Genomic DNA, 275,626 nt, shown 5'->3' on the forward strand with positions numbered 1-275,626 from the left:
TATTGCATATGTGCACTATATACTAACACACAAACACACACACACACACAAATACACACACACACACGTATGTGTCTATATACTATTCTTTTTCACTAGAGAACTCTGGCTAATGCATACTTCATTCATTTGGCAAATATTTATTGAACACTTTGTATGTACTAGGTTCTCTTACAGGCACTGGAAAAACCAGAAATAAGCAAATAGACAAAAATCCAAGCCCTCATAGAATTTATATTCTAGAAGGCAACACAGAAATTGAACATGAACAAAAAAGTATGATGTGGGAGATATAAAGCGTTATGGAGATAAATAAATCTTGGAAAAGGGGATAAGGAATGCTGGCGAGAGGTTGCAATGTAAAATTGGTGTTCAGGGAAGGTCTCACTAAGAAGACAGAATTTTGAGCAAAGACTTAAAAGAGGCAGGAAAGCTGGTGGCAATCTGGGTGGAAAGTGAGGCAAGAGTGTAGTTATCATGTTCAATATCAGTATGTCATTGAAGAACAAGTAAACTAGTGTGAAGGAACAGGGAGAAGAGAGGGAAAGAATGATAGGAGAGGGGAGCAAATTAAAAACAGGGGCCATGCCAGGCCCCTGTATAAGTGAACATACAAATATATATATATTTATTTATATATAAATCAAAAAATAAAAACAGGAGCCAGATTATACAGGACTTTGTAAGCCATTGACTCTGAATAAAGAATTTGGGCAGAGAACTGACAAGATCTGACTTATTTTTCTAAAGGTTCACTCTGGTTGCTGGGCTGAGCATAGACTTTGGGGGAACTCTTATTACACTATAGTTATTAGTTGTTGATTTATCTCTAGCATCTCTCCCTCTTCGAGCACAAATCCTGCATTTTGTTTATCTTAAAGTGTTTGTTACTTGCAGGTGTTTGGGAGACTTACTAAGTAATCTGCGTTTGTTGAATTAATTCCATTTCTTCATCAGGCATAAGAGAAATATATGTATTAAATGAAATCAGAAAAGATTACATTAAGTTTAATTCCACAGACAAGCAAAACTAAATTGATAAAGACGGTAGACTGTAGAAGGGGAAAAAGAGAAGAAAGTTAAATAAACTCAAATATAGTTAGGTAAAGAATATAGTTTTAAAATAAAAAATGAAATACAATATTGTTCCTAGGGTTCAAAAATGAATTAAGACCTAATAGAGTACAGAATTCTAGCATAATAACAGTATAAACTAAACAAATAAAATGATGCCAACTATATCGTAATGCAGTATGTCCCTACTAAAATTAAATATGCTGTAACTCTGAAAAATTGGCCATTTTTCATATGGCTGTGTCAAACAGCAGCATAGACAAATCACCAAATAAGTATTCCACAGTTAAATAAATGTGTATCCCGAATCTAACTCAAATTATGTGCTTGGGTCTTGTATGTTACTTCCAAATACAACCTGCGACTTCATTGATTTTTCAGACAATTCACAGGTTTCACTGAACTTATTCTTTTGCACCAATTTTCTGGCATTTGAAAGGCTGTATTCATAAGTTTAGCTAGAAAATATTTATAAGCCCTATGGTGCCAGGCACTGGCAAATGTCCTCCCCTGGACATGTACTGAAGGGAACAAGCCACACAACTCCTTTCCCTCCCACATAATCCCTATGATTCACTGGAATTGGATGACCTTCCTGGGAACTCTTTACTGTGGCCTCTGTGGGTGCCAAAAGCCCAAGAAAGCTTGCTGAGTTGTTCTCATTCAAATACTGCGCTTGCTGGGTTCTTATTCAGGCCTCTTTAGACACACTTCCTTCTTGCTCAGCAAAACTGCTAATTGGCACAGAAAATATCCTAGCTTTGTCCATTTTCTATAGAAGTTGAAAATGCTTCTACCTGACTGTGCTGACAGAATTATATTTTCAATGGTATGAATACTCCAGACATTTCAATGACAACTTTGGGAACAAAATAATACATATAATAGAGTTGGTTGGTCTTAAACAGCCTCATGCCTCAGTATAAGTGACCAGAAGCAAAAATCCTCCAAAATTAGGGGCTAAGACATGAGCGTTTGGGATATAATCATTTACATTTGACAAAGGCTGCACATAGTGCCTTTCTGTTTCTGTGATTTTTACCTTAATTGGTTCATTTTCACTATTATACATTTAATCTGTTTGTCACTAGTAATAAATAAGCAGGGCTGTTGTGATTGGTTGCCAATAATTATTTTTCCATCAGCTCAAGAAAGCATGTTGCAATGCCAGGAGTAAAGAAAATTCTCCTTGTATTTGTCATTGGCCAGGTGCCCAAGTCTCATATATGTCTTGGTGAGGGTGCTGTGGGGAGACCCTTTAATTCATATTTTTCGGTCCTGCCTCCTTCTCACGGACTTGTGTAGAGGGAAAAAAGAGCTATAATTACTTGTAAGAGCACTTGGATCAGGTGACAAAATTATTGAAAACCTTTTAAGCCATGATTAGCCATTTGAATGTTTACTTATGTCCACTTCCAAGAACTACCTTAAATTATTTGCATATGTTTGTATGTATGCAACTTGTTTGAATTTATGGAGATGTATAAAGGTTTTGTTGAGTCTTCAGAAGACAGAGGATAATGATGCTCTTTAGCTGTGATATTTTATGCTCGTCAGATATATTGATACATACTGCATTCAGAAATATCAGGAGATTATTAATATTTTGCCTTGTATTTCTAATTGCATATTGTTAGGTTTTGGGCTATTCACTGACAAGATTGTAATTCATGACATCATTGTCCTTGTGTTTAAAAGATCATGCCAACACAATGACTAACCAGGTAGATGGTTATATACGGAAAAATCCAGTCATTGGTATTCATTTCTGTACTCCATGTAAAAGAAGTTCATTTATGCTGTCCTGTTTTCAGTGCTAGAAGTTATTTGATTCCATGAAATTCTATGTGCTCACAATATGCCCGGAACTGTGGTATAAATACTTGAATGGACAAAAAAGAAGTCTCCCAGAGAACTTTTGTTTAGATCCTGTTTGAATTGTGATTCCTAATTCTTGCCAAGTTGTTTGTTGAAATTAACTTTTAAAGAACAGTTTCAAAGGGTAATAGTTTATTCTCTCCCCAACTTCCCCCAAATTAAAGAACCATTAATTTGTGAAGCAAAATTAAAAACAATTTTCAATAACACAGTGAGTCAAATGGATGGGTGCTTGAGTAGGAAAAAAGTGCCAGATAAAATAGAATTGACAGTTCTAGAAATAAACCCAAAATACACATGGGAATTTAGTGTGTGGCAGATCCATTATTTCAAGTCAGTGGGGAAAGATCAATTAGTTGACAGGCATTGTTGAGACAGCTGGCTAGTCACTTGGATGAAGAGGAAGCTGGATCTGTATTTTAGAACCCAAATAAATTCCTGGTAAAGCAATGATTTAAAATAATAATAACAGTAATAATAATAATGCTAAAAGGAACCATAAAATTAGAAAAAATATTATTATAAAATGAGCAAGGTCTTTTTAAAAAATACATTACCTATAGGATATAGAAAAAAGAAATGGCACAGTTGACTACAAAACTATTTTAAAATTCCATACAGAAAAATTATACAAAATACAGCAGAAAAATGTCCATATAGCAAAAATTACCAGAAAAATGTCAAAAGAAAAATCAGAAAATATTTGGTGAACATATAATAAGCAAAAGCAATAATTTTCTAGACATACAAAAACTTTCATAGACCTGTAAAAACATACCAGCTGAAAGAAAAATTGGCAAAAATGTAAAACAAAGAGTTCACAGAAAAAGAAACATAAATAGTTAATAACCACTGATTTTACAAATATACCCTGAAAACCTACATATCCCAGGATTATTGAAGGTGCTTAGCATATATCAGAGAAAAAAACAGATAGAAATTTCTGTGCTTCAATACATTCTATTATAGGGGTGATGGTGGAGAAGACAATAAATAATGTACCTAATAAGTAACTAATTATACAATATGTTAGAACCGTGGTTCCCAAACTGTGTGCCAAAGCACCCTGGGATGTTACAACAAAATTATAGGTTCACTGCAGTTTATTTACATTTTTAAGGGAAACATAGTGCTATGGTCTAAATGTTGGTGTCATCCCAAAACGTATTTTGGAATTTAATCTGCAATGTGATAGTATTAACAGGTGCAGCCTTTTGGGAAGTGATAAAGTCATAAGTGTCCTGCCCTTAAGAATGGGATTAGTACCCTTATAAAAGCAGGTGAAGGGAGTGTGTTTGTCCTCTTCCCCATTTCTTTCTGCCATGTGAGGACAGAGCAAGAAGACATTGTCTACAGCAATGGGCCTTTAACAGACACCAAATCTGCTGGCATGTTGATCTTGGACTTCCCACCCACTAGAACAATAAGCAATAGATTTATTTTGTTTACAAGCTACTCAGTCTAAGGTATTTTGTTATAGCAGCAGGGACATACTAAGTCACACAGCAGTATCTGTCAGACAATACACAAATTACTAGCTGAGAAATCTTACATTTTCAACATTAGAGTATACTAAATTTCTTTTAGTGACATCATATCTTTTCAAAGCCAGCTTTTTGGTGGTTGTGACAACAAGCAAGTAACTGCATAAAAAGCAATGTGCATTGGGAGAAGAGGGCAGTGTTGTCCATTATGACTCCAAGCATTGACAAGCCATTTAGGGTTCAATAGGCATACACATCCCATTAATGAGTAATTGTTGTTATTTTCAAACAGCATATACATATCATTTTCTTTCAATTTATGTATATTATTTTTTTCAAATGACTATTAATTTGTTAGTACATAAATACTTATTGTTTGAACCTATTTAATAAATGAAATTATTAGATGTTTCTTTTGGCCAAAGGTGCTGTGAAAAATTATTGAAGGCATCATGAATTGATAAAGGGCATCATGAATTGATAAACTGGGGACCTCTGTGTTAGAGGGTGATAAATGCCACCAAAAAAAGAGTGGAACACATTAAATTGGTCTGCAAATGCTGAGGGTAAGAATAGGGTGGGTGGCTATTTTAAATAGGGTGTATAGGTTGTGTTTCACTGAGAAAGAGACATTTAAGCAAAGCCTGGAAGAAAGCGAGAATGTTCCAAGCAGAGGGCACAGCCAGTGTAAGAGCCCAAAGATGACAGTGGGCTTCAAACATCCAAGGAGGCCAGTGTCACTGGAACATAGTTGATATGGTTTGGCTCTGTGTCCCCACCCAATTCTCACCTCAAATTGTAATTCCCATAATCCCCACATGTCAAGGGTGAGACCAGGTGGCAATAATTGGATCACGGGGGCAGTTCCCCCATGTTGTTCTCATGATAGTGAGTGAGTTCTCACTAGATCTGATGGTTTTATGAGCATCTGGCATTTCCCCTGCTTGCACTCACTCCATCCTGCTGCCCTATGCAGAAGGTACCTGCTTCTCCTTTGCCTTTGCCATGATTGCAAGTTTTCCTGAGGCCCTCTAAGCAATAAGGAACTGTGAGTCCATTAAATCTCTTTCCTTTATAAATTACCCAGTCTCAAGTATTTCTTTATAGCACTGTGAGAACGGAATAATACAATAGTGATTCAAAAGGAAAGTGAGAGGAAGTAAAGTCAAGCAGGGGCCAGGGGGGCAAGTCACACATAGGCGAGTAAATAACTTTGGTTTTTGCTCTGGGAGACATACAGAATCATGGCATTTAAAAATAAGCTTTTATGAGGCTAGCATCACCCCAATACCAAAACCTGGCAGAGACACAACAAAAAAAGAAACTTTCAGGCTGATATCCCTGATGAATATTGATGCAAAAACCCTCAATAAAATACTGGCAAACTGAATCCAACAGCACATCAAAAAGCTTATCCACCATGATCAAGTTGGCTTCATCCCTGGGATGGAAGGCTGGTTTAACATACAATAATCAATAAACATAATCCATCACATAAACAGAACCAATGACAAAAATCACATGATTATGTCAATAGATGTAGAAAAGACCTTCAATAAAATTTAACATCCCTTCTTGCTAAAAACGCTCAATAAACTAGGTATTGATGGAACGTATCTCAAAATAGTAAGAGCTATTTATGACAAACCCACAGCCAATATCATACTGAATGGGCAAAAGCTGGAAGCATTCCCTTTGAAAACTGGCACAAGACAAGGATGTCCTCTCTCACCACTACTATTCAACATAGCATTGGAAGTTCTGGCCAGAGCAATCAGGCAAGAGTAAGAAATAAAGGGTATTCAAACAGGAAGAGAGGAAGTCAAATTGTCTCTGTTTGCAGATGACATGATTGTATATTTAGAAAACCCCATCGTCTCAGCCCATAATCTTAAGCTGATAGCCACTTCTGCAAAGTCTCAGGATACAAAATCAATGTGCAAAAATCACAAGCATTCCTACACACCAATAACAGAGAGCCAAATCATGAGTGAACTCCCATTCACAATTGCTACAAAGATAATAAAATACCTAGGAATACAACTTACAAGAAATGTGAAGGATCTCTTCAAGGAGAACCACAAACCACTGCTCAAGGAAATAGGAGAGGACACAAACAAATGGAAAAACATTCCATGCTCATGGATAGGAAGAATCAATATCATAAAAATGGCCATACTGCTGAAAGTAATTTATAGATTCAATGTTATCCCCATTAAGCTACCATTGACTTTCTTCACAGAATTAGAAAAAACTACTTTAAATTTCATATAAAACCAAAAAAGAGCCCATATAGCCAAGACAATTTTAAGCAAAAAGAACAAAGCTGGAAGTATCATGCTACCTGACTTCAAACTATACTACAAGGCTACAGTAACCAAAACAGCATGGTACTGGTACCAAAACAGATATGCAGACCAATGGAACAGAACAGAGGCCCCAGAAATAATGCCACACATCTACAACCATCTGATATTTGAAAAACCTGACAAAAACAAGCAATGGGGAAAGGATTCCCTATTTAATAAATGGTGTTGGGAAAACTGGCTAGCCATAGGCAAAAAACTGAAACAGGACTGCTTCCCTATACGTTATACAAAAATTAACTCAAGATGGATTAAACGCAAGACCTAAAACCATAAAAACCCTAGAAGAAAACCTAGGCAATACCATTCAGGACATAGGCATGGACAAAGACTTCATGACTAAAATGCCAAAGCAATTGCAACAAAAGCCAAAATTGACAAATGGGATTTAATTAAACTAAAGAGCTCCTGCACAGCAAAAGAAACTGTCATCAGAGTGAACAGGCAACCTACAGAATGGGAGAAAATTTTTGCAATCTATCCATCTGACAAAGAGCTAATATTCAGAATCTACAAAGAACTTAAACAAATTTACAAGAAAAAAAAAAACCAAACAACCCCATCAAAAAGTGGGCGAAGGATATGAGCAGACACTTCTCAAAAGAAGACATTTATGCAGCCAACAGACATAAGAAAAAATGCCCATCATCACTGGTCATTAGAGAAATGCAAATCAAAACCACAATGAGATACCATCTCCTGCCAGTTAGAATAGCAATCATTAAAAAGTCAGGAAACAACAGATGATGGAGAGGATGTGGAGAAATAGGAATGCTTTTACACTGTTGATGGGAGTGTGAATTAGTTCAGTCATTGTGGGAGATAGTGTGGTGATTCCTCAAGGATCTAGAACCAGAAATACCATTTGACCCAGTGATCCCATTACTGGGTACATACCCAAAGGATTATAAATCATTCTACTATAAAGACACATGCACATGTATGTTTATTGCAGCACTGTTCACAATAGCAAAGACTTGGAACCAACCCAAATGCCCATCAACAATAGACTGGATAAAGAAAATGTGTCACATATACACCATGGAATACTATGCAGCCATAAAAAGGATCAGTTCATGTTCTTTGCAGGGACATGGATGAAGCTGGAAACCATCCTTCTTAGCAAACTAACACAGGAACGGGAGACCAAACAATGCATGTTCTTAGTCATAAGTGGGAGTTGAACAATGAGAACACATGGATACAGGGAGGGGAACATCACACACTGGGGCCTGTCTGGGGATGGGGGGCCAGGGGAGGGAAGGCATTAGGAGAAATACCTAATGTAGATGATGAGTTGATGGGTGCAGCAAACCCACCATGGCACGTGTATACCTATGTAACAAACCTGTACGTTCTGCACATGTATCCCAGAACTTAAAGTATATTAAAAAAAGATAACTTAAAAAAATAAGCTTTTTAATATACATAAATTCCAAAATAAATATTTTAGTTTAGTCTAAAAACACACTTATATTTGAATTTTCTCATATTTCAATAAACTCTACACCATGTAGAGTTGAAATACATAAAATTCCAACTACTATTATGTATGTTTCCAAATTCATATATATTTTAAAATAAATAAATGTAGCTATTATCTCAGAAAACAGCTTTCTACCTTAGAAGTGGATCATTTAATGACATCATTGCTTAAGATATAAAGTGGTCATACAGAATATAACAGGCTACAAACAAACGATTTGCTTGCCATTCCATTTTCACCTACAGAAAAAACCCTTCAGGTAATTTAGCAAAGTAGTGCTCCATCTTAAATTTAAAAACAATTGTGTGTATAGAATAGAGGGAGATAATATTATTTTACAATAGTTTTTCACCATCAAACATCTAAAGAATTATAAATAGTGAGCAAATTATTTTTAAACAGTAATCTTTAAGGTTACATTTTCTGAAAACTTTTGGAGGAATGTTATGCTAACACATTTTAAAATATTTTAAATGTCAAATATTCTATATTATATAAATATTCTCAATTACATACATGATCTCCTTTTTCCTGAGATTAAAATTTGATAGTCTTTGTGACCCCACATAAATACTATAACTTGAGTTCATTTCAGAATGAGAACTAGGCAAATTAGTATAGAGACAAATTAGTATTAATTATAGACAAATTAGTATTAAAGTTACTGTTTATATCCTGAAAAGAGCAATATACCATCAGATACACTTAAGTCACAGCACAAGTATTATTTGTGTAAATATTATTTTGTTGAATAATTTTTAATGTAGTAAACAATACTGGTAACTGAACATTTTTCAATTAATAGAAGTAGAGGAGCTGAGTGGAGCAAGATGGCCAAATAAAAACCTTCACCAATCACCTGCCCTGTAGGAACACCAAATTTGACAAGTATCTACACAAAAAGCACCTTCATAAGAAACAAAAATCAAGTGAGCAATCACAGTACCTGGTTTTAACTTCATATCTTTGAAAGACATACTAAAGAGGGTAGGAAAGACAGTCTTCAGTTGTTGACACCATCCTTCCCCCATTTGCTGGTAGCACCCACATGGCATAGAGAGAGAATCTAAGCGCTTGGGGAAAGGAAAATTCAGTGCCTATGGGACTGTGCATTGAATTCAGAGTTGCCTTGTCAGAGCAGAAAGCAAAACTAACCTGGCTGAACTCAGCAGATACCTGCCCACAGAAGGACCATTTAGACTAGCTCTAGCTAGAGGGGAATAACCCATCCCCGTGGTCAGAACTTGAGTTCCAGCAAGCCTCGCAACCACGGGCTAAAGTGATCTGGGGTCCGAAATAAAATTGAAAAGCTATCTGAGCCACAGGGACTGCAATTCTTTTTTTTTTTTTTTTTTTTTTTTTTTGACGGAGTCTCGCTCTGTTGCCCAGGCTGCAGTGCAGTGGTGTGGTCTTGGCTCACTGCAAGCTCCACTTCCTGGGTTCACGCCATTCTCCTGCCTCAGCCTCCTGAGTAGCTGGGACTACAGGCACCTGCCACCACACCCGGCTAATTTTTTGTATTTTTAGTAGAGACGGGGTTTCACCATGTTAGCAAGGATGGTCTCGATCTCCTGACCTCGTGATCCGCCCGCCTCGGTCCCCGAAAGTGCTGGGATTACAGGTGTGAGCCACTGCGCCCGGCCAGGGACTGCAATTCTTAGGCAAGTCCTTGTGCTGTGCTGGGCTCCAAGCCAGTGGACATAGGGGACACATGACCTAGTGAGACATCTGCTGGGGTGGCTAAGGGAATGTTTGTGCCACCCCTCCCTCAACCCCAGGCAGTACAACTCACAGCAACAAAAGTAATTCCTTTCTTCTGCTTGAGGAGAGGAGAAAGAAGAGTAAAGAGGATTTTGTCTTGCATCTTGTACCCACAGTAAGACAGGGCTACATCATCAGGCCCCCATTCCAGACTGTAGCTCTTGGACGAGGTTTCCAGACACACCTTAGGCCATATGGGAACCCACTGTCTTGAAGGAAAGAACCTATTCCTGGCAGGTTTCATTACCTGCTGACTAAAGAGGCCTCGAGCCCTGAATAACCAGTGGTGATACCCAGGTAGCATGCTGTGGGCCTTGGGTACGACTCTGAGATATGCTGGCTTCAGGTGAGATCCAGCATGTTTGCTGGGGTGGTGGCTGTGGTGAGAGACTCCTTATGCTTGAGAATAGCAGAGGGAAAAGAAAAAGGGACTTTGTCTTGCACCTTAGGTACGAGCTTGGTCACAGTGGGGTAGAGCACCAAGTAGGCTCTTGGGGATCCACTTTCAAGCCTTGGCTTTTGGATGGCATTTCTAGACCCACTCTGGGCCATAGGGGACCCCATGACCCTGAAAGGTGAGTCTCAGGCCTGGCAGCATTCACCACAAGCTGACTGAGGAGCCCTTGGGACTTAAATGAACACTGACAGTAGCCTGGCAGTACTTCCCTTGGGCCTTTGGTGGTGGTGGTCATGGGAAGAGGCTCCTCTGTCTGTGGAAAAGGGAGGAAAAAGTGGGAAGGACTCTGCCTTGTGATTTAAGCGCCAACTTAGCTTCAGTAGTACAGAGCAGCAAGTAGATTTCTAAGGTTTTTGATTCTAGTCCCTGGCTCCTGAACAACATCTCTGGATCGACCTGGGGCCTCAGAAAACTCACTGCCCTGAAGGAAAAGACACAAGCCTGGCTGGTTTCACTACCTGCAGATTGTAGATTCCTAGCACCTTGAACAAACATAGGCAGTAGCCAGATAGTGGTTATAGTGGACCTTGAACAAGACCTAGTGTTTTGCTGGATTCAGGTATGACCCAGTACAGTCTCAGTGGTGGTGACCACTGAATTGCCTGTGTCATCCCACCCACAGCTCCAGGTGGCTCAGCACAGAGAGAGAGGGAGACAGAGAGAGAGAGAGACTACATTTGTTTTGGAGAAAGTGAAGAGAGTGAGAGTTTCTGCCTGGTAGTTCAGATAATTCTTCCAGATTTTATCCAAGACCACAAAGGCAATACCTTTACAATGCTGTAAGCACAACAGCATTACTGGGCTTGGGGTAATTAGGAGTGCTCCCTAATGCAGATATATCTTCGATCACAACACCCAAGTTCCTTCAAATACCTGGAAAGCCTTCCCAAGAGAGACAGGTACAAAGAAGCCCAGACTGTGAAGACTACAAGAAATACCTGACTCTTCAATCCAGAGACACCAACATATATCCACAAGTATCAAGACTATCCAGGAAAACATGTCCTCACCAAATGAACTAAGCAGGGCACCAGGGATCAATCCTGGAGAAACACAGATACGTGACCTTTTAGACAAGAATGCAAAATAGCTGTTTTGAGGAAACCTAAAGAAATTCAAGATAACACAGAGAAGGAATTTAGTAATCTGTCAGATAAATTTAACAGAGATTTAAATAATCAGAAAGAATCAAGTAGAAATTCTGGAGCTGAAAAATGCAATTGACGTGTTTAAGAATGCATCAAAGTTTCCTAATAGCAGAATTGATCAATCAGAAGGAAGAATTAGTGAGCTGGAAGACAGGCTATTTGAAAATACACAGTCAGAGGAGACAAAATAAAAAACAATGAGAGAGAAAGAGAGAGAGAGGTAGAAAGTTTCTTGAAAGAGACAATAACAAAGAACTTCCCAAACATAGAGAAAGATATTAATATCCAAGTATGAGAAGGGTATTGAATATCAAGAAGATTTAACCCAAAGAAGACTTCCTCAAGGCATTTAACAATCAAACTCTCAAAGGTCAAGGATAAAGAAAGGATCCTAAAAGCAGCAAGAGAAAAGAAACAAATAACAAACAACGGAGCTCCAATCTGTCTGGCAGCAGACATTTTAGTGGAAACCTTACAGGCCAGGAGAGAGTGGCAAGACATATTTAAAGTGCTGAAAGAAAAAAAAAACTTTTACCCTAGAATAGTCGTTCAGGAAAAATATCCTTCAAATATGAAAAAGAAATAAAGACTTTCCCAGACAAACAAAAACTGAGGAATTTCATCAACACCAGATCTGCCTTATAAGAAATGCTGAAGAGAATTCTTCAGTCTGAAAGAAAAGGAAGTTAATAAGCAGAAAGAAATCATCTGAAGGTATAAAACTCACTGGTAATAGTAATTACACAGACAAACACAGAATATTACAACACTGTAATTGTGGTGTATAAAATACTCATATCCTAAGTAGAAAGACACAAAGATGAACCAATCAAAAATAATAACTACAACTTTTCAAGAAATAAACAGCACAATAAGATATAAATAGAGACAACAAAAATTAAAAAGCTCGGAGACCAAGTTAAAGTGTAGATTTTCATTAGTTTTTTTCTTGCTTGTTTGTTTATGAGATCAGTATTAAATTGTCATCAATTTAAAATAATGGGTTGTAAGATATTATTCGCAAGCATCATGATAACATCAAATCTAAAAACATACAATGGATACCCAAAAAATAAAAGGGAAGAAATTAAATTATACCAACAGAGAAAATCACCTTCAACAAAAGGAAGACAGAAAGGAAGTAAAGAAGTAAGAGAAGATCAGAAAACAACAAAATGACAGGAGTAAGTTCTTACTTATCAATAATAACATAGAGTGTAAATGAACTAAATTCTCCAATAATAAAAAATAGAGTGACTGAATAGATTTTAAAAAAATAGAGTGGCTGAATGGATAAAAAAGAAAACAGACCAAATGATCTGTTTCCTACAATAAACACACTCTACCTATAAAGATACATATTGACTGAAATTAAAGGGATGTAAGTAGATATTCCATGCCAATGGAAATGGATAAAGGGCAGAAGTAGCTATACTTATATCAGACAAAATGGATTTCAAGACAACAATGGTAAGAAAAGACAAAGAAGGTCATTATAGAATAATAAGGGGGTCAACTCAGCAAGAGGATATGACAGTTGTAAATACATATGCACCCAACACTGGAGCACCCAGATATATAAAGCAAATATTATAAGAGCTAAAGAGAGAGATAGGCCCCAATGCAATAATAGCTGGAGATTTCAACACCCCTCTTTCAGCATTGGATAGATCTCTGAGACAGAAAATCAAGAACACAATGTTGGACTTAATCTGCACTATAGAACAAGTAAACCTAATAGATACTTACAGAAAATTTTATCCAATGGCTGCAGAATACACATTTTTCTTAGCACACAGATCATTCTCAAAAATACACCATATGTTAGGTCACAAAACAAGTCTTAAAAGATTTAAAAAATTGAAATAATATCAAGCATCTTCTATGACCATGCTGGAATAAAACTACAAATCAATAACAAGAGGAATTTTGGACACTATACAAGCACATGGAAATTAAACAATGTGCTCCTGAATGACCAGTGGGTCAATGAAGAAATTAAGAAGGAAATAAAAAAAATTTCTTGAAACAAATGATAACAGGAACACAACATACCAAAACCTATGGGATACAGCAAAAGCAGTAGTAAGGGGGAAGTTTATAGCTATAAGTGCTTACATCAAAAAGGAAGAAAAACTTCAAATAAATAATCTAAAAATGCATTTTTAAAGAATTGGAAAAGAAGAGCAAACCAAACCCAAAATAAGTAGAAGAAAAGAAATAATAAAAGTCGGAGCAGAAATAAATGAAATTGAAATGACAAAAACAATACAAAAGATCATCGAAATGAAAAGTGGGGTTTTTTTTGAAAAGATAAACAAAATTGACAAACCTTTAGCCAGATTAAAAAAAAGAGAAGACCTAAATAAATAAAATCATAGATGAAAAAGGAGACATTACTGATACCACAGAAATTCAAAGGATCATTAATGACGACTGTGAGCAACTATATGCCCCAAATTGACAAATCTAGAATAAATGGGTAAATTTCTAGACACAACCTACTAAGATTGAACCATAAAGAAATCCAAAACCTGAACAGACCAATAAAATGTAACAAGATTTAAGCTGTAAAAAAAAAACCTCCCAGCAAGAGAAACCTGGGACCTGATGGCTTCACTGCTGAATTCTACCAAACATTTAAAGAAAAGCTAATACCAATCCTACTCAAACTATTTTGAAAAATAGAAGAGGAGGAAATAATTCAAAACTCATTCTACAAGGCTGGTATCACCCTTATACCAAAACCAGACAAAGGCACACACGCAAAAAGAAAACTACAGACCAATATCCCTAATGAATGATAACGCAAAAATCCTCAACAAAATCTTGCAAACTGAATTTATCAACACATTAAAAAGATCATTCATCATGACCAAGTAGGATTTACCCCAGGGATGCAAGGATGGTTCAAGGTTCAACATACACAAATCAATCAGTGTGATACATCATATCAACATACACAAATCAATCAGTGTGATACATCATATCATATCAGAATGAAGGATAAAAACCATATGATCATTTCAACTGATGCTGGAAGATGCATTTGCTAAAAGTCAACTTCTTTTCATAATAAAATCCTCAAAAAACTGGCTTTAAAAGGAACATGCTTCAACATAAGAGAAGCCATACATGACAGACCCACAGTTAGTATTATACTAAATGATGAAAAACTGAAAGCATTTCTTCTAACATATAGAACACGACAAGGATGCCTACTGTCACCACTGTTACTCAACAGTACTGGAAGTCCTAGCTTGAGCAATCAGAGAAGAGATGGATATAAAGGGCATCAAAATTGGAAAGGAATAAGTAAAATTATCCTTGTTTGCTGATGATATGATCTCATATTTGGAAAATCCTAAGGACTCCACAAGATAACCATTAGAACTAATAAACAAAGTCAATAAAGTTTCAGGATACAAAATCAACATCCAAAAATCAGTGGCATTTCTATAGGCCAACAGTGAACAATCTAAAAAAGAAATTAAGAAAGTAATCCTATTTACAATAGATAAAAATAAAATACAAATCTTAGGAATTAACTAAAGAAGTGAAAGATCTCTACAATAAAAACTATAAAAACATTGATGAAAGAAATTGAAGAAGACACACAAAAATAATGGAAAGATATTTCATATTATGTATTGGAAGAATTGTTATTGTTAAAATGTTCATGCTACCTGAAGCAAGCTACAGAGTCAATGCAATCCCTATGAAAATACCAATGACATTCTCCACAGAAGTAGAAAAAAGAATCCTAAAACTTATAGGGATCCACAAAAGACCCAGAATTGCCAAACCTGTCATGAACACAAAGAACAAAACTGGAGTAATCACATTACCTGACTTCAAATTAAACTACAGAGCTATAGTAGCCAAAACAACATGATAATGGCATAGAAACAGACACATAGACCAATGGAACAGAATACAGGACCAAGAAGCAAATCCATACATCTATAGTAAACTCATTTTCAACAAAGCAAGAACATACATTGAGGGAAGGACAGTGTCTCTAAAGCTGCTGGGAAAATGATATCTATATGCAGAACAATGAAACTAGATCCCTATCTCTCATAATATACAAAAATCAAATCAAAATGGATTAAAGACAAATCTAATACCTCAAACTATGAAACTGCTTGAAGAAAATATTGGAGAAACCTTCCAGGATATTGGAGTGCGTAAAGATTTCTTGAGTAATACCCCTTAAGCACAGGAAACCAAAGCAAAAATGAACAAGTGGGATCACGTCAAGTTAAAAAACTTCTGCACAGGAAAAGAAACAGACAATCAACGAAGTGAAGAGACAATCCACAGAATGGGAGAAAATATTTGCAAACTACTTTTCTGACAAGGGATTAAAAAACAGAATATATAAGGTACTCAACAACTCAATAGGAAAATATTTAATAATTTGATTTAAAACTGGGCAAAAGATATGAATGGACATTTCTCGAATGAGGACATAGAAATGGCAAACAGGCATATGAAAAGGTGCTCAATATCATTGATCATCAGAGAAATGCAAATCAAAACTACAGTGAGATATCTATCATCTCCTCCCAGTTAAAATGGCTTGTATCTAAAAGACAGGCAATAACAAATGCTGGTGAGGTTGCAGGGAAAAGGGAACCCTCGTACACTGTTGGTGGGAATGTAAATTAATAAAATATATGATCTAGAAATCACACTGCTAGGTATGTACCCAAAAGAAAGCAAGTCAGTATATTGAAGAGATATCTGTACTCCCATGTTTATTGCAGCACTATTTGCAATAGCCAAGATTTAATAATCCATTTTAGTGGATCCAGTTTTTTGGGGGACTCAAAACTGATACATTTGGTGGATTCTTTAAGAAAAATAATATAGATATTATGAATATAGAAGTAGGTAGGAAAATAAATATTTTAAGAATGAAAGGATATAACAAAAACTGTGTTATAAGAAGTTGACAAATACAAACATTATGATAATTTTAAAAATAGTATCTTGATTAGTTAACTGCCATACATATACCTATAACAATTATTTTCCCTTTTGTGGTTACATACGTTTTTATCACTTCTTCATATGGAAATATGGGAATATGTTTTATAGAAATAATTTAGTATTCCTACCACTATCACACTACCATGATTGATATGATTGATCAATTTTATTTACTTATTTTTTTACTATTGGTAATGTAGAAGTTTTCTTTCATCTTTACAGCTCATTTTGGCAATATCATGTAAATTTTTAGAATTGTCAAATTTGGTAAAAACTCTGTAAAGTTTTTTTCTTATACATGAGCTCTGTAAGATTTGAGGACATTTTACATTTTTCTTTTGGTGTGATTAATTTTTAATGTTTTAGAAATTGATGACATTCATTAACCAGTTTATATCTGATACCCTTGTTGTGAAGATGTATTATGTTTTAAGTTATTTTCATCAATATAGTATTTTGTATTAAATCAGCAAAAAATTAAAATCATTTGCCATTGTGTTCTAGTGACCCACTTTCTTTATTAATTTGATTGTAAAGCAGTCTAAGGGCCTATTTATAACTCCTATTGGAAAGTTATATTTTCCTGTTAACACATTACTGCTTTTGATGTGATACTGTTTTGTTACAGTTTGCATCTCAAAATTAGAATAATTTAAATTTATTTTCTAAATTATTTATATTGATTTTTGTTTCATATCAGTTTATTTTGTATTTAAACATTCTCTCAGTTCTTTAACAAAATAAATACAAAGATGTCAGAAAGAGATCCTTTATATTCATTTTATATGTTTGAATCAGGAGCCCATAATTTCATATTTGTTTTTATAAAACTTTTAAAGCATCTTTTAAAATCGGAGTTAAATGTACATGAATTCCACTAACTTTTTCCTTCTCATGTGTTGGAGCTTTTTAAGTCTTTAAAAATATAGTTCTAGCCTAGGTGACAATGAAACCCGGTCTCTAAAAACATAAGAAATAAAGATAAAAATATATTTTAGAAGTAATTAAAATATTGTTAATTATGTTGCAAGGTCTTATAATAAGAGAGCATTTCACTACACAAAAACTCTTAAAAATCCAAGTTTGCATGTATTTAAAATACTCCGTCAAAAAGAGAAACTTGAAAAGAAAATATGATATGTGCAAAATATCAAAGTAATCAACTTCAGGTACTGTGGAGACTGCTTTTTCTCTGTGATATTAGGGAATAAATCAATCAAGATACATACTCTGTTCTTACATTTTAAAAAAATGCTTGCAGCTGGTCTGTGACAAACAGGAGAATGAAAAGACAAACCATAGACTGGAATAAAATATGTGCAAAACACATACCTAACTTGTATAAAAATATACAAAGAACTCTTAAAACCCAACAATAAGTAAAAGAACAACCCAATTTAAAAATGGACAAAAGATTTGGACAGAAATCTCATCAAACAAGATACACAGATGGCAAATAAGCATATGAAAAGATGCTCAACATCATTTGTCATTAGGGACTTGCAAATTGAAACAATAATGATATAACATTACCCTCCTATTAGAATGGCTAAAATCCAAAAAACTGACAATAGCAATTGCTAGCCAAGATGAAGGACAGCAGGAACTCTCACTTATAGCTGCTGGAAATGCAAAATAGTAAAGTCACTTGGGAAAACAGGTTTGCAATTTCTTATAAATCTAAACATAGTCTTACCATATAATCTGGCAATGGTGCTCCTAGTTAGTTATCAAAATGAATTGAAAACATGTTCACACAAAAGGTTGCACACTAATGTTTACAGTAGCTTTATTAATAATCATCAAAAAGTGAAAGCAACCAAGATGTCTTTTCTTTTAGGTGAATCGATAAACAAACTGTGATACATCCTTACAATGAAACATTATTCATTGACAAAAAGAAATGAGCTATAAAGGCACAAACTACATATATGAATCTTAAATGCATGTTGTTAAATGACAGAAGCCAGCCTGAAAATGTTCATACTGTAGGATTTTAATTATATGACATTCTGTAAAAGGTAAAAGACGTTAAAACACCAGTGGTTCATGGAAGTTCAGGGAGAGGGAAGAATCACTGAATACATGAAGAATGAGGGATTTTTTTAAAGGGTATTTAAATAATTATGTATGATAATATAATGGTGGATACATGACATTATGCATTTGTCAAAATATGTATGTGAGGTCACTTGTTTTATGCTTCCAGTGTACTTTCAGGAGCATAAAACATGTGACCTGATGTACATATTTTTTAGCTTTGTAACTAAAACAGTTTTGTTAAATTCTATTGTGTTTCTTCATTATTAACAACCAAAAAAAGGTTTTTTATGGTTTGTTTATAACTGTATAGTCTACATTACTATTTTCCTGACAGGAGAAAATTTCTGTTTTTGTGAAGCACTAATAAAAGCTGAATTTCTACTTAGAATTTCACCCATCAGGGGACTGTTATGATTGTGAGAATTTTCCACAATGGGCTGCCGGGTCCATTCATTTCAAACCTTGTTTCTCCTCCATTACACACATACTTTTGATGCCAGGTCTATAGGACATGTTCACATCATGATACAGCCTCTGGCCACACACCTTTGGGTCATGATGCCCTGGTGAGCTGTTGCCATGATCAGTAGGAGTGTTGCTGAAAGCCATTCCCACACGAGAACAGCCACTGATAAATAGAAGTCGCTGCAAATTTTACAAAAACGTATTACGATGTGAACACATTCCTAGGTCCCCTCCTGGAACTTATAAATAACCTGGATAAGTAAGAGTTTTTGAAATGTAAGCTTCAGAAAATCATCCTTTAGCTTTTAGGAGTCTTTGAAAGTTATCTTTTTTTTTTTCTTCAATATTCAAGGTGCCATAGTAGTCAAGATAATAAGCTAAGAGTGAGAATGGGAACAAGGTGCGTGTTTTGGAAGAGAAAATAATGTATGAAATAGTCTGTTTTGAGAATAGAACAGCAAATGGACTAGGGAAATATAGTACCTACTTGAAGTTCATGGGAAGGAATTTACAGAGAGACCAGTAGACCTGAAGGTGCATTGTGCTCTAGCCATATTAGCCATACAAGTATAGACAAAGAGTGAGTAGAGAATGGGATTTGAGCCGGGCTATGGTTTACCAGACAAATACTAGAAAGTGAGAGGGACCAAGGGTGAAGAAGGTGTATGCAGGAGGACAATGATAATGCCAGACCACAGATTTTAATAACTGCCTAGGAAGGGAAGAGAGGGCATCAGAGATTGACAGTAGTAAAAAATGGTAGAATCAATAGGTTGACAGGCCCAGTGAGTTAAAGGATTGTTAGGATTGGGGTATATGAGGGAGCAAACTGGAAAGATACAAAGTCGTGCTCAGAGATGGAATGAATGCAATTGACACACGAATGGGTTGCAGTTAATGGCAACAGCAAGGTGTGTAGGAAGACCATGAGACCGATCGGTTAGAATAGTGTTGAAGGCAAGTTTCCTAGGAGGACAGAAATTCAATAACCTGAAAGTGAAGAATGTTTAAAGGCCCATTTATGGTTATAGTAACACCCTCAAGAATTAAAGCAATAGTATTATACAAATGAATCCAGTGACAGTTATCCACCTAGGTGCTAAACCCATCAAGAAACGAGGTGTAAAAACCTGGGAGTTAGTACATGAAAGCAGAAATGAGTGGCAGTGGGTATATAATCTGATAGCAGGAGATTCTAATCTACAAGGGTCTAAGGATGAGAAAAGAATGACCCAGAAGCTGCAATGAGGAGCAGGGAACCCACCTCCAGACCCAGTAACACCTGTAGGGGGAATAGAGCCACCAATTGAGAGTGCTGCTGAGGCTGCTATGTCCTTGGAAGAGAGCTTCATTTAATTTTGAGTTAGGTAATTAACAAAAAGTTCTGATAGTATGTTAGATTTTGCTGAGTACTGAAATTCCAAAGGGCACACATTATATTATAATCGTAATGCCTATCTATAATTTCCTGGTTATTATGGTGCAGTGGGTAAAGATTTATCTAGGCTGATGTAGTGTTCTGCGTTCTCCTAATAAATGAAAGAGATAAAGTTAGAGACTAGTATTGTATATACATGTATATATAGTTTGTACATGCCAAAAAATTCTAGAAGTTAATGAGGAATAATTAGCAGTGTTTACCTCCAGGGAAACTAACTTTAATGTTCAAGGGGGACTTTTAACTGTATTTTATACCCTACTCTAGTGCAATACTGCAGTGTACAGTGTAAAAGAGTTAAAATGTAAATACTTGTTGGCTCCTTGGTATTAAGAAATTGTTAATAACTTTTCTTAGGTATAACAAGGGTATCAGGGTTACGCTTTCTGAAAGTTAACAGAGATATACATAGAAATGTTTCCAGATCAAATACTTTTAAGTACTTTCCTGAAAATGATACAAAATGGGGAGTGGATAGGGAGTTTAGATAAAACAAGATTATTCAGGAGTTGAGTAAGGTTGAAGTAGGGTTATGGTTATATGAATTTATTACACTATCTTATCGACTTTTGCATATATTTCAAATTGTCCATAATAAAAATCTTAAAAAATAACTTCTCAGTACAACAGGTGATAGCTATTTAGATCACATTTTGTTTCAATTCCACTAATAATTTGCACTAAATTTTAGGACTGCAGTTATATTAGTATTTATGGGCCCAACCTTCATGTTGTTTATGGATTAAAGGCAAAAACAATCAGCAATCCAAAACAAAACAAAACAAAAAAGATGAGATGGCTCAAGTAGAGCCTTGTAGGCTGTGTTGAAGAGTTTGGGCTTTAGCTAAAAAATAATGAGAAGCCATCCAAGTGTTTTAGCCAGAAACACACACACACACACACACACACACACACACATACACACACACACACACACCAGATGTCTCCCTATTATTGACTATAATGTGATGAACTGATTGAAAAAGGGTGAAAGTAGAATCATGTGATCAGTTAGGAGGCTATTCTAGTTATCTAGTCATATATTGGTCGAAGTTGGCAATATAAAAGGTAAACAGAGGAGAGAGAATCAGCAAATTCTGAAAAGAAATGGTGGGTGAATAAGTGTGGTGTCATATAGCAAGGGTATGTGCTTGAGAGTCAAATAGCAACCAGTGGTTAAGCAGGATGATTATCTACTGCCTAAATCACAGGATCCGTAGTGCGTTTTGATCTCGTCATTCCTCTTCTCAGAAACAAGCAAAGGAGTCTAGGCTTCTCAGGGACCCTAAGAATAGTGTCTGCACTCACTGTTACATTGAAGGGTCTGGTCTTATCTCTCCGTGTGTCTTTTTATTTGGTGTATGCTAAGGACATACCTGTTTGAGTTGGTAAAATAAGCTTAGAAATTTTATAACTTCTTTCTATGGAAAATGCTGCCCTGACTGGGCATAATTCTCACTATAAAAATTTGTCTCATCCTTCTAAGTATTAGCCCAAACATCAATTCCTCCACAGTCTCCCTTATTCTGTATCCATTTCTCCTTCCTGCATGCCCTAAGCACATTAACTGGACCTCTGTTTTGCATGTAGGTATTTACTTCAGGGACTATACATATTATACTGCTTTTCTATATCTGTATCTATTTTCTGTATCTATATCTATTATAGTGCTTTTCTATATATCTATTGCATTTCTTTTCTCCAGACAAGTTATAAATCTCTTGAAAGCAAACGTCGTGTTAATTCATTTTTTATTTTCCTTGATTACTTATTTTAGTAATCAATAAATATTTATTGAATTTAAATAATTTCTTATCCCCTTGTGTCCATATTTCAACAAAATCTAGATTAATGACAAAAGTTTCCATAGAAAATTTTGACTGTAGCTTAATAAAATCTAGATTAATGACAAAAGTTTCCACAGAAAATTTTGACTGTAGCTTAATAAATGTTCAACCATGTTGTAGACATATGTGATAACCTTAAGATATAAAATGACAGGGTAAATTTATGAGAGTGCATAAAATTCTTTATTTAGAACAATAAAGTATATGTATATATCATGTAATTTTAAATTCAAACCTGTATAAAAAAGGGTTGGGACATACACCTATTTTAAAAAGTACACATACAGTATATACACATACACATCACATTTTACAACCTTTTTTATTTAATTAAATTTCAGTCATAATAGAACTATTTAGAATAGTGTCGACATACATTTACATTATTATATGCAAACTCCAATCTATGACTGAACTGAGGGTATATCTGCGCATCCATCTAAATTAATACTTTTCAAGTCCATTGATTTAAAAAAATGGTGGCAAGTGGACACTATAATCACATATTAACCCTTAGAATATAGAATAGAATATTTTGATTGGAAAATTATATTTAGTGAGTATTGTAGCTCAGAGATCAAGTACTGGAAAACGGTGTGGTTTTTAGTTTAACAGTTGTTTTAATTTTATTGTTAAAAACATCATAAGGATGTAGTTGGAGATGGCAGTTATAAATAAATTTACAATGCTTAGTAAACATTTCAGGATCACAAATATCCATTTTAGCATGGATTATTTCTTGAAAAAAACACCTTGTTATAAAATGAAAGTACCATTATTTTATTTTTACAAACAAAGGCATTTCAAGACTAGTTAATGGAAAGCAGCAACATTATGAATTGTGTGATCAAACTCCACAAATGAGCTAATTAGAATTTCAATCTGAATGGTTTTATTTTAAAGCCAATTTCAAAATAATATTGTTTCAAAGATAAGCTGGTTTACTTTAGATTTCTTATCCCACTTTCCAATTTTAAAGTGTAATTAATGAATTACCCCTTTATAAATTGATTCTAAAATATCTTTTGGCATTCAAAACCTTCATGAGCATTTTACATTTTCTGCTCTTAGTTTTCAATAAAATGAGAAGATTTAAACGCTCACTTTGGTGCATTTCCAAATGTTACACACATCTTATAGTTTCTCATCCTGACTAATATGACTAAAACGTACTACTGGTTTTCATTCTTTGGAGGTGATCCAAAATGTTTATTCAAGCAAAGGAAAAAGCCATCTCTTGTGTAAATGGTGATCCAATTCACCCTACTTAAGACTGAATTTCACTTTTACTAATGGACACTATTTACATTAGAAACAAGAACAGCAATGACTTTTTATGGTCAAGATACTTATTCACAGAATCCAGAGTTGGATATTTTGTATGGGTTAGTTTCAATGCTATTTTGTCTTCTTTGTCGGTCATATTGCAATAGGACTCACCCCTAAGGAGTGATCTCTGAGTTTACCATATAGATAAATAAAAAATTGAGACCCAAAGAAGAGAGGTGATTTACCATATCAGTTAATGACAGACTGGAGGCTCCGGATATCTTTTGCAACATCCATCCCACCATGCCAAAATGCATTTTTGAAGAATATATTTTTTAAATATACATAATGCCTAAAAGCTCCAAACTGAAATTACATTTTGAAATGAAAACTTGGCTGCAGTAAAATATTTTTAAAATCCATGATTTCTGAATGAGTTTTTCTCTTTATTTATAACTTTAGTTGAATTAGAGTAGGAAAACGTGCCCCAAAGTTTCTCCAAAGTACTTTAAAGCTCAATGAAATGTATTTAATTCTTACTAAAACCAATACTTCATTAGGTATGCATATTTTTTCATAATTTTCTTTTCACATACTTTTTAAGAGAATAGGCTACTTGTTCTATTATTGTATTGAAGAAAAATTAATTTTTCTCTGACTCATTAAAATGTGGCAGTGTGGTAAGCACATTAAATTACAATACAATATCCAGGAACACTTCATTATCACTCAGGAGGCAACATTTATCATAAAGCCATTTTCTAAATAGACCTGGTTTCTACCAAAGAGGTGCAAAGCTTTCAGTATCATTGAGAATCTACAGACTTCTGAGATCATTTTAAAAGGTAATTTTGAAACCTTCCAAGATGGAACTGTCAGATACATGGCACCAACTGAAAAGGCGATTTCATGGTTTACTATCTCAGCAGTGAGTTTTCCATGATTTATGAAGAAGGATATTCAGAACACATCTGGGATAAAATAAGCAAAGATAAATATATATTTTCATCTCAAAGCAGAAATAACACAGTTAATGTCCAAGCAGCTAGCATCCAAAATAATGTTCAGCATTTTTCTATTGTTCATGCATTTTATTCAACTTTAGTGTTTTAAAAATTGGCAATCCATGTAACTTTCAATGGACCAACACATTTAATAAGCAGGACACATCTCCCCTCTCCTACCATGTCAGATTTAATAACTTGCTGAATTTGTTTATTTAACTCCATTGATTAAGACCATGTCCATGAGTGTTAAAACCCAGCTACTAGGTTTGAGGACAAAAGTACACATTTATTATACTCTTAAGCACATTAAGCAGGATTTTCATATGCTCAAGCAAACTGAAACCATTGGTTAAATAAATCAAACTACTAGATTGAGAAGTATCTATCTTCTCAATCTATACACAACCTACACGCATAACTCATATTAATCTGTATCTATTTTCCTGAAAACAGTCAATGCCACACACTGAGACAGGACCTATCAGCAATTTAAATTGATCTCTGGTTTTATTACTAATCAAGTGTACCATGTGATATCTGAGGGCCTGAACACCTTAATGCAGCTTCTCAAAGCACCTGGGTTATATCTTAGAGAAATTACTCATATTTAAGGAACCACAGCATGTTAGAGAAGAAAGGGACTGTAGGAATCATCTGGGCTCTTTGGTACAAAAAAGAGCAAAGGCCACTTACTGGAGTTGCATCTGGATTTGCTTTGAACAGAAGCTAAAATCCAAATATACTAGAAATTCTTGGACTTTTGAAATGAAAGGAAAGCTAGCAGTTAGTTTTTCATGCCCTTTTGTGTCACTACATTGAAAACTGTCATCTTACGGTTGTAGAACATGGCAATAATGTTATCACAAAGATTAAGTTAGAATGGAAAGCTTTGGATTCCTTTATGTGTACATTCAAGACATGTTAAAAGAACTTTCATCAAAATAAACCATAAGAAATCATTCTTTGACTTTAGTCAGATGTTTTCTTATTATAAAAAAAATTGGCAAGGGATATTCACATAATGTCTTACAAGTTCTAGTTTAAAAGCACAATGTCCATCTTGGGAATTCCTGCCAAATTCACTCTTAATATGACAAACACTGTCACACATTTTAAATAGCAAACTGACATGCATAACTACATAAAGCTTTCTTTTTAATTCATAAACCTTAATGAATATAGAGTGCCCGATTTTAACTAAATGGATCCTTTAAACAGATAATGGTGATTATACTATAAATAACTAAAGTTTCCTGATTCCTTGCATTATAAGTAACCTAGTTTTCAACACCCATATTAGCATGTGGGCGTGGTTTTCTAACCTTAGATACTAAATGTCATAATTTATTTTTAGGCTCTCCCATGGTGGAAATTGAAATGGGACCATCTTACATTCAGCATTTTCTCCTAAGTCCCTTTACATAGCTCTGTAATAGTTTTAGAATATAAACACATCATAACACATTTTGCAAACACGATTTATACACCCTATAGTGGTCAAGGGAAAAGGCGGACTTTCCCAGGATGCCAATGTCCTTCTTGGCAGACTGTTCTGATGTTCAGTGTTCTTAACTTCTTCCTGCGATGACTCTTTTGGAGTCTCCCCTCTGCCAAGGCATAATTCAGTACTGGCTCCCTTGCATAAATGGAACCAGGCAACCATTTGCATTTGTATAGTGGGATATGGGTGAGCATGGTTTACATCAGGAAGAGATCGAAATCAGACCCATATCACTAATCGGCAACTATAAAGCTGACATGTTGCCAAATCCAATCACAGTTCCCACTGCTTTCTACACTGTACAGTGGCTGACACTACTGAGTTTTAAACATTTTTTCCAGATCCCTTTGAGAAAAATTGTTACCCTCACTATCCAAGCTGAAATCTACTTGCAGAGACCAGGATAACTACAGGCTGCAGTTTGTATCTGAAGAATAAAGCTAGGTGTTTTTTCAGCATTTAGACATTTCTGGAGCCATGCAAATGGTACATGCAGTCTGAGACACGTGCTTTCTCTTCCAACATCAGCTGCAAGTTCTAAATGAGACCCAAGTCCCGCAGTCCTTAAAATAGAGTCCTGCTCCATGCAAGTTCTTCTTTATAGATGATTAATTCAGTGCCAGTTTCACAGTAAAACATTCTGTTCCAATTTCTGAATCATCCATATAAAGTCATGGGTAGCAAGAACAGATAAAGATGTGGTCTGTCACTCCAGACAGAATATGAATTTGTTTAAAGCTGCTTCATTTATGAAGCAAACATGAACTGTTACCAGCCTAGAAAGGAAGGAAGAAAAGAGAGATTATGGTGTATCTGCCTTCTGCCTTTTTAAAAATCTCAATAGCCGAAATCATATATGACCACAGAATGAGTAACAAATTTGCAATGTATGCTTCACTTATATAGCAGAAAAGAACTTCATAAATATTTTCTTAGATGCAGTGATCAGTCATTTTCTATGATCTCCTTGGTAACACATTATCTGAAACAATCTTACTTTTTGTTTATTATCTATGTCCTCCCATTAAAATGTAAGCTCCATGAGGGCAGGGAGCTTCTCTATCTCTTTTACTGCTGTACCTCCACTCTTATAATAATGTCTGGCACTTAATAGACACTCAATAAATATTTCACCCTGTGACTTTCATACCTCCTGACATTCTACCAATGATCTCAGTTTGTGATAATATAATTATCAACTTAGTTAGCTTTGAATTTCTCTAGCAAGATTATAAAAGGTAGTAAACAGGGGTGAAGGGAGAAGGATTGACGAACAAAGTGTCTGGAGAGTGGAGATTAGAGAAATGGAGATAGATGGAGTAGCATGAAAGAGATCCCTAAGACAGGTGGAGAAGCTGGTCAATGGCCACCAACAAGTAATAGCCTCACATGGCCACTGAGCCGCTCTAGTATCTTGACTATCTAGTTAGGTTCTAGCAATCATTTCTTCCAGCTGAGGAAATAGCAGCAGAAAGATTTCGTTCAATACTTCCAACCAAAAAAAGAAAGACTGTAATCTTGGCACCGCATCCCAACAAAGTTCTGGGGAAAGTTCGTTTGGCCTCAGCATAGCTTATTGTACTTGTTGAAGCATGAAAGCCATATTTTGTTTTAGTTATTCAGTACTTGTGTTAATCTACTAGCTTTCAGATGTTTCAACTTTCCAGTAAAGTATTTGTATTTCCTTCTCTACTTAAAAAAAATACATATAGATGGTATCATCCCATCTTCAATCCCAGTCTCTAAATAAATGTGTTTTGCATTTCTCGTCTTCTCTGCTCAATCTCTTTCACTACTTTTGTCCTTGTTTATCAACCCAGCATCACAGATCACTGTTTTTAAAGTATTGAGATCATTACACAGATTAGCCATAAAATTCCATAGTGTAATAAGAATTGCAATATTTTTCCAGTCTCTCTAAATGTAATATATTAAAAACTGTCTTATACAACAATTTACCAAGCAGAGAACTCTAGAAGCTAGACAACCTGTATTTAGGAAATCAGAATTAAATCTAGAACAAAAATTAAGAGATACTAAGATAAAACTTCAGAAATCCAAAATATATAGAAGATATTTTAAAAGCATGGTTAGAAAGCAAAAGGGAATCACAAAAAGCAAAAGGATGTATTTTTTAAATGTATAAATAATTGGAAACACAAAGCTTAATATAGAGAATTAAATATAGGACAGGCATGGTGGCTCACACCTGTAATCCCAGCACTTTGAGAGGCTGAGGTAGGCGGATCATCTGAAGTCAGGAGTTTGAGACCAGCCTGGCCAACATGGTGAAACCCTGTCTCTACTAAAAATACAAAAATTAGCTGGGTGTGTTAGTGCACATCTGTAGTCCCAGCTACTCTGGGGGTGAGGCACAAAACCCCCTTCAACCCAGGAGGCGGAGGTTGCAGTGAGCTGAGATCACGCCACTGCACTCCAGCCTGGGCTACAGAGCAAGACTCTTAAGAAAGAAAGACTCTCAAGAAAGAAAGAGAGAGAGAGAGAATTAAATGTAGAGAAGATTGGAAATCTATTTTTGATTTTTGTCCCCGGGTCACTTAGCAAAGAAAATAAACGTAAAGACTGGCACCTGTTTTCCCATAGAACAAAACTACAATTTTTATAATGATAACCTGGGTTCTTGCAAGAACCCTTGTGAAATAAGAAGAGTACATTTATCACTAACCCTCATTACACATGAAAAACCAGGGTTTAAAAGACATGAACTGATAACTGATATAAATTCATCTAGTATTCTACACCAAAGAGTCAAGGCTTGAATCCAAGCCTAATCCTTTCTAATCATCTGCTTTACAATGTATCTACAGAAACCAAACTCCCAAAGCTTTGAAAGTCTTAGGAAACATCTAGCAAAGAATCACAGGTCTTGCTATTTGGTAACCAACCATTGCCAAGCCTTGAGGCCTAAATTTCCAAGCTTGTCTTCAGCTTGTCCTTTATTCCAATTCTAAGATTTATTTTCTTCCCCCTTAGCTCAGATATACCAAAATTTTGTTTGTATTTCTTTAGTGAACCTCTCCACAATCAAACCCATGCTATTTACTATCAACCACACGGGGCCATTTCTGTGACTAAGCAATTTCTCTTTCAAGGTCTCAAATAAGATTCTTTGCAGATAACTCTCAAATTGCAAATCATTCTTTCCAGGCCTGACTGTTATCTGAAGTTCCAGTCTAACATATTTGGCCACTGGTTAGTTTCAATAATATTTACCAACAGCTTCTTCTCCTGATTTTCCATTTCCTGTTAATGCCACCGCACTCTGGTAAGTCCCATAGTCTCCAAATCATTCTTGAGTTCTGCCTGTGATGCCAAGTCTCACATCCCATTAGTAACTAGGATTTGTTGATTCTTTTACTGCAATGTCTTCAAATGGTCTATGCTTTCTTATTTCCTGGCCCTGATGCTAATTCAGTTGTCATTCTCTCTCACATCTTATTTAAAGACTGGCCTGGTAAGTGGACTCAATTTCTCTAGTTAACCACTCCCGTACATCTTGCCATACCAACACCCGATTAGTTTTCTCACACCTCAGCTTTGATTGTCACCCACATCTTTCCTACACCATTTTCTCCCAATACCTCCTTATGTGACACAAGGCATTTAAGCCCCATTCCTGGAATTCAAACCCTTTCTCAAACCGATGCTCACCCTTTCTTCTCAGCATTTAACTCTTTATATGTGACTTCCACTGGAATCCAACTGTCCAAACTGACCCTTGAACACAGTTTCTACTTTGGGACTATACTGACTTAGTTTACGCCATGTGCTCAGTACAGATGCTACCTCCACCACTTACAAAGTGAAGCTTTTCTCCTATTGTTAGTGATTTCTCTCTCCTTTCAAAAATAGGTAACTGTATTTGGGTGTGCTCAATTCTAATATGTCATTCATTCCAGTATCTAGAACTGTGTTGAATTCACAACTTGTATGAACATATGCAGAGGCCTGGACTTTGATCAAAGTAACTCTGTAAACTTTTAGTTCACTTTTAAAAATTGGTTATTATGTATATGTCTGATTTCCTTTTGTAGGCTATAAACAATTTGAGGACACAACAAAGTTATATTAAGCTTTGCATCCATCAATGCACCTGCTAGAGTTTGTTGGAATCACATTTGTGGGAAGAGTAAAGAGCAAAAGTTTCCTGTAACGTATTAACATAAAGTTTTTAATGTAATCCATCTGTTTTATTTATCTATCTTAATCTTTGCTATCCACAACCCAATATGAAAAAGGTTTTTGTAGGATGCTACTATGGATATTTGGCATAAGCTATGTGACCAAGTAAATTTTTAACTTTTCACATAGCTGTTCTCACGCATGGTGTCAAATAAACACACTTCAGTTAATTTTTTATTTTTATATTTTGAGACCAGGCCTTGCTCTATCACCCAGGTTGGAATGCTGTGATTTGATCATGGCTTATTACAGCCTCAACCTCTCGGGCTCAGGCAATCCTCCTGCCTCAGCCTCCTGAGTAGCTGAGACCATAGGTGCATACCACTATGCCCACCCAATTTTTAAATTATTTGTAGAGATGGGGTCTTCCTATGTTTCCCAGGCTGGTCTCGAACTCCTGGGCTCAAGTGATCCTCCCACCTCAGCCCCCCAAGGTACTGGGATTACAGGAATGAGCTACCACTCCTGGCCTATTTATTCCTAGGTGCAACTTTTTTTGTTGTTGTTTCTAGTTCAATACATTCCTTCCACGTTTGTTCCTTGTAGTTAAGATATTAAACCCTCCTTCTTTTCATTTTCCAATTATAGGTTATTTCCTTAAGAGAACTAGCCCATATGTTCTCTATTCTAGTGTTCCAATATTTGTCTTGATTTAATTTGTTTTAGTTGGTGAAACTTCCATTTCAGGGAGAAATCCTTGCCATAAACCTGAGTCATTCCTTGTATTTTTCCCCTTCCTTGTTAACCAAGAAAATGATTATAATCCAAATTATATCTATTTTTTAAATGTATAATTGCAACTCCACATTTTATTTCTGTCTTGGCATTTTTTACTACGGTTATTCTTATTTTTTAGAAGATTTTCTCTCCAACCACATCACAGTTTGTTCTCCCAGACCTTCCCTCTACTACACACCTATCTAGGAACTAGACTTAAGAGTTCCTTGGAGGGTTTTCCATCTCTGCTGGTAGAAGGCCAAATGTAAGGGTTTACTTCATATAATGGGTAGTCAATAGATGATTACAAATGATATACACACATTTTTACTTTGGGGTTTTCAGATTCTGAGGACGAACTGGCCCTTTTCTACCTCTTTTCCTACTTTTCCCTCAGCATTTGAATTCTTATGTACTCATAGACACATACAAGTTTATTTCTGTTTTTATTTTCATATATTTTATTCTCATCTTATTGTAATTCTGAGATATTCATTCATCTTTCCATTAATTTATTCAACAAATAGTTATTCATCATTTATATGTGCACAGTATAAGTGACATTGTTTAGTGGGGCTCCAAAACTAAATTAAGAAAAAAAAATCCTGCCCCCTAAGAGTTTATGGTTTTGAAAAGGGCACAAAATGTTCATTTAGGTGACTGTGATGTCCTACCAAGTGTCATATGAAATCTATTTAGAGGGCCAGAAATAGAGATTATTTTCATTTGGGAAGTCAGGTTTTTGTAGGTGGCAGTATGTGACCTGAGCCTTGGTGGAGCTTTGCAGAGATGACGAGTAAGGCACTTTGTGAAGGAGAATGAGTCATGTTTTCATTCATTCTGCCATCTATTTCCCATTGACTACTGAATAAGTGAGCTGGGTTTTTTTCTGGATAATTCTGGCTTCTTTAACCTGGCTAATGTGATTCATTTTATACATGAGTAATAATTCATACCTTAAGAAAAATAATTTATTAGTTAATTTCTCATGTGATTATATTCCCCCTTGATATGCATACCTTGCTGTCTCATTAATCCAACCCAATACATTAAATACACACATTCACACAAAAGATAAAAACAAACCCTACTTCAGAAGAACAATCTTCTTTGCCATTTGCTTAAACTTTCATTTAGGGCTGAGTCACTCACTCAGTCTCTCATTCAACAAACATTTATAGAGAGCCAACAATGCACGGGCAGCAAGTTAGGTGTTGAGGGTACAGCAAGAAACAGAAAGACCTAACTCTTTTCTTGGAATGCTAACTGACTATTCAACACATTCATAAGTTGTTTGACTATGGTTGCTTTAAAATACCATCTTTTTTCCTCCTAAACAAATGGCCTGGGTTTCCGTATCCTAATCCACTCCCAAATGTCATGGGACGAATGTCGTAATTAAAACCACATGATTAAAGACCTGTGTGCCAAAACAGGATCCCAGCAATGCAATCCCAAACCAAACAACAGAGGACATTACTTGAGCATTTGAGCATTTAAGACTCAATTAACCATTTAATGTGTGGTTTGTGAATGCCACTTGAGAGAACTGAAATGGCTGTCAAGAAGAAGAAAAGGAAGGAAAAAAAAAAGAAAACAGTGAATCTCATCTTATGGTTCAAAGGCAAAAAAATGAATTTCTAGGAAAAAGCATGGTTTCAGCTTGGGAAATATTGCTTCGGAAAATAAAAAGTGTCAAGCAAACGGTCTATCCATTTACATTATTTGACAGGAAGAATGAGCCTAGAAAGAAGTGGCAATGGGCAGCAGAAAATAGAGGGTGCTATTCATGCTACGGACATGTTAATCAAGAGTATGATTGAAGGTAAAAGTGACAGAGTGTGTAGAATAAAGTATTACAGTGTTAGAGAAATGTGCAACATAATTATATCATGTTATCTTGAGTTGTTAAAAAATGTTGCTGTATAACCATAAAAGTAAGCTCATACAGGAGGCAAGATAATTTATGACTCAGTTCCACTGAAGAAGATTAAGTCTAGAGACAAATCTCTGAACCTGGGACAGGAGTTAAAGCTGGAAGGGCAGTGACTTGCAGGGTAAAGAAGGAATCCACCACAGACTATCTAGGTAATAAAGAGGAGAGTAAATAATCCTTTGACAATGAGGGAATGCACAGAAGAAATGAGGAATTTGAAAGAGGAGAGAATATTCGCATGCAACTGTGGTAAATGCTCTCAGGATTCCATGCCAGTAACAAAAATAACAGCCAATTAGCAGAAGCAAAAGTGAGGGACAGCATGAATCAATACTGATTAAGTTAATGCAGCTGTGGGTCTTCCCGCAACAGTATCTGCAGCAAGGGAGCAGAGAAAGCAGACGGGACAGGAGATAATGATACCAGTACCTTCTAGCCACATCTTACTCTCCTTTCTCCCACAATCCCTCCGCAGACCCACACAGTCACAGCACCTGTCTGCCATGCGTTTATGTTCCGTGCATCCTGGGCTCTGAACTATTATAATGCATAATTATTACTAGTCATGTGGAAGGTGGCAATTGACCTGGAAAATCTTACTCTCCTGACTCTAAGATATTTGGATGTTTTCTCTTTTTCCTGAAAATGGCAGGGAAACATTCTGGTTTTCTCTTGTTTCAGCATCTAACACATGGGATACAGTCATGTTATAGTGGTCACACCTAAATAAAATTGATTCCATATATTTTTATTCTATTAGTAATACTTAATTTTAGTCCTAATTTGCTATATTTCCCTTGTCTAATTAATTTTCTGGTCTCAAAAACAGTCTAAGTAAACATACAACTGTTAATTTTTGTGCATATCCCACACTAGATGAATCCACTAGTCAGGACAAACACTGCTTACCTTTCAAAACTGGAGAATACACAATGAATTAGATATGCACATTTCAATTATGTAACAGCTTCAGCCAACATACTGACATCTGCTTGATAGAAGACTTACTAATGAAGTTTGTTTCTAAACTTTGGCATCTCATATGCTGTATAGTTCTTGCTAAATATTTCAGTTTGAATTAAAATTTTTACAATCTACCCATCTGACAAAGGACTAATATCCAGAATCTGCAAAGAACTTAAACAAATTTACAAGAAAAAATCAAACAACCCCATCAAAAAGTGGGCGAAGGATATGAACAGACACTTCTCAAAAGAAGATATTTATGCAGCCAACAGACACGTGAAAAAATGCTCATCATCACTGGCCATCAGAGAAATGCAAATCAAAACCACAATGAGATAACCATCTCACACCAGTTAGAATGGTGATCATTAAAAAGTCAGGAAACAACAGGTGCTGCAGAGGATGTGGAGAAATAGGAACACTTTTACACTGTTGGTGGGACTGTAAAGTAGTTCAACCATTGTGGAAGTCAGTGTGGTGATTCCTCAGGGATCTAGAACTAGAAACACCATTTGACCCAGGCATCCCATTACTGGGTATATACCCAAAGGATTATAAAATTATAAATCATGCTGCTCTAAAGACACATGCACATGTATGACTGAGGCTGGAAACCATCATTCTGAGCAAACTATCGCAAGGACAGAAAACCAAACACTGCGTGTTCTCACTCATAGGTGGGAATTGAACAATGAGAACACTTGGACACAGGGTAGGGAACACCACACAATGGAGCCTGTCATGGGGTGGGGGGAGGGGGAAGGGATAGCATTAGGAGATATACCTAATGTAAATGACGAGTTAATGGGTGCAGCACACCAACATGGCACATGTAAACATACGTAACAAACCTGCACATTGTGCACATGTACCCTAGAACTTAAAGTATAATAAAAAAAAGAAAAAAAAAGGAAAGAAGAAAAAAACTTACCAATGTACGAAAGTAACAGTGTTGATACAAGCCACAATTACACTTCTTGAAACTCTCTCTCTTTCTCTTGCAACATACTGAAAAACAATAAGAAAAAATGCTTATTTGCTCTTGGTCAGAGATTCTGAGGTACACCATGATCTCGGCATTGTAAAAGGCAGCTTTTCTGTAAATATAGTAGCAGAAGATTGCAAAATTGAATGGGGAGCCTACCTTCTTATTACTATAGGGAAGAGGGAAGACTTCATTTGTCTTAAGGTAGTCTTTCCAAGTAGTTAAAACATTTCTTTCTCTGTATATGCATATACACATACCAAGCATGCCTATATGCATTTCATATGTGTCTGTGTATACATACAGGCATGACATGAGAGAAGGCAACACACCAAATGAAAATTATAATCAAAGGTAAGGGAACATATGAGTGCTGGGCAGTATAGGGTAAGGTGAAAGAATGACAAGAGCCAGCTACAGTGAATGGAAAGTCATCTTACAGCAAATTTTGTATTCAGCTTTAGAGAAAACAACGAGTATGTTGAGAATAGTTAAGGGCTCTGAAAGCCAGAGTAAAATAAAAGATATATAAAATATACAAGAGAAAATCACTGAACGTATTTTGAATAAGAAGTCACACTATGAACCAGGGTTTACAGAAGAGTGTGACTAAAGGTTGAGTTTAGAAGGGCTAAAGAAAAGATCAGTGGCAGCAACTCATGAGATCATAAAGATGTCAGTGATGATAATGCTTCCTACTGAAAGAACTAAGCTTAGGAAGACGCTCCAAGAGCTGAATCAGTATGTTTTGATAAAAGTGTGGAAAAGACAGAACATGAGCAAATGTGCCTCCAGAGTTCCACAACCAGGAGTCTGAGAAGATTCTGCTGCCTTACTTAAATAAGAAAGCAGAGGTAACCCCTTTACAAACCCTAAGAAGAGTCATGAAGACAATTATGTGAAGGTATTCTGTAGGTAAATGGAGATGCAGCACTGAAGAGAGAGTGAGACATCAGAAACATGGATAGAGTTGGGACTCACTGGTTAGGAGCTACTGTCATGAGTGAAGGACTTCTTAAAGACATTATGGGCAGGTACACAGTGTGTGAAATGGCAATGTCATGCTTGATTGGGCACACATTTAGCAAAACAAAATACCTTATCTCATTATCCTCTTCATTAATTTGTATATTTTCAACTGCCCTTGTAAGACTTGGCTGTCTCTTCTGGAAAAAGAAGAAAGACATATACTGTAAAATAATCAATGAATGGTCTAATATTTAAGAGGTAAGTGGACTCCACTTTTATCTTTTATGGCAATAACTCCAATAACAGTTTTTTCAGCATGTAGCATGCAAAATATCTTTGTAATAAAAAATTATGAAAGCTGCATGGTACTATCAACTCAACATTTTTAGGATGTTGGGGGCTAAAGAGTAATAAAGAAGCTGACACTTAATCAAATTCAAAAGACATTTCAAGAAGCTGAGTCACAATGATTTTTGCACATTTTAAAATTTTAGACAGGCTTCAATAAGAAGAGAACAAAAGAGTAGAAATCCAAAATAGCAGATAATACAAATGACATTTCTATTTGTCTTTTAAGTATATCATATGATTTTCGTCAGATCTTCCTTTTCATATTTAGTTCAGGCTATTAACACCAGTTCCTAATTCTTAAGCGTGAATTATCAGCTAGAGGGATTGTCTCCAGACATAATGAGAAACAGGAAACTTTATAAAATTTAAATTTTGTTTAGATTATAAGCTAAGGTAGAATTCACTGTTTTCTTAAAGGATCATTTCTTGAGGAAAAAAAGATGATAATTTATGTAAACATAGCATATTTTTAAAAAAAGGAATGGTACCACTTACCTTCCAGTATAAGGCTCCAAAAGCAAAGCCAATTATAAGAGAAAACAATGCTGGCAATGCCATGGCTGCCCAGTGTAGGCTGGAGTCTCCAGGGGGATTTTTGGCCTTCCCTATAATTTAAAGAACACACTGATGAATACAGCATATCCATTCTAGAAGTTTTGCTCTTATGCTGTGGTTGTTTTTAACTGTTTCTGTAACACATTCTGGACCTATATCTGTTTAAAGTATTCAAAAGATTGATTTTTCTGCTGAATATTGCTTTTGCAAGGCAATATAAATCCATGTAGTCTCCAAAAGATGAATGCATTAAAAAAGAAAGAAATCACAGAGACAGAAAGAGATCTGGCTTGGGTAATTCTGACACATATGGAACACAGACTTAATATATTTCTGGGGGGAAAATGACTTATACTATCAAGCAAATCTATCTCCCATGCCTTTATCTTCTAAAATCTTTTTGCTTTCTCACTCTTGACAGCTTGCTCAGAAATTTTAAACATGACATTTTACAACCTGGATCAAGATCTGTATGCATTCAGCTATGTTTGGACTGTTGAAAATATTAAATAATTGTATGTGCACTGTGGTTATAGTATTTTTAGGTATCTCATGCTTAGAATCATGGCTGTTTCCACGTTCATATCTTCAACACACATTTGTCGGATGCCACTGTGCAACGGACTAAGAGTTTGGACTTTTAATGTTGGAAAGCTTAAGACTAACACTAAGGGGAATGGTTGAAGGCACTAGTGTTGTCCCATACTACGTCTAAATAAGAAACTCAATGAGAGAGAACATATATGGAATTGGTTTGGGACACCTTTCTTGATCCTGCCTGGCTCTTCCATGAGAAGCAAAATGATTCATGAATTTAGGTTGGATGTGGTGGCTCACCCCTGTAATCCCAGCACTTTGGGAGGCCGAGTCAAGCAGATCACCTGAGATCCAGAGTTCAAGACCAGCCCAGCCAACACGGTAAAACCCCGTCTCTACTAAAAATACAAAAATTAGCTGGGTGTGGTGGCGCATGCCTGTAATCCCGGCTACTACGGAGGCTGAGGCAGGAGAATCGCATGAACCCGGGAGGCGGAAGTCGTAATGAGCCGAGATCATGTCACTGCACTCCAGCCTGGGCAACAGAGCAAGACTCTGTCTTTAAAAAAAAAAAAGGAGCAGAATGATTCACGAATTAAATAAACAAAACACATCTCCCACAAGGGTCTCTTCCAACATGAAACTTATTTTGACAGATTTTTCTATATACCTATACCTATTTAACATACAAAGTACCTAGAGTACATAATATAAAATAATAGATCTACTATGTGTGTATCAACATCTTACAGGGAAAAATTAATTCATAGATTTAACTTGATAAGTCAGAAATAGATTTTATCTACTATGGTGAGGACAGGAACAGCCCATTCCTCTACCATATGTGAACTGAGAGCAGGAAATTCCCTCATCCTATAAATGGTATGTTTCCAAGGAGACTCTAATGATGGGATGTATGGATGTGTGCTCACGTGTGTGTGTGTGTGTGTGTGTGTGTGTTGGGGGAGGAGACAGTGAGGGATGAACAATAAGGTGCTGGTGATCCCCACGTAGGGAGTTGTCAGAAATAGGGTCTTCCATTCACATAACCATGAATATCCTCCTTAGGATTCCTCCTCCTGGCCCACCCCACATCCTATAGCCCCATGGGAGATATGTTTTACCATCTCAAGTTGGAGCCCAATGTGAATTTTCTCACCAAAATAAATCTGAGTAATAAAATGGGATTTGGTATAATTAAAGTACTATCATTACAATAACAGAGCTATTTTAAGGATTATGTAAGATTACGTGGACTCGTTTGGGATTTAACTACTATCTATAAAAGTGCTCTCTATATGAAATGGATTCAGGGTTACAAACAATTCGCACCATTTGAGGAATTTTAATAATACTGTTTGTAAATAAATCATTTGGCTGTTTTGGTTCTCCTTGAAGGCCAATCTGCTGTGGCCCCCATTATCTATTGGGATTGCTGGTATGTAATTACAATAGATTTACTAGGTAACCTCCTTAAGAGGCCATAATCAATGTACACAGAGAGAACAAATAAATTAATTAAGATTTTGTCCTTAAAATCCAATGGAAAACTCTAACAAGCTAGGAAGATGCTATGGAGAACTCCATTATCTACGTTGGGTCAGCCAGATGCCCTGTAATCAAGGTAGCCAAACACCATGTTCTTCTTGTTCTATACAAAGACCAAACCTAAGTCTTGAAATTCACCACTCAGACCAAAGGAAAGACCAGACTCAAAAGCAAAAAGCAGCTTACTAAAGAGTGAGATATTCTGGAATTTGCTACCTAAAACCTTTCTCAGGCAGAAGGATAGCATCTAAGGAAGGGGCTTCCAACAAAGCTGTGTGGGAGGCCTTACTAAAGAAAGCTCAGACTTGCTCTCTGAGAGTGCGGTGACTACCATGTTGACAGTTCCATCCCTAAGACTGTGAGCCAATACACAATCCTGGAGTCTGACTAAGACACAGCAGCAATCTTCCTGCAGGAGACAGGGAGGGAGAGAAACAGCAAAGACTGGATGGCGGGGCGGCAGTGGAGAGGAGGGTTGGGGGAAGCGCCCATAGGTTACTGAGCTTCACCTCCCATAGAGGTCAATGTTACCTCACTTTTTTTATTTCACTTGTTCATGCGTGGGGCTTAAGAACCAGGCCTTTGGTCCATCAGGGATACTACTGTCCCTCTTGCAGGCAGACAAAAAGAACTTTATCAGAAGAGATTTGCTTATACCTCCAGGGAATGACTTTCAATACTTTCCACTGCAGCTATCGAGTAGGAATCAATGAGATTTGAATTGCATGCCTCAAGGCCCAAATGAAGGGTATTTGGGGACAAAACTTAAGCTGACAACAAAGTTTTGATTTTATGCAAAGATAGCCTGCAGAGAATTTATGTGGAGAGGAAGCTCATCTGGGCCGGATTTGAGTAATCCCAAATTCCTGGGTTATTACCATATTAATTATATCTCCTTATTACCAAAACTATTCACTGTCCAGAAATCTTGGGAACTGACTTGTTTCATTTGACTAATAATAACCAACATCTGTAGAAATACAGAACACAAAGAATTGTGCTATAATTTTGCTGAACTTCTTTTTAGAGTGAGCATTTTTAGGAGCACCATGCCTGTGACATGGTTATCTTGGTGCTTATGAAACAAGCAAATGAGTATTCTTCCTTGATTCAGATCCAGAGCTCACTAAAGGTTCAACATAATTACTGATCCAAAGTCTTATTGCATCTCATTGTTCTAGTACTTAATGATGAACTCTTATAAGACATCAGTTATGTCTCCAAGCACATGTGTACTAACTCACTTAAAACTCACAGAAACTCTGTGAAGGAGGTATTATGATCTTCCATTTGACCGAAGAGTCAAAAGAGTTTAACTTGACTGGTATATGAGTCCAGGAAGGTTGGGTCAAGACTATTTCTAGAAAATGTATAAGATAATGTCAAAGTTAGGATTTCTTTCTCTATCATTTAGGTACTGTCTGCAAGAATCTCAAACATAAAACATCTTTTAAACATTCTCTTTGCTTATCATAAAGGATATTACTGTTATGCTATAAACATAATTCCCTTTGGATAACTAATAGGTTTGTATGTTATTCCATTCTCCCATGACTTTTCCTTACACACTCACATCTCTGTAATAAGTTTTCATATGCCCTGGTACTCTGACATGGCCAGCTTTTGAGTTATCCCTGAAAACTAGCATGCTTTCTTCAAATTTCCCTAACCCTTCTCCCAAAAAAGTCTTACCCCCTTTGTGCTACACCTAAAAACATTTGCATAATTCTATTATGATACATATTGTATACTGTACTATGAGTATTTTATTTACGTCTGTTTCTCTCTGAATGTTAGCACCACAAAATCTTGTCCTGTGCAGAGGTATCTAAGTGGCATATTCATGAGTGACATCACCTAGCTAAAAGTTGCTGACAATGCAAGACTCAAAATTTTTTAAAAAGGAAGAAAAAAGAAACAGTGAACAAAAAAGAAGGCTGTCCATTCATCTTGCAATTTAAAAAGTAATCTCAGATTCAGAGGCACGGGATTGAATAGGTATTTTATATTTAGTTTGTCTTTTAAAATTAGTAGGAAAGACTTTTGTTTCCAAATACGATGGTAGCAGACTAGCCTTTCCAACCTAAGTAATTATAATTCTAGACAAATTATGAGGCAACTCTTTTCAGAAATTAGTGAACAGCAGTACAAATGTGTAATTCACGAGACAGGGCATCCACACTAAGTGAGGCTCATGTTTGCCCTGGTTTTCTGGCTTTCAGCTCTCCTGTCTGGGGTGCACTTTCAGATTGAGGTGTGGAAGACAGAGTTCAAACAAGGACCAATGGCCTCACTAAGCTAGGGAGTCAGAGATTGAAGTTCAGGGCTGCCGATGCAGCTGGAGTTTCTAGATCTAGGTTATTTGGAAGAAGGGAGCTGTGCAAAGAAGGAGCATCAGAAATCCCTAGATGAATCTCCTTAAGTTACTGGTCCAATAATAAGCTGTATATGCACCAGTAGAGAAGTCACAAAACCTGACCAAAAAATAAAATTATAATAAAAAAAAATAACCAAACACCAAACTCATGGGAAGCTATAATCTTAGTAGAGGCCCTAGCAGACACAGAACAATGGGGACAAAATTATTAAGACAAGCAATATTGGAGAGATTTTCTGAGCACTTTACAGATATCTCAGATATTCCATGCCTTAGGAATAAGGCTACTTTCCCTTGTACCCAAGAAAGTTTAAAAACAAGGCTGGGAGAAAAGATAAACCTCATCTGCTACTATTCGAACCTCCTACCAAAACACAATTCAATAGCCTCTAAAGAAACGCTATAGAATCTGAAAGATATTCAACAGCATAGAATTCATAATATCCAGCATATATTAAACAATCACTAACCATTTAAAAGGAAATGTGACCCCTAATCAGAGAGGAAGAAGTCAATAGACATCAACTCTGAGATGACCTATGTGTTGAAATTTGGAGACAAGAACTTTAGAGCAGCTATTATATTTAAGTGACAAAAAAGAATTTTTTTTCATAATGAGTATGCAGATGGAAAATTCCAGCAGAGAAATATGAAATACATTAAACAATTAACTGGACATTCTAGAACAGAAAATATAAATTCATAAATAGAATAATTCACTGGATGAAAAATTCAGCAGATCAGAGATGGCAGAACAAAAGGTCAATGAACTTGAAAGCAGACAAGTAGAAATTACTCAGAAGAACACAGAGAAAAGAGGATAAATAAATGAACAAAACTTCTGCGACCTATGACACACTAGCAATCTGCTAACATATATGCAAGTAGTATCTCAGAATGAGAGGATAGATAAAATGGATTAAAAAATTTGAAAAATTTATGACTATTTTTTCCCCAAATTTGAGGGAAAACAAATATATAGATCCAAAAGCTTGACAAATCTCAAGAAAGATAAATACAAAGAAAACCACTCATAGGCATATTCTAGCTCAAATGTTAAAAAGGAGAACACTTTGAAAGAACGCAGAGGAAGAAATGACCCTGTACATACAGGGTAAAAATAAGACAAATGGTGGCTACCTTTTTTATTTTTTTCAGAAACAATAACTGCAGGAATACTATAGTGATATTTTTAAAAGACTAAAAGAAAAAAAATCCTGTGTACCCAGACTTCAATATCTAGTAAAAAGTACCTGCTACATGGAAGACAAAACAAAGATATTTTCCAATTAAAAAGAAAAAAGAATTTGTTGCCAGCAGATCTGTATTATAAGAGATGCTATAGAATGTTTTTCAGCCTGAAGGAAATTAATACCAAATGGAAACCTGGACTGACAAGAGGGAATGAAGGGTACAGGAAATAATAAATATGCAGGTTAATATAAAAGACAATATATTTCTTCTTCTCTTACTTTAAAATACGTATGACAGTTCAAAGAAATAATTGAACTGCATTGTGTATTGTAGACTGTATTGTGAAATTTATAACTGATGTAGATATGTTAATATATGTCAATGATGACACAAAAGATGGGTATGGGTAAATAAAACTACCCTGTTTCAAGGTTCTTGCATTTTTTTCTCAAGTGCTACAATAGTAACTCTAAGTAGAATATTACAAGTTAAAGTGTATACTTTAATTTCCAAAATAACCACAAAATAATGCAAAAGGGTGCTGTTGAAAATCCAACACTAATTAAACACTAGAAAAAAAATAATTAACCAAAAAAAAAGGGCTAGAAATAAGGAACAGAAGGTCAATACACAAATGGGACAGATAAAAAACAAGTAAGGAAATGGTGGATTAAAATCCAACTATACCAATGATTTATTACATAGAAATGGATGAAGCACTCTAATTAACAATCAGAGATACACTAAATAAAATAGTGAAGCCCAAGTGTATGTTGTCTACTAGAGATGTACTTTAAAAATACAGACAACAGACTGAAAATAAAGGAAAGCCAAACATATACCATGAAAACAGTAAGCATAAGAAAGATTTGCTCTAATATCAGACAAAATAAACTTCAAGACAAAAAGCACTATCAGAGATAATGAGGGATATTTCAGTAAGATTAAAAGGTCAATTAAACAGGGAAGATCTAACAATAATCAATGTATAAGCCCATAATAATAAAGCTTTAAAATATATGAAGCAAAAAACCCAAAACCAAATGGAAAATCAGACAAATCCACAATCAAAAGTTAATATTTTCAATTCCCTTTTCTCAATAATTAATAAAAATTAGACAAAAAGCTTAATAAGGAAGGGAAGATATAAACAACACTATCAACCATTTTGGCCAAATTTGAATGCTGCATTCAACAGTTAAATAACATACATAAAATAGTTTCAGTACATTTCAAAAAAATTATAGAGTATGTTTTCTGACAACAAAATTCATAGACTAGTAACAATAAGATATATAGGAAAATCTCAAACTTTTTGACATCAAACAACGCACTTTTATATTATCCATGAATCAAAGAAGAAATCACAGTTGACAAATATTTAGAAAAATAATAAAATCACAACACAAAAATGTGTGAGGTGCAGCTAAAGCAGTGTATTTAAGAAAATTTATACCTTTAAGTGCTTGTAATTAGCAAAAATAGTTTAAAATCAATGATCTAATTTTTCCACTTCGAAAAGCTAGAAAAAGTGGAGTAAATGAAACACAAAGCAAATGGAAGGAAATAATAAAGATTAGAAATCAATGAAATATAAGCAGAGAATTTAAGAAGACAAAAGTTGCTCCTTTGAAAATGTTAATAAAATCCATAGTTGGTAAGAAAACCCTTAATTGACTAACACACAAACAGGGCTCTAGTCCCTTTTTGACACATTTTAGAACTGATATGCTACGTAATTTAGAATTTTAGGTTTCAGAAGATTCTGTCCTGCACATAATGTATAACATATACTATCCCCAGTGAATCCTGGGTAGCATTCTGTAATCAAATACATTAATATTTCATTAGTAAAATATATATTCACTTTTAGAAAGATAAATAGACTATAAATAGCCTCAAATCACTTCAGGTCAGGTTTTGGTGGCAAAAAATTCCAAAATAAGTAAATTGTATTTTAGAGTTTTTTTAAATGTTCTGCATTGTAACAAGCTATTATGAATTAGTAATAAATTGATTACTTCTTTTCACAGATAGGTCTTCTAAGTCCCTGAACAAATGACAGTGCCCCATTTATAAGTCCTAAGGGATGACTTTTTTAGCCTAGATCACAAGATGGTTTTTATTCTTCCTGCACCTTCCATGAGGCTAGAGAGTATTTAGTAAATACAATAAACTTTATAATGACCTTTGTCTGGATTTTCAAAGAAAATTGGGTTCTTGGCAAAAGAGGACAGAAATTTCAGAAAAATAAGCCTATTCTCATCAAGCATATAATTCTGTGGTAAAATAACAAAATCATCAAATTTCCAAATGCGCAATAGTAAATACTGATATACACAAATCTGAAAATATCTTTGGAATTCTATACAACCAGCATTTATACAATTAAACTTCCGTTTTTGTCAGACACATTCCACACAGAATATATGTTAACAACCAGCATTTATACACTTAATTTTAAACTTCCGTTTTTGTCAGACACATTCCACACAGAATATATGTTAATGATTCAACAAAAGGCATAAATCATATTTCTAAAATTAATTTTATGTCTTATTTAAAATAACCTCAGCAGAAAATTTATTGGCCTAATTCTCTAAACATTATCTCCAGCTCTAGGGAAATTTAATTCTACAAACTTAAGTCTCAAGAAGACCATAAAAGGAATAACAGTAACAGAACAGTATCAATAATAATAAATGTAGAAGTTTCCTTGAAAGCCCATGCAATACTCCTATAGGTGCTAATTGGAGCCATGCATGCATTAAATCAGATATATGTACTTACTATTACTGCTACTGCTGTCATTCCTAAGGGAGCTGGCTGCAACAGGGGGTAACATAAATGGTTTTGTGACACTGACTCTGGAATCTAAATAGAAAGCAATAATGTGTCAGTGTTATATGGTGATTTGTATGAGTTATAGAGTCCCTGAAAGGTGAAGTGCAATACCAGATTACTTGCCAGGTCTGCTTCCCAAATCTAGAGTATTCAGATCCTATTTATTTCATACTGGGTCCTGCTATTCTATTTTACTAAGAAATCCACCATTATCACCTTGTAGAACAAATACTTATTGAATAAATATGTTAATAAATACAAATAATGACACATTGATGGTAATTTCTCATTAAAAAAAGAAAGCAATGAATCCAGGTTTGTATTATAGGGACCCAGTGAAGGGAAAAAAGAGTCTTAATACAGAGTAACTGGGGAGGATCAGAATTTGTGACTTAGAGTTAGATCCTTAAGAAAAAATTTGAGAAGGACCATTAAGTAGACTGGAGGTACAGAATAATATAATTGTAATTACTGGCAAATATTAGATGAGAAAAGGTATGAGTGGCCATCTCATATATTGTTTACTCACAAACAGCTCACTAATTTGAAACTGATGAATATTGCTTTGGGTTAGAAACCCACAAATCTACAATCATTAGTTTCTTCTGTGCTATTGATATCTGCTTTTTTATTAGACGTACATGCATGTATCTTGCTACAGCTTAACACAGAGGTAGATTCTTACTACATAGGGAAGATTTAAGTTTGTTGTTTACATTTGAACTGGAAATGCTTACATGTCTTACCTTTCTCAGGACTTAATGTTGAAGAAACCACACAATCACTAGTTTCAGATGCCACTACAAAGTCCTTGAAGGCATCAATGGATCTATTAAAAATTCTAAAGAATTCTTCAGGAGTAAAGAGCCTGGGTTCTGGGCTCTTGAATGATTTTTTTAGATCCTAGAAGAAAAAATAGGATTACATTTTTCAAATAGTCTTCAGACTTAACTGAGGTGAAGATAATGGACTATAAATATGTCTCTCAAAGATTCAAGTATTTAGACTCTTACAACTAGCACTTTTAGATGGCTGTTTTAACGTATGTAATTCAGATTGGTAATGCAGGGTAGTGATCCCAGTGGGATCACAAGTTGAATCTGGGGCAGTGAACACAATGTCATGGCAAAAAATAAAATAAAATAAATAACCTTAAAAACAAGCTGGGGATATTTTTCTTTAGAGATGCTCATTAAAAACATGAGGGTTTATTTTTAAAAGACCCCTCCATTACAAGAACTTCCAGTCTTTAGAAAAAAAAAAAAAAAACCACACCATAATGCATGCTCTAATATCCAAAAATTAGAAAGTCAGATGATACTAAATATTGGCAAGGGAACTCTTACATACTGCTGAGATAATGTAAGTTGGTACATTTGATATTATCCAGTAAAGTTAGACATGTGACCATCCTGTGACTCAGAAATTCCATTCTCAGGTAAATAACCTACTGAAACTATTGCACATATATACCATCAGACATATAAAAAAGTTTTTTTGCAGCAATATCTGTATCACTTATGTCAATCCAGACAGAGTGGCTTAATAACTAGTGATATATTGAATTAGTGGAGTTCAATTCAAGAGAAGGTTAACTACAGCTATATGCTTTAAAGTGGATACATCTTCTAAACCTAAAGCTGAGTGAAAGAGGCAAGTCCCAAAATAATAAAAATGGTATGATTAATTGATATAAAATTAATATAAAATTCCCCAAAGCAAATCAAAGCTATGTTGTAGGGATACATAATGGATTATAAAGAAAAGTAGGTAACCAAAATAAACAACTATCTGTTACTTACTATGGACTATTCTAAGTGCTTTATATACAGTAACTCAATCTCCAAAACAACTGAGAAATATAATTGGTAATCTCCTGGGTTCCCACCAAAGTGCCATGATTAGTAAATGCACATTCTTTGTTGTTTGCAGTGTTCTTCCCAACATCACCATTGACCTAACTCATTTACCTAACTCATCTTTAAGGCTCTAATGCACATGTTATTTCCTTTGTGACACCTTGTGTGATGCACTCTACTTTTTGTGATCTCTACTTCTTTTGAATGCCATTGGCACACTATATGCAGTAGTAATATGAAAGAGTGGTTAACACCACATTCTGACTTTGGAAATTAGAAAATAATACAAAGATTAAAGGTAGTGATTGGATTATTAGTATGGTAAGAATTATAAGATAGGATAGTACAAATGGGATTGAAGTTGGGTCTTACAGAATAGCTGGAATTTAGATGGGACACAGGAAAAAGCATTTAGGTATTAAGGTACAGAATCCTGCTTAAAACTTTGAATTTAAACTTACATAAGTCTCCTAAGCTAATCTTTGGCCATTTGAACTGTATACCAAATCAGGTCTCCTAAGCATGATTTTGCTATAGACACAGTGTGATGAAAAAACATCAAATTTTATTAATATTTATTTTGCTAGGTAGGGTGTTAAAGTACTCATGGCAAATAACCTAACGTCGACCCTGTTAGATGAATTCTGGCATTGCCCCCATTTTAAAGATAAAGAAAGTGAGGTACAAAGAAGTTACGCTCACAGAACTCATTAGCGACAGAGCCAGAATTTAAACTCCAATATCTCACTCTTATTTTCTGGAGTACATTGCCTATTCCATATGTCATGCCCATATCCTGAAGTTGGTGATGATCAGTTATCCAATGACTTTGAGGAGCCAAAATGTATTCCTTTGCTGTGACCTATGGGGTGATTACATTATGCATAAAAGGATATGTGTTTATTACAGACAATTTTCCATTTAAATGAACACTTGTAACTTAATAGAAAGGTTTCAAGGACTTCACTTATGAAGAATAAAGATAAAGGCAGGACTGATTTTGCATTGTAATGTAAATAAGTTTTATTTTTGTATTAGATGACAACATTTAAGTTTGAATGTGCACTTCAGTATTGCAGTATAACTGCAAATACTTGTTTTCTTTGCTCATCTGAACAAGATTTTTAAATTTGAAGTTTATACAATCAAAATATCATAAATAAAGGTGCCTCATTTTCCCCAACAGCACCAAGAAGCATGGGTTTTTAGAGAAGCGTAATGAAAAATAATCCCAATGAACACAAAGTTACCTTAGATGAGTTTTCTTTCACGCACTCCACAAGGTCATCCACTATATTCACAAGTTTGTCTATGATGGAATAATTACTCAAGCCTTCAGAAATATTTGAAAACTTGTCCAGAAGATCAGTCAAGCTGTCTGACAATTGTACTACCATCTCGCTTATCCAACAATGACTTGGCTGCAAGATATGAAAAAAGAGACAAAACAGCTATTTTAATAAGTAAGTGCCATAAAACTCGGAGTACTCTTCAAAGCTATCGTTTTAGTTACTCAAGTGATTCTCCTGCCTCAGCCTCTCGAGTAGCTCAGATTACAAGTGCCTGCCACCATGCCTGGCTACTTTTTTATTTTTAGTAGAGAGGAAGTTTCACCATGTTGGCCAGGCTGTCTCAAACTTCCTGACCTCAAATGATCCACCCGTCTCAGCTTCCCAATGTGCTGGGATTACAAGCATGAACCACCGTGCCTGGCCAGATTTTTAAAATTAATATTACATTACTTAAAATGTTGTAATAGGAGGACAGGGGTTATTGTAACAGGAAGAGAAGGGACTAGTGTGACAGGAGGAGGAGGGACTATTGTAATAGGAGGAGGGACTCTTGTAACAGGAGGAGGAGGTTGTAAGTTTGCATGCTTTATATGATTTTAATGTGTTATCTTTTCTCTTATAAAGATCTTTTAAGTGGAAACTCTGATGTATTTTGAACACTGCTGAAATGCTGCAGTGACAAAAATAACATTGTTATTAAGAATAACATTGAATTGGCTCATTAAAAGCACAAATAATTTAATACAACTTGTAACAAAAATATTGTACTCAGAGTAACTGATGTCATGGAAAATAAATCAAACTACTAAGCTTTATTTCTCTATTTACCAGCAGAATATCTCTGTGGGAAAAGTCAAGCCTTTTATTTATTTATTTATTTATTTATGCTTTAATTTTTTACAGAGACAGGCTCTCTCTCTGAGTCCTGGGCTGTAGTGCAGGGGTGCAATCATGGTTCACTGCAATGTTGAATTCCTGGGCCCAAGTGATCTTCCCACTTCAGCCTCCCAAGTAGCTGGCACTACAAGGCGCATGCTACCAAGTGTGGCTAATTTTTAATTTTTTTATATAAATGGGATCTTGCTTTGCTGCTCAGGCTGCTCTTGAACTCCTGGCCTCAAGCAATCCTCCCTCCTCAGCATTCTAAAATGCTGGGATTAGAGGCGTGAGTCACTGCATCTGGCTCAAGTCATTTATTTATTCTAAAGTATAGAAGGGACCACTTTATATTCATTTAACAGAACTGTTTTACTTAATATAATACAGCCAAAAAGGAAGCAGGTTTATCTGCAGATAGGTAAGCCCCAATTCCTGGAACCATTAAATGTCACTCAAAACTTTTAGGATTGTTGGCTCTGGCTTCAGATAAGAAGGATAAACAAATCTCAACATGGGAATTTAGTTCAAGTGGCCATTTCAACTCGTCATAACCAAGTTCTCAAAGAATATGTGTTTCCAAAGTATGTGCAGAACAGAGTCTTTGTTTTGTTAAATCAGTGCTTACTTCAAGCACATGCAAGTTCCTACTTGCATCATTATCAGGTCTCTTTCAAAGCTGTCAGTCTTTCCTTGGATGCTGAATTGCTCTGCAAGTTTCTTTCCTTTTAGGGAGTGATAATTCCTTATAGACCGTCAGCCCTATCAACAATGAACAGATTTCCTAGGATATGGAACACAGCATACACTGTAAATTGCTATTTGAATAGTATTTATGTGATAGAGTAGCTTTCACCAATTCATTCCGTTGAAATTGTGCAAATTTTTCTAACAATGAAATTCCAGGTATTAATCTCTTAGGACTCTATTTCCTCACTTTATGAGTATGCTTGCCTAGGATCTCTGGCAAGTAAGAACCAAAATCAAATTCCTTGTTTTGAATTAAGACATTCCTTTAGTTTCTGTGGTAGTTGTCTTATATGAATGGGTACTTTGTTCATTTTGCTTTTTTTTTGTGGTTAAAGTAGAAAATGTTTTGTTGATTTGTTTCTTATTTTTAAGCTGAGGAATTCTGGGGTACTTACTGCCACTTCTGTTGATCACTATTTTCAACCGAACTCTATGTTTACATTTTATATTCTAGTTCCTATTTAGCTATTACCCTACCTCCTCCCATTTTCACATAACTAAATCAACAGTCTAAACAATCAACTCTTTCCAGTAAAATTTCCAACCCCAATCCTGTGCTTTCTTAGAGTTAAACCATGGAAATTCCACAATCTAATCCTACTCTAATGTTTGCCCTTCTAAAGTCATGAACAATTTGTTGATAGTTGATATAAACTACGTGCCTACACAGCTGAAAAATCGTGTATTTCTAAAACACTTGTAATCATGTTTCACTCATTTTTTATTTTTGCTTGTGCTATTGTTTCTTTGGAAAAGGCTGAATCATAAATTCAAAGTTCTATTTTTCAGTAATTTGTTTAACCATGTATATATTGGCTTTTTAAGATTCTTGAGTTTATTAAAGATAAAATGAAGGTAAACAAATAATATTAAATGTCAGTCAGTTTTGATCTGCCTGCTTGTAAGAGAGGAAACTAGTTTTGACTGGAATGTCTAGCAGTTTTGTAATTTTTAATTAAATATCGTCAATGATTTGCAAGGAGAATAAAACACAATGAACTAAGTATTTCATTTGTGAGGTGATAGCAGGTCTTTCTGTTTTTCAATTCCTCCACGATTATGATTATGAAATAAATGATTAAAGATTGTCAAATTTACAAACGTACTTTTTGTTTGCCTTAATAAATGATATTATCACTGTTTCTTATTTTTCAGAGATATTTTAAACTTAAATAGTTTTATATAAATATTTACTCAATGATATTCATTAGAAGAAAGTAAGATATAATGTTCTCTCTTTCACTAGAAAATATAAAGGATTAAGAAAATTGACAGTCATACAGGATGTCAAAGGTGACACAAATGATTGCTTTTAAATTCCTGATGTGCATGTAATTTGATGCTTTATTCGCCTGTATGTATTGTTTCCAAAAGAAGAAACATATAGATTCTGCTTTGAGTGTAAAAACTTTTTTCTTGACTCCATGCTCTCAATTTCTTACCTTCTTTCTTGATAGCTTCTGTCTTATGTTTTCTTGGTTAATTATAGCAGCTCTAGCTAGGACTACTAAAAACATGTGCTTTCTATCCCTATGTACTTATAACATGTTATTATTCTAGAATCCAAACTGACTCAATGATATTGACTCAATGATATTGGACTGCTAGCATCTCACTACCACTGACAATTCAGTCAAAAACTGTGAACTTCCTTAGGAATTTTAAAGTACCATGAACACCAAATCATGATCTCGCTAAATGATTAAATAAAATATATAATTTAAAATGAATAAAATTAAAAGTATTCTAAACATAACTAGGAATATGACTGTTTCCAAAGACCAACAACAGAAATATATGCACATTCTAAGACTAAGCATAAATTTTTAAAAGGTAATATATTAATTCCACAGAATATGTGACACAGAATCTCTGTAGTTCCAGAACCAGTAAATTTGAGAAACCGGCTGAAATAAACCATGTGTTTTAAAATCATCCTGGAGACTTGCTAATTCTGGCATGCTTTCTCCTCTCTATCTCCTGCCTCATTCAAGAAACTGTGCTGGTTTATTAGGTGAAATAATTTGACACATTATTCCACATTGGTATTAGATGCACAGTCTTTTTTTTTTTTTTTTTTTTGAGACAGTCTTGCTCTTCTCGCCCACGCTGGAGTGCAATGGCGTGGTCTCAGCTCACTGCAACCTCTGCCTCCTGGGTTCAAGCGATTCTCCTGCTTCAGCCTCCTGAGTAGTTGGGATTACGGGCATCTGCCACCACGCCCAGCTAACTTTTGTTTTTTTAGTAGAGATGGGATTTCACCATGTTGGCTAGGCTAATCTTGAAGTCCTGACTCCAGGTGATCCACCCATCTCGGTTTCCCAAAGTGCTGGGATTACAGGAGTGAGCCACCGCGCCCACCCCACAGACAGTCTTTAAGAGCAGTCACGGTAAGATTTACGGATTAAGAAGCTGAAAGTAGACAAAATAATACTGTAACACTTCTTCACTGAAGCACTTTACATTACTTTCAATTTGGTAGCTATTCACAGAGAGATATCTATGTTCTTTCTTATAGGGCCTAAAGCTAGTATCTACCCAGTGAGAACGTTCTTTTCACAGGAGTTGGTGAAATACCAATTAGAGATTCTCAGAGTGAAAAGCCTGGCTCATAAACTATGAGGTTTCTAAGAATATTCATAAGGAGTATTCACCCAGCCTTCTAATCTGATTAATCTAAATACCAGCATTACCACCCAGTTTGTTTTTGTTTTACTTTCTTTAATTCGTGTCAAACTTCAGTCTTGCTGGAATTAGACGTATGCATGCCTAGGGCACGAAGTGTACCTTTCTGTTTGTGCTTTCAGCATCTACCTCTGGGATGTGCAATCAAAATCTAGAGCCATGTCATCAGAATCACCAGAATTCCAGACCTAGAAGGAATACTGAGGACCAGTCTCACCAATTGTATAAGCGGGAAAATCAAGGCTTAGAGTAGTGAAGTGTCTCGTTCCAGGTTACATAACAAATTTACACAGAAACGCGAGAAACCAGGACTCTCGATCACTCATTTTGTTCTAGTAGCCATGAGAATAGTGAAAGCACATAAAACTGAAGTGTTTTTTTCTGCTGAATTCACTATGACCCATGTGGTCTCACGTCTGGACCAGACACGATTCTTCGGCTCAATTAAGAAATCTCTTTGGAATAGAAATGGTTCTTTCTGTTTCATTTCAGTTAATCCAGAGTCATACCAATGAAGGTAAATTTCTCTGAGGAATTGTGACAATTGCCATTTGTGGACTTTATTTACTGTTCTTTTGGTTTTTTTCGTTGTGGCTAGAAAGCTGACATTCTACTCTCAAACATTCCATGGGCAGGCAAATTTAAAAGTTTCCTATAAAAGCACTTTGCAAAATATTGCATGTTCATGTTGCCAGTGTAGTCTCCGAAATCTTAACTTCTCTTTGGATTAGCTGGGTTTTGTAATGATTTATTTTAGTCCTCTCCCTAAACAATTAATTTGGGTCTTCAGTGTTCACTTTAGGCATCTAACTTTACATTTCTTGTTTGAATTAAAGTGCCGTAGAAATCTCAATCTGATTAAGATGGTAATCAACCAAAGCACTCTAAATATGTGTTATTTCCCAGGGCAGACCTATAAATGGCCCCTAGGCCCGCCCTAAAATAGAACAGTGAAGGAACAGCACAGGGGTTTGGGGAGTGAGGGCAGCAACGATGAACTAGAGGCCCAGTTTTTAGTCCCAACTCTGTCAATTCACTTTGTGATTTCAGGCAAGTCATTTAATCTATTCAGGGCTTCAGTTTCTCCATCTATAAAATAAATTCTAATCGATGCTGGCCAATATGGGAATCCCACTATCCATCTGCAGCTCCTCTCACTCAAAATGCATTGAATGTGACTGCAGAGCTAAAATTTTCATTTTACTTAATTATAATTTCTTTAAATTGAAAAGTCAATAATATCACCCTATTTAGAGGCTGGAACTTTTAAGTATGTTTGGAAAACACAGAAATGTGACTATCTTCTCAATGGTAAATTTTATTAAAAAATCTAAATATGGAATAACTATTTCTAATGAAAATTTAGTGTATGAACTGTAATATGTTGCAGATGTAAAACACACTGTGGATTTTGAATAATATGAAACATATAAAACATTCCATTAATAATTTTTATATTGATTTTAAGGTGAAATGACAATATTTTGGATACATGGGGCTAAATAAATTTCATTATACTTAATTTCAGCTGCTCGTTTTTATTTATTTTTTTTTTAGTGTTGCTACCAGACAATTAAGATTATGAACGTGGCTTCCATTGTATTTCTATCAGAGAATAATGGCCTAGATAATCTGAACAGCATCTTAATATAATCACTTATTAGGAAGACGGGCCCCTGTGCTGTAGTACAGTATACAAAAGAACTACTTAAAATAGCATTTAATGTCATATTTTATTCATTCAACTAACATTTTATGCTTATTCCTTTTAAATAAATACTTTCTTATTACATGGGAGATCGAGGCAGATAAATAGTTGACTACAAGTGTCTATTTGGCTGACGTCTATTTTTATAGAGAGAATGCCGCATCATAGGAGTGGAGCCTCAGAATCCATGCTTACAAACGGTGAACTTTCCCTGTAGCCATAGTTGGTTGGATGATGGTAGACACCTGACTTGGATAGGCCAACCAGAACGTTCCTCCCCAAAATTGGTATTGATCATTAGAAACTGATAATTAATCTCTGAATAGGGCTGAAATTGAAATATGTAAACCTGGCAGCTCTTGGGCAGTTACATTCTACCAAGTGACTGGAACAAAGGAGAAAATATCTGCACAAATAGAATGAGGCGGAGAAACAGAGATTCAGAGATGGAGAAGGAAAAACTGATAGTTTCCAATCCTGGTTCCAGTCTTTTCATGGGGCCTGTTGCACCCATGCCCTTAGGTGACATGCTATTCTTTAGTGTCCTTATAATAATGGGACTTTTACTATTAGTGAAAACCACAGGAATCTAAACTAATAAGATGGGCTCCTTCAAGATTTGGAAATCTAGCATTTTTGCCAAGAGTTAAATGTTTATTCATAACTATTTTTTGAGGAGCGACTATATGCATTGGATTGTCTAAAGAATGGTGAGGAGATACACAGGAGTAAAAGATTTCAACCTTGCTCTGTAGATAGTCAAAATATAGTAAAAAGAGAACACAACAACAAAATAATAATGATGGTATCTGATGTTATTATATGCACACCACAACTCATATTTTTTGTATTTTAATTATTTCTCACGATAATACTTTGAGACAAATATATAACACTTAAAATATTAAGCTCTATGTAAGCAATATATGATCATGTACCCAAGATGAATAGCTTCTGGACAAATTCCATAGAAGTCACAAGATAATAAACTAAAAGATAGGGTCCACATAGCAGGTGCAATGATAGTATTGCTGACCACCAAGCTCCAGCATCAAGCAAAACACTCAGCACAGAGTAGCACCTGATCAAATGATACATGGGAGAGAAAATGTGGGCTGAAAGAGCAGAAAATGTCCTTGTGTGAAAGAGAAATCTTAAACTGACCTTGGAGGAGATGACCACTAAGATGGGTTAAGCCCCAAGATATTGCATGATTCTATGGGTAGAATTTGGATAAGTGGATGGGAGAAGAAAGGGCATCCTTTGAGAACAGGCGCATTATTTTAGGAGGCAGTGATGCATGTGGCTGAGGTGGCAAGTTTGTGTTGGGGAATAATGGGTATTCAGATGAGTTGGTTAGGGTAGGGAAGGATTACAGAGAGTCATGAACATTAGGTTCAGGAATCTGGCTCTCAGCCTTTAGTAAATGGGAACAATAAGCAGGTTCTTGAATGCAAAAATAACTCAATTAAAGCAGTAGAACCAAAGGCTTAAAGAAGCTGTGATTCCCCAAAATTGCATAATACAATTCTTACACCTAAAATATTTCAAAAAATTCACACGTATCTAAAAGAAGATAATAACGTTGCAGTGCAGATACTGTGTGACGAGTTATAGGCACTCACCTCATCATTATAACCTTGTGAACTAAGTTCAAATCTGTGCCTCAAGGAAATTACAAATGATTATATGGTAGGGAAATTTTCTTCCTCCTTCCTTTCTTCACTTTCTTTCAGCAAATATTCATTAAATGCATATGAGCATCCATGAGGCACTGAGAATCTAATGCAGAGCAAAAAGAATATAGTTCCTACCTTTGTGAAGTTTACAGGTTGGTGGAAGATTATCTATTAAATCATCCCACAAATACATCCAAAACTGCTACTCTGAGGAGTGCGATGAGAAGAGTTTCCAGTAGAACAATTTGGTTTCATCAAAAATCAAAACCAAAATCTAAAAGAATCAGGTGTTAGCTAGACAAAAGAACCAATCAGGATTCCAGGAATAGAGAAAGCCAGGCAAGAAGCTATGTGGCAGCAAGGAACTGGTAACGATAACGATAAAGGACTGAAAAAGGATGTGGAAAGGTGCCAGATCAGTATAGTCTTTTTTTTTTTTTTTTTTTTTTTGAGACGGAGTCTCGCTCTGTCACCCAGCCTGGAGTGCAGTGGTGCAATCTTGGCTCACTGAAAACTCCACCTCCCAGGTTCACGCCATTCTCCTGTCTCAGCCTCCTGAGTAGCTGGGACTACAGGCGCCCGCCACCACGCCCAGCTAATTTTCTGTATTTTTAGTATAGACGGGGTTTCACTGTGTTAACCAGGATGGTCTCGATCTCCTGACCTCATGATCCACCTGTCTCAGCCTCCCAAAATGCTGAGATTACAGGCGTGAGCCACTGTGCCCAGCTAGATCACTACAGTCTTGGAGGCCTTGTTGAAGCAGCTCCTTTTCCTGTTTCCTAAGAGCAGCAAAAAGCCATTCAATGAATATAAAGAAACAGGAATGAAATGATTGGATGTATTTCTTTTTAAATCACTCTGTCTATTCAGGAAGAATCAAAACATCAAATAATAAATCCTCAGGTATCAAAGAAAATGGAAAGAGCCCAGAGGTAAGTAACAGGGCCAGGCAAAAAAAGATGAGAATAGCCAAGAAGTGAAATTGTGCATACCTGAGGAAGGGTACTGAAGAGGGAAGAAGTTTGGAAGGCTTATTGTTAGAGTGGCATCACATGCTGCCAATCACTTCCATATTTAGCTGTGCCTTTAAAAAGTCTGAACGAAAAACTGACAATGATAGCAAAGATTGGTTCAGGTAAGTATCATCAATAGATGCTAAATCTGTGGGAGAAACTTTGAGAAGGAGAAGGATTGCTTATATGGCCTTAAAGTGTCTCTCCCCAAATTGTGAATGAGTAAATATACATAAACAGTTGAACATCTTAACCAGATGATCAAAACAAACAGCACCATGAGGAGAGGATGGACTCTGTGTGCCTCTGGATGTGGTTACCTGAGCACAAATCATCACTTTCGTAGCATTGTCACTTGAATTGCATAAGCTCCACAGAAGCATTAAGAAACATCAATCAAATGTTGCAAAGAGAAACACTTTTCTTAAAGGGGAGGACTGTCTCATTCAAAAATGTCAGTGCCATAAAGACAAAGAAAGCCTGAGGAAATCTTAAAGGAGACTAGAGAGACAGGATGTAGTAGCTTATTATTGCTGCTATAACAAAGTACTACAAACTTGGTGGCTTAAAGCAGCACAAATTTGTTATTTTACAGTTCTGGAGGTCAGAAGTTTAAAATAGGTCTGAATAGGCTAATACCAAGGTATTCATTAGGGCTGTGTTTCTTTTGGATGCTGTAAAGGAAAAATCATTTTCTTTGCCTTTTCCAGCTTTCAGAGGCCATGTGCGTTCCTTGGCTTGTGAATCCCTCTTCCATCTTTGAAGCCAGCAGTGTAATATTTTCAAATCTCCCTCTCTGGCTCTGACACTCCTGCCTCCCTTTTATAAGAACTCATGTAAATCAGAGTGGGACCACCTGGATAATCCAAAATAACTTTTCCATCTATAAATCCTTAATTTAATTACATCTGCAAAGTCCTTTTTGCCATGTCAGGTAATATATTCCCAAAACAAGGCATCTTTGGGAGTCATTATTTACATGGTATCAAAATGAAAATTCCAATCCTAGATAGGATCTTATACTGAAGGAAAAGAAATGCAAAAAACAAAAAACAAAAACAAAAACAAAAAAGCTAAATTGAAATGCAGACCTAGATTAAAGTACTATAATTATTGTAAAATGTGTTGAAGTTGCAAATGTACTGTGTTTAGGTAAGAAAATATCCTTCACATAGGAAATACACACTGAAGTATTTAAGAGTAAATGGCCATGTATGCATCAGTATACAACTTATTCAAGAAGTTCAGAAACATAATAAAACACACATGCATACATAGAAAGAAAGCAACTGATAAAGCAAATGAGGCAGAATGTTAAAAATACTTGAAATAGGTGAATCTGGATTAAACGGCACATGGGTGTTCTTTAAATATTCTTGCAACGTTTTTGTAAATTTAAAATTATTTGCAAATAAAAAACTAAAAGAAAACTGATGAATATATACTTTAAGTAAAAATTGAAAAACGAATAAGATCCAGTGTTCAGTAGCAAAATAGGTGGCACAGTTAATAAAAATGTCTGTTTCAAAATAACTAAAAGAGTGGAATTGGAATGTTCCTAACACAAAGAAATTGTAAAGTTGAGCTGATGAATATTCCAGTTACTCTGATTTGATCATTACACACTGTATGGTTGCATCAAAATATCACGTGTACCCCATAAATATACACAACTCTTATGTATCCATAATAGCTAAAAATAAAAAAATTTTTTTAAAAATGAAGATTTTTAAACTCAAATATTACAAGCAACCCACAGTTTATGTAAATGCTATGGAAGTTCAAGTGAATGAAGGTGTGTGGCAACAATTCAGCAATGCCATTTTTATTCTTTCTACAATAACATTACCAGTAAATGTAAAAGACCAGAAATATCCAGGTATTCTTTAAGGTTAGGAAGTTAAAGGAAATTTCAACAGTCCGGCAATATAATAGTTTCAAAGAGTTTAAAATAGCATTGGTGATTATCGTTAGATTTAAATACTAAGTGGTTGATCACACCCTGCTATTTGTGAGACAGAATCTGCTAGGTAATTTTCTAAGAAGGACCTTGGAAAAGTGAACTCCCTTTTCTAGGAGAATTTAGCTGTTTTTTAAAATGAAGGCAAAATAAAAATAAAAATAAAAGTGTATTCTATTCTAGAGCTTTCTTCTGCCCAGTGCCCATGGGCAGAATTTTATTGCTTTGGCACCAGAGAATCTTTTTGGCACCCATTCCCACTCCACCCTCTATTGTTTAAAGACAAAAGATAAGGCAGCTGGGACTCTGACCACTCGCAAATAATCAGAGGCCTCCCCACTGGGAAACTCCTCTGGTCTTCGCAGAAACGAACATGTCAAAATGAAGGTAAAACAAAGGGTGAGACCCCTGGTTCTGTCCAATGCTCTAAACGTGGCCTTGTTTTTCTTGCCCATGGTGGTGGCCAAGAAGAACAGTGTTTCTCCAGTTGTGCCAGTATAGCATGCCAGAATCAATAGTAGATTTTTCTCAATTACAGAAACAAGCACAAAATATGTGGCAGTGAATCAGCTTTATTTTCACAAGCTTGGCTCTTGCTATCACAAGCCGACATTGAAATCTATGATTTAGCATATTCTATGATTATACCAGCACAAAAAATTCTATTTAGTTGTTTTCAGTTTAGCATTTGTTTTTCAAAGAGCAGCAGGTTATCTTTGGGTGCTTGGCAATCACAATCCTAAATGCTGCTGCAGTCAGGAAGGATCTGGGGTGGGTCTTTATTACCTAGAGGCTTCCCTTCAAACACTTTCCCTAAGTGTTGTAATTATATAGATCCTCACTTTCCGTAACCCAGGGTTAAGAGTCTGATGACCTACGGGTTTCTTTTTAAGACTCTGTCACGTTCTAATTGTATAGCCTTGGGCAAAATACTTTTGCGCTGTAAAGCTCAATATATCATTTGTAAAATAGGAATCATAATAGCTATTTTACCTTCCTCAGAGTTTTTCTAATCAGCCAAGAAAATTAATATGTGAAATCATTTTGCAAATGGAAAAGTGTTATAAAAAGGCCACATAATCCCCCCTGCCTGCCTTCCCAATTACTAAACTTTTTGAACTAAAGATCATTGCCTAATTGGTGTGTGTTTGTTTCTTCAAGTGTCTGCCAAAGTGCTGGCTCCTGGTTAGTTTTTCCTAACTAAATACTTGCTTAGTAACCAAATAATAAAATTAATTAACTTTCAGGCTGCTAATAATTTTCCATTTCTATTTCCAGAGAACTCCCCCTAACTCAATAGGATAGACATTGACATAGGCTTGAGGATAAATGGTTCAACATGAAGATACATGTTCTAAGGAATTCTAAAAAAAACTTTAGGTAGTTCATGCTAAAATGCTTACTAATAAAAAGAAATGTAGCTTTGACATTCTCTTGAAATGACAGCCTTGTAGTCTTTGAAATGCATTTTAAGCACAAGCACATAATGATGTGTTTAAATTGGTAACAACTTTGATGGACTGATCCACAAAAATTGGTCAAAACCTACACAAAGTAGATGTTTAATAAGTTTTGGTAGATTATGGAAAGATGAGAGTTGTAGAGAAGAGAGTAACTCAAATGGTTTTAAATTTACTCAAGAAACACAGTACAGTAGTTGAAATGAGTCAACATAAAACAACTTGTCAAAGCATGTTGAAAGATATAAGCGAACTTCAAAGTATAGAAGCTTAACATAAAATTATTAAATATTCAAAAAGTTCCATGTCTTATGTATGGGTGCATACACTGCAGTAAACATATAAGAGAATGCTCCTCCTGCTCTACATAACACTAGTGAATGCTGTCCACATTACAAGCCCTGAAAGCACACATTGGAATGAAAAAGTCCAGCTCAGAATAAGTGTTACCACTAAGAGACAAACTGGGGATTAATGAAGACAGAGAAGGAGCATACATAGGGCATTAGTTACATTTGTAATGTTTCATTATTAAAAATATATTTGAAGCAAATATTGCACAATGGTAAGGTTTGATAAGCTCTGTGATAGGTATACAGATATTACATTATTCTCTATGCTTGAAATATTTCTTAATGTATGAATTCTGATACTGTGTAATGAGAAAAATAATTAAAATTTCTTGGTTTCAGCAACAGAGTAGTACTTATAATAGTAAACACATACACTTGTTGTAAGGTTCTAAGAATCTATTGCACTGCTAGTAAATCAAATTGTGCTTTCAAATTAAACAAGTGAGGTAGGTCAGCTATGAAAAAGAATTTACATAAACTTACACTGAAGTCCTTTTTTAGGGGGATGCTTAAGGAAAATGAGAAAATCTGTGGCTAGGTCTAAAGAAGATAATCGTATTTACTTTGGAAGTACAGATGGCCCTCTGTATCCACGGATTCAACCAACCAAAGATGGAAAATATTCAAACAATAAGAAAACATAAAGCAAATTTTAAAAGCAGAGCATAACAATGATTTATGTAATATAGGCATTATATTCAGTATTAGAATTAATTTAGAATTAATTTAGAAATAATTTAATTTAGTTCCAAATTCCTGGAACTAAACTCCTGGAACACACAGGAGTTCCAGTGTGCCTTCCATGGTGAAAAATAAAAATTTAAAAATAAAGTATACAGAAGAATGTGCATAGGTTATATGCAAATACTATGCCATTCATAGAAATGACTTGAGCATCCTAGGATTTGGGTATCCTGATGGTGGAGTGAGTGGGGAGGATGGAGGGTCGGAAGGTGTCCTGGAACCAATTTCCTAAGGATAGTGAAGAACAACTATACAGGTCTAGGATATATGTGCTGAAATGATCACTGATAAAGTTTAACAGTTGCTTAAGAGGGGGAAAAAAAAGCCTGCAAGTCAAATTCCAAAGATAAATTCTTCAAATCCTGACAATAAGCAAGCTCCTAAATAGCAGCTAGTGTACTATCTCAATATGAATGATCCCATTTCTTCTATGAGCTACTAAAATGAAACTCAGAAATGTAGTTTACATACCAAAACATCCATCCCGGGGACATATTTGAGGGTTATCATGTAGTCTTTTGGAAGATTTGCCACCTACAGAGACAAAAAAAAAAATTCCATAAGAAAATTCTTATACATCAATTAATCATATTTGTAGTGCTTTGGAGAAAAGCACACAAAACTGTTGTGCTTTTTAAAGTTACCAATGAATTTCAATATTTACATGTATATTGATTTTTAATCCTTGATTTCCCTCTGTAATCAAAAGGCATCCTTCAAAATAAAAAAGTGATAATACAGATCTTTTAGACTCCAAATTCAGTTATGCCTGGCTAGGTATAACCTACTGAGTTTTGGAAACATGATCTGAATTTCAGCTTCCACCTGTGATCTTGGAATTCCCCTCAAGGACTATTTTCCTACTTGTTCCTCCATAGGATTAATCATAAAATACATGCTTTTTATGTCAGTGGTTCTCAAAATGTGGACCTCAAAGTGATGTGCCAGCAATAGGGAATCTGTCAGAAATGCATATTCTCAGGCCATACCAGAGCTACTGAATCTTACTTAACAAGTCCTCCAGGTGATTCCGATGTGCACCCAAATTTGAGAACTATTTTATGTTGAACCTAAAAAATGATCAGTGAAACTTCAAAAAAACAATGCTACTTATGAGATGCAAATGCTTTATAAGAAATAATTTAGAAAGATTCATTTTGTGATGTAACTTAATTCTCTTACCTTCGGCTGAACATTTGAGAAGTCTCAAATATTTGCCTAGGTTCTTTTGAAGGCTTTAAATAACGTCTGACTTACTTACATCAGTCATTCTGGCATAAGTGAATAAGCAATAGGTTTAGGACAAAGGAATCTGGGACAAATCTAAACTCTGTATGTTGGTTCCTCTCATTTATACAATGAAGATCAAGATACCTATGTCAAATGGTCATTTAGAATTAAGACAGATGAATGTGCCAAACACATTATAAACACTCAATCCATGTTCTTTACTGAGAGCTATACCGGCAACTGACTTTGGAGGCATATAACCCTAGTAAGTTACAGAGTTCTAGGTTCTCTTCCTTCCTACACACTGTACCAACTTTGCTGTCCGCAACCTTCTCTTATGTCACCATTAAAATTCCCAGATGAATAATTTAGCCAACAACTGACTTAGACCATTGGGTATTAAGATAACATATATTAAAAAGTAGTTTTGCACCATTACATCTTCAAGGGTCTATCTTGCTTTGTAGACTTATTTTTTCCTTCACCTTGTCTCTAAAAACTTTATCTTCCTTATAGAAAGCTAAGATCATGTGCATGTTTGCTAGACTAGGTCATCTCGCACAAGTTTACCATAACATTTTCTGTATGATTCTGCTTGGTCTTGTCAATAGCTTCTAGAATCTGAGAACAATTTATTGATAAATGAATTTAGGCATGGGCATAAGTAGTCACATGGGAGCTAAGATAGTAACTGATCTCATGGTGCTTACTACCATCCTACTTCCAGTAATGCCACCTGACACTCATTTCAGCTCTGAACTGAGGCACTTAGTATGGTTCCTCTTCCCTAAGTTCACATAATCATAAAATAGTAACAGTGTCTAACACGTATCAAATATTTACTATGTGCTAGGCACTGTGCTCACTATGGGCTTGGGCTGCATTATTACAATTTATCCTCAGATCCCGCTGACATATTACCTCTATTTAACAGATGAAGAAACTGAGGCTAGAAGGGGTCAAGTGCCTTGACTAAGGTCACACAGCCATCACATGTTAAGTCTAGACTAGAACTCAGGTCCCTGGAGAGAAGAGCCTCCCTTGTCTCTTAGCTCCACTACATATTTTCACACTCTACACCCTCTGGGCACTTGTTCTGGGTATTTTCCACTTGTGAATCTTCACCATCAACCTTCTTCATACCACCCTAAATAAAATATTAGAATCATTGCTGCTTTTTTTTTCTTTTTTTGGTACAGAGTCTCACTCTGTCACCCAGGCTGGAGTGCAGTAGCACAATCCTGGCTCACTCCAACCTCCACCTCCTGGGCTTAAGGAATCCTCGCATGTGTCAGCCTCTGGGATTACAGGCACGCACCACTACACCTGGCTAATTTTTGTATTTTTAGCAGAGACGGGGTTTTGCTATGTTGGCCAGTCTGGTCTCAAACTCCTGGCCTCAAGTGATCTGCCTGCCTTGGCCTCCCAAAATGCTGGGATTACAGTCATGAGCCACCGTGTCCATTCCATTGCTGCTTATTGAAAACACACCTGAGCTGCCAGACATGACGGCATTTTTGTTCATTTATTTTTGGCGTTAACTCCCTTATTCTTTACACTTAACTTTCTTCCTCTCAAACTTTCCACCAAGCTTCCATAATTTCTTTTCTCTTCTTAATCTTCATCCTCATCTTTGAAAGGAAAAAGCGTCTAGTCATTTTATGTAAACCCTAGTGACAAAGACAGAGCAGACCTGTTGCAGATGTGAAAGCGATAAGTAAGCAGCAATATTCTATCTCATTTTGAATAAACCAGGTAAATTAAAGGCATTCCAGATAGAAAAACGCAGCAAGAAGTGGCAGGTATTCTGAACACAAGCTGCTTAACAATCCAGCCCTTTCTTAAGCATAATTTATATTATTTTAAAAATACAAAAATACAATCAACTAGATTAGTATTTAGAAAGTGTGGGATCTGAGTATATGTCTAAAAAGCAAAGAAAATGTAAAGAGTATGGTGACCAATTCCATTTCATGAATAATTTATATACAAATATTGGTTCAAAGAAGGCTTATAGGAAGTTCCCTGATAAAAACACTGAAATCTACATTCTACCACTGGTGGTAGGGCAGTGTATAATAATAAAGTAATTTATTCGTTAAGCTGATTTACTGATATTCAATTTCTGGTGAGACTGAAAAATAATACTGTTTTTGAAACGTGCTTTATAATTTAAAACAAGTTTTCATATACAGTCTCTACCACAACCCCATGAGAGATTATATTAAGCTTATTTTACAAATGAGGTCATGGAAACTCAGAGAGGTTAACCGGTATCCCCAAGGTACACGCATTAGGAGTAACTGGTGCAGGTAGGATGCAAACCCTGGCTTTGTGTGCTGGGGCTCAGCACATCTACCTATAGCGCAGTATCCCATTATTACGTCCTTGGTTTTCATTGGTTTCCTTCTAATTACATTTGGAAGAGAACTTAGAAAGTCAAGTTGTAGATATTTGTGGTCGCTTAATAAATTATTGTGTTAATATTACTTTCTAAGCATTTATACAGATTGAACATCTCTAATCTGAAATCTAAAATAAAGCTACATGCATACAAGCCATGTCATCTTTGACAGAGTCAACAAACATACACAATAGGGAAAGGACTCCCTATTCAATAAATGGTGCTGGGATAACTGGCTAGCTATATGCAGAAGAATGGAACTAGACCCCTACTATTCAACACATACAAAAATTAACTCAAAAGGAATTAAAGATTAAAATGTAAGGCCCCACACTGTAAAAATGCTGGAAGAAAACTTAGTAAACACCATTCTGGACATTGGCCTTGGGGAATAATTTATGACTAAGTCCTCAAAAGCAATTCCAACAGAAACAAAAAATGACAATTGGGAGCTAATTAAACTAAAGAGCTACTACACAGCAAAAGAAACTACTAACAGAGTAAATAGACAACCTACAGAATGGGGGAAAATATTTGTAAACTATGCATCCAACAAAGATCTAATATCCAGAATCTATAAGGAACTTAAACAATTCAACAAGCAAAAAATAACCCCATAAACAACAAGTAAGCAAAAGACACAGACATTTCTCAAAAGAAGATATGCAAGGGGCCAAGAAACATATGAAAAATTGCTTAACCTCACTAATCAACAGAGAAATGCAAATCAAAACCACAATAAGACACCATCTCATAGGGGTTAGAATGGCTGTCATGTTGGTGGGAGTGTAAATTAGTTCAACCATTGTGGAAGATAGTGTAGCGATTCCTCAAGGATCTAGAACCAGAAATACCATTTGACCCAGCGATCCCATTACTGGGTATATACACAAAGGATTATAAATCATTCTACTATAAAGACACATTCACACGTATGTTTATTGCGGCACTATTCACAATAGCAAAGACTTGGAACCAACCCAAATGTCCATCAGTGATAGACTGGATAAAGAAAATGTGGCACATATACAGCATGGAATAATATGCAGCCATAAAAAGGATGAGTTCATGTCCTTTGCAGAGACATGGATGAAGCTGGAAACAATCATTCTCAGTAAACTAACACAACAACAGAAAACCAAACACCACATGTTCTCACTCATAAGTGGGAGTTGAACAATGAGAACACATGGACACAGGGAGGGAAACATCACACACCAGGGCCTGTTGGGTATTGGGGGGCTAGGCGAAGGATAGCACTAGGAGAAATACCTAATGTAGGTGAGGGGTTGATGGCTGCAGCAAACCACCATGGCACGTGTATACCTATGTAACAAACTGCACGTTCTGCACTTGTACCCCAGAACTTAAAGTATAATTTAAAAAAATGTCAAAAAACAACAGATGCTGGTGTGGCTGCAGAGAAAAGGGAATGCATATACACTGTTCAGCCACTGTGGAAAGAAATTTGGGGATTTCTCAAAGAATTCAGAACTACCATTCAACCCAGCAATCCCATTGCTGGGTGTATATCCAAAATAAGTCCTTCTACCAAATAAACCCATGCATTTGTACGTTCATCACAGTACTATTCGCAATAGAAAGACATGGAATCGACCTATGTGCCTATCAACAATGGACTGAATAAAGACAATGTGATACATATACACCATGGAATACTATGCAGCCACAAAAAAAAACAATAAAATCATGTCTTTCGCAGGAATATGGATGCAGCTGGAGGCCATCATTGTCAGTGAATTAACACAGGAACAGAAAACCAAATATTGCATGTTCTCACTTACAAGTGGGGACTAAACACTGCATACTCATGGAAATAAAGATGGCAACAATAGATACCAGGGACAACTAGATAGGAAGCAGGAAGACAGGGTTAAAAAAACTACCTATTGGGTACCATGTTCACTACCTGGGTGATGGGATCAATCATACCCCAAACCTCAGCATCATACAATATACCCAAGTAATAAACCTTCAAATGTAGCTGCTGAATCAAAAATAATAGTTGAAAGTATATTAAAAAGAAAAAACCACAAATATTCTAAAATCTGAAAAAAAAAAATGAAATCTGAAACACTTTTGGTCCCAAGCATTTTGGGTAGGAAATATTCAACCCCGTAGTATATTGACTCACCTTCCAGAAAGCACAGATAACCATGAAATAAATTCTGCTTCTCTGATATATATCACTGTGGAAAGTTTCACAGAGTAGAGGGAGCCTATGGCCTGCAACTTGGAAAATACTCCTTAGAGGCAGTGAATTTAATGTATGGATTAATAGCACAGGTTCTGGAGACAGACCACTCAGGTTGGATCCTGGCCCTGAAACCTACTAACTCAGAAGTCTTGGGCAAGTCACTTCATCTACTTCAGCCTAAATTTTTACATGTGTCACATGGGAATCATATAGAATCTAGCTGATGGATTTATAAGGATAAAATAACTCATATAAAATACTAAGTGCTTAGTTAGGCATGGTATGTGAATGAGTATGAATTTCTATTAATACTAAATGCGAGGGAGTGGGACAGTCTAGATAGAGGAAGGGTCTTATGCAAAGGCAAAGAAATGGGAAAGCTCATAATGTGTTAGGGAGACCAGTTAAGAGATAAGAAATATTCCAGGAAAACTGCCTTTGAGAGAGACCCTCCAAATGTTGAGCTAGGGAGGTCAAATGGTAGGTAGTAAGGTACAGTAGGAACAGTTCTACCATCAGAACTCCACAGCAAGTTGCTTCTGCTTAGACACATAGCATCATCTCTGTGGAAGTTCTACTCCTTGTCTGTAAGATAAAGAGGGCAAACTAGATAATTTCTATAAATTCAGTCTGGTTTGACTTACTTACGTAAGTGGTGATGCAACACTGAATGTGTTTCAGCAGAGAAGGAACCTGGTAGTAAAATACCAAGATTAGTATGGGAAGACAGTTTGGAGCAAAGAGAAAACAGAGACAGACAAAAGATTAGAAGACCACTAGGAATTTGAATATACATTAAATGTTTACATGCAAACTGGAAACTAGAAAAGCAGGAACCAGGTCTAGAGTCCAGGGAGTATTCCCTATTGGTAGGGTTAAGTGGATAAGTAACCAAGGCTACGTATTTTAAAAAACAAATCTGTTCTACTAAAGAAATTCATGGCAAAAAAAAATTAATTGACGGAAAATTTTACCAAAGGCCAACTCATTCTAATGAGCTCTGGTTTGGAGTGCAAGGATGTCAATACTATGCCAGATTGTAAAATAAAAAACTGCAAAAACAAGTTACTGGATGATGAGCTAACTGTGCTAGGTGGGAACCATTTACTGTCTTCTTTGGATGTCTTAATGATTGACCATGTCCAGTGACACTGGAAAAACATCCATGGGAGAACAGCATTTGGAAATGCTGGAGACTTGGCCAACAAGAAGTCTTTGCAAGCCAAACTGGCACTGGCTGCATACCACACCCTGCAGGTATTTGGACTCAGAAGAAAAATAACTCAAAGTCAGAACACTTAACTTCCTCTCTAGATCACTGATCTAAAAACCTTTGGATCTCATGGTTCAAGGGTCACTGAGGTCCCTAAATCTCATGAGATCAGTGGCCACCTTGGACATCTTTGCAAGACCCTTACTTGTTATGCTGTCTCTCCCAAGTCCAAGGCAGGAATCAAAATTCATTAGTTATCTATGACTCCCTTGACACTTTTACAAAATGCTGTGCCTATGTCAACTTTTCTGGGGAAAGAGTCTATGATTTTCAGACCTAGCAAAGTTTAATAATCATGGCTGTAGAGGAAAAAAGCTCTACACTTCTATCATCGTTCACTCAGGTACAGTAGCTTACTATGTTAGTTGTTCAACCTTCAGAAATAACACCCCCCAAAAAAGCTTTTTGCTTCTTTGTTTCTCCTAAAAAATTATCTACCACTAATATTGACTAAAAATCTAACCAACCAGGTGTATTACCTATAGTTTTCAAATGTAACTGGACTTTTTTAAAATGGTAACTCAATTAGTGATTAAAAATAAATTGGCAGGGCACAGTGGTTCATACCTGTAATCCTACTGCTTTAAGAAGCCAAGGTGAGAGGATTGCTTAAAGCCAGGAGTTTGAGACCAGACTTGGCAACAAAGTGAGAGTCCATCTCAAGAAAAAAATTTAAAAAATTAGTCAGGTATGGTGGCAACTACTCTGGAGTCCCAGCTACTAGAGAGGCTGAGGCAGGAGGATCACTTGAGCCCAGGAGTTTGAGGCTCCAGTGAGCCATGATTGCACCACTGTACCCCAGACTGGGTGATAGACACCCTGTCTCAAAAAAAAATTAAGATGACAACTTCAGGAGGCTTTTCAAGGTCATCGTTCCTCAGTAAAGAATATCTAAATAAAGATAGATAACAATTTTTTCTTTCAAATAGAAGAGATTATAAACTACAATATTTAGGGAGTGTATAATACCTCATGATGATGACATACCTTATGATGATGACACACCTTATGATGATGATTCCAATTAAGTAACTAACTGAGCTTCTACAATATGATAGCTTCCTAATCACAGTAAGATAAGGTGACTACTATTCAGGAAATAAAATTCAGTAGGTTACAATGATAATTCATTAATTGTAGTTGAAACTTACATCTTAAACTACTGGGAAGGCATTATAAATTATGAACTGCATTACTGTGCCTCAATGATAGGTAGTTAAGGGGTCAAACCTCTACTCAACTATTTCCCAAGTGATGATAATCAGATTACTAAATACCACTAGATCTCAGCTTTCTAACCAATATACTGGGCTAAAAATAGTTATCTTGTAAGGTTATGAAAAGTAAAGGAGACAATCCATGCAAAGTGTTTCTGCATGGTGTCTGTGTACTCATAACTATTGTTCTAAAAAACCAAGGAGCAGGCTGCACATGGTGGCTTACACCTGTAATCCCAGAATTTTGAGAGGCAGAGGTGGGAGGATCTCTTGGGGCCAGGAGTTTGAGACCAGCCTGGGCAACATAATGGGACCCACATCTCTACAAAAGATAAAAATAAAAATTCAATGAGCAGAAGACATATTATCCAAGTAGTTTATTCTATAAAGGAAGAACAATGTTTTCCTAACAATAAGACTCATATGCTTGATAATATAGCAATCTATCTAGAGTTTTAATAAATATTATTTCTAATAGTCCTTTTTTTAAAATACAAAATGTCCTAAATTTAGCTTTAAATAGAGAAAGAATTTTCTGCTGACCACAGGAGCAGAAATTAAAATGCTAAATATTGCAACCTAATAAAATAAAATTTGAAAACTATCTTTCAAACTATTATTTTTCGAAGGTCAAACAAAATTATGTGAAATCTTCACTATTAATGATATACCTAGGTCATCTGAAGAAAAGCTTAGAATTCATCCAGAAATGGGGACATTCAGAGACTCCAATTCTTCACTTTAATGCAGTGGTAATTCTACTTGAGAACAATAATATTTGAAGAAGAAAAATAATCAGAATTAATCAAAACTGTCTATTCAAAGTGTGAAAATGTGTTATCTGAGGATATTTTTATAATCTCTCATTACGATAATCTCCATGAATCATGTATAAATATAGCCAACTTGAAATAAGTGCCTATCACAAGACCAGGAAGACAATAGATTCCTTTGTTCTAATGCTATCTTACTAATTTGTAGACTGACCTTGAAAAGACAGAGTAATTTCACCTTTACGAGATGGAGATGGGACCTTAAGAAACATTTTGAGGAAGACAAGTCATTACCCAATAGAAAGTTAAAGACAAAACATTTTTTCTTTTTAGCAACAAAATCATATTGAGTTAAATTGCCTCAAATGAAGAAACAAAGTCGTCACAAACAAAGAGAAGAGTAGGGAGAATACACAGAGAAAACTAGTTTGAACTTTTTCAATATCTGGATTTCCTTCCTATATGAACAATTACAACTACTAAAATCTGCAACCTAACTATCCCATAGATACAAGTTATAAAAGCTTGATTCATCCTCTTCCCAGATACTTGACCCTTTCTTTAGGTAAGTCTGAGTTTGCCATTTAAAACAAATGTTGCAACATTTTTTTAGAAACAAAGCAAAATGTTCTGTAAATAGATGAACTATTATGCTTAGTAAACAGGCCAGAAGCATTTCGAATAAAAACCACGGGGACCGTGGGGGCAGTACAAAGTGTTCAAGAAGAAATTAAAAAAAAAATTTGACATTAAAGTCATAAATCATGGGCTTCTGTGACATGAGAATCACTTCAAGCAAAAAAACTTCAAGTGTGTGGGCACAGTGCAGGTTGCCACCTAATGCAAAGATGAAACTGGTAGGGGCTGCAAAGGAATGATTTCCATTGAAGGAATAACTGTGAGCACAGGCAAAAATGGACTGTCAGGCCACTTTCTTTCCCTCACATAAAATGTAGCAAGGTTATGTCTGCAAAGCAAATTCCTCTCATCCTATATAACCTCCTTCAGTCGAGTTATTATTGAATTATTCCAAGAGGTGCAACCTGAAAAAAACATCATTATGGAATAAAATAATTTCAAAGCTGAAAAAGGCCTCCAAGTTTCTCTAATTTAGTAGTTCTTATCTTCTTTGGGGTCTTAGATTTCTCTGAGAAATGATAAAAGCTACACACTCTCCTCAGAAATGAACATAAGGCATATGAAGGCAGCACAATTCTGAGCTTCATGTGTAAGCATTTGAAGTTTGTCAGCCCTAGATTAATAACTATTGATCATGTCCATGTTCCTCATTTGAAAAATTAGGAAATTGAATGCCAGAAAGATTCAGTGATTTGTCCAAGGCCACACAGCCAGGTAATAGTGGAGCTGGTATTAAAAAAACCTAGTATTCCCGACTTCCTTCAAGATGCTCTGCCCCACCATGTATAGAGAAAGGCTGTGATTATCTACATCCATAAATCTCAACAGTCACTCATGTTGCTGTTTGAATAAATGAAATTAGTAAGTTAGGATAGGAACACTCCACTTCTTTTCAAACATTAAAATACACACACACACATGCACACACACACACACACTCTATAAACATTATGGCCTAAGCAGTCCTGATACTTCTACATAAATAACTTTTATGTAGATGCTAGTTGGAAACATTAGGGTTCTCACACCCCATCTCCACAAGTTGAGATTCGGTATAGTGATGCCCTTAGAGCTGTACCTTAAATAAGTCCCTGAGAGACTGTGATCTGCTGGTTCTAAAGTAGTGACCTACTTTAAACATATTTTGGAGATTTGTATTAATCTGGCATCCTTATAAGTCTATACAACACAGATGATAACTAGTCATAATAGGAATTGAGATTAAATAAGAGTCAAGACATTTTGGTTTCTAAACAATGACAGAAGAGACCATCTAGAGCAATTGCTCTTAAGCCTCCTTTCAGAATTTTGTTAAAAATATAGATGTTTGGATCCCTTTTTCAGACTTACCAAAGTAGTTTCTTGGTGTAGTCCCAGGCACCTGTAATTTTTATTATTATTATTATACTTTAAGTTCTAGGGTACATGTGCACAACGTGCAGGTTTGTTACATAGGTATACATGTATCATGTTGCTTTGCTGCACCCATCAGCTCGTCATTTACATTAGGTATTTCTCCAAACGCTATCCCTCTTCCAGGCCCCCACCCCCCAACAGGCCCCAGTGTGTAATGTTCCCCTCCCTGTGTCCTTGTGTTCTCATTGTTCAACTCCCACTTATGAGTGAGAACATGCGGTGTTTGGTTTTCTGTTCTTGTGATATTTTGCTGAGAATAATTGTTTCCAGCTTCATCCATGTCCCTTCAAAGGACATGAACTCATCTTTTTTTATGGCTGCATAGTATTCCATGGTGTATATTTGTGAAATTTTCTTTATCCAGTCTTCTATTATTGATGGACATTTGGGTTGGTTCCAAGTCTTTGCTATTGTGAATAGAGGTACCCATAATTTTCATCAGCATGACAGGTGATTGTGATGCTCACTAAAGTAAAGCACATCATTTCCTCTTCTTCACTCACCCAGCAAACATTTAATGAACATCATCTACTTTGCTTTCCCCGCCCTTCTCATATCACCATTAAAATTCCCAGATGAAAAATTTAGCCAACAACTGACTTAGACCATTGGGTATTAAGATAACATACATTAAAAAGTAGTTTTGCACCATTACATCTTCAAGGGTCTATCTTGCTTTGTAGACTTATTTTTTTCCTTCATCTTGTCTCTAAAAACTTTATCTTCCTTATAGAAAGCTAAGATCATGTGCATGTTTGCTAGACTAGGTCATCTCGCACAAGTTTACTATAACATTTTCTGTATGATCCTGCTTGGTCTTGTCAATAGCTTCTAGAATCTGAGAACAATTTATTGATAAATGAATTTAGGCATGGGCGTAAGTAGTCAGATGGGAGCTAAGATAGTGACTGATCTCATGGTGCTTACTACCATCCTACTTCCAGTAATGCCACCTGACACTCATTTCAGCTCTGAACTGAGGCACTTAGTATGGTTCCTCTTCCCTAAGTTCACATAATCATAAAATAGTAACAGTGTCTAACACTGTTTACTATGTGCTGTGTGTCAAATATTTACTATGTGCTAGGCACTGTGCTCACTATGGGCTTAGGCTGCATTATTACAATTTATCCTCAGATCCCGCTGACATATTATCTCTATTTAACAGATGAAGAAACTGAGGCTAGAAGGGGTCAAGTGCCTTGACTAAGGTCACACAGCCATCACATGTTAAGTCTAGACTAGAATCCAGGTCATTCACAAAAGTTAGATTTTAAACACATACTGTCCTTTTAGTATTGTTTCTTGGGTCACAAACTAACAAGCAACTCAAGGAAAAAAAACATGATCTATTTTTAAACAGTATGTTTTTAAAAAAAAAAAAGTACTCCCCCCTCACCCCCATCCCTATACACAATAGCTAACTGGGTATATAGCAGACAACTCTTGCATGGCTTTGCTCACAGTTCCCTCAAGTAAGACATACTGATACATCTGCTGCTGCTGCATGGAAGAATGCTTTTAAACCTGAACTCTCTGGGTCCTAAGGAATTTGTATAAATTGTGTCTGTGTGTTTCTAATTCTATATTGAGGCTAAGCTAGCAAGACTTCAACAGTGGCCTTAAACTTCTGTTTTGAAGTTCTATTATAAACCCAAAATAAGACATATACACCAGAAAATATATATCAAGAGGAGGGAAGATAAATAGAGCCCCTTCTACTCCTTATCCCAGTACCTCAAAAAATAAACTTTTCATCCTTTTCTCCATATCACAACCCTCATTTCTTACCTATTCTCGCATCACCTCCGTTCTCTAGTCAGTATTTAAATAACTAGGAATTTAAAAATTGCTTCTCAAGCTTTGTTCATCCCGAAATCATACATGGTTCAAAAAAGCATGTAAGATCTCCCCTAGATCGTGACGGTTGGGAAGGATGCATTCCAGATGTGTTATGCCCACTCTGTGGCTTGATCTTGAGAGAAAGCATCTGGAGAAGCATAGCATGGAGCTGGCAGTGACTTGGGGAAGCAATGCAAATGCTTTCGCTGAGGGAAGAGTTCAATGTGACAAACCAGGGAGATGAGTCCCTTCAACATGTGGGCAATGAATCACCTCTCTATGTTCCCTGAAGGAGCAAACACCCACTGACATGTGACAGGGTCTTCCTGCTGATTGAATTGGGAGAATAGCCATTTCAGATTTCCTTTCGTTAGACTTTTTAAAGAAGAGTAGGAAGACATGTGAAGGGGAATAGAACATGCTGGGAAACCCACTGGAGAGATTATGGGGAACAAGCTGGGGCAAGCCCATCAGCACACAGCGAACTCTCCAAGGTCCTTCACTGCCTATGAAGGATGGGGAGAAGACCAGCAAAGAAGCAGTCACAGCAGTGGTGTGCAACTAGCCAGTTTTACCAACAAATTATCCATGACCCTAAATATCTCACTACCTGCTTTCTATAAACCCTTTATTGTAACCCAGTGATTACTTTCCCCACTTTAGGAAAACATTACTTTGGGGCAAGAAAAATCTAAATCTTTTATCAACAAGCACAGGAAAAAGAGCCACAGCTCTTTTTTACACAGCACGGTAAAGCATTCCTTACTTACCAATTTAGTGACGTCTTTTACATTATTAGTCACACGATTCCTGCAGATCCCTTCAGTTTTGACGAGAGGATTAAATAGGAGCAGCTGAAGATAAATGCAAGTGAGAATCCAAGTCTAAATGAAAACAGAAAAATTGCTTGGTGATCATCAGTTAAGATCTGTAATCATTCAAACTTTTAACATCTAATGCCTTGATGCACAAAAAGACCAGTCTAATATATGTTATTGGCTTAAATGCAATTAAATATTACGCATTCAAGCTATGCTCACCAAAGTTTTTAAAAGCTTTTAGTTAAAATCCATTTTGAATTATTCTCTCAATGACAATATTGTTAACTTTTGTTAAAAACTTTCTTCAGCCAATTTCCCAATGGCAATTAGGAATAAACTTGTAGCAGCATGTTAAAGACTTAGCCCTTAGGGTATCTTCTAAAAACTAGAGAATGCATAAAATGTATACCTTATGGCACCAAAAGAAACATCTTATTTCTACTTTAAATGTAGACTGCTTGGCAAGAAGCAGCATAATCCCTGAGCAGTGCTTTAATCCAATAATCTACAATAGCACACCAAGTTAAAGTGAGAGAGATGTATATTTTTAGACCTAAGAGAATTCCACTGAATTTGTGAGACATCAAAAGAATATTTTGAAACACAGCTTTTTAGCCACTTAAGGAAAATATTTCCTTAGCCAACAGGAAGGCATTCTTGAACCCTAGCAGAAAGTAATCTGTCTTCTCTCTCTCTCTCTCGAACACACATAACCTACACATCGGCTTGAAAATAACATTTTCTATTATGTATTATAGTTGCTTTTATGCATGACTTATTTTTCCTTATTACACTGTAGAGTTTCAAGAACTTGTGCAACTGATTTATCTTTGTAGTATCTTCACAACACATAACACAGTGTCTTGCATATAAAAAGTCCTGAATAAATATTTGCTGGGTCAATCAGTGGTCAAGGTAAAAATATATCCTGATGCTCAAATTCAATAACCATTTATTGAATATATATTATGCAACAGGAACAACGCCAGTCACTAGGGTAACAAAGATGTTGAAGATGCCCTTGAAACTCAGAGGCAGGTAAATAAATAACACTCACATCTTGTGATAAACACTTTCGGAACACAGAAGAGGAAGCAATTAATCAATTAACCTTAAGGGGGAGAACCAGTTGCAGGAAGACAGTGCCAAGAAAAGCCAGAAAGAAAATGTGACTGTGGCTGGATTTAGGAGGACAAGGAGGACTTGCAAGGGCTGACAAAGAAAAGATGAACGTTCCAGGAAAAATAAACAGCATGACAAAACCATGCAGATGTGAAGACATCTTAAAATATGTGCACATTCTTTTATGAGATACCATTCTTCTGTAAAATCTTAAAATTACACAAGAGTCCAGATGCACATGGCTAGAAATCTTCTCTATTTACATAGCTAGCCATATTAAAAAGGAACTGGATTATTATTTTCAATTAATATCTGCATGCTAACTAGATATTATACTAGAACAAATAATGATTATTATTTGCTAAAATTTCTAAAACTACAATGCTAATTACATGGATATAGTGGTTTGTATTCAAGATTGAAATCCTTTTATTCCCTTACCACCATGGTCTATTTTAGCAGTAATCCTGCATAATTTTATTTAAGGCTACTTCTAGCATTGTGGGGTCACACTCTTCATAGTATCATCTTTCTTGGACCACAGTGAAGACTAAGTTGTATAAATTATTTCTGTTTGAGGATTCTTCTTTTTGGACAGACAACCCCTACATACAAACTGTCCCTTAATAACAGTCTTCCTTCACATGTGTAAATATAATTTATTAAAGTCAGCTTTCTTTTATATTGTCATTGCTAAGACGTAACCTCCCTGGAAATATATTTCTCTAAACCCCTCTTTCTGATGTGATTTGGGAACTTTCTCTAAGGATCTCTGTAATGGACCAATCTCAGAAATGACCATAATCATATCCTTTGCTCAAAGAAATGTAATGGCAGAAATTCTGTTACTGGTCTTCGCAATCCTTTACGCCTGGCATTGAATAAATACTAAAGAAACGTTTGTTTTCTCATTCATCTAACAAGTATTTATTGAGTATCTGGTGTATACCAGGCATTGTCCTAGGTGCTAGGCCTATATAATGAACAAAATTCCTGCCCTCATAAGGCTTAATCAACAAACATAAGTAACTAGGTTATACAGTATGTCAAAAGGTGTCAAAAGCTATGGGAAAAATAAGATTAGAGCAAGGTAAAGGGGATTGGGATCATAATGTCTACTCTGCCTTACTGGTGATCTTGGGTTCAGAGTGACAATCACAGTCATGAGTCACCATGTGTACTGCTTTGCCCAGCACCAAGGCTTTGCCCAGCACCAAGTGTACTGCTGAGTTTTAAGAAAGGTTAGGTTGGCCGGGCGTGGTGGCTCATGCCTGTAATCCCAGCACTTTAGGAGGCCGAGGTGGGCGGATCACGAGGTCAGGAGATCGAGACCAGCCTGGCCAACATGGTGAATCCCCATCTCTACTAAAAATACAAAAATTAGCTGGGTGTGGCAGTGCATGCCTGTAATCCCAGGTACTCGGGAGGCTGAGGCAGGAGAATCGTTTGAACCCGTGAGGCGGAGGTTGCAGTGAGCCAAGATTGCGCCACTGCACTCTAGCCTGGCGACAAAAGCTAGACTACATCACCAAAAAAAAAAAAAGTTAGATAACAAAAGAGTACATACAGCACAAGCAGAGCAGACTCCCAGGCCATCTCTAATATCAGAAAGTCACTGAACACTCAAGATACGTGTGGCAATGATAGGTGATGTTGGGTAGGTAGAATCATTCCTTCTGCTTATACCTTGCTAGCTGAGCAGCTTTTTAGGGATATGGCATGAACTTCTATTCATTTTCTAGAGCAGCTACCCCCACCAGTACCAGTCTCAACAATAAAATATTAATACATATCAGTGCATGACATATGCTTGTAATAAAGCACACATCAGTGCCTGCTACCTAGTAACTTCAGCTGAATTCCCTTGGAGGAAGTATAGATGTACACCTAAAAGTTTCTTGAGTCCTTGTTGAAAGAAGACTTATAGGGAGGGTCAAATCACCAGGCATCTCTGAGTCTCGAGAAGAGCCATAGAACTAACTGTACTCTTTTCTTTCCAGAGATTGCAGTATGGGTGGAAACAGCTTGAAATTTTTAACAGGGTAATATTGATAAGTGTCTCATTAAGAAGACAAAATTTCACCAAAGATTGGACAAAGCTAAGGCAGTGATCCACGCAGACATCTGTGGGAAGAGTACTGCATACAGAGAGAAAAGCTGGTGCCAAGGTCCTAAGGTCTATTTAAGGCATCTGTTATTTAAGACATAGCAAGAGTAAATTAGGGAGCAGTAGAAGATGATGATGTCAGAGAGACAATGGAGAGGACAGCTCATGTAGGGCGTTGAAGCCTATTGCCCAGACATTGACTCTTACTTGAATAAAATAGGATTCATTGCAAGATTTTGAGCAGAGGAGGGATATATACTTCAGAATAAAAATAAATTAATTAAATAAGATCAGTCTGATTGCTATAATAAAAATAGACTTTAGGGTGACAACAGGTAGAAAATGAAACCGACAAGTTGGGAGGTTGCTGCTGTAATCCAATCAAGAAAGGGTTATAGTAATACATTGACTGAAAGTGGTTAGATTCTGGACATCTTCTGAAGGCTGAACCATGAGAATTTCCTGACAGAGTACGATTTGAGAGAAAGAGTCAAAGATGACTATAAGAACTTTGGTATGGAAAGATGGTGTTGCCATCAACTGATATGGGGAAGACTGGGGGTAGAGAAGGTTTGGGAGGCAGATCAGGAGTTAAATTTTGAGTATGTTAAGTTTAAGATGTCTTTGAGATATTCTAGTGATAATGCCAGGTCAAGATATTTAAATCTGGACTTAGGAGGGAAACTTGGGGTGCAGATATAAATATGATAACCTTCCATATATAAGCAAATGAGTGGATGAGATCACCAAGGGAGTGAGTAAAAGTATAAAAAAGAACAAAGAACTGCGCATGCTATGGTGTTCTAACCTTAAGGGATCTGACAGAAGAGTGAGAACCCACAAAAGAGTCCAAGAGAGCAAAGCAAAAAGATCATGGAAGGAAGCCAAGACTTTAAAAAAGTACTTTAAGGAAAATAGGGTCAAACTATGTCAAATGCCAGTTATAGGCCGAGTAAGATAAGGACTGATAACTGACCACTGGTTTGGCAACATTAAGGTCACTGGTAATATTAACAAGAGCAGTTTTATTGAAGTGGTATGGGAAAAAGCCAGTCTACAGTGGGTTTTAGAAAGCAGGAGATGAGATTAACCAGAAACAGTGAGTATGAACAGCTGTTTTGAAGAGTTTTCCTTCAAAGGAGAGCAACTGGATAAACAAACACATAAATAAATAAAACCAAGATGGGGAAGTAGCTGGCAAGAAATTGGGGGTGAAGAGAGTTTTATTTGTAAGAAGGTTGAAATACCAGAATGAGTGTATGCCTATGGGAATGATCCAGTAGGAGGAAGCAATTGGCAATATAGGTCAGAAGAGAGGGGACTGCTTGGGCAACAGCCTTGAGCAGGAAAGAAGGGGTGAGATTCAGTTCTCAAGTAGGAAGTGTGGCTTTAAATAGGAGTATAGGTAGTTCAATGCTATCAGGCAGAGCGCTGGAATGTGAATGCAGATGCTGGTTGTGTTTTGGGAACAATTCCATGAATAGAGCTAAAAGTTACTGAACATTTACTATACACCAAGCATCTTGGATATCTAATAAGGAAAAAAATAACTTTCATATATCCTAATTTTAAAGATGAAGGAGTTGAGGTACAGGGAGGTTTGGTGACTTCTGAGTGGTGAAATCAGTAAGCCCAGGTCTGTCCAATTCTAACTCCTGTCCTTTTAGCCCCTCTACACTGTCCCAGAACTCCTGCAAATCTGTTAGATGGTTTGTGAGAACTGTGATGCGATAGCAGATCTCTAAAACTTTAATACTTTTGCAAATATCAAGCATATGGAGACAAGTCTGTTCCATATTCCATGCCACAGCTGAATAGTCTATATTATTCAAGTCATCATAATTTTTAATATATGTCCTTTGATAGTTCCTTAAAATATATCAACACAGACTGCTATAATAATTGAAGAATGATTTGATCAGGGCAACATAAATTTTTTTTGCATCAGTTAAATTCAAATATCTTACAAAGACACAGTTTTGTTCATTTTGTAAAAATCCACTGGGTCAATGCTAAAATTAAATCTATGTTAGCTTATGAACATTCAAATATCTCTGAAAAACCTATATTTCTTAAAGCCCTTTATTTTAAAGCCATTATAAATAAATTCATATTGTAATTTAATTTTGCATATACTTTGCTACCATTAAAAATATCCACCTTTCATAAAATTAAAGAATTCATTCTGGCATAGCTAAACATTAGGACAGGGAGATAATCAAGTTAGAAATATTGAGATTTTTGCCAAGCAGTAATGACACCTCCTTCATCAGTATACTCAGGAGAGAGCTGAAATGCAGAGCTTACTTCTTTATATAAAAAAGAAACTTTTCAGTATTAACTTTTCTACACAGAAGTCTTTCTAATATTGTACACACACTTTGATTTCTTAAACAGTGAATTGAAATATTAAACTTTGCTTTTCTGTGACGGTTCAGGTTCATCAAATAAAAGGAAGACTTTCAAAGTATCTCAGTTATGTAGTTGTAGCTTCCCTTCTCCAAGTGGTTCCAAATTACTGTACTTGTTTGTATAACTTTTAAAAATTTATTTTAGGTTTCATTTGTTTGTTCCTTAGTTTTCCTGTTTCCCCCAGATTGTCAGGTCATTACTTGCAACATATTGTTACTGCTAACATGCCTATTTCTAGTCTCCTGCACTCTTGATGATGAACACAACATGTGTCCCATATGGGAGCTTACAGCAGGAAGTATAATGGCCCCAAAGATGTCCATGTCCTAATTCTTGGAACTTGTGAATACATCACCACACATGGCAAAATGGACTTTCCAGACATGATTACGTTAAGAACTAGAGATGAAGAGACTATCCTAGATTCCCTGGGTCCAATCTAATCCCCATGGTCCTTAAAAATGGAGACTATTTTCCAGCTCTGTTCAGAGAGAGGTGCGATGATGGAAGAAGGGTCGGGGAAATGTGACCTGAAAAGGACTCAACATGTCCTTGCTGGCATTGAAAATAGAGAGAAGGGACCAAGAGTCAAGAAATGTAGGCAGCTTCTAGAAGCTGCAAAAGAGAAAGAAATAGATTCTCCCCTAGAGCCTTTGGAAAGCAACATAGTCCAACTGATACTTTGATGTAAGTGAGCCTTATTTTGAACATTTGATCTTCAAAATTATGATAATTTTTTTTTTTTTTTTTTGACAGAGTCTCTCTCTGTTGCTCAGGCTGGGATGCAGTGGTGCAATCTCGGCTCACTGCAACCTCCGCCTCCCAGATTCAAGTGATTCTCCTGCCTCAGCCTCCCAAGTAGCTGGGATTATAGGTGCCTGCCACCATGGCTGGCCTTTTTCTTTTCTTTTTTTTTTTGTATTTTTGGTAGAGACAGAGTTTCACCATGTTGGCCAGGCTGGTCTTGAACTCCTGAGCTCAGGTAATCCACCCACTTCAGCCTCCCAAAATGCTGAGATTACAGGTATGAGCCACTGCACCCGGCCAGTCACTAAATTTTTGGTAATTTATTACAGCAGCAATAGAAAAATAAAACACAGCTCAATTGAAATACTTTTGGAATGAATGAATGAATGAAAGGTGTAGTGTAGTGATGGTCAAGCTATTCCAAATGAGGAAAGTGAATTGCCTCTGCCAGAATTATTGGCCCGCACCCTTTATTTTAAGCAGAGCAGCTCAGCTTTTTTTGTTGTTTTATTTGTTCATGCCTCTGAGTAAGATTCTGTTTAAACAAAGGTTTCCAAGGGCAAGAAGAAATTAAAAAAAAAAAACGCTTTTGGAAACCATGGGCAGAACATGGATCCAGAAAACCTCTCAGTCCCTTCCCATGTGACTTCAAACAAGTCAGCTAATCTCCCTGAGTATCCATTTATCAGCCTATAAAATGATAGTAAAAATAATTTTTGCCTTACCCATCTCATGAACTAGTAGTAAGAATCAAATGAGAAACTATTCAAACTATGGGTGTTATGCAATTATTTGTTGTGTGGTTTATGGGCTTTGCATCGGCTAGGAAACCAGAAGACAAGTACTTCAAAAATGTTTGAGTAAAACTTTCTGAGAAAAGACTTTATAGAGTAGATCTCCCATATACAAAGAGTATGACCTTTAGCACATGAATATTTTGACACTGACTTTGAGTTCACACACCTTTTTCATTTATTTCTTAGTTCTGAACTGTGTTTAGAGTAGCTTCAGTTAACAGACAACTGACTTCCAATTAAATGACATGTTCCAATATATCAACAAAATATTTATCTTTGTTTTCTCTTCCTCTTCTTCCAATTTCTGGAAACTCTGAGGGAATAGGGTGCCTAAATATGTGGGTGTGCACACACGCTCACACACACCCTAATGGAGATACACTGAAGCAAAATGTCCCTGTGTTTGTGACTTCTGCTCTAAAATGTATCTTTTCAGTTTGGGTAATCATCTATTTTTTTTTTCTGTTAACATTCTCTGCAGCTGTATATGACATTTTTCTTTGGCTACTTTGTTTTATCATTGTACAACTTTTCTCTCTAGGTCAAGCTCATTGTGTGATAACCCCTCATTTCTGGATAGTCTTTCATTGTATAGACACATATCGTCCTGGGTAGTTCTCGATTTTTGTTTTCAGAAACATGCATCAAAAGTGTCCCCCGTTTATTCCCCCACAACACACAAAATTCCAATAATCCTTTCATTGCTAAATGTTGCCTTCAAATCATTTACATGATTAGGAAAAAAAATAATGAGAAATCTGTGTGCACTGTTACAACCAAGGCATGCAGTAGAAACAGTTCTGGTAGAGGGAAGTAATACTGACTAAAATTTATGTTAACATCAGTGACAGATGTGGCTGGTCCTTTTCTGGGAGCAGACAGTAGCAGACAGTACTAGAAAAGTACTTTAAAGAAGTCTGGGGTGGGAGGGATTTACAAGAAGATGAGGTTGAAGACCTCAAAGGCAAAGGTCTTGCTTAATTTTCATTTTTGTTGAGAACAAACATCAGCAGACTCCAGTGGACTATTCACTCAATAACCAATCCCTCCTGAACACAGAGCTTTCCTTACAGTAAAAGGCCACATGCCAGGAAAAGGAGCTACAAACACCCAAAACAAACCATGGACTTAATCTGAACGTGTGTTGCAACACATAAGTCACACTGCAGATTCCTTTCCTTCAGTAGAAATTAAAATGCATGCAGCCTAAGAATATCAGGGGGACATATGCTGTTCAAGAAACCAGAAGATACCAATCCTCTAAACTTGGAAAAACAAAAAAATAAAATACAGAAAAAAAGCCTTTTTTTCTCTATGAATATGAGAAGTGATTTTAAAATATGCATTGTCAGGGTCCATATTACAGACGTCACAAAGTCAAAAAGAGAGTTAAGTGTTTGTGTAGCTCATTTTCTTTATGCACAGACCTACGAAATGGTATTAGAGCTGCCCTGAACAAAACAGCAGCTGCTGCCAAAAACAACATTCATCTTCTCTTTAATCCTGCATACCAGCTATTGAAGCAGGCAGTTCCCTTGTAGCCCAAATGTATTTTGGAAGAGAGCCAACTGGCTCAACTACCCAAAGACAGGAAAGCAAGTTACCAAGATACAGGTATGGTAATTGGTCCTGAGTTCAGGTCTTCTTAACTCATATGAACCATATCTTCCAAAAATAATCTATGTAAACCAACAACAGGATCCTCATTTGGTGAATAACCATTCAGTTCTATATGACTTCTTTTTTCAGATCTTTTTAATTGCTTAAAAATTTACCATTAAACATTATAAGGAAAATACCTAATCATCTTACACAGACTAAAATTCTTCTCTAAGCACTGTTAAGTAATCTTAAAGGGACAACTGAAACATTTAGTAGATTTGTTAGTTTTTGAAACTTAACTACTATCAATAAAACAGATGTTACCAGAGTAACTAATTGAAACTCAGACCAACTTGGAGTCCAAATTGGTGGGTGCCAAAATCTTGTAAAGATACTCTTCTAACTTCCCTTTTGTGAAGAAGTAAGCTAAAAATGTTTTAAAATATGGGTGATCATTAAAATATGTAATGAATATGCTCTTATAACAAAAAAAAACTAGAAAGAAGTTGCTTAATATGAAAAGGCAGACAATGTAATATAATAAGGGAATTTAATGTAACGGGAATTTAAAGATTTCAAGGTATTCAATGCATGAGAAAAATTTGGGGAAATTCACCCTTTAATAATCAGTCCTCGTTCTACATGTAAATACTACTTAAAGTGGAAATAACTCAAAATATATTGACTTCTAAGGGGCTGTGCATAGGACAAGCAGTTTGCAGATATTATTTCCTGTAATCCTCCCATCAACCAGGTAGATATTATTACCCTACTCTGCAGGTGAGCAAAACACAATTCGGGAGAGATTAGGTAACTTCCTTATGGCCACTTTGCTAGGAAATTGCTGGATTGGATATAAACCAAAACCTACACTATCTATGCTGGAAAGAAAAATACTAGGCCAGTTAGATAATAAAACTGACTTCATTTATATTTAATGAACTACTAAATTTTATTTTAAAGGGTCATGTTACAGAAGGCATATAGGTCTCTTTAACTCAATCAGTTTCAAATTGAAATTACATGTCAAGTTATTACCAGGTTGAATAAATGAGTCGAGCAGGTAAATCAAGTTACACTTAGCTATAGCTTAAACAAAAATTTACATAGCTAGAGGGAGGGGAGAAACCCAAAAAATAAAGCGATAAGTTGTTTCTTCTTATAAAAACAAAATTGGGTGCTTTCAGACTTCTAGTAACATTATCCCAGGGGCCACTTCTTCATTTAACAGACATGTATGGAGTATCTAATAAATACATAAGATAAAGACAGAAAGACTATGATCACTGGCCTCAGGAAGCTCAAGCTACTAGAGAACACAGCACAGTGGTGGGAGTCAGAGAGAAAAGGCCCAGCCCCTCCCTCAACTGCCCCCTGCCCCAAGTACAGCTAAACCTGACTTGGGGAGGGGGGCATTTGGGGGACAGGGGCATTTGAGGGAGGGGCTGATAGTTTCTGGGGGGAGAAGCTTCTCCAAAGGTGATCGGGGGCAGCCAACTCAAAGTTAGTGAGGGAGAAGACCCCTGAGAGAGGAAGTAGCAGGTGCCCACAGAAGTGTGGAAACAAGGCATGTTCTTAGAATTCTGTGATTTTTTTACTCCATTGGAAAATAAGTTTCAAAGAATAAGCAAAAAAAAAAAAAAAGGCAAGGCTAGAGAGATATGCAGAGGCCCTCCTTGCTAATTGATTTAGATTTCATTTTAAAAGCACTGGGGAGACCTGGAATGATTTTAAGCAAGGGAGTGTCAAGATCTGATTTATTGTTAAAAGGTTTATCAGGCATCAGAATGAAGGATGGACTGGGGGAGAGAGGGCAACAAACCTGGGGGCATGAGGCCCATTAGGAGGTCACTGAAGTAATCCAAAGCTGAGATGATAAGGGCCTTAACTAGGGCAGTGGCAGTGAGAATGGAGAGAAATGAACACGTTCAACAGGATATGGAAGTAGAACGGAAGATCTTGGTGACTAATGAAAAGAGGGTAGGGTCAAAAGGGGAAGAGGCACAAATGACTTCCAGGTTCCAGTTTGGGTGACTGTGTAAAAAGTGGTGCTATCTGCTGATCCAGATATGTAGGAAGAGAAGAGGCAGCAGGAGTCTGGGAGTTTATCACCAAAAACCTTAGTGAATACTACCATACCATAGATAGATACCATTCTATCATGAACTATCTGTGTAGGAGATGAGAGAATGTGAAGCCAAATACATGAGAGGGAAATCAGTTGATTGTGGGGTACAGCAGCCAATGGAAAAAAAATACCAAAGGGAGAGGGCAATGAATAAAACAAGCACTAAAAGATGTCAATATGATGTTTACTAAAGAGTACTTAATGGAGCTGACCTTAATGAGGGCAGTTGCCATTGAGTTGATGGAACTAAAAGTCAATCACAGTGGATGGACTACAGGAGTGAATGAGTATGAGGGAATTTCAAGGGTATATTACTACAGTTTGCCAAAAAAGAAAGAAGAGAGTGAGTGATCATGGAAAGGGCTAGAAAAGTTCACTTCGGTCTTGGTAGAAGGGAACACACAGCCCTGAAAGAGTGGGACTAAAATAATAAACTCAGCATTTCTCTTTTTTAAATGGCCTAGGAATAGGGAACAACTCACCTGGGGTTAACAGAGCCAGGTGAGCTCAGAAGTTTTGACCCTGTGTAAAAATCCCTGATAAAAGACTGGTACCTCAGGCAAGAATATAGGGCCTGAGTGTTCAGGTTTTTACTGTTACTAATTTTAATAAAGATGTACATAATAGAGTAAGCATTTGTGACAGCAGTATAGACTATCTAATTAGTAACAATGGTTTAAAAAGTAGATCATTAGCTATTCATAAAGCTCTTTAGCAGTTATACAAAGCAGAGGGGAAAAAAATCCCCTACACAGTATAATCCACTTAATTTTAAGGAGATGCGAGCTAATGACTAATTCTAATTTCTGTGAGGATAATGATGTGTAACAGACTGAGCTAGTCTAGAAAACTGATGGGTACTAGTTTAATTCTCAACTATCACGTCTGGAAAACTAAAAACGCCATTTCTCAGATGCCCTTTAAGTTAGCTAGGTTTATATATCTACCGCCAACTCTCTGCAATAAGTGTGTATTTTCAAAGAAATAAGACGAGCAGACCTCCCCCAACACCGGCCAAAGTATGGAAACATAATTTTAAAAATTCATGAAAGTTCTGAAATCTGCATCTTCAGCACTCCATGGACACGGGCACCGTTTACTCTTATGCCAACTAGCTGCTCTTAAAATTGAACTACCCTGATGTACAAGAATCTGAGGGTTGTACATCACCCTGATGTACAAGAATCTGAGGGCTGTAGCTCTCTAAAAACAGCTACAGAAACATAAATCATAATTTATACTCTTTCAAATACGTGACTTGCTTCTGAAAGTGAGATCTCATGTAAATCAAAAATTATGTAATTATTTAAAATCTCTAAAATATTTTGAACTCCAAACCATTTGGTGATGTGAAATGAGCATAGGCTTCAGTTGCCATCTGATCCCAAGTGCCCAATCTGAGACTGAATGCCTGAATTTCCTAGAACCTTTTTGTGTTTTTTTCCCACTATGGATGTAATTAATGTGCTCATATGTATTTTCACATCTGCTACTGAAAATCTGACAAGTTTAGTCTCACAAGACCTTTTAAATAAATAAATAAATAAATAAAAATCTGAGGAAGCAGCTCAGAAAATTTTCAACAAAGTTCCCCCCACCCCTCACGACCCGCCACCCACCAACCTGGATCTTTTACTACATGAGAATAAACTAAATCTTTATACTCTACTTTAACTGCTTCCAAATATCATCAAAATGAGTGGAGCTAGAGACATGAGCTCAAAGAACGTTCACAATCTTGATCGTTTTCTCTGTCACATCAGATGACAAGCTTGATTGGCAAAGGTCACAAACTGGCTTTGCGAATTATGCAATGTGTGTGAGACATACCAACTGCCTTTTTAGTGGGATGGAATAAACTGTTAAAATGTTCCTTCTTTCACTGAAGGTGTTCCAACTGAAACCAAGGGAGTCAGCTGTGTTATGTTTAGATGAAAGTGTAATCATCTGGGGTGTTTAATTAAAATACAGATTCCTGCATGTCAGAGGGAATCCAAATTTCTGAGGGTGCATCTCAGGAAAGCACATCTTTTAGTAAGCCCTCTATGTGATTATTAGGTACTCTATAAAGTCTGAGATATAATATTTTAGATAGTTCATGAGTGTTATATTGTTAAAGAAAACAAACAAAACAAAAATGTCTTAAAAGATATACAACGTTGTATTTGATTGAAGGGCTACATACTAGGTGCTCTTGATTTAGAGTAACTTGAGGGGGGTGAGGGATAAAAGATGACAAATTGGGTACAGTGTATACTACTTGGGTGATGGGTGCACCAAAATCTCACAAATCACCACTAAAGAACTTACTCATGTAACCAAACACCCCCTGTTCCCCAATAACCTATGGAAATTAAAAACAAAAAAGATAAGAAAAGTTAAGTGTATTGAGTGCACAGAATACTGTTGATTGTCTCTTTCAATTGCCATTCCAATATTCTCCTAGCATATCCCTCTAAACTATCATGGCTGGAAAGCTAAAAACTCCATTTATCAGACGCCCTTTAAGTTATCCAGGGTTGTAGATGGGACTTCGGTTCTGCCAATTAGGCGTGACTGCAAGATCTGATATGGGAAGGAAATACTCGAGAAGACAGGCTGGCTGTGGGCATGCATTTTATTGGCTTAGTTGGTACTGCGGGCAGCAAGACCCTCCAGTCAGCAGCAGTAACAGCTTTCTGCACTGGCCGCAACATATTTACAGACTGTAGTGGACTTAAGTTCTGAGTGCTGGGAGTGTTCTGGAAGCTCAGCTTGCAGTCTGCTCCTACGGCCCTTCCAAAAATTCCACAGGCCATCAAATGCACTTCAATATACTCTTTGAAGTATATCCCAGGTTTCAATCAGGCAGAGTAGACTATATTGTCCAAAATTAAATCCTAAGCAAAACAAGGGGAAAAAGCCCAGTAATTAAGCATTTATTTCTCCTAAGGGTGGTCAAAATTTTCCTTAGAAATTTCCCATTAGTGTTTCACAATTCAAGTTGAAAAATAAGGATTATTTTAAATTTTAAAAAAGACCAATTTTTTATAGGCAATCCATGAGAGTTTAATACAATTCTACCAGCTGAAACACAGCAAAGCATTTACAGTTGGCATGCCTGGGACAAGTTCCTCTGGTAACAATAAACTTCAATTGCAGATTCATTGACATGCCTGAGACACATTTCTCTGGTAACAATACTCTACAACTGCAGGTTCAATGACATGCCCAGGACTTGTTCTTCTGATAACAATATATGTCAATTGCAGGCTCACTGTTTATGAAGATGATGACATTTAAAACAGAGAACGTTATCAAAGTAAGATATGGATTCAAATCCTGGTGCTGTCACGTGTTGTAATCCAGAGCAAATTATGTAACCTCTCTGAGACTCAGTTTTCTTGTGATGATAACATGTTTTTGCAGTTTTGAAAAGATTACATAAGACAATGTTATGTAAAGCACTCACAAGCCAATTGGCAGATCTATGAGAACATTACATGACTATTAATGCTCTAATTATTATTTTGTTAATTACAGTTAATAGTTAACTATAGCTAGTTCAGTTAGCTACAGTTAAACCACAGTTGATGCTACAGTTATAATTTTATCTTTATTGATCCCTTAAATATTCTAAAAGCTTTGCTAACAGTAAATGACTATACAATCATTCACAATACAACCCATTTTTTAAAAAATGTGTTTTCTTTTTAATTGCACATAATAATTGTAAACAATCTCATTTATCCTCTGCCTCCCCATAGATTAAAGATCAGCCCTGGAAAGTGAAATAAAGAGGTTGTGAAACTGCCCCCTGAGCTTGGATTTGGATCCGCTCTTCCAAGCAGGCAGGCTCTTTTCTACCTAGTATAAAAGTGAGGCAAAAATTGTTTGGGCAACAGGTGAATGTTAACCTAAATAGCAAAGTTTCAAAAGTCAACTTCAGCTTCACTAATATATCCAAAACAGCTTTAGAAAACAGTGTGTTGGCTGGGCGCTGTGGCTCACGCCTGTAATCCCAGCACTTTGGGAGGCTGAGGCGGGCGGATCACAAGGTCAGGAGTTCGAGACCAGCCTGGCCAACACAGTGAAACCCCGTCTCTACTAAAAATAAAAAAATTAGCCGGGCATGGTGGCATGCGCCTGTAGTCCCAGCTACCTGGGGGGCTGAGGCAGGAGAATCGCTTGAACCTGGGAGGCGGAGGTTGCGGTGAGCCGAGATCGCACCACTGCACTCAAGCCTGGGTAACAAAGCGAGACTCTGTCTCAAAAAAAAAAAAAAAAAAAAAAAAAAGAAAGAAAGAAAGAAAACAGTGTGTTTACTCATGCACAGAGAAGTGGTATAGAGGAGGGGGTTGGAAAACATCAACCTTAGAATCAGACTGCCCATATCTTAATTTCTACTTTGACACAATCCTTATGGCCGTTGGAAAGTTATTTTATCATTCTGGGCCTCAGTTTCCTCATCTGTAAATGGGTGTAATAACAGAACTGACTTTATAGGTTTGCTGAGGATTAAATATAGTTATGTAAGTGGGCATTTAGTATAGTACCTGTCAAATAATACACCTTTATAAATGTTTGCTATGGCTATTGTCATTGCTGTCTAGAACAAGCATTCCTAGTAACATCATGCCCAAACTTGAAGAATGGTGGTTTAAGCCAAAAATCTGGGCACTATCCTTGATTCTTCCCAGTCCCCTATTTCCACATCTGATCATATTTTCTACCAGCAAAATAAATCTCAAAACTCATTTCTCTCCATTTCATCTTGTACAACTTTAGCTTGTGCTAAGCTCTTAGCACACTCTTACTGGAAGATTACAGGGATCCTCTAAATAGCCTTCTTTGCTTTCAGACTTATTACTCACAATAGTATCTTCTTCTGGGAATATATAAAACATGATCACTACCTGCTTAAAATCTCCCAATGCCTTCCCATTACATTTACAGTAAGACTCCAACTCCTAATCAAGGCCTACAGAGACCTTCGGAAGACAGACTTGTCCAACTCCATGTTTACGCCTTAGTAACCTTTATCTTCCCACCATGCTCTAGCCACACTGGCCTCCTTTATGTTCCTGAAATACCTGGAAGGTAATTCCTGCCTCAAGCCCTTTGTACTTGCTGCTGCCAGTTTTCTCCTTTTTGGGCTTTGCCAATGGCAAGTTGTTCTCATCATTCAGGACTCAGTTCAAATATCACCTTCTCAGAGAAGCCTTCCCAGGTAACCTGTCTTAAGGAGCACCTCTTATCACATCACATCACATCACAGTTTTGCTTTCCCTTAAGCACTTTTCATTCTCAGAAATTATTTTGATTACCCAATTAGTTTACTCTTATCATCTGTTCCTCCCAACAAGAATATACATGGTATAAGAATGAGGATTATATTATTCTTATCCGTCATTCTTACCTCTAGCACCTTGATTTGGTCCTTTCTCATAGTACATAATCCTCCATATTTGTGGATTGTATGTATTGCTAACTGCTACTGAATTGCTCATAAAAGTTCTCCTTCAATAAAATTCTCTTTTATATGGTACAGACCAAGGTACTGGCACTATCTAAATTGTGTTACTAGAGAATAAACCCAGGTACATATAATGGGGCAGAGATGAAGGCTGGACAATGTACAATTCAATCCTCAGCAGCTGGTTTCCATATTTACACAATAGAATTGCAACATCGCCAACCAGTTTTGCTTATTATCTGTTTCTTACACTTGACTGTGAGCACCATAAGGTGCCATATGGACTTTCAGTCCCTCCCTGTTTTGTCAGACTGACTAAGGCAATGGCAGGTGTGAAGAAGCCCCTCGTAAATATATTTAGAATGAATGAGTGAAGGATAAACAGGAGGGTTTTGTTCATCAGTTGGGTATAAACCATTGTCATCCTTCTCACTCTTAGGCTCAATAACTTCTAAATTCAAATAGTGACGATTAGCTAAATGCTTCTCAGTTTGAACTTTTAACCATTTTCTTTGTACCTTTAATACTTCCCTAGGTCCATGTAAGTGGAAAACTAGGCTATAAAACCATGAGTAGACTACAAGCTCCAAGAAGGGCAGGGACAACGTAAATAGACAATTTTAATGAATGAACAATCATTGAAAAATGCTTCTCCTGGTAGATGTGGCCCAAAATTGAAGGGCTGACCTGGCTATAAAATCCCCAGAGCTCCCTTTCTGAAGAAACTACGTAAGTATAAAGTGGAGTTTCTTTCCTTTATTGACAAAAAGGGGCATATTAAAAAAGCGAAAACACTGAAAGTATCACACAGAGCTGAAATGTAGACACTGTCCTGCAGTAAGTTCACTGGAAGTCTCTGAGAAGTCAACAATTCCATATACTGCTTTATTTAGAATTTATTGTAATACGCAACCATAAATTTTTTATTTCCCCAATGAGTTGCAATCCATTAACATTTCTAAAGTAGCCATTCATAAAAATTATTCATGGTGATTCAGCATTCAAAATGCATGCAAAGAATAAGATTTCACTCAGGGAAGACATACCCAGAAGTGATGACATGGGTTAAGCTTTTAAATGCTAATCTTATCTCTTCCCAAAGCATTGGTTGACTCTTATCTATCTGTCATCTTTTCTAAAGCAGGCAAAACAATGTTCATAAAACTGAATCCCTTTCCAGACTCATTCCTACTTTGACCAAAACAAAACCAGCTACCTTTTCTTCAGGGACACACTGGCATAGTGTTGATGTTCCCCTATCATGCAACTTGTTTGCAAGAAACAGAAAGTCGCATGCCAGACTACTCATGAGCTGATTCAATGACACTTCATCCCTCCCCCAAAATAGGCTGCATCATCACATTTTCATGCTAATAATCATGACTAAGTGGCAAGCTCTTTTATTCCAATTGTTTATCGTGAGATCCATGGAATTATCCTTAGCATTCTCTCTAATACCATTTTGATGTAGGAGGAGACTCTAAATTCATTAAGAAAGGAAGATGTGGCCGGGCGCAGTGGCTCACACCTGTAATCCCAGCAATTTGGGAGACCAAGGTGGGCGGATCACCTAAGGTCAGGAGTTCGAGACCAGCCTGGCCAACATGGGGAAACCCCACCTCTACTAAAAATACAAAAAATTAGCTGGGCATGGTGGTGGGCACCTGTAATCCCAGCTACTAGGGAGGCTGAGGCAGGAGAATTGCTTGAACCCGGGAGGCAGAGGTTACAGTAAGCCAAGATTGCACCATTGCACTCCAGCAGGGGCAACAAGAGCAAAACTCCATCTCAAAAAAAAAGAAAAGAAAAAAGGATGTAGGACACAGTAAGGAAGGAGATGATTTTTTACAATGTATCAGGATAGGAGTACTGGCATCACACTTGTTATTGTTATCTCTATTTTAGAAGATTCTGACTTAACAGTTTTCTCGGTAAATGTAAGTTATTGTGCATTCTGAAATTCATCCTCATGGTAGACTTGGGAAGATTATTTTGCTTTCAAGTTTAAAACAAAAGAAGAATATAGGAAATGTACCTTAAGGCCTCAAGTCTTGACTCTTAATAATGCTGGGAAAATACAGAAAGAAACTTTCTTCTTGGAGCAGAAAAGGGGGAGAGTGGGTAACCATTTCAAGGTAATCCTTTGAGCTTCTTTTCAAAGCAGCTGCTTTGCTGAGGAATCAGAAGGGGATGGAAGAACAAATGTAAACAGGGAAACTGGATAGCAAAGAGATTTTCTCACCATATGGGAGAGAATAGGGATCTACTTCCTCAGGAAATGAAGAGAGGGACTCGTGAGCAATATATTCACTAAATGAAATTTAAGATGTACTTCGGCTGCTGTATGTTTTAAGTGCCAAATCTGCACAAACCATTTTGTACATCTACTTCATTGCTCACCATTTGTGTGTTATCTCCTCTTCTTTATGGTCCTTTTTGGAGCTTTTCTTTGCAAATCAAGGCAGAAGGTAGACTTTGTGATATAATTATATAAAACTGGAAACATTTTATTGGTTCAAGAAATGTTAACTTTTCAGATCTACACCCAAAACCAAGAAGCTTACCTGATTAAAAAAAAAAGGAACACAGATCATGCTCTAAGTTTGTATCATTTTAAACACTTCAGAATTTTTTAAACTTGGCATCAAAGAGTATCCCCAAAATGATATATGTTTTTAAAAGTACATGCAATATCTGTAACATTATTTTAGAGCACTGTATTGTAAAGCAGTAGTATTACTGCCTTGAGTCACTAAGATGATGGCTTCTAACCACACATGAAATTTGAAAACATCACTTCTTGTTAATCCTTCTCCAACTTTCTTCCTCCACGCTTAATCTCTGATCTTATGTATTGAGACATTATTTTTGCTGAACTCCTTAACCATATCTGTTTTAAATACATAAATATCATTCTAATAGAATCATCTAAACCCTCTCATATTGTCATATTTCTGTCTTTCAACTCCTTTTAGACAAAGACTATACATCTCAGTATCCAAAACTACACAACATCCTTTACTTGAGTATTGCACTAGCTACCTATTAACTAGCACAAATTGTTAACAGAATTTTAAAGGAAGCATCTTGAGTGTGGGTGAGCTGGGAAGGAAGAATCCATTTACCATATTTGTAATAGTCTCATGAATTATTATGTATCAAAAAAAATCTCGGCTGGGCACGGTGGCTCAGGCCTGTAATCCCAGCACTCTGGGAGGTTGAGGCAGGCAGATCACGAGATCAAGAGATCGAGACCATCCTGGCCAACATGGTGAAACCACATCTCTACTAAAAATACAAAAATTAGCCGGGAGTGGTGGCACGTGCCTGTAATCCCAGCTACTCAGGAGGCTGAGGCAGGAGAATCACTTAAACCTGGGAGGCGGAAGTTGCAGTGAGCTGAGATTGCACCACTGCACTCCAGCCTGGTGACAGAGCGAGACTCCATTTAAACAAACAAAGAAACAAACAAACAAAATCTCTAGGTGAGAAAATAAAATGTCAACAGTACTAATACTAAGCAAGAAATTAGGAACAAACAGATCAGGTTTGATGACTGAGAGTTGTAAGATGCTGAGAAATTTGCTCAACCTCTGTGAGCTCAGATTCCTCCTCTTGTATCAAATGGAATAATCACACTACCACCACCCTCACAGGTGGGGAGAATCAGGAGACATAAAGTATGTAACACATTTAGCTCAGGACCTGGCACAGAGAATAAGCATCGGAAATCAACATTTTTCCTCTTCATCATCATCAACAATATTCTGCCCTAAAATCCTTTCTGGTTCTTAAGTCTTCATATATCTGGCATTAGCGAGTTTTAACTGGCCCTTGTCATTCAGCCTATTGTGTCATTTCCTTAAGAATGGCAAGCAATGGCCTCACCTTCTCCTTTATTTATTTATTTATTTTTAATTTACTGTCTCCATTCTCTTCTACCACCCAAAGTGGCTCATTTATCATTTCTCTCTCTGAGGAAAATTCTGTTTGAACAATGTATGTATGTTTATACAGGACAGTGTTACATGCAGTTTCATGTGTCTGCTGAGGTCAGCAGGCACAAAATTGTCAAATGTCTGGATCCATTCTTAGAATGCTGACAGGTGGATGTTGTCCCTCAAAGAGACATTTGGCATTAAATTCATAGTTTAGTTCAGAAAACCTTTATCAATATTTTGGCACTGTGCCACTAGCTAGGGATACCAGTGTTAGACAACTTAGCTAGGTAAGTAAAAAAATAACTTCAATATAATGTGATAAGTGATATGATTGTTTTTTTAAATGCTACAGGAGCTCAGGGTAAGATCACTAAACAACATAGTAGGGAGAGGGGCTGAGGAAAAAGAGCAAACAAAAGTCAGGGAGGACTTCCTGGAGTAGAGACCATCAAAGCTACCCAAATGCGAGGCCCTCAGGGCCTTGGAAACCAAGTGCAGCAATATTGGTATGTCATTGTACATAGTTAGGTGACGCTGGAATGAAACTTACCACTCGGGAGTGGTGGAGATAAGCAACAGCCAAACCACAGAGGACCTTGTATAGTGTGCTGAGGGTTTGGACTTTATCCTGAGGGTAATGTAAAGTCGGTAGAGGATTTTAGCCAGGGTAATGACACAGTCAGACTTCTGTTAATAACTCTAGATTGTGTGCATTAGAAAGAACCTTTAAAATTATAGGATCTACCCCTACATTTTGATGGACAATAAAATGGACATCCTGAAAGCTGCATAGCAATACAGTACCACATACATGAATTTAGGACATGGATCTCCTGCGCTGTCAGTAAGTTCTTGTTCTGACTTTCCTGTATTACTCCTCAAATGCTAGGACACAAATCTTCAGGGAAAAGTGCAAAAGGAATTCCTTTTTAAATCTAATTCTGTTCCTAAGCAATTCACAAAAATTACACATGTCAGTGTTTCTACTACATTCTCCTTTAGGCCTTAAAAGCAGGGACTTTAATATATATATATTTGTTTTTCTTTTTCAATATCTAAAAGAGATTTCTGCATTTTAATATTGGTTCAAAGTGTTGTGTTAGATCCCACTCTGAACTGAACCCAAAATTACTTCCCACATTTTCCGGCTTGGTAAATTAATCACTGTGGTATCCACAATCAAAGATTCAATCAAGAAACTTCCAGAAAACCTTTGGAAACAAACTTTGTATTACAAAAGAGTTATAAAACAGGAGCTGTTTTCTCTCTTTCACAAGTGTTTTGAACAAATCAGCACTCCATCAAAAAGAACATAACAGTTTAATGTTCTGTCAAAGAATGGAATGCTTGTTTACCTGAAGTAATGGACTGATAAAAGTAACTTGCATCTGTCTTGATTGATACAAAACTTACTCAAAGATGAATCTGGACAACCAAGCCCTTAAACTAAACAGAGTCACTGACAAGAAAATAAAACCTGAATTCATAATGGAAACATTTCCAAACTGTTGATTCTATAAAGTTATTAAATTCAACACATGCAAAAAAAATAAAAACAACAAACGAACAACCTTTGAATGCAAAACTGCATTTTATTTGAAAGGAGCTAACATTTACCGAGGTTTTCTGGTACCTGTCCTAATGCCCTTCTTATGCATTAGCTCATTTAATCCTCACAGTCACCTTAGGACTTAGACACTATTATAAACCTCATTTTACAAGTGAGAAAATCAGAATGTTATCCGAAGAATCAAGTGACTCAAAGTCATACAGTTTGAAGAGATGATTCCAGATTTATGAGTCTCCAAAGCTATTCATGATCATACTATACAAAAACTAATTTGAGGCTCATTTTAGAAGACATTAATAAACTAAAGTTTTCATGTACTTGGAAAATTTATATTTTTTATTGCTCAAGTCTGAGAACAATACAACAACACTAGGCCTCTGAATGGACAGTATAGTATGTAGAGCACTGCTCAGTTAATTAACTCTCTTGACTTTCACAACTTGTGAGGTCGCCAACATGTGTCAACATCCTTACAGACACAGAGCAGACAGTCTAATACATACTGATGTGTCTGCTGGCATAATCCATTCCCTAAAGCTTACAGATACAATTTATTGAGCATCACTTCTGGGTCAGACAATTTCCACATATTATCTCATTTATTTATTTATTTATTTATTTATTTATTTATTTATTTATTTTATTTATAATATTTTTGTAGAGACAAGGTCTCACTATGTTGCCCAGGCTGTTCTCAAACTCCTGGGCTCAAGCAATCCTCCTGCCTCTGTCTTCCAAAGTGTTTGGATTGCAGACATAAACCACCATGCCCAGACTATAATCTCATTTAATTCTTGTGTTCTTCCAACTATGTACTATTACCCCTACAACCCCATTACACCAATGAGGATATTGGGGCCTAGAGGAAGGAAATAAATATCATGTTGTAATCATAATAGTGGAGCTAAGATTTAACTCTCATTCTGTCTAACTCCAAACCCCATGCTTCTTCCAGTCTACACAAGGCCAATGAGCCAAACACTTTGAGAAATATAATTTACTTCTTAAAATTAGAGCAGGAAACCGTGTTAATTCTGAAAAACATTGTTTTCTAATAGTACAATTATTTGAGTGATTGTGAATCGTGATTACAAATTAGGTATATAACATTATTTCCAGGTTTTTAAAAAAAAGAAGGGAAAGAACAAGGAAAGAAGGGAGAGAAAAAAGAGTGAGGAAACAAGAGAAGGAAGCTGCAAAGTATTATTCTTCCATTTTACAGAAGTTTAAGAGAAGGTTAAGGAAAGATAAATAAATTGCCTAAGGTCCCATGTCAAGCTAGAGTCAAGAGCCAGAGGTAAAATCTATATGCTTTTGACACAAAAGCCATGTTCTTTCCATTTTCTTTTGACAAGTGGCTATATTTCTATGGATGCTGAAAATGACTTCACTCATATAGGGAAAAGTAGGCAATCACTCACTGATTCAAAATGGGAATGACTCATGTTCTGTCCCCCTAATTCCAGGTAAAGCAAAGAGCTTGGGAATGCGAGCTCTGAATCCGAATCTGTTTCATAAGCCAGCCACCACATATTGGTGCCGCGATCTTGGGCACATGATAGAAAGAAGTAACTTTGCTCTAGGTAAACTCTTTTGTGATTCTAATTATACACATTTTTCTTTTTCAGTTTTTGTTTTAAAAAAAGAATAAAAACAACTACATTACTCAGGACAAAAGTGAATTTGAGGCTGGAGTTACTTGGATAAATTGCTTCAACTTTCCCTTTCACTCTGGTAGTGGAGATTTTGCAGTTAAAGTCACTTTCTTTAAGAAAGGAGCCATCACTATTGATAAGCATTACATTACCATTTGTTTAATGGTAATAGCAAGAGTAAATGTTTATTTAGTATTTTCTTGGTGTCCAGCACTGGACTAAGTGCTTTTTTGTGGATTATTTCATTTTATCCTTATAACTACCTATGATAAATGTACCATTGCTCATTCTGTTTGGCAGATGGGGAAATTGAGGCTAAGAGGTTTTCGTTCTTAGGCAACCAAAGCAGACCATCTGACTGCAGAGTTTGGTTAAGCACATCTCTGTTCTGTTGTCTCCTTTACCTGTGTTGAGATGATGCCAGGACTTTTTAGCCAACATTTTCATTTGTACTAAACTGCTATTGAGTATGTTACAAGGTGATGCTGCTGATAAGGTTGTGCTGACAATCACCCATTTAAAATCTTGCGATATTAATGCAGAAAATATTTTTTTTAATATTAATGCAGTTGGATTGATAAGAAATGAACAAAACAAAGGCCACAATATAAATGGCTGGTAGCTTTAAAAGCCAGACATAAACGACATTATTATCAAATAATTTCCTAATATGATCACAGACATTTAAAACCATCTTCCAAAACATCATGTAAAGAGGATCAGAGCAAATTGATAAAAGTACTTTCTGAAGTATCTTTCTATTTCCAAGAAGTTATTTTGAAACATAACTTTAAAATATTTTAAAATCTGCCCTCTGCCAACAAAGTACCACTTTATTTGAAAGACAGAAAGCTTTTTGGCAATGAAGTAATTCCTGATTCCATAAAGTAAGACGACATCTTTAGAGTTTACAATGAGATTCCCTCACAACAGTCAGATGAGTCAGGCAAGGGGTTTCCATTTGACTGCTGGGGAGATGGGTGGGAAAGCCTGATGAGGAAACCCAGGCTCCCTGACCTGTGGGAGTGTTGCTCACATACAGCCATTTACACTTCTGGTAAGTACTGAGGAGTGTGGGGTCAGAAGCAACTCATCACTCAACCAGAGGACTCAGCTTTGCCTGCTCTCAGTCTTTCTGGTGTAAAGTTAAATTGCATCTTCTTCTCCACAAATAAATTAGAAAAAACAACAACAACAACAAAAAAAAAACAAAGAAGTTCAACCCTTTCAGTTTGTATGTGTATGCATGCGTGTCTATATTGGTGCATTATATTGTAGTGATTAGAAGGAATCTGGCCTTTAGATTTAAATAGGCTTGGCTTCAAATACAAACTCTTCCACTTGCACTTTTTAAATTCTCATTTTGGGCAAGTTTTCTTAATCTCTCTGAACTTCAGGGTTTTTATTTTTCTTTGTTAAAAAAAATGATGCCAAATAATAATATGTATTTTACAACATTTTGCTACAATCGAATGAGATACACTTGTGCAGTTTGTGGCATGGTGTTTCACCCATGGGGAGTAATTCACAGTTATTAACTTATTAATTTGTCTTATATTTCCTTATTCAGTAAGCTGCTCTTACTTCTTAAACAGCTTGTCTTTGGCCTACTTTGTTATTTCTTTTCAACAGAAAGGGGAGAAAAGTAAAGAAGATAAAATTGGGAAAATTTTCTAAAAATTTGCTAAGGGTGTTTATGAGTGTCAAATAAGATAGATAACGTATAAATAAGAGAGTTAAGCTATTAGTCTCTAAGGATTGGTTTTAATTTTTTTATTTATGAAAGCCCTATAGCCAAAGCCAGGAATTACTAACACTGAAGTTATTTCTTACAGCATACAGATTTGTATAATGTTCTGTGTGATTTACTATTCTTTTAGAGAAGGAAACAATGCTCTATTAAGTAAGTGCCAGTTGCTGTGATGTTAGACAGTCTATCTCTTTTAATTATCACATCAATACTACTACTAGGTGGTTACTTCTGTGCCCATTTTAAATATTGAGAAAGTGAAGTTCAAAGAGAAAAACTTACTGGGGTTGGTAAGTGGCAGAACCAATACTACATTTGATCTATATCCATTCAAACCTTTGCTATTCTCTCACATTGTCTCCAGTTTCACTAAGTAAATGATGTTATGCATTCACTGAAAATTAATGCTGTAAAATAGTAAACAAAGTAGCCTTGCCAGTCATGCACCAAACACATTTGTGTGTATAACAGACCTAGCACAATTGTTAAAATTTTGCCATTAGAAAAAAGGCTTATAAAAAATGTATCAGTATCTAACAACCTGAATTAGGTCTCCATTCATTTCACAACATTCCAAGTGTATTTACTGAGCAGTTGGCAGGAGCCACTCTTTGAGGCAACTGCAATCATGAAATTTTTGTTGTCCAAATTCTATTACTGGCAGCTTTTTTGAACATCTGAGTTGCATTTGTTTTTGATTCAATGTTCATGTAAACAGAATGCATATCTTTGAGGTATTAAATAAGCCACACTAATGCGCTGTGGTTAATGCCAGCTGAGTCTCTTTTGCAATAAACACCTGGGATTGGCAGGAGAAAGACCTTGTCTTAGTTTTCCTATCTGTGAAATGGGGTTTAAAAAAATAATAACTACCTCTCAGCGGAAAAGTGCTGTGAATTAATTAATCTTGGAACTGTTTTCTACTAAGTGCCATTTTGGCATGATCTATTATCAGGATGGTTTGATTTTATAATATAATGATAGAAGCTATTTAAAATGGCTACACATTTAAATGCCAAACACTTGACACATAGTACAGTAAATTTCATCTCTTCAAGTTGAATCATTATGTGTGACATTTGTACAGAAGTGCAAACAATAAATGGTCAAATCAGTCTTGGATTTAAAAGTCTCATTATTGAAAAATATAAATAAATAAATGCAAACGGCTTAGAACAGGTCCTGACATTGTGAGCATTATATAAGGATTTGCTAGTATTATTAGAAGCTACTTATAATTTTAAATTAAAATTAGCTACAGTCATATGTGTATCTATATATGAAATAAATCAAGCAAGCCTAATAAATGCCTAAATACATTTTTTTCTTAAAGACCCTAGTTTCATATTTTAAAAAAAGGTACATTATTTTTAAAGTATTATTAAAGCATAGAGTACTGTGGCTTCAGTACATTACAAACAGGAAGTAAAGTTTTAAAAACACTTTTCTGGGCAGGGGCTAAGAATAAATATAAATATGTACATTATATATATATTATATACATTATTATATATATATATATATATATATAATTTGTTACAAAGATATTGGAAGAATTATGTAAGCCCTATTTTGTAGTTCAGTGCTTTTCTACATACAATTAATGTCATCCAAATAGTAAAAACATTATGCTAATAATTTCCTCTGAATTTTTCATGAATGTTGCCTAATCCCTTTATTATCCCCTCATTTTGTTTAGTTCCCACTTTGGACCACCTGGAAGTAGAAAGCACCAGCCATTCTCCTATACTGTGATAATGTATCTTTCAAACAGCAGAATGACAAATGTGCTAAGGTCAGTCCTCTGACTAACAGAGCACATCAAAGATTTATGAGTAGGGCCCACGGAATACAGCAGTTTTCTAAAGTTGCGAGAAATCCAAACTAAAGCAATCACAGAGCTTTTGGTTGTTCATCAAAAAAGGAAATCCCTAATGTGTTTACTATTTCAGAAGCGTTAAATTGTACATTTACACAGAACCATAAATAATGATGTATGACTGCTGAGGTCTGTGTTGCAATCCTTGGGTTTTCTAGATCACATTAGAAACAATTTTATATGAAAACATCTCTACCCTCCCTTCTTACCACTCCTCCATCTAGAGTTCTGCAGTGAACATGAATTTTAACAGCCAGTACATCGATATGGATAACACATCCAGGAGGGTGACAAGGCCTTTATAACAAAGCACACTTTCTCTGTCACACTCTTCTTGGAAGCCAAAGAATCTGTGTGTTTTCCCAAGGCAGTTGTTTGGGAAGGCACTGAGAAAGGAACTCCAAGTAAACAGTAGAAAACTCAGCACTGTAGGGCCCTAAGAGGTTCCTTCACAATAGACCACCATTATTCAGTTGTATTCCTTAGAGGCAACCTGGTTCACTGCCACTCAAATACTCACATTTAGGTGAAACAAGCCAATAATGAGATGCAATTCAGCCCTGGAGCAGAGTGAAGACATTGAAAGGGAAAGGTCCTCAGCTTTAGGGATTTTATGTCAAGGTGAAAAAGAGGGAAAAGTTCTAAGCACTCACAGGGCTTATGTTCAGCAGATGAACTTCTGCTCCTGAAAAGGCAACACAGTATGGGCATACAAGACAAACACAACGCCCCCCTCCAACCTGTGCTCTTTCTTCCCAGGTTTGCACAGGGATGCAATTATGCAGTGGGGATGCCCTTTCTGCAAAGGTGAACAAGGCTTGCTTTTTCAAGTGAGCACCGATGAGTTTGCGGTGGTCCTTTCATGTCCTTTTACATGGTCACCCTAAAGAGCAAAGGCATTCTTTGTGAGCAACAGACAAAGTTTGAGCTGCTGTCTGTGTACCTGGAACACAGAAAAGGCTACCTTATTGCCCCGCTCCCTCCCAATTTACCCATGTTCTAATCAGCAGCATTCAAGAGCCCCAGGGCAACAGCTACAGGCACAAAGTCAAGTGCTGAATTTCTGCATCCAAATATCCCAATAATAGCCATTGCTACTTTTTTTTTTTTTTAAATTTTCTAGACTATTGCCTCAATTCTAAACTTTGTTTTAGTGGATAGCTCAGTGGGCAATGCCAGTGATTAGAGAAGAACATTATCTTCATGGTTGTGGCCCTGTTTTCTGAGAAATGTGTGTTCTCCTAGCTTGAGGAGGGTCCAGCTGATCTTGGAATATTCTCATGTCAACAAGAAAAGACTGCCATAGCTTCTGACTGCTAAAAGAAAAAAAAAAAAAGAAAAAAAGAAAAGGGCTACGGCTAGCTGCTGGGTTTGCTCCAGCTCTCAGCTAAGGAAAGGAGGTAAGCAAGCACTGTTCCAAGGATGGTACTGGACCCAGACAAAAGCCAGCCAAGGAGAGATTTGGCATAGTATCATCTGCAGGAACTGCCTTTCCCTGAGGCTCCCTCCTCTTTCCACCTCCGTGTCTCCAGCTGCAGCCTCTCATCTTCACTATCTTCTCAGGATTAACTATCTTGGGCATGATTCAGAGATACTAAGACTGGGAGACTAGTCCAAGGTCACACATCTTGAGGCAGAGCAAAGGGTAGGATCAGTTCCTCTGATTCTCCCCTCAGTGCTCTTTCTACTACATCATCAGATCCCTTCTTGGTTTTCTTTCTCCATTTCAACTCCATGCACACACGTACTGGAAGTTAAAGGGACAGAAAAAAAACAGGCAAATACAGGGAAGCATTACCTTTTGTAAGCTTATCTCCTCTGGTTAGCTGACTTTATCTTAGAATTCTTTTTCATAGAACTTAAAAATTTAGAACAGAGAAAGTAAAGATCCTCTTTAACTATGGATTTTGCTAAAACAGGAAAGTGTAAATACCATTCTTTTTACAAAGAAATATCAAGCAGTAGGTGAAATGCATAAAAGTAGAACAGTCTAAATTTAAATCTCCTTCATTTCTCCCCATTGGCTTATTCATAATCATAAAACAATGGTTATAATGTGCATTCACACTGAAGCAATGGCTGCATAAATCTGAGAACTGAAGGAAGCTTAAATACCATCTGGTTCAAATATCTATTTTACTAGTACTTTAGAAATAGAGAATTTTAGAACCAGAAGGCACTTAGAAATCACCTAGTCTCACTTACTCATTTTACAGTTGAGCAAACTAAGATCTGGAGTTCAAATAATTTCCCAAATTACTACTACTTATTATCCAGGTTAATAAAAGAAATCAGCCTCCTAATATCCAAGCCAAAGTGGCAGCCTACAAAAATAGTAAAATGTAGCCAAAGGACAAAGACAGGTACATAAAGAACAGTCTTCCTTTAGATGACACACATTATGATTTTAAAGAAAGAACCATGAGCCCCAACTATGAGAAAATCACTCCCCCACCTCTTTTTTCTATAGAGAAAGAAATAGGTAGAGATGAGATCATGACAATTCTCTTAAACTCCCAGCCCCTGTAAACAGTTTTTAGTATACCCATAATTAAGTGAAAAGGCAAACACATCTTGCTGCATCTATAAATCAGAAAGGCTGCAGTCAATTGTTTCTATGAAACAGAGCCTATACAAAACAACCCTGAAAGCAGCATATATTATAAAAATATCTTGGTGTTCCCTCAACTTGTTTTGTAAATTGTTCTGTCTACACACGTGACTAAGACCAAGAACAGTGTGTAAGACCAAGAACAGTTTCTTGCAGCTGCTCATGATTTATGTGCTAGAAAGAAAGATAAAAGATCACTCTTCAGAGATTTATATCCAAATGCCTTGCCCTAATTTACAAAAGGGAATAAAATTTACAAAAGGGAATAAAAATAATTTACAAAAGGGAACATTAAGATAATCCAGAAAAGAAAAATAAAAGTCTCAAACTAGCATAATGAAAAAAAAATGTCACTGCACGTTGCCTGGTAAAGACAACAAAGACACCCCACAGAAATGAATGCATGGCCTCACTCAGAAAAGCAAGTGCGAGAACATTAGGGATGGGAAACTAACCAAGTCTCTTTAGTCCAAAATAAAATAAAATAAAATGAAATAATTCCTTAGAATCATACAAGGAGAACTTAGCAAGAGTGTAGAAATATGAAACTGAGTCAGCGATAAAGATAATATTTCCATTTTCCATTTCTATTTTCTATTCTAATTATCTCATTCATTTGTACTTTAAAAGAAAAACCTTCAAAAACGTAGCACCTCTTAAGCCCACATATCACCTTTGTCTTCACATATTCCTGGATTGATGTGTCTTAATTATAGTCTATAAACAGATATTAGCCTATCATGGGAGTCACCAAATCGACAGACGTAGATTTAGGAAAACTTGGTCTCTGTGCTTGGTTCATTAGGCATAATTTACCTGCAATAAGTCAGTTTTTCTCTGGCTTGTAAAAGTAGGCCAGCAGGCACTCTCTTCTCAGGAACAATAAATTCAAACTGTACATATAGTAAGCTACTATGCTGGTATAAAGACACATATAAAATTTCATTTAGTCCTTAAAACCACCATGCGAGAAAAATCTTTATAACTTTTATAATCATCATACAGATTACAAAAAACAGAAATCCCAAAAAGTTTAACAAATATTTGCCTAAGGTCATTTGTCTCATGAGTAGTAAAACAGGAATTAGAATCTAAGTCTTCAGAAGCTAGAACCTAGAATCCTTCTACCAACCATATTTTAGGTGTTTCTCATATATGCTCAGATATGGTTTATTCTCAGATATAAAGCGAAGGCCACATGTAGTGGAATTTGCCAATCCATGTAAAAAACCTCCAATACCCACACTTGCTATTTGAGTGAGAAATTTTTATGTGATTTATGGTGATGGAAACATTTCAGTCACCTATTATTAAAAAAAAAATGTGACCCAGAATTTGCTATCTTCAAATCAGCAGTTAGACGTAAATAAAATTTAGCAATTTTAATTGGTTTGGCCCAGACTTTCAGATTTCCATATGGTTATTTTCCTTGTTTTATGTTAAATGTAATCAACTTAGCACTTGGGTTTTAAAGTCTTGGCAGAATGTATCAATTAAAAGCTACATAAATTGGAATTATTCAAAGCATACATTCCAAATTGAGTGATCTTAAGGACAAGACTAAAAAAATGCTCTTTTCATAAGTATGTTAATTTTCTTCTACAAAGTAAACTTGCATCATCACCCACATGACAAACTTCATACAGACATAAAAGAGATATTTTCTTTGGAGTAGTGAAAATTAGCATTCTATTTGCTTATTCTCTGAGAGTTAGTATGCCTAAAATGGCCTTTTTTACATTGTTTGCAAGATCAATCTTTCTTATCTCAGTATTTCTGAAATTGACAGGAGTTATGACACTTCTCACAAACCATCCCCAAACTAAAATGTAAGCACAACATTGATAAATGTAACACCAGGCACATTAAGCTAATGGCACTTTTAACCAAATCTTAATCAGTGTTGCAAAATATGGTGCCTTGATTGTTATCCAATATGGTGTATCAGAATATTATGTTTAAAAAATAGTTACACATTGAAAGAGATGTTTTTTCTAAGCCCAAGCCACAAACACCTCTAGAAAACTGTAAAACCACACAATCTGAATAAAATAAAATCAAACAGAAATCTGAAAAATTCAAAAGACATTCATTTCTGTAGAACTGTGCTTAAATTTATTGCCTGTGTCATTATATTGGAAATACTGAAGTGTACCAACATGCTAAATGAATGAATCATTCATCAAACCCCAAGTGGTTGTTGATGGAATTTTCACACTTACTTAGCTTGACGGAAAGGCCAGAATACCTGGAGTCCCCATGATTCTTGGAGAGCTGTGTAATTCAAATCAAACCCCATTTTAAAATATTACTATAAATTTTTTTTATATGTGGGGTAGTAGGAGAGTACAGAACAAGTTGCTTTATAATAGAACCATGGTATTGATGCCATGTTTATAAATGACTATTTAAACTACTAAATATTAATAGATATTCTTCCCTGGTGAGGATAACATTAGAATCAGAACAATCGATCCTATTTCTTAATGTCCAATTTACATAGGCTACCTTCCATCCATGCAGCATTGCACAGAAAATGTCTTTGTAATTTTTGGATTAGAAAATTTAACAATATGAAAGATCTAATCCCCTCCTCCATTTCTGCAGATTATTTTATTGATTTTGGGCTATTTCCAGTGTCCCCTTTTTCAGTGACTGTGGAATCGCTAGAAGTATTCTTAAAAAAAACCTTGAAGGTCATTAGATCCTAGGCAATGAATGCCTTCATTCAACAAGGGTACTGCCCTCCTTTGCCTACAAGCCGTTTAACATCAGCAAGTTCCCCCAAAGGGCCTGCACTTTAACTTGTGTGATGTGTGACCGAACAGGTCACATATCTAAAATACTTAGCTTTCTCAAATTTCTCTGGTCGGCAGCACTGAGTCACTAATGCCACAGTCACAATGTTTCAGACTAGATTGACCTCTTTCTAGTTTTCAATGGAATTATTCCATGTAATCCGATTTACACAGCCATTTAATCAAAGCGAGAAAGGAGATTACAGAGCTCACATTTGTTTTGCAAAGCAAGGGTGCAAGGATAATCAATCCTACTGCCTCTCAAAGTGACTTGATAGTACATCCCCTGGCTTTGGAGTGTTGGACATTAACCTTATCTGTCTCCTGTGTTCTTGTTTAAATAGGAAGGTTTAGGCTCTTTTCCTGAACTAGAAGGTAGCAGCTTCTTCCCCCAGATCTCACCACCATCCATGGGAGCAGATGCTACTATAAGAAGGAATAGGTCTCTACCCTTCTTATAATTTCGCAGAAAGCTTGTCTAAATCAAGAGATTACAATAAAACTTTTCTTTTGTTGCAAGAATCTTTAACATTTGCATTTCGACAGCACGCTGTGGTGATTCCAGGTGCGGTGCTCAATGCCTTGCCTGAAAGCTAACCTGCTTGTAAGAGAGGGGAGAGGCACATCGCGTCTTTTCTCTTAGAGAGTGCTCTAGAGACTATGCAAGCCTCTTTTAGCCAGGCAATGTCCCTTTCCCCTGCCTTTTACCACACCGGTACAAGGGGCTAGAGTCTTGCAACTTTTTGCAGGCCTAGATATCTGTTTAAAATATGATGCTAAGCAGGTCATTTGATAAAGCATTTTGAGCACATTGATGCCTTCATTCTACACCAACGATGTGTACAAACACCCCGGTTTCCTTTTTCCCCACCACTTCCACCCCTTCCACACATTTCAGGAACTGCAATCTCCAACAGAACCTCTGGGGGGTGAAAGGGCAACCCTTAGCCAACCGCGGCAGATAACACATAACAATTTCTAAGGGGGAAAGTGAGAGGAGGTAACAATCAACAATGGTGAAGAGAACTGTGGATAGGGGCACCGTGGCGGCCCTTTCTAAACGAAGAACCAGGTATTTTCTTCAAGGGAAAAAAAAATCTAATTGTCCCCCCAGGCAGCGCTTTACCCACAGTGCTTTATGTATAATGCAGAATTTAGCAGCACTGGGAATTATCTCAATCACTATCATTCAGAGGTGCCTATTTTATAAAAAGCCTTTATCCCTTTTGAAATGGAAAAAGGTGCGTGCATTGTGGAGGTACTAGAGCTCTTTAGAGCCCACACAGAGCTGCAAACTAGGCAGACACCGCCGAGAGCCAAGTTTCCCGGGCAGGCGGGCAGGTTCCCGCCCCGCCGAGAGCTGCCGCTTAGGAGTTCCGCGTTGGCTTCGCTCCCGCGGCTGCACCCGCGTTCGCGCCGCTCCTGGTGCCCGGCGCCCACCTCGGGGCTACACAAATAAATCTGAGTGAGAGAGCTAGTGAGGGTGGCGCGTGGGGTGCTGTTTCATAATCTCCTGGAATCCACGGGAAAACCGTCTCCTATGCAAAGACATGCCTTCCCGTGATAACTTAACATTCCATGGCCCAAAAGCCAATCTTTCCACCAGACGGGAATTACGGTTTCCGACTGACAGCTCAAAACTTAACTGCTGAGGCTCCAAACTTGACACTGGCTCCCTCTCAGCACTCCCACTCCTTTTCTCCCTGGCTCACCCGGCTCGGCTCGGGATCACACACCACGCCGGCCTCCCCCGCATCCTCTTGTCTCACCCGGCAGGCACAGCCCTGCACGCCCCAGCTGCAAGTCCCAGGGAGCGCCGGCTTCCCCGGGGCACCGGGCGCGATTTTTCCTGGAGAGCCTGGGAGCTCCCGGGCGCGCCCTACTCACTTGTGTCTTCTTCATAAGGAAAGGCAGCGCTGCGATCCAGCACAAACAGTGGTGTGGCGACTCCGTTTAGCTGTTCTGGAGCTCCAGCATATTGCACGAACAGCGGCGGCAGATAGTCCACGCATTGGGTAGCCCGAGCGCAGCGCCCTCTCCACTGTCCCTGCTTCCCGCAGCGCTTCTAGTCTCGGCGCGAGGCGGCGAGCGAAGCCCGGCTGCTGAGCCGCCGGCGCTTTTATACAGTTCCCGCCCGCCTGCTCCGGACACGCCTCCTTCCCTTCCGGAGCCCGGGGTAGGCGAGAAGCAGGCAAGGGCGCGGAGGGAAGAATCGGGAGGGCGGCCAGAGCACGGTAAATGCCCCAGAAGTTTGGCAGATTAGGCCAACCTTGTCCGCTCGCCTGGGGGCCCCGGACCTGCACTGGCGGGAGACCGCGAAGGCGCGGGGACGCAGAGGGCGAAGCTTGGTACCCTGCAGCTACTGCTCGCGAGGAGTCCCAGCTTACCCTCCCGGATCCGCTGGGGCTCACCTGGCACCCCCGGGGACAGACGAAATACCTCGCGCGCCAGAGAGGGCTCGGAGCTCCCTCTGTTATACAAAGTCGGAGAGGGAGAGGAGTCCGGGAGGTTCGGAGCAAAGAATTCACCCTGCCTGCCTTAGAGAAATAAAGTTTAATTGCGATCTGTAGTTAGGCCATTGTCCTATCACCTCTATTTTTTAAAAAAAACAATTACTTTAGTGAATGAATATTTAATAATTACAAGAATTGTTGACTCAAGGTTAAGTATTGCAAGGGGAGACGCTTCATTTGGAATGGTTTGTTACTGTGTCTTTAGAAATTAAGATTGAAAGAGAAGCGATAGATTATTAAACTACAGGTCGCCAACACAGCAAGGCTTTGAAAGTTGTACTTTTTTGAACGGAAAGATAATGCAACCACAATAATAATAGCTAACATCATTATGTGATGCACTTATTCATGTGCCAGGTGCCAGACTAAGAACTTCGCATAGATTATCTCATTAAATTCTTTCATCAAATCTATTAGTGTAGATCTTATTATTTTATTCCCATTTTATGGACGATGAAATACAAGGTTAATTTTCTTGACCAACCATATCTAGTAAATGGCAGAGCTCTAATTTAAACCTGGAGCTCCAGCTGTACAGTCTTAAAAAATACTTCAAATATTTTATTGATTCTCCAGAATGTGTCTGTTTTTGTTTGTATAACTGGAGAACATTCCAAAGCATTTCATTAATTTTTTAAAAGAAAATATTAGCTGAACATTAACATCAGTGATCTTTAAAAGAAAGAATAATGTATGAGTTTAGGAATTAGTTATTTTAATAATAGAGTAGGAGTCCAAATTTGCTTTAATTAGTTCCGGTGCGTTTGTTAAACATGAATATGCCAAACCTGTAATCAGGGCGAAGCTTGTTTATTTCACTCCAGATGTGCTGACTTCTGTGATTTCCCCAAATGTGGGAAACTCGACTGCATAATTTAGTGGGGGACTGCGTTCTCACTTTCTCATGTTAGAAAAAATATGTATAGACAGCACATCAATCATGATTCCAAGTTGATAGTTGCTTAGAAAGATTTTTATACATTAGGTACTCTTAGTACAAATATATCGAACATCAAATATCAAAATGAGCTTAATTTGGATACTGGAGGCATAGCAAATGATTGTTTTTTTTTTCTTCAAGATTTATTTTTATTTTTTATTTTTTAGATGGAATCTCGCTCTGTCTCCCAGGCTGAAGTGCAATGACGCAATCTCGGCTCAATGCAGCCTCCGCCTCCCAGGTTTAAGCGATTATCCCGCCTCAGTCTCACAAGTAGCTGGGATTACAGGTGCCCACCACCACGCCCAGGTATTTTTGTTGTTGTTGTTGTTGTTTTAGTAGAGACGGGGTTTCACCATTTTGGCCAGGCTGGTCTCGAACTCCTGACCTCAGGTGATCCGCCTGCCTCAGCCTTCCAAAGTGCTGGGATTACAGGCGTGAGCCACTGCACCCGGCCCCTTTAAGGCTTTTTTGAAGTGGAGAATTTTATTTTTTTTCTCCAGCTTTATTAAGTTATATTTGACAAAAATAGTATCTATTTACCACGTACAATGTGATGTTCTGCTTATGTATACATTGTGAAATTATTAAATCAGGCTAAATAGTATATCCATCACCTCACATACTCATCATTTTTGGGAGCTGAGAGTATTTAACATCTACTCTTTGTAGTTTTGGAGTACCTCAGTATATTCAGGGGATTGATTCCTAGACCTTTCAGGTATACCAAAATCTACATATATTCAAGTCCCACAGTCAACCCTGCAGAACGTGCAGACACAAAAGTCAGCCCTGCTTATACATGGGTTTTACATCTCTAGAACACTGTATTTTCCATCTGAGTTTGAAAAAAAAATTGCATATAAGTAGACCCATACAGTTCAAACCTGTGTTGTTCAAGGGTTAACTGTATACAGTACATTAACTGTAGTTATCATGCTGTACAATAAATCTCCAGAACTTATTCATCCTGTCTAACTAAAACTTTGTACCCCTTTACCACCATTTTCCCCCCAAGAAAAGAAATATTTAGTGTCAATATAAACTCACTTTCATGTATAACATTAAGTAAATAACAAGTAGTACTAAAGGAGGACAGATACGACAAAAATAATCAAAATGGTATGAGAGTTACTGAAGCCTGGGAATCATAAATCTAACCATACGGATTTTATGAGACCAATAGAAAGGAATGGCCTAATTTGTTGTACCAGGTTTAAAGAAACAAGGCAGTGTTCCTAACAGAAATTCAGTTCAATTTCTTTTCATTCAACTCAATAATACATGCTACGTTCATCTCCTACAATGCATTCTCATTCTCCTCTCTCTTTCTCCCTCTTTCCATTTTTTTTCCCTCTCAGTTCTGTCTCCTCCTCCCACCTCCACCATTCCCTGGTTCTAGCTTTCTTAATATCACTGACTTTCTCATACGTAACTGTATCTTTTGTTTCCCTCATACTGCTGCATTACAGTTTTGTTGTGTAATAATGTTACTTGAATCAAGAGAATGTCGAAGCAAATATCCAAGGGATTAGAAAGAGCTAATATGCAAATGAAAGATTTTGGGTAGGCTTATATGGAAGTCACAAATGGGTCAGAATGACTGAGATCTCTCCTTAAGACTGGCTTTTGATAGGGGATGCAGGCCAGCATTCAGTTGATTCGCAGAAGAAAAACCAAGGAGTTCCTTTAAACTGAACAAGAGGCAGGGCTATGTCCCAGGTGGACAGGAGGGATGGGGGATGTTTTCTTATGGAAATAGCAGGCTACCATTATACAACTCAGGGAATTCAACATTTAACACACTGGGTAGAAAGTTATTTCATGATTATCTAATTTTTACTTGAATACTTTCAATACTATTCGTCACTCATGCTATTATTGATTAATCCAATTTTGAAAAGCTTTTTTCCTGAGCTTTATCGTTTTTGTTGTTAAGAGGCAGGTGTAATTTACCAAATAAGTCTTATCTTGCTTTGTGCATGTGAAATATCTCTTGTTCATTCACTATTTTGTGGATATCTTCTTTTAGACACACATATTGTTTTCAATATTTTTCTTTTAAAAAATGTCTCTCACAAACTGAAACTTATTGCCTGACCAAGCCAGACCGGAGACAGACTGTCTATATCTGTCTTTGAGTGACTAGAGGAGGGGGAAAAGGAGAAGAATGCCTCTTTGATCATGAAATTTCCTCTGCTGAAAGCTCTTTGGTGGCTTGCCATTGCTCTTGGAATAAAGAAATTAGCACCTTAGCAAAGCCTTCAAGGCCTCCAGGATCTCGCCTCTCCCTCCTTCTCCAAGGTCAATTCATTATGTGCTCCCTTTTTTCCAGGGCCAAGGCCCTTCTGTCCTCATAATTCTCACCTCAGGCCATTTGCAAATACCCTCCTTTCTGCCTCTGTTTGGACCACTTTGTTTCACCCTATCATTGTGCCCAGTAAGTATGCATTTATCATGTAGATCTCAACTCAGTATTCCCTATATTTTCTTCCTCAGGGAGGTTTTCCCTGATCTCTTTGCTTTGTTCAATTCTCCTCTTACTATAAAGTCGAGCATGAATTACCTATTTTTTATAAAACAACTGCAGTTTTGTATTTGTTTGTTTGACTATTTGGTTAAAGTAATTATGACTGCCCTTGCTCATTATTTTATTGTCAATATCTGTCACAGGGGAAAGAACAGAGCGAATCCCTTAAATATTGGTCAATTAGGTTGCTGTTGCCCATATAAGCCAGGAATTGGTCTAAGCCCTTAGTTTATATTCTGTCAATAACTTCTTATGACAATCATGTAAGAGAGGTAATTTTTAACTTTTCTACTTGATAAATAAGGAAACTGAGGATCAAAGAAGTATGGTGATTTGCTCAAGATCCCTCAATTGATAAATGGGAAAACCATGATCTAACCTAGACATATGGACTGTGGTTAGGAATTTTTTTTTGTCGGGGGGGGACAGAGCTTCACTCTTGTTGCCCAATCTGGAGTGCAATGGCATGATCTTGGCTCACGCAACCTCTGCCTCCCAGGTTCAAGCGATTCTCCTGCCTCAGCCTCCTGAGTAGCTGGGATTACAGACATGCACCACCATGCCTGACTAAGTTTTGTATTTTCAGTAGAGACGGGGTTTCTCCATGTTGCTCAGGCTGGTCTCGAACTGCTGACCTCAGGTGATCTGCCCGCCTTGGCCTCCCAAAGTGCTGGAATTACATGCGTGAGCCACCATGCCCGGCTTAGATTTTTTTTTTTTTTATTTGCTTAGCACACTTTCCTGTCACTCTTCTTCCATTATTAGCACTCACTTTCACTTAGAGAATTCAGACTATTCCTTATCTTTCAAGAGAGACTGTCATTCACATGGTTCTGTTTTCCCACCTCCTTCCACTATCGGAGATAGGCTTAGTACCCTGATCTGTCCAGTCCTGATTGGTGGAGGAATGGGTACATCACATGAGATGGGCCAATCAGAATCCACTGTGGGACTTTTGTGCTTGAGCTAATGGGGAACAGTATCTCCTTCCTATGGAGTTTCCAAACTACAAGAATGTGAAGTTCTCTTTGCCTATGTGAAGGCGTGTGATTTTACCAGCCTTGAAAATGATGAAATACATAATAAGTTCACAGAGTATTCTTTGAATAATATAATTTTTCTAGTATTCAGAAAACAACATCAAACTGATTTGTCTAGTTCAGGGTTTTTCTTGATTATGTAATAGGGGTTAGCAATATTGTGAAGGATAGTGTATTAGTCCACTTCCATTACTATAAAGGGATGCCTAAGACTGGGTAATTTTTAAGAAAAGAGGTTTATTTGGTTCACAGTTCTGCAGGATGTACAGGAAGGATGGTGCTGACATTTGCTTCTGGTGAGGCCTTAGGAAGCTTCCAATCCTGGAGGAGGGTAAAGCAGAAGCAGGTGTGTCAGATGGCAGGAGAGAGCACAACAGAGTGAGTGGGGGAGGAAGTCCCAGATCTTAAACAACCAGATCTTTCATGAACTACCTGAGCAAGAACTCACTCATTACCAAAGGCATGGTGCTAAACCATTCATGAGGGGACCACCCCCATGATACAATCACCTCCTATCAGGCCCCACCTCCAACAATGGGAATTACATTTCAACATGAGATTTGGAGGGAGATTATGAGAAACCATATAATTCTGCTTTCGGCCACCCAAATCTCATGTCCTTCTCTCATTTCAAAACACAATCATGCTTTCACAATAGTCCCCCAAGGTGTAAACTCATAAGTTCCAAGTCCCAAGTCCAACGTCTCATCTGGAGATGAGTTCCTTCCACCTATCAGCCTGTAAGATAAAAAATAAGTAATTTACTCCCAAGATGTAACAATAAATAATACAGGCATTGGGTATATGTTCCCATTCCAACAGGGAGAAATTGGCCAAAAGAAAGGAGCTACAGGCCCAATGCAAGTTTGAAACCCAGCAGGGCAGTAATTCAATCTGAAGGCTCCAAATGATCTTCTTTGACTCCTTAGGACCCACATCCAGGGCACACTGGTGCAAGGGCTCCCAAGGTCTTGGGCAGTTCTGCCCTTGTAGCTTTGTGGATGCAGCCCCTGTGCATGCTCTCATGGGTTGGAGTTGAGTGCCTGAGGCTTTGCAGGTTCAGGATGCAAGCTGCTTTTAGATCTACCATTCTTGGGTCTGAAGGATGGTGGCCTCCTTCCCACAGCTCCACTAGGCAGTGACCTAGTAGGGGATCTGTTTACGGTCTTCAACCCTACATTTTTACTCTACACTGTCCTAGTAAAGGCTTCCTATGAGGGCTCCACCCTTGCAGGAGGCTTCTGCCTGGTCACCCAGGCTTTCTTGCATGTTCTCTGAAATCTGGGAGGGAGCTGCCAAGCCTCCTTCACTCTTGCATTCCATGCACCTGCAGGTTTAACACCATGTGGAAGCAACCAAGGCTTACGGTGCCTTATGGTCTCCAAAGCAGTATCTGGGGCCCTTTGAGCTGATTCCAGAGCCAGAGCAACCAGAATGTGGGGAGCAGTGACCTAAGGCTGCACAGGGCAGTGAGGCCCTTGGCTTGGCCTCCAAATCCACTTGTTTTTCTTAGGCTTCTGGGCTTATGATGGGAGGGAGTTCCTCACAGACTTCTGAAATGACTTTGAGGCTTTTTTCTCATTATCTTGGATATTAGCTCTTAGCTCCTTTTTAGTTATGCTAATCTCTCTAGCAAGTGGCCACTCCAAAGCCTGCTTGTATTGTGTCCTGAAAATGACTTTTCCTGTTCTATCAATGGACAAGCTGCAAAATATCCAAACTTTTTTGACTCTGCTTCCCTTTTAAATGTAAGTTCTAACTTTAAGTTCTTTCTTTGCTCCTGCATCTGAGTATAGATTGTTAGAAGCAGCCAGGCCACATCTTGAACACTTGCTGCTTAGAAATTTCTTCCACCATATATCCTAAGTCATGACTCTTCAATTCAAAATTCTACAAATCTCTAGGGCATGAACACAAAGCAGCCAAGTTCTTTGATAGGGCATAACACGGGTGACCTTCACTCCAGTTCCCAATAATTTCCTCATTTCCACCTGAGACCTCCTTAGCCTGACCTTCACTATTCATATTTCTATCAGCGTTTTGGTCACTACTGTTTAACCATTCTCAAAGAAGTTCCATATTTTCCCTTATCTTCTTGTCTTCTTCTGAGTGCTCCAAATTCATCCAGCCTCTGCCTGTTACCAGTTCCAAAGCTACTTCCACATTTTCAAGTACCTTTATAGCAAAATCCCACTCCCTAGTACAAATTTTCTGTGTTAGTCTGTGTTACTATGAAGGAATACCTGATACTGGTTAGCTTATATAAATAAAAAGAGGTTTAATTGGCTCAGAGTTCTACAGAATGTACAGGAAGTGTGGTACTGAAATCTGCTTCTGGTGAGGACCCAAGAAGCTTACAATCATGGTGAATGGTTAAGGGAAACAGATGTATCACATAGCAAGAGAGAGCAACCAAGCAAGTAGAAGGAGGTTCCAGACTTTTAAACAACCAGATCTTGCATGAATTAATTGAGCAAGAACTCACTCATCACCAAGGAGTTGGTGCTAAAAATCTTAATATGATTTTTAAGCTGGGATCCACCCAGATCATTTGGGATCCACCCAGATGATCCAATCACCTCCCACCAGACCCCACCTCCAACACTGGGAATCATAGTTCAACATGAGATTTACAAGGGACAAAACATCCAAACCACATCAGATAGTAAATACTTACATTGTTGGTGGTTGGCTTTTTTCCCCCTTTATTCTATGCCTAAAAATTAATTGTATGATCAATTTAAAAATCAACAGTAAATAATTACATTCCTGAAAAAAGTTGAGCTTGTATAATAACTCATCTTAGAAATTTTTATTTTTTTATCCCTCTTGTGAACCTCTAGAAATATTCATATTAACTCAGAATGTTCTGTTTAGTCTTATCAATAAACATTAATTACATATTAAATGGAATTTGTTTGACAAAAAATAAAAAAAGCATGAGTGTCCCTGGAGATAATTATGATATGGATAAGTAATTATAGTTCATATCTATCAAATAATCAAGAAGCAAGCTCAGCTACTCACTGCTTGTAACAAGCATGAAGTGCAGTGGAAGGAAAATTACTTTATTCCAGGGCTTGCAGTGAGGAAATGACCAAGGCTAGTGCCTTAAAGAAACCATTTCAAACTTTAGGGTGGGGAGAGGGGCTTAAAAAGGGAACTTGGAATGGGAGGCATGCTGGAGTGGCACTGGGTACAAGGTCTGTGTGTTTTGTACTAGTGGCTATCTTGAGTTACGGTTCGCCTAGAGTACGGGCTGGCATCATCTCAACAATGGTGGGGTTGTTGACTAACTACCTTGAGGTAATCTCTGGAATTTTGTGTCTGGGTCTTCATGCCTGGTCTGTCTCAAAATTAGCTTCTGGAACTTCTAAGTAAGCACAACTTCTAAGTGTGCATGGTGTAAGTTTAACAAGTATACAGTTAGATAAATGTTCATAGGATCAAGGAAGTGTGTGATGAGAGAGGGACATAGCATTCCAAAGAACACTTCAAGGCTATAATTTAAGACTAGGGAGAAAAAAAGAAGGTTTCTGCAGTTTGCCTCAAGGTTACATGTGGAGAGTAGGGGGAAAGGAGAAAAAGGAAAGAAGAAAAAGACAATTCTCAAAAGAAGAGATACAAACTGCCAACAAACATGAAAAATGCTCAACATCACTAATTAACATGGAAATGAAAATTAAAGCCACAATGAGATATCACCTCACTCCTGCAAGAATGACCATAGTTAAAAAAATCAAAACATAATAGACGTTGGTGTGAATGTGTAAAAGGGAACACCACACTGCTGGTGGAAATGTAAAGTAGTACAACCGCTATGGAAAACAGTATGGAATTTCCTTAAAGAAGGAAGAGCAGAATTACCATTTGATCCAGCAATCTCACTACTGGGTATCTACCCACAGGGCACTTGCATATGCATGTTTATAGCAGCACAATTAGCAATTGCAAAAATATGGAACCAGCCTAAATGCCCATCAACCAATGAGTAGATAAAGAAAATGTGTTATATATACATCATGGAATACTGCTCAGCCCTAAAAAAATGAAATAATGGCATTTGCAGCAACCTGGATAGAGTTGGAGACCATTATTCTAAGTGAAGTAACTCAAGAATGGAAAACCAAGTATTGTATGTTCTCACTTACAAGTGTGATCTAAGCTGTAAGAATGCAAAGGCACAGAATGATATAATAAACTTTGGGGACTTGAAGACAAGAGTGGGAGGGGGTGAGAAAAGACCACACGTTGGGTATAGTGTACACTGCTCGGGGGCAGGTGCAACAAAATCTCAGAAATTACCACCAAAGAACTTATCCATGTAACCAAAAAACACTTGTTCCCCTAAAACTATTGAAATTTAAAAAGAAAAGAAAAGAAAATCTTTAATGTATTTTGAAGCTAAAGTGCTCATTACAGTATTGGCTATCACAATCCAATGAGAGAACGAGATTGCCAAGAACATCTAAAGGAATAAACTTATTTACACATTCTAGTAGCAACTTGAGGGAAAATAAATCCAGTGGATCTTAGAGATAGGATTTCCTGGTATATTTCAAAAGTACAAATTCAGCTTTGCAGAGAGAACTTCAATCATTTATTCATTAGTCCCCTTGTTCGGCAAATATTTGTTAATACTTCCAGATGATACTATTTCCTTCAAAGCACATGATTAATAATTAATATTTAAATAATAACTGATTTTCTCTTTTATTGTTTAATAATTTCATCCAAAACATATTATTTATTTATTTTGTCACTGCCCTACTTTAGAGTCTCCTGAATCTCACCTAAACCATTCACCAATGGTCTTCCTATCCTTGGTCTTCTATTACTACAGTCCATTTCAACATTGCTGCAAAGTTACAGCTGCACATGTAAAAATCTGGTCATGCCACTTTTCTGTCTGTCATAGTATTTTTACCCTTGGTACCTAGAGAATAAAATCCAGGGCTCCTTACAATTTGGCCACAATATTTATCATTCTCTATGTTCATCTGTTATCTACCTCCTTCCAAATAACCATATTGAACTTCTCAACATTTTCTCTTTGACACCTTTATTCCTCTGCTACATTGTTCCTTTAACATGGAGTAGCTTTTCCTCCATTTTCTGCCCGAAATCTCTTTTTCATCATTCAAAGCCTGGTTCAAATATCACTGTCTCTTTGAAGCAGAGTGGTTGCTCATTCCTTACAATCTTAGGTTTACTGTTAACGGGAAAATTAATTTGTAGTACATGAGCCTCCACTCAGTGAAAGAGAAGCTGTTGCTCAAAACGTGCTGAGTAAAAGAGTAAAACGAGTTGTAGAAATGTGATGGGAACATTCTAGAGAGAGAATACACATATAGGACTTGATAAAAGTCCTATATGTGTATTCTTTTTTTGCAATTAAAAGTTTTATTAACATAAATATTTGCGACTCAAATTTAGAAACTAGAGAAAATTTAGAGATTTTTAGGAACTATGAGTTTGTGAGTTATTTCATGAACACAGGTTTTAAGACTAGAAGAAAATTTTGCTAAAAGGTAGTTTACACAATTAATCTGCAGATGATGAAATTGAGGTTACAGAGAGGCTAATTTATGATAGAATGAGGAGTAGAACCCACATCTTCAGACTTGACTTACGCAAAACCTTCTGGTTAGTCCAGAAGCAGTACTTCCAAGGAATCAAGATCAAAGAGTAAATATTCTAGTGCTGTTTATAGTAAAGAGTGACTTATTGTTAAGGAGACAGTGGTTTTAAGATTATTCAGAAAGGAATTTCTAGAGAAGAAGAAAAGGTGGAATTGATTTTCTAAATGATATGTATTTCTATGAATATACTTTTTTATATTCCATATTACCAGAATATAGGAGACTGTTGAATACATACATTTTAGATGCTCAAATATAATGTAATACCACAATTTTGATAAATTTTACCACAGGTCCCTCTTCTTCATAACCACTTAAAAATCTATCATATAATCGTACATTTCGGCATCATTTCAGTTTATGGCTTTTTCTATGTCTCATAACTTTTATTTGTACTAGATAAATTAGTTTAGGTTGGTGGTTTTGGCAGCAATGTTATTCTTTTTGGTTATTTGATCTTAAAAAAGATTTGTGGCTTCAACTGTGGCAATGTTGTTTTTCATATTCTACTTTTGAAACATGTGTCCTCCAGTGAATCATTTAAATGAGAAGTTCCTAGGGTATGGCTTATTTCTTAACTGACAAGTTTGTTTTGCATCACTCTTGAAATGACAAAGTTAATAAAGGGTGTAGGTATATAGACAAAAGCAATGTTTTGGAAAGTTTTGTCACAAGATGCAATGCAACTCCCATGGTGTATTTTCCTGTGAAAACTATAAACAGGGAATACTGAGAAGCTATCAAACATTTGGGACTTTCTTCTTTCTGTCTTTTTAGGGGTTGGGGTGGATAGGGAATGAATTTGACATGAAGTCAACTAGGTAACAGATAACTTTTACCATTTTGGGTTCCACAGTCCGAAACAGGCATTGTAATATTTCTTTTCTTTTTTCTTTTTGTGGATGTGCAACTTAGACAAGTTGTAGATTTTTCATATCTCCTTTCAACATCATCAGACCACTTATCAAGTTTGCATAAAATACATTTGTTAACAATGTACCTCATTGTCTGAGTTTTCTCTCAGCTAGAAACTGACTGCAGTGACCCCCATCTTCACAGGTTATGGGGATCTTAATCAGTTTTCAACCTATTTCCCAGAGGCCTTGAGGGTAGAGATGGCTTTTGGAATTTAGAGTTCCAAACTTAGACTGGTTAGTAAACCCCAGGCATTGTCATCATTGGCCGCATACACTACCCGCCCTCACCTATTTGTTTTTTTCTTTATTTTTGTTGGCAAATGCCAGACACTAATTTTCTTATTCTGAAAACTATACCCAAGGTGAGACACAGATTAAAGAAGATGCTCATTTTCATAACCTCTGAATTTTTAAATATGTTTCCTTTATTGTTTATTAAAAAATGCATTCTTGGCCAGGCACGGTGTCTCATGCCTGTAATCTCAGCACTTTGGGAGGCCAAGGCAGGTGGATCATGAGGTCAGGAGATCGAGACCATCCTGGCTAACATGGTGAAACCCCGTCTCTACTAAAAATACAAAAAAAAAAAAAAAATTAGCCGGGAGTGGTGGCATGCCCCTGTAGTCCCAGCTACTCGGGAGGCTGAGGCAGGAAAATCACTTGAACCTGGGAGGTGGAGGTTGCAGAGAGCCGAGACTGTGCCACTGCACTCCAGCCTGGGTGACAGAGCAAGACTCCATCTCAAAAAAAAAAAAAAAAAAAAAAGCAAAAATGCATTCTTAAATTGGATTGATTAATGCCATGATAGCTTTCATTTACCTTAAAATATGCAGTGTGGTATTGTGTGTTTGCTATTTGAGTGAGGCTACATCCCACATGCTAAGAGCATTCTATTCAAGAATTTGAGTCCACAGCTGACCAGCAGGCTTTCTTTCTTTTTTTTATTATACTTTAAGTTTTAGGGTACATGTGCACAACGTGCAGGTTTGTTACATATGTATACGTGCCATGTTGGTGTGCTGCACCCATTAACTCGTCATTTAACATTAGGTATATCTCCTAATGCTATCCCTCCCCTCTCCCCCTACCCCACAACAGGCCCCGGTGTGTGATGTTCCCCTCCCTGTGTCCATGTGTTCTCATTGTTCAATTCCCACCTGTGAGTGAGAACATGCGGTGTTTGGTTTTTTGTCCTTGTGATAGTTTGCTGAGAATGATGGTTTCCAGCTTCATCCATGTCCCTACAAAGGACATGAACTCATCATTTTTTATGGCTGCATAGTATTCCATGGTGTATATGTGCCACATTTTCTTAATCCAGTCTATCATTGTTGGATATTTGGGTTGGTTCCAAGTCTTTGCTATTGTGAATAGTGCCACAATAAACATACGTGTGCATGTGTCTTTATAGCAGCATGATTTATAATCTTTTGGGTATATACCCAGTAATGGGATAGCTGACCAGCAGGCTTTCTAATGAGGAGTTCCATGCTTGATATGGTTCGGCTGTGTTCCCACTCAAAACTCATGTTGAATTGTAGTTCCCATAAACCTCACATGTTGTGGGAGGGACCCAGTGGGAGGTAATTGAGCCATGGGGTCAGTTACCCCCATGCTGCTATTATCGTGATAGTGAGTGACTTCTCACGAGATGGTTTTATTAGGGGCTTTTTCCCTTTTGCTGGGCACTTCTCCTTGCTGCCATCATGTGAAGAATGACATGTTTGCTTCCCCTCCCACCATGATTGTAAGTTTCCTGAAGCCTCCCCAGCCATGCTGAACTGTGAGTCAATTAGACCTCTTTCCTTTATAAATTGCCAGTCTCGGGTATGTCTTTATTAGCAGCATAAGAAAGGGTTATGGAATTTAGAGATCCAAACTTTAGCAGGTACTGATACAAGCACTTGTATTACCCATATGTAGCTTATCCATAGATGTTGGAAATATGTTCAAAATAAGAATGTTATTAATAGATATTATTCATGAATAGCATACTATATGGAAAAATGGTTTTTTAGAGGTGAAAATAGTGGCTGACTGATCAGCATCATTAATGTAAAAAGAGAGCTCTAATTGGTAAGATTAAAGTTCTTAAGAACATGTGGATTGGTTAAACTTCTTTTAGAGACATAAACATGATCAGGGTATAAGAATCCAAGGAGGCCTGAAGCTTGTAGCAGTAGAAATGATGCTAAGGACGTGAGCCCTAAACAAACTGGTTCTAGCCATTGACTGAGAGAAATACAAACTCTAATGATATGTTTGTATTCAGTGAATTTTTCACTTAAGATGTTAAAGGGAGCACTTAACTGTACCAAGAACTAGGACTTACTCAAGCTTTAAATAATATTTTGTGTGACCTGACTTGTGTCCACTTGTCAATGTGTTGGTTAGTCATATCTACATTTGTGAGAGAATTTGATCTGTGATTTACTTTCTCTGTGGTCTGGTAGCCAAATAATCTATGTAAATAACCTAAGAAGTATGCATACTAAATAGACTTAAGATCAGTTCATAATTGTTTAGGGAGCATTTACCAAGCACTAAGTACTTTCCATATATTGTTTAATCTTTACTATGTTCTCTACAATAGTCCTCACAACACTCCTAAGAATGCTATTGTTGCTTGTTTTGGTTTTGGTTTTTGGTAAGCTCACTGTGAATAATCTGGTGCTTATCATTGTCATTATTTAGAGAAAGGGAAAAAAGACGATCAAATCCATCTATGAGATGGGTATAATTACCCTGTTTTGCAGATGAGGAAACTAAGTCACAGGGGTAGTTAAGTGGCTACTCTAGGTCACAGAGCTAGAAAGTGGCCAATTTTGGATTCAACTGGTGTTTGAGTAACTCTAAAAATCCACTCTTTTAACCATGATATTTTAGTGTATCCCTTAATAATACTTTGTTGTTAAATAGGAACATTTATGGGCTAGGAAGTGAGTTAAACATTTCTGATAATACAGTGTAGTATTTACATTGCAGAGTTTCCTTATGTAGTCAAAAGGTAAAAAAGTAACTTGTCTCGTCCTAGGGCATGCTGGATAGCTACCCGGACTACAGGATAATTAGACAGCTTTCAAAGGAGTACTCACAGCTTGGAAAATGTCCTTAAGGATTTTGATTCAATGACTGATTTCATGACAATGAAGGGCTCCGAAAGCGGAACAAGGTTCCTTTATATAGAGTAAAGGAAATAGTTAGGCTAGCACTAGACCTTTTTGGTGCAGACATTAGAAGCTGAAGATTATCTGTACTGATTTTCCCCCTAATCCCCATTATTGGGTTTCTGGTTACCAACCTTAGTATAGCTTGTACAATATCATCTCTGTAACCTTTGTGTTGGTTTATCTTGATCAACTGTCAGTGCAAAGTGAGAAGCTGCCTTTCATCTGGTTTCCAATGGTGTTAACTAGAAAAAGAGAAACTAAAAAGTTTGCGTTGAGCAGAAATATGTAGTCAAGGTATTAAAGCACTAACAGTGAACCTAAAAAAGGTATTTGAAGAAAGAAGGATTCCTGGAGAGAAGTTTCACTAAAAAATAGCCTACACTGTAGGACATTGCGAACAAAGAGAGTTGGCTAAAATCTGGATTATTTGCAATGGTACAAAGTTTTTCTATTTGAACTTCAATGAAAAGTTTTTTGTCAATTTATCCTTGCACTGAAACTGTCCACTTAAATCTAATGCATCAAAGATCTGGCATTGTTAAGGAAGAAATCCTTGAACTCTAAGCAGGCCTGGCAAAAAAAAAAAAAAAAAAAAAAGATAATGGTACATCAATCTTCCTCTCTGGAAAAAATGAATAACTAAAGCCAGTTTGACTTTTGGAGTCCAGTTAAATCAGTTAGAAGAATAGAGAAAGAGCTTTCTAGCCAAGGAGGGAGGAGAAAGTGAACAAGGAAGTTGTAAAACACAGTATGATTATTTTACAATGGTTTATTAAATGAAAGGAGGTAGCACTTTTCTTATCTAACATAGATCATTTTACACTGTGCCATAGTAGAAATAACATCAGCTTTGTGATACACAGACCTCAGTTTAAGGCCTGGCTCCACCACTTTCTGCCTGGGAAATTCATAGCAGCTTCTTAACTCCCAATACTTGCCTCACAGTAGTATTGGGGCCTGTGTGTGACAGTAACCTTCTGTTTGACTTTGGCCAACTTAACCCCAATGCCTCAGAGGCTTCATCTCTTAAATGGGAATAATAATGCTTCATCACTCCATTCTAGAACTTTTTCCTGCGCATGGGGACAAAACATACAGAACTAATATTCCTAGTGGTTTTTGTTCTCTCAAATGAGGATAATGATGATGACTACCAATAGTGGCATTTTGAAGGTTAAGCGTTAGTGTATTAAAGGTCCCTAATTCTTAAGCAGACAATAAATGCTGCATAATAAGCATGCAGTAAATATTAGAGCTACATTATTAAATTCATACAAGATCTATTGGTGGCATTAACTTAGTACTTACTTTTATAGAGAAAAATATATGCCACAGCAGACAACATACAGGACTATCATCTCATATCTGAATTGTGCTCGTGATTGTTCAAAGCATAATCACATTCTAATGGAGAAGGGCATGCATACATCACAATTCTCACCTTCCAGAAAAGGAGGATGAGATCCAAAGAACTTTAGTGATATTAACCAGAGATGATGTAATTTTAAATAGGGAAGTCAGGGCTGGAATCTGAATTCCTGAATCCTGTCTTAGTGATCTTCCCATTACTCCATTTATTTTTATTTTTATTTTTATTTATTTATTTATTTTGCTGTTCTATAGGTCTGGCATACTTTTCTAGAAATCCTTTGTTAGAGTAAACTATAAGAAGAAGAAATATGCAATCAAATGGCCTTTCATCTTATGAGTTTATGATGCATTGCTATCCTGAGTTTATTGTTTCAGTTTTTTGAATGTGAAAAAAGATAAATTCTCTGTAACATTCAAAGAGGAACAGAGAAAACACACTTGTGCTAAATTGAGTGGACTCGTGCCATTATCAGTTGTGAGCTTTGAACTGATTTCAGACGCATGAAAGTTGAAAATTAACAAAATGCTTTGCTTTTTTCAAAAAAAGACTGAAATTTTAAAAAATAACAAATCAAATTTATCCACTCTAAGTTACTACAGAAAGATAAATATTTTGATCAATAAAACAAATTGGAATATCAACAAAATTATTAAATATTCTGTGAAACATGTCTATTTAGAATAGAGTAATTGGTTACTGAGTCTTTATTGTTTAAAAGTGTTGGGTTTATAGAATTAAGCCTGAACTGACTTTGATTCCTCAATATAGTTTATTTTACCTACCCAGTTAAGTACTTTAATATTTGAGAAATTTTTTTTCTTTGCAATATCAAAATACTTTTAGAAAGTAACAGAAATTTACAGCATTGTGTAAATGTAATATTTATCTATTTTATTTCAGTCCAGCTGAATTTAACCTACACTATCATTAAGAGTCTACACCACCAGGCATGATGCTTTCCCCAGATAACTACAGTCTCTGCCTTTGAGGAATCCAATGTCTGAGCTTTATGGCAATAAAAGCTTATAGTTGCTATCATTCATTAACCTCTTGCAATGTATGAGCCACTCTGCCAAGAGTTTTGTACATGTTTTCTGATTTAATCCCATTGTCCAAGGTTCTGGAGACAGTGTTTTATTAACCTAGTTTATAGATGAGGGAACAGTGGCTTAGAATAAGGAACTTATCCTGAGATACTCACCTCATCAATGGTTTAATCTATCTGATATGGTTTGGCTGTGTCTCCACCCAAATCTCAACTTGAATTGTAGCTGTCAGAATTCCCACGTGTTGTGAGAGGGACCCAGAGGGAGGTAATTGAATCATGGGGGCTGGTCTTTCTCATGCTATTCTTGTGATAGTGAATAAGTCTCACGAGATCTGATGAGCTTATCAGGGGTTTCTGCTCTTTCTTCCTCCTTGTTTTTTCGTGCTGCCACCATGTAAGAAGTGCATTTTGCCTCCTGCCATGATTCTGAGGCCTCCCCAGCCCTGTGAAACTGTAAGTCCAATTAAACCTCTTTTTCTTCCCAGTCTGAGGTATGTCTTTATCAGCATCATGAAAACGGACTAATATACTATTCTTAATTGATATGCCCGCACAAATATAGAGACACATAGCAACATATATACACAAAATGCAAACAAAATTGCTTGCAGCTTTAAGTAGATCTAAGTATACTTTTCCTTCTTCAGTGGGAACAAAGGTGTTGTAATTGTTGTTTCTACCTACAGGTTATGCTTCAACATTGATTACGTGATAGTAGCATTGCCGTTGTGCAGAGAAGGCAATGCATTAATAATCATAGAGGGGTACAAAAGTCCATCATGGCTAGTAACTCAAATCTCAAATGCTCTGACCTTGACCCTATAGCCTCAATTTTTCTTAAAAAAAGATTATAACCAAAATTATATTTAAACTTTAGGTTGACTTAAAGGTCTTTAATTATTTTTAATGTTTTAAGATCATTAAAGATCCTTGTCAATCTAAAGTATATTAAAGATAATAAAACTTCTCATCTTAACTCTTATCTTGTGCTTTTTCTAGGAAACTGAAGTAATAAGAAATGCTTTGAATATACTCAGAACTGTATCTTATAAAAGGATCACAAACACACAATGCCAGAAGACCTTAGACAAGAGTGTATGAAGGGCACAAATGTAGGAGAGAAATTAGTGAAGACATAGTACTTTAAAAATAATAGACTTTCCCCCTTTTTATTTAAATTTTTGTAAGCAAAAACTTATGATAGAATATTTAGAAACATATTAGAGATACATAATTTCATCCTTATTTATTTATTCATTTATTTTTAAGACAGAGTCTTGCTCTGTCGCCCAGGCTGGAGTGCAATGGCCTGATCATGGCTCACTGCAACCTCTACATCCTGGTCTCAAATGATTCTCATGCCTCAACCTCCCAAGTAGCTGGGACTACAGGCATGTGCCACCATGTCTGACTAACTTTTTATTTCTTTGTAGAGATGGGGTTTCGCCAGGCTGGTCTCAAACTCCTGGACTCAAATGATCTGCATGACTTTTCCTCCCAAAGTGCTGAGATTACAGGTGAAAGCCACCATGCTAGGCCTCATTCATGCATTTAAATAGTAAATGGAGTGATTGTATTCTAAATTTGCTAGGGCTTCTATAACAAAGTAACGCAGACTGGGTGGCTTGAGTAACAGAAATTTATTTTCTCACATTCTGGAGGATGGAAGTCCAAGATCAAAGTGCCAGCAGAGTGGTTTTGTCTTCCTTGGTTTGTAGATGGCCATCCTCTTGCTGCCTCATCACACTGTGTCTGTGCACACCTGGGGGCTCTCCGTGTATCTAAATTTCCACTTCTTATAAGAAAACCAGTCAGAATGGAATAAAGTCTTCCTCTATGACCTCATTTTAACTTATTACCTCATGCCCTATCTCCAAATACAGTCACATTCTGAGTTACTGGGTGTTAGGGTTTAAACACATGAACCTGGATGAGGGGACACAATTCAGCCTATAGAAGTGACTTTAATTGCGAAGAGCTTAGAGTTTCTTTAAATCTAGAATCTAGTGCAACTTCTTCAAAATTTTCACTCTATATAAATTAACCATGATCTAATTTGCTAATAAAATGCATTTATTTATTAAAATGACATTCCTGAATTAGCTTTATAGGACAATATACACACATGTGTACATATTTGAGTATATATACATGCATACATACACTAAACATATATGTTAGAGTATTGGAGAGACAGCAAGGCAGTATGGTTATGGCTACGTGTTATTCATCCACACATTTACAACCAAAAGTATAGGTTTATTTATTGACCAATTAGATATGGCCAAATGAATAACCAAAATAGTACATTTTCATCATGCTGAAATCTTTCCTTTTAAAAATGCACTTGACTAAGTTTCTCTTTTAGATTAACCTACAATTTTATTTCTACATTCAGCTTCATTTTTGGAAACATTTGAATAGACTAAAATAAATTATTTGCAGTTGTACTGTGAGTTCAAAGTAATCTCAAGTACGTTAAGACCTCCCATTGTTGTGGATCATATTTTCCAAAAATGGCTACAACAATATTCCTAGTCCGACAGACCCTTGTAACTTTCCAGCCAAGAGTAGTTTATCTCTCCTCTAGACACAGTTTTTAAAACTTGATGGACCTTTGTGAATGCTTGAACAAATAGAATGCAGCAGAAGCGATATTATGGGATTTCGGAGAACATGTCATAAAAAAATATATAGTCTCTCTCTCACTTTCTTTTTCTCCATCTCTCATTCTGGAACCCTGAGCAACTATGTAAGAAGTCTGGCTGCCATGATGCCACCATGCTGGAGGGACCACATGGACATACCATGAAGATATATAGAGAAATGCTTTAGAAACCTCAGCTGTTCCGTCTTTCAGCTATTTGAGTCTTCCTAGGCCAAGGGCCAGATATATAAACAAAGAAGACTTGATGGTGACTCCAGCCTTAGTCAACGTCTAACTGCAACCACGTGAGAGACTTTCAACCAGAACTATGCAGTGGAGCTGCTTCTGAACTCCTGACCCATAGAAACCATGAATGATAATAAATGATTGCTGTTTTCCTTAAATGTTTGGTCGCATTTCTCAGTGAAATCATCTGTGCCTAGAATTTTCTTTCTAGAAAAGTTTCAAACTCCAAATTCAATTCTTAATTGAATTTTATATCTGTATATCTATAGACATATACAAATATCTGTATATCAACAAGATAATTCGGATAATTCAGGTTATCTGCTTCTTTTAGAATATGCATTGGGAGTTTGTGTTTGTTAAGGAATGTGTCTGGTTCATTCAAATTGTCGAATTTATAGGCATAAGTTTCTTCTCAATATTTCTTCACTAGTCTCTAGATATCTACAAGATCTGTAGTGATGTTATTACTCTCATTCCTGATACTAGTAATTTGTGTCTTCTCTTTTCTCTTGGTAGCTCTGGCTGGTGGTTTATTAATTTTACTGATCTTTTCAAAGAATCCAGATTTTGATGTTAATGCTTTTTTTCTACTATTGTTTGTTTTCTTTTTCATTGATGTCTGTTCTTGTCTTTATTACTTCCTTTTTTGGCTTTCTTTGGGTTTAGTTTTTTTATTTTTACTGTTTCTTAAGGTGGAAACAGATAATCAATCTGAGATATTTCTTCCTTTCTAATGTGAGCATTCAATGCTACAGTTTATCTTCTAAGCACTGCTTTAACTGCCTCCTACATATTTTGATATGCTATGTTTTTATATTTATTTACTTCAAAATATTTACTAACTTCCCTTTTGACTTCCTTTTCAACATAGGGGATATTAAGAAATGTGCATTATGACCAGCAGTATCTGAGAGTTCCTGTTGCTTTGCATCAGCGTTAGCCATACTAAGCATTAACACTTGGTATTGTATTTTTTTCTCAGCCATTCTAATAGTTGTCCAGTGGCATCTCAATATGATTTTAGTTACATTTCCTAAGGGATTAATGTGATGGCTAATTTTATGTATCAGCTTCACTAGGCTATAGTACCCAGTTACTTGATCAAACAATAATCTTACCATATGACCCAGCCATGCCACATCTTCGTGTTTATTCTAGAGAAATACCAACTCCTCTTTCCTAGTTACTCTTTATTTCCTTACTTTCTTAATTTTTTCAAAATATTTTTTATTGTTAATTTAACTATATTAGTTATTTACTTATTTACTTTTTCTGATGATGACATATACCATTTAGAAACTTCTGCTTGTCCATGGCCCTACCTGTAGCATCCAGAGGAGTGCAGAGCACATAGTGGATGTGGCATGAAATGTATTGCTTTATAGATGAACAATAACAATGGACATTGTTTGGGAAGAGATAAGGACTAAGAGTATGTAGGATGACTAGGACAAGAACAAATGGCATGTGATGGTAAATGCAGAATGTCTTTGTCTTTACAAAAGTGCAATATTGTCTATACTTAGACGAAGATGCTGGGATGGAGAGTGGGGGCTGCCCGGACAGAGCTACAATCAGGGAATTCAAGGCCTGCCACTGTCAGTGACTTACATTGTTTCCTTGGAGTTTTTCACAAATAAATTCAAGTTTATGTTATTATTTAAAAAATCCCAAGGCATACAAGTATTTTTGGATAAAATAAATATATCTGTGAATCTATTGAGAATAAAGGTAGCATGTTAAAACTCCCATCAACATTCTGTTTCTTCCCACTTCTATTTTAACAGTTTTTATTGCACATGCTTATATAGATACAATCAGCTTTATTGAAGCATAATTTATGTATAAAAATTTACCAATTTTAAGTACATGCTTCAGTGCAGTTTGAAAAAATGTATAATTTAACCGCAATCTCTGAACCTGACCAAAACATTTTTGTTACCTCAGAAAGTTTTATTATGTCTCCTTGCAGTCAGTGTCCTCCCCTAACCCTCAGGACCTGTCAACTATAGTTTTCTAGCACAATATCTTTACTTTTTTCTAGAATGTTATGTAAATTGACTGATATGATTCTATATAGTGTTTGGTTTCTCTCACTTATGTTTTCAAGATTCATTTAATTTGTTTCATGAATCAATTTATTTCCTTTTATTTATTGTTTCCTTTCCATGAATCAATTTTATTCCTTTTTATTGCAGAGTAGTTACAATGGACTGAATGTTCATGCACTCCAAAATTTGTATGTTGAAATTCTAACCCCCAATGTGATGGTATTAGGAGGTGGGAATATTGGAAGGTAATTAATTTGAGGCTGGAACCCTCATGAATGGGACAAGCACTCTTCTTTATTATTATTATTTTTTTTTTTTTATTTTTCTTTAAGTTCTAGGGTACATGTGCACAACGTGCAGGTTTGTTACATATCCATACATGTGCCATGTTGGTGTACTGCACCCATTAAATTGTCATTTACATTGGGTATATCTCTCCTAATGCTATCCCTTCCCCCTCCCCCCACCCCCCTGCAGGCCCCGGTATGTGATGTTCCCCACCCTGTGTCCATGTGTTCTTATTGTTCAGTTCCCACCTATGAGTGAGAACATGCAGTGTTTGCTTTTCTGTCCTTGCTATAGTTTGTTCAGAATGATGGTTTCCAGCTTCATCCATGTCCCTATAAAGGACATGAATGCATCCTTTTTTATGGCTACATAGTATTCCATGGTGTATATGTGCCACATTTTCTTAATCCAGTCTATCATTGATGGACATTTGGGTTGGTTCCAAGTCTTTGCTATTGTGAATAGTGCCGCAATAAACATACATGTGCATGTGTCTTTATAGCAGCATGATTTATAATCCTTTGGGTATATGCCCAGTAATGGGATGCCTGGGTCAAATGGTATTTCTAGTTCTAGATCCTTGAGGAATCGCCACACTGTCTTCCACAATGGTTGAACTAGTTTACCGTCCCACCAACGTGTAAAAGCGTTCCTATTTCTCCACATCCTCTCTGGCACCTGTTGTTTCCTGACTTTTTAATGATCACCATTCTAACTGGTGTGAGATGGTATCTCATTGTGGTTTTGATTTGCATTTCTCTGATGGCCAGTGATGATGAGCATTTTTTCATGCGTCTGTTGGCTGCATAAATGTCTTCTTTTGAGAAGTGTCTGTTCATATCCTTCACCTATTTTTTGATGGGGTTGTTTGATTTTTTCTTGTAAATTTGTTTAAGTTCTTTGTAGATTCTGGATATTAGCCCATTGTCAGATGGGTAGATTGTAAAAATTTTCTCCCATTCTGTAGGTTTAAGTTCTTTGTAGATTCTGGATATTAGCCCATTGTCAGACGGGTAGATTGTAAGAGTTTTCTCCCATTCTGTAGGTTGCCTGTTCACTTCGATGGTAGTTTCTTCTGCTGTGCAGAAGCTCTTTCGTTTAATTAGATCCCATTTGTCAATTTTGGCTTTTTTTAATGCTATGTTTTAAAATACATATTTGTTGTAACTTTATGGTGTGTTATGCCTTACATAAATATAAAACATCCTTGTTAACGAATTTCATCCTCACAATAGCCCTATGTCATATTTATTATTATTATCTTTCTTTTGTAGATGAGCAAGATTTAGGAAGGTTAAATATTAATAGCTTGTCCAAGATCAAATGGTTAGCACAGCAGAGCATAAAATTGTGCCCAAGTAGTTCCAGATTTCAAGCTTCTTAACCACTTATAATGCTTCCCTCTAGAAATGAGATTGTTTATAGTGTTTGCCCTTGTTCAGTTGATACAAGTTTACTCTATCAGGTTTATGCTAATTTTACAAATTAATTATATGTATTTTCAAATATTTCTATACTGTTAAAGAGCTAATCCATTAAAATAGCTAAGCGTGAAGGTTTCTAAAAAATTTATTAATTTTTTTCTATTTCTCTCTTAATAATTGTTTTTTTGTTTGTTTGTTTTTACTTTTTCCTAACTCAGTTTTAGTAATTAATTTATTTCACCAAAATCAACTATATGAAATGGATTTACATGTTTATTAGTGTTCTATTGTACATTTTATTCATATAACATTTTAATTTTCCTTGAATATCCATATTTAATTTCTGATGTTTTGCTGGAACTTTATTTGATTTTTGCTTTTATTTTCTTTTATTGTTTTATTTTTTTAGAGACAGGGTCTCACTATATTGCATAGGCTGGTCTCAAACTCCAAGCCTCAAGCACTCTGTCCTTTTTAGCCCCCCAAGTAGATGGACTACAGGTGTGAAACTTTTCCTGATAGGACTCCTATGGTTAAGCAAGTTTTGGAGTAATTTCTTGTGCAATTGTTTAAAACTGGAAGATTAAAGACTAAGAATTACAGTTAATTCAGAAACATCATCAATAATGAGAACAGGATGTTAACTCAAAAAAATGAATAAATCCCAGATGTTACATTTTTGGATTCCAAATGGGTTTTACATTATTTTGTCTATAGTCATATGTTCCAAATTAGAAAACAAATAATCCTTTTTCATGCAGATATAATAATTAGATTTAATTGCAAAATCTTTATCAATTATATATAGTTACACCATTACCCTTGGTGCTGTAATTAAGCAGGGGTTGACAGACACCTCGTACAGGAGAGCTCCAGCTGGTACTTGGTGGATGCTGCTGTGGGACGAAGTTTCCAGAGGAAGAAACAGGCAGCAATTATTACTGATCTGCAGCCTCTGCTGGTGATACCCAGGCAAACAGGGTCTGGAGTGGCCCTTCAGCAAAATCCAGCAGACCAGCAGCAGAGGGGCCTGACTGTTAGAGGGAAAACTAATAAACAGAAAGGAATAGCATCAACATCAACAACAAGGACGTCCACACAAAATCCCCATCTGAACGTCACCAATGGCAAAGAACAAAGGTACATAAATCCACGATGATGAGGAAAAACCAGCGCAAAAAGGCTGAAAATTCCAAAAACCAGAAGGCTTGTTCTCCTCCAAAGTATCAGAACTCCTCGCCAGCATGGGAACAAAACTGGAGGGAGAATGAGTTAGATGAATTGACAGAAGTAGGCTTCAGAAGGTGGATAATAACAAACTCCTCTGAGCTAAAGAAGCATGTTCTAACCCAATGCAAGGGAGCTAAGAACCTTGAAAAAAGGGTTAGAGGAATTGCTAACTAGAATAACCATTATAGAGAAGAACATAAATGACCTGATGGAGCTGAAAAACATAGCACAAGAAATTCGTGAAGCATACACAAGTATCAATAGCCGAATTGATCAAGCTGAAAAAAGGATATCAGAGATTGAAGATTAACTTAATGAAATAAAGGGTGAAAACAAGATTAGAGAAAAAAGAATGAAAAGGAAAGAACAAAGCCTCCAAGAAATATTAGACTATGTGAAAAGACCAAACCTATGTTTGATTGGGGTACCTGAAAGTGACAGGGAGAGTGGAACCAAGTTGGAAAACACTCTTCAGGATATTATCCAGGAGAACTTCTCAAACCTAGCAAGACATTCAAATTAAGGAAACACAGAAACACCACAAAGATACTCTTTGAGAAGAGCAACCTGAAGACACATAATTGTCAGATTCACCATGGTTGAAGTGAAGGAAAAAATTTTAAGGGCAGCCAGAGAGAAAGGTCCAGTTACACCCAAAGGGAAGCCCAAGAGACTGACAGCGGATTTATCTGCAGAAACCCTAGAGGCCAGAAGAAAGTTGGTGCAAAATTCAACATTCTTGAAAAAAAGAATTTTCAACCCAGAATTTCATATCCAGCCAAACTAAGCTTCATAAGTGAAGGAGAAATAAAATCCTTTACAGACAAGCAAATGCTGAGAGATTTTGTCACCACCAGGCCTGCCTTACAAGACCTCCTGAAGGAAGCACTAAACATGGAAATGAACAACCAGTACCAACACCTGCAAAAACATACCAAATTGTAACAACTATCGATGCTACGAAGAAACTGCATCAACTAACGGGCAAAATAACCAGCTAGCATCATAATGACAGGATAAATTTCATATATCACAATATTAACCTTAAATGTAAATGGGCTAAATGCCCCAATTAAAAGACACAGACTGGAAAATTGGATAAAGAGTCAAGACCCATCAGTGTGCTGTATTCAGGAGACCCATCTCATGTGCAAAGACACACATAGGCTCAAAATAAAGGTAGGGAGGAATATTTACCAAGCAAATGGAAAGCAAAAAAAAAAAAAAAAAAAAAAAAAGCAGGGGTTGCAATCCTAGTCTCTGATAAAACAGCCTTTAAACCATCAAAAATAGAAAAAGACAAAGAAGGACATTACATAATGGTAAAGGTTTCAATGCAACAAGGAGAGCTAAATATCCTAAATATATATGCACCCAATATAGGAGCATCCAGATTCATAAAGCACGTTCTTAGAGACCTACAAAGAGACTTAGACTCCCACGCAATAATAGTGGGAGATTTTAACACCCCACTGTCAATATTAGACAGATCATGGAGACAGAAAATTAACAAGGACATTCAAGGCTTGAACTCAGCTCTGGACTAAGCAGACCTAATAAACATCTACAGAACCCTCCACCCCAAATCAACAGAATATACATTCTTCTCAGCACCACATAACACTTATTCTAAAACTGACCACATAATTGGATGTAAAACACTCCTCAGCAAACGTAAAAGAACAGAAATCATAACAAACAGTCTCTCAGACCAAAGTGTAATCAAATTAGAAATCAGGATTAAGAACCTCCCTCAAAACTGCCCAACTACATGGAAACTGAACAACCTGCTCCTGAATGACGACTGGGTAAATAACGAAATTAAGGCAGAAATAAATAAGTTCATTGAAAACAATGAGAACAAGGACACAGCATGCTGGAATCTCTGGGACACACCTGAAGCCATGTTTAGAGGGAAATTTGTAGCACTAAATGCCCACAGGGGAAAGCAGGAAACATCTAAAATCGATACCCTGACATCACAATTAAAAGAACTAGAGGAGCAGGAGCAAACAAATTCAAAAACTAGAAGACAAGAAATAATTAAGATCAGAGCAGAATTGAAGGAGATAGAGACATGAAAATCCCTTCAAAAAATTAATGAATCTAAGAGCTGGTTTTTTTGAAAAGATTAAAAAATAGATCAACCACTAGCCAGACTAATAAAGAAGAAAAGAGAGAAGAATCAAACAGACACAATGAAAAATGACAAAGGGGATATCACCACTGATCCCACAGAAATACAAATTACCATCAGAGAATACTGTAAACACCTCACACAAATAAACTAGAAAATCTAGAAGAAATGAATAAATTCCTGGACACATACACCCTCGCAAGACTAAACCAGGAAGAAGTCGAATCCTTGAATAGACCAATAACAGGTTTTGAAATTGAGAAAGGAATTAATAGCCTACCAACCAAAATAAGCACAGGACCAGACAGATTCACAGCCAAATTCTACCAGAGGTATAAAGAGGAGCTGGTACCATTCCTTCTGAAACTATTCCAAACAATAAAAAAGAGGGACTCCTCCCTAACTCATTTTATGACAAAAACCACGTGATTATCTCAATAGATGCAGAAAAGGCCTTCAATAAAATTCAACACCTGTTCATGCTAAAAACTCTCAATAAACTAGGTATTGATGGAACATATCTCAAAACAATAATAGTTATTTATGACAAACCCACAGCCAATATCATAATGGGCAAAAGCTGAAAGCATTCCCTTTGAAAACCAGCACTAGACAGGGATGCCCTCTCTTACCACTCCTATTCAACATAGTATTGGAAGTTCTAGCCAGGACAATCAGGCAAGGCAAAGAAATAAAGGGTATTCAGATAGGAAGAGAGGAAGTCAAATTGTCTCGGTTTGCAGATGACATGATTGTATATTTAGAAAACCCCATCATCTCAGCCCCAAATCTCCTTAAGCTGATAAGCAACTTCAGCAAAGTCTCAGGATACAAAATCAGTGTGCAAAAATCACAGGCATTCCTATACAACAATAATAGACAAACAGAGAGCCAAATCATGAGTGAATTCCCATTCACCATTGCTACAAAAGGGAATTAAGTACCTAGGAATACAACTTACAAGGGATGTGAAGGACTTCTTCAGGAGAACTACAAACCACTGCTCAAGAAATAAGAGAGGACAAAAACAAATGGAAAAACATTTTATGCTCATGGATAGGAAGAATCAGTATCTTGAAAATGGCCATAGCGCCCAAAGTAATTTATAGATTCAATGCTATTCCCATCAAGCAACTGTTGACTTTCTTCACAGAATTAGAAAAAAAACTACTTTAAATTTTATATGGAACCAAAAAAGAGCCTGTATAGACAAGACAATTCTAAGCAAAAAGAACAAAGCTGGAGGCATCGCACTACTTGACTTCAAACTATACTACAAAGCTACAGTAACCAAAACAGCATGGTACTGCTACCAAAACAGATATGTAGACCAATGGTACAGAAGAGAGGGCTCAGAAATAACGCCACACATCTACAACCATCTGATCTTTGACAAACCTGACAAAAACAAGCAATGGGGAAAGGATTTTCTATTTAATTAATAGTGTTGGGAAAACTGGCTAGCCATATGCAGAAAACTGAAACTGGACCCCTTCCTTACACTTTATACAAAAATTAACTCAAGATGGATTAAAGACTTAAATGTAACACCTAAAATCATAAAAACCCAAGAAGAAAACCTAGGTAGTACCATTCAGGACAAAGGCATGGGCAAAGACTTCATGACTAAAACACCAAAAGCACTGGCAACAAAAGCCAAAATTGACAAATGGAATCTAATTAAATTAAAGAGCCTCTGCACAGCAAAAGAAACTATCATCAGAGTCAACAGGCAACCTATGGAATGGGAGAAAAATTTTGCAACCTATCCATCTGACAAAGGGCTAATATCCAGAATCTACAAGGAACTTAAACAAATTTACAAGAAAAAAAAAACAAACAACCTCATCAAAAAAATAGGTGAGGCCAGGCATGGTGGCTCACGCCTGTAATCCTAGCACTTTGGGAGGCCGAGACGGGCAGATCACAAGGTCAGGAGATCGAGACCATCCTGGCTAACATGGTGAAACCCCGTCTCTACTAAAAATACAAAAAAAAATTAGCCAGGCATGGTAGCGGGTGCCTGTAGTCCCAGCTACTTGGGAGGCTGAGGCAGGAGAATGGTGTGAACCCAGGAGGCGGAGCTTGCAGTGAGCCGAGATCACGCCACTGCCCTCCAGCCTGGGCAAGAGCAAGACTCCATCTCGAAAAAAAAAAAAAAAAAAAAATTGGTGAAGGATATAAACAGACACTTCTCAAAAGGAGACATGTGGCCAACAAACATATGAAAAAAAAGCTCATTATTACTGGTCATTAGAGAAATGCAATTCAAAACCACAATGAGATACCACCTCACACCAGTTAGAATGGTGATCAGTAGAAAGTCAGGAAACAACAGATGCTGGAGAGGATGTGGGGAAATAGGAATGGTTTTACACTGTTGGTGGAAGTGTAAATTAGTTCGAGCACTGTGGAAGACAGTGTTGCAATTCCTCAAGGATCTAGAACTAGAATACCATTTGACTCAGCAATCCCATACTGGATATATACCCAAAGGATTATAAATTATTCTACTATAAAGACACATGCACATGTATGTTTATTGCAGCAATGTTCACAATAACAAAAACTTGGAACCAACCCAAATGCCCATAATGATAGACTGCATAAAGAAAATGTGGCACATACATACCATGGAATACTATGCAGTCATAAAAAATGATGAGTTTATGACCTTTGCTGGGACATGGATGAAGCTGGAAACCATCATTCTCAGCAAACTAATACAGGAACAGAAAACCAAACACCACATGTTCTCACTCATAAGTGGGAGTTGAACAATGAGAACATATGGACACAGGGGAGGGGAACATCACACCCCAGGGTCTTTCAGGTGTTGGGGGGCTAGGGGAGGGATAGCATTAGGAGAAGCATCTAATGTAGATGATGGGTTGATGGTTACAGCAAACCACCATGGAACGTGTATACCTGTGGAACAAACCTTCATGTTCTGCACATGTATCCCAGAACTTAAAGTATAATAATAATAAAAAATTCCTAGGATAAAAAATTTTAAAAAAGAAAAAAAATGTATGTGGCATCCCCACCCCCTGTCTCTCTTTGTCCTGTTCATGCCATGTAAGCGGGAACAGGCTTGTTCCCACTTTGCCTTCCTGCATGAGTAAAAGCTCTTGAGATCTCCCCAGAAACAGATGCTGCCGTGCTTTCTTTATAGCCCACAGAGGCTAATTAAACCTCTTTTCTTTATAAAAGAAAAACATTCTCAACAACACTAATTATTAGATAAATGCTAATTAAAACCACAGTGATGTATTGTATTAGTTCATTTTGAGTGGCTGTAAAGGAATATTCAAGGCTGGATAATTTATAGAGAAAAGAGGTTTATTTGGCTCACAGTTCTGCAGGCTGTACATACTTAGTAACAGCACCTGCTCAGCTTTTGGTGAGACCTCAGAAAGATTTTACTTATGGCAGAAAGCAAAGGGGGAACAAGCATGTTATATGGTGAGAGAGGGAATAAGAGAGAAAGGAGAAGATTCCAGACTTTTTTAAACAACTGGTTCCGGTGTGAACTAATAGAGTGAAAACTCATTCATGTGCTAAGGAGGGCACCAAAGCATTCATAAGGGATCCACCCCTATGATCTAAACGCCTCCCACCAGGCCCACCACCAATACTGGGGATGATATTTCTTTGTTTGTTTGTTTTTTTGTTTTGAGACAGAGTCTTGCTCTATTGCCCAGGCTAGAGCACAGTGGCGTGATCTTGGCTCACCACAACCTCTGCCTCCCAGGTTCAAATGGTTCTCCTGCCTCAGCCTCCCAAGTAGCTGGGACTATAAGCACGCACCACCACGCCCAGCTCATTTTTGCATTTTTAGGAGAGATGGGGTTTCACTATGTTGGACAGGCTGGTCTCGAACTCCTGACCTTGTGATCTGCCTACCTTGTCCTCCCAAAGTGCTGGGATTACAGGCATGAGCCACTGCACCCGGCCTTGGGATGATGTTTCAGTATGAGATTTGGAAAGGACAAACATCCAAACTGTATTAGATACCATCTCACACCAGTCAGAATGACCATTATTAAAAAGTCAAAAAATAATAGATGTTGGTGAGGTTGCAGAGAAAAGGGAATGCTTCTACACTCTTGGTGGGAATGTAAATTAGTTCATTCCCTGTGCAAAGCAGTTTGGAGTTTTCTCCAAAAACAAAAAACAGAATTACCATGCCTAAATTATTGATTTATGAGAATTCATTTAACTTTTTTTTTGGCTCAGCTGGGGAACACTCATGTATTAATCAGTCTTCTCCAGAGAAACAGAACCAATAGGATAGATAGATAGATAGATAGATAGATAGATAGATAGATAGAAAGATAGATAGATAGATAATGAAGAATTGGCACACACAATTGTAGATGCTAAGAAGTTACATGATCTACAAGCTGGAGACCCAAAAAAAAGCTGGTGATGTAATTTCAGTTCAAGTCCAAAGGCCTGATAACCAGGGGAGCCAACGGTATACATTCCAGTCTAAGCAAACCAGAAGACAGATGTCCCAGCTCAAGCAGGCAGAAAGGAGGGGGATGAATTATTCTTCCCTCTGCTTTTTATTCTATTCAGGCTCTCATTGGATTGGATGATGACCAATGACATGGTTTGGATCTGTGTCCTCACCAAGTCTCATGTAGAATTGAAATCCCTAGTGTTGGAGGTGGGGCCTGGTGGGAGGTGATTGGATCGTGGGAGCAGAGTTCTCATGGATGGTTTAGCACCATCCCCGCTTGGTATTGTATAGTGACAGAGTTCTCATGAGATCTGGTCATTTAAATGTGTGTAGCACCTCCCTCCTCTCGCTCTTGCTCTTTCTGTGGCCATATGACATGCCTGCATCCCCTTTGCCTTCCACCGTGATTGTAAGTTTCCTAGGCCTCTCCAAAAGCAGAATCTGCTATGCTTCCTGTACAGCCTACAGAACCATGAGTCAATTAAAGCTCTTTTCTTCGTAAATTACCTAGTCTCAGGTATTTATTTATAGCAATGTGAGAACGGACTAATATACCCACCAACATTGGAGCGGGCAATCTATTTTACTGAGTCTGCTGACTCAATGCTAATCTCACCTGGGAACCCCCTCACAGACATACCCCAAAGTTTTTAATTTAAGCACCCCATCTCCCAGCCAAACTGACACATAAAATTAACTGCTACATCACATATGATCATAAAGGAATCCATTGGGTTTCATATGGATTCTGTGGTACATGCCCCACTGACTGTCACTGAAAATTGTGACCAATATAAAAACAAAACCACAACAATCATTTTTTAAGATAGTGTGTATATTTCACTCATGACCATAACAGATCCTCTGTTATCTTATATATGGCCCCTTTTCTCCTTTCATCCTAGTACCTTACCTAAAGTTTTAATTTTACTTCATTATTTTTGCCTATTAGGTAAGTATGAATTTTGTGTCTTAATGATACTTGCAAATGCTTTATTATTCTTAAAGACTTTTTACTCTATAGACCCAGAAATTTTGCTTGCAAAATTTGATAAGCAGAAATTCATACATTAATAGTATCTACAAAAACAAAACCCAATACCATACTCATAAATTCTGAGCCCTAACTGGTGATGGGATTTAAAAAATTAATAAATGCTTGGTGAATGATTAAAATAATAAATAATGTTAAATTTTACCTGTTTATTTAAATCTGGTTTAGTACTCAGCTCTAGAATGTTGAAAATAGTGATCAAATTTTATCAAGTTTATTTTCCACCTATACTTACATTTGGTTGGTTCCACTCCTACCTCCACTTCCTAATGATAAAGGACACAAAATCTCTCTAAAGCACCCTTCTAAAAATTCTCTGGAAACCCAAGAGGTATCTCACATGTGCTTATGTGGCAACTTTATTCATTGCTTCCTGTGGGCATTTGCCATTTCTTCCCTCTTTTATTCCAGGCTTTTTCTACTAGGAACTGTGGTGCCTGCTGGGCTTTGTCAGCTGTGCTGGATACTACTGCTGCTTTTGTCAGATTCTACCACTTAACATTGGTCAGGATATAGGATTTGTTCTTCTGATGATCCCACTCACATTAGCTTGGTGCCTTAGTCTCTTTCTGGACACCACCACGCTCTCCCACTAAATTCAGCTGTCTTCTGCTACCTAGCATGCCCTGCAATCACCTGGGTGCTGGAGTTGAATGTTATTCCTTTGCAAAGCAGGGAACCTGCTTCTCTTTTGGATTAAGCATTTCTAGAGCTGGTATCAGAGACAGAGAGAAAGACAGACAGAGAGAGAGAGAGAAAGAGAGATGGTGCAAGAGAGAACAGATATAAAAGGAAAGCACTATTTTGGTAATACCTAAAAGTATTTTTAGAAATTTTGATTTGGGTTCTCTGTTAGTCCGTTTGGGCTGCTATAACAAAATACCATAGACTGGTTGCTTATAGACAGAAATTAATTTTTCACAGATCTGGAGGCTTGGAAGTGCAAGATAAAGGTGCTGGCATATTTAGTGTCTGGTGAGGGCCTGCCTTCTGGTTCACAGATGATGCATTCTAGCTGTGTTCTCACATACTGAAAGGAGCAAAACAACTTTCTGGAGTATCTTTTATAAGGACACTAATCCCATTCATGAGGCCTCCAACCTTATGATCTAATCACCCACCAAGGCCCCATCTCCTAGTCCACCATGTTAGTGACTAGGTTTTCAACATATGAATTTTGGAGGGAACAAATGTGCAAACCATAGCATGTTCCTATGTTATAAATCCCAGGGTCTCCCCAGTAAAGTCTTCTGCACAAGACTGTCTTGGCTCTTGTTGCTGCTCCCATCTCCCCACCTGAAATGTGGGATTAGGGAAACAGAAGAATCTGGTAATTGAATTAACATGATATAGAATAGGAACAATACAGCTGTGATGCAAAATGACCCTAACATTGAACTAATTTGATGAAAAAACTAATTTGATGAAATTTGTTTATTCAATAATTATTCAATAAAGTTATTATTGAACTAATTTATGAACCATGGAAACATAAACACTGTAATTTTTTTCAGAAATCTTGAGAATGACGTAGGGCTTAAATCTATGAAGGGACTGGGCTAATGCATTCTTATCTAGTTTCTATAAAGCAAGGTGACTCTACGTGACCTCTGAATTGAATTCATCTCACAATTACCCTTCTTCTATAGTAAGGGAGTTTTGGTACTGGGAAAGCCATAGTTCCTCACTATCTTTTTCCTTAGAGCCAGTTGCATCCTAGGAGGCTACTTAGGATTTCTTATACAGAGACTTCTAGTAGGTCACCCCACTGATTCATTAAACATGTGCATACAAAACTAAATCTGACCAGGGTTAAAACTCAAGCTTAATCTGGGTCCCTTGCTACCCCTATAAATACTGTGGAATTTTTAAAAATCAGTAAATTATACGTATTTTTTTTCACCAAATGGTGTTTCCTCCTTGAAATGGTCACCTACATTGCCAAAAGAATGTTTATTAAGAAGATAACATGTTGTGTTTATTAGGGATGCTGAGGAAGAGCAATTATTTGTTAGAAATAGAATAGGGTGGCTGAAGAGCTAGTGAATGTACAATCCACTTGTAAGTTCAGGTTTACTCAGACTCTGAAACCAGATGATACTTGAGACAAGATAGATATTTATCACCATTGCTGAAGCAGCTTTTGGCAGAATATACTCTCATGCTAAGACATGGACATCAGCAGGGAAGAGTAAGTTAAAAGGAGTAGGACTAAGATCCTGCCAGACAAGGAGTCAAGTGTGTTAGATAATATATCCATGGAAATTAGATAAAGCATCAGCAAGTGAGTTTTCCATGTTGGGTCAGCAGTGGTTTTCTGGTATATGTTTAACAATGAACTCTCTTGGGCAGGAGAACAGGAGTATGGTTTGAGGAGGATGTTAGGTAAGGGTAGGAAGAGGAAGAACACCTTGATTTAAATCTTGTGCCAATTTCTCTGGTGTAAATACTCCTGCTATGACCAGTTTCAAGCTACCACAGCGAGATGAACAGGCTCACATATTTTTTGAAGTTTTAACAATCCATTCTTGTGAGCCAGTGTGAATCAGCTCCAGCACACTACAAGTACAACCACTGAGGTGCATAACTCAGGCAGGAATAATGGATCAGGGATCAGGGACTTGGTCAAAGAGACTGGGTGAGAAGTTGTATGAATTCAAGCAAAGTATCCAAGTGGTATGTTCTTGTGTCCTCCACATGAAAAAGCAAGCTATGTTACTAAAAATTGTCTGAGTCATGGCCTCTCTGTTCTATCTGTTAAAGGTTAGAACCAGTCTATGTGGAGATGGATCAGAGACAGGTAGAGGCAAGTTGGAGTATTTGCCAGAGTGGGAAACACGGGGCCTAAGAGGCACTATATGGCAGTCCTGTTTTGTTTCTACTGAGTGATATGCTGGGTTTCTGGATCATTGTCAGGGGCTTGCTTCTTCTCTTTGATCTGAAGCTTCATTCCCAAACCTGCACCTAGACAGATATAGAAGAGGTAAAGACAGTCGCTGAAGGAAAGCACTTTGTACAGCAGGGTAGTACGTTGCCTGCTTCTAACTAACTTCAAGAATGAAATAATTTGTACAGAAATAGTCTTCCAATCTTCTCTCTGTCTCTCTCTCCCTCCTCCCTGCCCCCAATAAATGTTCTGCCTTCTTTGGAGCAATCTATCATTCCAAATGACATCATTTACAAATATAATATACTATTGTAAGGATATTCTTTAGTTCACAGTCTAGAATGATAGGAAGGGAAGTGTCAGTGTTTACATTTGTGAATTTGTCATACAACCCTTGCTTTATATCATTTTATTTCCTGAAAGAAATTTAAGTTCTAAATAATAGTAAAAAAATTCCGAATTACATGATGACTGTAGCTTTCATCACTTACTAAATAAATCTCTTCAATAACTGTCCCTAGGGTGCCAATTTCTTTATAAGTCTGGCCTTTGGATACAGCTTGAGTAATGACACTTGTTTTAATAATCCCTGATAATTGATTATTAGGTAAGAGAAGCCCAGGGAAGCCCACCAGAATGTCAATGAAATAGTTGAATATGGTATTTAAAGGATCTAAATTTTGTTAGAGAATGAAACAAAACACTTCTTCATTACAATATTCCTATTTAAAAATGACTTTTGTTTGTTGTAATGCAACGTTATGTGTATAATTCTGGAAATAGTGTTTTCTAAAGCTACGCATCAGCCTGATAGCATAAAAATTGTTGGCACATTTGAAAAAATAATATACATAAAATTAATTACGTAAAAACAGGGGATTTCATGGAATTGGAACTAGTTTGTAAGTGGGCTCCATGTCTCCTGTGTAGAGAAAAAAGAGATAAATAAATAAAAAATAAAAATATTAATTTAAGAGACACCCTCCCCAAGACTACTACCCATTTATTTTCTTGTTCGAGAACTGGGCTACCTCTGCTTTTTAAGGCTACCAAGCCTTCTTCAGCCTGACTGGAGCATTCAGGTCCAAGCTTGTTCTTGATAACATGCTTTGATTTGTTCCACCCCACCTGCACTTCCTAATGATAAAGGACACAAAATCTCTCTAAAGCATCCTTCTAAAAATTCTCTGGAAACCCAAGAGGTATCTCACATGTGCTTATGTGCCAACTTTATTCATTGCTTCCTGTGGGCATTTACCATTTCTTCCCTCTTTTGTTCCAGGCTTTTTCTACTAGAAACTGTGGTGTCTGCTGGGCTTTGACAGCTGTGCTGGGTACTACTGCTGCTTTTGTCAGATTCTACCACTTAACATTGGTCAGGATATAGGATTTGTTCTTCTGATGATCCTGCTCACACTAGCTTGGTGCCTTGGTCTCTTTCTGGACACCACACTCTCTCACTAACATAACGTCTCTGAAGTTCCCCATAAGGCCCTAGGGCTGCAAGGTTTCCCTTCATTATAAAGTCCAAAGTTCTCCCAAGAGACATATGACCCATAACTGTATTCTCTTGTTGAAAACATTTCTGTCTATTCATACTTCTCATGAATCCACAGGAAATGGTGGCAAGATGAAGGGCACTTTGGGTTCCCAACCATTATATACCATTTATTCCTCCCACTGTTTTTCCTAAGGGACTGAAACAGAGGCTCAGTGTCTTACTTTCCCTGGATTTTATAGGAAGCTGTCCCTAGAGTACAGACTAGAATTATGATATCTTAAGCTCTTCCTCGACTGCTTTATTTAGAATACCCCCACCCTTAACCATGTCCCAACACGATTCCCTTTTCTGCTTGATTTTCCTCCCTAACATCCATTGTTGCCTGGGATATGATATATTCTACTTAAATATTTGTTTATTGTTTGTTTTTATCACTAGAATGTAAGCAGTAGGAGGTCGGGTTTTTATCTATCTTGCTCACTGCTCTATCCCTAACACCTAGAGCCATGTCTGGCACACAGTAGGTACTTGATAGTTACTGGATACATAAATATATGAAAGAATAAATGGACAGATTTTGGAAGATAGGGTTTAGATCTGTTACTAGGGTTCAAAAATGTGTCTTTGTAGCACCAGAGTTCTCAGTTTAGTAGGTTTTCTAGAGTGAGTAGGGTTTTGAAATGATGTGTGTTATCACAATATATTGTTATGAGCGCTTGCTAACGTGTTGGCCAGATGAGGTTAGAATGCATCCTGATAGAGGTAGATGCACAGTGGGAGCACAGAGGAAGGTCTCACTGCTTATGAGGAGGTGTGGAGAGATGATGCCAGGCATGGATTTATGGAAGAGAAACTGTTTACTTTACATTCTGAAGGAGTTTTTTTGGCAAAGAAGGACACTCCAGCTGAAGGAAATGAATGGTCAAAAGCATAGATTAGGAAGATTCCAGCATTTGAGGAATATTCTGGCATTTTGGTGCAAAATGTTTGGGATTGGAGGAGGACAGAGATTCCACATAGGGATGCCTTCTAGGGCATCCTTTGCTCCAAGTGACAATGACAAGGACTGGGATAATAGCAATGGGAGGAGAGAGGAGATGAAAGAGTAAATAAATATTTGGGAGGTGGACTTCTTAGGAGTTGATGATTGACTGATGTAAAGAGTAAGTTAAGAGGAGGAGTGAGGAACGGCAATGCCATTTCTAACGTGAAGAACTGATATACTGGTTTATCCTTAACTGATATGAGTAATACATGGGGTGGCGGGAACAGGGTTGGTGGGAAAGTGAGGAGGAAGACTTCCATTTCCTGTTAGACATGCCATGCTTGAGATACTGGTGGCTATGCAGAAGGGGGTCCTTGAGCTCAGTGCAAAAGTGGGGCTGTTGATGCAGATTTGGGTGTCATTGCTGAGAGTATAGGATTTTATCAGCTCTGTTAGATAGAGGATACAAAACAAGCATAAAAGCATCCTAGGTTTCCAGAATGGAACCCTGAGAGATGTGAATATTAAAGAGAAATCTGTAAAACAGAGGTTGAATACTCACTTTCATCAGAACCAGAGGAGAAGGAAGGGAGGAGGAATCTTTGAAGAAGGAAGAAATGGTCAACCAGCAAATGCCGCCAAAGTCAAGAGGATAAAGTTAAGCAACTAGAATTTCTTGGTAATCTTTGCAAGAGCCATTTCAGTGGAATGCTGAGGGTGAGAAAGCAGGGTGAATGCTGTACACTTTATATGAATGCATAAAAGCATCCCCCATTGTACCCTCGGCCCCACCTCTCCAACCCTTCTCATGGAAACATTCTCAGTCCTGCAGAGTTTGCAATGAGGTGAATTAATTTAGCACCTTGTGCTCAAGTGAAGACTATAATGGTATTCATGAGTTTACATGATGTGACTGTCAGCCTTTTCCTCTTCCTTTAGCATCCTCACAGGTATTTTTTATATGACTAATGAATATCACTTACTGACCAACATGTATTTGAGGAGGTGAGTAAGGTCCAGGAAGTCTTCATTTCTAAAAAGGTCAAAAGTTAATGCTGCAATTACCAGTAACAATCATGCATCTTGAAGTGCCCTTAATTTAAGTTTGATACTGTGGTGGTGAGGTCATCTTCTGTCACCTATATAATAAAAAAATGCCTTGATCCTTTCATAAACATAACTTTTCAAAAGCAAAAGGGCAAAAAAGGCACAAACACTTGTGTATGTCATTGCATATAAAAGACTGAAGGGTCCATAACCAACAGTTAGCAGGAGTAACTCTGGGTAGAGGGTGAGATTAGGGGAGGGGTGAAGGGAGAAATTCACTTTTAATGTATCTTCTTCTGCACTGTTTAATGTTTAAATTTTTAAATGGGCATATATTTAGGCATTGCTTGTGTAATTCTTTGAAAGACATGGCATCTTCTTAGGAGGGAGACTGTGTTTTCCATACTTACCCTCACCCAAAATACTACATAGAGTTTATCATGCCTCTGGTTTAAACATGATTTCTACTTGTTGATGTTAATCTTAATTATGAGCCTGTTGATGAAGGGGAAAATGTGAGAGAATAACCAAGGATAGAATAAAAATGTCTATAAATACCGGGAGCAAAATCGATGCCCTCTTCAGCAGCCAGATGCCCTTTCCACTTCCCCAGTGTTGCTCGAATCACTGGGAACTCAGTAGCAGTACAGATTCCCAGGTCCCACTCTCCCAAACAGGATTCTCTGAGGAGGAGACAAAGAAACTTGCAGGTTTTAGAGAGCCCCATTGGTAATTTTTTTTTTTTTTTGAGACAAGGTCTTGCTTTATCACCCAGGTTGGGTGCAGTGGCACAATCATAGCCCACTTTAGCTTTGAACTCCTGAGCTCAAGCAATCCTCCTGCCTCAGCCTCCTGAGCAGCTGGGACTACAGTTGCACAACACCGTGCCTGAATAAATTTTAACTTTTTTTATGGAGATGGGATCTCACTATCACTGTTGATGATTCTTTCGCACGTCAGCATTTAAGGGTCACTGGCACACGTTAAAACTTGGGAATCTGGGGGCCTGAGTTTTAGTCCTGATGCTCACCATTTATGTGGCCTTGGACAAATTGCTTATTCTTTCAGAGTCATTCCCTTTGAGGATTCTCTGAAGAACTTTTTCTCCAAATCAATCTCATTATCATATTTATATTTATGCCTGGTCCTACCAAATAAAAGGAAGCCTTCAATGAAGTTGTGTTTACTGAAGTATATATAAGTTTCAAACTTTCTTTGTCTGAGCCAATCAAACCCTCAGGTACTTATTACTGAGGGAGTTCCTGTGCTAATATCATGGGTGTGAGTCATGGGGAGAACCATTGCTAGGGTGGCAAAAACACAGCAATTATAAAAATGTCTCCTGTTTCTTCCTATTGTGTAAATATTTGGATGTTCAGTGTCTGTAAAATGGCGGAGGCAGGAGATGGTATTAGTGGAGGAGACACGGGGAAGAGAGAGAGACCTGTAAACACAAATAAATTCTGTTTTTTCATATGTTAGTTGGTTGCTTGTATTTTTTCTTTTAAGAAGTGTCTGTTCATGTCCTTTGCCCAGTCTTTAATGGGATTTGTTTGTTCTTTCTCATTGAGTTGCATGAGTTCCTTGTAGATTCTGGATATTAGTCCTTTGTTGGAGGTATAATTTGCAAGTATTTTCTTCTATTCTGTAGGTTTTCTGTTTACTCTGTTAACTATTTCTTTTGCTGTGCAGAAGCTTCTTAGTTTAGTTAAGTCCCATTTGTATATTTTTGTTTTTGTTGTGGAGGCTTGCTTTGCTCCTGTTCTGGGACTCTGGGCCGGATTCCCCATCCATTGGCAACCCAGTGATCAAGGGTCAGCCTAGTGAAATGACCTTGGAGTCACGCCCTAATGTGAGAAAGCTGGAGCAAGTGGCTGGAAAATTTCAGGACAGAGATTCTCTCCTCTTCTGGCTTTTGCTCCGCCTCTAACCTAGAAAAGAAAAAAAGGAAGAAGGAGGTGATTTAGTTTGAATATGTGTCCCTGTCAAAATCTCATGTTGAAATGTAATCCCAGTGTTGGGTGGGACCTGTTAGGAAGTGATTGGATCATGGTGGGGGTGGGCATTTCTCATGAATGGTTTAGTACCATCCCCTTGGTACTGTCCTCACTGTAGTGAGTGAGTTCTCATGAGATCTGGTTGTTTAAAAGTGTGGTTTTAGGTCTAACGTTTAAATCTTTAATCCATCTTGAATTGATTTTTGTATAAGGTGTAAAACCATAAAAACCCTAGAAGAAAACCTAGGCATTACCATTCAGGACATAGGCGTGGGCAAGGACTTCATGTCCAAAACACCAAAAGCAATGGCAACAAAAGCCAAAATTGACAAATGGGATCTAATTAAACTAAAGAGCTTCTGCACAGCAAAAGAAACTACCATCAGAGTGAACAGGCAACCTACAACATGGGAGAAAATTTTCGCAACCTACTCATCTGACAAAGGGCTAATATCCAGAATCTACAATGAACTCAAACAAATTTACAAGAAAAAAACAAACAACCCCATCAAAAAGTGGGCGAAGGACATAAACAGACACTTCTCAAAAGAAGACATTTATGCAGCCAAAAAACACATGAAAAAATGCTCATCATCACTGGCCATCAGAGAAATGCAAATCAAAACCACTATGAGATATCATCTCACACCAGTTAGAATGGCAATCATTAAAAAGTCAGGAAACAACAGGTGCTGGAGAGGATGTGGAGAAATAGGAACACTTTTACACTGTTGGTGGGACTGTAAACTAGTTCAACCATTGTGGAAGTCAGTGTGGCGATTCCTCAGGGATCTAGAACTAGAAATACCATTTGACCCAGCCATCCCAATACTGGGTATATACCCAAATGACTATAAATCATGCTGCTATAAAGACACATGCACACGTATGTTTATTGCGGCATTATTCACAATAGCAAAGACTTGGAACCAACCCAAATGTCCAACAATGATAGACTGGATTAAGAAAATGTGGCACATGTACACCATGGAATACTATGCAGCCATAAAAAATGATGAGTTCATGTCCTTTGTAGGGACATGGATGAAATTGGAAACCATCATTCTCAGTAAACTATCGCAAGAACAAAAAACCAAACACCGCATATTCTCACTCATAGGTGGGAATTGAACAATGAGATCACATGGACACAGGAAGGGGAATATCACACTCTGGGGACTGTGGTGGGGTCGGGGGAGGGGGGAGGGATAGCATTGGGAGATATACCTAATGCTAGATGACACGTTAGTGGGTGCAGCGCACCAGCATGGCACATGTATACATATGTAACTAACCTGCACAATGTGCACATGTACCCTAAAACTTAAAGTATAATTAAAACAAAAACAAAAACAAAAACAAAAACAAAACAAAAACAAAAAAAAAAGTGTGAGGCTCCCCCTCTCTTCATCTCTTTCTCTTGCTTTGGCTGTTTGAAGTGCCTGCTCCCACTTTGCTTTCTGCCATGAATAAAGGCTTCCTGAGGCCTCCTCAGAAGCTGGTGTCATGCTTCCTATATAGCCTGCTGAACTGTGAGCCAATTATAAAGAAATTAAGCTTCTTTATAAAATACCCAGTCTCGGGTGTTTCTTTACAGCAATGTGATAATGGACTAACACAGGAGGATTTGCTGTGTTTTTGGTATTTCACTGTCTAATAATTCATGAGAATTTCTTTTTTCTGTTTTTTTTTTTTGCAGTTGATATGATTATAATCCCAAAAAGTCCAGTCTAGTGACAGAGACAAACATGTAAACTTATCATTACAAAAAGTGAATAATTTGACAGATATAAGTAGAACCCCATGAGAATGTTTACATTTATTTAAACTTACAGTTAATGACATAAAAGTGTCATTTTATTGTTATGTATAATACTCTACTGAATTCAGCACAGCCTGGTATATTATACTCACATACACACACACATATGAACACTACCTGGATATTTCCTAATGGTATATAGGATAGCAAACTCCCAGTTGTATTTTGCAAGACATTGTGTCCCTTCTTAGCTATGTTTTCTTTTCTTTTCAAGCTCTGGAACTTTTGCCCTCTCTTTCTTCCTCTGTCCATACTTCCCTTTCATTTTATCTCCTTCAAAAATTAGACATGTCTAATACTGCTGAGCCCCAAGAACACATTTCTATAGATTGTAGTGATTTCATGCACGTGCAGTAGGAAAACATTTTAACTATTTATGAATTCTGTGGTGAGAGGAGGTTGGGTAAAGCAGAATTCAGTTTTGAGTAGAGTGAAGACACTTTTTATTTGGGAAAAATGCCTTAACATGGATATTGCTTATGAAAAGGTAAAGTTCAGAGTATGTTGGATGAAAGAGGTTTACACAAAGAAAAAGAAATTGCTCTGCTCAGTAGTAAAAAGGACAGCATCCATTGACTAAGCAGGTGGTACTGAGAGATTGTTAAGCTAACTAACTCTTTGCTTCCCCTGGGTGATGGCTGACAGGGGCAAAAGACAAGGTCACTGGGGTATGATAAGAGACAGAGTAAAATACCCTGATTTGCTGAGGTCTGGGATTCAGCCTTAGGGTCCAGGGGAAAGAGGGAGATGACAACCAGGGAACTTCTGAAAAAAAAAAAAGGCATGGCATGTGACCTTTATTAGTACTAATAATATCTGACCTTAAATGTTTTTTCTTTGTTGTGATTCCTTTATTGGTACTTAAATTTATAAGTAAGCCTTATTAATCATTGAAGCCTGCTTTAAACTTTGCTGAAGAAAAAAATTTTTAGGTGGTTTTTTAACCACAATTGTACTCAGCTCACGATGAGTGTAGCTGTTTTCTCTTCTGAGGCTGACAGGAAGGCAGTAGCAGCATGTTTTCAAGAGATGCCACCAGTACTTGAATTCTATGAGTTGGCCAGCAACAAAGAAAGTGGCTTGAAAGAGCAAGAAGTGAGTAGTGACACCCAAGGTGGGCGAGTGGAATATAAAAGCATTCTCCAGGGTTCTTAGTAAAATTAAGGAAGCGGAATGTGAAAGGAGGCATGCATGACTGCAGTCATGCAGGATGGAGAGCTGAATGATTTTTATTTGGAAATTAAAGAAAAGGCCAATTCAAAAGTCCTGAAAACTTGAGGACCCTCAGGTTAGTCATATTATATTCTATCTTTGGAATGCCTTACATTTATGAGGATCCATTCTATAAATATGAATGAATGTGGCACCTATACATCCTGTAAGTTAATGTTTTTAAAATTTCCTTAAATTTAGGATTATTTTGTTTGAAGTTATTTTACATAATGTTATACCCTTTGATATTTGGGGGGGGGGTTAAATTTTATCCAGATATGTAAGACAACTATTGGATTGCAATAAAAAAGATGGGTAAAGTTGGAGAGACTGCACTTTTAGACGGCATCTAACTATCTTTAAAAAAAATGAATGGAGTTTACTTGATTGACAGATCTCCTAAAAGGGAATTTTGATGGAAAAACAATCTGACTTTGTAAGCAGTGTGTGCTGTTTTCCACTATCACCCTGGAATTCCGCCGTTGATACAATGCCTGCTTTGCAATCCCAGTTTTTTCTTAGTCGCTGCTTTATTCTTCAGAATTCTCTTCAGATTAACAAATACAAAACCACACTCAGTGACAGTGATTCATGAATAAAAATTTCACAATCCATAGTCTTTCTACAGCTCTGAATTTTTTTTTCTACTCCTTGAGCTTTTCAGTTTAAAGATAGAGGCACTTCTGGGAAGATTCAAATTACCTTTTGTCTCAAATTGTTGTCATCAGGTTAAAAATAATCCAATTCATATTGGCCTTTTGCTAGCCCTAACAGTGAGGGTTTTATAGATAATATTCCTTAAGCATAGTTGTTTTTAATCTTTTGGGGAAAAAATTCTGTTAGTCAATAGTCTGTTTCCTGGGAATGGAAAGTGAACTTGGGTATTAATTGCGGTTGACACTGCGCACCCTATATCAGTGATTATATCAGAAGCCAGGGGCCTTAAAGGGAGTTATAAATCGATGCTGCAGGCCTGGCGCCAAGCACAGACAGGGCCTGGCCCTCGGTCGTGACAGATGTTCCACTATTAAAGTGATTTCTGGATGTTGTGACCTATTACCAGCTCCCCTGCCGTGAGATGCACAGCCAGTATTGAATAAACTTGCCATTAATTTGTCTTTTGGGCCCATGACTGAGATGGAATGAAAGAAGTTCCCACTGGCAGGAAGCTTGAAGGAGCATGGACCTCAAAATATGTGGAAATTAGAAAGAGATAATTAGGAAGAAGGAGATATTGAGAAAGAAAACTTGGGACATAAAGGATTTCCTCAAAAGAGTATCATGATCCTGACAAAGGGAGGCAGCATGGGTGTCACCTGGGAAAGAAAACATCACAGCAGAAAAATCAATGGGAGTCAGGCTGAGAAAGAAAAGGAGGAAGAACTGGTTGGGAACAGGTAATAGAGAAATCAAGAGGTTGGGAAAGAAAGCAGGAGTATGCTTAAGAAGCTTTCATTAGAAACCATTTCAAGATCTCCCTAACCCAGAGTATATACTAATGCTTTCCCCATACCTGAACTTTTTTTGTAATTTAACCAGCATTCAAAGTAGAGGCATTTCCAATAATAATTAAATTATGTATAAAGACATATTAGGAACATTCACAGAATAAATTTTGTTATTGGGTATGAAAATCCTTTCCCTCCTACTCATCCAGTTTTCAGGGCCTCATGGAAAAGAGACTCGGATAATTTTCTTAAATCATTATTAAAAAAACAAATCCGGCTGGGCGAGGTGGCTCACGCCTGTAATGTCAGCATTTTGGGAGGCCGAGGTGGGCGGATCACGAGGTCAGGAGATCGAGACCATCCTGGCTAACACGGTGAAACCCTGTCTCTACGAAAAATATAAAAAATTAGCCGGGTGTGGTGGTGGGCGCCTGTAGTCCCAGCTACTCGGGAGGCTGAGGCAGGAGAATGGCGTGAACCTGGGAGGCAGAGGTTGCAGTGAGCCAACATCGCGCCACTGCACTCCAGCCTGGGTGACAGAGCGAGGCTCCCTCTCAAAACAAACAAACAAACAAACAAAAAACAAAACAAAATCCTTTGATCCTTAACATTTTTTCTGCCCTACACTTTTTCTAGCAAGTAATTACTTGGCTAAATAATATTTAAAAGTCCTAGAGAAGATCAAGTATAAAAGATAATTGAAGATGATTCAGAGAAAAAGATGAACTATTTTTGAAATAATAATTCAAATCTGGGAAGTTCAAGTTAATAACCATTTGATATGTGTTTAATTCATCTTCAAAATAATTATTGTAGCTTACCAAATTATCATGGTTGTTTTGAAGTTTTATCTTTTTATTTTTGGCTAACCAATAGAATAAACTGGAATATGCAAGAATAAAAATAAAAAATAAAAATCAAATCTCGTCCTTTTCTCTTTCGCCGTTAAAGTCTTACATGACGGAGGACCGAGGGCATTAGAGTTACACTGGTCAGATGTTAGCAAGGAAACCTATAGTAGAGAGGATGAGAACATTTGTGCTGCCCTCTGTTCTACAAGCCTTAATTCACTAAGGTTACCATCAGTATTTTTCTTAAGCTGGATTTACTGTGTATATTCAATTTTCAATTAACTGCACAGATGTATTTACTTTATGGATTATCTAAAAGTCCTTTGAAATTTAATATCCCAATAATATTAGGTAGGGCTTTAAGGTCTGAATTTCCTCCCATTAGGCAGTTGATATGTAATCATGAAGACAGTTGTGATGAGTATCAGCAGAACATGGCAAAGTTTGACGTGAAAAAACAAAACTCAAACATACAGAATATCTAAAATCAAATAGGGCATGATTTAAGTTCTTGATAGTTAGACATTATTTCTGCCACTAAAATTATTCCTTCTTATGTGTAGACAACTGTCAGTTCACCAAATTCTGGTGTCTGTGACTCATAGATAAATGAGGAGACTATCAAATACTGTAAAATCACTGATAGGTATATTCTTAAGTGGCCAAACATTAGATACTCTTCTAGAATCACTCTTAATCTCATTTTAAAATCAGAGCAGTAGTAAAAGAAAAAACAATTCCTTCAAAAGCTTCCAGTTTTTTCAACTTATAATATGATGGGTTATAGTATTATAATCACATTTTTGCAAAAATTAGACAACTTGTGCCAAGATAAAGATTGTGCAATGCCCTAAGCTATCATAATGCCTTCAGAAGTAAACTTACAACAAATTTTTAAAAACCAACTCTGCAAAGAGTTGCAAGGCAGAAATTGCAGTGTATTCATTGCAAGGCAGACATTGCAATGTATTCTTTTTTTTCAAGTTAATATAGTTTTTTATTTTGAAAGAGAAGCATATTCGTATTGAAACCAAATTCTGGTATTTTTAGTAGAATTAACTTTATTGCAGGAGTGCCCAAGTGTGTGGTGTGACTGAGAGAGAGAGAGAGAGAGAGAGACAGGCAGAGAGAGTAAGAGAGTGCATGAACATAGCAAAATAGAGTCTAAATCTAAAGTCCAAGTGATTCCAAGTAAAGGAGTCAGCTTTTTCACATGTGTTCTGCACATGTACCCTAGAACTTAAAGTATAATAAAAATATATATATATATAAATAGTAATCTTATAAGGTTTTGGAAAGGACAAATAAATTAATACATGTAAAGGGGCTGGCATAGCACCTGGCTTATAGTAAGCACTCTATGAGAGTGTGTTATCATTACCTTCCATGAAGTCCAGTTTGGTAATACAAATATTTACTTCACCCAGTGAGATAACATATACAACGTATTCTTGATAGACATTCAATACATAGCTTAGGGAATATAAAAAGAATACATTTTTATTTGTATTTTGGAATAAAATCTAAGAAACAGCTCATAGTTTTTTAATTGATTGTTCTTGGTTGATATCAAAAAAGCCTTCTTGACTGCTTTTGTTAACTACATTTATAATAGATAGCAATAGTATCTGAAGTCTTTTCATGTTGTAATCTGGGCTGTGGTTGGGTCTCCCTAAAAATTTGTTTGGTTGCTCTTGTACTTGAGATCAATGTGATGGTTAATGTTATATGTCAACTTGACTGGGTTACGGGGTGCCCAGATATTTGGTTAAATGTTATTCTGTGTGTGCATATGTAAGATAATTCTGGATGAGATTAACATCTGAATCTGCAAAATGAATCATGCAAATTGGCCTCCCCTATATGGGTGGTCTCATCCAATCCATTGAAGGCCTAAATAGAACAAAAAGGCTGAGGAAAGGAAAATTTGCTCTCTCTGCCTGATGGTCTTGAGCTGGAATTATGGTCTTCTCCTGGCTTTAGACTTGAACTAGAACTACACCATCACCTCCCCTGGGTCTCTAGGTAGCTGACTGCAGATCTTGGGAATTCTCTCAGCCTCTTTATTGGTGTGAGCCACTTCCTTGTAATAAATCTGTGTGTGTGTGTGTATATGTGTGTGTGTGTGTAATGTGTGTTGTGTATATTTGTGTTATACACACACATGTTATGTATCCATTCAGTTCTGTTTCTCTGGAGAATCATGACTAATACAGTCACCTATTTAGCCTTCTCATGAGACTGTTAACAGGAGCTATATTGGACTATAAAAAAAAACAGTTTCAAAGATTTATACTCCCTTACTGCAAATTCTCTTCAAGGAGAGAGCTCTAAGAGCCATTCCCATTCATGTGCTTCAAAACTCTGTCCCAAGGCAACCCCATTTAAACAGACCATCAGAGCAGAGAAGCACTACTCTGAACCTCCTACTTCTGGCTCACTTCACGTAGCTCTATGTTGTTTGCCTCTGGCTTGGAGTCCCAAAATGCTTTTAGCATCTGGCAGCCACTTGCTCAGTTCCCAACTGCTGATATGATGTTGCTGCTGGAGGACTCACTCAGCCTCTGGAAGATTACACCCAGCCTCCGAAAGGTGTGTTTGCTCTTATTTTCAAAGCCCACCAGTCTAGCAGCTTCTGCTACAGTTGCTTCTGACTTCCTTGGGGGTCTTTACCCTCATATGCACAGATGGATGGACTTCTGGAAACATTATAATTTCATAATACTTTAAGAAAAATAAATGTTCTTTTCAAGTAAACAGATTATATTTTTTTCACCAGATTTTCAAAATGTGTGTCTAAAATATAATAATTTGAATACCTGCAATGTCCCAGAACCCCCCAGAAGGTCCTTTGTTTTAGGGATTTGACAGGTTTCCTGGTTCTTTAAAGCTTTCTGATTCTTATTCTGCCTTGGGAAGTGACATTAACTCAGTCCAAATCATGCTATGTTGAGCCCAAATTTTCCTCCCCCCTAACTCAGAAGGTTATATACACTTCTTCCTCAAAAGGCCATACCAAGCCTTCTCAGCAGTCTCAGGTTGAGAAAAACAGCTTAAGGTTAAGCATAGGTACATTTTCCCAAGGAAACAGTAGGCTCTAACCTTTCAGAGTGGGGTATACACACATTTACTGTTTTTTCAAGTTACGTGATGCTTTGTCTGTCTTAAGCACACATGTAAGTAAAACATACATTTTTCCCACTTCCTCTAAGATATCTTCCTCCCTCCCTACCTATATTTGGGGATACTAAAGTTCTATGTTAGGGTTTTCAGTGATCTCCAACAAATACTTATTGAGTGCTTCTGTTATGCTAATGCTTGGATTTTTGTAGTTGTATGCTACAGTGCCAGGGAAAGTCACTGCCATATTTTTTTCCCAAATAAAGAAATATTACCGAAATCTATTTGTGTTCTGCCAGTTTGCTGCTATGCCACCATGATAACTTTTAAGGTTTATCCTTAGTCATGTTCCCATTGCCTTCAAGTAGGTTTGGTCCTTGTCTGCATGGAGCTGTTAGTCTAGCATAAGAAAATAATAATTTTAAGCAGCAACTATAGTAAATGGTGTCCATAAAGCACAATGGAACTGCAGCCTATGGAGCAATTAATTCTGTTTCCATGTGTGCAGGTTGCGGGGAGGTTGGGAAAGTCACTAAAAGAAGATGTTTCTCTCTCGGGTCCTGACGTAAACATAATTTGGCCAAAAAGAGTACTAGGGAGGGAAAAGAGAGAAATCTGAAAACTGTAAAATACTCTAAGATTTAAAAATAAAATCTAGATAGACATTCTTTCTTAAACTAATGTTTAGAAAACAATTACTGTTTGAATAAGAGTGGCTAAGTGTTCCTATTAAGCAATATCTTTAAGATGCTTATTTAAAGCCAAGAAATTCTGTGCCAATTTTCTTTCAAATTCTGAAGCAGCTGTATGCCTTCAATGCCTTATTAGTTTTAATTTTGAACAACAATTTAAGGCATTTTAAGGATTATTTTTTCTTTTGCTTTTGAATTAAATCCATAAAAATACAGAGATACTAATTCCCTTATTTGCCTAACATTTATGGAGTGTTTTTATATACTTTATCTAATACATGTTTACTCTCTTAGGAAAGGATTTAATGCTTTCTATAAAACAGAATTTCTACTGCCAGCAACTGTAAGATTTGATTTATTACAAGAGTCTATAATTTAGACTCATTAACACACTCCATGCAAAGGGTCATTTTGGAAGAAATTTGTTTTAAATATTTAAAGTTGTTGTCATTACTGGATAGAACTTCTTGAAATATCTAGTGCTCTATTCCAATAAAATATCAGAACTCTATATTATTTGAGTCTTCATAGATTAGGGTTATTTTTGGACAGTTATTTGCGAAATATACTTGAAAATATTTATGCACAATCATTTAGCCTCCCTTATTTAAATAACACTTCAATGACCATAAATCTTTGCTGTTTCAAACACTTTCCAGTATTAAGTATTGTCTTTAATAAATTCTTTGCCAATTCGTTATGCAGATATTTTTGTTGTTTTAGCCAAATAAAATGTACATCTAAAAATATAATAAATGTGAATACCTACAATACACCAATAATGTGCTTAGGACCTGTAACACATGGTCTTAAGGAAAAATAAGTCTGTAGACAAGGAATTATAGCATTATTGGTTAGGTACTGTAAAAGAAATATGCACAAAATATCAGAGACTCATAAATTATGAAGAACTAAATTCTAGTCAGGAGGGATGAGATATCTAAGAAAGACTACAGAGGACAGAGGACAGTTGTCAAAGACTCTGGGAGGATAAGGGGAAGAAGAATGTTCTAGTTAAAGGCAACATCATGCGTATAGTGAGTGTGAGGCAGGGTAAGAAGTCCCATGGGGCAGGAGATGAGATTCAGAATGAGGGTTGGACCACATTGATAAGGGCCCGGCGTACCACTTAACCTGAAAAGGAAATGGCTAGGGGCATGTACTAGAAAGATCACTTTGGTAACAATGAAAGGGAATTGACTCTTTCCAGAAAACAGTAATGACAGGAATATCAGTTACTAGTCAATAGGCAGTATAAGAGCCTTGACTGTGGTGACAGGCAAGACAGGTGGGATGCAAGAACTGTTTGAAGACAGTGGACTTGACAAAATATAGTGACCAATGCGGAAGCAAGAAAGGAGGAGCCATAATGAAAAAGGAAGAGTGGCAAATAATTCATTTTTTATTTTGAGAAATACAATGAATAGCATTATTAACTAACAGTATTAATACTAATATAAAACTATATAATATATAACTATATTACATATATTACATATATCAAATTATATAAACTAACATTAAATAATAGTAATTTTAATTTATTATTATTATTTTTAAAGGTGGGGTTTTACTATGTTGCCCAGGCTGGTCTCCAATTCCTGGCCTCAAGCAATCCTTCTGCCTTCGCCTCCCAAAGTTCTGGGATTATAGGTGTGAGCCACCCCACATAATACTAGTATTAGTCAGTATTAGTATTAGTCAGTATTATTAACTAATCTAAGAAAGATGGAAAGATACATTTTGGAAGAATCAAAAATAGTCGGTTTTGGAAAAAGAAACATTTTATTGGGAAGGGCATGGACACAGTTTCAATCTTGGCTCTCTGCTTTATTACTTATCAGCTATGAGAAACTTGGGCAAGCTCTTTAACCTCTTGGATTTTCCTTTTCTTCTTTTAAAACAGGGAAAATTATATTTACTTTGTATATTTGTTGAAAGGATTAAATGACAAAATGTATGCAAAGTGACCAGCACTTTCCTGAAGTATCAGAAGCACTCAGTAAATGTTATTTTCACTTCTAACTTCTCCCTCTTTTGAATTTGAGAAGCAGTAAAGATCCAAGATGTCCATTCAGACAGTAGAGTTGGTGAAAAAAAAAAAAAAGGAAAACTCAGTCAAAGGAGGGACTCAACCAAAAGGTTCCAGATAATTTTTCAAAATTAGGGCATAATTGATTCAAAGTTCTAAATATACATAAATTCTTCTTTGGGATCATATTTAAATGTAAAATTATAGCATCCAATAAGTGTTTAGTGTGACCAAGTCCAGAGAAAGGTAATTTGACTATAATTACTACTCTCATTATTACTTTATCTGTAGTTAGGATTTTTAAATCTTGATCTCTGTAGCTACTTTAGAAATATATACAGAACAGCTTATTTCTGTGGGTGTATGTGTCCAGTTAAGGCAAAATTCATCTAAGGAGTGTTAAAGAAACCAGAGCCACTAATATTAGCCAGAGTAGGAAATGGATTCTAGAAAGTAAATGTGTTCTAAGAGGAGCACATCCAAGATGAGATATAGTTGTGATTGTTTTCTGTTGTGGTAAGATACTGGAACGGAGGAAGGAGGGGATGATAGCATAACCAATATCCAACTGGAAGTTGATAGTGATTTGCAGAGTGAATAAATAGACATGTTTTATTGAGCATTTTGAAATAAGTATATTTTGGACCATACTGTTCTTCTAAGTCATTATTCACTTATGATTTTTTATGTTACAAATTCAAAAAATAATTTTTTCCCATAGAATGTCTGAATATTCTACAGATGACTCAATGCCAGGTTAAATCGGAATAAAGATTTGAAAAACTTTTACCCTTTTTTCTCTTTACTTCCTACCACAAGAGGGCATATATCTCATCTTCTCTTAGAAATTAACAGAAGATATGTAGAATGTGGGTTATTTTCAATCTATTCAGTTGTCTATTCTTTCCTGAGATCTGATTGACAGAAAAGAAGATTCCCTACCACCTCATGGTTGCCTTCAGAAGGAAAAAGTTCTATTTCTAAAAATTCACATTTAGTATAATAAATTTACCTAGTACCATCTAGAGATTTTTTTTCAACCTGTATCAACCCTCTGTATCAAGCAAAGAAGATGAAAAAGATGCCTTTACCATCTCTTCTATCAAATACTTTAGTATCATGTAGTGGTAAACCACCTAAGCGTCAGGCAATGCTGTCTTTCTACTATTCTGCAGTTTGATCAATAAAATGATGTTCACTCTTCCCATAGAGCATCAAGGTTTCACCTGTTATGAGAAAACGGGATCATAACCTTCCCTCCAAACTGGGAAGGAGCTGAGAGACCAAAGAATGGTGCAGACAAGTCCAGCTTGGCAAGTAGGTGAATTTATTAGGACTTACATGTGGGGCACCCCCAGGTGGTAGCAGGACAGCTCTGAAGATCTGCCCCATTTCTCATCTCTAAGCTGCTTTTAAGCAATTTTCTGGCTCTTTGCCTACTGTATATGTATGTGCAATTAAACTGTTTTCCTTGGTATGTTCCCAGCTATGCTCTGGGATGTTTGGGTTCTCAGGGACAGCTGCTGTTTGGCTGGGCACCGTGGCCTTGGCTCACCTCCCAGTATCATGGCCTTGCTCACTTCCCAATATTCAAGGTTCAAGCAGCAGATATACACCCTTAAGTAACCTGGTGGGGGACCCATAACACTGCAATCTACCTTATACCTTAGCTCTTATATTCTTTCTATCAATCTTGTACAAGAGTCCCTGAGTTGGGTGTGAGGGGAAGAAGTATACAGCCCTATAAGGTATAGCCATGGCTTGTGCATACAGGAAACATCTACAGTATACACAACAGAATAAAAACCAGAAGCTAATGACAATTATGATACCTATTAGCAAAACATAACTGCAGTGAGTAGGTAAGGTGTATAACCAATTTGCGAGTGAGTCAAAGAAACCTAATTGGGCTATATCATGGGTTTGAATTGACAAATGATTTAAAGCATTTGTGACATTACTTTCTTCATCAGGGACATAGGTGCAACAGGTAGCACCTATAAGGGTGCATGTTGTTGGGTCTCTGTCATGTTGGCAATTGATCCAGGTCGATGCAATCTCCAATGAGTCTGGGTTGCATTATCTGTGCTGTTGAACAAGCCACTCTAGTTTTATTGTGAGAAAGGCAGAATTTTCCAACGCATACCATTACCATCTGACAGGGTAGGTATTCACATTCCCAACAATCGGACTGGTTGCTGACTGCAGCTGTAGTTGCAGCCCAGTACAGGAAGACATTACCAGCTGCCATGGGTAGCAGGAACAGCAGCCTATGGGCATAAACACAGGTGTTTAATAGGGCCCTTCGTGGATGTATCCACTCATTGTAGCATTACTATTGTTGTATTTCTTCCCATTGGTCCTATTAGGAGGCTGACACAGGCTTCAGGCCTGGCTTACAGTACCACACACAGGCAGAGCCTCCCCAGTGATGAATATTACCCACTAGCATTGTACATTTGTTAGAACTGATGAACCTACATTGACACATCATTATCATCTAAAGTCCATAGTTTACATTAGGGTTCACTTTTGGTGTGATATATTTTATGTCTCTGGACAAATGTATAATGACATGTATCCACTCTTATAGTATTAGACTGAGTAGTTCACTGTTCTAAAAATCCTGTGCTCCACCTATTCATTCCTCCCTTCCATACTAAACCATGGCAAGTACTGATCCTTGGACTCCATAGCTTTGCCTCTTCCAGGACGTCATATACTTGGAATTTTATGGTATGTAATATGTTCAGATTGGCTTTTTCACTAAATAATATACATTTATGCTTCCTCCATGTCTTTTCATGGCTTGATAACACATTTCTTTTTAGTGCCGTGTTATATTATACTGTCTGATGTACCAGTTCATTCATTCATACACTGAACAAGTTTTGGCAATCATGAATAAGACTGCTATAAACAACCATGTGCAGGTTTTTATGTGAACATAACTTTTCAATTCCTTTGGGTAAATATCAGGGAACAAAATTGTTGGATTGTATGCTGCGAGTATGTTTTAATTTTGTAAGAAACTAACAAACTGTCTTAAAAAGTGGATGTATCATTTTGCATTCCCATCAGCAATGAATGAGAGCTCCTGTTGCTTCACAATTTCATCAGCATTTGGTAGTGTCAGTGTTCTGATTTTGACCATCCTAATAGGTCTGTAAGTGCAGCTAGAATCTTTTTTTTTTGCATTTGGATGTCCAGTTGCTCCAGAACCATTTCTTGAAAAACACTATCTTTCTCTTTTGTATTGCCTTTGTTCATTTGTCAAAGATCAGTTGACCATATTTATGTGGGTCTGTTGCTGGGTTTTCTGTTCTATTCTCTTGATCTATTTGTTTATTCTTTCATGAGTACCACACTGTCTTTGTTACTGTAATTTTACAGTAAGTCTTGAAGTTGGGTAGTGTTAGTCCTCCAACTTTGTTCTTTTCCTTCACTTTTATGTTTGCTGTTCTGGATCTTTTGCCTCTCCCTATACATTTTAGAAGCAGTTTGTCAATAGCCACAAAATAGCTTGCTGAGATTTTGATTATGGTTATATTAAATCTACAGTTTTAGAAGATTTTGTTGCTTCTTTTGGATTTTATGCATAGACAGCCATGTTATATGCAAAAACAGTTTTATTTCTTCTTTCCCAATCTGTGTACATTTTAATTTCTTTGCATGTCTTATTGCATTAACAAGAACTTCCAGTATAATTTTGAAAAGTAGTGGTGAAAGGGAACATTCTTGCATGCTTCCTGATCTTGGAAAAACTTAGAGTTTCTCACCATTAAGTATAATGCTAGCTGTAAGTTTTTTTAGGTGCTCTTTACCAAGTTGAGAAAGTTCTCCTCTCTTCCTAGTTTGCTGACAGTTTTTATCATGAATGAATGTTAGATTTTGTCAAGCACATTTTCTGTGTTTAATAATATTATCATATTCTTTTTACTTCTTTAGATTGTTGATATGATAGGTTATATTAATTAATTTTCAAATGTCAATCCAGTCCAGTCGTGAATACCTGCAGTAAATCCACTTGGTCATGGTGTATAATTTTTAAAATTGTTTTTGGTTTTAATTTCTTAATATTTTATTGAGAATATTTATATCCATGTTCATGAGAGATATTTCAATGCTGTTTTCCTTTCTTGTAATGCCCTTATCTAGTTTTGATATGATAATATTGGTCTTAAGAAATGAGTAAGGAAGTGTTTCACCTGCTTCTCTTTTTTTTTGAAGAGATTGTAGAGAATTTGTATATTTTCTTCCTTAAATGTTTGGTAGAACTTACCAGAGAAATCAGCCTTGCTTTATTTTTTTGCAGTGTTATTGATTATTATTTTAACACCTTTAATAAGTATACGTCTATTCAAGTTATCTATTTCTAATACAAAACTCTATTTTGTAGTTTATTCCTTTCAAGGAATTGATGAACTTCAACTAAGTTATCAAAGAACCTTCAACCTGTTTATAATATTTTTTATTATCATTTTCATGTTCATGGAATCAGTAGTGATGACCTTTCTTTCATTTCTGATATTTTATTTGTGTCTTTCCTATTGTATTCTTGGCTAGCCTAGCCAGAGGTTTATTAATTCTATTGATCTTTTCAACAAACCAGCTTATATTTTTGTTTTCTCTAGTGAATTCCTATTTTTAATGTCATTGATTTCAGTTCTAATTTTTATTATTTCTCTTCTTTTACTTGCCTTAGGTTTGCATTGCTCTCCTTTCTCTATTTTCCTAAGCTTGGATGATCAATTTTAGGTATTTCTTATTTTTCAATACATGTTATCAGCGTTGTGAATTTCCCTTTATGCACTAGTTTTGCTGGCTCCAACAAATTTTGATAAGTAGTATTTTTATTTACATTTAGTTCAAAATATTCTAAAGTTTTACTAAGACTTCTTCCTTGATCCATTAATTTCATTTTTGAATGTTGGACATGTGCTGCATTTTGCATTTTGCATAGACATTTTGGTCCATGATAAATGGCATATATGGCAATGGTCCATAAGCTTATAATATTCCATTTTTTACTGTACTTTCTATGTTTAGATAATAAATACTTATCATTGTATTACAATGCCTACAGTATTCAGTACAGTGACATGCTGTACAGGCCTGGAGCCTAGGAGCAATAAGCTATACCATATAGGGTAGGTGTGTAGTAGGCTACACCATCTAGGATTGTGTAAGTACACTATGATATTTGCAGGATGACAAAATCACCTAAAGATTCGTTTTTCAGAATGTGTCTCTGTCATTAAATGATGCATGACTGTAATTGTACAGGTTATAGTATTTAGATTTTATTAAATAGCCAATTGGATATATATTAAATATGAATCACAATAAGTAAATTATCTAAAAACAGTTATGTATTTTTCATTGTAGGATAAGAAATACACATTTGTATTCATTCTGACCTTTAATGTACTAAAAATTAGAAAAATTCGTTGTATATATTATACCATAGATAATTAATGATTCAATGAATTGAAGTCCCTAAGATAAATAATTTAAATTTTCTCTTTAAGTAGGCTTCTAGCAAGCTAAGTATATTGCTATAAAATAGTTTTACTTATAGACTACCCATATTAAATCGTGGCCAGCTCACTATTCAGTGAGCTTGTCTTTTGTCTTCTTTCCAATGCTATAACTATATGTCACATGTATAAATATGTATTACAAAAGTGGTCAGGATTGAACATACGTCATTTGTCTTAATTCAGTCAAACAAATTAGACCTAAATCTTCAAAAAAATCCAGAACTCATATCATTGAATTTCGCTATTTAAATGATTATTTGCCTGGCTTTACTAGTACAATAGCTCCAGCTTTCTTTTGCTCATTCACTTCAGCTCTACAAAGTGCTTGCATCCTTGCATTGTGAGTCCAGGGGTGGAGCTCCCTGTTCCTTCTGGTTTCGGGAACCTTGTATTTCCTCCCCTGCTTGTCTCTTCCTCCCTCTTTTTCTGAAGTTCAAATTACTTGGGCACTGAACAATTTCCCTTATTCTACTTTCAGGAATTATCTCCTGGTTCTGGTTTGTTTACCTGATATGTGACCTCTTACTTCTCTTGACCTCTGTTATTTGAGGGAGGAAACCACTCTTTTAAAAAAAAATTATGAAAAAAGAGCATGAGAGGAGATGTGCTCCTCTTGGAATTTTCTTAGTTGTGTCTTAAGTTTAAGATTGAAATGAAAATATACAATCTTCATTGGAAACTAAGGCATCCTTTAAAGAAATAAATCTTCTGGAAGAAAAAAACCTCCCAGCTATGATGAAATGCTAACTCATAAGTACATTCCATTACAATAAATTATCTAGCCTTTAAAGAGCTTTTACAATTTCAACAACGAGAATCATTTCTAGGAGGAGAAGAAATTTTTTTCTTTCCACAGCATGATTACAAATCATTCTTCCTGCCTTCTGTTTTTCACAATCATAGTGCAGTGAAGAATCCCTTTACTTCCTCTGCTGTAAAAGGAAGGAACTGAAGTCATTAATGGTTCTGATGAAATTAGGAAATTCATACTCTCACATCCCCAAAGAGACCGTATTAGTAGTTTTAGCAGCTTAAAAGACTCTCTCAACTTCCCTCTGAGTTCATTAAGAAAACACACGAGAAATTCCCATATGGAAAGTATGGATTTTTCTCCCCCTAATCACATAAAGTAGTTTCTTGTATTTTCTTTCCTTTCTACTGGAGTGAACTGGATCAAACCACAGGCTACTGCCTATTTCAGTGCATTCTGGTTTATCTATACCACCAATTAGTTGCCACATGCACGTGTACCAAGATAGTCAGCTCTTACGCTTCTAGAAATGTGTTGACCCCTTCTCCTAAGTATGTTTACAGAGCTTTTTGCTAAAGTTTCCAGGCACTTTGTCAAAGATTTACTGTCCATAATGAAGATGGAAGAGACTACAAGCACGGAGAGCAAAGCACACAGCTGCTGGGAGAGACATTGCCAAGATAGGAGTAGCTTTGAAAGATAAATGAAGAGATTATGTTACAAGCATGGCTAAGGACTTCTGGAGGGCTGGCAGAGGCTGCACTTTCATATTACAGGTCTCAGAGTTTTATCCCTTTCTAATGAATTGTTTATGGTCCCTGTACAAAACCAAAAAAAATTTTTCCCCAAAAGAATAATATTTCATCAAAAGTCTTTGTGGCTTTGAGGTAAACATACATTTTAGGACCTAAGAGAGTCAGGGACAATGATTTTCACAAATATTGTATATATTAGAAATGAATGCTTAGATGAATTCAGCATAGTCACACCGTTGTCTTTTCTGCAAATATTTTCTTTAAAAAAATGATGACCTTTAGGGCAGTAGCTTGCTCTGTGGAATATGATTTTAAATAAAATCTAATTTTTGTTTTCATGTTATAGCTACATTTCTTTTCTTTGAAATAATTTCTTTCCCCAATTTGTGTGGTCCTAGGCTATAATTTGTTGAATTTTTAGGTTTCTTTATGCTATATTTTTTCATTTGTCTTTGAGCATCACTCATAACAATTAAATTTCAGAAGATGGTACAGAGATTTGTAATAAATAGAATTTATACAAATGCATGCTAATCTGTACAATTTACATAAATATCTAAATTCTAAGCTTTAGATTTTGTTGTGGTCTATAGAATTTTTTTGTTGTAGGCATGCCTTCCAAATTATAACTTTTATTAGACTAACATTAAATTCCATTTCCTTCCTGAAGAATACACATTGGAAAATAGACAGAGAAGGCAGCCTAGGGTAATACTACACATAATAGATGCTAAATATATCCCGTAGGAGTAAATGTATATATTCTATATAAGTGAAGCAATGTTGCTGAATAAAGCCCTTAAGAAAATCATTGTAAAAACTTTTAAATCAAATATCAGTAATAGAGAACATACCATAGTTAATATAGATATTTGAAAATATATCATGTTTTTCAATTTTTCATAATCATGGTATATCATTTTTTCTGTTTCAATAAATGAAATACATATGTTACTTTAACTTATTTTAAAAACATGTTATGAGGCTTTAATGAATATTGAATTTACCTAGATAATATTTTAGAGAATAAAGTCACATTTTTCAATAGTGCGCATGGTATTAGTCTCTACCAAAGTAACTTTTTAGGCTTATGTTCTAAATTAGTTTGTATTCACCCTTAAATGCTTTTTGATATTGGTCTGAACCCCATAGGACAAAAGGCTACTTTTATTCACTGGTTTAATCCCTTCCTTACGTTTTTCCCCTGTCAAAATGCATTTGCCAGAAATCTTTCCTTCTAGCTATATATTTGTAACAATTACCCTTAGCTGTATCAAGAATGGTGCCATTTTAACATCTTTACTCCATGTAACACAGGCTATCTTTACAGCCTGTAGAAAGACTTGATTGATACACTCAAGGTATTGTAGAGGCTAATTTGAGAATTTTTACCAGATGCTAGGCAGGAAAAGATCATAAAAGTCCAATAGATGCTAGGCAGGAAAATATCATAAATGTCCACTTCTACTACTCTTCACCTGATGCTCCATAAATTACATACCCATTCCTCTTCACTGAATCTTTAAGTTGTGTTGAACGATTAGCTCTAATAAGCATTTTTTTCTATAACTAATTTTTAGGAGTAAAATTATTAGGCACAAATATTTGTGTTTTTTCCTGATAGTCTATTTTTGTATGTTTTTAAAAATAGTTGTAAAGTAATTGTGGTTTTTGCCATTGAAAGTGATGGCATTCATTGAATGCCATTGAAAGTAATGGCAAAAACCGCAATGACCTTTGCACCAACCTAATACAATACCAAATGGGCATCATCTGTATGTGAAAGTAAAGTAGCAGTTTTCACAGAGGGAGTTATAGGAAAGAATTGAATGTGTCTAAAGATATGCACCTACTGGCATTTAGCCCAGAAGACCATGTTTGCAAAACAAAATCAAAAACAAACCCACAAAGAAAAAACACTTAAAACAGTTTAGAAACCTGCCTTGTGCTTGGTTAACAATTGTACCATGTATTTATTTATATCCCACCTTATTCTAGAAAGTATTTCAAGATGACTAAATGTATTTATAATAACAACTCAGAACAGACTTTACAAAACTGGGCAGAATATGCATCAAATTTCTTTCCAAGCCAAAGATAGTGGAGATAGCAAAAGCCACTTTAAAAATCCTTTAATTCCAACTTCTATATGGAGCTTGATCCATCTTAAAGCTGCGCTACAGGTAGAATTAGTCTTCTGGCATAAATTTTTACATCCCTTTTGGAAAGTAGTTTGGCAAATACATCATAAGCCATAAAAATGTGCCCATTCTGCCCCAATAATTTCACTTCTGGGAATCCTAAAAAATAAATTGTCAAATATAAGGATAATGAATTTTGTATATTGAATGTTCATTATGATTTAATTTGTAATATTCAAAACTTGGAAACAACATAAATCTCTATCCAAAAAAGAAACATTAAATAAATAGTATTATACCTACTCATTAGATAGCGATTTGACCATTAAAGTATAATCAATCACTGCAAAAATTAAGATAATATTGAGTGAAAAAGAAGCATATGAAATGCCATGTATAATGTGACTATAATTGTGTTGAAAATGTTATGTACTACAGAAAATAAGTAAAATAGGGCTGGGTGCGGTGGCTCATGCCTGTAATCCCAGCACTTTGGAAGGCTGAGGCTGGCGGATCACCAGGTCAAGAGATTGAGACCATCCTGGCTAACACGTGAAACCCCGTTTCTACTATAAAATACAAAAAATTAGCCGGGAGTGGTGGTGGGCGCCTGTAGTCCCAGATACTCAGGAGGCTGAGGCAGGAGAATGGCGTGAACCTGGGAGGCGGAGCTTGCAGTGAGCTGAGATGGCTCCACTGCACTCCAGCCTGGGTGACAGAGTGAGACTCTGTCTCAAAAAAAAAAAAGAAAAAAAAAAAAAAGAAAAGAAGTAAAATAGACCAAAATGTTCATGGCAACAGTATTAATATGAGGAAAACTACGGATACTCCAAATAAATTACTTTAAGAAATAATTAAGCTTCCAATATCTAAGTAATCCCAGATTCTGAAGTAATATCAAGAAACAGAAAACATTTCTATGAGAAGGCTGCCATCTGGTAAGTATTCCCAGTGTGCTGTGGCCTGTATTAACCCCAAGCAGGACTGCAGAGGTACCATGTGGAGTTCTGCAGTGGGAGCACAGCTGAGATCAAAGGGAAGAGTGAGCTTATGGGGAGGGGAGATCATGGAAGCTCACAGAATTTGAGAATTAGAGAAGAGCCAACAGCTTAAAGCCAAAAATCAAAATGAGGCATGACTTAAGCAATTTTTGCATGAGGGAGCCCCAAGAAACCAAGAAGATCCCACATGCAGGGAACCAGTGAGTGTCAGAGGAAAGGTACATATCAAAATTTATGCTAATTCATATCAAAATTCTATTACAGGAAGATGTGAACCCAGTCACTAAAATCTGTTTCTACTACTTATAGATAAGAAATGGAAACTGGCAGAAACAAAGGTAAATGCCACAGCTAGTTGGAATGAAGTCACATAAGTTTGGCATTGAGCATGGGAAGAGAATTCTCTTTGTGTGTGTGTGAACCTGCTATTTTCCAAAACTTTTGTTAAGTATTTTTATATATGTTAGTTTATTTAGCCCACACAAAACCATACAAAGTATGTAATATCATTCCAATTTTACAGAGAAAGAATCTGGACCCCAGAGAAGTCACATATCTTGCCCAGGGGCACATAGCTGGTTGTGGAATTAGGATTTGGATCCGGGTTTCCAAAGCCCGGGTACTTTCTGCTATTTCTAGTGGGGCTGAGAGTAAGTGGTCTAGTAGCTTAAGGCAGACAGTGGATAAGATGAATTCTGTATCTCATTATCTATGGAAAGCAATTGAGTTATCTTAACCCATTAACCTATAAGTGGTAACATAAAAAGGAGATACTTACCCAGGTACCTTCAGAATACTTGGAAGGTATGTAGGCCTGGAGTCAGACCTACCATGAAAGGTAATATTGATAGTGCTAATAGCACTTGTAGAGCAAATTTTAGATTTTCCCTCCAGTCTTGTGAAATTTAGCTTCTGATGAGAGATGGGTTGACTCATGTTGACAAAATGTGTGTGTTTCTAGAGCTCAAATCTCCAAATTTAATCCAGACCAACCCAATCCAAATCCAGTAAATCAAACAAAAACAAAGTATCTTTTACAAACAGCTGGTGACACTATTGTGTAATATAGAGTGTGTGGTCAAACGATAAAACAATTAAGGTCCAAATGTCTACTTACATAGTTGTGTAGAAGAAAAATACCGTGCACAGATACATGTGCTTATGAATGTGTAAGTTTCATATATATATATCTACATATATCTATACATATATATTCACTTAATTTGGTAGTTTGTATTTTGTCCCAATTACAGCTTTTGAAGTCAAGAGTGACCTCCTTTTCTTTTTCCTAAAATTTTACCTATTTCATTGTCAGTTTCTTCTTCACTCCTGAAGACTTGTCTCAATCTTTCAATATTCATTCCTCTTGGCTCTCAAATAACATTCTTCCCAAATCTTCTATTGGAGTCATATATTTTAAAAATGTTAACCTCATAATGCCTTGTTATTGATAAATCCACTGAATTTTTTCACTTTTAAAATAGTGAATCTTTAATCAAATGCCTGGTGCTTTGGTAAAAGGTTTGGTTTACATACTTAGTGGAATGAGGCCATCACATCTTAAAAGAGGAGATCTGAATCGACCAAAGAGTTGGTCAGCTCTCTGAAAGCAACACAATCTAATAAGGGCTTGAATTAGGGCTACTTAGACCACTCTTCCTATTACTGAAAGGTAATCATTTTTAATAGAACTACCGTAGTAAAACAGCTGAGAAAGCTACTGCCCTTCTTAAGACCATAACAGCTGACTTCCTTAAAATGTGATAATCACACCTCAAACTATCTATTCTAGAGTCATTTTCAAACTTAATTGAAATGTGTGACAGGAAAGAATTTAGAAAAGGAAAAAAACCCACATCATTATCAAGCCTCTCTGTTGAAATATTGAGGTTCTATTTAGTATCCAACATAGTATGGAGCATTACAATCTCCCCTCATTTTTTTGTCTCTCATTTCCCCCCTACTCCTTCTACCGCCCATTCTCAGAAGCTCCTCTCTTCCTGAGAATGGTAAATACTATTGTTGTGTAGTCTTCTACATCAGCCCACCCCTTATTTAACTATTTCTCCTTTGCACAACGGGATACATTGATTCTTTTCTTAACCCCCTTTCCTGATCCAACATTGGCTCAACATTTAATACCGTTTAATGCTTCACTCTTGCCAGTCTTCGCAGTTTAAAAAAATACCACCCTTTCAGAACCTAAAGTTTCAGGCAGAATTTCTGACCTTCCTGTTTCTACTTACCCACATTGCTCTGAGTCACAGGTTTCATTTCCTACCTTCCGATTGGTTTTGTCTATAGGAGTGGATTTCTTCTTTACAATTCCACTACCCAGTGTAACCCAGGGACTGCCTAAGGAAGCAATGACTTTTGGGACTCATGTGACATTTTATCAATCACACATCATTTCAGTGGAAGCCCTCTATACTTATCATTACTCTAGTGCTAGTGGTTGCAAAACTAGAATAGCAAAATAACCTATAAGCTAACCTCCATTGGAAGCAGGAGTATAACCTATTACAACCTATAAACTAACGTACAGGCCATTTAATCCTGCATCCAATGTAGGTTAGCTCATAAGTTGTCTCGCTATTCTAGTTATACAACCACTTTTTATACCTGACATGGATTATAGCCTTCTATGCTTGAGTTCCACCAAAAAAAATCACTCACATGAGTCAGTTGTGTGTGGAATAGAGTTACTGCATATTCAGTATTCAACCAGCTCGAGTTTCTGGAGCTGAAATTCAGCCTGTTCCTCACTTAAAGGTGAAGATGGGGTTGGGCAGTTCCTGGGTTAGAAAGCTCTGTGGAAACCATTATCTACCTGCCTAATTATTATTTTCTATAACAAACCTCAGGATGGGTTTGGATTGTGTATTACTTTGCCTGGGAATTGTTTTCAAGGAAAATATATTTACATCCCAGGATTCAATAATTCCCAGATGACATCTGGATGTCATTTATTTTATAATGGACTGAGTTCAAGAAATAAGGGAAATCAACAGTCTTGTTGACCATCAATTTACTTAAGAAAACTGTGGTCATGGGGAGGCAATGGAAATGTAAATAACAACTCATTTATTCATTTATCTATTCAAAAATTTATCGAATGCTTTCTTTGAGTCAAGCAAAGTACAAAATGTTTTGGAGATACAGTTAATAAAAGGGCTGTTGTCCAACTCCTCATGGAACTTGCAGTCTACTGAGAGAAGCACATAATAAATCAGAAAACTAGCAAGTAAATATGAGGTCTATAATTTTTATGAATAACTAATATAGGAAGTTATTTTTTAAAATTGACCTTATGCAAGCCATAAGGGTGCAGTGGCTCATGCCTCTTATCTCAGCACTTTGGGAGGCTGAGGCTGGAGGATTACTTGAGTCCAGGAGTTTGAGACCAGCCTGGGCAACATAGTGAGACACTGTTGTCTATCAAAAATTTTTTAAAAACTTAACTGGGCATGGTGGCACATGCCTGTAGTCCCACCTACTCTGGAGGCTGAGATAAGAGGCCTTTGATCCCAGGAGGTCTAGGCTGCAGTGATTGCATCACTGCACTCAGCCTGGGGAACAGAGCAAGTCTCTCTCTTAAAAAAAAAAAAAAAGGTAAAAAAAATTGACTTTATTGAAGTATAATTAATATGCAATGAATTGCATCCATTTTAAGTGTATAGTTTGATGAGTTTTGATACTCACCAGTCTAATCAAGATATAAAATATTTTCATAATCCCATAAAGTATTCTTGAATTTTTTACAGTCAACAAATACTGTTACTCAATCCCAAAATGCCAGGCAATAACTGACTTGCTTTCTTTGAGCAGAGATTAGTTAGGACTGCCCTAGAATTTCATATAAATGGAAACCTAAAATTGTATTTTTTGGTGCCTGGATTCTTTCCTGCAACATCATATTTTTGAAAATTTTTTTCATGTTGTCATAAGTATCAGTAATTTGTTATTTTGTATTGCTGAACAATATTCTATTTTAGGTGTATTCCATAATTTATCTATTCACCTGTTAATGAACATTTCAATTACTTACAGTTTCCAAATCTGCTATGATCACTTGTGTATAAATCTTTGTGTGGGCATATCTTTTTCCTTTCTCTTGGGTAAATATCCAAGAGTGAAGTTGCTGAGTCATATGGTAAAAGTAAGTTTAACTTTATAAGAAATAGGAAAACTACTTTCCAAAGTAGCTATATCATTTTGCTCTCTCACCAGCCATATGTGAGTTCACACAGTTGTTCCACATCCTTGTCAGCAATTGATAATGGCATTATTTTCCATTTCAGTCATCTTAATATATGTTTAGGAACTCATTGCATTTTAATTTGCATTTCTCTGATGACAAATGACATGAAGCATATTTTCTGTGCTAGTTCACTATTTCTATATATTTTGTGAAATATATGCTTACATTTTTTGGCCACTTTTAATCAGTTGTTTGCTTCCATATTATTGAGTTATAAGAGTTCTTCATACAATTTGGATATAAATAATTTGCCATATGTATGCATTGCACATATTCCCCCAGACCCCCAGTCTGTAACTATATTTTCATTTTAATTTTGATAAAGTCCAATTCACCATTTTTTAGTGATATATGCTTTTTTGTGTCCTATCTGAGAAATATTTGCCTAGCACAAGGTTGCTAAGATTTTCTTTATCTTTTCTTTAAGAAATTTCACAGCTCTAGCTTTTGCATTTAGATCTATGATTCAGTTTGAGTAAATTTTTATATGGCGTGAAATAAAGACCAAGGACCATTTTATCTTCCATATGGATATCCCGTTTTCTTTTTTTCTATACAGATATCCAGTTCCAGCATCATTCATTGAAAATACTTTTCCCTGTTTAATTATCTTCACATCTTTGTTGAAAATTAGTGGATCTGCTGGGCGCGGTGGCTCACGCCTGTAATCCCAGCACTTTCAGAGGCCGAGGTGGGCGGATCACCTGAGGTCAGGAGTTCAAAACCAGCCTGGCCAACATAGTGAAACCCCGTCGCTACTAAAAATACAAAAATTAGCCAGGCGTGGTGGCAGTCGCCTGTAATCCCAGCTACTCGGGAGGCTGAGGCAGGAGAGTCGCTTGAACTCATGGGGCGGAGGTTGCAGTGAACCGAGATCGTGCCATTGCACTCCAGCCTGGAGCACAAAGCGAGACTTCGTCTCAAAAAAAAAAAAAAAGAAAATTAATGGATCCTACATAAGTAGGTTTATTTCTGACCTATTTTGTCCCATTGATCTATTTGTCTATTCTTACACCAGTACCACACTGTCTTGATCACTGTAGCTTTGTAGGAAGTCTCGAAATCAGATATGTTAAGTTTTCACCTTTGTTCTTTTCATAAAATATTATTTTGGCTATTTTAAGTCCTTTACATTTCTATATAAATTTTAGATGGCTGGGATTTTGATTGGGATGGCAGTTAATTTATAGATCAATTTGGGAAGTATTGACCTTAATAATACTGAGTTTTACAATTTGTGAACATAGCAAATCTCTTTCATTTTCCTCAGCAATATTTATAGTTTTAAGTGTACAAAACTTGTATGCATATATTTTGTTTTTTAAAGCTATTGTAATTGGCATTGCTTTTGCTTAACAAAAATTATTTTCTGAACCTTTGTTGATAGTAGGTGATTTTGATGTTTATCAGAAGCCAAATATTTTGCAAGTTTCCAGTATCATGGCATACTTGTATATCATACACAAGTCTAGCTGCATTGTGGTCATCTAATAAGCATAGCACCTCTAAAGTGCAGTAATTAAGTATACTTCCACTGTTGACAAGATACACATAGAATAAAATTAATCTGTTTCATGCAATTTCACTTATTATTTGAGCTGTTTATTTCAATGTTTCTTCTACAAACTTTTCTGACTGCATACTCCCTCCTACTAGTAGAATATTTTATTTATTTATTTATTTATTTATTTATTTATTTATTTTCTTAGAAACAGTGTCTTGCTCTGTTGCCCAGGGTGGAGTACCATGGGATGATTATAGCTCACTGCAGCCTGCTGCCTTAAAAAAACAAAAACAAAAACAAAAACAAAAAAAGACAAGGTCTCACTCTGTTGCCCAGGCTGGAGAGCAGTGGTACGATCACAGCTCACTGCAGCATCAACCTCCCAGGCTCAGGCAATCCTCCCACTTCAGTCTCCCGAGTAGCTGGAACTACAGATACACATCACTAAGCCCAGCTAGTTTTTGTGTTTTTAGTAGAGACAGAGTTTCACCATGTTGCTCAGGCTGGTCTTGAACTCCTGAACTCAAGCAAGCCACCTGCCTCAGCCTCTCAAAGTATGGGATTACAGGTGTGAGCTACCACACCTGGCCTCTAGTCGAACATTTTTAAATGCAAATCCTTATATGTGTATCTTGGGGAACATATTTATAAATTATATATGCATAATCTTTTACTAAAGTGTTATGTAAATGGCATTAAAAAACTGACATTTTCAAAGGTCAGGATAAAGTGTGTAAACCACATTTTAAAATGTATTATCAGTAGTGATGAATTTATGTTATTTCTTAAAGCATGAAATACATATGGAAAAAGTTTCTTTGTTAACAACTGTGGCTATAAATCCATTGTTTAAAATACTCTTCTTGATAATTTGAATTTTGTTGGCAGACTTCTTGTCAAATTAGATTAGGGTGTCCTTGCCTTTAGTCTCGTATTATTACTGAACAGCTTGTTCTAGGAGTAGCAAAGAGTCAGCTCTGCCATTCTTTTTGTAGTTTGCCTGGGCTTGCATTAGCAGCAATATTCTCAATTTATAATGTACTTGCTAGAATCTTTTAAAACCATTTGTTTATTTTGTAAAGTTACTTTTAGCTAAATCTGGGTAATTTAATTGGTAAATACAATCACTGAGCTTACTTAAACTGCAACATGCTGAAAATTAACAAGTGAATGAAGGGCCTTGTTTCAGAATAGGATCCCTTACTAGTGTGTCTGATACATATAGCAAGTGACAACACCGGTTCAAGTGTATATCAGTAAACCTTCACTTCCTTCTTAGCTGTTTCCATTAAAAGTGAATATAAGTAAAAATTGTAATTATTTTCTATAATTACAGTATGACCTTCAGTAGGTCATCTTGGCATTGTCTAACATACAACTATCCCACTCCGCTTAGAAGACCAATGATTTAGACCCCATTGCTACCAAGTCCACATCATTGCATTTGATTCCTCTAACAGCCAACATGTTTCACAAAGAAATAAAATAAGGGAAAATAAAATAAAACAATATCCTGTATTCTAATGCTCTCTGTTGCAGCCAGCTGAATCATAATATGTTTTATGGGTCATAAAATAAGAATGAAATTTGAATATTCTTTTCAGACCTACAAGTTTGGGAATAAAAATATAAAACATATGTGTTTTTGAGGTCACATAAAAGTTCAGTGTCTTCTCATCCCAAAGATTATTTTACTGGGAAATTTTGGTAAAGAAAAAGCTTTTTTAAATATATCAAAAAACTTCCTAAATATTTGTAAGCTTTGTTTATTGATTATATAACCTCCAGTCCCAATCCATCTCTATGTTGTTGTATACAACTTCTTGGTTAAAAAAGTAATAAAATAATAAAACAATTATGTGACATAGTTCCTGGTTTTGAGATCTTTGCCATATTCACAGGAAGCTAAGAGGTTTATCAAGTGAAAAAATTGTGGAACAACAAAAGCCAGGATATAAGTAGTGTCTAAAAAGCTTCCCATTCTTTTATTAACACTAAACACCAAGCCCTCTTAAATATGACTAGGGAAGAGTTTAGGATGAAAATATTCTCGCAAGAAGCAACCAGCCTCATCTTAATCAAGGTCTTTCTCTGCTGGGAGTCTCTGCTTACACTTTGGAGTATTGGATTTTGTTATAATATAGACTAGTATTACCTTAGTGTGACAGCACAGAACATGAGTTCCATGAGGGATATGAGAAGGAAGAGATGAGCTGAGCATGGAGCAAAACCAATTAGGAAAGCAGAAGAGCCATGTGAAGCAATGCTGGTTTATGATTCACCCCACTGTCTACAGATTCCTGTCTTTCTTGCTTTCCTTGGATCTTTTTCAATGCTGAACAATCTTTTCATTTAAATGTTGATTCTTCAGAATGGGGATTGGCAAACTATGACTCCTGAACCAAATCACTTGTTTACATATTGTCTATGGCCACTTTCCTGCTACAACAGTAGAGGAGAATAGTTGTAACAGAGGCTATGGGGTCCACAAAACCAAAAATACCTTACTGTTTGGGCTGCTACATACAAAGTTAGCCATCCCTGTTTTAGGTGGTTGTCTATCCTTTCTTTCTGTCTTGAACAAAAGTTATTTCCTTAGAATATACAGGAAGATAACTAATATTATGGAGTACCTGTTTGCTAAGTCATTTCACCTAGTCCTACAAGAACCCTATTAAATAAGCATTAAGACTCCATTTCATAGATTAAGGTCCTAAAGTTTAGAGAGTCTAAGTAGTTTAGGAGATGGTGTAGGTGATAGGTTTTGGAACTAGGCCTCAAGTGCATGTTTTACTGTATCATGTTATTTGCCATACTATGTGTAGTTCAAGAAGGTAGATTCGTGCCACTCCAAAAGCAAAGAAGAAAGTGATTGCGGGATTGTGAGAAGGAAGTCAGTCATTTAATGAGTAGATGGTCACCAGTGTTGGGCCTTGGTATACCACCAAGCTATCTCAGCAAAAATGATTTTGAGCGATGACAGGAAGGTAGCCTTAGGTATTTTTCATTAGCCCATTGATGCTTTCTCTATAGATCCTCTTTCCACTGAGGATGAAGATTCTTATTACTAAGACTAAATTAATTTATAAAGAAGCATCTTTCCACACTATATGAATAAATATTTATTACATAAAAAACCCTTGAGCTTTATTTAAAATCTTGATTTTCCAAAGTACAATTAAAGTAGCTTAATTTAAGTAACTTTTTTTTTAATCCACAGATAATATAGGAGCAGCTTGAGCATTGGGAATCTACTGAAACAAATTATATTTGTCAGTGATTGATCTCCAAAGGCATATTTCCTTCAGAAACTGCTCTTTGAAAATTTACTGAAAAATATATAGCACTTTAAATGAATGGAGTTAAAATAAGAGATGAGGATTATGTTTTTCAGTGGTGGCTGAACTAAACCCTAATATAGCTTACATATTCACTTTAACTGTCTCTCTGAGTGATCTAAATTATCACAGCTAAACAGACATTCAGAGAAATAAATGAATACTTAAGATACTAAAAATCAGTGTTGGCCATGTTATGACATATTCATTTTTTGCAAGTTGATATGATCAAAATTTGATTTGGAATACATGTCTGTTTATGTGGCTGTCAATAGATTCCTTATCTCTATCATTGTTCTCAGTTGTTTTTATGTCAACTTTCTCTCATTCTATAGTTTTTCCTCCCCAGAAAAAATAAATGTGCAAGTGCTTAGTGCCTTCTTCTTACTTATTCCTGTTCTACACCCCATGCCTCTTCACATGCAACAAAGCCCCATTCCATTTTACCATTCCTTAGGAAGCTAACTCTGATGGAAATAGCTACAGTAATACATGGGTAGTAGTATATTTGAAAGTCAGGACAAAAGTATAGAATCTAGGAACTAAAAGGAAGTTGCTCAAGGTCACGTCCAATGCCAGAGGTAGACCGTCTAAAGATGGAAGTTCTAAGGATGAAAGATTATTCCCTGTTTAGGATCACCACAGAAAGATGTTTTAAAGATATGTCTTTTCTTTGATGTAGTAATATCTAAAGGAGAAAAAACAGAAACAACGAACAAAACAATAAAAAGCCAACATTCAGGGAACATTTTAATAATTGTGCTCCACCAGCACAGTAAAATTTCCTGTATATACTAAAATGGTCATTATAAGTACATGCTCAATAGATACTCAGACTGAATAGCAAAATATTTCTGAAATGATGTAAATAAAAACAGCAGAGTTTAAAATAGTGTTGTTGGAGTATAAGAATGCTACTAACCTACACTGGCTAATTTAGAGAGAGAAAGAGATAACCAAAGAGAGGGAGAGGGAGAGAGAGAGGAGAAAAAGAAGAGAGAGAAAAGAAAAATATTTATTGCCCACTGGGAACAGTGCAGACAATAAGTATTTTCAATAAAGAGGTTATAAGTTAACAAATAAATGAGTATTTTCTACCTTTATGAGGCTTGAGAGGTATACCTAGAGAATTTCTTTATAGTATTATCAGCATTTTTTATTTTAATACTAGTTGTGGAAATTCATTCTTATCAGTACTCTCTTTTGGTTCAGGAGAGGGATTGATGGATATATTTTTAATTACTTTAAAAGTGTTATCTCAGATATAAACATTTTATGTCATATCTTAATAAATTTGGAATTTGAGAAGTGGCCTTTGAATCCTTTCAGATTCTATAATTGCATCTTTCAATGAAAGCCAAATCTCATGTAAGAATAGAAAATATCACAGCTATTTAAAAAGTGAGAAACTGAAAAACAAATTCCAGAAAACAAGACATTTGCTGCATTGACTTCTAAATGCCCAAAGTTGCTATCAAGCCTGTGTGAAATTACAAAGTTTAAATTTTGTCTTTGGACTTGACAAAACAAAATACTTTTGTAATTTTATAAGAACTTTGTAAAATGGGATAAAAATAAGTGGAGACAATTGAAAATAAAAATACTTTCAAGAGGAATAGAATGTTTTAGGGGTATTTTTACCACTCTTTGAATACAAATCATAGTTTCTCTTATACAAATTCATCTGGGTTACTACTATTATTGCTTATTAGGATAAACTATAAAGATAAGGAATTTTTAAGGGTTTCATTGTATTAATGCTTTTTTTTGGCATGTAGTCGTTTTACCAAAATACCAGGGGTTCAGTCTTGGTCCTGCTGCTCACCACGTAAAAAGCCAATTACTGAGACAACAAGTATTGTCAGGGAAGAAGGCTTTAATCAGCTTTTGCAGCCGAGGAGATGGGACTGAGGATTATTTTGCAGGTAGATTGGGCCTGGTATGATTTGCCTTTGGTGGAAGTGGGAGACTAGAGAGAGAAATACTGTTTCAGAAGAAAGCTATAGTATTAGATTCCTTTGATTCCTGGGTGGCCATGAAATCACCTATAGCATGGAGCTACCCAGGACTCCCCTCCTCAGCATGAAGCAGCCAGAAATATGGATGACCAGATTCTCCATGATTGAGGAATTGTTAAATAGAAAGGCAGAAGTGAAACTGAGCCAGTGGCCCCATAGATAGGTTTTTTTAAATGTATAAACATAGAAATTGATCCTTCTGTGCCTGCAATCCCAGCTACTCTGGAGTCTGTGGCACAAGAATCACTTGAACCCTGGAGGTGGCAGTTGCAGTGAGCCAAGGTTGTGCCACTGCACTTCAGCCTGGGTGACAGAGTGAGACCCTGTCTCTAAATAAATAAATAAATGAGAAATTGATATTTCTGGTCTTAAGACTTGAAACCTAATTTGTTTTATCTGAGTTCCTTCCTCAGGAAAGGACCCCAAGTTTCAAAGAACTGATATTCACCAAATCACCACATCCAGAATGTGAGATACCAGCCCCCTCATTCATCATGATTGCTTCCTTGCCCCTCCCTAGTTTGTTTTCTTATACATTGTTACATTTATTCCCTGCTATATAAACCCTAGGTTTGGTTGGTTAGGGAGCTGGATTTCAGACTGAGCTCCCATCTTCTCAGCTGCAGCATCCAAGTAAAGCCTTCTTCCTTGGCAATACGTGTTGTCTCAGTGACTGGCTTTCCGTGTGGCAAGCAGCAGGACCTAGACGGAATTCCTGGTGTTTCAGTAATAGTTGTGCAGAAGGATTTTTATTAATCATATTTATAGTGCCTGTGAATGTCAAATATTTTTAGACATTTTTAAGCAGTTAAGGAAAGAATGTGAGGGTGGCAGATACCTGATACCTTTGAAGACTTGTCTGGTTACCTTGATCTCACCTTCAGGAAGGTCATCAATGACTTACACCTTAGAGAAGACTCTCACACACCTTCCTTTTAAGGTCTTCCATTGCACCGATTTACGTATAAGTGTATGTATGTCTGGTGGAAGTAAGTTTGCCTAGTGGACTATTAGAACTTGGGGTAGTGAGAGAACAGAGTCAATTTTAGGTTGGGATCACATATAATTTTGGGATAGTGGAAGGCTTGAGGGAAGGATAAAATGGAGTTGTCTAAACTTTTTGCTGGTTCTGAGACAATAAACTTTTTTAACTTCTCATATTGTTTCTTTCCTTTCTTAGCGTTTATATTAGTCAAGGTTTTCCAGAGAAACAGAAACAATAGGAGAGAGAGATATATATATCCTCTATATATATACCCTATATATATGTATATATATATACACACACCCTAAGTATATCCTCTATATATATCCTATATATATATATCCTCTAAATATATCATCTATATATATATCCTCTATATATATCCTCTCTATATATTTATATATATATCCTCTCTATATATATCCTCTCTATATATATATCCTCTGTATATATCCTCTATATATATATCCTCTATATATATCCTATATATATCCTACCTTATCTGATAGATATATATATCCTGTGTATATATATATCCAATATATATATCCTATGTATATATCCTATATATATATCTGATATATATATATCCGATAATGTATATATCCTATATATATATATTTATATCCTGTGTGTGTGTGTATGTGTGTGTGTGTGTGTGTGTGTATATATATATATATATATATATATATATATACATATACAGAAAGAGATTTACTATGGGGCATTTCTCACAGTATTATGGAGGTAGAAAAATTGCATAATCTGCTGTGTGCAAGCTGTAGACCCAGGAAAGGGTGGTGTTAATTCCAGTCTGAGTCTGAAGGTGTGAAAACCAGGAGCATCAACAGTGTAGGTCCTAGTCAAAGGTCTATTGCTAAGTAAACACTCCACAGGTAAGCCATATTGTATACTATGATTACATTTATTTCTGGTACAACTTTTATTTCTCATTGATTTAGTAATTGTCTCTTATTTCTAATTGTTTACTTTCTCTTATACCTCTTGCCCAATGACTTCCAGGCTCTCTGTTATAACTATAAATCATCTCATTCAAACTAATGAACAAAGTGGTATTTTATTAATGCATTTTTCTTAGACACATCAATTTTGGAACCCTCTGTCCTGCTGCTCATATCAGATGTGTTGCTCGCTAGGTCAGCTACTAAACCGCCATCCTGTGATATTTCCCCATCACCTTAGATAGTCTAGTTGCCTCTTTCTTTTTTCTATACCCTGTTTTCTTGATCTCACATATTCCTTTTACTTGGTTTACTCTTTAGGTTTACAGCTGGATACAGAACAATCTAATCAGCCAAAATAAAACTGATTCAAATTTGGACATGTTTAAAATGTTTAATAATAATACAAATTGGGTGTGTTAATTGCAACAATTAAAATCAGTTTTTAAGATGATTACTACACCCACCATGCTTTAATTTGGTTAATGTGAGGGACCCGCACACCACAGATTCTTGTTTCTTATGCTTTGATTGTGGGTTCTAAGTTAATGGCAGAAATTTTCTTTTCTATTTTATATCTCTATTTTGTGGTTAAACTTGTAATTTTCCTTATCTTCTGTCAGGGATATTAGCTACAACCACACATACAATACTGAGGTTACCAGAGTTCTTATCCTTGTCTCTTAATTCCTCTGTAGAAATATAAAAATAAACCTGCCATAGACAAACAGCCCAAGATTCTTGATAGTTACATAATTTTTATATTTTGTATATTTATATATTTTTATTATATATATTTATATAATATATTTTATATTTTATATATTTGTTTTCTTCATATCTTCATGTAGCTGCCAAATGCTGGCTCTTGTTTCTTTATAACATATAAAGAGAGCTACTCCTCAGTAGTATGTGGATGAGTACATTCAGAGATGGAAACATGGTAACACATTTCTGGAAATAGCTTGATTCACATTCAGATAAAGGAGTAAATGTACTAAATTGATGGCAATTATTTACTAATTTTCATTCTCTTCAAATAGAGTCCCTTAGCTCATATAGAAGACCAGAAGAACTGATCAAACCTCAGCAATTTATTTAATCATTCTGTGGGTCATCTCTTGTTATTTGGTTGTGTTTTCCCAGACATTCAGTAAATATAAATGAATAAGCAGTTACTTGACTGAATGGGACTCATCTTAAACACACTTTCAACCACTACTCTTATTTTCAAGACATCATTATTACACTTTCCGAGGTAGCTACTGACCTCAATTCTTAATCATTAAAGGCTTAATCCACACACATCCTATTGGAAAATTCAGTGTTTTTGTGTATCTCTTGCTTGCACAAAATGATACACAGGATAGCACTTTCTTATCTCATACCTACTAGAATGGAAACTATGGAGACAGGGATTTTGTTTTGCATGCTAATGTATATTAGGTGCTTTGAACAGTGTCTGATCCAAAGTAGGCTCCAATGAATGAATAGATAAATGAATATGGTATCTTATTTAATCCTGATAGTAGCTTTTTTGTAATGCTATTAAAAAGGTATTTTTGTTTTTTGTTTGTTTGAGACAGGGTCTCACTCTGTTGCCCAGCCTGGAATGCAGTGGCATGATCTCAGCTCACTGCAGCCTTGACCTAATAATGGGCCCAAGTGATCCTCTCATATCAGCCTTCTGAGTAGCTGGGACCACAGACATGTGCCACCACACCTAGCTAATTTTTGTATATTTGTAGAGACATGGTTTTACCATGTTGCCCAGGCTGGTCTGGAACTCCTGGGCTCAAGCAATCCACCCACCTCAGCCTCCCAAAGGTAACCAGACAATCCTCAACTGGGATTACAGGTGTGAACCACTATGCCCAGTCATCAAAAAGTTTAAGTAGTTTGTTCTTATTCTCATATGTACTAGTAACAATTAGCAGGTGGGATTAAAACTTAGATCTATATGACTCCAAGTTTATACTTTTAAAAATATTAAATTGGACTTAATTGAAAGTTTTTTTTCTGTTTAGAATAGTTCCTTACACATGGTAATCACAAAACATGGTAAAATGTTGAATGTGAGCAAAACAAACAAAAATAAACAAAAGAAGGATTCCTTATGTAAGTTTAAGACTCTTTTATTCATTAGTTTAAATCTGGATTCCATCTTTTACCCTGTCTTGGCATACAGCTTAATGCTTTTTTTTTTTTTAATTTTTGCTTAACACAATCTACTCCATTGTCTTCTTGTGAGACCTAGGAGAGTTGCCAAAGGGTGTGGTTGTCAGTGGTTAGATTTTTAGAAATCACTCATGCTGTTTACTTCAGCTTTCATTATAATTAAACAATGATCTGCTTTATACATTATCACTTGCCAAGCACTAGATAAAATATTATATCTGCATCTGATAAAATATAGAAGTAAAAAAAAAACTATCAATCAATTTCAGAAATGCTTGTTTTATCATCTCGATGTAGCATGAATAAGCTCAAAGGTACATGTAACTCATTCTTTCTGGTATTTAATGTGTTAAGCAGATCCTGTTATTTATTCCCCTAAAATAAATCACAATTAAAAATCCATTCTGCTGGGCTTGGTGGCTCACGCCTGTAATCTCAACACTTAGGAAGGCCAATGTGGGAGGAACACTTATGGACAGCAGTTTAAAAACCCATTCCTGGTTTAGTTAAGTGTTTTTTTTTTTTTAATTGAACACAGAGTTACCTTTATGATGGAATCACAGTGGTATCCTATAAAGAGCAATGGACTTGGCAAAGCTGATCTATATCTGAGTTACAGCTTGACCAATTGAGTGACTGTGAAACCTTTAGAAAGTCATGCCATTTCTGAGCTACAGTTGGTTCATATGTAAAATGTGGATCAAAATTTATGCATTAATTACCTGGATGCTGTTGTCAGCATTAGATGAGAGAAGGTATATGAAACAACTTATGTTTGTAAAACATAAGACAAATGTCTTTTATTAGTAATAGCATTTATATTCATGGCAACATTCTTGGTGATCTATTCCTAAGCCTTATAAATGGTAGAGTTTCACACTTTCACTATAACCAACATTAACCAATTCCACTTTCCCTTCTCATTTTTTATTTCCTACCTCCTTCTAAAAATAGATATGAGGCATGTTGCCCTAAAATAGGCCCATTATGATTAATAAAGCATAAATGAAAGGAAGTTTGAATAGTGAAAAGTGAATACTTACTAAATACTAGAATTAAGATGGGTAACACCATGACTGAGACTATAGAACATTAAGTTCTACAATCTGAAGTTTGGTAATGGTAATGGCCTGACATCAAGTAAATTTGAGTAAGAGATACAGATGTGGACAAAACACATATATTCTTATAAAATGCAATAAATAATTTTAAGGAGAAAAGCTGGATTCTATTATATTATTTTATAAATATCATAAAAGAATAACTAGATTCTATAAAACATAAAAAGTATTTTTGTTTTTGAGAGGGTGTTTTGTTCTTGTCACTCAGGTTGCAGAATAATGGCGTGATCTTGGCTCACCGCAACCTCCGCCTCCTGGGTTCAAGTAATTCTCCTGCCTCAGCCTCCCGAGTAGCTGGGATTATAGGCGCCTGCCACCATGCCCAGCTAATTTTTATATTTTTAGTAGAGACTGGGTTTCACCCTGTTGGCCAGGCTAATCTCGAACTCTTGACTTCAGGTGATCCGCCCGCCTTGGCCTCCCAAAATGCTGGGATGACAGGCATGAGCCACCACACCCAGCCAAAACTCTATTTTAATTTGTGAAGGGGGTCAGGAACATTTTGCTGTCTGAGGAAATGTTTGGGTGTATTTTAAACATTTATAATTTTCTAAAAACGAACCATCAGGACTTTAATTCATTAGTCCACTCATTCATTCAACTAATTAATATTTGAGAGTCTTTATGGATATAGAAAGAAAAATAATAATGGTTAACTTTTATCAAGCACTTATGTATGATGCTATGATATTCCTATGTATCAATCATGCATTGTGGTAAACACTTTAATTGTATAAACTTCTTTCATCCTTGTAATTTCTCTATAGGTAGGAAATATTAGCATACCTAATTTACAGGAGATGAAACTAAGGAAAAATAAAGTAAGTGACTAGCCTAACTTAGGTCAGTGGCTTGTAAGTGGCAATGAAAGGATTTCACTCCATAGTTAAATTTCTATTTGAGAATGATCACTCTAGCAGCAGCATAAGGAATAGACTGGAAGAGGTGGAGGTTATCAGTTAAAAGGAGGCTATAGTGATACTTGAATTGCAAACTCATAGGGACCTAAGATAAGACTCTGGAAAGTAGAAGAAGATATGGATTAAAAACTGCTTTCGATCAAAAATAAAGGATCTGGAGAACCACTTGTATGTGTGTTTTGAATGAGTAAGTTGTAGTTTAGATTGTTTTTCCAGATTTCTGACCAGATAGGCTGAATATATAATGATGCCATTCACATCACGGAAATCTAGGACTAGGATAGATCTTGGAGAAAACGTGATGTATGTAATGATTCAAATTGGGACATGAAGAGTTTGAGGTTTCTGTAAAATGGCAGATATTCTGTAGGCAGATTAATATGTGGGTGTGGAGTTTAGGAGCAAGTTTTGGGCTGGAAGTCTGGACTTCTTACTTAAAGCCAAGTGAATGGGTAAAGAAAATGGTATGTAGTAATAGTAATAAGTAAAGAGAGCTACAAAGGTTAATTTAGCTAAGATCAGAAAGTGAACATTGAATTTGACAATATGGAGGCATCTTTCACTTATTCATTCAACTAATATTTAATAAGAGGTTATTATCAAGCACCGTGCAGGAAACTAGGAATACAATTTTAGCAGAAGAGATATTGCCTCTGTCTTCATGACGTTTGATCTAATGGTGAGTATTCATCAAGTAATCATTCAAGTAACCACTCTGAATTTAGAGATATCAGCCTGAATAGTGGGAATTGCAGAAGAGAAGTCCCCAGTGAAAGGCATCTTTGAAGAGCCACATAAAATCAGCTTCCATATGGGTGTGTTCAGAGAGTGCAAATCAATTTAAGATGCCTCAGGTTCAAATATGATATTTATTGTCCTTTGGTCTCTTCTTTCCTAGTAATACCTTCCTTCTCCTATTCTTTTGGAAACCTAGGGGCAAAGTAGGGAGGAAGAAGGCCTGAAACAGGCCCTAGATAGGAGAAAGAACAATTAATTCTAAAATCAAATTTGAAGTTTTGATCAGTATCTTGAAACAGGGCGTTCTAATTATTGAGTAGAGACTGAGTTTGAGACTTAAACTAAAAGCATGACTACCTATTATTTAACAGTAAGCAGAAAAGCTGAGGAATTGGGCAAGGATTTGCTTAAAGGGCAAAGGAAAATGACTCTGAATGAATTTTTGAATTATCCATGGGAGGAAAAAAAATGTTATCTTTGCTGTTATGTCAGGAGCCACGCACTAGGGAGGGCTGCAGCACACTGAAGAGCTGATGAAAAGTGAGGGGTTCCTTTTCCAAAATATACATAAAAATAGGGGAAGTATGGAATGAGAGAGAGGTAGACTATGGAGAGGTTTGTTTGTTGTTTGTTTTTTGGTTTTTTTTTTAAGGCAAAGTCTCACTCTGTCACCCAGGCTGGAATACAATGGGGCAACCACGGCTTACTGCAGCCTTGACCACTGGGGTTCAAGCAATTCTCCCACCTCAGCCTTCTGAGTAGCTGGAACTACAGGCACATGCCACCATGCCTGGCTTATTTATTTTTATTTTTTGTAGAGATGGTGTATTAGTTCGTTCTCACGCTACTATAAAGAACTGCCCAAGACTGAGCAATTTATAAAGGAATAAGGTTTAATTTACTCAGAGTTCCACATGGCTGGGGAGGCCTCAGAAAACTTATAATCATGGCAGAAGGGGAAGCAGACACATCCTTCTTCACATGGTGGCAGGAGAGAGAAGCATGAGAACTGAGCGATGGGGTAAGCCGCTTATAAAACCATCACATCTCGTGAGAGCTAACTCACTATCACAAGAACAGGATGGGGAAAACCACCTTCATGATTCAATTACCACCCACCAGGTCCCTCCCAAGATATGTGGGGGTTATGGGAACTATAATTCAAGATGAGATTTGGGTGAGGACACAGCCCCACCATATCAGACACGGTCTCACTATATTGCCAGGTCTTGTGTCAAACTCCTGGGCTCAAGCAATCCTCCTGCCTTAGCCTCCCAAAGTGCTGGAATACAGGCATGAGCCACAGCACCTGATCATTATTTTTTTAACATTGAAAACAACATCTGAGCATTTTTGTATGCTAAGAGAAAACAATAGAGAAATGCTGATTTTACAAAACAGAGAGTGAATGATTCTTGTATGCATATTTATTCTTGAGTTACTTTAAGAATTTGTGCTTAAACAAATATTTATTTTTAGGTCATGAATATTAGCAGCATAACCAAGAAATTATGTGGTTTCTTTACCTTTGAAATTACCTTTCTTTTCAGAATGTTCAAGTTTATTCTCTGTCATTTGCAAGTCAAATAATTCGTTTTTCCAGGTAAAATTATTCTATTTTAATTGCAGGAACTTCATCTATAACTTAGGTCTTACATGGGATCTTGAAGCATTTAATAAATGTGTAAGCTCCATGACAAACTTTGTTTTATTCCCTTTTACTATATAAATTATATTCACTACAGCATTCCCAGTGGCTGGAGCCAGGAGCTGATGAATAGTATATGCTAAAATATATTGGGGGAATGAAAAATAGTAGCTGAAACTTAAGATATTGGATGAATAATAGCTAAGTGATAAGTCCTATATAGAAAACAGTTAATACCAGGTAACAGTCTGCTTGAGCCAGTCAGTTTTAAAAGTCAGAGATTAAGAAGACTGAAAGAGAATTTGATCTTCAAATGAACATTACTTATGTATTTATTCAATAAACTTTAATGTGAAGATTTACTTAATTTTATTAAAAAAGAGACTGATGAATGGGTTCACTTGTATTTTGCCTTCACGCACAAAAAAAAAACCTCTGTAAAATAGTTAAGACAGACAAGAAAATAAGAGGACAAATGTGTCTAAGTTACTGACATTAAGCCAATGTGGGAACAACAAAATCCAAGATTTGAGACAGAAAGATATTATGTAATATAAGTTTCTGGAGTCACTAAATTCCTTCAAATACTTTTAAAGAGAAGGCTATCTGTGTTCCAAAAGTACTGTCTCATTGTTTAGCCTGAGCACTACTCCCTTAAATACAGGAAATGATTTGAACTCAGTCATTGTAGACCTTTGCTTATTCATTCAGCCATACCACTGTTTTTTTTTTAATGTATGCAATTTAACAAAATGAGTATTATCATGAACTATATGGATATAGAATTCTGACACTGGAAATTGTGGGTTGAATTCAGCAGATTGATCATGATTACAGCTTTTTTATTGCAGTTTTTTCCTCTGTACTTTTATCATGTGAATGGCACCCCTATTTATTGTTAAGTATTTTCAAAATGTAACCACTGGTTTTAACTACAACTATTATTATATTTATAGAAAACTGGCAAAGCAGACGTAGGTTGTTATTCACAAAGTTACAGGTTCTCTATAAATAAAAGGTGAAAATTATCATACGAAAACTTACATTTTGCATATGAATTAAAAGAGCACAAGAGTGACACTTATTTCTTAAGATTTAAGATGTGAAAAGTAGCTGTTTAGGATTTTCAACTTCCATATTAAATAAGCCTTTCAATTAGGTTATCCTAGTGCTTCCTGTATACTAAACAATGATTAAACAAGAATAGGAAAGGTAAGTCACACATTCCCATTTGGGAGATGCTATTGTTAAATTATTTTCAGTAGTATTACTTACTTCCTTGAGTGAGGTTTTAAGCAGTGATCTATCCTAAAGATAGTATTTCTGAGGAAGAGATGTACTTTTTCCTTTCAGTCATTTTATTATTTTTTAAGGTATGCCATTCATAGTCTGGATTAGTAAAACAACTTCTTGTATATACTAAAACTAATTTGAGGAATATCTCAGGGTTTGCAGATTATTTAAACTCACACGTGCTTTTGCTGACAGTTTCAAGATTCCTCCTTTTCATGTCTCTCCTCACATTTCTCATTTGTTTTAGTGTTATATGTATTAGAAACAAAATCCCCTAATTGTTAACTCATAGCAGAAACCCTCAAAAACTCTCAACCCTTCCCATACTTCCTATGTACTCACCATTCCAGTATACCTAATTTTTGTGCACGTCAGTGGAGTCCTGCTTTGGAGAGTTGGGCTGTGGCTAGAGGTGGGAACATGAGAGAGCTGGAAGTGCTTGGAAGTTCATGGTTCTGGAGTGCCCTTCAGCCAATATCAGAGAGGAATTGGAGGATAAATACTTCAGCGTCCTCACTTGTTGGGTGGATAACTCCACATGGTCTCTCAGAGTTCTGCAGAATAGACCTCAGTTGCCCATAGTAATAATCAGCTATAAAATGCACCTTTCATTGTCTTTTTCCCCACTTTGTCGCAGTTTCTCACTCTCCTAATAATGCTTCTTAAAATCATCCTCTAAATAAACTTACACTGCAATTCTTGTTCCTGGGGCTGCTTTGAAGGGACCCAAACTAAGACATAAGTATTCGCAATTAGAACTTACATGTTAATGTAAGGTAAACACTATTCAAATTGATTGAAAAGATTAATAATGATAATTTAAAAATAGTGCCATTTTATTGAATGCTTGTTATGTAATTATGTGCCAATAACCAGTCTAAATGGTTTTTTACATATTATGTAATTCGCCCAGTATCTCTATAAGGTTGTATTATATTCCCATTTTATAAATGAAGAAACTAAGGCTTAAAGATAGTAAGTCATTTTACTGAGGCTCTATAGCTAGTAAGTATTAGAGCCAGGATTTGAAACCCGTGCTCTTGTCACTCAGCAGAAAGTCCCCACAAATTGCAAATTCTTTAAACAAATTAGGTCCCCTCAGGGAATATGAATTTATGTGTGTGTGTGTGTGTGTGTGTGTGTGTGTGTGTGTATGTGTATTTCAGGATGTATTTGTTTATATTTATCCTACAATTCTTGTAATATGTGTATCATTTTTATATTTCATCTGTTTTGTACTTAATATTGGTTCATTTTGCTAAAAGTTTCATGATAAATGCAAATAAAGACATTTATTTTCTTTAAAAAGTAATTGTATTTTGACCATGGACAATAGTAACCATTATAAAGAATCCTTCAAAAGAACAAATGAAACTTGAGGCTTGGTTGTCACATGAGTCATCCACCACCAGCAAACTTACATCTCCCAAGAATTAAGGCTTAAGTCCAATTGGTTGAAGTAATAAGATAATAAATCATTTACAGAAGAATCTTATTTTTGGTTTGCTAAAAAAAGGAGGAAGTTTTATTTTCTATAGAAATGGAGACAAAACTCATACTAACAAATTCCAGATTAAACTAATACTTGTTGGATAGCAAAGAACCTGGCTTTCTTATCCATCATTGGTTTAGAAGATTGTGTAATCATTGGAATTTTGCTGTGATAGAAACAGAAATATAATTGGGTCTCTGTATCTGCAGGTTCCACAGCCAAGAATCCAACCAACAACACATTAAAAGTATTTTTTAAAATAAGTAAAAAGTGACAATACAACAATAAAAAATAATACAAATAAAAACCAATATAGTATAATAACTGTTTATTGAGGGTTTAAATTGTATTAGGTATTTAAAATAACATAGAAATGATTTAAAGTATATGGGAAGATATACAGAGGTTATATGCAAATACTATGTCATTTTGTTATAAAGGAATTGAACATCCATAGATTTTGGTATCTGTGGGGGGCCCTTGAACCAATCTCCATGGATATCATTGGACAACCGTACCTATTTCCCTAGATATATGCAAAGTCAGAGGAAAAATAAAAAACAACTTTTTCATTTTAAATTCAATATATTTAAGCAAGTTTCTGTTGTAAAATGCAAAGTCAATATTTAAAAATGCAAATTCGTAGTTCATTTTCTAAAGGAAAGAATAATAACTATTAGTAAAAAAAAAAGAGGGTACTTTAAAAAGTGGTATGCAATTACCTATATGAAATTCTGCCAACAAAAATTTTACTTAGTGATCGTAGTTCATTTGTAAAACCAATTTTATCTTCTATAAAATGATAGAACACATATATCTCTCAAGTTTTAATAAATAGTGGCTCTTTTGTCATACTTTGCCTATAGTTAGTTACATACATATCTGTCAGTTCAACTAAAGTTTGATCTTCTTGGGGAAGGTATAATTTAATTATTCAATGAATATTTATTGTAAACCTACCTTGTGACAAATCATGTGCTGAACTTTACAAATACAAAGACAAACAAGTTGAGGCCTGAGTCCTTACAGAACTTGGAAAAGCAGAATGAGAAAGAAGATAACTAAAGATTAATATAATAAATGTCATGATAGCAGCATATACAAAGTTCTCAGAGGGTGGATAGTCAATCTAATTTTATAGAAGTGATGAGAAAGAGAGAGAGAAAAAGAGAGAGATTAGTTGAAATATGAATGTATACAAACTTAAAATAATATATATCTATGATATTAAAGATGGAGAATGTTAAAAACTTGGTAATCAAATAAAGTGAGTAAAAAAGTAACTTAAAATGGAATTTGGATGTGTAGCCTGGATTCATTGTAGAAGGGTATTCCTACTTCTGTTTAGTGCTATAGACAAGAAAATAATAGAAAAAAGGCTTAACAGGAAATTTTGAAGATTTTCAACATGTTGAGGACAAAGTGCCCATGGAACAAGCATGTGGAAATGCGAGGTGACGGGAAAGATCAGCAGATTTACCAATATGGGGGAACATCAAAAATTTCTGAGAGTAAATATAATTATCCCAGGACAGAATAGATGGAAACTCATCTAGAGCAGGGATCTTGTCTTGCTCACAATGCCTAAAAAGAGCATTTTTTAAATCGTATTGACTACCCTGAGAGGATGTGACAAACATTAAGAACAAGATACTAGGTAACTTCAAAATGTTGTAAGGAAAGGAAAATTGAATTATTCAACGGAATAAATAATCACAAATAAGATCAATGTAGACTTTTTCAAATGAAACCTGATAAACAGAAGTAGCAACTATGCCTTTGTATTCTTAGGACAGATAAATGTGCACATTGAGGTGGCTGGAAGATGGCCAAATAGGAACGGCTCCGGTCTGCAGCTCCCAGTGAGATCAATGCACAGAAGGTGGGTGATTTCTGCATTTCCACCTGAGGTACCCGGCTCATCTCATTGGGACTGGTTAGACAGTGGGTGCAGCCCACAGAGGGCAAGCTGAAGCAGGGTGGGGCATCACCTCACCCAGGAAGCACAAGGGGTCGGGGAACTCCCTCCCCTAGTCAAGGGAAGCCATGAGGGACTGTGCCATAAAGAATGGTGCATTCCGTCCCAGATACTAAACTTTACCCAAAGTCTTCACAACCCACAGACCAGGAGATTCCCTCAAATGCCTATACCAAGGGCCCTGGGTTTCAAAAACAAGACTGGGCAGCCATTTGGGCAGTCACTGACCTAGCTGCAGGAGTTTTTTTTTTCATACCTCAGTGGCACCTGGAATGTCAGCGAGACAGAACCATTCACTCCCCTGGAAAGAGGGCTGAAGTCAAGGAGACAAGTGGTCTAGCTCAGTGGAACCCACCACCACAGAGCCCTGCAAGCCAAGATGCACTGGCTTGAAATTCTCGCAGCCAGCACAGCAGTCTGAAGTCAACTTGGGACACTGAAGCTTGGTGAGGGGAGGGGCGTCCACCATTACTGAAGCTTGAGTAAGCAGTTTTCCCCTCACAGTGTAAACAAAGCCGTCTGGAAGTTGAAACTAGGCAGAGCCCACCACAGCTCGACAAATTCGCTGTAGCCAGACTGCCTTTCTAGATTCCTCCTCTCTGGGCAGGGCATCTCTGAAAGAAAGGCAGCAGCCCCAGTAAGGGGCTTATAGATAAAACTCCCATCTCCCTGGAACAGAGAACCTGGGGGAAGGGGCGGCTGTGGGCACAGCTTCAGCAGACTTAAACATTCCTGCCTACAGGCTCTGAAGAGAGCAGCAAATCTCCCAGCACAGTACTCGAGCTCTGCTAAGGGATAGACTGCCTCCTCAAGTGGGTCCCTGATTCCCATGTCTCCTGACTGGGAGACACCTCTCAGCAGGGGTCAAGAGACACGTCATACAGGAGAGCTCTGGCTGACATCTGGCCGGTGACCCTCTGGGATGAAGCTTCCAGAGGAAGGAACAGGCAGCAATCTTTGCTGTTCTGCAGCCTCCACCGGTGATACCCAGGCAAACAAGATCTGGAGCATACCTCCAGCAAACTCCAGCAGACCTGCAGCAGAGGAGCCTGACTGTTAGAAGGAAAACTAACAAACAGAAAGGAATAGCAATAACATCAATAAAAAGCACGTCCACACAAAAACCCCATCTGAAGGTCATCAATATCAAAGAACAAAGGTAGATAAATCCACGAAGATAAGCAAAATCCAGTGCAAAAAGACTGAAAATTCCAAAAGCTAGAATGCCTCTTCTCCTCCAAAGGATTGCAACTTGCCAGAAAGGGAGCAAAACTGGAGGGAGAATGAGTTTGACGAATTGACAGAAGTAGTCTTCAGAAGGTGGGTAATAACAGACTCCTAGTTAAAGGAACATGTTATAACCCAATGCAAAGAAGCTAAAAACCTTGAAAAAAAGTTAGAGGAATTGCTAACTAGAATAACCAATTTAGAGAAGAACATAAATGACCTGATGGAGCTGAAAAACACAGCACAATAACTTCTTGAAGCAAACACAAGTATCAATAGCTGAAATGATCAAGCAGAAGAAAGGATATCAGAGATTGAAGATCAACTTAATGAAATAAAGTGTGAAGACAAGATTAGAGAAAAAAGAATGAAAAGAAATGAACAAAGCCTCCAAGAAATATAGGACTATGCGAAAAGACCAAACCTACATTTGATTGGTTTACCTGAAAGTGACAGGGAGAATGGAACCAAGTTGGAAAACACTCTTCAGGATATTATACAGGAGAACTTCCCCAACCTAGCAAGACAGGCCAACATTCAAGTTCAGGAAATAGAGAGAACATCAGAAAGACTCCTCGAGAAGAGCTACCCCAAGACACATCATTGTCAGATTCACCAAGGTTGAAATGAAAGAAAAAAGTGTTAAGAGCAGCCAGAGAGAAAGATTGGGTTACCCACAAAAGGAAGCCCCTCAGACTAACAGCGGATTTCCCTGCAGAAACACTACAAGCCAGAAGAGAGTGGGGGCCAATATTCAACAATCTTAAAGAAAAGAATTTTCAACCCAGAATTTCATATCCAGCCAAAATAAGCCTTATAAGTGAAATAGAAATAAAATCCTTCACAGACAAGCAAATGCTGAGCGATTTTATCATCACCAGGCCTGCCTTATAAGAGCTCCTGAAGGAAGCACTAAATATGGAAAGGAAAAACTGGTACCAGTCACTGCAAAAACATAACAAATTATAACGACCATCAACACTATGAAGAAATTGCCTCAACTAACAGGCAAAATAACCAGCTAGCATCATAATGACAGGATAAAATTCATGTATCACAATATTAACCTTAAATGTAAATGGGATAAATGCCCCAATTAAAAGACACACACTGGCAAATTGGATAAAGAGTCAAGACCCATTGGTGTGCTGTATTCAGGAGACACATCTCATATGCAAAGACACACATAGGCTCAAAATAAAGGGATGGAGGAATATTTACCAAGCAAATGGGAAGCAAAAAAAAAGCAGGGGTTGCAAACTTAGTCTCTGATAAAACAGACTTTAAACCAATAAAGATCAAAAAAGACAAAGAAGGGCATTACATAATGGTAAAGATTTCAATGCAACAAGAAGAGCTAACTATCCTAAATATATATGCACCCAATACAGGAGCACCCAGATTCATAAAGCAAGTTCTTAGAGACCTACAAAGAGACTTAGACTCCCACACAATAATAGTGGGAGACTTTAACACCCACTGTCAATATTAGACAGATCAATGAGACAGAAAATTAACAAGGATATTCAAGACTTGAACTCAGCTCTGGACCAAGCAGACCTAATAGACATCTACAGAACTCTCCACCCCAATCAACAGAGTATACATTCTTCTCAGCATCACATCACACTTATTCTAAAATTGACCACATAATTGGATGTAAAACACTCCTCAGCAAATGCAAAAGAATGAAAATCATAACAAACAGTCTCTCAGACCACAGTGCAATCAAATTAGAACTCAGGATTAAGAAGCTCACTTAAAACCACACAACTACATGGAAACTAAACAACCTGCTCCTAAATAACTACTGGGTAAATAACGAAATTAAGGCAGAAATAAATAAGTTATTTGAAACCAATGAGAACAAAGACACAATGTACCAGAATGTCTGGGACACGGTTAAGCAGTGTTCAGAGGGAAATTTACACACTAAATGCCCAAAGGAGAAAGTGCGAAAGATCTAAAAATGACATTCTAACATCACAACTAAAAGAACTAGAGAAGCAAGAGCAAACAAATGCAAAAGCTAGCAGAAGGCAAGAAATAACTAAAATCAGAGCAGAACTGAAGGAGATAGAGACACAAAAAAACCTTCAAAAAAATCAATGAATTCAGGAGCTGGTTTTTTGAAAAAATTAACAAAATAGATAGACCGCTAGCCAGACTAATAAAGAAGAAAACAGAGAGAAGAATCAAATAGACACAATAAAAAAAGAGAAAGGGGTTATCAGCACTGATCCCACAGAAATACAAACTACCGTCAGATAATACTATAAACACCTCTATGCAAATAAACAAAAAATCTAGAAGAAATCTATCAATTTCTAGACACATACACCCTCCCGAGACTAAACGGGAAGAAGTTGAATCCCTGAATAGATCAATAACAAGTTCTCAAATTGAGGTGGTAATTAATAGCCTACCAACTAAAAAAAGTCCAGGACGTGACTGATTCACAGCGGAATTCTACCAGAGTTACAAAGAGGAGTTGGGGCCATTCCTTCTGAAACTATTCAAAACGACAGAAAAAGAGGGACTCCTCCCTAACTCATTTTATGAGGCCAGCATCACCCTGATACCAAAACCTGGCAGAGCCACAACAAAAAAACAAAGCTTCAGGTCAATATCCCTGATGAATATCAATGGGGAAATCCTCAATAAAATACTGGCAAACCAAATCCACCAGCACATCAAAAAGCTTATCCACCACGATCAAGACGGCTTCATCCCTAAGAAGCAAGGCTGGTTCAAATGACGCAATCAATAAATGTATTCCGTCACATAAACAGAACCAATGACAAAAACCACGTGATTATCTCAATAGATGCAGAAAAGGCCTTCAATAAAATTCAACACCTGTTCATGCTAAAAACTCTCAATAAACTAGGTATTGATGGAACATATCTCAAAACAATAATAGTTATTTATGACAAACCCACAGCCAATATCATAATGGGCAATAGCTGGAAGCATTCCCTTTGAAAACCAGCACTAGACAGGGATGCCCTCTCTTACCACTCCTATTCAACATAGTATTGGAAGTTCTAGCCAGGGCAATAAGGCAAGGCAAAGAAATAAAGGGTATTCAGATAGGAAGAGAGGAAGTCAAATTGTCTCAGTTTGCAGATGACATGATTGTATATTTAGAAAACCCCATCATCTCAGCCCCAAATCTCCTTAAGCCGATAAGCAACTTCAGCAAAGTCTCAGGATACAAAATCAATGTGCAAAAATCACAAGCATTCCTACACAACAATAATAGACAAACAGAGAGCCAAATCATGAGTGAATTCCCATTCACCATTGCTACAAAAGGGAATTAATTACCTAGGAATAAAACTTACAAGAGATGTGAAGGACCTCTTCAAGGAGAACTACAAACCACTGCTCAAGAAATAAGAGAGGACAAAAACAAATGGAAAAACATTTTATGCTCATGGATAGGAAGAATCAGTATCTTGAAAATGGCCATAGCGCCCAAAGTAATTTATAGATTCAATGCTATTCCCATCAAGCTACTGTTGACTTTCTTCACAGAATTAGAAAAAAAATACTTTAAATTTTATATGGAACCAAAAAAGAGCCTGTATAGACAAGACAATTCTAAGCAAAAAGAACAAAGCTGGAGGTATCACACTACCTGACTTCAAACTATACTACAAGGCTACAGTAACCAAAATAGCATGGTACTGCTACCAAAACAAATATATAGGCCAATGGCACAGAAGAGAGGGCTCAGAAATAATGCCACACATCTACAACCATCTGATCTTTGACAAACATGACAAAAACAAGCAATGGGGAAAGGATTTTCTGTTTAATTAATGGTGTTGGGAAAACTGGCTAGCCATATGCAGAAAACTGAAACTGGACCCCTTCCTTACAGTTTATACAAAAATTAACTCAAGATGGACTAAAGACTTAAACGTAACACCTAAAATCATAAAAACTCAAGAAGAAAACCTAGGCAGTACCATTCAGGACATAGGCATGGGCAAAGACTTCATGACTAAAACACCAAAAGCAATGGCAACAAAAGCCAAAATCGACAAATGGGATCTAATTAAACTAAAGAGCTTCTGCACAGCAAAATAACCTATCGTTAGAGTGAACAGGCAACCTACAGAATGGGAGAAAATTTTTCCAATCTATCCATCTGACAAAGAGCTAATATTCAGAATCTACAAGGAACTTAAAAAATTGACAAGAAAAAAACAACCCCATCAAAAAGTGGGCAAAGGATATGAACATACACTTTTCAAAAGAAGACATTTATGTGGCCAACAAACATATGAAAAAAGCTCATTATCACTGGTTGTTAGAGAAATGCAAATCAAAACCACAATGAGATACCATCTCATGCCAGTTAGAATAGCAATCATTAAAAAGTCAGGAAGCAACAGATGCTGGATAGGATGTGGGGAAATAGGAACGCTTTTACACTGTTGGTGGGAGTGTAAATTAGTTCAACCATTGTGGAAGACAGTGTGGCGATTCCTCAAGGATCTAGAACCAGGAATACCATTTGACCCAGCAATCCCATTGCTGGGTATATGCCCAAAGGATTATAAGTTATTCTACTATAAAGACACATGCACACATATGTTTATTGTAGCACTTCACAATAGCAAAGACTTGGAACCAACCCAAATGCCCATCAGTGATAGACTGGATAAAGAAAATGTGGCACATATCCACCATGGAATACTATGCAGCCATAGAAAAGGATGAGTTCATGTCCTTTGCAGGGACCTGGATGAAGCTGGAAACCATCATTCTCAGCAAACTAATACAGGAACAGAAAACCAAACACCACATGTTCTCACTCATAAGTGGGAGTTGAACAATGAGAACCCATGGACACAGGGAGGGGAACATCATGCACCAGGGCCTGTCAGGTGCTGGGGGGCTAGGGGAGGGATAGCATTAGTAGAAATACCTAATGTAAATGACGAGTTGATGGGTGCAGCAAACCACCATGGCACGTGTATACTTATGTAACAAACCTGCACATTCTGCACATGTATCCCAGAACTTAAAGTATAATAATAAAAAAACAGTGCAAATGATTTAGTGTGGTGAAAATTAAAGAGGCTGTTTTCTTAGGAAATAACATGGATTAAAAATGCAAATCTATTTAAGAATAATTTAGATAAGTTAATGAAAGTTAAGTTCACAGGTTATGGAGGGAAGCTTTGTATAGTAGCAGGAAAATTTTTAACCTTGTAAATGTACAACATAGTGAGCAGCCATCTTTCACAAAACAACTTCGTACTACTGGAAGAGAAAGAATATTGTAAGAGAACTTCGTTTGGGTATTATAATTATTTCATATTTATATAATTTTTAATAAAAGTGAATCAATAAGTGATTAATAAAAGTATACCTTGACTATCAGTTTTTAAAAGGTGACACAAATTTAGTCAATTATGAGTTTTATGAAAAGTAACTTGGATATTTATACAATAAAATAAAATATTGATCATCAACAGGAAGATTTTATTGAATTTGTATGTACACAGCAAAGTTAGTGAAACTTCTCTGGCAAATTTTATCAGAACATTACATGAACTAAGGCCAAAAAAATATTCAGCATGGTTTATCCAATTTTCCTGATATAATAAATTAAATCTCAAATCTACATCTGGTGATATGTTTTTCAGAGACTATCTTTAACTATAATTTTATATTTCCTAAAAAAGGTGTTTGAAGAAGCCAAAATTCAGTTGGTCTATTTCCTAGCATTCTTACTAGTGAATAAATTTTTGATTATTTGTGAAGTGAATTCAGAACAGACAAGCCACAGGGACTCAGATGAAGTCTCTGAATGCATTCGTGAGACTGAATTCTTACGGAGTGCCTAAACAACTCATTGAAGTTAAGTTCTCACCAAGAAGAAAGATAACTATCCATGGAATGATACAAGAAATAACACGTTATCACAATTCCTTCCTTAGATCAAAATTCCTTGAAGACAGGCATCATATTTTATGCTTCTTATGTAACCATCTCCACAATATTTAACACAGCACTGATTGTATTAGGTGCTCAATGAATACTCATTGAATGACTGATCAGAAACAATATTTTACTTAATAGATTTGGAAGGTACTCTTAAATTTATTTTACACCTGGTCATTTACTCTTTGCTCTTCCACTATTGATATTTATGTTGTACTAGCAATTTTTACTGTTATAAGCTACTGCCTACCCCTGTCCTTTTACCATTTCAGTCCCTTTAAGTCATTTTAAGTGATAACGAGAACAGATATTTTCATGTGTCAGAATTTTAAAAGTTTTGTAAATAACACCATACCTTTTGGAATTGTGGGATTATGGCTTTGGGGATCTCTAAAATCAGCTCAGGGAAAGATATTTGATGGAACTTTTTAAGCTACATATTTTTTCTCTAATTGCAACATTCCATAGACTCTAGTAGGTTTCAGTAAGTCTTCACCTTCAGCAGCATAACAGACATTAGCAGGAGAGATGGGAAGAGCAGGTCACCAATGTTACCTTTACCTTCAATTTGGCCTAGGAACACTCACATTTTTCTGTAATTATCTAATTCTTATGACATAAAATATCTTTTCTTGAGCAGTGCTAGGGTTTCAGGTAGCCTGGAGCTTTCTTTAACATCTTAGCACCAAAGGATTTGTTTCAATTTTTCCCTATAACCAGTGCAATTAGATTAGACAAGTACCTATCTATGTAAACCCTATATGTCAAGTTTAGGGTGAATTTGACTGCCAATTATTTTAAGATAATAGAAAATGCAGGTGATTGCTATGTGTTCAATATAATAAGTAAGAAAATTCAGGATGATAGAGTCCAGAAATGGTGCCTGGTTTAACAGAGGAGGTAATAAATAATATCAACCAAAGCAGGTTTGAAAATCTTTGCCAATCCCTATTGGCATCCCTTCAAAAAGCTTATTTATTTCCTACAACACTAATTTTAACCACCAAAGCTTGAATACTTGATATCTAATTAAGTGCTTAACCTATAAATTAGGTAGTAATTTTATTTAGACTGTGTAAGAAAAACATTAACAGCATTCAGTACTGTATTATATGGCCCTCCCATTTGGATTCAAGCCTCAACACCTCTTTTCCTTCTCTTATAGCACTTGCCGTCTATACCAAATCAGGACATTTTATAAAATAGTTTTGCAGTGAATGCACTTTCTTTTGTAACAAATAGAAATTAGTTTGCCTCCTTTTGGTCTTGCATCATAGTTCTACAGAGATCTGATTTGAGTATTACTTTTCTTAGCTGAGTTCAAAAAAACAAAGAGGAATACAAGAAGATTGTATAAAGTCCACTAGTGATGATGACAACGGCCTGGATGAGAAAGTAGTAGACCGATATCCAGCTTTTTAATAAAACTAGTGGTTGAATTGTTCTGGAAGAACAAAGTCTTGCTTGAAGCCATCTGTTTATAAAGACCTTTTCCTTGCTTTTTAGCCTGTCAGGTTCACTGAGGCCAGCCAGGGTTCAAGAGGCAGGGAAAGCCCATTTATAATGCTCAGGCAATCTCTGGTCACAGGTGAAAAATCAGGCAAAAGACAGAAAAGATGTAAAAAGTGCTCAATCAAATTATTTTAAAGTATTTTTTCATTCATTCATTAATTTTCATGGAAAGTTAAAAAAATAAAAAGAAACTACCTTTAGGCTTATACAGGATCCAAGTTCTTAGTGTTCCTTAAAATAGAAATGCTTATTATATTACAAATCATTTGATCCATGGAAATAAAGGTAGCTACTCATTTATTTCAGTTCCTGCCTCTTCCCAACTTGGTTTAGAAGAAACTACCTTTGCCCTCTTTGAACTAAAGTAAGGCAGCACGACTCTGACATGGGATAACTTCTCTAAAAGGACTGATTAAATCTCTCTTTTTTCTCAAGATGAAAAAGATCTTTAAAAAACAAACTGAGGTTTTAAATCTGCAGGTATTACATTCTCCCTTTGCATTTTCTTTAGTTCAATGTAGCATTTATGTGGTTTATTACAACATCTTTCATGTAGCAGATCTAAAAACCCCTTTGTGAAGTTGAAGATAATGGCTTAGTGTGCTATAGGTTTTAAAAGATCCTGTTTTTTAAGCCAGCAAGCAGCCCTTTGCAGAGAGAAGCTGCCATGCCAATGTGAAAAGTTTCTTTTTCTGGCTGTGATTGAATTCTCCATTCATTTTAGGAATTGCTTTCTACAAATACATTGTTTAATGGCCATTTTTTCCTCTCTGTCTAGGCCTAAAGCAGAAGTTGCCAAATTTAGGGGTAAATTAGAATCACCTGGAGTATTTACTAAACTATTTATTCCTGGGTCCCTCAGCTAATACACTGACCCAGTATCCTGGGGAGTGGGGCCCAGGAACCTACTTTTTAAATTATTATTATTTTTTTTTTTTTTGTGAGACAGAGTCTCACTCTTGTCGCCCAGGCTGGAGTGCAGTGGTGCGATCTTGGCTCATTGCAACCTCCACCTCCCAGGTTCAAGCAATTATCCTTCCTCAGCCCCCTGAATAGCTGGGATTACAGGCACCTGTCACCCTGCCTGGCTAATTTTTGTACTTTTAGTAGAGACAGGGTTTTCCCATGTTGGCCAGGCTGGTCTTGAACTTCTAACCTCAGGTGACCCACCTGCCTTGGCCTCCCAAAGTTCTGGGATTAGAGGCATGAGCCACCAGGCCCGGCCCAGGGACTTACTTTTTAAGTGAGCACTCAGTTGAGTTTGATGCAGGGGGGTCATTTAGAGAAACACTGGCCAAAACTAATTCTAGAAAAACGTGAACATGAAAGTATTAAGGAGTTTTCTTTGTAAGATATTTTCTAAGCCTGACTATTGAAATCTCTTTTACTCCAAATGTCATAAATAAAGCAGTAAATTATTTTTTAAAGGAAAAAAAAAGACTTAAGAGAATGTGCCACTAATTGGCTTGCAAATGAGTATTATGAAAATTATGCACAAACATGAAATGAAAAAGCAAATTAATTTACTTGTTGATTACAAGGCACTACAGAGACTTCATGAAACCTAATTATATGTCATGAAATTCAATTCTTGCAAAGAGTCTTGGTAAAGATAAAACTACAGATTATAGTGTAGATTAATAAGATTCTTTTGTGTGTTCCAACTTGTTGGCTGTCAAGTCAGCATTATGCTACATGCAGAGATGCCAAAATGCCTACCATTCTATTATAAATGTTGGCATGCTCTCCACTCAGAAACCTAACACAGACCTACATCATTCCCTACTTGAGTTCAGTTCATGGCCTGTTGAAGGGAAAAATGATAGTAGGCCCTTGCTGGCAGCACCTGGAGACCAGGCACACCTGGAGACCCTTCAGTGAAACTCAGGAATGGGAAAGAGAATAGAAAACATCTCAAGTATTCTGGTGAACCACACAGTGATGCTGCTCAAACCTGATTGGCCAGCTGCTGGTAATGTTGCCAGCTATGGAGAATTGGCAGGCTATCTACACACCTTGAGAAATGACAAACTATACCTGCTGTAGTTCCACGTTACATAAACAGACCCCTAAAGAAGTTAATTTGCATATACACATGCTTGCTTAGCTGGTTTTAGTGTCAAAGTCTTCAGAAGTTTTCAACTCTGTGAAATCTAATATTGCTAAGGAAAATGAACTATCTTTGAGTCAATCAATTATAACAATAGTGAAGAAATTAGAAGAAGTATAGTGAGGTGAATAAGAAAACAGGCTCTGCATTTAGAATGCTTAAATTAATAGACTAGCTCCACCAGTTTCTACCTGTGAGCCACTGAGCATATTAACGCAATATTCTGTGTTTCAACTTCCTTATGTATAAAATGGAGAGAGGAGACATCATACTTATGATATGAAGTATCATAAAATTCTTAAGAGGATCAAATTAGTTAACATGTATAAAGCACTTATCATAGTGCCTGGCACAGAATAGGTGGCTCAATAAATGTGAGCTTTTAAAAAAACTGTTGTTGTTGCTGTTGCTATTGTTAGAGGAAATAGGTGGAAAATGTATCATTCTTAACTTGAAAATGTTTTAAACCAACTATATTGAGGTACACTTTGCATATAACAAAATGTACAAGTTTTAAGTGTATAATTCATTGATGAATGTATACAGCTATATAACCAGTATTCCAATCAATACATAATTTCCACCAGGCATGGCTTATGCCTGTAATCATAGCGATTTGGGAGGCCAAGATGAGGATTGTGTCAGGCCAGGAGTTCAAGACCAGCCTGGGCAACATAGTGAGACCTTGTCTCTAAAAAAAAAGAAAAAAAAAATTAGCCAGGCAAGATAAGTCACATGATGTAGGAGTTCCAGCTACTCAGGAGGCTGAGGCAGGAGGATTGCTTGAGCCCAGGAGTTTAAGGCTGCAGTAAGCTATGATTGTGCTGCTGCACTACAGCCTGGGTGAGAGAAGAGAGCAAGACCTTATCTCTAAAGTAAGATATATATATATATTCCATTATCCCAGAACATCCCCTAATGTGCTTTGCAATTTTTCACACACCCCACCTACACCCAGGGAAACAGTCTGATTTCTAAAACCATAGCTTTACTTTTGACTATTTTAGAACTTTATATAAATGGAATCATATAGGATTCACTCTTTTGTGTCTGGCTTTTTTTAGTCACCATGATAATTTTGAAATTCATCTTCAATAGTGAGGTAAATAAGAAAACAGGCTCTGCATTTAGAATGCCTAAATTAATAGAGTAGCTTTATTGGCACTGGGAGTGGGGCATTGCTGTAAAGATATTATGTAAATCATAGTTCCTTTGTAACAGAATATTGCTAAATATTCTATTTTTTAAATATACAACAGTTTGTCCAATAACGTGCTGATGAACATGGAGGTTGTTTTATATAGATTATTCAGGTTTTTGTTATTATGAATAAAACTGCTGAAACACTCTTGTATATCTCTTTTTGTGAATATATGTTTTCATTTATTTGGTATAAATGACTAGAAAGGGAATTGCTGGGATATAGGTTATATGTATGTTTAAGTTTATAAGAAACTGCAAAGTATTTTCCAAGGTAGCCCCATTTTACACTCCCACCAGTAATGTATGAGAGACCTTTAATCCAGATCCTCAATAATCGGTGTTGTTATTTTAATTTTAGTCTCGTAATAGTACAATGTGATATCTAATATGGTTTTAATTTGTATTTTCCTAAAAACTAATAATGTTGAGTACCTTGTTATGTATATTTTAGAAACTCCTATATTTTCTTTTTTAGATTTCTCTACAAATCTCTTGCACATTTTTTATTGGCTTGTACTTTAATTACAGAGTTGGATGGGTTATTTATGTACTCTGAATATATAAAGTGAATTATTAACACAGCCTCTTTATTGTCTCAGTGATGTCTCCTTAGAGTTTAATTTCGATAGAATATAATTTATATATATATTTTTGTTTTACGGTTAGAGCTTTTTACGTCCTAGGAAATTTTACCTATTGCAACATTGTAAAGATATTCTCCTCTATTTCTTATAGAAACTTTAGTGTTAGCTTTATATTAGGTCTATGATTGATACAATTTGAATTTGTAACTCCATCCAAATCTCATGTTAAATTGTAATCCCCAATGTTAGAGGTGATTGGACCATGGGGGTGGACTTTCCCCTTTGGCACTGTTCATGATAGAGTTCTCAAGAGATCTGGTTGTTTAAAAGTGTGTAGTACCCCCCACAACCCCCCTTGCTCTGGCCATGTAAGATGTGCGTGCTTCTCTTTTGCCTTTTGCCGTAATTGAAAGTTTCTTGAGGCCTCCCCAGAAGCCATCAGGCTTACTGTACAGCCTGCAGAACCATGAGCCAATTAAACCTCTTTTCTTTATAAATTACCTAGTCTCAAGTATTTCTTCATAGCAGACGAGAACTGACTAATACAGAAGATTGGTACTGGGAGTGGGGCATTGCTGTAAAGATACCTGAAAATGTGGAAGCTATTTGGAACTGGGTAATGGTCAGAGGTTGGAAGTGTGGAGGGCTCAGAAGAAGATAGGAAGATAAGGAAAAGTTTGGAACCTCCTAGAGATTCGTTGTATGGTTGTGACCAAAGTGCAGATGGTGATATGCACAGTAAAGTCTAGGCTGAGGAGGTCTCAGATGGAAATGAGGAACTTATTGGGAACTGAATCAAATGTCACTGTTGTTATGCTTTAGCAAGAACTTGGAGGCATTGTGCTCCTGCCCTAGGGATCTGTGAAACTTTGAACTTGTGAGTGATGATTTAGGGCTTCTTTTTTTCTTTCTTTTTTTTTTTTTTTCTTCAAGACAGAGTCTTACTCTGTTGCCCAGGCTGGAGTGCAGTGGCATGATCTCAACTCACTACAACCTCTGCCTTCCAGGTTCAAGTGATTCTCATGCTTCAGCCACCTGAATAGCTGGGATTACAGGCATGCTCTACCATGCCCAGCTAATTTTTTAAAAAGATTTTAGTAGAGATGGGGTTTTGCCATGTTGGACAGGCTGGTCTGATTTAGGATTTCTGGCAGAAGAAACTTCTAAGGAGCAAAGCATTCAAGGTATGGCCTTGATGCTTCTAACAGCCTATGCCTATAAGCATGAGCAAATAAAGGATGTAGGACTGGAACTTATATTTAAAAAGGGAGCAGAGCATAGAAATTTGAAGAATTAGCAGCCTAGCCACGTGGTAGAAAAGGAAAGCCTGTTTTTAGGGGAGGAATTTGAAAAGGCTGCAGAAATATGCATAGCTGAAAGGAAGGCAAATGCTGATAGCCAAGACAATAGGGAAAATACCTTGAAGTCATTTCAGAGACCTTCATGGCAGCCTCTCCTATCAGAGGCCTGGTGGCCTAGGATAGAAGAGTGGTTTCATGGGCCAGCCCCAGGACCTTGCCACACTGCACAGCCTAGGGAAACTGGTCCCCACATCCAGCTTCAGCCATGGCTCAAAGAGGCCAGGTACGGCTTGGGCCACTGCCCCAGAGGGTGGAAGCTGTAAGCCTTGGTTAAGCATGCAGGTGTGCAGAGTGCAAGACTTGAGGTTTGGGAGCTTCTGCCTGTATTTCAGAGAATGTATGGAAAAGCCTGGATGTCCAGACAGAAGCCTGATACAGGGGTGGAGCCTTCACAGAGAACCTCTATTAGAGCAGTGTGGAGTGGAAATGTGGGATTGGGGAGCTCCACACACAGAGTCCCTACTGGGGCACTGCCTAGTGGAGCTGTGAGAAGACAGCCACTGTCCTCCAGATCCCAGAATGATAGATCCACCAGCAGCTTGCACCCTGTGCCTGGAAAAGCTGCAGGCACTCAATGCCAGCACTTGAGAGTAGCCTCAGGGTCTGAGACCTGCAGAGCCATAAGGGCAGAGCTGCCCAAGGCCTTGGGAGCCCACTTGTTACATCAGTGTGCCCTGACTGTAGAACATATAGTTGAAAGAGATTATTTTGGAGCTTTAGGTTTAATGACTGCCATACTGGGTTTCAGACTTGCATGGGGCCTATAGGTCCTTTCTGTTGGCTGATTTATCCCTTTTGCAACAGAAGTATTTACCCAATGCTTATACCTCCATTGTATCTTGAAAGTAACTAACTTGTTTTTGATTTTACAGGCTCATAGACCGAAGGGACTAGCTTTGTTTCAGATGAGACTTTGGACTGTGGACTTTTGAGTTAATTCTGGAATGAGTTAAAATTTTGAGGGACTGTTGGGAAGACATGATTGTATTTTGCAATGTGAGAGGGACATGAGATTAGGGAGGGGCCAAGAGCAGAATAATATGGTTTGGATATATGTCCCCACCCAAATCTCATGTTAAATTGTAATAACCAATGTTGGAGGTGAGGCCTGGTGGGGGGTGATAGGATCATGGGGGCAGATTTTCCCCTTTGGTGCTGTTCTTGTGGGATAGTTCTCATGAGATCTGGTTCTTTAAAAGTTTGTAGCACTCCTCCCTTCTTCCTGCTCTGGCAATGTAAGCTGTGCCTGCTTCCCCTTCACCTTCCACCATGATTGAAAATTTCCTGAGACCTCCCCAGAAGCTGTCAGCCTTTCTGTACAGCCTGCATAACCAAACCATGAGCCAATTAAACCTCTTTTCTTTATACCAGTCTCAGATATTTCTTCATAGCAGCATGAGAACTAATGCAATGTTACATCTTGAATTAATTTTTAGCTGTAGTAGAAATTGAGTTTTGTTGTATTTTTCTATGTAGTCAGTTTCCCCAACATAATTTGCTGAAAAAATTATTCTGCTTTTGATTACATTGCTACTTTATAGGAAAGATCAGTTGACCATGTAGGTGTGTGTCTATTTTTAAACTTGTTATTCCTCTATTTACCTACTTTTCTCTTTGCTACCACATTCTCTTGACAAATGTAGCTTTATATTATGCATTGAAAAGAGGGAGCAGTTGTTTTGGCCATTCTATCAATTATTTTGAAGGGGCGGGTTAAAAATCTCCACCTATGATTGTGGAGTTTCCTGTTTCTCCCATTAGTTCTGTTCATTTTGCCTCATATATTTTTAAGCTCTGTAATTAGATGAGTACACACTTAGAATTATGTCTTTCTGACTAGCCAATTATTTTGTCATTACAAAATAACTTTCTATCTCTGATAATGTTTGTTGTATTGAAACATTCTAGTTGTATTAAATTTTTCAGTCTTAGTGACTGGATGATGTATTTACATTTTTATCCTTTTATATCTGACTTGTTTCTGTCTTTATATTTAAAGTATATCTTTTTCAAATAGCATCTGATTGAGCTTAAGATTTTTTTTTTTTTCTGAGACAGAGTCTTGCTCTGTTGCCCAGGCTGGAATGCAGTGGCACAATCTCAGCTCACTGCAACCTCCGCCTCCCAGGTTCAAGTGATTCTTGTGCCTCAGCCTCCCAAAGAGCTGGACTACAGACATTCACCACCATACCTGGCTCATTTTTTGTATTTTTAGTAGAGACAGGCTTTCGCTATGTTGGCCAGGCTGGTCTCAAATTCCTGGCCTCATGTGATCTGCTTGCTTCAGCCTCCTAAAGTGCGAGGATTACAGGTGTGAGCCACCATGCCCAGCCAAGCTTAGGATTTTTAAATAGTTTGACAATCACTCAACTACCTTCGAGGATTTTATTCTAACTCTTCTGATAGGTTTTTTTTTGCTATACCTATGATATCATTTTTAGTGGTTGCTGTAGAGATTATGATATATGTATTTAACTTATCAAAGTCTATTTTAATTAACATTACACCACCACATATAAGAACCTCACAACAATATAATTCCAATTATTTTTCTGCTGTCCTTTGTAATGATGTCATATGTTTATTTCTACATATGTTATAAACCCCATAATACATTGATGTTAAATTTTTCCTTAAATAATTAACTGACTTTCAAATATTTCTTAAAAGATAAAACTGTTTTATATTTACCCACATATTTACTATTTCCTTTGCTCTTCATGGAATGGTGCACTTCAGGTAGTGGTCTGACCTTTTAAAGACATATAGAAGTATACATAGAAATGACGCTCTGCAATAATAAAATGCTATGCAGTTCCCCAAAGTTAAAGCCTCAAACAAAGACTCCAGCTCAAGCAATTTGTTAGGGAAGTGTTCTCAGGAGAAGGGACGTGATTGAAGCAGGACAGGGTGGGGTGGGGAGAAGCTAAATGAGACTCTGGTTTGAGCTGGAGACTAATTTTAAATCTGATCTCACGGGGAACATCTGCAGCACAAATTGTATCACATAGTTCTATACTGAGCAAGGGTGCTTATCTTTTGTACATTGCATGGGTCAATCATTGGTTAAAGACAACTCCCCTGCCCCTGGAACAGAGGTGTGCATAGCCTCCTGGGCTAAGTGGTTCCTGTTAGCTGAAGGCTATTCTCTAGTGAAAGGTAGATGTGGTTTGTTATCAGTCAGAATCTGACTGGGGCACCAAGACATGCGCTATAGGGCTATCCTTTAGGTGTATTACATACCTTAAAATTCACTCACTGTTTATTGATGTGTCCCCAGTAGGTAGAATATATAAGTTCAGAAATAAAGGGGTGAAAATAGGACTGTCCCCCTTTTATCCTCTCTCCCAGTGAACTACATGGGGAAGTTGTGTTTCTTGTCCGCAGAAGTTTAGGCTCTGTGTGTCTTGACATCTTGATTAGGAGTGGGAGTGAGGTGCTTCCACCAAGGGATAAAATAAAAGTCTGTATAAATTCAAAGCCACACCTGCCATCTGGTCACTTTGTTCCTTGTTCCTGTAAAACAGCAGGCACAGAAAGGACACAAACTGGCAGGTGAAATTGATCCTTATCTTCCTGAGGTAGCATGACTGCTGCTGTGCGTGGAGGCTGGGTAGAATGTGCCTAATTCAAAGGTGATCCAATGGGGCATTTTTTGATGGCTTTTTGCACTGTTTTAGTTCCATAATGGCATGTAAAGCAATCATGGTTTGATAAGACCATGATAACCAGAAGTTCAGCCCCCTCAGGGATGAGGATATGGGTCACCTCACTAAGCAAACCATTAGAAAATAGAATTGCTATCTTAGGGTGATGGAAAGATAGAAGATGAGTATTAATTATGTCATTAAATCAACTGCAGTCATGGAGACACTATTAATCCCAATAATATTCCCTTTATAGGTTTTGCCAGGAATTGAAATCATGTTCCCCTGGAGATGCTGTAATTAGTTGGAATGAACTTAATGTGAAAAACAGGTGAATTTGAGTGGTGAAAGGGGTGGATCATAACAGTCTCTAGGGTGACTCAGGGAGTCACCCTCTCAGACTACTTTACTTGGCTGGTGCTTGCATCCCCCAGCTGATGTGTTTGGCTGTCTCTCTTTTCCAAAGAATTGCCCTAGTTTGGTGGGCTGATGGGAGTTGACTCAGAAAGTAGCCTCCACTGGCCCATAGACAATAACTGACTTAAATAGGGTTCAAAAATCTGATACTTTTGTTTCAAGAGGAAACAACACTGCAGTGAAATTTATGTTTTAGCTCCCTTTTTCTTTCTGCTCCCTGCATCAGACTAAGACTAGAATTTATAATAACTGAGCCTATATCCACGCATATGAATTCCTACCTCAGGTTCTGCTTCTAGGAAATCTGAGGTAAGACAGGGTGAAAATCAGCTTCTGTGCTCCACTTATTTCTTTGAGTTTTTGCTTTTGCTTCATTTTTGGCCTCTAGAGATTCTTTAATTTCTCGCCAGCTGACAAAATATGTTTTGAAAGATTTAAAAATATTTTATTCAGCAGAAGGGTTAGTTTGGGTATCTATTATAGTTCTATAGTTTCCCCATGGAAAATGGGTCACTTTATCTCTGCTGCTGTTTTATCCAGATCATTTTCTCAGTTATAATCTTTATCAAGCACTTACAATATACCAGGCACTTACTATATATGTTGCTTTACAGATAAAGACAATAGGACATAGAGAGTTTAAACAACTAGCCCTGGGTCATGTAGCTAGTAAGTGGTCAAGCTAGTAAGTGGTTAAACCAGGATTCCACTTAGCAGTGGGGCTTCCAGATTCATGAAACTCTACTGTCTCTAAGTAGGAGATCCCTAGCTAAATTCTTCCATGATTGTTTTACATGGCAGTTTTGTGACTACAAAAGGGTTTAGAAAGTGGTTTCCTGTCACCCAACACATGTTTTATAACATGCAGGTCTACATTGAGTTGTATATGGAGGGAGAAAGTTCTGTGAACTATCTGGATTTTTTGCTATCCAAATTGTGCCTAACCCAAGGGTTTTCTGCAGCTACTGTGTGGCAATAAATTATACTTTTAGCAGTTTAGATCTGCAATAGGAGTAAATACTGCATCAGGACAATAATACCACCAAAACAATAATAACTGAAGTTAAAGATTTGTGTTATTTTTTGTACCATTTTGTATTATATTATTATGAATAAGTTTTTCTTGAAAAACTACTATCTGCCAGTAATTTTCAAATATTATCTGTAAAATATATTACAACTTTTTAAGAAAACATTTTTCAGGCATTGAATAAGTATTTGTTAAATGAATGATGAATAAAATGTAAAATCACATTAGTCAATGGGCAATAAACAAATAAATAAATAAATAAAAACAAGGAGTTTAAGCAAAGTCAGAGCTGCACAAATACATTGGAGAAAGTTCCTCTTACAAGAAAGAAAGATACCCAAGTATTATAGAATTCAGTAATGGAGAAGAGACTGTCTTCTCCTCATTGTGTATTCTTGACACTCTTATCAAAAATCAGATGACCATACATGCATAGTTTACTTACTAGAACAGAGAGCTCAGAAATAAACTATGCATGTACAGTCATCTGATTTTATCTGTCTGTTTTTATGTCAGTACCACACTGTTTTGATTACTGTAGCTTCATAATGTAATTTGAAATCAGGAACTATGATGCCTTTGGCTTTGTTATTGCTAAAAATTATTTTAGCTATTCATATCTTTTGTGGTTTCATATAAATTTTAGGATTGTTGTTTTCTATTTCTGAAAAGAATTCAATTGAGATTTTTATAGAGATTGCATCAAATCTATATATCACTTTGTGTAGTATATACATTTTAACAATATTAATTCTTTTCATCCATAAACATGGTATGTATTTCCATTTGTTTGTGTTTGCTTTAATTTCTTTCATCATTGTTTTATACCTTTCAATGCACAAGTTTTTTATCTCTTTGTTTAAGTTTGTTGCTAAGTATTTTATTATTTTTCATGCTAGTGTAAATGAAAGTGTCTTCTTATTTTCTGTTTTGGAAAATTCAGTTAGCATATAGAAATATAACTGATTTTTGTACATTGATTTTTTGTCTTGCAACTTTGCCAAATTTATTAGTTCTAATATTATTAATGAAATCTTCAGGGTTTTCTTGATATAAGATTATACTAACTGCAAACAGAGATAATTTTACTTCTTCCTTTCCAATTTAGATGCCTTTTATTTCTTCTTATTGCCTAGTTGGTCTGGCCAGAGCTTCCAGTATTATACTGAATAGAAATAGTGAGAGTGGGCATTCTCACCTTGTTCCAGATCTTTACAGAAAAGCTCTCAGTTTTTACTATTAAGTATGATGTTGCTGTAAGCTTTTTATACATGGACTTTATTGTTTGAGGTAAGTTCCTTCTATACCCAATTTATTGAGATAAATGGTGTTGGAAAAGAATAAAATTAGACCCTTATCTCACATCATACACAAAAATCAACTCAAAACGGATTTAAGACCTAAATATTAGACTTGAAACTGTAAAAATCCTAGAAGAAAACATAGAGAAAAAGTTTCTGGTTATTGACCTTGGCAATTATTTTTTGGATATAATACCAAAAGCATAGACAAGAAAAGCCAAAATAAAGAAGTTACATTGCATCAAACTAAAAACTTTCTGCACAGCAAAGGAAACAATCAATAAAATAAAAAGACAACCTGTGGAATAAGAGAAAATATTTGTAAACCATGTATCTGATAAAGGGCAAATATACAATTTATTAAGGGACCCTTACAACTCAATAGCAGTAATACAAACAAACCAATTTAATAATTGGAGAATGAACTGAATAGACCTTTCCCCAAAGAAGATATACAAATAGCCAACAGATTTAGAAAAGAAAATGTTCAACATCATTAATTACCAGGGAAATGCAAATAAAATCCCAATGTGATATAACCTCACACTTTTTAAGATGAATTTTATTTAAAAAAACAAAGAAAACATATATTTTAAGAGAGCAAAACAAAAGATAACAAAGCCAACAAGGCTGTGGAGAAAAGGGAACTCTAGTACACTGATGGTGAGAATGTAAATTGGTACAGCTAATATAGAAAACAGCATGGAAGTCTTGAAAAACTAAAAATAGTACTGCCATATAATCTAACAATTCAATTTCTGGGTATATATCCAAAAAGAATCTAGAAAAAAGTCAGAATTTCAAGGAGAAATCTGCAATCTCATGTTCATTGCCACATTATTGATAATAGCCAAGACATGGAAGTAACCTAAATGTTCATTGACACATGAATGGACAAAGGAAATGTGGTATAGTCCTACAATGTAATTATTGTCTAGCCTTGAAGAGGAAGGAAATTCTGGTATATGCTACACCATGGAAGAACCTTGAAGACATTAAGTGAAATACGTTAGACAGGAAAACAAATACTACATGATATTAACTACATGATATTACTTATGTGATAAATTTAAACTAGTCAAGCTTAGAGAAGCAGAGGGTAGAATTGTGGTTTGCAGAGGTTGCAGAGAGGGAAACAGAGAGGTATTACTCAAAAGTATATAGTTTAAGTTATACAAGATAAATAAGTCAGAGATCTGCTGTACAGCATAGTGTCTATAGTTAATAATTCTGTATTGTATACTTAAAAATTTGCTAAGGATGTACATCTTATGTTAAAAGTTCATATCACAAATGACAACAGTAATAAATAACAAAGAAGGAGGAAACTTTTGGAGATAATGGATAGATTTATGGCATACATTGTGGTGATAATTTCACAGAGGTATACTATCTCTGAACTCATCAGATTGTATACATTAAATGTGTACAAGCTTCACGGTTCAAAAATTAAATTAAAAAAGAATGTTGAGTATGAAAAAGAAAAAGAATTCAGCAATGGGGAAACAGATTTCTGCAAAGTTTCCTAGTATAATCAGACTTTTATTCTCAACATTCTCTTGAAACTGTTCCTTTGAAGGTTTTTAGTGGGGCCTATGTTACATTATTTAATGTTCCACGTTAAGGCCTCATATTCATCAGTATTATTTCACACAATTGATGATTCCCTCTTTTTGGAAATGCTTTTTCTACTTGGTCTCTAGGACACTGCTCTGTTGGTTTATTTCCCACCACCCTCGTCATTCCTCCACAGTTTCCTTTGCTGGGTCTTTCTCAACTTCCCACCTATATACGTTGAAGTTCCCAGTGCTCATCCTTGCATCCATTCTCTTCTCCTCTTCACTCATTTGATTAGCAATCTTATTCCAGCCCACATACATATGCCCAGCCTGGCTCCCCACTTGCAATTAAGACTCATATAATCAACTACCTACTTAATGTTTCCTCTGGGGTCTCATTGCTACACTTCAGCTCAAGTCTAGGATATTACAATAGCTTTCTACTTCTACTCTTGTGTCTATTCCCACATGGCAGCCAGAGTGACCATTTAAAATACAAATCAGATCATGTCTCTATTCTGCTCAAAACTTCCAATTGCTTTACTTATTACTCAGAATAAAAAAAAGAAACCCTTCCCATAGCCATTAAGGTTCTGTGTAATTTGGGTGTTACTCCATCCTATGTCCCCACCTCTTTGATCTTAATTCTTTTTTTCACCTGGCTTGCTTTTCTTCAACCATGCTAGCCTTATTGCTAATCTTGGAATATGCTAAACACACTATTTCCTCAAAGTCTTTGTTCTTTCTGCTCTCTTTGCTGCAACAGTCTCCCATTATATAGCCATTGACTGCCTGCTGCCTTCCTCTAAGCCTTTGTTGGCATCTATATAAAATAGCATGGCCTCTCTATCCCTCTCTGTCTCCCTACCGTGTTTTATTTTTTCTTCTAAGCTTTCCCTACCACATATGTGGTTCCTTGTTTATTGTCTCTTCCCACTTTCACTCCCTTTGAAAAATGAGCTTTATGAGATCAATGACCTTGTCTTTTTCATTGATGTATCTTCATTGCCTTGACATGGTAGATGCTTAATAAATATGTATTGAGTCAACAAACACATGAAAGCATTTTCATTATTAAAAAATAACATATTACTAAGATAACATGTTACTTTACAAAGAGCTTTCATGTAAACTATGTCTAAAAAGCTGCTCAAAATCTATGAACATCTCTTTTATTTTTCCAATTGACTCTGGAAGGTCTGCATTCCTAAGATGCAAAGAGATGAGGAGGCTCCTCCACTTCTCTCCCTTAGTACCCAGAAGAAGGAGAGAATGAGTGGGAATCACAATATTTTCTTCTGCCCTGCCTGAGGACAATATAAGTTTTTTATGGTACATAACTATTGGGCATTCAGGGGAGGCCCTTTGAGTGGGTAAGGTGTCTTTTAGGACAAAGCTTAGACAAGGCTGCTTTTGCATTTGCTCTGCCTTTGCCCTGACTGAAATCTGTCCCTCAGTCTGTAACCCAGCGACCTCTTGTTTTTCAATCCATTAAATAGAGCCAATAATACCGTTCCTATATTATGATGGTGCTGGGAGGCTTGAGCAATTAGTAAAGGCTTATGAAAAACTCTGACATTCTCAGATGAAAGGCACAAAAGGACCACAGAGTGTTATTATATGTTTCACAATTGGAAAACCTAACATTAAAGTAATGGCATTTTAAACTATTATAAGATCAAAAGCTTTTATACAAAAATACCATTTTATACTCTTTTGCTTTATTTTGTTGTTGTTTGATACGGAAACTGAAATGGGGGTGATGCCCATTTCTAGAAGTGATTCTCCAGATCAATTAAATAGTCACAAATGAATGTTATATGAACACATGTACACAGAAATTACTGTTCATTTAACCACCTTGACCATGAGGACAACAGCAGGGCATCAAGAAGAAATAGCGTGTAGTAGGAAGGCCACTCGACCAAGAGCAGGGAGAACAAGGTCATTTGTCCGGGTTCTCAGATCAACTCATGTGATATTAAGTAACTCATTTAACAAATGTTTATAATATGCCTATGCAGGTACAGGGATTACTTCTCTTGTTGGAGAGATTGATGGCAGTGGAAAAGCTTGAGGCAGTGGAGAAACATAAGGCCTGGCTTTCCTGGATTCTGACAGTGTCACTAAAGGGACACTTACTTACCCCTCCTCAGGTAACTTCCACTTCCTGTGTGTTTTCTGGGAAGGACCTACAAAAACCTGGGGATCCTGATGACCTTGGAGGTTAACTGCACCATAAGCTGAATTACTTCTGGCTCTGGGATGCAGACAGGACTGTTGCCTACACTGGGAGGAAATGAGAAGCCAAATAGCTCCTTTGCACCTCATCAAAGTGTTAATAATTCTCAATACTTTCATAAACAGCCATCAAATAGAAAATGTGCTTCCTGACACTTTCAGGACAGTGCTCTAATCTGGTAAAGAGTGATGATAAAGATATTATGACTGCTTAAACTGTACAAGTGCTATGGGGACATAAATTCATAAGCAGACAAAGAACAACCTAGTTAAGGAGATCCAGTTACCTAAGAGAGGAAGAGCAAGCGGCTCTCACTCTGAATTAAATGGAGGAGTCAGAAGTCATTTTGACAAATTAGTAGTTACCATCAGATCACCTACCAAAAATACATTTTCAGAAACATTTAAGTGGAGAATCAGTGAAGAGAAACTAGTTTCTTTTCTGAAGATCAAGTGTTAGAAAATTTAACAAAACAGAGCAAAAATACAATGTGTTTAATATTGCTAAACAAAAGATGAGTCATAGGGAACATATTCTAAAAACATGCAAAAATAATAGGAGTTCCATGGGAAGAAAAATGAAGAAACAGAGTGGTAATAACTTAAGTAATTCAAGATAATTAGCTGGGCTGAAAATTGACTTGAATCTGCCAACTGGAAAACCCTACTGAGTTGCAGGAAGAATTAATTTTCAAAGCCATAAACCAAGGCCTATCTTGATGACTTTTCAGAATTTCAAGAATAAAAAGGAAATCTTAGGCCAGGCATGGTGGCTCACACCTATAATCCCAGCAATTTGGGAGACTGAGGCAGGCGGATCACTTGAGGTCAGGAGTTCAAGAACAGCCTGGCCAACACAGTGAAACCCCGTCTCTACTAAAAATACAAAAATTAACCAGGTGTGTTGGTGCATGCTTGTAATCCCAGCTACTTGGGAGGCTGAGACATGAGAATTGCTTGAACCCAGGAGGCAAAGATTGCAGTGAGCCCAGATTGCACCACTGCACTCCAGCCTGGGCAACAGAGCAAGACTCCGTCAAAAAAAAAAAAAAAAAAAAAGGAAGGAAAGAACGAAGAAAGGAAGAAAGGAAGGAGGGAGGAATGGAGGAAGGGAGGAAGGGGAGGAAGGAAGGAAGGAAGCAAGGAAATAGGAAATCTTACATGTTTTCAGGGGTAGTAGATAACATAGAAAGGAAATAGCCCCATCCCAGTGTTAAAAATGTCATTTACAACATTGGCTGCCAGAAAACAGAGGGATTACTTTAATAGATGATTAAGAGAAAAAGACTACAGTCCAAGAATAATATACCCAGCCAAGATATTGTTAGTCTAACTGGATGAAGGAAAGAAAAGACATCTTCAAAAAGTCAAGGGTTCAGAGTATATGACTCTATATTTTGTCTGGAAAATATCCTCAAATCTGTGTTCTAACTAAATGAAAAATCAAACATGAGCTCAAGATCTCAAAATGGGACAGAATAAAAAGTGATAGTAAACTGAAGACAAATCGAAGGTGATGCTGTGACTATACATTTTAAGTATTAACTTTGAAATAGCTGATAGATGCCTTCTGCAATAGAAATATCCAAGAGTTGCCTAAAACTATTTGTGTTCGTGTGTGCAGAAGGGGGAGGGAAGGACGGAGGGAGGGAGAGAGAGAAACAGAGAAACAGAGAGAGAGAGAGATTGATTTAAATACTGTTAACAATTTTACACATTTCGCTCACAATCAGCAGACACCCCAGAATGAATGTGAAATGGAAGACATGACTATTCTTTTTTCCATCAGTGACATCTTCCACATGCCTCTGACAGTGTATCTCACCGTGTTGAATGCTTCTAGTGTTTGAAGACATAGTCATAGTCTTTAGACTATGTCTAAAAGACATAGTCACTGAATAGAGACATTTCAGTCAATTATAGACCACATATACTATGGTGGTCCCATAAGATGATACTGAAGCTAGAAATTCCTATAGCCTAGTAGGTATTATACTGTACTTTTTATTGTTATTTTAAAGTTTACTCCATCCACTTATTTTTTTTAAGTTTACCCTACAACAGCCACAGGTGGATCCTTCAGAAAGCATCCTAGAAGAAGACATTATCACAGATGACAGCTTCATACATGTTATTGCCTCTGAAGTCCTTCAGAGGCAAGATGTAAAGGCAGAAGGCAGTGGTATTGGTAATCCTAACTCTGTGTAGGCCTAGGCTAGTGTGTGTGTTTGTGTCTTAGTTTTAACTAAAATATTTAAAAAGTAGGAACAAACTTGAAAATAGAAAATTGCATATAGAATAAGGATATAAGGAAAGAAAATACTTTTGTACAGCTGTAAATTGTGTTTGTGTTTTAAATTAACTGTTATTATAAAAGAGTCTAAAAGCTAAAAAGAATTAAAAACTTTATAAAGTAAAAAATTACAGTAAGCCAAGGATAATTTGTTATTGAGAAAAACATTACTTTATAAATGTAGTATAGCCTAAGTGTACAGTGTTTATAAAGTCTACAGTCATGTATGATGTCCTAGGTCTTGATATTTACTCACCACTCACTCACTGACTCACCCACAGCAACTTTCAGTCCTGCAAGCTTCAGTTATGGTAATTACCCTATTCACATGTACCTTATTATTTTTATGTTGTATTTTTACCAAACCTTGTCTATGTTTAGATATGTTTAGATACACAAATATTCACTCTTGTATTACAATGGCCTACAGTATTCAATACAATAACCTGTTATACAGGTTTCTAGCCTCAGAGCAATAAGCTATAACATATAGTCTAGATATGTAGCAGGCTTTACCTTATGGGTTTGTGTAAGTACACTCTATGATATCCACATAACAACAAAACTGCCTAATGATATATTTCTCAGATCTTGCCCCATTGTTAAGTGAGGCATGACTGTACGTTTATTTGAACATTATGGCTTGATAAAGTCTTCATCTTGTGGTCAAGAATAATTAATGCTAATTTTGCCTATGTGCAATATTATGACTTAAAAATCTAAACTAAATAAACTGCACCTCTACTGTTGCATTTGCCCATTCTTACACTACTATGAAGAAATACCCAAGACTGGATAATTTATAAAGAAAAGAGGTTTAATTGACTCACAGTTCTGCATGGCTGGTAAGCCCTCAGGAAACTTACAATCATGGCAAAAGGCACCTTTTCATAGGGCAGTAGAGGAGAGAATGAGTGCCTACCGAAGTGGGAAGCCCTTTATAAAACCATCAGATCTCATGAGAACTAACTCATTATCATGAGAACAGGATGGAGGAAACCACCCCCATGTTTTAATTATCTCCATCTGGTCTCTCCCACGACATGTGGGGATTATGGGAACTACAATTCAAGAGAGATTTGGGTGGGGACACAGCCAAACCATATCATTCTACCCCTGGATCCTCCCAAATCTCATGTCCTCACATTTCAAAACACAATCATGCCCTTCCAACAGTATCTCAAAGTCTTAACTCATTCCAGTATTAACTCAAAAGTCCAAGTACAAAGCCTCATTTGAGACATAGAAAGTCTCTTCTTCCTATGAGCCTGTAAAAATCAAAAGAAAGTTAGTTACTTCCTAGATACAATTGAAGTACAGGCACTGGGTAAACACACCCTTTCCAAATAGAGAAATTGGCCAAAACAAAGGGGCTACAGGCCCTGTGCAAGTCCAAAATCCAATAGGGCAGTCACTAAACCTTAAAGTTTCCAAATGATCTCACATCCAGGGCATGTCGATGTAAGGGGTGGGCTCCCATGGCCTTGAGCAGCTCCTTTCATGGCTGGTATTGAGTGTATGTGGCTTTTCCATGAGCACAGGGAAAGCTGTCCATGGATCTACCATTCTAGGGGCTAGAGGACAGTGGCCCTCTTCTCACAGCTCCACTAGGCAGTGCCTGAGTGGGGACTCTGTGTGGGGGCTCCAACCCCACATTTCCCTTCCACACAGCTCTAGCAGATGTTTGCCATGAGGTCTTGTCCCCTGCAGCAAACTTCTGCCTGGACGTCCATGCATTTCCATACATCCTCAGAAATCTAGGTGGAGGTTCTCAAACCTCAATTCTTAACTTCTGCACACTGCAGGCTCAACACTATGTAGAAGTCATCAAAGCTTGGGGCATGTATTCTCTGAAGCAACAGTCGGAACCATATATTGGCCTCTTTTAGACATGGCTGGGGTGACTAGGATGCAGGGCACCAAGTCCCAAGGTTGCCTACAGCAGGGGTCCCTGGACCCGGACAAGGCAACCATTTTTTTCTCCTAGGCCTCTGGGCCTATGATGGAAGGGGCTGCCTTGAAGGTCTCTGACATGCCCTAGAGACATTTTCCCCATTGTCTTGGTGGTTAACATTCAGCTCCTCTTTACTTATGCAAATTTTTGAAGCAGGCTTGAATTTCTCCCCAGAAAATGGAGTTTTCTTTTCTATTGCATGGCCAGGCTGTAGATTTTCTAAACTTTTATGCTCTGCTTCCTCCTGAATGCTTTGTCGCTTAGAAATTTCTTCTGCAAGAAACTCTAAATTATCTCTCTCAAGTTCAAAGTTCCACAGATCCCTAAGGCACGGGCAAAATGCCACCAGTATTTTTGCATGGCAAGAGTGACCTTTTCCTCAATTCTCAACAAGCTCCTCATCTCCATCTGAGACTATCTCAGCCTGGGCTTCACTGTCCATATCACTATCATCATTTTTGTAAAAGCCATTCAACAAGTCACCAGGAAGTTCCAAACTTTCCCACATTTTCCTGTCGTCTTCTGAGCCCTCCAAACTGTTCCAACCTCTGCCTGTTATCCAGTTCCAAAGTCAATTTCACATTTTTGGGTATCTTTGTAGCAGGACCCCACTCTCTGTGGTACCAATTTACTGTATTAGTCCTTTCTCATTCTGTTATGAAGAAATATCTGAGACTGGGTATTTTATAAAGGAAAGAAGTTTAATTGACTCACAGTTCTGCATGACTGGGGAGGCCTCAGGGAACTTAAAATCATGGCGGAAGGTACCTCTTCACAGGGCTGCAGTGGAGAGATTGAGTGCCCAGCAAAGGGGGAAGCCCCTTATAAAACCATTAGAACTTGTGAGAACTAACTCACTATCATGAGAACGGATGATGGAAACAGCCCCCATGATTCAATTATCTCCACCTGATCGATCCCATGACACATGGGAATTATGGGAACTGCAATTCAAGATGAGATTTGGGTGGGGACACAGCCAAACCATGTCAATTATAGTTTGGCAAAACCAAGAATTTAGGTATAAAAGCATTTTAGAGAACTTGTACTTGGCTATGAAGTGGTGCAGTAAAAAAATTCTAAAGATTTCATCTTGATGTGTTGGAATGGAATGGAGGAAAGGAAATACAACAAAGGTTTTTGAAGATATTAGGAGAGCTGTAAGAGAATATTTCTTGCCATTCTGCAGCAATAAATTTGAAATTCAAAAGGACCCATGTGAGTTTCTAGCTAAAAGGAACTGGGTGATTTTCTAGGAAAATATCCAAACTAACTTAAGTAAAAATGGAAAGCCATAGCAGACAGGAATTATATTTGGAATATATTTGGAAGATAACTAATACCATAAAAATGCAACTGTTTAAAAAATAGATAATTACACAGTTATTCAAAACATTTTTAATGTTAGTGAAAAGAAAAATTTCTAGTTAGGTTTATGAGGCTATTATTTGCTTCACAATATAGTATAATACCACAAAAACCATATGTATTTAAAAATATAAATATAAAAATTCTAAATAATTATTAACCAATAGAATTGAACAGTCTATCAAAGGTGAATACATTATGATCCAAGTTGGATTTATTTAACAAATGAGAAGACAGCTCAATATCAAGAAACCTATTAAGGCAATTAATTATATTAACAAATTAAATAGAAAATAATGTATTACATCATTGCATGCTTAAAACACATATGCTAATTTGAGATATCATTTCTAATTTTTAAAAATCAATTATATGGTAATGCAAACAATCTAGTGAAATATAATATTTACTCAAAGCTAATAAAACACATCACACCAAATAAAATTCTATTAACACTTCCATTAAAATGAAGTAACTCTCTCTTTCCTTCTTCTTCCTAGATACGTGTTCATTGTTGCAAAACAATGACAAAAAAACATGTAGAAATATGAAATGCGGGCCAGGCATGGTGGCTCATGCCTGTAATCCCAGCACTTTGGGAGGCCGAGGTGGGAAAGTTGCCTAAGGTCAGGAGTTCGAGACCAGCCTGGCTAACATGGTGAAACCCTGTCTCTACTAAAAATACAAAAATTAACTGGGTGTGGTGGTGGGTGCCTGTAATCCCAGCTACTCCAGAGGCTAAGGCAGGAGAATTGCTGGAACCTGGGAGGCAGAGGTTGCAGTGAGCTGAGATCGCACCACTACACTCCAGCCTGGGTGACAGAGCAAGACTTCAACTCCAAAAAAAAAAAATATATATATATATATATATATATGTGTGTGTGTATATATATATTACATATATATGTGTGTATATATATTATATATATGTGTGTGTGTATATATATATGTACATATATAGTGCAAAAGAAAAAGGAATAACCAAAATCCCCAAATCCCATTAATCATCCTCATCAATATTTGATGAATATAGTTCTAGACATATCTTTATTCATATCTAGATGACAAAAGATAGATTACATGGTTAAAAAATAAAATTATACTATAATGAGAGTATAAACAAAAATATTATGATCAGTTTCCTTGAATTTAACAGAAGAAATTGAAATGGAAGCAAACTGAATGAATTGTTAAAATTCAGATAAATATTTCATTCTAATAAATATTAATTTCTCTTAAAATTTGCTGGTTAAGGGAAAACTATATAAAATACACTTAGAGATTCTATCTCCTTATTTAAACTCTAAGATGCAACTACCGTTACAGCTATAATTCATTGATTTTTCCTATTAAGAAAACAAGGAAATTACCACCTTCCCTTCTCCTGTCCACCAATTGTTGAAGTATTATTTTATTAACTCTACATTGTTAAAGTTTATAACATTTGAATTCTGCCTGAAACCGTAATTATTATGTTGAGTTCTACAGCACAATAGATTCAGTGTTCTACATTAGTTCTGTGACTGTGACTTCTCCCCTGAGGACATTATTTTGAGCCATCCATCAGTTGGCTGGTTTTCATTACCAGCAATTTTACAAGAAGGGCTTATGAGTGCTGTGCTCTCTCTGGATGTTACACATTTTGCTGGGCATAAAACTGTTGCATCACTTACTTTCCTTCAGCACTTTATAGACAGCTTTTCACTGTCTTCAGACATGGAGTGTTACCATAGGAAAGTCTGAAGGCAATCTGAGTATTTGTGATTTTCGTTTTACGTATTCACTTGACTAAGCTAAGAGATGTCTAGATCGGGGGTAAAATTTTATTTCTGGATGTGTCTATAAGGGTGTTTTCAGAAAAGATTAGCATTTGAATTAGTAGACTTATTAAATAATACTTGTCTTACTAGTGTGGATAGGCACCATCCAATTTGTTGAGGGTCTGAATAGAACAAAAAGGCAGAGAGAGGGTGAATTACCTCTTTCTGTCCCTGAGCTGGGATATCTATCTACTTATGCATCTGGACATCAGAGCTCCTGGTTCTCAAGCCTTCAGACTCCGGGATTTACACCAGAATTCTGCACCTGCCTTCTTTGTTTTTTGAAATCAGACTGAATTACACCACCAGCTTTCCTGGTTCTTGGTTCCCTAGCTTTCAGAAAGCAGATGGTAGGATTTTGATTTCCTGACTCCATAATCAAAAGTCAATTCACATAATCATCTCTCTCTCTCTCCCTCTCTCTCTCTCTATATATACACATATATATATACACATACATATATATATACATACATATATATACACATACATATATATATATACATACATATATATACACACACATATATATATGTGCCCAGCCTGCATTTTATATTTCTTAATTTCTTAATTTTTTGTCATTGTTTTTTAACAATGAACATATACCTAGGAATATATATATATATATATATATATATATATATATATATATATTCTATTGGTAGTTTCTCTGGAAAACCCCAATGCAGAATTTCTCATTGTACATTATCTTTCCCTCTTTGTAGGGTTATCTTTTTCTCTTTTATCATTACATCTAGTAATTTTACTAAGATATGCTTTTTTATTCATATTTATTTATGTCAATATTTCCTGGGTTTAGAAGCATGTTTTGTTTATTAAATACATTTTTCTTCTAAGTGTTAAATAATTTTGTACTCTATAAATTCTGTTCTTTTACAGAAATGTCAATTATATATTTTTCATCAATCCTATTATCTTTTTAATATACCAATATTTCATATATTTATTTTGATTCATGTTGGTGATTACTTTTCGCCTACCCATAATGTCTCTTCCTCTAATTTTAGCCATGTTTATTCTCTCTTTTATTTAATTCTACTGTAAATTTTATCTTTATAATATTTTGAATTTCTCATAAATTTCTCTCCTCATTTCCAGGTTGCTTTTCACTTCCTTCTACCTAATAACAACTTTTTAAAAATATTTCTATCCTTTTTCTTAAATAATTTTCAAGACATAACATGTTATTTGGGATTTCTTTGAACCTAGCTGAAGTATTAACTTTTCTGAGGGAATGCATGGGAGGAGCATGCATAGAATATATAGCACAGCTGGGCACAATGGCTCATGCCTGTAATCCAGCACTTTGGGAGGCTGAGGCAGGAGGTCGCTTGAACCTAGGAGTTTAAGTCCAGCCTGGGCAACATAGTGATTCCTCATTTTTACAAAAAATAAACAAAATTAGCTGGGCATGGTGGCTTAGGCCTGTAGTCTCAGCTGCTTGAAAGGCTGAGGTGGGCATATCCCTCGAACCCAAGAGGAAGAGGTTGCAGTGAACTGAAATCATGTCACTGCACTCCAGCCTAGGCAACAAAGTGAGAACTTGTCTCAATAAATAAATAAATGAATATATATTATATATATAAAATATATATATAATATATACATATACACATATATACACATATATACATATATAATATGTATACATATTATATATAATATATATACATATTATATATAATATATATACATGTTATATATGTATATATAATATACATGTAATATATGTACATATTATATGTGTATATATCATATACATGTCATATATGTACATATTATAAGTGTATATATCATATACATGTCATATATGTACATATTATATGTGTATATATCATATACATGTCATATATGTACATATTATATGTGTATATATCATATACATGTCATATATGTACATATTATATGTGTATATATCATTTACATGTCATATATGTACATATTATATGTGTATATATCATATACATGTCATATATGTACATATTATATGTGTATATATCATTTACATGTCATATATGTACATATTATATGTGTATATATCATATACATGTCATATATGTACATATTATAAGTGTATATATCATATACATGTCATATATGTACATATTATATGTGTATATCATATACATATCATATATGTACATATTATATGTGTATATATCATATACATATCATATATGTACATATTATATGTGTATATATCATATACATATCATATATGTACATATTATATGTGTACATATCATATACATATCATATATGTACATATTATATGTGTACATATCATATACATATCATATATGTACATATTATATGTATATATCATATATGTACATATTATATATGTATATACAATATATGTACATATTATACATGTATATATAATATACGTATATTATATACATATAATATATAATATAAAATATATATATACCATATATAATATATGTTATATACTATACATAATATATAGTATATGTTATATACTATACATAATATATAGTATATGTTATATACTATACATAATATATAGTATATGTTATATACTATACATAATATATAGTATATGTTATATACTATACATAATATATAGTATATGTTATATACTATACATAATATATAGTATATGTTATATACTATACATAATATATAGTATATGTTATATACTATACATAATATATAGTATATGTTATATACTATATATAATATATAGTATATGTTATATACTATATATAATATATAGTAAATGTTATATACTATATATAATATATAGTAAATGTTATATACTATATATAATATAGTATATATTATTGTATAATATAATATATAATTATATACAAATTATATATATTTATATATTATATATATAATTTATATATATAATATATATTATGTATAATATATGAATATATACTATATCATTATTTATATATATAAATATATAATATATATAATAATATATAATATTATATATAATTACACATAGTATTATATTATATATAATATATTATGTATATATTATATATTGTATATAATATATTGTTATGTATATATTATATATAATATATAATATATTTATTATATATATTATATTATATTACATATATCATATATAATATATGATATATACACATATTATAATGTAATATATGTATATATCATATATAATATGTATAATATATTATATACATATAATAAAATATATAATATATATTATGTATATACTATAATATATAATATATATTATATTTATATAATGTATAATATATAATATATTATGTCATATACATATAATATATAATATATATTATATGCATATAATATATATTATAGTATATAACATAATATATGTAATATATATTATAGTATATAACATAATATATGTAATATATATTATAGTATATAATTTAATATATGTAATGTATATTATAGTATATAATTTAATATATGTAACGTATATTATAGTGTATAATATATTATATATAATATATTATACGTATATAATGTAATATATCTAATATATTATATATATAATATAATATATAATATATTATATGCATAATATATATTATATAACATGATATATGCATAATATGTATTATATAACATATAATATATGCATAATATGTATTATATAACATATAATATATATTATATGCATATGATTTAATATAATATATATTATAGTATATGATATAATATATATTTTATGTATATAATATAATATATATTTTATGTATATAATATTATATATTATATGTATATGACATAATATATTATATATTATATGTATATAACATAATATATATTATATGTATATAACATAATATATATTATATGTATATAACATAATATATTATATATTATATGTATATAACATAATATATTATATATTATATGTATGTAACATAATATATTATATATTATTTGTATGTAACAATATATTACATATTATATGTATATAACATAATATATTATATGTATATAACAATATATAATATATATTATATTTATATAGCATAATATATAATATATTATATGTATATAACAAAATATATTATATGTATATAACATAAAATATATTATATGTATATAACATAAAATATATTATATGTATATAACATAAAATATATTATATGTATATAACATAAAATATATTATATGTATATATCATAAAATATATTATATGTATATAACATAATATATATGTTATATGTATATAACATAATGTATAATATGTTATATGTATATAACATAATGTATAATATGTTATATGTATATAACATAATGTATAATATGTTATATGTATATAACATAATGTATAATATATTATATGTATATAACATAATATATAATATATGTATATAACATAATATATAATATATGTATGTAACATAATATATAATATATGTATATAACAATATATTACATATTATATGTATATAACTTGATATATTACATATTATATGTATATAACTTGATATATTACATATTATATGTATATAACTTAATATATTACATAGTATATGTATATAATATAATATATTATATTATATGTATATAATATAATATGTTATATATTATATGTATATAATATATGTATATAATATTATATATATTATATATTATATATGTGTATATATGTACATATTATATATAATATACATATATAATAGATATATAATATTCCACAGTGTGTATGTGTGTGTGTGTGTGTGTGTGTGTGTATATATATATATATAATTATTAAATTGTTTTGTTTTGTTTTCAATTCAGAGTGGTATGTGTGCATGTTTGTTACATGGGTATTTTGTGTACTGGTGAGGATTGGCTTCTAGTGTACCAATTATCCAAGTAATAAACATTGTCCCTGATGGTTTTTTTCAACACTCACTCCCTTCCTACCCACCGCTGTTCTTGGAGTCCCCGGGATCTATTTCCATCTTTATGTCCATGTGTACCCATTGTTTAGCTCTCACTTTTAGGTGAGAGTATTTGGTATTTGGCTTTCCATTTCTGAGTTAGATGACTCAGGATAATGGCCTTCAGCTTTGCCCACATTGCTGCAAAGGACATGATTTTATCTTATGCGTAGTATTTCATGATGTATATATACCACATTTTTTTAAATCCAGTAAACAGTTGATGGGCACTTAACTTTGTTCCATGGCTTTGCTGTTGTGAATAGTGCTACAGTGAACATACAAGTGAAGGTGTCTTTCTTTTGTAATGTTTTCTTTTCCTTTGGGTGGATACCCAAGAGTGGGATTGCAGGGTCATATAGTGTTACTATTTTTAGTTATTTGAGAAATCCCCATACTATTTTCCATAGAGGTTGAACTAACTTACCTTCCCATTAGCAATGTATAAGAATTTCCTTTTCTCTGCATCCATGTCAATATCTGATATTTTTTATTTTTAATGATAGCCGTTGTGATTCATGTAAGATGATATTTTAGGGTGATTTTAATTTGCATCTCTCTGAGGATCAGTGATGTTCAAAATTTTTTCATGTTTGTTGGCCACTTGTATTTCATCTTTTAAAATATCTGTTCATGTCTTTTGCCCACTTTTAAATGAAGTGTTTGTTTTTTTCTTGTTGAGTTGTTTGAGTTTCTTGCAGCTTCTGGATATTAGTCCTTTGTATAAGGCATAATTTGCAAATATTTTCTCCAATTCTGTATGTTATCTGTTTCTCTGTTGATTACTTCTTTTGCTGGCCATAAGCTTTTTAGTTTAATCAAGTCTCATTTGTGTATTTTTGTTTTTGTTGCATTTGCTTTAGGGTCTTCCTCATACATTCTTTGCCAAGGCCCATTGGTAAGAAGAATTTTTCCTAGGTTTTATTCTAGGATTTTTACACTTTCTGTTCTTATGTGTAAGGCTTTACTCCAGGCCAGGCACAGTGGCTCATGCCTGTAATCCCAGCACTTTGGTAGGCTGAGGTGGGCAGGTTACTTGAGGTCAGGAGTTTAAGACCAACCTGGCCAACATGGTGAAATCCTATTTTAGTACACCAAAAATACAAAACTTAGCCAGGCATGGTGATGGACACCTGTAATCCCAGCTACTCAGGGGGCTGAGGCAGGAGAATTACTTGAATCCAGGAGGCAGTGTTTATGGTAACCAGAGATCATGCCACTTCACTCTAGCCTGGGTGACAGAATAAGACTCTTTCTAAATAATAACAATAATAACAATAAAAAGACTTTAATTCACCTTGAGTTAATTTTTGTATATGGTAAGAGGTAGGGGTCCAATTTCATTCTTCTGCATATGGCTAGCCAAAATTCATGGCACTATTTATTGAATGGGATATCATTTCCCCATTGTTTGGATCCAGTTCGGTAAAAAATGACACAGGTAATTTGATAAGAATTGCATTAAAGCTGTAGATTGCTCTGTGCCATATGGTCATTTTATTGACATTGATTCTTCCAATTCATATGCATGAAATTTGAAATGTTTTTCCATTTTTTGTGTTATCTACAATTTCTTTTTATTTATTTACTAAAAAATTTTTTTCTACTAAGCCATTTTATATAATACAATTTCTTTCAGCAATGTTTTAAAGATCTCCTTGTAGAGATCTTTTACCTCCTTGATTAAATATATTCCTAGGTATTTCAATTTTTTGTGGCTATTGTAAATGGTATTGAGTTCTTGATTTGGTTCTCAGCTTGAACATTATTGGTGTATAGAAATGCTACTGATTTTTGTACATTGATTTTGTATCTTGAAACTTTTCTGAGGTAACTTATCAAGTCTAGGAGTCTTTTGGAGGAGACTTTAGGATATTCTTGGTGTATAATCATGTAATCAGTAGACATAGATGATTTGACTTCCTCTTTTCTGCTTTAGATGCATTTTATTTCTTTCTTTCACCTGAATTTTCTGGCTAGAACTTCCAGCACTATGTTGAGTAGGAGTAGTGAGAGTGGTCATCTTTGTCTTATTACAGTTTGTATAGGGAATGTTTTCAACTTTTCCCCATTAAGTATAACGCTGGCTGTAGGTTTGTTATAGATGGCTCTTATTTTTGTGAGGTGTCTTACTTTAATGCCTAATTTGTTGAGATTTGTTGAGAGATTTTATTATAAAAGAATGTTAGCTTTTATTGAATGCTTTTTCTGCATCTATTGAGATGATCATGTTTTTGTTTTTAGTTCTGTTTATGTGATGTATCACATTTATTGATTTGTGGATGCTGAACTATCCTTGCGTCCCTGGAATATAATCCACTTGATGATAATAAATTAACTTTTTGATGTGTTATTGGATTTGGTTTGCTAATATTTTCTAGAGGAATTTTACATCTATGTTCATTAGAACCATTAACCTGTAGTTTTCTTTTTGCAGGTGTCCTTGCCTGATTTTGGTATCAGGGAGATACTGGTTTCATAGAATGAGTTAGGTAAGAATGCCTCTTCCTCATTTTTTTTTTTTTTTTTTTGGAATAGTTTCAACAAGATTGGCACCAGCTTTTCTTTGTACATCTGGTAAAATTTGGCTGTGAATCCATCTGGTCCTGGGCTTTGTCATTGTTGTTGGAAGGTTTGTTATTGCAGACTCAATACCATTACTCATTATTGCTCCATTCAGGATTTCTATTTCTTTCTGATTCAATCTTGGGAAGTTGTATGTTTCCAAGAATTTATCCATTTCCCCTAGGTTTGATAGTTTTTGCACATGTAGGTGTTCATAATGGCCTCTTGTGATCTTTTACATTTCTGTGGTATTAGTTGTAATGCCACCCTTATCATTTCTGATTGTACTTATTTGAATCTTTTCTTTTTTCCTTGGTGATAATCTAACTAGCAGTATGTCAATTTTGTTTCTCCTTTCAAAGAACCAACTTTTTGTTTCATTCATCCTTTGTATCTTTATTCCTTATTTCAATATTATTTAGTTCTGCTCTGATTGTTGTTATATCTTTTCTTCTGCTAGCTTTGGGTTTGGTTTGTTCCCTGAGGTGTGACATTCGGTTGTTAACTTGAGATCTGCCTTTTTTATGTAGGCATTTAATGTTATAAACTTTTCTTTTAGCACTGCTTTTGCTGTATTCCAGAGTTTTGGGTATGTTGTATGTGTATTTTCATATGTTTTGGATTTTTTTCCTGCGTTAGTATCATTGTTTACCCAAAGTAATTCAGGAACAAGTTGTTTAGTTTCTATGTACTTGTGTAGTTGGGAGAGCTTGGTATTGATTTCTAAGTTTTATTCCAGTGTGGTCCAAGAAGACACTTCATATGATTTTGATTTTTTTTCACATTTGTTGAAACCTGCTTTATGGACAAGCATATGTTTGATTTTGGAGAATGCTCCATGCACAGATGAGAAGAATGTGTATTCTGCAGTTGTTGGATAGAGTGTTCTGTAAATGTCTGTTAGGTTTATTTGATTTATAGTCCATTTTAAGTAGAAATTCTTTGTTGATTTTCTGCATTGATGACCTGTCTAGTGTTGTCAATAGGGTGTTGAATTCCTCCACTATTATTTTATTGCTATTGATATGTTTCCTTAGGTCTAGTAGTTTTTGTTTTATAAATCTCTATGCTCCAATGTTGGGTGCACATATATTTAAGATAGTTCAATCTTTTTCTATTGAATCCTTTATCATTATATAATTCCCTTCCTTGTCTTTCTCTAGTGTGTTTGTTTAAAATCTGTTTAAATCTGATAAAATGATGGGTACTCCTGCTTGCTTTCGTTTTCCATTGGTGTCATATATTTTTTTCCACCTCTTTGAGTCTGCAGCTGTCTTTAGCCATTAGGTGGGTCCCTTGTATGCAGCAGATAATTGAGTCTTGTTTTTAAATCCAATTTGTCTGTCTGTATCTTTTAAGTGGAGCATTTAGGCTATTTGCATTCAATATTAATATTGATATGTGAGGTTTTGTTTCGATCATAATTTTGTTCCCTAGTTGCCTTGAGGTTTCAGTTATGTAATTGCTTTATAGGATCTGTGAGCTTTGTACTTATGTGTCCTTTTTTGAAAGTGAGTATTGTCCTTTTCTTTCCATGTTTAGAACTCCTTTATGCATTTCTTGTAGAACCAGTCTAGTAGTGGCAAATTCCATTAGTGTTTGTTTGTCTGGGAAATACTTTATTTCTCCTTGGTTTATTAAGTTTAGTTTGGGAGAATATAGAATTCTTGGCTCACAATTTTTTCTTTATGTAACCTAAAAATACCCCTTTAATCTCCTCTGGCTTGTAGAGTTTCTGCTGCGAAGTCCATTGTTAGTCTGATAAAATATCCTTTATAGGTGATTAAACACTTCTCTCTTGCTGCTCTTAGGATTTTTTCTTTCATGTTGACTTTGCATAGTCTGATGACTATATGCCTTGATGAGATTCTTCTTGCAATATATCTTACAAGGATTTTCTGAGCTTCTTATATCTGGATACCTAGATCCTCACACAACCAAGGAAGTTTTCTGAATTATATCCCAAATATATTTTCCATATTTTTAACTTTTTCTTCTTTTCCCTGTGAAATACCTATAACTTGTAGGTGTTGAAATTTCACATAACCGCATAGTTCTCAAAGGCTTTGTTTATTTTATAAAATTATTTTCCCTTTATTTTTGTGTGACTGGGTTAATTTGAAAGACCTGTTTTTCAGCTCTGAAATTTCATCTTCCACTTGGTGTAGCCTATTGTTAAAGCTTTCAACTGTATTTTTAAATCTTTGAATGAATATTTTATTTTCAGAAGTTCATGTTTTATTCTAAATGATATCTATCGCTTCTTCTTTTTTTTTTATTGGAATTATCTTCATTCCACATTACAGCAGGTAAAAATTAGAACACTTTCTTTTTTTTAATTGCAAAATAAATTTATTTTTTAACTTAAAAATCTGTTGACATTATATCCCCTGTAGCTATCTCCTAGTTTCTCAGTTTCTTTTTTTTAATTAATTAATTAATTTATTTTTTATTATACTTTAAGTTTTAGGGTACATGTGCACATTGTGCAGGTTAGTTACATATGTATACATGTGCCATGCTGGTGCGCTGCACCCACTAACTCATCATCTAGCATTAGGTATATCTCCCAATGCTATCCCTCCCACCTTCCCCCACCCCACCACAGTCCCCAGAGTGTGATATTCCCCTTCCTGTGTCCCTGTGATCTCATTGTTCAATTCCCACCTATGAGTGAGAATATGCGGTGTTTGGTTTTCTGTACTTGCTATAGTTTACTGAGAATGATGATTTCCAATTTCATCCATGTCCATACAAAGGACATGAACTCATCATTTTTTATGGCTGCATAGTATTCCATGGTGTATATGTGCCACATTTTCTTAATCCAGTCTATCATTGTTGGACATTTGAGTTGGTTCCAAGTCTTTGCTATTATGAATAATGCCGCAATAAACATACGTGTGCATGTGTCTTTATAGCAGCATGATTTATAGTCCTTTGAGTATATACCCAGTAATGGGATGGCTGGGTCAAATGGTATTTCTAGTTCTAGATCCCTGAGGAATCGCCACACTGACTTCCACAATGGTTGAACTAGTTTACAGTCCCACCAACAGTGTGAAAGTGTTCCTATTTCTCCACATCCTCTCCAGCACCTGTTGTTTCCTGACTTTTTAATGATTGCCATTCTAACTGGTGTGAGATGGTATCTCATTGTGGTTTTGATTTGCATTTCTCTGATGGCCAGTGATGATGAGCAGTTTTTCAAGTGTTTTTTGGCTGCATAAATGTCTTCTTTTGAGAAGTGTCTGTTAATGTCCTTCGCCCACTTTTTGATGGGGTTGTTTGTTTTTTTCTTGTAAATTTGTTGGAGTTCATTGTAGATTCTGGATATTAGCCCTATGTCAGATGAGTAGGTTGCAAAAATTTTCTCCCATTTTGTAGGTTGCCTGTTCACTCTGATGGTAGTTTCTTTTGCTGTGCAGAAGCTCTTTAATTTAATTAGATCCCATTTGTCAATTTTGGCTTTTGTTGCCATTGCTTTTGGTGTTTTAGACATGAAGTCCTTGCCCATGCCTATGTCCTGAATGGTAATGCCTAGATTTTCTTCTAGGGTTTTTATGGTTTTAGGTCTAACGTTTAAGTCTTTAATCCATCTTGAATTAATTTTTGTATAAGGTGTAAGGAAGGGATCCAGTTTCAGCTTTCTACATATGGCTAGCCAGTTTTCCAGCAGCATTTATTAAATAGGGAATCCTTTCCCCATTGCTTGTTTTTGTCAGGTTTGTCAAAGATCAGATAGCTGTAGATATGCGGCGTTATTTCTGAGGGCTCTGTTCTGTTCCATTGATCTATATCTCTGTTTTGGTACCAGTACCATGCTGTTTTGGTTACTGTAGCCTTGTAGTATAGTTTGAAGTCAGGTAGTGTGATGCCTCCAGATTTGTTCTTTTGGCTTAGGATTGACTTGGCGATGAGGGCTCTTTTTTGGTTCCATGTGAACTTTAAAGTAGTTTTTTCCAATTCTGTGAAGAAAGTCATTGGTAGCTTGATGGGGATGGCATTGAATCTGTAAATTACCTTGGGCAGTATGGCCATTTTCACGATATTGATTCTTCCTACCCATGAGCATGGAATGTTCTTCCATTTGTTTGTATCGTCTTTTATTTCCTTGAGCAGTGGTTTGTAGTTCTCCTTGAAGAGGTCCTTCACATCCCTTGTAAGTTGGATTCCTAGGTATTTTATTCTCTTTGAAGCAATTGTGAATGGGAGTTCACTCATGATTTGGCTCTCTGTTTGTCTGTTATTGGTGTATAAGAATGCTTGTGATTTTGGTACATTGATTTTGTATCCTGAGACTTTGCTGAAGTTGCTTATCAGCTTAAGGAGATTTTGGGCTGAGACAATGGGGTTTTCTAGATATACAATCATGTCATCTGCAAACAGGGACAATTTCACTTCCTCTTTTCCTAATTGAATACCCTTTATTTCCTTCTCCTGCCTAATTGCCCTGGCCAGAACTTCCAACACTATGTTGAATAGGAGTGGTGAGAGAGGGCATCCCTGTCTTGTGCCAGTTTTCAAAGGGAATGCTTCCAGTTTTTGCCCATTCAGTATGATATTGGCTGTGGGTTTGTCATAGATAGCTCTTATTATTTTGAAATACATCCCATCAATACCTAATTTATTGAGGGTTTTTAGCATGAAGTGTTGTTGAATTTTGTCAAAGGCTTTTTCTGCATCTATTGAGATAAGCATGTGGTTTTTGTCTTTGGCTCTGTTTATATGCTGGATTCCATTTATTGATTTGCGTATATTGAACCAGCCTTGCATCCCAGGTATGAAGCCCACTTGATCATGGTGGATAAGCTTTTTGATGTGCTGCTGGATTCGGTTTGCCAGTATTTTATTGAGGATTTTTGAATCAATGTTCATCAAGGATATTGGTCTAAAATTCTCTTTTTTGGTTGTGTCTCTGCCCAGCTTTGGTATCAGAATGATGCTGGCCTCATAAAATGAGTTAGGGAGGATTCCCTCTTTTTCTATTGATTGGAATAGTTTCAGAAGGAATGGTACCAGTTCCTCCTTGTACCTCTGGTAGAATTCGGCTGTGAATCCATCTGGTCCTGGACTCTTTTTGGTTGCTAAGCTATTGATTATTGCCACAATTTCAGATCCTGTTATTGGTCTATTCAGAGATTCAACTTCTTCCTGGTTTAGTCTTGGGAGAGTGTATGTGTCCAGGAATTTATCCATGTCTTCTAGATTTTCTAGTTTATTTGCATAGAGGTGTTTGTAGTATTCTCCTATGGTAGTTTGTATTTCTGTGGGATCGGTGGTGATATCCCCTTTATCATTTTTTATTGCGTCTATTTGATTCTTCTCTCTTTTTTTCTTTATTAGTCTTGCTAGCGGTCTATCAATTTTGTTGATCCTTTCAAAAAACCAGCTCCTGGATTCATTAATTTTTTGAAGGGTTTTTTGTGTCTCTATTTCCTTCAGTTCTGCTGTGATTTTAGTTATTTCTTGCCTTCTGCTAGCTTTTGAATGTGTTTGCCCTTGCTTTTCTAGTTCTTTTAATTGTGATGTTAGGGTTTCAATTTTGGATCTTTCCTGCTTTCTCTTGTGGGCATTTAGTACTATAAATTTCCCTCTACACACTGCTTTGAATGTGTCCCAGAGATTCTGGTATGTTGTGTCTTTGTTCTCATTGGTTTCAAAGAACATCTTTATTTCTGCCTTCATTTCCTTATGTACCCAGTAGTCATTCAGGAGCAAGTTGTTCAGTTTCCATGTAGTTGAGCGGTTTTGAGTGAGATTCTTAATCCTGAGTTCTAGTTTGATTGCACTGTGGTCTGAGAGATAGTTATAATCTCTGTTCTTTTACATTTGCTGAGGAGAGCTTTACTTCCAAGTATGTGGTCAATTTTGGAATAGGTGTGGTGTGGTGCTGAAAAAAATGTATATTCTGTTGATTTCGGGTGGAGAGTTCTGTAGATGTCTATTAGGTCCACTTGGTGCAGAGCTGAGTTCAATTCCTGGGTATCCTTGTTGACTTTCTGTCTCGTTGATCTGTCTAATGTTGACAGTGGGGTGTTAAAGTCTCCCATTATTAATGTGTGGGAGTCTAAGTCTTTTTGTAGGTCACTCAGGACTTGCTTTATGAATCTGGGTGCTCCTGTATTGGGTGCATATATATTTAGGATAGTTAGCTCTTCTTGTTGAATTGATCCCTTTACCATTATGTAATGGCTTTCTTTGTCTCTTTTGATCTTTGTTGGTTTAAAGTCCATTTTATCAGAGACTAGGATTGCAACCCCTGCCTTTTTTTGTTTTCCATTTGCTTGGTAGATCTTCCTCCATCCTTTTATTTTGAGCCTATATGTGTCTCTGCATGTGAGATGGGTTTCCTGAATACAGCACACTGATGGGTCTTGACTCTTTATCCAATTTGCCAGTCTGTGTCTTTTAATTGGAGCATTTAGTCCATTTACATTTAAAGTTAATATTGTTATGTGTGAATTTGATCCTGTCATTATGATGTTAGCTGGTTATTTTGCTCGTTAGTTGATGCAGTTTCTTCCTAGTCTCGATGGTCTTTACATTTTGGCATGATTTTGCAGTGGCTGGTACCGGTTGTTCCTTTCCATGTTTAGCGTTTCCTTCAGGAGCTCTTTTAGGGCAGGCCTGGTGGTGACAAAATCTTTCAGCATTTGCTTGTCTGTAAAGTATTTTATTTCTCCTTCACTTATGAAGCTTAGTTTGGCTGGATATGAAATTCTGGGTTGAAAATTCTTTTCTTTAAGAATGTTGAATATTGGCCCCCACTCTCTTCTGGCTTGTAGGGTTTCTGCCGAGAGATCTGCTGTTAGTCTGATGGGCTTCCCTTTGAGGGTAACCTGACCTTCCTCTCTGGCTGCCCTTAACATTTTTTCCTTCATTTCAACTTTAGTGAATCTGAAAATTATGTGTCTTGGAGTTGCTCTTCTCGAGGAGTATCTTTGTGGCATTCTCTGTATTTCCTGAATCTGAACATTGGCCTGCCTTGCTAGATTGGGGAAGTTCTCCTGGATAATATCCTGCAGAGTGTTTTCCAACTTGGTTCCATTCTCCCCATCACTTTCAGGTACACCAATCAGACGTAGATTTGGTCTTTTCACATAGTCCCATATTTCTTGGAGGCTTTGCTCATTTCTTTTTATTCTTTTTTCTCTAAACTTCCCTTCTCGCTTCATTTCATTCATTTCATCTTCCATTGCTGATACCCTTTCTTCCAGTTGATCACATCGGCTCCTGAGGCTTCTGCATTCTTCACGTAGTTCTCGAGCCTTGGTTTTCAGCTCCATCAGCTCCTTTAAGCACTTCTCTGTATTGGTTATTCTACTTATACATTCTTCTAAATTTTTTTCAAAGTTTTCAACTTCTTTGCCTTTGGTTTGAATGTCCTCCCGTAGCTCAGAGTAATTTGATCGTCTGAAGCCTTCTTCTCTCAGCTCATCAAAGTCATTCTCCATCCAGCTTTGTTCCATTGCTGGTGAGGAACTGCATTCTTTTGGAGGAGGAGAGGCGCTCTGCTTTTTAGAGTTTCCAGTTTTTCTGTTCTGTTTTTTCCCCATCTTTGTGGTTTTATCTACTTTTGGTCTTTGATGATGGTGATGTACAGATGGGTTTTTGGTGTGGATGTCCTTTCTGTTGGTTAGTTTTCCTTCTAACAGACAGGACCCTCAGCTGCAGGTCTGTTGGAGTACCCTGCCGTGTGAGGTGTCAGTGTGCCCCTGTTGGGGGGTGCCTCCCAGTTAGGCTGCTCGGGGGTCAGGGGTCAGGCACCCACTTGAGGAGGCAGTCTGCCCCTTCTCAGATCTCCAGCTGCGTACTGGGAGAACCACTGCTCTCTTCAAAGCTGTCAGACAGGGACATTTAAGTCTACAGAGGTTACTGCTGTCTTTTTGTTTGTCTGTGCCCTGCCCCCAGAGGTGGAGCCTACAGAGGCAGGCAGGCCTCCTTGAGCTGTGGTGGGCTCCACCCAGTTCAAGCTTCCCGGGGCTTTGTTTACCTAAGCAAGCCTGGGCAATGGCGGGCGCCCCTCCCCCAGCCTTGCTGCCGCCTTGCAGTTTGATCTCAGACTGCTGTGCTAGCAATCAGCGAGACTCCGTGGGGTGGGCGTAGGACCCTCCGAGCCAGGTGCGGGATATAATCTTGTGGTGCGCCGTTTTTTAAGCCCATCGGAAAAGTGCAGTATTCGGGTGGGAGTGACCCGATTTTCCAGGTGCGTCCGTCACCCCTTTCTTTGATTCGGAAAGGGAACTCCCTGACCCCTTGCACTTCCCAAGTGAGGCAATGCCTCGCCCTGCTTCAGCTGGTGTACGGTGCGCGCATCCACTGACCTGCGCCCACTGTCTGGCACCCCCTAGTGAGATGAACCTGGTACCTCAGATGGAAATGCAGAAATCACCCGTCTTCTGCATAGCTCACGCTGGTAGCTGTAGACTCGAGCTGTTCCTATTTGGCCATCTTGGCTCTTCCTCCATCTATCTCTTTTTTAATATCCTGAATTATTTTTTGGATTTCTTTGTGTTGGTTTTTAGCTTTCTCCTGAATCTCATTGAGCTTTTTTAAAAATCAATATTTTGAATTATTTATCTGGGATTTCAAATATTTCATTTCTGTTAGGATCTATTGCTACAGAGGTAGTGTGATCCTTTGTGTGTGTTGTAACACTTTTTAAATATATATATAATATATACAGTATATAGTATATAATATATACTATATACTGTATATAATATATACTATATACTGTATATAATATATACTATATACTGTATATAATATATACTATATACTGTATGTTATATATACTATATACTGTATATAATATATACTATATACTGTATATAATATATACTATATACTGTATATTATATATACTATATACTGTATATTATATATACTATATACTGTATATTATATATACTATATACTGTATATTATATATGATATATACTGTATATTATATATGATATATACAGTATATATTACCTGTAATATATACTGTATATATTACCTGTAATATATACTGTATATATTACCTGTATATTACCTGTATATATTACCTGTATATTACCTGTATATTATATATAATATATACAGTATATATTATATATATATATCTCAGAGTTGTTTCTCTGGCTCTTTCTCATCTGAACAAACTATTTCTCCTTATTTTTTGAATTTGCTTTCATTTGGACAGAACTTTTCTTCCTTGAGGAGGTGTCTATATATGTGTTGTGTAGGGTCGTTTGGTTTGTTTTTTTTTTTTTTTTTATGCTTTCAGTGGCAAATACTGTGTATAAGTTCCTTGGTTATAGACAGCCTTTGTATGCTGGCTTTTCCGAATCCTGGTCATAGTAGTGATGTATTGGGCATTTGAACAGGTTCACTGCCTCCTGTGAGGCTGTGGTAATGGAGATGTCAGGAAGCTTATCTCGTTTCCTGGTGCTGTGCACTTGTGTTAGATATTTCCTATTGGGTTGTGCCAGTTAACCTCTGGACCAGTAAGTGGCACTTATGGGTAAGACCTGGCTGTGGACAATGCAGATGTGCATACACTTAATCCCTGTTTGCTGGAAGAAGCCCTCTGTTCCCTTAGACAATGTGCTGATCTGTGGAATGCACAGTGGTATGAGGTTCCTGCTCAGCCCAAGTTGGTGGACCAAAATGGGTGGGGCTAGACTAGACAGGCCCACCTACAAGTCCCCCAGTGGTAGGCATAAGCACCAACTTTGAGGGGCTTCTAGTGGGTGGTTGCCATGCACTCAGAGGTGTTCCTAGGTATGAGGTTGGAAAACTGTTGCCCTACATTCTCTGAATGGAAACCAGAGGCAGCCTAAACTACTAATCTAGAAGAGTGGGTGCTCCAAATGCCTGGGCATCAAGCAGAGAGAGTGGAACTGCACCAGAATCTCTGCACCTGAAGGGAGAGGTGACTCAGGCTCCGGATCCAGGCAAGTGGGTGTACCCAATGCCTGGAAATATGCCCTAGCAAGGAGTAGAGAAAACAATGCTGAAACAAGGTCAAGGTCTTTGCAGGGGAAAGGAGGGGTGGCACAAGCTCCTAATCTGAGGGAACAGGTATGCCTCAAGCCAGGTGATATGCCTGGGGAAGGAGCACAGAAACAGCTGCCATGATAAGGTCTTTGCAGCTAAAGCTGCAAAGCTTTAGGGAGGAGCAGCTAAAGCTTAATCTGTGGGAGCAGGTGTGCCAAATGCCTGGAGTTATGTCCAGGTGTGGAGTGGAGGGACTGCCACTTCACCAAATTATTTGTGTGGGTAGGAGATTCTACAATATATTTTCTGTATCTTCCTTTTACTTAGTTCCTGTTCTCTTTTTCAAGCACTATCTGCCTAAATGTAGTTTTACTGGGTTCCTTTCTTACTACTACTCATGCTTGAATGAGGCCAGTTACTTGATGAATATTTATTTGTGGAAGGGGAGGGGAGTGTGCACACATAATCTGAAGCTTCAATTTTGTTTGCTTATCTTAAACAAATATTTTCACAAAATTATCTATTTTGTCTTCTCTGGGATGCCATTTCCATTAGTTATTTTTTCTTTTTTTTTTTTTTAGTTTTAGTTTGGTGAGTCTTACAGCAAAGGCCTTCACATCATAGTCTTTATGGTTTCCCAACAAATGATAACTCCTTTGCTTCCTCTGTTTTATTCTGCCACTCATAAACAGACTTCTTGTCAAAAACTAAGTTGAAGGCAATGAAAATGACATGTGTCCATTGGAAAAGGATCTAAATAAACATTTCTCCAAAGAAAATATACAAATGACCAACAAGCTAATGAAAAGATGTTTGCACATCATTAATCATTAGAGAAACATATCAATACCACAATGGGATAACATTTTACACCAGTTAGGATGTAAAACAAATGTAAACTGGTGTTGCCACTTTGGAAAGCTGTTGATCAGTTCTTCAAGATGTTTAACATAAAGTTGCCAAATGATCTACTCCTAAGTATATGCCTAAGAGAAATGAAGCCATATGTCCACACAAAACCTTGTACATGAATGTTCATAGAGGCATTATTCATACAGAATTATTCAGTTTTGAGAAAAAGTGGAAAAATCTAAATATTTATTGGCTAATGGACAAATAAACATGCTATATGCATGTGGAATATTATTTGATGATAAAAGAATGAAATATGGATATATGCTACAACCTGAATGAATCTTGAAAATAATACGCTATGTGAAAGCAGCTAGTCTTCAAAGACTACATATTGTATTATTGTATGATCTTATTTATATGAAATGTCCAGAATAGGCAAAACTACAGAAAGTAGTTTAGTAGTTGCCTAGGGCTGGGAGGAGGGAGAGGTTGGGCGTGGAATTTTTTGTGTGTGGATGTTGAAAGTTTTCTAAAATTAGACTGTGGTGAGACTGTGGTGATAATTGTACAACTCTGTGAATTTACTAAAAACTGTTGAATTATATACTTTAAATGGGTGAATTGTATGGCATGTGAATTATCTCTCTGTCTTTATATCTTTATTAATCTGTTTTTTAAAAAGACTGAAGACTCTTGAGTCAGAATCCCCAGCTTCAAATCCTAGCATCTCCACTCATGTCCATGTGACCATGGGCAATCTCCTCCACACCTTCAAGCGTCTGCATGATGTGGGTAAGGATAGAGCCAACTTCAAAGTTGGGTTGTAAGAACAAATTAGTTTGTGCTTAGAACATTATCTGGTATGCTGGTATGTGGTATCTGGAAATACCCAGGAAGTGTCAGTTATTTTATGAGCGTATAGAGTACATTTTAAAAATCTCAATGACCACATTTTTCATTTCTAGAAGTTCTACTTTGTATTTTCCAAATCAGCTTGTTATTCATATTACCTTTCTTACATTTTAATGTCTTATTTAAAATGTTTTTAAATTTATTTTAAAAATGTTTAAATTTTTATTTTTTTTAGAGGTAGGGTCTTGCTCTGTCACCCAGGCTCGTGTGGAGTTCCACGATCATGGCTCACTGGAGCCTCCACCTCCTGCTCAAGCAATCTTCCTACCTTAGCATCTGGAGTAGCTATGAGTGTATATCACCATACCTTGCTCAGTTTTTATTTTCTATTTTTTATTTTTTATTTTTATGTATTCTTTTTTTTTTGAAATAGGGTCTCAGTCTGTTGCCCAGGCTGGAGTCCAGTGGTGCAATCATGGCTTACTGCAACCTCCACCTGCCAGGTTCAAGAAATCCTCCCACCTCAGCTTTCTGAGGAGCTGGGACTACGGGCACACACCACCATGCCTAGCTAATTTTTTGTAGTGAAGGGGTTTTGCCATGTTGCCCAGGCTGGTCTGAAACTTCTGGGCTCAAGCAATCCACTCACCTTGGCCTCTATTTTTTTGAAGTTTTTCGTAGAGATGTGGTCTCCCTGTGTTGCCCAGGCTGTTCTCAAACTCCTGGGCTCAAGCAATTCTACTGCCAAGGGCTTCCCAAAGTATTGGGATTACAGGTATGAGCCACTACACCCAGCTTAATTCCTTCCTTTATATCTTTAATATTTTAAAAATTCTTATTTAATAGTTTATCAAAGACTTTTTCTAAGTGTAATTACTTTGTCTAATTAAATATGTGTAAATATCTGACACAACGGAGGTATTCAGTAAATATTTGTTGAATTTGTGAATGACTGCCAGTAGATAATACTGCTTTCCTCAGTTTTCCACTGTGTTTCCTTAAGGAAATTATTCATTTACTGTAACATTCTATCTGTAACATAGAAACAATAATATCTACTTCTTCAATTAGTAGTGGGGTCTAAATGAAATCATGTCTAGTTTAGTGCTTGACAGTAATACGTGCTTAACTATATTAGTTCCCTTTCCTTCCAGCCTAATAATCATCTTTCTATGTGTGTTATTAGGGACGTAAATTATACTCCCTTAGGAGTTGCTAAGTGCTCAGTTTTCTACTATTTCTGTTTGGGCTTTGCTGCCCTCTCTGCAAATCCTTATAGAGTCTGTTTCTCACTCTTACTCTTCTCTCATTGTTGGACTCTTTGAGGGTCCCATATAGTCTTATGTTGTCCTATATACTTTATCTTTAATCATTTTGTTGCTCTTGCTGCTCTGGCTCTTTAGCTACTGAATTAATTTCTACTTTCAGAATGATAATAAATGCAAACATACCTTAATATCTACTTTACAGAGTAGAAACTCAATATGAAACAACGGAATGTTAAATAGGTCTCAAATTCTGCAGTCATCCCTGATTCTGCTGCCTGTCACTCAGTTTCCTTTGGTGCTCCACTCATTGCCCCGCTGAGGGAGTGCACAATAGCATGCTGTACTCTAGAGGATCTTCTATTGATTCTCTTTCTAATCCTAAATGACCAGACTTGAGGCTTTTTTCTTCTGCATCTTTTGAATTGAAAAGAGTCTGAGTTCCTAGCAAAGAGGTATCAGTGCTACTCATTGGAAGGAAAAAGCCAAACAACCAAAAATCTCAAATTATATGTTTGGTACTTTTCAGTTCTTGCCTATAATTTGGATTAAAAGTAATCAGCTACTCTTGGATACAGGGATCTATAAAATCCTTCAATCTTGTATTGCCCATTCCCTTTGGTGATGAAAATGCTATATATGGTGCTTAACAGATGCTACATCATTATATGAACTGCTTTCTTACTAAAACATAAGGTGAAATTTAGCTTAAGTTTTGAGTACTATCCACGCAAACATATTACTAGAAGGATACTATGAGAACACTGTTTTATCAATGAGTACTATTTGTAGCTTTGATATTGTAGGCTTCAGGGCTAATAATAGGTGTTTTCTTTATTGTTAAAAAAAGTTCAAAGCAAAGAACAGGGAGAAAATAGGAAAAATTTTTCTGCAGCATTCCAGGGTGCCCCTGGAATAAGCTTGCAGAGATTACTGTCTTTATGAGAAAGAAATCCTCACTTGTTCACCAAAATTCAGGAGATTTAGAAATAGGGTATAATCCAGACAAACTCTGACATGAACACATTACATAAGGTGTGACAATGGGTAATGGAATGTATAAGTATGTGGAGGTGCAGGAAATTAAGAAACTAGAAACTTAAGTCTAAGTTTCTTAGACTATCTAAAGTGAACAATTTTATGTATCAAAATAGACAATGGGACTATATTTTTCAAGGTAAAAGTGTAGTGTGAACTCTGAAGATATCTAGTACCATTGTCATGAAAGTGTAATTTGACCATTGCTTCTACAAGCAACCAAAAACGCTTTCTAAAATTTCGAGTCATTTGATAACCATAAATCCTTAAAATTCTTATGGGGTAGGGCCTATGTAGAGATACTGTTTCACCTTGTTCAGATGTCCTCCTTAAAGATAGTGCTTTTGCGCATAATAAGCATACTTTGGCCTTAGGTCTTGCAGCTAATATTGCTCTTCAAATGATTAGGACTCTCTGAGAAGTGTCATAGTCCCCTAGAAATGTACCGTTTAGTTTTTCTCAGGGCTGTTATAAAAATTACTAGGAATGCAAAAACTGGAATTAAGGAACAGTGTTTCTTGCCAGTTAAACGAACAGAACTAATGTGTATATGTTCAGTCATGTTTGCTGTACTAAGTACAGCTTGAGACAATTTCTTAATTGAATTGTTTAAACAACACTATTTGAGTCCCAAGTCTTTTTGACTTTATTATAAAATCAATATTATGCAATTAACATTTGTTCACAGTATATTTTTTTTTTAAAATGATGGAAAAGTGACAGGATCACTCTTACATAATGAGGGTGTGAACAAGTTGTTAAGAAATCACTTGACATCTCACGGGCAGATGCAATATAAATCAAAGCCATTCCTGTTTTATTTGTTTTTCTTAGATTTTTCTTCCACTTCTGCTATCACAGTGAGAAAATTTAGTAATACTAATCTAGTTGAGATCACTGTCTTTTTAATGCTCTATTAAGAAAAATATTTGAGTCAAGATCTTGAACACTTTGCTTTATAAGAAGAGAACAGTGGTTGCATAACCAAACATTTACATTTTAAATCCGTAACCCCATCTTGCAGATAGAGAGTACCAGCAAAACCAACTCTAGAGACTCCTTCCCTGCCTGGACATACTCTACTTCCCTGACTCCAGCATTTCTTTAATTTCACCAGACCCTGCCATCCAGAATCCAGTTTTCACTGTCATCACGCCCTCATATCCTTTCTGCTCTCCTTCTACACTTAATTCTATGATCCATCATTATAATCACTTCCTTCTACATCCTCAAGTCTTTTGAGACTCTCTTCCTGAATCAAGATTACCTTGAAAAAGACCAACTGCTGTTCAATCAAACTTTTGGTATACCCTATGTCTGCACCCTCACTGCAGAGCTTGACTGAAGAAAAGCATACAATCAGGCCCACCTTCTTACTCAAATGCATGACCATGAATCTGGGTCTGAACCTATGCCTACATACTTTGCCTTTTCTCCACTTACCATGGATAAACAATTCCTACTAAGAGATAACGTCACCTCTAACTAGTGCATCAGGCCCTCTGCCTTGTCACCAAAGAACTCCTATCAACTTGATCATTCATGTTATCATACAAATGAATAACAGTTTCTCTATCTTAAAAAATATCCCCCAAGCTCTTCTCATTCCTGTTGAGGTCAGTTTCCTTTTCTCTGTAGCAAAACTCCTCCAATGAATTATCTATATTCTCTCTCTTCAATTGCTTTATTCTCATTCTCTTTGAACTCTTTCCAATTAGGCATCTAACTCCATAACTCCACGAAAACTGCTTTGGCTCAAGATACCAAGGACATGTATGTTTCTAAATTCAGTGAACAATTCTCAGCCTTCATCTTACCTGAGTACTCCATTGCATTTGACAGAGTGGATTCCTACCTCCTGCTAGAAACACCTTTCTTTAATTAGCTTCCAGGATAATATAGGCCTCTGGTTTTTCAAACCACTCTTTTTCTTGTTCGTTCCAATTCCTTACCTTTAAATGTTCGAATGCATCAGGGCTCAGTCTTGAAGAATTTTTTTCTTTTTTTTTTTTTGAGACGGAGTCTGGCTCTTTCGCCCAGGCTGGAGTGCAGTGGCGCGATCTCGGCTCACTGCAAGCTCCACCTCCTGGGTTCATGCCATTCTCCTGCCTCAGCCTCCTGAGTAGCTGGGACTACAGGCGCCCGCCACCACGCCTGGCTAAATTTTTGTATTTTTTTTTAGTAGAGACGGGGTTTCACTGTGTTAGCCAGGATGGTCTGGATCTCCTGACCTCGTGATCCGCCCGCCTCGGCCTCCCAAACTGAGAAAAAAAAAACTGTGGCCAGATTTCTATGGTGATTTTCCTTAAACATCACATGACTTTTAAAACGATCTGTAACACTGATGTCTTCCAACTTTACATCTTAAACTCTGCCCCCGTCCCTTATCCCAGCTTCCCACTCACTATAGGCACTTAATACCTAGCAGATACCTCAAAATCACCATGTCTAAAGCTGAGCTATTGACCTCTCCCCTAAACTGTGTTCTTCTAGCAGTTTTCCCCAATTTAGTAAATGGTAGCTTCATTATTCCAATTGTTCACACCCACAACTTTTGTCACAATATAATTTTTAAAAAACAAAGGATTATGACTCTTATACAAATGTAAAGTGAGCATGTGTCAAAAATGTGTTAGTTCGCATGCAGGGGAGCCAGCAGAGTAGAAAAGTTGATTTAAAAAAATCAAAGGACTCAAAAAAGATAAAGCCGATTCAAAGGAGAAACGGACCTTATGGAGTCATCCAGGAACGCAAGCAAAGTAAGTTTGCTAAGTTAGAGAACAAAGGGGTTGATGAACTTCAGGAAAATAACACTGTTGAGATTATCTTCTCTACTGGATGAAAAATATTTTCATCTCTACTGGGCAAAAGTTTCCAAGCGAACATACAACTCCACATAAAACTTCACAGTAGTGAAGTTATTTCACAATAGTAAATATTAAGTCAACATGGGTGCATGTCTTAGAGAATTAAATCATCCTTGCCAGTGCCTGTGAGACAATGTTCCAATACAAAAAGACACGCTGTCATCCTTTTGTCTTATTTCCAAGCTGCGGATATTTCCTAACATCTTGAGTCATCCTTGAATTCTGTCTTATTTTCACACTTTTTATTATCAAATCTTGCTGACTCTCACTTCAATATATAGTCTGAATCTTATCACTCTCACTACCTTTGATAAAATTTATATTTTACAGTAGACATTCTTGTTCTTTAAATATAGTTAACAAATTACTGATTTTAAAAAATAATCTGAAAAACTCCCCAATCTGTAGCAAAATTTTAATTTAAGTATTGGATATTCAGTTTTCCCAACCTTTTTTCATTATTTCTATGTTACAGTACTTTCCTTTATAAATGTAGGTCAAATGAAAATCATGTTTCCTCTGCTTTCTCTAAAGGTAGTCATGTTAAATAGGTAGAAAATAATGAATCCTTAGGTTATCTGTGGCAGCCTAAGGATATTACCCTGGTCCAAACAACTATCATTTCTTGCCTAAATTGTTGACATTCCTCCTTTCTGGCCTTATATCTAGTTTCAAAAAAGCAGAATTAAAGAATAAGTCACATCATGACCCTTCTCTTGTTAAGATCAAATAAGTTTACATGACACTCTCTTGCTCCCACACAATAAAAATAAATAGTCCTTCTAGTGGCCTCCAAGGCTGTACTTTTACCTCTCTCCAAACCTATTGGTTCTCTGAGTTCATCTCCTACAATACTGTCTCTCCCACAGTGGTTGGCCCACAGGGGCCGCCTTGCTGTTTTGTGAGCACACATAACATGTTTCCACCTCATGGTCTTATTTGTTCCCCCTGCTGGAAATCTTCTCCCAGATACTCTCCTGGTTCGCTGCCTACCTCCAGCAGCTCTTGCTCCAATACCACTTTCTGAGTGAGGCCTTCCGTGACCACCCTACTAAAAATTCAATCCATTCTCAGAATAGTTCTCTCTGAACACTCACTTTACCTCTTTTCCGCCTTGTCCATAGCACTTACTACCCTCTGACACATATATTAATTATCAAGGGCAAGCGTTTTTGTCTATCTTGTTCACCAATGTTTCCCCAAAGACTTACAACACTACCTGGCACATGAAAGTCATTCTAATATTTTTGAATAAATAAAAAGTATTAATTTCTTATCTATTCCTGTTATAATTTATTTTCTTCCTAGGTGGTTCATGTTAACTTTAAAATGAAGCCATTGGTTATTACTGATTTCTATCCTAAGATTGTTTCTTAGGTTTACTGGCTTGGCCCTAGGCTTACAGGCTTGGCCCTAGGGAGGACACAAGGAACATCAGACACAAGGGTTTGCAATGTAGTTAGGGATATAACTACATTACATCTATATATATCTATATAAGATGATAGAAGACTAGCAGATAAAAAGTTAGATGCTAACAAATGATATAAGTGAGTATCATTTCAAACCAAAAGTTTGATGAACTATCACGAGACAAAAATACTTCATGATCAAAGTAACTTGCTTTCTGAGTCTCACACTTAGATACTATAGAATCAAAAGTTTGCAGATGATAACATATTTCTCAAAATAGAAGAAAGAAATGCATTTAAATATATAATAAATATATAATATATAAATAAAAATATATAAAGTAATGATGAAACTTACAAGAGGTCACTAAATGACATGCTTTTGTAAAAAGCAACTGAGAAACTCATTGTGAGATGCAAATGTAAAGTGAGAAATATTATGTTCCTAGTTCCTGAGCATTTATGTGATGTCATTGGGAAGACCTATTTGGGAGCAGGAGACTGGCCATTTTGTTCACAATATTTTCTTCAATGCTCTCACATTTCTCCTGTTTAGGATTTGTATGTGTACTGAATTCCTTGTTCTGCTCATTGTTTTTTGTCCTTTTTTTCCCCATTCTCTCTCCTCCCCTATACACACACAGACAGACAGACACACACACACACACACACACAAACACACACACAACTTCTTCTGATTGCATTTAATGGAGTAATCCAGTCCTCCTGTAGTTCTGATCATAGAACTAGAGGCTCGTTCACTAAATAAGTGAGCTTTGATTCAAACAAGTCTTCTTTCAATGATTTGCCTTTTTTGGTTTTCCAATCTTGTCACAAAAAAAATATTTAAAATATATCTGCGTTGCCCCTCTCACCATAATCTAAGCACCTCAAAATTGTACCTAGATAAGTTGGATATCCCAATATAACCAGTACTCGCTCTGAAAGGAATGTGCTTTGCTTAAGGAAAATGTTTATACTTCATTCCCTGGCTTCTTCCAAAAAAGGTTTTAAGCTACTTAGGTAAATGGAGAACAATGAAAGCAGCTTTATCTGCACAGAGTGTTTAATTTCTTTTGAAAGTAACAGTGCTAACCTTTCTGCAGTGTATTAGTTGATACTACAGAGAAAATGCCATTTGTGCTGAGAAGCTGCCAAATATAGCCAAAGTCAAAAGATAAATATAATGTACTTATTAAGGCTGTGTTCTCCTCCCATTTTGAAGTTTTTTTTTTCTGCCCTTAGGGCAGGCACCAAGCTGTCTCTGTTTGATGCAGTACTAACTTTATCAGTCATGTTAAATATATAGAAAATAATGAATCCTTAGGTTATCTGTGGCAGCCAGAAGACATGTTCCCTGTCAAAACTGATTTTAAGCAACAATTAGAGACAAAATTTCTTTTTGAATAACCAAATCTTTAAAATTTATGTTTTACAATAGACATTCTTGTTCTTTAAATATAGTTAACAAATTACTGATTTTAAAAAATAATCTGAAAATCTCCCCAATCTGTAGCAAAATTTTGATTTAAGTATTGGATATTCAGTTTTCCCAACCTTTTTTCATTATTTCTATGTTATAGTACTTTCCTTTATAAATGTAGGTCAAATGAAAATCATGTTTCCTTTGCTTTCTCCAAAGTCATTCTTAATTTCTTTTCCTTTTTGTCTGAGCTATTTCTGCTTCCCTTGATGCTTAATGTTCCAAAGTAGTTGAGGAATGTCAAAATATATTGCCCTAGATATGTACATTGCTAACTATTATTGTGCCCTGTCATCAAAGTTCTTTTAATTCTAGGAAGAAATTATATAAATCTTCAGAATAATTTATTGATACTAGCTTCAAATATACTCAACGTGTTAATAACAATAATCAATTCATTTTGTTATGTATTTTATTTTTCTCAAAAGTATAAATTTTTGTTTTGGAGAAGTTATTCCTTTACATGTGTAATGAAGATCTGGAACCTTCTTTGTAATACTGCTTTCTAGGGTCATAATCACAGGTTTCCTTGTAACCTATGTCATTAATAATAGTATTATTAGCACCAAAAATTATTAATAATAATAACCACAACAAACTATTATTTACTATGTGCTGATTGCTGCTACATCTTTTATGTGCATTATCTCATTTAATTGTTTGGAGGTACTAACATTAAATTCTTAACAGATGAGAAATATGAAGCTTGGGAGATATTATACTTGCTCTAGGTAACAATGAAAGTAGGTGGCACTGCCAATAAAAGTGGAGGAATAGGGATATAAACACAAGTCTATCACACAACATTTCTTGAGCAAAGAACTGTGTTGGATGATGTCATTTAATTCTTTTACAAATCTTAGGAGATAAGTATAACTTTATACCAATTTTATAGATGAAGAAATAATGACAGTTAAGTATATTTGCTCACTAATGTAGTTTGGATATTTGTCCCCTCAAAATCTCATGTTGAAATGTATTCCCAATGTTAGAGGTGTAACCTAGTGAGAGGTATTTGAGTCATGGGGGCAGATCTCTCATGACTGGCTGATGACGCTCCCATGGTAAGGAGTAAGTTCTCACTCTATTAGTTCATAGGAAATCTGGTTGTTAAAAAGAGCCTGGCACTACCTCCTCTCCCTCTTGCTCCCTATCTTGTCATGTGACACACTGACTCCCCTTCCCCTTCTGCCATAAAGGACTCAGCCTGAAGCCCTCACCAGAAGCTGATGTTGGTTCGTGGTTCTTGTACAGCCCACAGAACTGTGAGCCAAATAAGCCTCTTTTCTTTATAATTACCCAGACTCACGTATTCCTTTACAGTAATGCAAAATGGACTAACACACTCCCAATTACATACCCATCAAGTAACTCACTCTGTATTTATTGAATGACTCAGTAAACAAAATACTTTTTGAATGGCTATTATGTCATTGAAAATGGTACTAGATTCTGAGTTTATAAAGATAACACATATATATTCACTGTCCTATAGGGATTTACTGCCTAAAGAGAAACAAACCATTTCAGTATGGTGCTTAATAGAGGAGATATCCACAGTGGCCTATGAGAAGCCACTGGAGAGGAGTATCCTAATTCAGATAGGGCATGAGATGGCTTGGAGAAAGAATGGTTTCTGAGAAGAAATGCTGCTTGAACTGCAACTTGAAGAATAAATAAGAATTAGCTAGGTGAAGGGAGGGAAGAGAAAAAGGATATTCTAGAAAGAGGGACAAAAAGCATGTGCAAAGTCTGGAGATGAAAGCTTGACAATTTCTAGGAGTCATCAGAGTAGCCAGCAGAATAATGAGGAGATAGTAGGGAGAGGTGAGGCAGAAGGAATAAGAAGGCATGAGGCCATGGATCTCCTAGGATGCATCTTAAGTTGTTTGGGCTTTTTTATTCTGAAGGCAATAGGAAGCTGTAAAAGTACCCGTAAAACAAAAGATCAGAAAGATTGGTAAATACGAAGATCAAATTGGAGGTGGAAGGCAGGAAGAGGAATAACTTATAAATCCATTGTAGTAAATATCACAACATAATGTCACACTAAATCATTGACTGCAGGAATAAAAGACATTTGCCAGAATCAAAGATATGAAGGTGGTAGAACTGACAATATTTGGTAAATGATAAGCTGAAGGGGCTGAGGGTAAAAGAGGACTTTAGGATGACTTCCAAGTTTCTGGAAACTTTTTATGGTTTCTTGACTTTGTGTAAAGTGCATGTTTATGTGATATAACTAAATCAGCTACATACACTGCCTACTAGCCTATGTGTCATGAAAATTTGAAGTGAATAGATTAACTGTGCGGTTATTATTATCTGAATTGTATTTACTATGGAAGTAGGGTAGCTGAGATGCCAAATAAATTGTTCTAATACCTGAACTAAGTGAATTAGCCAAGGGATGATTCCTTAATTATTCCCACTAAAATTTTTATTTAAAAAATTTGCAAATTCCTGAGTATCTTTTGTATATCTTTCACTACCAAAACTTCTTTTTACTTCAGTGACCAAGCATCATAATCTTATACTGTGAAGGTTGAAAGAAGATTTTTTTTAAATTAAGTTGATCAAAAGAATTTTTAGAAACTGCCAGTTTAGTTGATATATTATTTTTTTCCTTATTCAATCTTTTGTTTCAAAGTTCTGAGATGATGTTTACATAATCTGGGATTAAAAATATGAGTCTGTCTTTCTAAATTGTGTGTTTGTTTGCAGGATGCAGGATACAGGCTTGGAATCTCTTGAGATTTCGCTATTCTATCCTAAACACTAAGGGGCTGTTGAGGACTCATTCTTGATCTAAGAATTCTCTGGGGGTCTTAGGGTTATCCTAGCTCCATCTCAGGCATCATGATTTGTTCTAGGCTACTGTTGAAGCCAGGAGCTGTTCAGAGGGTTGGAGAAAGAAAATTTCAAGATGCAGGTATTAGTGTTCAATGCACTGGGTTTCTGAAAATTACTCATTAGCCCCTTCTGAAAGTCAAAAGCTAGTAAAACTGCAGAGGACAGAGATGTCCTGCCCTTCATGTGGAACTCAGGAGGATATAGGGGTATTCATTTGGCCTATCCTGCCACCTATTCTACTCAACTGTTGCAGTTCTAGTTTAGAACAACTAATTATTTAGTTGTTCATCCCAACTTCAGTTGTTCATCTCAAAGTAGAGCTGCAACAGTTGAGTAGCACAGGTGGCAGGCCAAATGAAAAAGAGGACTGAAAACTGATACTCAAGTCTCCTTATCTATGTGACAAAGAAGAAAGCCAATGAGTGGTGCAGGAAAAGAGCTTAAAGATGAGAGCTAGCATAGCTGCTGGAGGTCCCAGAGGTCCAGGGCTTCTGTATCAGGGGATGAGCAGAAGGTGGCTAAATCTGGGCAATGACAATGGTCATTTCCTGCCTTGCCTGAGCCAATGGAAGAGTGGAGTATCCTGAGGCATGTACACTAGCAAAGAAGCAGTCATGAACCAGGTCCCCCTCTGCCTACATCCAGAGTCTGTGTAAGCCCCTCACCCTCACCCCAGAACCCCCAGAGCTTCATCACCCTAAAGAGAAGAGATAGAAAAAGAAAAGAGGGAAAAGTCCTGAGAGAAATTCTGAAGTGATCGAGTAGTTTCCCAGGAGAAATTCAGTTTAAACCAGAAGTAACTAAATTGTCTTAAAAGAATTCAGTTTTGCACTATCAAACAGAATTGAGGCTTGAGAGCTAAGTGTGGCTATAGAATACCAGTGAGGGTGAACTGTTAGTGGGGTGGTAACTGCAGAATTACTGTCAGGATATGAGTGCTGGCTAAAAATCGATGATTCAGGGCTCATGAATAGTGCAAAGTAGCAGAAAGAGTATCAACTTTAAAACAGACAGATGTGAATCTTCCACTAGATCACCTTGGGTAAATTATTTGGTTTCATTGAGCTTTTGTATCCCACCCACCATAACATGGGCTTAAAAAAAAACCATATTTTTATAGAAATACATGCTTTGTCAAACCAGAGCGAATCAGACTTGCTGTACAGTAAGAAACAGTAGAACATCATTGGCCTGTGTCATAGCTCTGCTCCATGCTTAGCAGGTAACTTTGTCTCCTGTTTCTAATATTTTGAGATGAATTAAGTAAAATGAAAATTATTTCCTAAAAGTGTGAGAAAAATAATGAGTATTAGTACTGGCTCCAAAGTTTTTCTTGTGGATACATATTTTTCAGGTTTTTTCCCTATATAAATGATCTAAGTGGGCTTTATACTTCTTATTAGCCAATTTTAATAATTTATATGTGTTCAGAAAACAATCTATTTTGTGGAAATTTAAAAATTATTTGTAAGCATGTACATATTATGTACATATTCCCTTAAATGTTTTAAATTCCCTTTTCTGCTGTTTGCCTAGTTCCTTTTAAATTTTTCTTTCTTCATTAGACTTCAGAGACTGTGCTGTCACTGCTTTTCTTTGAAAAAAAAAACACTGCATGTGTATTTTTTAATTTTTCTTTGTTTCTGCTTTTTGAATTTTTGCTCTTTATGGTACTTACTCCCTTCTGCTTTCCTTGGGTCTTTTTTTCTCTTTTAAAATTCTTGAATTGGATATTATTTCTACTTATTTTCTCTATTTTAAAATAATAATACTTAAGAATATCAATTACTTATAAATGCTACTTATTTACTCTATTAATAAAGTATTAAAAGCATGAAATGATCTATAACTACATTTTATTGTACTTCTTAGATTTAAGATGTGGCATTCATTTTTGTTAATTTCTAAATAGTTTGTTATTGACCAAATATTTATGTTTTTAAATCTCTAAGCAATTTACTTTTCAAAATATTCTAGTTAGACTTACCTAAAATTTCTACTTTATAAAATAACATTTTGCCACCATATATTTGATCAGTTTTTACTTGTTCCATTGACACTTGAGATGCAATTGTATTTTTGTTGCTAAAACAACATCATTTTTAAAATTATAACTTACTAATTCTGTTTTATTAATAATAATAGAGGTTTTCTCTATGTTTTGATTTATGTATTTTATTTGATTTTTATGGGCTGATAATGGATTGTTAAAATATTACTATTGTCTGCATATATATTTCTCTTTTTTATTTTTAGAAGTGGATTTTTAAATATATTTTAATGCTATATTATTTACCTATAAGAGTGGATCTATTAGGTTTTCAGTTTAGATGTTGCTTTTTAACATAAAAAATGGCCTTTTATTATACCACATGCTTGACTTTGGTTAACATTAATATTGTTGTTTCTGTTTTATTTGGAGAGTGTAATTATTTGCTGCTATAATTCTTGAATATTTATGATCATCTTTTCAAATCATACTGAGTGTTTTTCCTTTAATGAGTTTTCTCCATGCATAATCTAACTCATTATTCATTAAAGAACAAAAAATGCTATCATGAATACAAGCTTATTAAATGTTTCCCCTGCTTTTCACATGCTGTATTATTAAACATGCCATATCTGAATACATCTAAACCATCCCAATTTCAGCACTTTTCAGCTGTTTTCTTGTCAAAAGCCTGCTTCTTAATTTTGATTTATTATAAGATTAATATTGGGGAGAATAGTTAAATTAAAAGCATTTACTAGCAGAAGGCCTTTGGTTCTTTGACAATTTTCTTCTTGGCCTTGAAGTAAAATAGCCTTAATGACAAGAATTCTTACTGTTTTCTTTTCATCCATGTATGAAAAATGATCATTCCGGAAGCTAAAAAACACTTAGTCCTTCGAAATAAAAAGAAGTAAGCACCCATGAAAGAAGAGAGATGCCCTAGAAAAACAGGAGGATTAGAATGGGAGTGCCCTGCTTTTTATTTCCCATCTGCTTTCAAATGTGTGGATCACCCTTTGAGGTCTGCATAAAATAAAGCAAGTGGATGAGGGCAGAAGTTCATTCTTGGTTAGAAAACCTTTATTATACTTGTCAGCAAGAGCTGCAATCAGGCTTATCATTGAGAAAGACGTTTTCTTATACTTATTCCCAGATCGCGATTATCCAAATAGATATCTTCTTTTCAAATTTGAGATCAGTATAATGTAATTTTTGAGTTCCAAATCAATAGTCTTTCTGTTATTTCCCTTTCCCACCCAAATTGGAAGAAAAATGATATAGATCTCCCTTAACCAATTTATTTATGGAAGGTGTTCACTGTACACACTACATGCTTTGGTTTAATTCTTAATGGGTTTCATATTTACTGTAGCTTCACTCTCAGGTAAGCTAGAGGTTAAAGTTTTCTAACATAAAGATGAAAAAGCATTGACTCATTCTAATATGTCATGTCTTTTTAGCTTGTAGATCTTTACTTTTGACCCTTAGTGACTCTCTTGTCAGAATAGTCCTACCTCATCCAGAAGACAACTAATGAGTGATGATTTTCCTAAGTGGCCACACAGGGAACAAGTTTATTAGTAAATATCCACATTTTAAAAATATGGCTAGTTTTACTTATATTCATTACATTCTAACTGCTTAAAAAACATCCTTTTAGATCCTTGTCCTAAGTTTTATTTTTTGCCTTCTGCTTTTTTAGGGGAATACATTTTCTTATATTTAATTTCAGTAGCTTCTAATTACCTACAGTTGGTCATTTCTCAGGGCTCTTTCAGAGCTGAACAATGGGTAAAGGAAAACATTCCTATCATTAGTGAAGCCCTATGTATACACAGGGGTCACAAAATGATAGAGTGAGCTTCAAAGAGTAGACATAGGTCACACATATAATGAGATGGTGGCAAGAAAACAGTTAACGACAACAACAACAACATTACATTGAAAATCTAAAACATACAGCTAAAAACATTTCAAAGATCTGGAGAATATACCAGTTCAGAGAAAACACTCCTGATACAGACATATTGTGCTTGTTACAGAAGTGATAAAAGAGCTTATGTAGCTATATTTCGGGTTTGTTGGCTACGAATATCCACTTGTCTCAGATTGCACAGTTGCTAGAAATGTGATGTTAATTAGGCCAAGGTCACAGGTTTAATTCCTATGTGAGTTGGTTATTCAGTGTGACTGGTTGGATCAGGCATAGCAGTAGGAATCTTTCCAAAGGCATGGCTTCCAGTACCATGTCTGTATTTATTAGACAAGTGACTCTGGAGAGATCTGTTAAATTCTCTGAGCTTCAGTTTCATCATCTATAACATAAAGGTCATAGCCTCTTTCCTTTCTATCTCAAAGGATTGTGAAGGAACAGGGAGATGTTATTGTTGAATGATCTCTTAAAAACTAGAAAGTATGATCCAAATGTAAATTATATTACTACAATTCCAGTCATACATTGTAATGTCTATTATCCTGCAAATCATGCCTCTCATTTGCAAGGATGACCAACCATCTCAGTTAACCCTAAGTAGTGAGAATCCTTTGTTCCTGGGAAATGCCTAAGTTCTGGCCAAACTGGGACTGTTGATCACCTATAATGAGTAGGAGACAAGAGTTCACAGCATACCTAATTCTCAGCTCAGTGGTGGTTTCCCTCCTGAACGCATGTTCATTAATAAGTTTACCATAACTTTTAGAACATCTACAGTGCAACAGCACTTTGTGAGACATTTAATATATAATAGGAAACAAAACAAATTGGGTTTCTTCCTCAGAGAAAAGTAATTCTATTCTAGCAGGGACACATCAACAAATAAGAATATAATGGCATGTTGGGAGAAAGGTATCCAAGATAAAAAAAAAAAAGAGCAGATTTCTTTGAGAGAAAATAGAAGGGGAGAACATCTTTATGGAATAAAGGGATACGACATAAATTAAAACTGAGGCCTAAAGGATTTTAAAAAGCCAACTGAAGGACACTGCAATGTATGCATGTGGTGGTGGCAGAGTGAACTCATAGAGGAGGGAAGGGTAGAACATATATATGCTAGATTATCTTTTTCAGTTTTGCATTCTTGGCATAGCACAATACCTGTCATAAAGTAGGTAGGTGTCCAAGGACAAATTGAATGAATGAATAAATAAATGTGCCCAAGAGTACACTCTCAATACATGGTAATTAACTCTAGAGTTTCAATCCCTCTCACCCCTTTTATGGGAGAGATTTTCTGGGACAAAGTGGTCTTCCTGCCAATCATTATGTCACACTGAGAGGATGTCTTTTGCCTCTACTATCCTTTAACACTGTGTGATCCAGGGATTGGGGCACACTACCCAATGCCATCTCTGTTGGCTGTCTGTGTATGCCATGAAGGCCTGTGCCTGATGTCTCATAGGCTACTAAAATTAGAAACCTTAGGGGAATTTGGCTGCCTTTTAATTGTATTTATTTTAAAGAATGAACAGATTTTGTAGATACATACTTGGAAGTGCTACAAATGATGTTATTCTCCGGTTTCTCTACCACTCCCCACCCCCATTTATCTCTACACTAAAACCTTTAGCTTTTCTGCCTACAAGTTTGGTTTCTGGTCTATCATGAAGCATTTTGCTTTTGTAATTAAAGAAAAAAATTGCTCCTAAATGTTTCTATCTGCCTTGAAGTCTTTCTGTTAATCACACCATGTTCAATTACTCCATGTCCTTCATTGCCAGGTTCATTTCTATTCTTCCATGAACTCTTTAAGTGTTTGTCATTGCTTTCTGCCTTGAGTTTTCTAAATGTTCTTTTTGTTTCTTTCTTTTGGTAACAATTACTATTTAAAAACCTCATTAGATATGGTTACTTATGCACATGGCTATGCTAGTTTGTAATCACCTCAAGAACATGATCAATATTTGTTTTTTCTTTTTTTTCCTTTTTCTTTTTTTTTTTGAGACGGAGTCTGGCTCTGTCACCCAGGCTGGAGTGCAGTGGCACGATCGCGGCTCACTGTAAGTTCTGCCTCCTGGGTTCACGCCATTCTCCTGCCTCGCCTCCCGAGCAGCTGGGACTACAGGTGCCCACCACCATGCCTGGCTAATTTTTTTTTTTTTTTTTTTTTTTTTTTTTTGTAATTTTTAGTAGAGACAGGGTTTCACTGTATCAGCCAGGATGGTCTCAATCTCCTGACCTCGTGATCTGCCCGCCTCGGCCTCCCAAATTGCTGGGATTACAGACGTGAGCCACCGCGCCCTGCCCCCTGTTTTTTCTTTAAATTAAGCCTCCTTCTCTCCCTCTTCTCTCTCATCCCTAGCTATGCCATGCATGTGGTGGTACTAAATAAATAAATATTTATTCAATGAAAAAAATGCTTTTAGGTGATACAAACAAACATGGAAATATTTTGAGAATAATTGGAGCAGAGAATTGAAGTTTGGGGGAAAAAAGAGGGTGAGCTCTAACTGGGTAAAAAGTGTAAGTGGACATTTTTGCAGTGTGACATCTAGCAAGATAAAGATAATTAATTAGGCAAAGTGGATAAACCAGCACTCTCACTTATCAAAGAAGGGTGCAACGGGTCTTGTATAAGAGGAGTCGTCATCAGGTCAAAATGTTCCAATATGTTCTGGGGTGTTCTTGTTTGAAGTCATCAGTCTTGGAGATAAAACTGGCAAATCCTACATTTAAAGAAAAAGGCAGGGTTATTGCAAGCTATGTTGTGTTTCTCTTGAGGCTGCCTCCCCAAATGGACTAGCACCTGAAGAAGCTCAATTATTCTGTGCACGATGGTAATCCCTTATTCTTGGAGGATAGTTGCCAAGACCCCCAGTGAATGCCTGAAACCGTGGTTGGTATCAAACTCTATATACAGATTTTTCCTACTGATAAATACCCATGATAAAGTTTGGTGTATAAATTAAGCACAGTAAGATATTAACAACAATAACTAATAACAAAATAGAACAAACATAACAATATACTGTACTAAAAGTTATGTGAATGGGGTCTCTCTTTCTCTCCCTCTTTCTCTCCCTCTCTCTTTCTCTCTCTCTCTCTCAAAATATGGTACTGTACTCACCTATTTTCTGACTGCAGTTGACCACAGGTAACTGAAATCTTGGAAGGCAAAACCACAAATAAGGGCAACTACTGTATTCAAGCGCCACCAATAGTAATCAGAAGGGTGGAATTAACAAAATCATAGGTTTTAAAATCATGATGTCAGCATATAGGTTACTTTATCTAATTTGATTGTTCATCTAATCATATCAATTACCATAATCCAATCAGATGACTGTATCTAATAGATTGGGAGATCCTATTTTAGTTTTGCATTTATAGATTGGATGAAATGATGGAGTAAATCTTTGTTTGGATTACTAAACTGATAGGTGAATAGGACAGGTGAATAGGACAGCCACTTTGAGAGCTACAGTATGACCTACACCCTCTCCAGGCCCCCAGATCTCTCTGCTATCATAGGATGAGCACTTTTCACTGTATTGAAGTCTAATGGAGGAATTTTCCTTTCTACAATATATACTTTTCTAATGTTTGATTTTTAAAATAATACATATGCATTCCACTTTTTGTACATTTCTGGAAATAATCATATCTTACATGTTTTAAATGTTACAGTAAATATTGAGCAATTAATGTGCGTGTGTCATTTTAAGAAGAAAAAATAGAATTTTTTTTTTTTTTTTTTTTTTTTTGAGACAGAGTCTCACTCTGTCACCCAGGCTGGAGTGCAGTGGCGTGCTATCTCGGCTCACTGCAAGCTCCGCCTCCCGGGTTCACACCATTCTGCCTCAGCTTCCCGAGTAGCTGGGACTACAGGCGCCCGCCGCCACGCCCGGCTAATTTTTTAAATATTTTTAGTAGAGACGGGGTTTCACCGTGTTAGCCAGGAGATACCAATCGATCTGCTGATCTCGTAATCTGCCCACCTCGGCCTCCCAAAGTGCTGGGATTACAGGCGTGAGCCACTGCACCTGGCAAAAATAGAAAATGTTTTAAAGAAAGGAGCTCATTATCAGAAAATAATTATGTAGAAAAACCTAGATTCTCAATTTTTTAAATCATCTATTACTCCTTCCTCCTTTTGTAGACACCACATTTAGAAAAAGCCTGGACACTACCAGATAATAAAGTGTTTTTTCATTTTTTAATTAATTTTACATACATGAATCAGAAATTCTGGTAAGCATGAAATATCTAGAGTTACCATTAAATTGCCACAATCCCTGCCAATTGCAAGAAACAGTCTTATTTATAACACATATTATTTTTCAATAAGTGTTTGTTAAATCAAATGTCAGGATAGAAAAATAGTAAGATTGCTAAAAATGTGTTGATAGAAACAGTGTTAGTGTAATTTCTCTTAAAGAACCATTCTATCCAAGCAGCCATTTTAATTTAAACAGTACTCTTATTTTAATTTTATTTCAGAGTCCACAGCAACCAGTTGTATTTTTCTATGAACTAAAGACACAATGTGTATCCCACTTATTTTTTCATACTTAGCTATATAGTGCTTTGTAAATAATTCATGCTTCTTTATGAATGTATGTATGGTTGATTCATTTGTTTTTCTACTTATTTTATCCATCCAAAAATCCTTCAGTGGTGGGCATGGCATTAGCACAGAAGGGTCAGTAGAATAAGACTCAGCATATCCTATAGAAAAATAAGACACAGACTTGTCCTAGAGGGACTCAAAGTTTAGTAGGGTTCATGGTCCCTGAAATACAGTAGATCACGGTCTCACACTGTCATCCAGGCAGTAATGCAGTGGCAATCTCCACCTCCCAGCCTCAAGCGATCCTCCCACCTCAGTCTCCTAAGTAGCAGGGACTACAGGCGTGTACCACGACAGCCAGCTGATTTTTGTATTTTTTATAGAGATGAGGTTTCGCCATACTGCCCAGGTTGGTCTTGAACTTCTGGGCTCAAGAGATCCTCCCACCTCAGCCTCCCAATGTGTTGGGATTACAGGCATGAACCACCGTGCTCTGCCAAGCATTGCAGATATTAACTTACATAAGGCTAACAACTTTAATATGATAAACTTTTATTTATTTGCTTTTCCTTCTCAAGACTTGTTCCCGTAGCTTTTCCTTCTCAAGACTTGTTCCCGTAGCTTTTCCTTCTCAAGACTTGTTCCCGTAAGTAGTTAAGATAAAAATGAGATTAAACAGAAACATTAAGTATCCTCTACTTGGACCTATCACAGAGTGCTCATTTATTAAAAAAAATAGTTAGATTCTGGTAAATATTAAACATATTAGCCTAATCAGCTACCTCTTACTCTAGTAAATAATTAACACTTCTCTTCACGCTTACAGAAGGAAATGCCATAGCTCCTCTTGCTTGTAGAAAATCAATCTTCCATTGAGGAAGTGCCTTTTTAAAGTAAAACACTGCTTGTATTTGAATGAAGTGGGGACATCTTAAAGGAAACCTATTGCAGATTGGTTAAGGACTTGTGCTTTTCAGTCAAGACTTAATAACTATATATGTAGGCCCAAATAACAAATTGAGGGCACAAAAGGGATACCAAGTTCCCAAACTCTTAAAGCCATTTAGGATGTCAAGTTCTGAGAACAAATGTAATTTCAGGTCATTGTTAAAAACCCAAGAGTGGCATTCTTTCATTTAGCACTTCCCTTACCTGTTTTAACTCCTCAACTTTGTGAACCTCCTTCATTTATTGGCTCTTTTATCCCAGCCTAAACTGTTGTGTTCAGGGGTATATGTATATATGTATGTGTGTATACATATATAAACATAAATAATTGTATATTTAAATATATTCAAATTTTAAATGACTTCTTGTCTCTTTCTATAACCAGATCTCTCTAATTTTCCTCCAGAATACCTAATCTAGACTTGGAAATTAATTAATCGCAGTTAAAATAATTTGTGCAAGACATAATGCTTAGAGTACAACATGGATTCTTCTTACATAACCATCACAACTACTCTGTGTGGGTTGAGACAGTATATTCTCATTTACAGATGGAAAAAATGGACTAGCCCAAGGTTTTAGAGGAAATCTATGATAGTGCTGATGATCTGAAATCTATTGCCATTGCTCACTTTAGCTGACAGTACTTGAAAGACAAACCTTTGTTTGCTTTATAAAATGTATTCAATCTGAGAAAACTGATTGCAAAAAGGGTAAAAAGTAAAAATGGAAATAAATTTAAAGTGTGTCTAATTATTGGCACTTTGGTACTGTTTCTTTATATATCAAGCTATTACATGCTACACCTTCTGGCTAGAATGCTCTTCACTCCCAGTACTTTACTAGGCTAAATTTCTTACTAATTTTTCAAGTCTCAACTCAGGATTGCTTCCCTGAAGAAGATATGTGTGGCAGCCAAACTGCGTCAATTTCTTCCATAACACCTTGCACATAGCTGTTTCTTAAGTACTTTTAACTGAGGAAGAATTGGATATTGATTTCTTGTACGGTCAGCTCCTAACATAGACCTGTCATAGAATAAATATTTGTTGAATGAATGCATGATTGAGTTCCCTACATATCAAGTTGTTTTGAAATAGATTAGAATTATATGTCAGGTATGCAAAGTGTTGCAGCAACAGATGAAGGAGCGAGAACATACTATACAGCAAAAAGGACAGAGCTGATGCATGAGGCAAAATAGTTTGAAGAGATCAAATATGTTCATAGAAAAAAAAAAGCATATATTTAGAAAGCAAAAAAAGCCCAAGAAAGACAATTGAACATGTAATTGCTGACAGTATGCAGAGTAAAATGGAGACAAAGATGAAGTTAAACTGAAGATATTTCCTGGAGAAAGTTCTGAATCCCCAAATTCCCCCTTCTTATACAACCAGGTGTTTTGGAACGAACGTTGATTGTAGAGTTAAATTGTGTTCTTAACCCGTTCTGCAGCCAGAAGCAGATGGGATATTGTATCTTTTTTAGTAGTATGGAAATGACTATAAATATGCTAAACATTAGTTCACCAACTGCTTATTTTCTTACTTCATTAGAGAAGAAAATTACCCCATTTGTAGAATGTTTCATTTCCTTTTCCACAGAGCTGATCACTAAAGCGTAGGTCTTACTGACATGGAAATTATTTCGGAACAATAAGAAGAAAGCTACATAGCACATTATCTAAATTATTGAATTCTTACAAAATCAAGGTAGAGGTCAGAAGTAGGATGGAATCTTTTTCCAGCTGTTTAGGAAGACGTATTATTAAGGTTTTTATACAATGGTATTATGAGAAGATGTTAGGCCATAAAAAGTGACCTGGGCTCGATCTTCTTTATCTTCTCTATCTTGGACTCTATCATGAGGACACTGCACAAAGTGATCTTGAAGGTCACCCTCACTTGTAAAATCTATGCACTATCCTGCTTTTTGATATATCTTCCTCCAATTACTTGTCCTTTAGTTATTTTGTTGATCATCAATGATCAACATCTATGATGGCCTAACACTTCCTAATCATTTAATTTGAATTCTTGTTAGCAGTTCCTGGGTGGGAATAGTTAAAAGAATAGGCTTTGGAAAGGTTGAATAGTACATTCACTGGAATTTGCCAGTTTACCAACTATATGAACTCAGTTAAGTTTCTCAACTTCTACTAGCCCAGATTTCCTCATTTGTACGTTGGGGTTAATGATAGAACCATGCTCATAGGGTTGTGGTAAGTATTAAATGACATAATGCATGTAAAGTAGTACACATTTATTGACTAACAATAAGTATTATTTTTGTTAGTTTTGTGGGAAAATATGTTCATAGTTTCAGATATTTGGATTTTTGTGTGTGAATTTCATTTATTTACATGTTCTTTCCTATTATCCCTGAATAAAACAAGAGGTTATTTAAAAAATAAAATTTGGTGGGTCGATGATTATAAGAAACACACATGGAGTCTAAATGCTTTATAAACCCTACAGTGTTATTTTTTTATGCCAAGACCTCAATTAACTTCAGCTGAATACCTGTGAAGTATAAGTCTGTACTAATTATGGATAAAACAATTGGGTATGACACAAACGTGTCATTGACTAAATCATGTTTTCTTCCAGTTGATTCAAATCCCTGGCAGCACATAGCCATAATAACAGGCAGGCATGTTGTTACATTGCTTATAAGGTGATTCCAAGATCTCGGCCATCTGCTTTGAATGGCAAACTGTAGACACTCTCATAAATTAATGTGTGAACTTTGTTGCTTGGCTAAATTATGTTTATCCTGAACTGTATCTGTAGCTTCTTTGTGCCTTGCAATTTTTTTTCTGTGGAGATGGTTTGTATTAGTGATGTAATGCTGCAAAAGAAATTCTTCTAGGAGCAAATTATTTGTTGTTTGGTAAAGGCAGTCTATGATCCTGAGACAATTTCATAGACAACATGAGTTTTATGAATTATTTTATTCACAGTTATGATTTCCTAAATAAGGTATAAAATATGAAATCCTGTACAAAGTAGAAAACCAAAGTCACTTGTTCTCTATTTAGTATTAATCTGAGTTTGTTAAGGATTGGAATTAGTATTATGAAAATTCTTTCTATGTATTGGGTACTATATATATATGTTATTTATTATTTACAACTACAACCTTGGCCAGTTAAGTTGCTTACATTTTGAATTTATCGATGTTTATATTGACACTCAAAGAAATTAGGATAACCTATCCAAGATCACACAAGTACATAAGCAAGCATGCATTTGAACCCAGGTTAATTTTATTCTAGAATATGTGTTTCCAATATACTACAATGGCATGTTGTGGTATATTCGTGTTTCCATTATACCACAATGGCAAGTATTATGCACTCATGGAGGTCTATCATGGTCCCTGAAATCCAGACTTCCTGTAAGTGTAAATTTTACAGTATGTAAATTATGCATTTACATCCTCTAAAATGCATATGTAAAGTATAATAAAAATATACAAAAAAAGCATATGTATTAAATAACTCTGTAATATAGGGTTAAACACATAAAATAATCCTACAATAAATTTTCGAAGAAAGAATGTAAGGAAAATCTGTGAAAAGAGATGTTTGATTCAAAAGTAGATAGCAGATTCAAAGTGGATCAAATGATGCTGATTAAGTGAAGAGACTTCTTATTCATTCATTGGATAACTGTCATTCCTTCATTTTCTGCCTTACTCTGTGACAATAATTGAGCTGGGTGCCAGGGGTACCAGAGTAATCAAAAGCTAGAATAGTGCTCATACTGTAATTTCTTAGGATCTTATTGTGGAGATATATTAATAAATAAAATTATGAAATTACATATACTTACTGTGATCTGTGTTTTAATGGAAAAATATGAGGGACTATGAAAATTATAAAATGGAGATGTGGACACATATTTGCTACAAGAGAACCAATTTAAAATCATTATGAAAACACAAAAGAATTTTACCTATCATGTACATTTGAATATTCAAGTTTGTAATGAGGATGTAATAATGATATGGATAAATTCATATAATTGAACTGTTATTTAATCGTTATCGTTAAATACAAATATTTTCCTAATTTCATGTGTGATTTATTAGAATGTTGAGATTATAGATTTTTTTCTCTTTTTTGTTTTCTATTTTTAAAATATATATGTAGTTACATGATATTTTTTAAGTAGATGTAAAATGATCTCACATATTAATACATTTCCTAAGAATTCTGACTGAATTTTGGGAAACACTGTGGGGTGGATGTATGGGTATGTTGGGGGGGTGTAATTAATTTTTTTCTTCCTTGTTTTGGGCTAAATGAACTTTGTACTCCTGATATGCCTGATCTTCAGTTTTGAAGGTAAGGAGCTACAGCTGCAACTTAGCTGCAATGATCTCCTTTCATGGTTTCTGGCTCATCGGCTTGATTAAAAGGAAAATTGAAAACATATCCAACCTTGAATTAACACCTGCAAGATTAGGGCAAGGCTATGGAATTCAAACTTTCAAGGCACTAGCTCATTTCTGCTTTTGCTAAGTAATCAGAGTACAAAATAGAAATGAAAACTATTTCATTGATCATTTATTTACAATCCTATCAACCCAGGTTCAGATGCATTTTTGTGTGATGAGACATTTTCAGTGATATATCTTAAATTATATATGAACATATCTATCTATATATATACACACATACATATGACTGCATGTATATGTATATATATATATTTTAAAGATATTTTTTCTGGAATGACATAAATCTTAAAATATATTTAATTTCCTTATCTCATTAGAAAAGCAATACTGTAACATGTTTACTATAGGAATTTTTTAATGCTATACATAAAAAGGAGACACTAATAACCATCTATAATACCAAGGCATGAAGATAAACCATGTTTCTGTTTTTGTGCATGTCCTTCCAGTATTTATCCTACATATAAATATATATTCTACTATATATATACACACACAATAAATATATATACATGTATTTATTTTATAAGTATAAGGTAATATTTTATGATCTTATTTTCCTACTTACAATGAAATTTTTCAATATTTTTTAATGGCTATTTAACATCCTGCCATATCAGCATCCTATATTGATCAATTAATCCCTTAGGGTTAGACATCCAATTATTTCCACTTTTTTGCTGTTACATACAATGCCATGATAAACATCCTTACAGAGAAATCTTGAAGTCCCAACTTGAAGATGGAGTTTTGATTTAGCTGCATAAATAAGTTACAGAACTACATGGGCTAGAAAAAAAAAATCCCCAAGTCTAATTCCCTTCCCTCTTTCCATATATGCACTCAAACCATCTTCAAACTGGCTTCTAGGGTAGCTTAAAAAATAAGCTGAATTACTTTAAATAATGTGCATGTCAATGGGACCTTAAATGAAAATTATATAACTACTGACTATATAATTTTGATTCTTTTTTTCATATTGTTGCCAGGTGTAACTTAAGTTAAAAAAATACAAATACATTAAAGCCCATTTGCTCTTGAACATTCCATGACTACCTTGAAGTTATTACTACTGTTATACACTAGGTATACTCTATACATTAGAAGATTGCAAAATGAAGACAGAACGTAAGTGATAGAGCCTTTTAGAATGTTACTATTACCGGGGTAATGATAAAGGCTTTATGAATGCTAGCTTCCTCTCTCCTCCAGCAAGTTTGCATTCTCTACTGTCTATATCAGATTTCGTTGGCCAGCATTACTGACTGAAAAATGATAGAATTACTTTTCTTTCGTTGTTATTTTTTATGACTGTGAATATAAATCTATTGTAAATTGCCCAACTAAAAAAGTAACATTGAAGAAGAAAAACAAAGTAAGTTTTTTATGTGTGTGACATTAAAGCACTGAAAGTCGATTAGCAGACTCTGCCTCACTTTGTTTACTCATCCCTCATGGGGTTAATATATAGGGCCAGTGCTAACGAGTTAGTTATATGGCCAAATAACGCCTGCGGCAAGAGAAACGGGAGTTGACGTCCTGACATTTATTTTCAAAATAGCTGAACATTTTCCAGGCACATTTTGTCGGTTCTACTGACAAAAGTTCTTCTGTTAGCCATCTAGACTAAAATTCTTCTCGACATGACATAATTGAGGATCCACCTTAAAACTTTGAAAAATAAAGATCTTTTCAAATTCAGATTGACTTTCTGACTCTCTCTGTTTTTACTTTGTGAAGACACTGAGCTTGAAATGAATGTAGCTCTTTTAGTGAGTATGAAAAAGTTGAAGAGCAAAGATCCTTTAGCAACTGCTGTTGAATAGATTGATATTTTAAAATTTGAAATAAAAGTGACTACATAAAAATGATTGTATTTGTTCATGTCTTACAATTTTAATATTTAATATTTTGTACTGATTAACAGCTGACAGAGAGGGTTATGTAAAAAAAAGGGTCCCAGGTTTTAAGCCTAAGCAACTGACCTTTTAGCTTAGCAAAGCTGTTAAGCATTTTAGATAGTGAACTAGAATAAAGGTTTTTCTGGAAGGGATAGCTTGGGGTGTACATGGGGACATCATAACAGAAAGGTCCAATAAAGTATGCCACAGACGATCAAGGGCCTGCACACTAGGCTGAGAGCCAAAGAAAGTCAATGAAGAAATTGGCATTAAGGAAGTCACATGAGGCTGGGCATAGTAGCTCACACCTATAGTCCCAGCACTTTGGGAGGCCAAGGTGGGAGGATCGCTTGAGCCCAGGAGTTTCAGACTAGCTTGGGCAACATGGCGAGACCCCATCTCCATAAAAACTACAAAAATTAGCTGGGTGTGGTGGTGCATGCCTGTAGTTCCAGCTTCTTGGGAGGCTGAGTGGGGAGGATCCTTTGAACCCAGGAGGTCGAGGCTGCCCTGCACTCCAGCCTGGGTGACAGATTAAGACCCTGTCTCAAAAAAATAAAATAGAAAAGAGAAAGAAGAAAGAAAGAAAGAAAGAAAGAAAGAAAGAAAGAAAGAAAGAAAGAAAGAAAGAAAGAAGGAAAGAAAGAAGAAAGAGAAAAAGAAAGAAAAAGAAAGAAAGAAAGAAAAAGAAAGAAAGAAAGAAGAAAGAAAGAAAGAAAGAAAGAAAGAAAGAAGAAAGAAAGAAAGAAAGAAAGAAAGAAAGAAAGAAAGAAAGAAAGAAAGAAAGAAAGAAAGAAAGAGAAAGAGAAAATTGCATGGTCAAATTGTGAAGAGGGTGGTGGACTGAGGTGATAAAACCTAGAAAGAGAGATAAACTAAAATGTAATTGGAGCATTCTAGGTGAAAAAATAATCAAGGGTCTTATCATAGTTCCAAAAAGAAATAGACAGAATTGAGGGCTAT

The 275,626-nt window shown here is 36.2% G+C and overlaps 1 protein-coding gene, 2 long non-coding RNA genes and 1 pseudogene across 4 annotated transcripts, besides 1 other annotated feature; 2 read left to right on the plus strand and 2 right to left on the minus strand.

Annotated features, from left to right (window-relative positions):
• Positions 22,610-110,288, minus strand: KITLG (KIT ligand). Of its 2 annotated transcripts, NM_000899.5 has the most exons (10): positions 110,081-110,288; positions 75,569-75,682; positions 62,258-62,320; positions 48,514-48,684; positions 46,151-46,307; positions 45,351-45,434; positions 36,845-36,954; positions 36,128-36,195; positions 34,976-35,052; positions 22,610-26,998 (listed from the first exon to the last, which is right to left on the minus strand). In NM_000899.5, exons 1-9 carry the CDS (start codon positions 110,093-110,095, stop codon positions 35,013-35,015), a joined length of 822 nt encoding a protein of 273 aa, NP_000890.1. In that variant the 5' UTR covers positions 110,096-110,288; the 3' UTR covers positions 22,610-26,998; positions 34,976-35,012. The 2 variants fall into 2 exon arrangements, with proteins under 2 accessions (NP_000890.1, NP_003985.2); NM_003994.6 differs by lacking the exon at positions 45,351-45,434.
• LOC124902979 (uncharacterized) lies at positions 89,134-95,209 on the minus strand. Its single transcript, XR_007063398.1, has 2 exons — positions 94,025-95,209; positions 89,134-89,413 (listed from the first exon to the last, which is right to left on the minus strand). It is a non-coding gene; the product is annotated as an uncharacterized LOC124902979 (long non-coding RNA).
• Positions 89,201-90,400: an enhancer, noted in NCBI's record as "P300/CBP strongly-dependent group 1 enhancer chr12:88953161-88954360 (GRCh37/hg19 assembly coordinates)". NCBI's record gives its function as "activates an origin of replication core promoter dependent on BRD2, BRD4, P300/CBP, MED14 and CDK7 cofactors, with strong dependence on P300/CBP, by STARR-seq in HCT116 cells {active_cell/tissue: HCT116}" and the evidence as "EXISTENCE:reporter gene assay evidence [ECO:0000049][PMID:35650434]".
• On the plus strand, positions 110,353-130,416 carry LOC105369885 (uncharacterized). The gene is made up of 4 exons (NR_188177.1): positions 110,353-110,427; positions 111,814-111,955; positions 127,765-127,818; positions 130,063-130,416. It is a non-coding gene; the product is annotated as an uncharacterized LOC105369885 (long non-coding RNA).
• On the plus strand, positions 111,502-111,613 carry RNU1-117P (RNA, U1 small nuclear 117, pseudogene; annotated as a pseudogene).
• Positions 130,417-275,626: the final 145,210 nt, after the last annotated feature.

The sequence above is a fragment of the Homo sapiens genome, chromosome 12, assembly GCF_000001405.40.
Source record: "Homo sapiens chromosome 12, GRCh38.p14 Primary Assembly".
Taxonomy (NCBI): domain Eukaryota; kingdom Metazoa; phylum Chordata; class Mammalia; order Primates; family Hominidae; genus Homo; species Homo sapiens.

Excerpts from the sequence above, each read along its gene's own strand:
- KITLG (NM_000899.5), bottom strand. Across the intron at positions 62,321-75,568 it reads TAAAAGACGTCACTAAATTG|GTGGCAAATCTTCCAAAAGA; the intron begins GTAAGTAAGGAA and ends TTGTCTCTGTAG. Across the intron at positions 36,955-45,350 it reads TGACAGCAGTAGCAGTAATA|GGAAGGCCAAAAATCCCCCT; the intron begins GTAAGTACATAT and ends TTTAAATTATAG.